General features: G+C 38.7%; 3 protein-coding genes across 4 annotated transcripts; 1 reads left to right on the top strand and 2 right to left on the bottom strand.

Annotated features, from left to right (window-relative positions):
* Positions 1 to 6,245: 6,245 nt before the first annotated feature.
* On the bottom strand, positions 6,246 to 24,298 carry BPNT1 (3'(2'), 5'-bisphosphate nucleotidase 1). 2 transcript variants are annotated; one of them, XM_082613914.1, is made up of 9 exons: positions 24,167 to 24,298; positions 19,893 to 20,019; positions 16,808 to 16,912; positions 16,016 to 16,123; positions 14,701 to 14,749; positions 13,383 to 13,474; positions 10,675 to 10,872; positions 7,938 to 8,043; positions 6,246 to 6,891 (listed from the first exon to the last, which is right to left on the bottom strand). In XM_082613914.1, the coding sequence occupies exons 2-9, from the start codon at positions 20,010 to 20,012 to the stop codon at positions 6,743 to 6,745; spliced, it is 927 nt and encodes a 308-aa protein (XP_082470040.1). In that variant the 5' UTR covers positions 20,013 to 20,019; positions 24,167 to 24,298; the 3' UTR covers positions 6,246 to 6,742. The 2 variants fall into 2 exon arrangements, with proteins under 2 accessions (XP_082470040.1, XP_082470041.1); XM_082613915.1 differs by lacking the exon at positions 19,893 to 20,019.
* Positions 24,299 to 28,179: 3,881 nt separating this feature from the next.
* Positions 28,180 to 107,281, top strand: IARS2 (isoleucyl-tRNA synthetase 2, mitochondrial). Its single transcript, XM_082612081.1, has 23 exons — positions 28,180 to 28,531; positions 29,863 to 29,985; positions 66,604 to 66,763; positions 68,360 to 68,508; positions 68,592 to 68,641; positions 68,722 to 68,831; positions 68,914 to 69,004; positions 69,395 to 69,510; positions 72,341 to 72,510; positions 73,246 to 73,336; positions 74,634 to 74,785; positions 76,867 to 77,027; positions 86,755 to 86,857; positions 87,486 to 87,579; positions 96,744 to 96,852; positions 98,029 to 98,131; positions 99,177 to 99,302; positions 99,914 to 100,045; positions 101,248 to 101,354; positions 102,607 to 102,752; positions 103,446 to 103,636; positions 105,412 to 105,556; positions 106,755 to 107,281. Exons 1-23 carry the CDS (start codon positions 28,271 to 28,273, stop codon positions 106,895 to 106,897), a joined length of 3,033 nt encoding a protein of 1,010 aa, XP_082468207.1. The 5' UTR covers positions 28,180 to 28,270; the 3' UTR covers positions 106,898 to 107,281.
* A 2,971-nt stretch (positions 107,282 to 110,252) lies between these two features.
* Positions 110,253 to 201,359, bottom strand: RAB3GAP2 (RAB3 GTPase activating non-catalytic protein subunit 2). Its single transcript, XM_082612080.1, has 35 exons — positions 201,114 to 201,359; positions 183,406 to 183,467; positions 167,043 to 167,166; positions 166,092 to 166,173; positions 163,761 to 163,808; positions 163,609 to 163,684; positions 163,186 to 163,287; positions 158,381 to 158,480; positions 155,760 to 155,858; positions 148,013 to 148,161; positions 146,754 to 146,833; positions 146,541 to 146,630; positions 144,646 to 144,785; positions 142,334 to 142,550; positions 141,618 to 141,761; positions 141,298 to 141,380; positions 140,881 to 140,945; positions 137,533 to 137,623; positions 135,167 to 135,294; positions 132,535 to 132,748; positions 132,052 to 132,149; positions 129,571 to 129,676; positions 128,783 to 128,943; positions 127,463 to 127,691; positions 125,244 to 125,417; positions 125,037 to 125,143; positions 122,564 to 122,630; positions 120,104 to 120,174; positions 117,605 to 117,640; positions 116,291 to 116,365; positions 115,768 to 115,986; positions 112,458 to 112,547; positions 112,035 to 112,256; positions 110,764 to 110,922; positions 110,253 to 110,558 (listed from the first exon to the last, which is right to left on the bottom strand). The coding sequence occupies exons 1-35, from the start codon at positions 201,226 to 201,228 to the stop codon at positions 110,403 to 110,405; spliced, it is 4,179 nt and encodes a 1,392-aa protein (XP_082468206.1). The 5' UTR covers positions 201,229 to 201,359; the 3' UTR covers positions 110,253 to 110,402.
* Between the last annotated feature and the right edge of the window lie 24,205 nt (positions 201,360 to 225,564).

The following is a 225,564-nucleotide window of genomic DNA, read 5'->3' as shown; positions in this document are numbered from 1 at the left end:
AACCAAACCAAATTACACCTGCTCTCCAAACTTGTTAACTTGGACACCTACATTTCTTTTCATTTAGGTTATATCTGGAGCCCTTAAATGCCTATTTTTTATTTTATAAAGTAAATTATCAGTAAAACAATGACTGACTCAAATCAAAACAAAAAAGAGAAAATACTAGCACAACTTATACCTTTTATTATCATTGCATTGTTAACATATTTATCACTGTTTCAGACTTATCATTTTATACTGTAATTGCCTGTTTTGTCTTTTGTATTATAAGTTTCCTGCAGACTGTACCCTTGTTTCACACCTTTTATCGTTCGCACATTCCCTTTGCCTGAAATAATTTTCGCCCAGGTTTTCATGACCAACTTCTTATTCAAATCTGAGATCTGAATATACCTTCACCTTCTTTTGATGTCTTTAGCTTTTTTTTTTTTTTTTTGCTAATCTTGGATTTTCTTATCTATCACCTTTCAAACATCATCTTTACAGATTGTCTTTTAAACGTATATACAAATACAAAAAGCCTTGTAAAGTTGGTCCCATAACCTGTTCAGCCTCATATTCTCTACTGATGTTATATCTCAGTCAGTAAATTAGACAAAATGTTCTACTTGAAATCAGGGTAGTCTTAAATCATCTTTTGTTAGATACTTCTGTTTATTTGCTGAGAACTCCTTGGATCTCTTTTCAAGGTTCTTTTCATACTGATTGGTCATACTGACCATTATATGGTCTTCTACCATATAATGCACTAGGGATACAGAGGATCCTGGTATCATTTATTCAACAAATGAATAACCAAATAATCTGTTTTTGAACACCTTCAGTGATGAGGAACTTAATACTGTCCAAGACAGCTCCCTCTTTCTAAACACCTATTACTATTAGATGCACCTAAATCTGCTTTTTTGTACCTCTATCCACTCTCCTCTGAGGCTTACAGGCTTAGAATCCTCCACATGACCATCTCTCATGTATTGAAGGCTGTCATGATGTCTCCCATTCCTTTGCTCTCCAGGATAGATGTCTCCTTCAAGTGATAGTTTTAAACTATCCTGGCTGTCCTCCTCCAAACATACTCCTGCTACTCAGTATGCCTTTTAAAATGGGATACTCAGGGCTTCCCTGGTGCCGCAGTGGTTAAGAATCCGCCTGCCAATGCAGGGGACACAGGTTCGAGCCCGGGTCTGGGAAGATCCCACATGCCGCCGAGCAACTAAGCCCGTGCGCCACAGCTACTGAGTCTGCGCTCTAGAGCCCGTGCTCCACAACCACAACAAGAGAAGCCACAGAAATGAGAAGCCCGTGCACCACAATGAAGAGTAGCCCCTGCTCGCTGCAACTAGAGAAAGCCCACGCGCAGCAACGAAGACACACTGCAGCCAAAAATAAATAAATAAAATAAATTTATTAAAAAAATAAATAAAATAAAATGGGATACTCAGAACTGAACAAAACATTCTGGGTGTGGTGTGATCAGGGCAGAACAAAGGCAGAAGCATTGCTTCTCTTATTTTGCCCATTACAGTGCTATTAACATACACCATACTAGCTTTTTACAGCCGCATTAAACTGTTGACTCATAGTAAGATTATAAACAATGAAAATCCCCAGAGTTCTCCATCCTCCAGTTATCTAATATAAGACCTTGCATGTATCAGTTCACCCTTATCTTGATGCACAAAGGATTTGAAGGAGCCAGTATTCTCTTTTAAAATATTGCTAAATTTTAACTTTTGAGATCATTTTAGTCCCATCTCTGTCATTCAGTACATCTACTACTGCCAAACAGAACAGAAGTTTCTAAAAGGACTGCAATACAAAGCAGAACATTCCAGGGGCCCAATGACTGGTTGAGTCCAGAGATGCTTTAAGAGTTCAGAAGAGAGTGGAACTGTTTACTGGTGAGATTAGTACTACGAAGTAATAATACCTATTCCAGTTGTTTAGAGTTTTCCAGTTTTATTATTCTTCCCAGTCCCAGATTATAGTCACCATGCTGAGCATTACATCCCCAGATCACTGATTCTGAGAAGCATGGAATCATCAAGGAAAGGGATGTCATCAATAAAAACAATAAAAAGAGTGTAGAGCTGTGGTATACAAAAAAGAAACCTTCATTCAGGAAAGCGAGACACAGCAGTAAGTGTCTTAGATCTTAATGTCACTATCTGTTAAATGCTTTTATTTGTTCCAAGAGGTTTTTTTAGTTATGCTGAGTTTTCTAGATAGATATTTTTTTTCTTTCTATGCAACATTTGTATCTCTGAAGGCTTATCTCTTTCATTGTTTAGGACTTCCAGAATAACACTGAATAGGAGCGGTGATAATGTTGAAGAAAAGCATATTTGTCTGGTTGCTGAGTTTAGTGAGAATGTCACTATTTCACTATGAAGAATAGTGTTTGCTGCTGGTTTCTTATAGATACTCATTATCCAGTTAAGGAAAATTGCTTCTATTCTTAGGTTAACAGGATTTTTTTTTTTAAGTCAAGAATAGGTATTTTCAGCATCTACTGAGATTCAGTAGGTACCCTTCAGTATCCTTACTATTTTGTACATGAACAGGATATATGGAGATGAAAGACAAAGTCCCTGCCCTCAGGAGCCTAGTCTTATAGGTGAAAAAGACAGATAAATAAAAATTACTATACAGGGGGATACATGCAGCTATAGAAAAAATATGTTCATTCTAAAAACATTTTGGAAATGAGAGTAAAAATAATAAATGTTTGCACAAAGTACAAAGGTAGCTAAGAAGATGGAAAATGATTATCCATGGTGAATGGGGGAGGGAGGAGAGAATAGTAAAGGAAAGCTTCCAGTAAGAGATAACCCATCTAGGGGATGGAAAAAAAATGCAGAGGAGAACACGAGCTAAAACCTGGGTGTATTTGGAAGCTGCATATGTTTGGAAGCTGTGTGTATTTGGAAAACTTTGACTAGTTCATTATGGCCAGAATGTAAAATACTTTGGCAATTCGAGATTAAAAGGCTGGAAGGTAGGCAGAGCCTAAATTATGAGGAGTTCTACATATCATGATGAGGAAGATTTTATCCTATGATAGGAAGTCATCGAAGAGTTTTAAGTAGCAATGAGAGATACGATGAGGATTGCATCTTATAAGGATGCCTTTGACAGTAGCAGAGCAGGTGGACTGGAGTGGGCAGAACTGATGGTAGAAAGATCAGTTAAGGTGTTAAGTCCATATGAGAGAAGATGAAGGCAGTGGAAATGAGAATTGAGAATAGAGAACACGTTTCAGGCATATCTGGGAGGTAGAATTGATGGTAACCAATAAGATGCTGCGGGAGGGGTGGAGATAAGATGCTGGAAGCAGGTATGTCTAGTTTTATTGCTAGATTTCAGTTGGATGCCTGGGTGGATGGTTACATCATCTTAAGAAGGGAAGACAGGCGGGAAAACAGGTTTGGCAAAGTCTTTGGTCCCAGACTGTGTTTTGAGATTTTTGTTAGATGCCTAGATGTCAATATCCTGTAGCAGTTGCATATTATAAATCTGGGGCTTAGTTGAGGTGTTTTTGAAAATGATACCAATATTGTATATATCACAAAATGATCACCACAATAAGTCTACTTAATATCTGTCACCTTACATAATTACAAATATTTTTTCTTGTGATGAGAACTTTTAAAATCTACTCTCCTAGGGACTTTCAAATAGGCAGTACAGTATTTTAACTATAGTCCCCATACTGTACATTACATCCCCATGACTTATTCATTTTATAACTGGAACTTTGTACCTTTTGACCCCTTTTCATTTATTAGCTGAAATGTCTTGCTGGAGATGTGAGTGGTTGTTAAAATTGTTGATAAACCAGAAAGAGGATATAGGGAAGTGCTATACAGTATAGTAGATGCTAGCCACATGTGGCTATTTTTTTCTAACAGCTTCATTAAAATATAATTCACATACCATACAATTCACCCATTTACAGAGTACAATTCAATGCCTTTTAGTATATTCAGAATCATCCAATCCTTACCACAATCAATTTTAGAACATTTCATCACCCCCCCAAAAAAGCTCTGTACCTTTCAACAGTCACTCTCATTTTCCCTCAACCCTTAAAATTAAAAAAAAAAAAAGGTTTTGATGATGTGGCACCTGCCTGCCTCCCCGACCTCACTTTATAACACTCCTCTCTTTGTTCACCTTACTTCCGCCTACTCTGGCTTCCTTTCTGTGTTTGCTTTTCTCCTTTCTCTTCCCAGAGACAGTGTGCTTATTATTCCCACTAATAATCCCAGCTCTCGATATGGTTGACCTCTTTCCATCCAGTTTTCGGCTCAGACATCACCTCTTCAGAGAAGACATCCCCACTTTATCTACCGGATATCTTCTTCCCGCCCCCCGCCCCTGCCTCCACCGCTTCCCAGCTCATCTTCCTGCTTGAGTTCCTCTACAGCATTTTCCACAATCTAAAATAATTTCATTTACTTATTATCTGTATTGCTTCACAAGAACATGAGCTCAACAAAGGAACAGACTTATGTCCACTGTTGAATGTTCAATACCTAGAGCCATGCCTAATATACAGCAGGTGCTCAAAAAATATTTGTTGAGTAAATGAATGATGGAATAAGTGGAGGCCAAGGTGAGAGAAAACATGGTATTTGGGGGGAACTTTAAATGGTTGAGCATGGCTGGAGTATGGGTTAGTGAACAGAGGTGATCCTGGAGAAGGAAGATGCTATAACATCAAGAGGGTCATATGTCATTGTAATGAACTTGCATTTTATCCTAAGGGCAATAGGAAGCCATAAAAGATTTTTGAGAAAGTGAGTGGCATTACTAGATTTGGCTTTTTAAAAAACCTGGAGCCAATGAGAGATGGATTGGAGAGGAGTAACAGTGCAGGAAGGAAGATTAGACAGGAAGACACTGCAGTGATTCAAGGAAGAAATAAAGGGGTGTGAGTGTGTAAATTAATGTAGAAGAAATGGGAGTGGAGAGAGAATGCAGACTTGCAAATATGTCACTTGGATAAAGTTTTTATATAAGAGCCTACAGAAAATAACTTCAAAGTTACTCTCACATTGTACTTAGATTTTTTAAAAAAAAATTAGGTTTAGTCCACTGTTTGCATATAGATAGAGAACTCTTTTCTTAGAAGGAAGTACTTTCCAAACATGGCCAATTATCAGGATCACCTTGGGGATTTGTAAAATAATTTAAGGAGGGATAGGCAAGAATGAAGAGTTTTTTAGACATAATTCAGAGATACTTGTGAGACATCAAAGTAGGCTTTGGGGTATAGAAATCTAGAGTTTGAGAGTTCTAAGCTAGATACAGATTTTGGAATTCTGGGTAAAAGGCCCTTAAGTGAAGCCATATTTGTGGATTAGATCATCTAGAGAGAAGCTAGGACAGAATCATGGTGAATACTGACATTCAAGGAAAGGGAGACAAAGAGAAACCATGAAAGGAGACTGAGTAGGAGTGGCTATTAGGGGGAAGAAGAAAAACAGGACAGTGCGAAGAGAGTTGTAAGAGGGAGAGGGGCCAATGGTGTCAAAGCCACAAAGCCCTCTTCTTGCAGCTGCCTTGTGAAAACAGTACTCCAACACCGTCTCTAGTGAGTGTTACACTTAAATGACTACCGAATCCCTGGAGTAGCTGTCTTGAAATACACAGAATTTTAAGACAAAACTGCTTGGCTGGAGCCTGTGAATTCCTATTTTCTGAAAAGCTTCCCAGGTGATTCTGACACGCAGTGGGTTTGGGAATGATTAATTTAAACCACTTGCTTAATAACAATGAGAGAAATTTATTTAAAAGCGCAAGACAGAGACCTAAACAATAAAAACCTAGGCAGGGGCTTCCCTGGTGGCGCAGTGGTTGAGAGTCCGCCTGCCGATGCAGGGGACACGGGTTCGTGCCCCGGTCTGGGAAGATCCCACATGCCGCGGAGCGGCTGGGCCCGTGAGCCATAGCCACTGAGCCTGCGCGTCCGGAGCCTGTGCTCCTTAACGGGAGAGACCACAGCAGTTGAGAGGCCCGCGTACCGCAAAAAAAAAAAAAAAAAAAAAAACCTAGGCAGAATGTCAGAATAATTTTGATAGCATATATTATAATCTTCCTTTGGAAGGAATAGGAGCAATTACCTAACTTTCCACAGTTAAACTGCATAATGATGCCATAAGGATAAAGTAATGCCCACAGCAGAGAATACATAGTTTCCAACTACTTAAAAAAAGCTGGTGAATAACAGAGAGAGCTAGAATTAAATAATTTATTATAAAGAAATGTTTCTCCAAAATGTTTCATCAACATATAGAATGATATTTTAATGTATTCAGAATGGGAGTAGGAAAACTTGTACATTACTGTGAAAGACAAGAATGAGATTTGGGTAATAACTTGTGGTTCTGTGCCCTAAAGAAATCTGGTTTACAAAACAGGAATGCTAATTCAACAGTGCACCAGGATGGCCAGCTGGAACTAAGCTTTACTTTCACTGCTCCAAATAAAAGGAGGAAAAATGAAATGTGAAATATACTGACTTTACAAGTTTTCCAGATGTCAAAATTGGTCTGGTCGATTCATTAATGAAGACGTTTAAAAATTCAATTTTCTACTCCTAAGTAACCAAATGTAAATCGGTGATCAACAATGAATGAAGTAAAGGTAGAGCTCAAATTCCATCCAACTAGTTTTAAAATGTTTTATTTTGAGGAGCAAGTCCTTCTCCTGGCTGAGTCGACGAGATTTCCCTTCAAGGAACAAGTACATTTTTAACAGATTCGGGAACTCTACTTGCATAGTAGTCATAATTCCTCAGTGTGGCCAGGACGCCAGCTGAGTTCATGTGCTTCACTTCCTTGTTATACTGAAGGGCATTTCCATGGATATCGGTTAACTTGCCTATGGAAAAAACATCAATACAATGTCAATGACTGATCAGATCATTATGTTTCTAGTTATTTCTAAGAGCTTCTTGCTTCCCTATATAATAATATCTATTGAATTCTGGATAAAATAAGGAAGATAATGCGTGACCACAAAGGTTAAGTATTAATTCACTTGCAATTTAAGACTACAGAGGAACTTGACTAACTAAAGGCTAAATCATTATTTTTTCTCCCTGATTAAAATAATTTCACTTAGTATTTTCAATTTATACTTCTCAGTATCAATTAATTTCTCTTTTCCTGGAGTGATTACATTTCCTATTGGTTATACTCCATCACCCACAATTCCTGGTTTCAAAAGTGTTTTCTTCATTCTACCATTTATTAGTAACACTTTATTTGGTAAGAGTTTAAGTGAAGTATGTTGATAAAACATAACTATGTTGTATTACAGTCTCATTTAACATTCTAATGAGAATGGATCATGATGAATTTAACTTCCTTGTCATGTAATATGCTGAGATATCGACACAATAATGTATCAGGAGAAATGATAAAATAAAAATCAAGTGTTTAAGAGTAGATGTGATCTGATGTCTATTTGAATTCGAAAAATCATCTTGCTATGTATATATCTGTAGTACTTTTGCAGGCTGATTTAAAAAATTCCAACTCTATGATCTTTAAGCGCTAGCACTGAGACATTTACCAATACAATATTGGCTCAAAAGAAACTAATGAGGATGATGATGAATATTTTACTTTTCAAGAAAAAAAAACCCTAAAAGCATTAAAGCCATAAATTAATAAGGGTTTAATTAAATGAACTGTGTGCAGATCAAGGTCCAAAAGAGAAACTGTAACTAAAGGAAAATGAATTCACTGAAAATCTACTTTCTCACCTATGAAATGCAAGGCTTAGATTGGATAACCTCTAACTTTCCTTCTATCTTTTATATCCTAAGAGTCTAGGTAAAGTAACATTACTGAAATATCATGTCTTAGCCTAATACAAAAACTGTATAAAAATTGTAATTCCCCCAAATAAAATGGACTAACCTCCCACAGCATGTAAAATGACTTCTGGAGCACAGGTATCCCACTTCTTACATCCAGGACTTGCAAATACATAAGCAGAGGCTTTGCCTTCAATCAGCTGAATAATCTGTAAGTTTAACAGAATAATTATCCCTCAACCATGAAATAACTGAGGTACAAATAAAGAGAAACTGCTTGTTTCTATCAGTATATTTCAATTCCTGTGTCAGACTTGGGTTAAAGCCTTTAGCAGGTGAAAATGAGTATTATGAAGAAATATATAGAATACATGCATAATAATGTGATGGATGAGACACTAGGCAATAATCTGATGGGGAAAAAAAGAAGTCAAATAAGCTACAAGGAGGATATCTGAATGGTCTCTATATTCTAAGTTAGTTAAAATAAGGTTTTCTTTTTTATGCTGTCTTTTCTTCTTACAGTAAAAGCAATATATATTGTAGAAAAAATAAAGCTTTTTAATCTTGTAAAAATTTGACCATTATTATATAAAGGATACAGAAATATCAACCAGTACAATAATGTATAGGTTGTAATAAGTCCTAACAGATATGTGATGCTGACTAGTCTAACAAGCAGTTGCATAAGTCTTTGTTTTGGTATCATATCTGTTGCTATTTCTGCTACCAAAGTATGAATTTTAAGAGTCATCTTGGACTTCCCTGGCGGTCCAGTGGTTAAGACTCCGTGCTTCCACTGTAGGGGGTGCGGGTTTGATCCCTGGTTGGGGAACTGAGATCCCGCAAGCTGCACAGTGTGCCAAAAAATAAATAAATAAATAAAAATCAAATCAAATCAAACAGTCATCTTACTAATGCCTGTAATATTCATACAAAACTGAGGTCACTGAGGGACTTCCCTGGTGGTCCAGTGGTTAAGACTCCATGCTTCTACCACAGGGGACATGGGTTTGATCACTGGTCAGGGAACTAAGATCCCGCATGCTGCGTGGTGTAGCCAAAAAAAAAAAAAATCTGAGGTGACCGATAGAAACTGCATAAGTCTCAGCAGTAACTTGCTATCAGCCTTTCATTAGTTGCTTGACTTATTTTTTGGTTATACTGTAAAGTAATTAGTGCTGTAAAATTTAGACTTCAAATATTGAGATGAAGAGGCCAGCCTGGGAGAATAAGGAGAGCCTCAGTGAACACAAGGTAACCAGCTATTCTTTTTAGGATTACTGTATTCAATGACACGTTCAAACCATTAACCCTTGCTGCAGACTTCTAAGTAAAAGCTTTCTCTTTCTTTTAAGAAATCTGTGTCAAGTCTTATTATGTGCCAAGAACTATGCCAGGTATATTTTTTGAGGGAAGAGGGACTGTGGCTTTCGTCCAATTCTCAAAGAGGTCCTTGATGCAGAAAAGTTAAGAACTGCCCAGCAGGTCTTTGCAAGGAGAAAACGTGGGAGCTGTGTAGGGTGGGGACTTTGCTCCTACGGGGAATGGTACCTCCTTGGGAATAAAAGAGGTAATGGCATTTTGTAGTTACAAAAGTAGGGGCAAAGGGCTTCCCTGGTGGTGCAGTGGTTGAGAGTCCGCCTGCTGATGCGGGGGACACGGGTTCGTGCCCTGGTCCGGGAAGATCCCACATGCCGCGGAGCGGCTGGGCCCGTGAGCCGTGGCTGCTGAGGCTGCGTGTCCGGAGCCTGTGCTCCGCAATGGGAGAGGCCACAACAGTGAGAGGCCCGCGTACCGCAAAAAAACAACAACAAAAAAAAAACAAAAAACAAAAGTAGGGGCAAAGAGAAATCATATTTCAGTGACTATCAGGAATATATTTTTACTTTGAAATGTTTTACATTTTTTTCAAAATAGTGCTATTTTTAAACTTCCATTTTTCATCCTCTTACAAGTAAATGCTTTGAGAGGGAGATCACTTTGGAAGCTGCTGTAAAGGCTGGTTGGGGGATGATGACAGGTTTCACCTAGGGCACTGGCAGTTGAGATGGATGAGACACTAGGGAAGAATTAAGAAGATCTATAGGTAGGATCAGATTGATCAGATGTGAGGCAGGAAGGAGGCTAGGATGGCTTTCAGATGTCTGGCTAGAGCAGTTAGAAAAATGGTGGTGCCATTAAGCATATAGGAAGTAGGGAGAGGAACACATCTGGGGGCAGGTAGAAAGAGGATGCGTTCCAACTGGGGATGCCGAATTTGAGATACCTGATGGATGTCATCATGACAACCAAGGGGCAATCAGATGAGAAGAGGTCAGGGATGGAGATCAAATTGTGTTCCAATTCACAATGTTCTCAGGAAGATGGGAGCCTAGGTGAATGAATGGGGTAAGTATCCAGAAAGGGGCAGGCAGGCCCATCCTGGAGTCTGTAGAAGAAAGGTCTGGGAAGTAATCCAAGAGGATCCTTGAGAAAATAAGGACTGGCAAGAGGCCCGTGGTCTTATCATCACTGAATTCTCTTAGATAAAAAAGACCTGAACCACAACATTTAAAAAAAATTCAGGGACTTCCCTGGTGGTCCAGTGGTTAGGACTCCACGCTTCCACTGCAGGGGGCACAGGTTTGATCCCTGATTGGGGAACTAAGATCCCACATGCCACGTGATACGGCCAAAAAAAAAAAAAAAATTCAAATGTTGCTGAAATGTGTCTTTAATGGCAAATTACAATCTTTAATCTCTTCTCCCAAACTCTTATTTCACATTTTGTAACAGCTCAGTATTTCTTTTAATAGTTCAGTTGCATTTCAGGGTAGATGATGGATGGATTTTGGTACCTTATTTCCTGCTCCTCCCACCCGCAGCACATCATCAGGGTTCATAGCAGCAACGCAGTCCGTAACCAACTGGCTGTTATGGGACCGGGTAGTTGTGATAATGTGTTTCCCGGCAGGCACTTCTTTCAGCTGAAACCCGAAGGCACCTAAACCTAAAACTCCCCAGATTGTTCTCCCCAACACAGCATCTGGTCCTGCCTATGTAAATGGGTGAAACAATGGCAAAGCTTGTCATCATTTGGAGAGAAAGTTTCGCTATAAATAGAACATTTAGTTATATTAGCAACATGATTTTTTAAAAATAAAAACATGATAATGTTATAAAGTACAAAAGCAGTATCATTGACAAAGAAATTTTCCTGAGAACATCAACTGATCATTCTCATTGTTGTTTTGGTTAATAATTGGGTTTCAGGGAGTTCCCGGGTGGCTTAGTGGTTAGGATTCTGGGCTTTCACTGCCGTGGCCTGGGTTCTATCCCTGGTTGTGGAACTGAGATCCCACAAGCCACACAGCATGGCCAAAAAAAATAATAATAATTGGGTTCCAAAGGTACGGAAAGGAACTTCTGGTTATTCCCTGGAGTCTTCAGGAAAGGCAACATCACATACTGATTCCTGTTCCTTTCAGAATTATCCAACAATCTCATTATTGTATTTGAAAATAGCTGTTTGCAAAAGGTATGTAAGTCCCCAGGAAATGAAACACCGTGTATTGATTACTTTTCATTGTCCAAGGAACAATAAGAATCACATTACTATGGGAATAGGTAATGGTGATAATATAATAATGCTGCTGGGCTTCCCTGGTGGCGCAGTGGTTGAGAGTCCGCCTGCCAATGCAGGGGACACGGGTTCGTGCCCCGGTCCGGGAAGATCCCACATGCTGTGGAGCGGCTGGGCCCGTGAGACATGGCCGCTGAGCCTGCGCGTCTGGAGCCTGTGCTCCGCAACGGGAGAGGCCACAGCAGTGAGAGGCCCGTGTACCGCAAAAAAAAAAAAAAAAAAAAGTCTTTTATCTGGCTCAAGAGAGCAATGTAGAGCAGTGGCTAAGAGCCTGGACTGCAGTTTAGATACCAGATCTGCCATTGACCAACTAGGGCAAGTTACTTGTCTCAGTTTCCTCTTCTGTAAAACAGGGATAAAGGCTTCCTTAAAGGGTTTTGGTGAGTATCAGAAAGAGATAATGCATGTGAATCCCTCGAGTCTGTCAGTACACAGTAAGCTCTTGATAAATGTTAGCTATGATGATAATGACTTTAAATTGGACATTCAGCCTTGAAAACTACCAACAAAGCTAAGCAACTTTTCTCCTTGTTGCAACAAATTTTAAGGCATAAGCAAGAGAGAAGGAAGAGAGAAGAGAAGGAAAGTGTACAGAAGGGAATGTGGTGAAAGGACAGGTAACAAAGGAGAGAAGCAGAGCAGGAGAAAATGAGCTGGTACATGGGACAGACAGTGACTACTGGGCTACCACAAGCTGCCTACCTCTTTGCTGCCTACCAGTGCAGCCAAAAGCCTAGCTATTTTTCTCACCTTTGCTTCATTCCTGGGTTCCCTTAACTTTTGATTTTCATTGTTCTGTGGAAAGTGAATACAATTTTTCTAATCTTAGAAAGAAGTGATGGAAATTGTTAACAATTCCTAAGCGCTTAGATCTTTTTTTGATAGAAGGTGCCAGGCACTGCAATATTATCTATGAATTAAATGCCCCTATTCAAGTAACAGTATTAGCTTGCTTTAAAGTTTACATGATAACTGCAAACTTGTGTCTGCATATAATACTCTATAAGCATTAGTCGTATTAAAAGAATTAATGGACTCTTAAGCAGTTCAATATGAGACTTTCCTAGTAATGAATGCATAAATATTTTTGCTGAATAATCGTAAGATGCACATGATTATAAATAAAAAGTTATAATCACATAAATGATATTAAAAACAACAAATTTATCTTAGAAATAGAGATTAATCCTGCTCTTAACTCAAACTGGAAATTCAGAAGTAATAGTCCCCACTCTGGTTACTTTGTTGCTCCAAAGTTCTATCAAGGTCACACTAACGTAAATACCTTAAGTATTTTATTGCAACAATTTCCTTTAACATTTAACGTGATCTAACAGTATATTCCTGATTTGGAATTACATTAGCCTCTTACTTCTAAGGAAGACAATTTCTTGGGAGTATAGTAGAAAGTCAAAGCAGATTAGAGAGAAAAAATGAGAGAAAAGAGTACAAGAACATATTTAGTTAATGCTGACTATAATTGAGGCACTATGTAGTATTACCTGCAAAACAACATGGCTAGCCTCTTTTCTTGGTTGAAATGGTTCATTTCTTCAACGTGCTTCAAGCACCACCTGTAAATCAGGTGTCTCAATGACCAAGCTAACCAAGAGCCATATCAGTAATTCCCAAACTTTTGCTTATGATTTGAATCAAAAGGCATACATAAAATATATGTGCAAATCATACAGTGTGTCTGTGTACAGTCACATACATACACACACATTCCTGGTATCAACACCCCCCAGAGGACCTGATTCAATACATCTGGGGTATGACCTGGGAATCCTTACTTTGAAAAGCTCCCCCAGATGACTGCATGTGCAACCAAACTAGAAATCACTGGATCAGATAACATTAAGAATCATATAATACCATAATTATTTATCTAATAAAATATTTTGGTATCATTTATAGTAATACCTGGTAGTTGTAATATGGCTGGTTAATAACTCCTGCTATGGCTTTTCCTTCATAAGCAATTCCAATAAGAACTGTTACATTGTCAAGAAGACCTAAAAAGAAGAAATTTGTATCAATTACATAACTTTCTCAGGTTATGACTCATCCTCAGCACATCAATGGCTCCAAGTTATTTTTGCAATAAAGGTAAGGAATTTGCAATGATTCATCCATGATTAAACCTACTTCTGGCAAAATACACAACTTATGAGAGTTGGCCAGGGACAGAAGTAGGGACTACGGTCACTTAATTGAATTGATACACATGGTCTCATTAGTAATAATCTGTAAACCAATCAAGTAAATCAGCCATAACTCTGCAGCCATCATCATTAGATTCCTCTGTGCCCCCCTCTACCACCATCCAACTCACCTCTGCCTGCTAGATCACTCTCGATTCCAGGATTACTCTCTAGATTTGCATTTCAAGCCTCTAAATGAAGATTTCTCACAGTGGGGCCAATGGACTAACAAACAGCATTAGAATTAACTGGCTCAATTTTTTCAGTACAGATTCTCAGGCTCCTTTGCAGAGCTAGTGAGTCAAAACCTCTGGAGGTCGGGGTTGAGAGCTGAACAAGCTGTTTAGGTGTTCTTACACTCACTAAAGCTGCCTAGAGCTCCCCTATCTCTCAATGGATTACAGAGACATTTTCACATGTACTACGGGATTCACTCATCGTAGATATGTCTCAACCAAGGACAGAGAGAGTTTTTTCTAGGACTTACGAGACAGTTTTCTTTTTTCAGCCGAGAACCAATATAAGAAAACCTACGTTGATCTTCCTCTCAAAAATAAGAATCTAAGCTTATGCTACACTCCTAAAACCTACCACTCTGGCTCTGAGCCTGTCACGTCTCCCTTTAACGTTGCCAACTTTATTTTAATTTGCTGCTTTCTAATTTTGCTCATCTTAGATAATTTCGGGAAGGAGACATATTGCACTGTGTTTCAAAACCCATCTTTAGAGGTGAGGCTGTGCAGTGAGACAGCGGTTCGCAGAGAAGCGAGCGAGGGATGGGCACGGGATGGTGGCAGAGCAAGGCGACACAGCGATACTTTTCATCATTTTTCTACCCAATAAAGCTGGGGATTCAGTATAGTCCCTTTGGTTACATTGGTTTAATGTTAGTTATTTTCATCTAGGGGACATTAGGATTGTGGGACTGGTGGAATATGGGGGGGGGGCGTGGTATTTGAAGGAGATTAAATGTTTACAAGTAAACATCATATATTAGTCCTACTGCTGTCAAATACAAATATAAAAGAGATACCAACCTTCAGTATATTCCTTGGTACCATCCAGAGGATCAACCCAGACCACAAGCTAAAAAAGAGGAAATGTCCAAATTGAGCATATAAAATTTAAAAAATTGATTTAAATAGATAAACTAAAACTACCCTTTTTCAAATTTTTGAAATTATATTATGGGTGGCTTAAGCCAATGTCATCAGTTTTGTAATAATTAAAAAATAATAGTAAAAAAGTATTTTGTAATAAAATATCAACACAACATTGTAAATCAACTATACTTCAATAAAAAAATTTAATATAAAATTTAATATAAAAAATTTATAAAATATAGAGTTTAATAAAAAAGTTTATTGCTACCTGAACACTAAACATGTGGCCATGAACATCCTGGGCTCTAGATGGTGATATAAGGAAAACTTTAAAGTGGCACCAAAAATGTTTTGTGTGGATGCTACTCATTTTTATATATAAATGTTGATTTAAGATAAATAATGACAGTCTGATTATCGTAAGGACACACGTATATGCGGCCAAGAAAATTGAATGGTTTATAAAACTGGCAGCATAAAAAAGAAATCCCCTCTTCTTAGGACTTTTAATATGATTCAGGATATGCAGCCATTAACCACTAGACTCTTGATATAAATTTGTGAGGGCATATTTCTGATGGGAGACACTGCATCTTTTTTTTCTATACTGCATATCACAGAACAAAGTGCCTTACTCATAGTAAGTGCTCAAGGAATGAGTGTTAAATAAATTAAAACTCAAAAATTAAAGAAGTTTGATAGCTATCTGAAGTCATAGATTTAATTTAAGCAACAATAAAAAGCAAGGGGGGTAATTTTTATGGCCTTCCAAAAATATAAGGTAGCAATCCATTTCATCTCCTTCCAGCTCCAATTACCAATGAAATGTTTTACTACCAAATTTACTAAATAACAAATTAGATTTTCTCCCTAAAAGTATTTTGTTTTTCAGCCGTGTCTCGCGGCTTGTGGGATCTTAGTTCCCTGACCAGGGACTGAACCTAGGTCCCAGCAGTGAAAGCACCCAGTCCTAACCACTGGACTGCCAGGGAATTCCCTCAAAAGTATTTTTAATAACAGTTTTAGAGTGAAGAGGAGATCAATAGGATGAGAAAATGAACTTGAAGTTAATAGGTTAGACATCCCATATGGTTGCCAGACACTTATAGGTTGGCTCTGAAAGATTTCAAGTTCCTGGTTTCCCTTGTTTTATAACTACCAAGTTTTCATCATGATGGCAAATTTTATTTCCTTTACTACGACAAAAACTGAAGATTAATAGAAAGTTAAGTAATAACATGGATCATACGTCTTCCTCTTTGATAGCACTGTACTGTGATGGGCATGGTTGCTTCAGTATCTCCTCCCACTGACCATCTTCAATCAGCTCTTGATCCACGTCTTCAGGAGGCAGATCCTAGAGCAGAGAACACTGATGATGACTGAAGCTGTTTCCTGTTTACAGAATACCATCTGTCTCAGCAACAAGAAGAAATGCAGTATCATAGTTCTCACTAGTCCTTCCTGTTTACCATTTCTATTTAGAGCTTTTAAAGCACACTGAATAAAATTGCAAAAACAACCACATATGGCTCATCAAAGTTGATTACAAAGGATCCCAACTTCATTATCCTGAACAAGGATTAAAAAGAAAAGAATTTTTAAGTATTATACGCTTATTTACACAAGTGACTCTGCCATCAGCTATGTCTAACTCTCAAAATACATGAGATGTCAATTCCTTCACCTTCACAGTGTTAGTCTTTGAATAAGTGTGCAAATAAGCCTTAATTTAAAAAAAAAGGAATAAACCCATTTTATTCCAAAGTTCTAGAACTCTACCCATCTTATACTTTGTATGTTGAATGTCACAACAGTAACCATATCATCTATGGTCAAGAACTGACACATGTGGCCTAGAAATAAACCAAATATTAAAAGCAGATATTTTCTGAAAGTCCAAGAAACATGATAGTTATTTTTGTGTTAAAACACAAAAATATAATGCTTGAAATCATAAAAGTAGTGTATAAATCACTAAAGGGGCAATTACAAATCCATACAGTAAACAGGGATTTAAAAAAATATATGATAGTCTTACCTCTTCCCCTATAATTGTTAGTTTGGGGAATTTCCGTGCCAAAGAAGAGCATATGCTCATTTGAACTAATCGGTCCGCCTTGGTCTGCAGGTCTGTTGCACAGGTCTGCAACAAAGAATGCACATTTTAGCAGAACTAAGTATGAAATAAGTTGTTCTTTGACGCCACATGGGTGATTATCTATATCCATTTAAATTACACTGTCTGTTTTAAGATCGATCAAGCTTAACATCATATGAGTCAGTTTCTTGGCTGGGTTTTTCTCATGGGATTTATAGTGGCTAAAGTTTGGAAAGGAGCTTTTAAATTACTTAGAACATTTTCTCCCCCAGTTCACAAATTCCTTTTATAAGATCTCTACATTAATCTTTTGCTTAAGCAGGTTGACAGACAGGAAACTCACTATTTTCAAGGCAGTTAATAATAATAAATAACTCTTTAGTTATTTAAAAGGTATTTCTTTTATGGATCCTTCTATAAACTCCACTCATTAATCCTAATTTTAATAATTCAAGAGGTCCTCAGAACGATTCGTTATTTCTTATTTCCAAATTTTTATTTCTAAACTATAAAAAAATGAAAGTGAACGGCAGTAATATTTACTACATAACTCACCTATGGCACTCAACTCAATCCATAACTCACATAGTCACACTTGTGAAAGACAGTGACCACTTCCTTGGTTAGCTTGCTTTCAGAGAATTAGGACATGTTGCAATTTATACATGCCTGTTTAGGTGGATTTACACATTGTTTTATCTTAAACAGCAGATCTTTCGCAATACTTCGTAATGAGATAAGGAATGACTATCAAACTCTTTTCTGCCACAGTGAAGTTTGCTGGTTATCTCAATGTAAAGAACAATTTTGCTAGAATGTGGTGCCACAGAGGCAGAGACCTTTGTTTTATTTTCTAAAGAACTGTGCCTGGCACACAGTAGGTGCTCCGTAAATATCTGTGGAATGAAACTACTTAAAAGAATTGTTGAAATCGAAGATTACTTACCTATCAATCAAGTTTAGAGACCACTTACCATGGATAGGTAAGATTACTTACCTATCAATCAAGTTTATCAAGACACACTGATAGCCATTCAACTCTATGAGGAAAGCTATCCCAACTCTTCTCTAGGATAAGATATTCCCTGCTCTTTCTACCGACATAGTGCCAAATCTCACCATTCTAGATACTTTGTGTGACAAATCTGTTTTTGCCCTGTCTCTTTCAAAATGAGGTGTCAACAAGTGGATATAAAGTACTAGAAGTGTCTGACCAGTAGAGAGGACAGTGAGGTTATTATCTTTCTTTCTAACTTGAACACTATATTTCTATTACTCTTTAGCTATCGGCTACAAAGTGGTCCATCTAATATAATCACAAGAGAAAATCAATTTAAACAAAATAAATAATGCTAAGAGAAAAATATGCAAAGATATGATCCAAAATATTGGGTGGCAGCCTAATAGATGATTTTGTACTTTTTGCTGTTTTTCTCCACTTCCTATGTTTCATAATAGAGAAAACAATAAAAAAGAAAAGACAGTAAGATTAGTAGCCTTCTGAAAGTAGCTGTTTTACATTGTTGGCTTGTCGTTGAGCATGTATGTGATCAACTAAAACCTCTTTTTCACACAAATCTGAATCAGACTCCCCCCTTATTACTTGAACATTAATATAGGACTTTATTCCTACTGTAATATCCTGTTGAATTTGGCCCACCTTTCTCAGAGTTTGCAACTATTTTGAATACTTATTCTGTAATCCAATACAACAACTAGCCCTTCCAGCTTCATTTTATTGACATATTTGATAAGTATCCTTTCTACATCCTCCTCTTCCACAGCACTTTTGAAAAGATTCATTCAACAAATTTTTTTAACTGTATTTAAGTTAATGGCTAAAGAGAAAAAGACAGTCAGGACCAGAGTCCTATGATCTGTCAACAAGTGACCCTTTTCCAGCTTGAAAGTGAATCATGAATAAAATTATGGGGTAACATGGTTCACCTAGTTATGAGTACACCTAACAGTGGCTCAGGATGGGGGATGAGAGATATCATCTATATATTATAAATAGCTTGAATGCTTTTAGAAAATGGAAAATGAGGGACTATAACAAATTTTTTTAAAGTTGATTCAAATCAATTTTGATTTCAAAATCAATTTACCCTATATCTATTTCCTATACTATTAAGCCCATAAATCTACCAAAAAAGGAAATGAGAGTTATTTCACTAGTTCTTGTGATTTTTATTCTTAATTTTTAAAAGTAGTTATGTTGAATATCCTATAATTAGTTCACAGGAACTTATTTCTAAGTTGTTTTTTACTTATATTTAAGGTCCTTATTTTTTTATACAAATAGCCTTAAATAGATGCTTGACTAATCATAAATCTTAACTACATCTCTATTTCAAATCATTAAAATGTTTATCATATCCTAAAATTTTCCCACTTGGGCAAAATTACAATTTTCCTTAAAGATTATGACAAAAAGTCAGTATGTGGAAACTTACACTTAAAATTTGTAATGTGAAATAATCATCAAATCTTGTGGAAGGAATTATATTTTAAACTAGAACACATGCACGGTGGGACTTCTTTTAAGAATCAACTACCACTATGAACTAGCTTTCTGTTAATTTACCTAAGTTTTTAATTACCATACTGGAAAGAAAACCTTTGCTTTAGGTTTCTTTTCCATGCAGAAAAAACGTTTTAAAGCTTTGAATATAGGGGATACTTATTTAAATGCCAGATGTTACCAAACATGTCAAGTTCACCAAGGACTGCATGGCTTTGCATGAAGTAGATTACTTCAGGATATGAAGCTTGGTTCCAGTGCTCTGGAGCTAGACAGCGGTTAGAAGGCCCAGTCATATAAATAAAGGTTTTGGAGGTAGGAAGTCTGGAGTCCTCTGCAGAGCAGAAATGGAGCCCATTTGAACTAAGGGTCTTGCCATCTCCATAAGGGAGCCATTGACTATTTCAACTATTAAAGTCTGTCCAGATTATTATATCCTTTTAGCTAAATCTCAAGGGACAAAAACAGAGTTGGTATGAAATGAGACGAGACTTTCAGTACCTTCTCCACGATACCCAGGTCTCCTTCAGCAATAACACGCCTGACTATTGTTCCTGCCTTTTGAGCAATAGAATATGCTGAAGCCACCAACCGCATCAACACAGTGTGACTGGAAGCCATGATGTGCCTTAAAGGAAAATCGAGAGAAATGTTACGTTACTTTCAAAGCCAACTTCTGGTTTCATTTACTCGAATTCAATTCAACATATTGGTATTGAGTGTTTACGTGGGACTGCTTCAATTAACTGTGTAGATTCTCTAATAAACATTTACTAAGAGAGACTTGGAAAAAGACTCCATTTCAGCATTAGCTCTCGCAATAACTTCTATAGTATTCTTTTTCTCTGCAGATGGGACATTTTGAGGCATGGGGGTGACTGGCCCAGGACTATGAACATGTGAAAAAGTTTTATGTATGACGAGTATAATGTACAAAAGCTGTGGACGTGCTGCAGGGGCTAAAAAATAAGGTATAATATCTGCCCTTAAGGAGCTAATATTTTGGTGGGCTGAGGGTAAAATACTGTAACCTAATGTCTATAACATAAAACTGGTAAGTGCTGACAGAGGTATGAAGAGCATAAGTGATGTGTGTGTATGTGGGAAGTAATTAAAAAGGGGAGGGACTGCATGTGATTACAGTTAGTTTCTGAAACTCAATGAATATTCCTTTAGAGATTAAATAAAATTTAATCTGCTGGTTATTGACTGCCATCCTCATCAGTAGCATAATAAAGAGAACAAGCAGCATAACCGCCGGACTGAAGACCAAGCATTTGGAAAAGTAATGAGTGTCAAGCAGCCCCTGGCCCAATAAAAAATATGAAAAAAACAGTCTTTAGGATCAAATACTTTCCTTTTTGAAAATACAAATTCAAATCCTGCAATTTTATTGACTGCTTTGATGCTGGGCTACATCACCCAGATTCCCTCTGGGGTTGAAGGACTTACTTCCCCAGCTGTTGAGAGGGCTGCCAACAGATGGTCTTTGGCTGCCACCTTTCTTTAGGAATTTATCTGCTGAGAAGAGTCATGTCACTTGAAACTGGTCAACAGGGGGGTGTAAAAGCCATTCCTCTCTCCAGCTGGGCTGCCACCCCAATTCTGATGGGCCTTCCTAGCTTCCAAATTCCCAGTGGGGTGGGCTGAGCCTTAGTTGGGACTGAATCATGGTCCAACTTCCCTCATCCCCCATCCTGAGCCACTGTTAGGTGTACTCATAACTAGGTGAACAATGTTACCCCATAATTTTATTCATGATTCACTTTCAACCTGGAAAAGGGTCACTGGTTGACAGATTGCAGGACTCTGGTCCTGACTGTCTTTTTCTCTTTAGCCATTAACTTACATACAGTTTAAAAAAATTGTTGAATGCATCTTTTCAAAAGTGCTGTGGAAGAGGAGGACGTAGAAAGGATACTTATCAAGTATGTCAATAAAATGAAGCTGCAAGTCCTTAACTTCCTTATAGTTCAGATTACATCTACTGTCCTTCCTTCCCTACCAGTTTTACACATTCTGGGTTGTAAAACACTAACTTTTGTAAGCATGTCTCTCTGAAAGCTTATCAAAAGCAGGGGTTAAAGGCACAGGCACTGAAGCCTACTTCCTGTGTTCAATTCCGAGCTCTGGCACACATTAGTTGTGTGACCTTGGGAAAGCCACTTAAATTCTCTGTGCCTTGATTGGTAAAATGGAGCTAGCAATAGTATTATAACATAGAGTCATGGTAATTATTAAATCAGTCTCTGGCACAAGGTAAGCACTAAATAACGCTGGCTAACCATTATTACAATGATTATTCTCATTGCTGGCTATCCTGCAGAGACATTAGGGCAGCGTTAAGGGCAAAAAAAATTCCTATAGCTTCCGCAACATTATTTTGACTCTGAGGATATAATATTAGCAATATGACCCAGAATCACAGCACAGGTTCTTTTTCATAATGTTCTGGGCTTGAGGCTTGGAATATGAAAAAAGGTTGTACAACATTTAAGGCAATCAACCTAATATCCTATCATTTAAGGAATCTTTACAGCTGTCAACATGGCTAGTTCAGAAGGACAAAAACAATAGGAATCAATGATCCATTTCTTCTCATAGCCTGGGAGAGGTGTCTTGAATTCAGTATAAAGGTGGTGAGCATATGAGGAGTAGGTTCTTAAAATAAATGATGAAATGGGAACCCAGGGGGAGTGCAGTAGTATCCAAGTTGAGGAGATGGAGCTGGGTGTCTGAGGAGGCCAAGATGATAGGAGTGTGCAGGGCAGAGTACCAGAGAGACCTCTGGAGATCTGCTAATCAGTGCAGGCAGGTGAGGAAACTACCTGAAGCCGGGGCATGCACCTCCCGAAAGGAACATTAGGTGTGATCTTCAGAGCTCACACGGCTTGGGAGTTCATGCGCCCACTAGCCAGTGGGAAACCTCATCATCCACAGGACACTGGTTAGAGTAACACACATTGCAGGTGGGAATGTAAGAGGGTGCAATTACTTTGGGAAACAGTTTGGCTGACCCAGCATTCCACTCCTAGCTATTTGCCAAGAGAAAAAAAAGTGTAAGTCCTCACAAAGACTTCTTCATGAATTTTGTTTGTTTGTTTGGTTGGTTTTTTGTTGGGGTTTTTTTTGTTTTTGTTTTTTTTGGCCACACAGCATGGCACGTGGGATCTTGGCTCCCCGGCCAGGGATCGAGCCCGCGCCCTCTGCATTGGAGGCGCAGATTCTTGACCACTGGACTGCCAGGGAAGTCCCAAGACTTCTTCATGGATGTTTATAGCAGATTTATTTGTGACAGACAAAATCTGAAAACAACCCAAATGTCCCCCAACAGGTGAGTGGATAAACAAATTATATCAAATTATACACTTTAAATATTTACATTGATTGTATGATAATTATACCTCAATAAAGCTGCCAGAACCATAAAAAAGAAAGAAAGAAAAATAAATAAATGGTGAGTTCCCAATCAAAATACTAAGATAATTTATCTTTTGGAACTTGACTATAACAGCAAATTCTGATAAAAAGAGAAATGAGCATATATCAAAATATGATATAAAACTATAGTAATTAAAAGTTTAGTCCTGGGCAGAATTTGAGAGATAAATCAATGCAATTAAATAAATTCCAGAGATAGATCCAAATACACTAAAGGTGATAATTCAAATCATGGAGGAAAGTTAATTGTGCAAAACACGGTGGGGACAATTTAATCTTTTAAAAAAGTGTTGGAATCTTTTTGCTTCTTTATATCAATGTATATTCCAGATCAATGCATGATTTTAAAAGTAAAGAATGAAACTATAAAAGTATGGGGATAAAACGAGTGAAATGTTTTATAAATTTGGAAAAGCACTTTTAAATGTGACTAAAACCAAGAATCCATTATATATTGATAAATCTGAAGGCATAAAAATTAAAATGTCTATATAGGCAAAATACCATAAACAAAGCAAACAGATGAGTGACAAAATGATAACAAAAATTTGTATCACATACTAGACAAATGTGCTAATTTTTGTTACATAAGGGGCTTACATATATCAATATGTAAAAGATGAATGATTCAACAGAAAAATGTGCAAGTGACGCCAATAGGCAATACTTAGAAAAATAAAAGCAAAGGCCATTAAATCGTGAAATGCTCAATTTGAAATGAAATGAAAGAAATGCAATCTAAAACAATGAGAAATGATTGTTCATATGTAAGACTGGCATAGATAAGAAAGTTTGCCCAGTGTTGGCAGGAGTGTGAGTGAAGATCCTCCTGAGCATTATTAGCGAGGATGTAAAGTGGTGAAACCGCTTTTTTTGAAAATCTTATTAGCAGTAAAATGTACACATCTTTTAAACTAGCAATCACATTTTCAGGGGATCTAAATAAATAAAGCAAGTCTACAACCAGAAAAGGCAGTAGGAAGAATGCCTGCTATTTTAACGAAATTTAATTTTAGGCGTAAGACACTAAATTTGGATGCACTAAAGAACCCACCGTCTAAGTCTGCCTTGTTATTTCAACAACATACGGCCATTAAAAGACCCCGAGGCACGAAAATAATAGTACAGGTAAACAGTCAAAATGCTGACACTCAAGAATCTAGGTCCGATATCGGAATATCTGGAGAAGTACTCTGGTTCGCGTACTTTTTTTTTTAACATAAATCCTTTGAATCTCTTCATATCTGTGCAGAGGGGTGGAGTTAGGGGACCAATAAACTACTCAGATCTGCCTAAGGCCCTTGCGCTGCTCCGCAGGAGAGAAAATTACTTACAGTTACAAGACTGGCACCAAGTCAGACGAGAGACTTCAGGGGTAACCAAACAAGCGTTACCAAGCAACAGGTCCCCCGCAGCGTCCAGTACAGCGCTTACCCACCGGGGATAGGTCGTCAGTGGATGCAGACTAAACCCACCTCAGCTACTGAGCCTGCGGGAAGTTCGGCGCAGGCGCAGAACAGCTATTTTGCCACCGCCCGGTCTGATTCCAGACCCGCCGGAAGGCTCCACTTGTCCGTGTTTTCTCCAAGTTTTCCAAGCTTTCCATAGGCGCCAGTGCCCTGAAGTTAAACCGGAAGGTGTATCAAGTAATCATTCTGGTTTCAGGTGTCTTCCAATCCACTTTGTGCGCACAGTTTACTCCTAAGATGTTTGTCGGGTTAATGATACCGCCCCGTGGCGGCAGGCGGCTACTTAACCTCGAAACCCTACGAGTCCGTGGACTGGCTTCAGGTGGTCCACGACGCCCCTACCTCTGTTCCCCCTAAGAAAACTTTATGCAGAAGTGTGTTACTAGGGTTTATTTTTTATTTTATTTTTTTTAAGCATTTATCAGACTCCTGAAAGGGTCTGTGACCCTTTCATTCGGCTACTGATTAGTCCTGGGAGATTTTTTCTCTTCCTGGTCGGATGTACCATATTAATTATTTTTGTTTGTTTTTTTGAAGCACAGAAAAAAAAAAAACACCTAATTACGACTTTTATTGCACTGCCAAAAGTAAAAACAAACAAGCAAAAACAAAAATTGCCTGTTTATTCATTTTGGCTTTCACCATATATTTAAGGAGCACACTTCTTGTGTCTGCCTGTATTTCTGTGCGCATGTGGGAGCCGACCTGCGGTGAGAACAGCAGAGTGAAGAGGCAATGATCATTTTTTTCAGTACTGAAAAGCAGGGCCCCGTCATTAAAATATAATAACATAAAATAAGATGACAGAGTTAATAGCAAACATATCAGTTATAACAACAAATGTAAATTGTTTAAACTCATCCATTTAAAGACAAAATTCTCTGATTAATTAGAAAGCCAAACCCACTGTTTCATCAGAGTAGAATTCAGGATAAGAAAAATTATCAAAGGGAACAGTCGTTTCTTTTGTTAAAGGTATCCTTTATATTAATAAAACTACTTTATTTTTAAACATTTTAAAATTAAATAAATAACCCATCACTACATTCTTGTTGCTAAAAAAGAAAAACAATTGGAAACCCCCACAACAATCTGTCCAGGCCTTTTCTTTTTTCTTATTTTCCTAGTTTCATATGCTTTATTTTATTTTCACTTTTATTCATTTTTTTTTTTTTTTTTTTTTTGCAGTACGCGGGCCTCTCACTGTTGTGGTCTCTCCCGTTGCGGAGCACAGGCTCCAGACGCGCAGGCTCAGCGGCCATGGCTTACGGGCCCAGCTGCTCCGCGGCATGTGGGATCTTCTCGGACCGGGGCACGAACCTGTGTCCTCTGCATCGGCAGGCGGACTCTCAACCACTGCGCCACCAGGGAAGCCCTATTTTCACTTTTTAAAAGAATAAATTTATTTATTTTTATCTTTGGCTGCATTGGGTCTTCGTTGCTGTGCACAGGCTTTCTCTAGTTGTGCAGAGCGGGCTTCTCGTTGTGGTGGCTTTTCTCATTGCCGAGCACGGGCTCTAGGCATGCGGGCTTCAGTAGTTGTGGCATGTGAGCTCAGTAGTTGTGGCACGCAGGCTCAGTAGTTGTGGTGTACGGGCTTAGTTGCTTTGCCGCATGTGGGATCTTCCCGGACCAGGGCTCGAACCCATGTCCCCTGCATTGGCAGGTGGATTCTCAACCACTGCGCCACCAGGGAAGCCCCATTTTTTTTATTGGGTAAAAGATTCATTAAATTCTATAGTGCTTTACAATTTTCAAAAATTTTGCACATGATTTCATATAATCCCATAATAACCTTTATCCCCTACTCCTATATTGCCCCTTCCCCTTCCGCTCTCTCTGCTGGTAAGCACTAGTTTGCTGTCTATATGTGTCTGCTTCTTTTCTGTTTTATTCACTAGTTCATTGTATATTTTAGATTCCACATATAAGTGATATCATAACAGTATTTGTCTTTCTCTCTCTGACTTATTTCACTTAGCATAATGGCCTCCAAGTCCATTCATGTTGCTGCAAACGCAAAATTTCATTATTTTTTATGGCCGAGAAGTATTCCGTTGTATATAGACATAACACATCTAATCTATTCATCTGTTGATGGACAGTTACGTTGCGTACATACCTTGACAATTTTGTAAATAATGCAGCTATGAACATTGGGGCACATGTATCTTTTCCAGTTAGTGTTTTTGTTTTTTTCGGATACATACCCAGCAGTGGAATTGCTGGATCATATGGCTGTTGTTTTTAATTTTTGAGAAACCTCCATATTGTTTTCCACAGTGGCTGCACCAATTTACATTCCCATCAACAGTGTAGGAGGGTCCAGACCTTTTCTTAGAGTTTCTGTCCCCAGATTGGAATTTTGCTTTATCTTTCCTGATAATGCAGAGCCATACTGCACCATCTGGTTTTGTAGGTTAGACAATTAGGAAAACTCTAAGAGCAGAATACTTGCAAATTTTTTACAATGTTTTCCCCACTACTTTACAATTGTTTTAGCTTCATCTAATTCAACAGCAGTTTGTTCTTGTTTTTTAGAGACATGCCTTTACTAGATTCTTAAGAACATCAGCTCAGTTTTCATTAAAGAAAAAAAAATTGGTTTGGGAATTCCCTGGTGGCCCAGTGGTTAGGATTATTTTTCTTCCAATGCAGGGGGCATGGGCTAGATCCCTGGTCAGGGAATTAAGATCCTGTATGTGGCAGGGTCCAAAATTTAAAAAAAAAAAAAATTGGTTTCGGGGAGAGGGTGGTTAGTGAACAATTTTCACTTGTGTGCTCTTCTGTAACTCCCAAAGTTTTGTAATTAGAAAGAAACAATAATTTCTATTAAAAAAAAAAAAAAACCTCACCAGAGAGCGTTATCAACAAACGGCTGCCATTACATGGAGTTCTAGTTTGAGAAGACTTTTACTTACACAATCTCATTTGATTTTCATAATAACTGAGTTAAGTCAGACCATTTATTTTATTATGTTACAAATAAGTATAACAAAATTTACCATCTTAACCATCCTTTTTTTTTTTTTTTTTTTTTTTTGCGGTACGCGGGCCTTTCACCGCCGTGGCCCCTCCCGTTGCGGAGCACAGGCTCCAGACGCGCAGGCCCAGCGGCCATGGCCCACGGGCCCAGCCGCTCCATGGCATGTGGGATCCTCCCGGACCGGGGCACGAACCCGTGTCCCCTGCATCGGCAGGCGGACTCTCAACCACTGCACCACCAGGGAAGCCCCCATCCATTGGTTTTTATAATTAAATTGTATAATTACACAGCGAGTACAACTGGCATGAATAAGTTCAAGGATAAACACAACTGACTGTGAGCCCAACAGGTGGCAAGAGAAGTGTGTGGGAGTCCTAGAGAGTAGCCTTCTGCTCTGATAGCTCAGTGTACGCTCAATGCAGGTTTTAGGAGTAAACAGAGAGCACTGTTGCATTCAACAACATGTTATGTGGAGGTAGGTTGTGCTCGCTAAAGCGGTGCTTCCCAGTAAGGTAGCCACTAGCCCCATGTAGTTGTTGAGCACTTGGCAAGCTGCTAGTCCAAATGGAGATGTGCTGTATGTGTAAAATACATAGCACATTTCGAAGACTTAGCATGAAGAGAAAGAATGTGAAATATCATACTTATAATTTTTGTTAATTACCTGTTGAAGTGATAGTATCTGGGTTATACTGGATTAAAGAAAATATACTTTCTAAAAAGGCAGGCCGCTGTGATAGAAACATGAGCCGCTCGCGCCTGCCCCATCTCCTCCAGCCTCTGGGAATCAGCCCCGATCCGGGACGGTTGCCGCGGGCACCCGGACGTGACCCCGCCCCCTTCGCTTCCCCGCCCCTTCCCCGCCCCGCGCTTGCGCACTCCCGCAAGGCTCTCGCAGGTGCTCCGGCGTCCGTCTTCCCCAGAGCCCGGCCGGAACCTAGGCCGCGGCGCCTCTCTGGAGCCTGGGGTTGGCCTAGCTCGCCATGCATTGGGGGCTGCGCCCTCCCGGGCCGGGGGCAGCGGCCCTGGCCCGGAATTTGTGGGTGCCGCCCCGCTTTCCTCGTCGGCCTGGCTGGCGAGGGGCGACGAGGAGGCTTTTGGTGCGGTCAGTCACCGGGGCCAGTAACCAGCTGCAGAATTCGAGTAATGGCAGCTATCGGGACACGGTGTTGCTGCCGCAGACCAGCTTCCCCATGAAGCTGCTGGGCCGCCAGCAGCCCGACACGGAGCTGGAGGTCCAACAGGTACGGGCCAGCCTGTGCGCGGCGCGGGCCGGGAGGGGGGCCTCGGGAGGGGGGACACGGGCCCTTCCCGGAGCCACGCCTGGGCCACTTACACCCCGGGCGGGGCGGGACCCGGCCGCAGGCTCCAGGCCCTTTTGGGCCGGTGGTATTGCGACCAGGTCAGTGGAAGTCATGCGCTTCCCACAGGTTGTATTGGGTGAAAACAGAAGTGCAGAAACCTCTAGGCAAGTCCCATAGAGGTGGCAGATTCCAGAGCGGAATGCTAAGGGGGAACCAGCGATGCTCAGCACGGTTGGAATAGAAGTCCCAGTTTTAGCTTAGACAGAACCAGTCGAATTTGGACGCTTTTCCAGTGGCTTTTAAAAAGTAAATTAACATGTAAACATATAAATAAAAATTCGCTTATGAGAAGTTGAAGCTCACTCTTGGTATCAGTAGGTCCCTAGTTGGAATTATGGCTTGTTTGAAGGGTCAGGTAGCTGTGGTTACTTCCTCAGAGTCCGCTTCCTAAACTGTGCCCCTGTCTCCTGTATTAGATTGAATTTTCTAAGGGCAGAGATTCACTTGTTAGTTTGTGTAATTATAGAGTCTTTAAAATCCCTGATATTTTGGATATATTGTCTAAGTAAATATGCTTAGCTTAAGTATTCTTATGACAACTCTCAGAGTTCTAGACTCACAAACCTGTTTTGGCCGTCTAATTTTTTAAAGTGTTTTATCCAGTACCTTCTGTATTTCTGGAACTATGACAGTTGTAGATATTTTCTCATATAGTCTTCACACCAGCTCGGTGAGTTGGATATTATTAACATTTTTTTCAAATGAGGGAATAGGCCTACAAAGGCAAAGTGACTTGGTCAAGGTCACACAGCAAGTGAGGGAAGGAGAGTGGGATTACAATCAGTGTTATTCCAAATTAAGAGAGTAGCAAGTGTTGAGGCCAAAGGATAGCAGGAATAAGATGTGAGTACGTGTGTGTGTGAGTGTGAGTGTGAGTGTGAGTGATGGGGGATCTACAGATCCTTCAGCATGGAGCGGAGGGTGGGGAGTGCTGAGAGACTGCCCAAGAACTTAGTGGTACTAAACCTTTGTAGGGTCCTGTATACGTTTATAAAGCACTTAGACTTTAAACTGAAGTCTACGGAGAAGCTATTCAAAAGTATTAAAAGATGAATACTCAGATGTGCATTTTAGAAACCTCACCATTTGTGTTTTAGAGTTGAATACGTTAGAATGGGATAGGAAATAAGCAAGTGTTGGTTGTTATTTATGGTAAGATTCAGGAGTATGTATTTACATGATGTTCAGACATTATTGTTATTTTAAAACAGAAATGTGGATTTTTGGACCTTTATTCATGGCAAAGAGAAAGAAAAGTGAAGACAGAGTTTTGTCTTCACGATGGACCTCCTTATGCAAATGGTGACCCTCATGTTGGACATGCTTTAAATAAGGTAATTATAATTTAGGTTACAAAACTTGAGGGAACACCTTTATTTAAATACACTTTGCAAAAGAGTATATTCTAGTTTTATGACAGTTATGTAAATTTGCATTGGCATACTTAAACTAAAATGTCTTAGTAGAAAGTAGCAATAAACAGTTTCAGTACTGTGTGAAAAATAACATCACTCGTATTTGCTTTGAACTTATTTTATGTTAGTAAGTATCATTTTATTCAGTAAATCATTAGTGAGCGTCTGTTATGTGCCAGGTATTGTCTAGACTCTGGGAATAGCAGTGAACAAAATAAGGATAAGTCTTGGCTTTATGGAGCTTGTGCTCTAAACAGGAAGGCATAATAAGATAAATAAGTAAAATATTTAATATGTTAGATAGTTGCTATAGACTGAATATTTGTCTGTGTGTCGTCCTGGCTCCCGCCCCCTGCAAATCATACGTTGAAACCTAATCCCTAATGTGGTAGTATTTGGAGGTGGGGCCTTTGAGAGGTGAATAGGTCATTCTTGGCTGCTATGTGTACAATAGACTGTAGAGGTAGAGGGAGCTTGGAAATAGGGAGACTAAGAAGGGGACTACTGCATAATTCAGGAGAGAGATGATGGCCATTTTGACCAGGGTTGAAGCCATGAAAGTGGTGTGAGAAATAGATTCTGGGTGTAGGTTTTAGGTAGAGCTGACAGGATTTGCTGATGGATTAGATGTGTGGGGTGAGAAAAAGAGAAGAGCCAAGGATGCCTCCAAGAAGCATCTCGAGCACTTAGAAAGTCAGAAGAGCTCTTACCTGAGATGGAGAAGACTGGGAAGATCAGTTTGGGGGAAGAAGTCAGGATACTGTTCAGACCTGGGCATGTTTCCTTTGAGACAAGGTGAGACATGCAGGTGGAGATACTAAATAGGCAGTTGGAGGCGAGAGGTCCATACTGGATATGTAAATTGATAGGTCATCACCATAGACAGTTCAGGGCTGCATTTTGTTTTGTTTTTGAGGGGTGGCTGCTAGGTGCATTTTAAATAGTAAATGAATTGAGTGAGAAATTTAGGTTCTTCTCTAAGAGAACTCACTTGACTTCCCTGAGTGTCATGTAGGCTTTCTCTGCTTTCTACCATGAAGAGTAAGAATGATTATAGTTTGCTTCATGGTTATGCTGAGGTAATAGTAGTTAAGTGGTCTGCTTTCCAGGAAACAGTTGTTTTTATTACAGGCTATTTATCAGCTGACCTTTCTTTACTGATTCTTATTTCTCACCTACATTAGGTTAAATTATTTTATATTAGTACTCTCCTTGAGTTTTTAAATTCACTTGGCATTCCCCCCCACCCCCTACAGAGCCCCAAGAGACTTTTTTGCCAAGTAGAGCAGTAGTTACACATGCATGCCTTTTGCAAAGCAAAGGTTTTGTTGCTTGACATCAGTGTTCCTTTTGAGTCTAGAAGAGTATCTAAATCTTAATTTCTAGCATCCAGTCAGAATTTTTTTTCCCTTTTATTCAACTTACTCAGGTACTTGGATGAGGCTTGTAAGACTCCTTGAAATGCACCCCCCCTTTTTTTTTTTGCAGTACGCGAGCCTCTCACTGTTGTGGCCTCTCCCGTTGTGGAGCACAGGCTCTGGACGCACAGGCTCAGCGGCCATGGCTCACGGGCCCAGCCGCTCCGCGGCATGTGGGATCTTCCCGGACCGGGACATGAACCCGTGTCCCCTGCATCGGCAGGCGGACTCTCAACCACTGCGCCACCAGGGAAGCTGAAAATGCCCCCATTTGTAGACAAAATAGCGTGTAATTTTTTCCTCCTGTTCTTGCATTATGGGTATTATCCAATATTTACAATGGATATGTTTGAGCACTTTCATAAATTAAACCTTGTTTTTCTATTTAAAATAAGAGGCATGGGAATTCCCTGGGGGTCCAGTGGTTAGGACTCGGGGCTCTCACTGCTGGGGTCCTGAGTTCAGTCCCTGGTAGAGGACCTAAGATCCTGCAAGCCGCATCGCAAGGCCAGAAATAAATAAATAGAATAGCACAGAATAAAATAAAGAAAATTTAAAAAATAAATAAATAAAATTAAAAAATAAGATAAAATAAAATAAAATAGACAGGTATGTGATTGATCCATTTAAGGTATTATGATACCCCAGTCTTGGGTGGTATTTTTAAAACTAGGATAAGTATGGTATATCTTCCCATAATATCAATTTTATTTGTAGTTTGGGTGAAAAAAGGTATTTAACCAGTCATTCAAAACCATTTTATGTTAAGACACATATTAATCTGCTTGGGCTGCTATAACAAAATACCTTAGACTGAGTGGCTTAACAAACATACATTTATTTCTTACAGTTCTGGAGGCTGGGAAGTCCAAGATTAAGGTGCCAGCTGATCTTGGCTCTCTTCCTTGCTTACAGAAAGCTACCTTCTCACTGTGTCCTCACATGGGGGTAGGGGCTGGTGGAGGGAAGAGGGGGAGAGGGGAAGAACGCTCTTCTTATAAGGGCACTGTTTCTGTCATTAGAGCCCCACTCTTATGACATCATCTAACCCTAATTACCCCCAAAATTTCATTTCCCAATACATTGAGGGTTATGGCTCTAACATGAAAGGAGGGGTTTTGGGGACACACAGACATTCAGACCGTAACACATGATATGAAATGGAATACAAAATTCCTTTGAATTTGAAAGGAATGGAAGGGATTTTCAAGTTTAAGCTTGCTCTAAGCCCCATTTCTTCTTTCTTCCTTCTCCCACAGGCTGCTAGCCCAGCTGAGTGGCTGTTGATATCAAATTGTATGTTATAGGCCTGCCTGTGTTGAAATAGAGAGCTTCAACCAGAATGTAAATCAACTTGGTTACTAAGCACACAGTTTAGTGACTATTTTTGTAGCAAGACTTTCTTGATGAAGGAAGCAGTGAGTTGACTTACATTTTGATGTAAAGCTCTTTCTCTTGAAATAGACTGGCACCTTTGCATAGTACTGGACAAATATATAATTTCATTGTTCTCAAAAAATTTTTTTCCAGAATAACCTGTGGTAACATGCACCAATCTTAAATTATTCAGTTTGATGAGTTATGACAGCTGTATATATCTGTTAACCTCCCAGTGCAAGATATAGAAGATACATATATGTGTATATATATACACACATTTACTGAAGTATAATTGATTTACAATATTAATTAGTTTTAGGTGTACAACATAGTGATTCAATATTTTTATACAGTACAAAATGATCACCACAGTAGGTCTGGTTACTGTCACAATACAATTTATTACAATATTACTATATTCCCTATACAGTACATTACATCCCTGTGACTTATTTATTTTATAAGTGTAAATTGGACTTCTGAATCCCTTTCACCTTTCCTTTCACCTTTTTGAACATTGCCCTACCCCCTTTCCTTCTGGCAACCACCAGTTTGTTCTCTGTATCTATGAGTCTGTTTTTCTTTTTTTATATTTGTTTGTTTTGTTTGATTCCACATAAAAGTGAAATCATACGATATTTGTCTTCCTCTGTCTAACTTATTTCACTTATTTCTAGGTCCATTCATGTTTTCCCAAGTGGCAAGATTTTATTGTTTTTTTATGGCTGAGTAATATTCCATTTTTATATATGCCACATACCCTTTATCTATGCATCTATTGATAGACACTTAGGTTGCTTCCATATCTTAGGTTGCTATTGTAAGTAATGCTGCTATGAACATGGAAATGCGTGTATCTTTTCAAATTAGTGTCTTTGTCTTCTTCAGATAAATACCCAGAAGTGGAATTGCTAAATAGTATGGTATTGATAGTTCTGATTTTAATTTTTGAGGAATTTTCATACTGTCTTCCATAATGGTTGTATCAATTTACATTCCTACCAATAGTGGACAAGGGTTCCCTTTTCTCTGTGTCCTTGTTATTTGTTGTCTCTTTGGTAATAGGCATTCTTACAGATGTGAGGTGATATCTGAGTGTGCTTTTGACTTGCATTTCCTTGATGATTAGTGATATTGAGTATCTTTTCATGTGCCTGTTGGCCATCTGTATATCTTCTTTGGAAAAACGTCTGTTCAGGTCCTCTGCCCATTTTTTAATTGAGTTTTGTGTGTGTGTGTGTGTGTGTGTGTGTGTGTGTGTGTGTGTGTGTTTTCTTTTCTTTCTTTTTTTGCTGTTGAGTTGTATGAGTTCTTTATAGATTTTGTATATTAACTCTTTATTGGACATATCATTTGAAAATCTTCTCCCATTCCCTAGATTGCCTTTTAGTTTTCTAGATTGTTCCCTTCACTGTGCAAAACGCTTTTTAGTTTGAAGTAGTCCCATTTATTTTTGCTTTTGTTGCCCTTGCCTGAGGAGACAGATCCAAAAACATATTGCTAAGACCCATGTCAGAGAGCTTACTGCCTTTGTTTTTGTCTAGGAGTTTTAAGGTTTCAGGTCTTAAATTCAAGTCTTTAATCCATTTTGAGTTTATCTCTGTATATCGTATATGAAAGTGGTCTAGTTTCATTCTTTTCCATGTAGCTATGCAGTTTTCCCAACATCATTTATTGAAGAGACTGTCTTTTTCCCATTGTACATTTTCGCCTCCTGTGTCATAGATTCATTGGCCATATAAATGTGGGGTTTATTTCTGGGCTCTCTATTCTGTTACATTGATCAATGTGTCTGTTTTTTGTTCCAGTATCATACTGTTTTGGTGACTGTGGCTTTGTAGTGTAGTTTGAAATCAGTGCATGGTACCTCCAGCTTTGTTCTTCCTTAACAAGATTGTTTTGGCTGTTCAGGGTCTTTTGTGTTTCCATATACGTTTCAGAATTATTTGTTCTAGTTCTGTGAAAAATGTTGTTGGTATCTTGATAGGGATTGCATTGAATCTGTAGATTGTCTTGGGTAGTATGGTCATTTTAACAATAGTCTTCCAATCAATGAGCAGAATATATCTTTCCATTTGTTTGCATTTGTTTGTGTCATCTTCAGTTTCTTTCATCAGTGCCATAGCTTTTGGAGCACAGGTCTTTTGCCTTAGGTTTATTCCTAGGTATTTTATTCTTTTTAATGCAATTGTAAATGAGATTGTTTTCTTAATTTCTGTTTCAGATAGTTTGTTGTTTGTGTAAAGAAATGCAAAAGATTTCTGTATATTATTTTTATATCCTGCAACTGTACTGAACTTGATGAATTCTAATAGTTTTTTGTGACATCTTTAGGATTTTCTATATATAGTATTATGTCATCTGCAAACAGTGACAGTTTTACTTCTTCCTTTCCGATTTAGATTCCTTTTATTTCATTTTCTTGTCTGATTGCTGTGGCTAGGACTTCTAATACTATGTTGAAATAAAAGTGGTAAGAGTGGACACCCTTGTCTTGTTCCTGATCTCAGAAGAAAAGCTTCTAGCTTTTCACCACTGAGTGTGATGTTAGCTGTGGGTTTGTCAAATATGGCCTTTATTATTTCAGGTTATGTTCTCTCTATATGCAGTTTGTTGAGAGTTTTATCATAAATGGATTTTGGCAAACACTTTTTCTGCACCTTGTGAAACGATCATATGATTTTTATTCTTTGTTCTGTTAATGTGATGTATCACATTGATTGATTTGCAGATATTGAATCATCCTTGCATCCCTGGAATAAATCCTACTTGATCATGGTGTATGATCCTTTTAATGAATTATTGAATTCACTTTGCTAACATTTTGTTGAGGATTTTTGCTTCTGTGTTCATAAGTAATATTGGCCTGTAGTTTTCTTTTTTTAGTAGTGTCCTTGTGTGGTTTTGGTATCAGGGTAATGCTGGCCTCATAGAATGAGGAGTTCCTGCCCTCATTACTGTTTTGGTTTCTATTGCTTTAATTTTTTTGCCCATTGTAAAATTTCAGGTAGGTTGAATCATAACATATATTCTTCTGTGTCTGGCTTCTTTAACTCATGTAGTATTTTTGATACTTGTAGGTGCTGTTATAGATGTCAATAATTGATTCCTTTTTAATTATCTTTAATTGGTTAGTAGCATTCCATTGAGAGAATGTACCAAAATTTATTCACTATTTTTTTCAGTACTTTATTTTTATGTATACTTTAATGGAAAATTTGGAGAGGGCACAACCTTTGACATCTGTCTGTATTTTCAAACCCAGAAATCTGGTCACTAAACAAGTCAGTATGGCTATTAGAGCAGAATTATAATATGTATTATACAATGTATTAGAACAGTTAATTGTATTGAAAACTTCTGAAACATTTGAGATGTGTTACACATATTGCACATTCCTCAGTATTAAGTTTGTTTGCTTCCACAGAGGCAAAATTATGCTGCTTGATAGCTCGTTTTCAAATTATTAGACATATTACATTAGATGGTAAAAAGGGCATTTATTTCTTTTCATGGACAAAACTGAAGTGCTTTTTTTTTTTTATTGTTTTTTAAGTACATGCTATTCGAAAGCAGTATCATTCAAATTTTGTCTTAATTAAAGTTTATATTTGAAGTAATTGTAGATTCAAGTGCATTTGTAAGAAAAAATAGAGAGGACTCCTTGAACATTTTACCCAATTTCCCCCAATGGTAACATCCTGCAAAACTGTAGTACCATATCACAACCAGGATGTTGACATCGATACAATTAAGATACCAAACATTTCCATCAAGAATCCTTCATCAACAGCACATTAAAAGGATCATACACCATGATCAAGTGGGGTTTATTCCAGGAATGCAGGGATTCTTCAATATACGCAAATCAATCAATGTGATACACCATATTAACAAATTGAAGAAGAAAAACCATATGATCATCTCAATAGATGCAGAGAAAGCTTTCGACAAAATTCAACACCCATTTATGATAAAAACCCTGCAGAAAGTAGGCATAGAGGGAACTTTCCTCAACATAATAAAGGCCATATATGACAAACCCACAGCCAGCATCGTCCTCAATGGTGAAACACTGAAACCATTTCCACTAAGATCAGGAACAAGACAAGGTTGCCCACTCTCACCACTCTTATTCAACTTAGTTTTGGAAGTTTTAGCCACAGCAATCAGAGAAGAAAAGGAAATAAAAGGAATCCAAATTGGAAAAGAAGAAGTAAAGCTGTCACTGTTTGCAGATGACATGTTACTATACACAGAGAATCCTAAAGATGCTACCAGAAAACTACCAGAGCTAATCAATGAATTTGGTAAAGTAGCAGGATACAAAATTAATAGACAGAAATCTCTGGCATTCCTGTACACTAATGATGAAAAATCTGAAAGTGAAATCAAGAAAATACTCCCATTTACCATTGCAACAAAAAGAATAAAATATCTAGGAATAAACCTACCTAAAGAGACAAAAGACCTCTATGCAGAAAATTATAAGACACTGATGAAAGAAATTAAAGATGATACAAATAGATGGAGAGATATACCATGCTTCTGGATTGGAAGAATCAATATTGTGAAAATGACTCTACTACCCAAAGCAATCTACAGATTCAATGCAATCCCTATCAAACTACCACTGGCATTTTTCACAGAACTAGAACAAAAAATTTCACAATTTGTATGGAAACACAAAAGACCCCGAATAGCCAAAGCAATCTTGAGAACGAAAAACGGAGCTGGAGGAATCAGGCTCCCTGACTTCAGACTATACTACAAAGCTACAGTAATCAAGACAGTGTGGTACTGGCACAAAAACAGAAAGATAGATCAATGGAACAGGATAGAAAGCCCAGAGATAAACCCACGCACATATGGTCAACTTATCTTTGATAAAGGAGGCAGGACTGTACGGTGGAGAAAGGACAGCCTCTTCAATAAGTGGTGCTGGGCAAACTGGACAGGGACATGTAAAAGTATGAGATTAGATCACTCCCTAACACCATACACAAAAATAAGCTCAAAATGGATTAAAGACCTAAATGTAAAGCCAGAAACTATCAAACTCTTAGAGGAAAACATAGGCAGAACACTCTATGACATAAATCACAGCAAGATCCTTTTTGACCCACCTCCTAGAGAAATGGAAATAAAACCAAAGGTAAACAAATGGGACCTAATGAAACTTCAAAGCTTTTGCACAGCAAAGGAAACCATAAACAAGACCAAAAGACAACCCTCAGAATGGGAGAAAATATCAAATGAAGCAACTGACAAAGGATTAATCTCCAAAATTTATAAGCAGCTCATGCAGCTCAATAGCAAAAAAACAAACAACCCAATCCAAAAATGGGCAGAAGACTTAAATAGGCATTTCTCCAAAGAAGATATACAGACTGCCAACAAACACATGAAAGAATGCTCAACATCATTAATCATTAGAGAAATGCAAATCAAAACTACAATGAGATATCATCTCACACCAGTCAGAATGGCCATCATCAAGAAATCTAGAAACAATAAATGCTGGAGAGGGTGTGGAGAAAAGGGAACACTCTTGCACTGCTGGTGGGAATGTGAATTGGTACAGCCACTATGGAGAACAGTATGGAGGTTCCTTAAAAAACTAAAAATAGAACTACCGTATGACCCAGCAATCCCACTACTAGGCATATACCGTGCGAAAACCATAATTCAAAAAGAGACATGTACCAAAATGTTCATTGCAGCTCTATTCACAGTAGCCCGGAGATGGAAACAACCTAAGTGTCCATCATCGGATGAATGGATAAAGAAGATGTGGCACATATATACAATGGAATATTACTCAGCCGTAAAAGGAAACGAAACTGAGCTATTTGTAATGAGGTGGATAGACCTAGAGTCTGTCATACAGAGTGAAGTAAGTCAGAAAGAGAAAGACAAATACAGTATGCTAACACATATATATGGAATTTAAGAAAAAAATGTCATGAAGAACCTAGGGGTAAAACAGGAATAAAGACACAGACCTACTTGAGAATGGACTTGAGGATATGGGGAGGGGGAAGGGTAAGCTGTGACAAAGCGAAAGAGAAGCATGGACATATATACAGTACCAAATGTAAGGTAGGTAGATAGTGGGAAGCAGCCGCATAGCACAGGGAGATCAGCTCGGTGCTTTGTGACCGCCTGGAGGGGTGGGATAGGGAGGGTGGGAGGGAGGGAGATGCAAGAGGGAAGGGATGGGGGAACAGATGTATATGTATGACTGATTCACTTTGTTATAAAGCAGAAACTAATAAAAAAATAATTAAAAAAAAGAATCCCTCATGATGCCCTTTTATAGCTATATTCATTTCCCTCTTTTCCCACCACCTCCTTTAGCTGTTCTAACTACTATAATCTGTTCTCTACTTCTATATTTTTGTCATTTCAAGAATGCTGTGTAAATGTAATCATACAGTTTTGTGGATTGACTTTTTTCACTCAGCATAATTTCCCTGAGACTCATCCAGGTTACTGAGCATATCAGTAGTAGTCTGTTTTATTGCTGAGTGGTATCCCTTGGTGTGATGTACTACAGGTTGTTTCGCCATTCACCTGTTAACACCTGACTTGTTGCCAGTTTTTTTTTATTATTAGGAATAAAGCTACTATAAACATTCATGTATAGGTTTTTGTCTGAATGTAAGTTTTCATTTCTGTGGGATAAATGCCCAGGACTGCACTTGCTGGGTCATATGGTAGTTGCATGTTTAGTTTTTTAAGAAAATACCAAACTGGTTTAAGTGATGGCTTTTAGCATTTTACATTCCTACCAGTAACGTACGAATGATCTTGTTTCTCTGCATGTCAGCAGCATTTGGTGTTGTCACTGTTTTTTATTCTAGCCATTCTGATGGCTGTGTATCCCATTTTGGTTTTAAATTTGCATTTCCTTAATGGCTAATGATGTTAAACACTTTTCCATCTATTTATTTGGCATCTGTTGAGCCTCTTTGGTGAAATGTCTCTTTATGTCTTTTGGCCATTTTCTAATTAGATTGTTTAATTTTTTACTATTTTGAGAGTTTTTTTTTATATATTCTAGGTACTGAATCTTTGCCAGGATACGCGGTTTGCAACTATTTCTCTCAGTCTGTAGTTTGTGTTTTCATCCTCTTAACAGGGTATGTTGCAAATTGAAAGTTTTAAATTTTGATGAAGTCTAGTTTATCAGTTTTTCCTTTCATGAATCATGCCTTTAGTGTCATGTCTAAGAACTCTTTGCCTAACCTGAGGTCCTGAAGATTTTTTTTTTCTAAAGGTTTTACACTTTACATTTAAAACCCCATGATCTGTCTTGAGTTTATATAAGGTGTGAGGCTTAGATTGAGGTTTATTTTTTCCCTTATGGATGTTTACTTGCTCCAGCACCATTATTATCTTTTCCCTAATCAATTGCTTTTGTACCAGTATCAGAAATCAGTTGAACAAACTTGTGTGGGCCTATTTCTGGATATTCTGTTCGGTTTTTTTTGTTCTGTATGTCTCTCTTTCCACAAACACCACAGTTTTGTTTACTATGGCTATAGAGTAAGTTTTGAAATTTGGTAGTCTGATTCTTCCCCCCCCCCTTTTTTTTTTCAAAATTGCTTTAGCTATTTTGGTTTCTTTGCCTTTACATTAAAATTTAGAATAATTTTTTTGACTTTGAATTTTGGGAGTATTACCAGGTACCAGGTCAATTGTGTGGGTAGGTAGTAAACAGCAAGCAGTATGCAAATTTTTTGTGAGAACTAATTTTAAAAAATTACCCCCAGTTTTATTGAGATATAATTGACATGTAACATTGTATTAATTAAGGTATATGACATATATATATGTCAAATATATATATATATATATATAGTGAAATGATTACCACAGTAAGTTTAGTTAATATCCATTGTGTCACATAGTTCCAAATTTTTATTTTCTTACGGTGAAAACTTTTAAGATCTACCCTCTTAGCAACTTTAAAATATATAATACAGTGTTGTTACTATAGTCAGCATGCTGTACCTTACATCCTCAGAGCTGGTAAGTATTATAATTTGGAGTTTGTACCTTCTGACCATTGTCACCCATATCTCCAGCCCCCCCAGCCCCCACCTATGGCAACCACCAATCTGTTCTCTATTTGATTTTTTTAAAAATCCATGATATATAAGAGGAAAAATGGATAAATTTGATTTCATCAAAGTTAGAATCTTTCTAGGAGTTTGATTTTTTTTTATATTCCACATATAAGTTAGATCATAGAGTATCTGCCTTTCTCTGTCTTACTTTATTTAGCATAACGCTCTCAAGTTCCATCTACATTGTTGCAAATGGCAGGATTTTCTTCTTTTTTATGGCCGAATAATATTCCATTGTATATATAGACCACATTTTCCATATTCATTCATCCATCAGTGGGTACTTAGGTTGTTTCCCTGTCTTGACTGTTGTAAATAATGGGGCAGTGAACATGGGGGTGCACATATATTTCCAAGTGTCTTCATTTCCTTCAGATAAATACCCAGAAATGGAATTGATGGATCATATGGTAGTTCTACTTTTAGTTTTTTTGAGGAACCTCCATGCTATTTTCCATAGTGGCTGCACCAAATTACATTCCCATCAGTAGTGCACAAGGATTCCCTTTTCTCCACATCCTTGTCAACAGTTATTATCTCTTGTCCTTTAGAGGACAGCCATTCTGACAGTTGTGAGGTGATACCTCATTGTGGTTTTGATTTGTATTTCCCTGGTGATTGGTGATGTTGTGTAGCTTTTCATGTACTTGTTGACCATTTTTATGTCTTCTTTGGGAAAATGTCTGCTCAGGTCTTTTGTCCATTTTTTTAATTGGATTATTTGTTCTTTTTGCTGTTGAGTTTTACATATCCTTATATTGACTATGTATTCATACAGTAAATATCTTTATGTTTCGATTATTAACCCCTTATCAGAAAAATGGATTGCAAATTTTTTTCCCATTCTGTAAGTTAGCTTTTCATTTTGTTCATTGCTTCTTTTGCTCTCAAGAGGCTTTTTAGTTTGATACAGTCCCACTTTTTGTTTTTTGCTTTCATTACTTGTGCAACAAAAATCATTGTCAAGACCAAAGTCATGGGGCTTTTCCCCTGTATTTTTCTTCTAGTAGTTTTGCAATTTCAGGTCTTAACTTTAAGTCCTTAATCCATTTCAAGTTAATTTTGGTAAGTGGTGTAAGGTAGGGGGTCTACTTTCATTTTTTTGCATGTAAATATATGGTTTTTTCCATTACCATTTATTGAAGAGACTATTCTTTCCCCATTGAGTGAGAATTCTTGGCTTTCTTGTCACATATTAGTTGATTTTATATACAAAGCTTATTTTTGGGCTCTTGATTCTTTTACATTGGTCTCTGTGTCTGTTGTTATGCTAATACTATAGTGTTTTGATTACAATAGCTTTGTAATATCAGGAAATGTGGTGTCTCTAGCTTTGTTTGTTCTCTAATTTGCATTGGCTATTTGGTCTCCTTTGTGGTTCATTATGAATTTTAGGATTTTTTTTTCTGTTTCTGGGAAAAATGTCATTGGAATTTTGACATGGGTTGCATTGAATCTTTAATGGCTTTGGGTGTATGGGCATTTTAACAGTACAGACATACCTTGGAAGATATTTCGGGTTCAGTTCCATTCCATTGCAATAAAGCAAATATTGGATCGAGGCTAGTGTCATAAATGTTTTGGTTTTCCATTGCATATAAAAGCTGTTTACACTACATTGTAGTCTATTAAGTGTGCAATAGCATTATCTGTCAAAAAATGCACATAAGGGCTTCCCCGGTGGTGCAGTGGTTGAGAGTCCGCCTGCTGATGCAGGGGACACGGGTTCATGCCCCGGTCTGGGGAGATCCCACATGCCGTGGAACGGCTAGGCCCGTGAGCCATGGCCACTGAGCCTGCGCGTCTGGAGCCTGTGCTTCGTAACGGGAGAGGCCACAACAGTAAGAGGCCTGCGTACCACAAAAAAAAAAAAAAAAAAATGCACATACCTTAATTTAAAAATACTTTATTGCTAAAGGAATGGTAACCAATATCTGACCAGGCAGGGTTGCCACAAACCTTCAATTTGTAAAAAAATGCAATATCCCTGAGTTGCAATAAAATGAAGCACAATAAAACGAGGTATGCCTGTATTAATTCTTCTGATCCATGAATATGGGATATCTTTCCATTTATTTGTGTCATCTTCGCTTTCTTTCATCCATGTCTTCATGGTTTTCTGTGTACAGATCTTTTAGCTCCTTGGTTAAATTTATTTCTAAATATTTTATTGTTTATGGTCCTATTGTACATAGAGGGTTTTTAAAATTTCTTTTTCAGATAGTTTATTAGCATATAGGAACACGGCTGATTTTTGTATGTTGATTTTTGTATCCTGAAACTTTAATGAACTTGTTTATTCTAACAGTTTTTTGGTCAAGTCCAGGATTTTCTGTATATAACGTCACGTCATCTGCAAACAAAGACAATTTTACTGCTTACTTTTTGGTTGGATATCTTTTTTTTCTTCCTTTTCTATTTATTCTGGCTAGGACCTCTAATACTATATTGAATAGGAATGGTGAGAGTGGGCATCCTTGTATTATTCCTGACCTTAGAGGAAAAGGTTTCAGCCTCTCACCATTCAGTATGATGTTAGCTGTGACCTTGTTATATATGGCCTAATGTATTATCTTTGAGGTATGTTCCTTCTGTACCCACTATATTGAGAGTTTTTAGAATGAAATTTTTATATGTTGAATTTTGTCAAATGCTTTTTCAGTTTCTATTGAGATGAACATGTGATTTTTATCTTCTAATGTGGTGTGTCAACTTAATTACTTGTTTATGTGGAACCATCCTTGCATCCCAGGGATGAATCCCACTTTATCATGGTGTATGATCCTTTTAATATGCTGTTGAATTTGATTTGATAGTATTTTGTTAATAACTTTTACATCTATATTCATCAGGGATTTTGGCCAGTGGTTTTCTTGTAGTACCCTTGTCTGGCTTTGGTATTAAGGTAGTGTTGGCCTTATAAAATGGGTTTGGGAGTGTTCAGTTTTTCTGAAGAGTTAGAAAAAGATTGGCATTCATTCTTCTGTAAATATTTGCTAGAATTCATCTGTGAAGTCCTGGGCTTTTCTTTTTTGGGAGATTTAAAATTACTCATTCTGTCTTTTTATTTGTTACTGTTCTGTTCAGATTTTCTATTTTTTCATGATTCAGTCTGGGTGGGTTTTATGTGCCTGCAAATTTTTCCATTTTTCCTAGGTTGTTCAATTTCTTGGCATATAATTGTTCACAGTAGTCTCTTACGATCCTTTCTTTGTATTTCTCCAGTGTCAGTTGTAATGTCTCCTGTTTCACTCATAATTTTATTTATTTCAGTTTTCTGTCTTTCTTGGTAAGTCTAGTTAAAGGTTTGTCAATTTTGTTTATATTTTCAAAAACCACCACTTAGTTTTATTGATCTTTTCTATTTGTTTTCCTATGCTCTGTTTGATTTATTTCTGCTCCAATTTCTGTTATCTCTTTCTTTCCCCTGACTTTGAGCTTTGTTTGTTCCTCTCTAGTTCCTTGAAGTGTAAAGTTAGGTAGTTTGAGATCTGTCTTTTTGCTTAATGTAGGTGTTTTTCACTGTCAACTTCCCTTTTTGCCCTGCTTTTACTGCATCCCATAAGATCTTTTTCCAGCAGTTATTTAAGATGTTTATTCAAATTTCATCTTTTTGGTAATTAGAAATATTACCATTTGTCTTTTTACTTTTTAAAAATGTCTCTTTAAATTAAATCAGGGAAATTTGCACACATTGAATATTACCTTTTGTTTTTTCATTTCCTCTTTCAATTTTTTAATATATTGTTTCGGTAAAAAAGTGAGAATGAGTGTTAAACCATTGGTATATTAAATAAAAACAACTTTAATCCCCAATACCTTGTTCCTATATCAACTAAAGATTCTTTTTTTATATATATAAATTTATTTATTTATTATTTTTGGCTGTGTTGGGTCTTTGTTGCTACGTGTGGGCTTTCTCTAGTTGTGGCGAGCGGGGGCTACTCTTCATGGTGGACCGCAGGCTTCTTGTTGCGGTGGCTTCTCTTGTTGTGGAGCACAGGCTCTAGGCATGCAGGCTTCAGTGGTTGTGGCACGCGGGCTCAGTAGTTGTGGCTCACGGGCTGTAGAGCGCAGGCTCAGTAGTTGTGGCACACGGGCTTAGTTGCTCTCCGGCATGTGGGAATCTTCCTGGACCAGGGCTCGAACCTGCGTCCCCTGCATTAGCAGGCAGATTCTTAAGCACTGCACCGCCAGGGAAGTCCTCAACTAAAGATTCTTAAAGTAACTTAAAGCACTTAGATATCCTTGGAAAGTAATATTATAATATACAATAACATTTCTGTATTACATTTTCATAAATATTGTTAAAAGGAATAATAAATCACATATTCTTTCTTTCAAAATATGGAAAACTGAAATAGTAAAACGAAATTGACAAAATTGTTATTTGTTTATGCTGGATTTTACCTAATTTTAATGAAAATAGTTATTACATGTTACATACATTTGAAGGTATAAGAAATATATTTTCTTCATTGCCCCAAATTTTTTATTGCAAAATACTTACGTACAGACCTCTAAGAACATTTTCATAATGATCATTAAGTGTATAGAAAACATTTTTCAAATCTGAGTGTAAGTGGAGGGGAAAGCAGGATGCAAGGTGACTAAAGTCCAGAGTTTGGGTGACTTGGCAAGGTCATCCAGTTAACAGGTTGAAGTTGTGGATGTGACCCAGGCAGGATTTTCTTGTTTAAAAATGCTGCAGATGAGTGTACTTAAAACAAAGGGGAGGAAAATCTAGTTATAGCCCACCCACATCATTTTATACCAGAAAAACAACTGTATCAAGTAACTTTGAGTGTTTTAGAACTTATTTAGGTGTATGGTCCGTTGGTATCCAGGTTTAATACCTGCCTGTGAGTGCCATGTTCCACCACAACCCCAGCTCCAGCACACTGGCTGTTAGCAGCTAATTCTTTTTCACATAGAGTCAGGAATTGGGACTAAAGTTCTAACCCTTCTTCTTTTGCAGAGTTAGCATGATACTGCATGTTTCCTCCTTTTACTTTCCCCACAGAGGTGGCTTCAGGGATGATGAGAATGTCACCAAGTAGATTCAGTATAGAGATGTGCTTTTCATTTTCTGTCTCAGTTACCTAATCTTACAAGCCAGCTCCCTTGAAAAAGTATGTGTAGATCACTAGTCCTCTCTGGTCCTCTCTAAACCTCCGCCCTCTGGTCTGCAGTGGGGTGTACTTGTAGCTGGGTGTGTGGCTGTTGCTGCAGGAGTACCTTGGCCTGAGGTGTTTGGCCGCTCTCAGCCACAGCTGGAGCCTGTACAGCAATCCAATGAGTTCAGGCCAAGTGCTATGCAATCTCTGCCCCCCATAAGTTTTGGTATATTGTGTTTCTGTTTTCATTTGTTTTCAAGATATTTTTGATTTCCTTTTTTATTTCTTCTTTGACCTATTCGTTTTTCAGAAATGTATTGTTTACTTTCCACATATTTGTGAGATTTTCAGTTTTCTTCTTGTTGTTGAGTTTTAGTTTCATGCCATTGTGGTCAGAAAAGATTGTTGGTATGGTTTCACTCTTTCTACATTTGTTAACACTTGTTTTGTGGCCAAATATTATCTATTCTGGACATTAATCTGTGTGTGCTTGAGAAGAATGTGTATTCTGCTGTTTGTCAGTGGAATGTTCAGTATACGTCTGTTAGGTTCATATGGTCTGAAGTATAGTTTAAATCTGTTTCCTTATTGATTTTCTGTCTGGACCATCTATCCATTGTTCAAAATGGAGTATTGAAGTCCTATACTATTATTGTATTATTTTCTATTTCTCCAAATCTGTTTGTAGTTACTTAATATATTTAGGTGCTCCAATGTAGGGTACATATACATTTACAACTAATAATTTTCTCTTGATAAATCGACCCCTTTATCATTATGACATCGTTTGTCTCTTATTAGAATTTTTGACTTAAAGTCTATTTTGTCTGATACAAGTATAGCTACCTCTTCTGAGTTTCCATTTGTGTGGAATATCTTTTTCTATCCCTTTACCTGATTCCTAAGTGTGTCTTTAAAGCTGACATGATCTCTTGTAGGCATCATACAGTCGGGTCTTGTTTTTTTCATCCTTTCAGCCACTCTGTACTTTCCGATTGGAAGATGTAATCCTTTTACATTTAAAATAATTATTGATAGGCAAGTCCTTACTAATGCCAACTTATTGTTTCCTGTTTGTTTTGTAGTTCCTTTGTTCCTCTCTTTCTTTTTTCCTTCATGAATTGATGATTTTTCTTAAAGGCATGCTTTGATTTCCTTCTCTTTATCTTTTGTACCTTTACTATGGATTTTTGTTTTGTGGTTACCATGAGGCTTACATAAAGCACCTTATAGCTGTAACAGTCTGTATGAACTAACAAATTATATTTGATTGCACACAAAAACTGCCCTTTTACTCCCAGTACACATTTATGTTTCTTATAATTTTGCTTTATATCTTTTTATATTGTATATTCATTAATATGTTTTTTGTTTGTTTGTTCTTTTGCGGTACGCGGGCCTCTCACTGTTGTTGCCTCTCCCGTTGCGGAGCACAGGCTCCAGACGCACAGGCTCAGCAGCCATGGCTCACGGGCCCAGCCGCTTCACGGCATGTGGGATCTTCCCGGGCCGGGGCACAAACCCGTGTCCCCTGCATCGGCAGGTGGACTCTCAACCACTGCACCACCAGGGAAGCCCAACATGTTATTTTAATTATAGTCTTTTTTAACACTTCTGTCATTTAACCTTTATACTAGAGTTATGTCATTAATACACCACCATATTACAGTATAGGAGTATTTTGAATTTGCCTAATACTTACCTTTACCATATTTTAAATTTTCATATGTTTTCTAGGCACTAATTATCATCCTTTCATTTCATCTTGGAGAACTCCTTTTAGGATTTCTTGTAATGTAGGTCTAGTGGTGATGGACTCCTTCAGCTTTTGTTTGTCTGTAAAAGTAGTTATCTTTCTTTTCATTTATGAAGAATAACTTTTCCAGTTAAGTATTATTGGTTGGCAGTTTTTTATTTGCAGGACTTTGAATATATCATGACATTCTTTTTGGCCTGCAAGGTTTCTGCTTTGAAATCTAGTTGTAGCTTTATGGAGGTTCCCTTGTAAGTGGTAAGTGACAAGCTTTTTTTCTGTTGCTGCTTTCAAGATGCTCACTTTGTCTTTGACTTTTGACACTTTTATTATTATATGTCTTTGAGAAGATCTATTTGGGTTGAATTTGTTTAGGAATCTGTGAGCTTCATGAATTTGAATGTTCATATCTTTCCGCAGATTTGGGAAATTCTTAGCTATTATTTCTTTAAATAAGCTTTTGGCTCTTTTTCCCTTCCTCCTTCTGGGACTCTCATAAAGCATATATTGCTTCTTTCAGTTGTGTCACATAAGTACTGCAGGCTTTCGTCATTCCTTTTTATTCTTTTTTCTTTTTGTACCTCTGACTGGATAATTTGAAATGATCTATCTTTGATTTCACTGAATCTTTCTTCTGGTTGGCGATACCTGCTGTTGAAGCTCCTGTTGAATTCTGAAGAATCCATTGTATTCTTCGGCTCCAAAATTTATTTTTGGTTGTTTCATATGTTTTATCTCTGTGTTGAATTTCTTGTTTTGTTCATGAGTTGCTTTCTGATTTTGTAAATTATTATTTGTAATTGTGTTAAGCTGGTGGTTGTCTTTGTTTTTATAGTTCTCAGAGCATCTTTTTTTTTTTTTTTTTTTTTTTTTTGCGGTACGCGGGCCTCTCACTGTTGTGGCCTCTCCCGTTGCGGAGCACAGGCTCCGTACGCGCAGGCTCAGCGGCCATGGCTCACGGGCCCAGCCGCTCTGCGGCATGTGGGATCTTCCCGGACCGGGCACGAACCCGTGTCCCCTGCATCGGCAGGCGGACTCTCAACCACTGCGCCACCAGGGAAGCCCTCTCAGAGCATCTTTAGAACAGTTATTTTGAATTGTTTGTTGTGAAATTTGTTGATCTCCATTTTTTTGGGTTCTTTTATGGAAGTTTACTTATTTCCCTTGGTAGAGCTGTGTTTCCTTGACCCTTTGTGATTCCTGTAGTCTTGCGTAGATAGCGGTACATTTGAAGGAGTTTTCACCTCTTCCAGACTTTATAGACTGATTTCAATAAGGAAAGACCTCTTTTCTGTGTGGGCACCTGTCGGAATGTGCTGTAACTGCTGGTGTACTGGTGCAGGATGCCAAGTGTGGGTGTGTGGCTGCTCTGGGTCAGAGATGGATCTGGTGTGGTGTCTTGTCTGCAGAGGCAGTTGGGGTCTACAACATAATACCTGTATGATCTTTGGTGGGCTCTGCAGGTGGTCCTTCATGGCTGCACAGGCTGTTTGTGTTCAGTGATGTTTCCAGGTTCAGTGGCTGGGGACAAGGGCAAGCAGTGGTCATGGCTGGAACTGGTGATATGCACAGGCTTGGCTGCTGGGGCTGGCCACAGATACCTATATGGTGGCAGGGTTCAGCTGCAAACTCATCTGCAGTGGTCAAGGTCAGAGTCGGCAGTAGTGTCCTGGGCCACCTGTAAGCACATGATCAGCTACAGGGGCCCTGGCTATTGGCATGTACTCCCATGAATACAGTGGCTAGCCACAGGCACGATCATGGCAGTGGGTATCAGTGATGGGAGTTGAGGCTGGCACCATTCAGGTGAGTGTTAGGAGTCAGGACCAGATCCAGCCCCATTAACAGCTGTGGGGGGCTTGGCTGTTGGTGTGCACGTGTGTGTCCCAAGGGGCTAACTTTAGGTGGCTGCAGTGGTGCAGGCCAGTGACAGAGTCAGGGCCAGGTTTTCTCCCCAAACAGCTGTGGGGACCTTGGCTGCCAGTGTGCGCTTGTGCATGTGCAGAGGCTAGCCTTGTGCGTGTGCATGGCAGCGGATGCTGGTGGTTTGAGTTGGGGGCCTTCAGTGTGCAGGTGCACAGCTGCTGGGGCTGGACACAGGCACACACAGTGGTGTAGGTCAGTGACATGCATCAGGGCCAGATCTTTGTCCTTAGCAGTTGTGGGACCTTGGCAGTCGGTGTGCCTCTGTGCACCTGCAGGGGCCTATGGTGGTGTCTTGCGTGTGTGCAGCCACGGTGGCTGGGGCTGGTTGCTGCTGTCGCTCTTGGGCAGCGGAAAGTGGGGAGCTAGCAGGGAAAGCCGCAGACAGCTGGTATCTACAGGCATGAAAACTCGGAAAACCTCGGTGGTGAAATCTGCAGGTTGTTCGCGGCATCTGTGTTGATCGTTGCTTTGCCCAGTGGTGAGAAAGAGCTACTGCTGAGCAGTCTGTTGTCGTCTGTGATGAGGTCCTTAATAACAAAAGCTGGGGAGGTCTGCAGCATCCACAGAGCTATTGAGGTTCTCATTGATGTAGGCTGCTAGAGTCCTCTGCAGAGAAAGGAGGCCAGTGGGAGCTGTGGTTCCCATGCTGCCTGGCTGATACTGGCTACCCCTGCCCGTCTTCCTTGATCTAACTGTGTGTAGATGTCTCAGCTTTGCTGCGCTCTAAGGTGGAGTGAAACCAAAGTGGATGCTCCGCACGGTACCCTGGAAGGCTGGAGAAGCTGGTCATTCACTTTCTCTCCCTTTCCTGGTGACGGGAACTCTCTCCAGCCAAGGAGTACCCAGTGCCTGCCTGGGTGATTAGACGATGCAGCCAGAGCAAACTGTTTTTCCCACCTTTCTTGTGCATTTTTCTCAGGTTTTTTTGTCCCACTGTGTTGAAGCTTCTCAAGTAGACTCCAGAGCTATTTTTGTTCATGGCGGCTGTCTAGTTGTGGTACCTTGTGGGGGGGTGGGCATGGGCTCTGCTACTCCACCATCTCTGCGACATCCCTTACTCAAATTTCATTATTCCACTACATCTTTAATGTTGTTGTGGTTGCTCTAGTGTTTGTGTATATATCTTAACTTGTAAGAGTCAGCTTCAGAACTATACGAGCTTAATATTCGTGAGATATAGAGATGGTACGCCTTTTTTCACTTTACCCTTGGACAATGCGGGGGTTACGGCTGCCGATTCTCTGCACAGGCAAAAGTCTGTATAACTTTACAGTCATCCTCCTCATCCTTGCTTCCACATCTGCAGATTCAGCCAGCCTAGGATCGTGTGGTACATATTTAATGAACAAAAATCCCTGTGTAAGTGGGCCCGAGCAGTATAAACCTGTGTTGTTCAGCGGTCAACTGTAGTTCTGGTCCTTTCTGTCTTTTCTTGTGGTCTTACTGTTATGCATATTGCATGCATTAATGTTACAAACTCCGCAGTACATTGTTATAAATTATTACTTTACCATCTGCAGTCATTTTCTTAGCCCAACACAGCCTTTCTCATCTATACCTCCTTTGTGCTGTTATCTGCAAATATATTTCTGTATGTTTTACACTGGACAACACATTACATACATATTTTTTGAACATTTGCCTTTTACATCAGTTACGAGAAGAGAGTATTCAGTTGGCCAAAAACTTTGTTCAGGGTTTTTCCACAACATTTTATGGGACGTTTCTTCCTGTGGATTTGAATTACCATCTATGGGCACTTGCTTTTAGCCTGAAAAACTTCCTCTCATGTCCTTTCCTATGAGATGGGTCTGCTGGCAACAAATTCATTCCCTCTCTCTCTTTCTCTTTTTTTCTTTTTCTTTTTTTTTAAATAAAAGAATGGCTTTATCTTGCTTGCATTTTTTCAATTTAGCTCTCCTGGATATAGGATTCTTGGTTGAGAATGTTTTCTTTGAGCACTTTCAATATGTGATCCCACTGCTCTCTGCCCTACGTTGTTTCTACTGACAACTCAGCTGTTAGTGTTATTGGGGTTCTCTTTTAGATAGTCTTTTTTCTCTTTCTGCTTTCAAGGTTTTCTCCTTATTTCTAACTTCCAGTGTTTTTACTGTAATGTATCTTTGTTTGGATTCATCTGTATTTATTCTTCTTGGAGTTCATTTGGCTTTCTGGTTGAGTAGGTTAGTGTTTTTCAGTAAATTTCAGAAATTGTCAATAATTTTTTTTGTATATATTAAAAAAATTTTTTAACATCTTAATTGGAGTATAATTGCTTTACAATGGTGTGTTAGTTTCTGCTTTATAACAAAGTGAATCAGTTATACATATACATATATCCCCATATCTCCTCCCTCTTGTGTCTCCCTCCCACCCTCCCTATCCCACCCTTATAGGTGGTCACAAAGCACCGAGCTGATCTCCCTGTGCTATGTGGCTGCTTCCCACTAGCTATCTGTTTTACATTTGGTAGTGTGTATATGTCCATGCCACTCTCTCACTTCGTCCCAGCTTACCCTTCCCCCTCCCCATGTCCTCAGGTCCATTCTCTACATCTGCGTCTTTATTCCTGTCCTGGCCCTAGGTTCTTAGAACCATTTTTTTTTTTTTTTAGATTCCATATATATGTGTTAGCATACGGTATTTGTTTTTCTCTTTCTGACTTACTTCACTCTGTATGACAGACTCTAGGTCCATCCACCTCATTACAAATAGCTCAATTTCATTTCTTTTTATGGCTGAGTAATATTCCATTGTATATATGTGCCACATCTTCTTTACCCATTCATCCGATGATGGACACTTAGGTTGTTTCCATCTCCGGGCTATTGTAAATAGGGCTGCTATGAACATTTTGGTACATGTCTCTTTTTGAATTATGGTCTTCTCAGGGTATATGCCCAGTAGTGGGATTGCTGGGTCATATGGTAGTTCTATTTGTAGTTTTTTAAGGAACCTCCATACTGTTCTCCATAGTGGCTGTACCAATTTACATTCCTACCAACAGTGCAAGAGGGTTCCCTTTTCTCCACACCCTCTCCAGCATTTATTGTTTGTAGTTTTTTTGATGATGGCCATTCTGACTGGTGTGAGGTGATACCTCATTGTAGTTTTGATTTGCATTTCTCTAATAAATAGTGATGTTGAGCATCATTTCATGTGTGTGTTGGCAATCTGTATATCTTCTTTGGAGAAATGTCTGCTCAGGTCTTCACCCATTTCTGCATTGGGTTTTTTTTTTTTTTTTTTTTTTTTAATTTTTTTTTTTGTGGTACACGGGCCTCTCACTGTTGTGGCCTCTCCCGTTGTGGAGCACAGGCTCCGGACGCACAGGCTCAGTGGCCATGGCTCACGGGCCCAGCCGCTCCGCGGCATGTGGGATCTTCCCGGACCGGGGAACGAACCCACATCCCCTGCATCGGCAGGCGGACTCTCAACCACTGCACCACCAGGGAAGCCCGGGTTGTTTGTTTTTTTGATACTGATATTGAGCTGCGTGAGCTGCTTGCATATTTTAGAGATTAATCCTTTATCAGTTGCTTCTTTTGCAAATATTTTCTCCCATTCTGAGGGATGTCTTTTTGTCTTTTTTTTTTTTTTTTTGCGGTATGCAGGCCTCTCACTGTTGTGGCCTCTCCCGTTGCGGAGCACAGGCTCCGGACGCGCAGGCCCAGCGGCCATGGCTCACGGGCCCAGCCGCTCCGTGGCATATGGGATCCTCCCAGACCGGGGCACGAACCCGTATCCCCTGCATCGGCAGGCGGACTCTCAACCACTGCGCCACCAGGGAGGCCCCTGTCTTTTTGTCTTTTTTATGGTTTCTTTTGCTGCGCAAAAGCTTTTATCTTTCATTAGGTCCCATTTGTTTATTTTTGTTTTTATTTCCATTTCTCTAGGAGGTGGCTCAAAAAGGATCTTGCTGTGATTTATGTCACAGAGTGTTATGCCTATGTTTTCCTCTAAGAGTTTTATAGTGTCTGGCCTTACATTTAGGTCTCTAATTCATTTTGAGTTTTTTTTTCTGTATGGTATTAGGGTGTGTTCTAATTTCATTCTTTTACTTGTAGCTGTCCACTTTTCCCAGCACCACTTATTGAAGAGGCTGTCTTTTATTGTATATTCTTGCCTCCTGTATCAAAGGTAAGGTGACCATATGTGCATGGGTTTATCTCTGGGCTTTCTCTTCTGTTCCATTGATCTATTTTTCTATCTTTGTGCCAGTACCATACTGTCTTGATTACTGTAGCTTTGTAGTATACTCTGAATTCAGGGAGCCTGATTCCTCCAGCTCCGTTTTCCTTTCTTAACATTGCTATGGCTGTTTGGAGTCTTCTGTGTTTCCATACATATTGTGAAATATTTTGTTCTAGTTCTGTGAAAAATGCCATTGGTAGTTTGATAGGGATTGCATTGAATGTGTAGATTGCTTTGGGTAGTACAGTCATTTTCACAGTCTTCATTCTTCCAGTTCAAGGACATGGTATACCTCTCCATCTGTTTATATCATCTTTAATTTCTTTCATCAGTGTCTTACAGTTTTCTGCATACAGAAACAGGCTTTTGTCTCCTTAGGTAGGTTTATTCCTAGGTATTTGATTCTTTTTGTTGCAGTGGTAAGTGGGAGTGTTTCCTTAATTTCTCTTTCAGATTTTTTATCATTAGTGTAAAGGAATGCAAGAGATTTCTGTGCATTAATTTTGTATCCTGCTACTTTACCAAATTCATTGATTAGCTCTGGTAGTTTTCTGGTAGCATCTTTAGGATTCTCTGTGTATAGTATCATGTCATCTGCACACAATGACAGCTTTACTTATTTTCTGATTTGGATTCCTTTTCTTTCTTTTTCTTCTGTAATTGCTGCTGCTAAAACTTCCAAAACTATGTTGAATAAGAGTGGTGAGAGTGGGCAACCTTGTCTTGTTCCTGATCTTAGAGGAAATGGTTTCATTTTTTCACCATTGAGGACGATGTTGGCTGTGGGTTTGTCATATATGACCTTTATTATGTTGAGGTAAGTTCCCCCTATGCCTACTTTCCAGAGGGTTTTTATAATAAATGGGTGTTGAAGTTTCTCGAAAGCTTTTTCTGCATCTATTGAGATGATCATATGGTTTTTGTCCTTCAATTTGTTAATATGGTCTATCACATTGATTGATTTGTGTATATTGAAGAATCCTTGCATTCCTGGGATAAACCCCACTTGATCATGGTGTATGATCCTTTTAATGTCTTTTTGGATTCTGTTTGCTAGTATTTTGTTGAGGATTTTTGCATCTATGTTCATCAGTGATATTGGCCTGTGGTTTTCTTTTTTTGACATCTTTGGTTTTGGTATCAGGGTGATGGTGGCCTCATAGAATGAGTTTGGGAGTGTTCCTCCCTCTGCTATAATTTGGAAGAGTTTGAGAAGGATAGGTATTAGCTCTTCTCTAAATGTTTGATAGAATTCACCTGTGAAGCCACTTGGTCCTGGGCTTTTGTTTGTTGGAAGATTTTTCATCACAGTTCCATTTTCAGTGCTTGTGATTGATCTGTTTATATATTCTGTTTTTCCTGGTTCAGTCTTGGAGGGTTGTGCTTTTGTGAGAATTTGTCCATTTCTTCCAGGTTGTCCATTTTATTGGCATATAGTTGCTAGTAGTAATCTCTCATGATCCTTTGGATGTCTGCAGTGTCAGTTGTTACTGCTCTTTTTTCATTTATAATTCTGTTAATTTGAGCCTTCTTTCTTTTTTTCTTGATGAGTCTGGCTAATGGTTTATCAGTTATGTTTATCTTCTCAAAGAATCAGCTTTTAGTTTTATTTATATTTGCTATTGTTTCCTTCATTTCTTTTATAATTTATTTCTGATCTGAATTTTATGGTTTCTTTCCTTCTGCTAACTTTGGGTTTTTTTTTTTTGTTCTTCTTTCTCTACTTGCTTTAGGTGTAAGGTTAGGTGGTTTATTTGAGATTTTTCTTGTTTCTTGAGGTAGGATTGTATTGCTATAAACTTCCCTCTTAAAACTGCTTTTGCTGCATCCCATAGGTTTTGGGTCATCATGTTTTCACCGTCATTTGTTTCTGGGTATTTTTTGATTTTCTCTTTGATTTCTTCAGTGATCTCTTGGTTATTTAGTAGTGTATTGTTTAACCTCCATGTGTTTGTTGTTTTTTACAGACTTTTTCCTGTAATTGATATCTAGTCTCATAGAGTTGTGGTCGGAAAAGATACTTGATATGATTTCAATTTTCTTAAATTTACCAAGGCTTGATTTGTGACCGAAAATATGATCTATCCTGGAGAATGTTCCATGAGCACTTGAGAAGAAAGTGTATTCTGTTGTTTTTGGATGGAATGTCTTTTAAATACCAATTAAGTCCATCTTGTTTAATGTATCATTTAAAGCTTGTGCTTATTTCATTTCGGTTGGTCTGTCCCTTGGTGAAAGTGAGGTGTTAAAGTTCTCTACTATTGTTGTGTTACTGTCAATTTCCCCTTTTATGGCTGTTAGCATTTGCCTTATGTACTGAGGTGCTCCTGTGTTAGGTGAATAAACATTTACAATTGTTATATCTTCTTGTTGGATTGATCCCTCGATCATTATGTAGTGTCCTTCTTTGTCTCTTGTTATAGTCTTTATTTTAAAGTTTGTTTTGTCTGATTTGAGAATTGCTACTCCAGCTTTCTTTTGATTTCCATTTGCATGGAATATCTTTTTCCATCCCCTCACTTTCAGTCTGTATGTGTCCCTAGGTTTGAAGTGGCTCTCTTGTAGACAGCATATATATAACTCTTGTTTTTTTGTTATACTCAGTGGGTTGTGGAGGCTTCCTGGTGGAGGGGACTGGTGCCTGTGTTCTGGTGGATGAGGCTGGATCTTGTCTTTCTGGTCGGCAGGACCGCTTCCGGTGGTGTGTTTTCGGGTGTCTGTCACCTTATTATGATTTTAGTCAGCCTCCCTGCTAATGGGTGGGGTTGTGTTTTTGTCTTGCTAGTTGCTTGGCATAGGGTGTCCAGCACTGTAGCTTGCTGGTCATTGAGTGGAGCTGGAAATTTCTGGGAGAGCTTTTGCTGTTTGATGTTACATGGGGTTTGGAGATCTGTGGTGGACCAATGTCCTGAACTCAGCTCTGCCACCTCAGAGGCTCAGGCCTGACATCCGGCTGGAGCACCAAGACCTTTTCAGCCACATGGCTCAGAAGAAAAGGGAGAAAAAGAAAGAGAGACAGAGACAGAGACAGAGGGAGGGAGAGGGAGGGGGAACGGGGGAAGGAGGGAGAGAGAAAGAAAGAAAAGAAAAGAAAGTTATTAAAATAAAAAGTAAAAAAAATTACTATTAAAAATTAAAAAATAGGAAGGTAAAAAAAAGAAAAACAAAAAGAAAGTAAGAAAGAAGAGAGCAACCAAACCAAAAAACCAATCCAGGAATGATGCGAAGTGCTAAAAACTATACTAAAAAACAAAACAAAACAAAAAAAGACAGATAGAACCCTGGGACAGATGGTAAAAGCAGAGCTATACAGCAAATCACACAAAGAAGCATATATATACACACTCAGAAAAAGGGAAAAGAAAAATATGTGTGTGTATATATATATATATATATGTATCTATATATATATATATATATATATATGTAAAAAGGAAGAGAGCAACCAAATCAGTAAACAAATCTACCAATGTTAATAATCTCTAAATATTAAACTAAGATAAACATAAAACCAGAAACAAATTAGATGCAGAAAGCAAACCCCTAGTCTACAGTTGCTCCCAAAGTCCACCACCTCAATTTTGGGATGATTCGTTGTCTATTCATGTATTCCACAGATGCAGGGTACATCAAGTTGACTGCGGAGCTTTAATCCGCTGCTCCTGAGGCTGCTGGGAGAGATTTCCCTTTCTCTTCTTTGTTTGCACAGCTCCTGAGGTTCAGCTTCGGATTGGCCCTGCCTCTGCCTGTAGGTCTCCTGAGGGCGTCTGTTCTTCGCTCAGACAGGACGGAGTTAAAGGAGCAGCCGCTTCTGGGGCTCTGGCTCACTCAGGCCGGTGGGGAGGGAGCGGCACGGAGTGCGGGCCGAGCCTGCGGCAGCAGAGGCCGGCGTGACGCTGCACCAGCCTGAGTGCGTTCTCCTGGGGAAGTTGTCCCTGGATCATGGGACCCTGGCAGTGGCGGGCTGCACAGGCTCCCGGGAGGGGAGGTGTAGATAGTGACCTGTGCTCGTACACAGGCTTCTTGGTGGCTGGAGCAGCAGTGTTAGCGTCCCATGCCCGTCTCTGGGGTCCGCGCTGATAGCCGCGGCTCGCGCCCGTCTCTGGAGCTCCTTTAAGCAGCGCTCTTAATCCCCTCTCCTTGCTCACCAGGAAACAAAGAGGCAAGAAAAAGTCTCTTGCCTCTTCGGCAGCTCCACACTTTTCCTGGACTCCCTCCTGGCTAGCCGTGGTGCACTAGCCCCTTCAGGCTGTGTTCACGCCGCCAGCCCCAGTCCTCTCCCTGTGCTCCGACCGCAGCCCGAGCCTCAGCTCCCAGCCCCCGCCCACCCTGGCAGGTGAGCAGACAAGCCTCTTGGGCTGGTGAATGCCGGTCGACCCCGCTCCTCTGTGTGGGAATCTCTCTGCTTTGCCCTCCGCACCTCTGTGGCTGCGCTCTCCTCTGTGGCTCCGAAGCTTCCCCCACTCCGCCACCTGCAGTCTCCGCCCACGAAGGGGCTCCTAGTGTGTGGAAACCTTTCCTCCTTCACGGCTCCCTTCCACTGGTGCAGGTCCCGTCCCTATCCTTTTGTCTCTGTTTATTCTTTTTTCTTTTTCCCTACCCAGGTACAAGGGGAATTTCTTGCCTTTTGGGAGGTCTGGGGTCTTCTGCCAGCGTTCAGTAGGTGTTCTGTAGGCGTCGTTCCACATGTAGATGTATTTCTGATGTATCTGTGGGGAAGAAGGTGATCTCCATGTCTTACTCCTCCGCCATCTTGAAGGTCCCCTTTTATTTTGTATATTTTTAAGCTCCTTTCCTTTCCTCTGAAACTCCCATTCCTTCCATTATGTTCGTATACTGAATATGCATGTTCCACATTTCTGTGAGTCTCTGATCATCTTTTTCTGTTCTTTTTTCTGTTTTTTCTTTGTTTTATGTAATCTCTATTGCTCTATATTCACATTCACTAGTTATTTCTTCTGCCAGTTCATATATACTGTTGAGCCCCTCTAGGGAATTTTTTGTTTCAGCTATTATTTTCAACTCCGGAATTCCCCTTTTGGTCTTTTTAACAAAAATAACAATTTCTGTCTCTTTATTGGTATTTTCTGTTGATATGACATTATTATCATTATCATCTCTCCCTTTATCTCTTTAATCCTGGTTTCCTTTTAAGTACTTTACGCATTTTTTTTTGTTTTGGCCACGCCATGTGGCCTGTGGGATCTTAGTTCCCCAACCAGGGATGGAAGCCAGGCCCACAGCAGTGAAAGTACCAAGTCCTAACCACTGAACTGCCAGGGAATTCCCCTTTACACATGTTCATCATGGCAGTCTTGAATTCTTTTTCTGTTAACCTGACATTTGGTTGCTCTCATAGGTAGTTGATGTTGCCTGCTTTTTTTTCAGTTTATATGCCATACTTTTGTATTTCTTTGTATGTCTTGTAACTTTTTTTGTTCTTGGAAATCAGGCATTCTAGTAATATAAGTCTGTATATTGGTCTTTCTGCCACCGCCTGCTTCCTGCCCTGGCTTTTCATTGTAATTTGCTTGTTTATATGTTTGGTGACCGGCAGGATTATTTTCATGAGGTCTGGTCCCACCTCCTCTTGTTTTTCTCTAGTGTTAAGCCTCTGATGTTGTTTCCCAGGGTGGAGCAGCTTTGGGTATGCTCAGTCACCCTGAGAGGATAGTGCTTTGGGCAGGGCTCCCATCCTCTTTCCCTGCCAACACCCATCTATTTTGTTCTGAAATTTTCCAGCTCTTGGCTCTGTTGTTTTCAGCAGTGCCCTTGGGCATAAACTGTTCTGTAGACTAATTCAATCAAATTTGGGGTCCTTTGAAGTATTGGTTCCTGAGGTCAGTCTTTGATTCTTGTTCTGGTCCCAGGAGGACTCCTCCCAGCCGTCTTTTCTTCTGCAAATGAGCTGGCCTAGAGTTTAGCTCTGTCATCTTGAATCTATGAACCTTTTCCCAATTACCTTTCCCCACAGGCTCTACTCTTGTTCAGAGCCCTCTTAGGCCTGAACGTCTCCTTGCTCTGTTGCTGGGAGGAGAGTAAGAGCTATTTGTTTTACTGCCCGCTTCTCCTTTCCCCAGGCAGAACCTGCCAGGTAGGGCTCTGGAACTGGGAGTGGGGGAAACTACACTTCTGTGTGAGAGACACCCCGACTTTTGGAGCTGAGCACCCATGGGGAGGGTCAGTAGCCTGAGATCTTCTTGAACTGCCTTTCCTGGTGTGGAACCACCATTTCATGAGCCCAAACAAGGGTGATTAGAGCTCCAGTATTCCCAGCAGACTCTCACACACGTTAAAGTTTCTGTTCCATGAGTGGGGTCTTAGAAGTAGAGAATCTCGACCTTGTAGCTGTAGCAACAGGTAGGTGGAACAGGATCATAAATGCCGACCCCCTGCTCTCCCCATGGAGCCCTGTGTCCTTGGCTGCACGGTCTGGAGTGGAGTCGGCCTCACGGATCTGGCAGGCTGGAGGGAGGGAGTGGTCTTGGTTCTCTTTTTTCTTGCCAAACTTTCATGGCATTTTTCTTGTTTAGATATTTCTTCCTTTGCTGTATGCCCTTAGGACCATTTCCAGAAGCTTTATTTATTTTTAAATATACATTTATTTATTTACTTATTTATGGCTTGGTTGGGTCTTGGTTACAGCGAGTGGGGGCTACTCTTCGTTGGGGTGCACGGGCTTCTCGTTGCGGTGGCTTTTCTTGTTGCAGAGCACAGGCAGCAGGTGCGTGGGCTTCAGTAGTTGTGGCACGCGGGCTCGGTAGTTGTGGCTCACCAGCTGTAGAGCACAGGCTCAGTAGTTGTGGCGCACGGGCTTTGTTGCTCTGTGACATGTGGGATCTTCGTGGACCAGGGCTTGAACCTGTGTCCCCTGCATTGGCAGGGGGATTCTTAACTACTGCGCCACCAGGGAAGTCCCTCCAGAAGCCTTAAATGATTAGGGTTTTAAATTATTTTCACCAGTTTTCCTGGCAATCCCATCCGTGTAGCTTTTTTACACTGTCATGCCTGAAGTCAAATTCTGTTGCACTGATTTTTCTTTTATTTTTCTGTTCTTAATTTCATCAATTTCTGTTTTTTTTTTTTATTGTTTCCTTGCTTCTGCCTGCATTGGGCTCATTTGTTTTTCTTTTTCTAGTTCTTGAGATAAGACTTTATATTATTGATCAGACTTTTATTCTTTTCTAATGTATGTATCTTATTGCTATAAATTTGTGTCATCACTCCTATAGCTTGTGTCCCACAAATTTTATCATGTTGAATTTCCATTTTTATGCATCTCATCTTATTTTTTAAATTTCCTTTGAGAGTTCTTTAATCCATGGATTATTTAGAAGCATGTTGTCCCTTTATATCTTTTTTCCTTCCCTTGCTTTTAGCTTGGTTTACATATTTCCTCTGCATGTATTTTGGTCCATATAAGACAGTGTTTGACAGTTATCTTTTCAATTGTGAAACATAATTTAGATGACTTGAGGAAATGGAACGTTTATTATATTTACCCATATTTTTGTTTACCATACTTTTTCTTCCTTCATCTCTGCTTTATTGTTTTTTTTCTGTTTAGACAGTTTTCTTTAGCCATTCCTTAGGGTAGGTCTGCTGGTCACATATCCTTTTAGTTTTCCTTCATCTGATAGTGTCTTGATTTCTTTCCATTCTTGAAGTATACTTTCAGTGTATATAGCATTCTGGATTGATAGTTTTTTCTTAGCACTTGAAAAATATTGTTCCACTTCTTTCTGGCCTCCATGTTTTTTAATGAAAACTTTGCTGTCTTTAAAATTATTTTTCCCCTAATAAGCAACGTGTCATTTTTCTCCAGCTGCTTTCAAGACATTTTTATTTTCAAAAGTTTAATGATTATGTGTCTTGACATGGATTTCTTTGGATTTTTCCTCTGGATTTTGTTAAGCTTCTTGAATTTATAGGTTTATGTCTCATGGCAGTTTGGGGAGTTTTCAGCCATTATTTTTTTGTGTACTTTTTTTTTTTTTTCTTTTTTTGCGGTACTTGGGCCTCTCACTGTTGTGGCCTCTCCCGTTGCGGAGCACAGGCTCTGGACACGCAGGCTCAGTGGCCATGGCTCACGGGCCCAGCCACTCCGCCGCATGTGGGATCTTCCCAGACCGGGGCACGAACCCGTGTCCCCTGCATCGGCAGGCGGACTCTCAACCACTGCGCCACCAGGGAAGCCCTTTGTGTACTTTTATTAGCTCTGAAAAAGTCTCCTTTCAGGGCAGCGGTGGCACCAGAGTTAGATCTTTGTTATAGTCCCACAGCTCTGTGATATATTTTTTTTTTTTGTCCTTTTTCTCTCTTCTTTTTAGATTGGGTTGTTTATTGTTCTGACTTCAAGGTTAGTGGTTCTTCCCCTTTTCCCCTCCATTCTGTAGTTGGGCCCATCTGCAGAACTTTTTATTTCACTTATTGCACTTTTCTCTTAAAATTTGCATTTGATAGCTCGATAAAATTGAGCTATCAAATATAAGAAGAAACATTTTCCATTTACTTTTTCTTGGATATCTACTGACTCTTTGCTGAGGCTTTCTCTTTTTTCATATTTTTCAAGTGTGTTCACAGTTGGTCATTTAAGCATTTTTATCATGGTTGCTTTAAAGTCATTTTCAGGTTATTCTAACATTTCTCTCCTCTCAGTCTTGGTTATCTAGTGACTGTCTTCTTTTATTCAGTTTCAGATCTTCCTGGTTTTGGGTATGAGTGAATTTTTGTTGAAACCTTGGCATTTTCTGTATTGTGAGATTTGGCATCTTATTTAAAACTTTCTGTTTCAGCTAGTTTTCACTGATACCTCTCTGGCAAAGGAAGGGTGTCACAGAAAAAATTTTTAAATGTTCTTAATGGCTATAAAGTAAATCTGGAAAGTAAATGAGTTTAAATAGTCAAGAAAATTCAGAGGAAGACTGAGGACTGAATTGCTCTATCCGATAGGAATATCCTGCAGTATTATCTGGTTGTGGTTCAGATCAATAAGACAAAACAGGTGTCTGGACTAATCTTTAGTCTAATATATTGTTATTTACCACACAGAAGCTTTAATAGGTATTATCTTTGCTTTAAAGTTGTTGCTGTTAAGTCATTTCTTCTATTTTAAATTATTTAAGGCTGACTTTTCCATTCTTCTTCTGGAACTTTCTGCTGCATATGTTAAGTGAAGACACTTTAAATTAATTTGAGAAAAATAGCCTCGTCTCTTGTTTTTAATACACTCAATGAGACTGTATGTTATAATAAAAGTCCAAAGCAAAACTCTACTGTTCCAGATCCTTTTGGTTCCTAGGAATAGAAAAGCCAGCTCTATCTGGATTAATCAAAAAAGGGAATTTATTGACCGTTTTAATGGTAGTTTTAGCTCCTTGCATGGCTGCACCCAGGGACTCAGACAATATTAGGGGTTGGTTTCTCTCTCTTTCACTCTTAGGCAGCCCTTCCCCCTTTTGATGTCTGTACCCTCACCCTTACCCCCGCCCCTCATTTCCCAACATTTTCAGGCTTACATGCTTCCATCCTTTCTTTTCTAACAGTTCTTACACAAGTCCTGTAATTGAATCTACTTGGCCTGTTTTGGGTCACAAGTCTATCCCCAAAGTAATTAATTTGGACTTAGGGATAAAATATGTTGACGGCTGCAGTGGGTCATGTGTTCACCCTTAGAGTTGGAATGGAGGGCGGTAGGCTCCACGTGGCTTAAGGATTGAGGAGTAATTCTCTGAAAAACTGAGGCACCCCACACAACTGTCTCTTCTGTGCCTGTTTGGAGGCTCTGTCCAAGACCATGGGCACTTTGGAACTAGAGGAGGAACAGTTCTTGTCCTTCCTCAGACAGTGCCATGTATAGTTTTGCTTGTTTTTCTCTGCTTGGGATACATCCCAGATGTTCAGATGGCTCCCTTCCTCATTTCCTTCATATCTCTTCAGATGTCATCTCTTCAGGTTTACTGATGTCCCTGTAAAATAGTGCGACCACCACCACCACCCACATGCCTCTTTCAAACCCTTTACCATGCTTTTAACTTCATAGTGAGTGAGTATGTTTATCTTCCATCTTCCTCCATCTGAAGAAGGACCTTGTTTCTCCTGTTTACTGCCATACTCTAGGTTCCTAGGACAGTGCTTGGCACATGGCAGGCATTCAAATATTTGTCTGTTAAACAAAGGAGTACATGAGTATTGTGATAGGAAAATGAAAAACAAAAGGAGAAATGAGGGCAGAGAGGACTGTCGTGACCAAAAGAGACAAATGGCTCTTAAAGGTATGGAGGAACTTATTTGGAGAGGAGGAGGGTAATGTTTGATCCTGAGCAATTAGGAAAATATTCCTGTTGCATCCCTGCTGTTTCTTTTACTGAGGCTTCTAATAAAGGCTTCTGTCTTTCCTTATTAGGGACATTGTTAATTATTAGCTCATGATTAAATTAAAATTTTAATTAAATAATTAAAAGTAGCTTAAGTGATGCCTTTCTGTTAACATGATGGATAGCAGCACTGTAAAGTAGAAATGTTGCAAGCTACAAATGTGAGCCACATAGGTAAGTTAAATTTTTTTAGTAGCCACATAAAAATATTTCAAAAGAAATAGATGAAATTAATCTTAATATTATGTTTAACTCAACATATCTGAGCCATCATTTTAACATATAGCCATTGTAAGTTTTGTTGGAAATATTTCACATTCTTTTTTGGGGTATTAAGTATTAGAAATCTGGTATATATTTTATATTTACAGTACATCTCAATTTAGACTAGCCAATTTTGATGCTCATTAGCTGCTGGTGGCTAGTGACTACTGTATAAGACATCACAGTCTAGAACATATATGCATGCATTCCTTTATTCAATAAATACTTTACAATAGTTCCAGATACCATTCTAAATGCTTGGAGTTTATGGATGAAGAAGACAGATGGAATCTCTGGTTTCAGAGAGTTTATATTTTCTCACAAAGAGACAGAAAATTAAATACATAAAATAACTTTGAATAGGGATAAGTGGGAAGGATGTTATTTATATTGATTGATTTAAGTAATATTCTTAACATAAAGTGTACAGATCTTAAGTATATATCAGTAGATGAATGTTTATGCAGTATGACTACCACCCAGATCACAAGGCCCCCCTGCCCTTTGGTAAGAAGTTTGAAAGGCTTTTACATGGAAGAAGGGGTAGGTGGGAAGACTGTGTATTATCTTTTCTGCTTTTGAGAGACATGGAAAGGAAGAAATACTTTTCTGGACTACTGCACTATTCAGTTTTGGGAAGAAGGAGTTAAGCTTGGAGCCAAATCTGTCCTTTTTGTCTTTGAGCCCCCATGTTTTATTTTTATTTTTATTTTTTTTAAGATTTTTTTCTTTTGATGTGGACCAATTTTAAAGTCTTTATTGAATTTGTTATAATATTGCTTCTGTTTTATGTTTCGGTTTTTTGGCCACGAGGCATGTGGGATCTTAGCTCCCAGACCACGGATCAAACCTGCATGCCCTGCAATGGATGGTGAAGTCCTAACCACTGGACCATCAGGGAAGTCCCTGAGCCCCCATTTTTTAGTGGTAATATATTTTGTAAAAGACTCTGCTGCCCCCTGCTATCTAAAATGAGCTGAGAAACAGTTCTAGAACTATACTAAGTGAAGAGGTCTATTGTTTTACTTAGGGTTTTAGTAATAACAAAGTTAACCATGGACTTCCCTGGTGGTCCAGTGGTTAAGATTCTGTGCTTCCACTGCAGGGGGTTCAGGTCTGATCCTGATCAGGGAAGTTCCACATGCTGCGTGAGGTGCAGCCAAAAAAAAAAAAAAAAAAAGTTAACCATGATATTTCATACTCTGAGTGCATTATAAATTCTTCATTGATTGTATAATATTAACTAAATATACATATTATTGGATTATTCACATTAATAATTTTTTCATAAGAGTAAAGCAAATTTGTAATTTGTACTCTGATATTTAGAAAGTTCAAATTATTTCTTTTTAAAAATAAATAATTATTTATTTATTTATGGCTGCATTGGGTCTTTGTTGCTGCGCGTGGGCTTTCACTAGTTGTGGCGAGTGGGGGCTACTCTGCATTGTGGTGTGCGGGCTTCTCATTGCGGTGGCTTCTCGTTGTAGAGCACGGGCTCTAGGCGCGTGGGCTTCAGTAGTTGTGGCACACAGGCTTAGTTGCTCTGCAGCATGTGGGATCTTCCCAGACCAGGGCTCGAACCCGTGTCCCCTGCATTGGCAGGCGGATTCTTAACCACTGCGCCACCAGGGAAGCCCTCAAATTATTTCTTAAAAAGGTAGTATGGTTTGCATATTTGTATACTCCAACTTTACAAACAAATTAGTAAATGTGGATGTAATGTTTTTCACTTTAGAATCTTTTATAATTCAACTGCCTTCTGGGGGAGTTAATGGCATTTTAAAAATCAGGTATTTGTTACTCTTGTGTTTATGTAGAACTTGAGGGAGTTGGTAGATTTAATAGGTAATTCTATATAAATCTTATTAAAATTAAGTTTTCTTAGTGTTTTAAAATGATATTAAGAAGAGAATATAAATTGTCGGCCACATGCTTTATGTGTGAATGATGATTATCGTTTTATCTTTGCAGATTTTGAAAGATATAGCCAACCGATACCATATGATGAGAGGTTCCAAAATACATTTTGTGCCAGGCTGGGATTGTCATGGGTTACCCATTGAAACAAAAGTATTATCAGAACTTGGTGGAAAAGCTCAGAATCTTTCAGCTATGGAAATTAGAGAGAAAGGTAAATAACCTCTATTTCTGTTTTAAAATGGTATTTGTAAACACTGCTTCCTTGGAAAAGTCAGGGCTTTATCAAAGACACCTGTTGTTTTCTGGTTTTTGCTATTGTTTTTCGCTTATAATGAGATCTGTCGGAAACCACTTTGTGTCAAAGAAAATTAAGATTTTGTGTAATTGACTTTTATGAGAACTTATGTTCAGAAATGAAGGAAAGATTTGTGAACACATCCAAGTACATTTTTCAGTTCTTTAGTCTTCACATTTTGTTGAAATTATGATTTTGGTCAATGTTTTTATTTACTTTCTTGGCTAGGACATGACCTATTTTAGGTGCTAAACCAAAAGTAAATTTTAAATTAAAAAAAATTTTTAAAGGTCTTTTTTTGATCCTTTCCTTCCAGAGAATGTGTCAGGGAGGACTCTTCTATCCTTTTTCTTTTTTTTTTTTTAATTAATTAATTTTTTTGGCTGCGTTGGGTCTTCGTTGCTACACGCAAGCTTTCTCTAGTTGCGGTGAGCCAGGCCTTCTCTTCGTTGTGGTGCGTGGGTTTCTCATTGTGGTGGCTTCTCTTGTTGTGGAGCACGGGTTCTAGGTGCACAGGCTTCAGTAGTTGTGGCTCATGGGCTCTAGAGTGCAGGCTCAGTGGTTGTGGCGCACGGGCTTAGGTGCTCTGCGGCATGTGGGGTCTTCCTGGACCAGGGATCGAACCCGTGTCCCCTGCATTGGCAGACGGATTCTTAACCATTACGCCACCAGGGCAGTCCCCCTTCTGTTCTTATATATTAAACTGTTTTGTTTTTTTTTTAAAGGGCTCCTCAGTGTTTATTTATTTATTTATTTTTGGCTGCTTTGCGTCTTTGCTGCTGTGTGTGGGCTTTCTCTAGTTGCGGTGAGGGGGGCTACTCTTCATTGTGGTGCATGGGCTTCTTATTGTGGCAGCTTCTCTTGTTGCAGGGCACGGGCTCTAGGCACATGGGCTTCACTAGTTGTGGCTCTCGGGCTCAGTAGTTGTGTCTTGCGGGCTCTAGAGCACAGGCTCAGTAGTTGTGGCACACAGGCTTTGTTGCTCCATGGCATGTGGGATCTTCCTGGAACAGGGCTCGAACCCGTGTCCCCTGCTTTGGCAGGGGAATTCTTAACCACTGTGCCACCAGGGAAGTCCCTAAACTATTTTATAATTGGATATGATTGTGAAGATTTCATACTTCCTTATGAAAGCGTATTATTGGTTGTACTGATTAATTTTGTGTATGTGTATATATAATGAAATAAGAATTATTCTCTGACCTTTTCTTAAAGTAAGAAATATGAAGAATGACTTTTCCAGTTTATTTTTTCTAAAAGTAAGGCCATTTTATGATCTCTCAATAATAGAGGAGACGGTAACAAAATTTTAACTTTTGAAATTTTAGTTAATTTTAGAATTTGTTGTAGGTATCTTCTGAACACTTTAACTTTCAGATAATTTTCCTATTAAAAATTTTTATAGTCTAAATTGTGTACAATACCTGCATTTAGAGAGATACATGCTAAACCATGTTTAAGAATTTGAATTAATTTGTTTTCAAAAGCTTTTTGTTTCTTTGTTGTTTTTAGCTAGATCATTCGCCAAAGCAGCAATTGAGAAACAGAAATCGGCATTTATTCGTTGGGGAATAATGGCAGATTGGAATAATTGCTACTATACATTTGATGGAAGATATGAAGCCAGACAGTTGAGAATTTTCTACGAAATGTATGATAAGGTAATAAAAGTTTTTTTTTTCTTTGAGTATGTTAAAATATGTGTTACAGAATTCCAGCTTTCATTTTTCTTTGTCTTTAATAGGGCTTGATTTATCGATCTTATAAACCTGTGTTTTGGTCTCCCTCATCAAGGTATTTATGTCTTTTTGGTATTAAAGGGGAGAATTTTGTGAGGGTTCCAAATATTTATGTTTAATATTTTTAAACCTTAGGACTGCATTGGCTGAAGCAGAACTTGAATATAATCCAGAGCATGTCAGTTGCTCAGTATATGTAAAATTTCCTCTCTTGAAACCTTCTCCTAAGTTGGCATCTCTTATAGGTAAGATGTATCTGTTGCTTTATTAAAGTTATGGAATTATAACATTTGATTTGCTAGCATATTTGAAATTTTATTTTCACAGATGGTTCATCTCCTGTTAGTTTCTTAGTCTGGACCACCCAGCCTTGGACAATTCCAGCCAATCAGGCTGTTTGTTATATGCCAGAATCAAAGTAGGTATATTGCAATTTTTGTTTTATCCACCAATAGGATCCATTCCATTTTTAGCATTATTTTGATCTTATTTAATCCTTATTATCCTTTTAAAATTAGTGAATTATAACTTAGTTCATATAGATTTTGTTAAGCTTTAGTACATATAGATTAAAGATTATAAGCTTTAGTTCATATAGATTTTATTAAGCTTTAGAGGATTCTACTTAAGACCTTATTTCTACCTTTTTTGGAAAAGAAAACAGAAATGTAAGGAATGAAGTCCCTTGAAAATTGTACTTTTTTGATCTTAAAGTTAGTTTTTCTAAAATGATGTAAAACATTTAAAATGTTATCTGTGGTTTTTCTTTTTTCATTATTAGTAATTTACTCCTAAAATTTTATTTTAGGTATGCTGTCGTGAAGTGTTCCAAATCTGGAGACTTCTACGTTTTAGCTGCAGATAAAGTAACATCTGTTGCTTCTACTTTGGAAACAACATTTGAGGTTATTTCAACATTTTCAGGTAAGGATTTACAGGTGTTCTGACCATCAAAGTCATCAAAATATTGGGTTGATCTGAGTTCAGTACCTTGCTGAAGATTGCTCATTGTGAATCAAAACAAATACAGCCTCTACCTTTCTAGAATATATTTTACATTGATTAAACTGTAGGAGAATATGCATTGAACATGATAAGAGTATAGAAAATGTGAACATCGACAAAGGCACAATAGTTTAAAAAAACATTTTTGGCAAACATCCAGTGGAAAATTAGACAGATGCCCTTTGTACAACATACAATGTACAAATTTCCCTCTAAAATTTTATTCAAAATTAAATTACTGAAAATTATTTTTATCTGATTTGATCAAAGGAGCAAGGAAGGAAATAAATATATTTATTTTGGGGTACATGATTTTAATAAGGAAATTGAATAAATTTTGAAAGTTATTCCCAAGATAGCATTTCTATCAAAAGGATCCTTAGTAAGCTATAATTTGGGACTTCTGAAGTAGTGGCTGATTTTGAAATATAACTATGGATGAAAGAATGCTCAGCATCATTAATCATTAGAGAAATGCAAATCAAAACTACAGTGAGATATCATCTCACACCAGTCAGAATGGCCATCATCAAAAAAATCTACAAACAATAAATGTTGGAGAGGGTGTGGAGAAAAGGGAACCCCCTTGCACTGTTGGTGGGAATGTAAATTGATACAGCCACTATGGAGAACAGTATGGAGGTTCCTTAAAAAACTAAAAATAGAACTACTATACGACCCAGGAATCCCACTACTAGGCATATACCCTGAGAAAACCATAATTCAAAAAGAGTCATGTACCACAATGTTCATTGCAGCTCTATTTACAATAGCCAGGACATGGAAGCAACCTAAGTGTCCATCAACAGATGAATGGATAAAGAAGACGTGGCACATATATACAATGGAATATTACTCAGCCATAAAAAGAAACGAAATTGAGTTATTTGTAGTGAGGTGGATGGACCTAGAGTCTGTCATACAGAATGAAGCAAGTCAGAAAGAGAAAAACAAATACCATATGCTAACACATATATATGGAATCTAAGAAAAAAAAAAAGGTCATGAAGAACCTAGGGGCAAGACGGGAATAAAGGCACAGACCTACTAGAGAATGGACTTGAGGATATGGGGAGGGGAAAGGGTAAGCTGTGACAAAGTGAGAGACTGACATGGACATATATACACTACCAAACGTAAAATAGATAGCTAGTGGGCAGCAGCCGAATAGCACAGGGAGATCAGCTCAGTGCTTTGTGACCACCTAGAGGGGTGGGATAGGAAGGGTGGGAGGGAGGGAGACGCAAGAGGGAAGAGATATGGGAACATATGTATATGTATAACTGATTCACTTTGTTATAAAGCAGAAACTAACACACCATTGTAAAGCAATTATACTCCAATAAAGATGTTAAAAAAAAAAGAAATATACCTATGGAAATCTAGGGAAGTTTAAAATTGCCTTTGATCCTTAGGGATGATATATCTGAGTTTCTTACAAAAGAAAAAAAAATCACAAGAATAGATACTGAAAAATGGAAAGATTGCCTAGCAAAGTAAGGAAGGCCTCAAAATGCACTGGCTTAGATATAAGCCAGTTAGAGGTTTAAACAAACTTAACAAAAATCAAAAGGTTTTTAATGTCAAAGGCATGAAAGAAGCTCCAGAATGTTTAATATTTAATACCATTTGGACCTTGTTGGTGCATTAGGTAACTTAGAGGCTCCAGTAAATTCTTTACTCCATACCCCTCTCTCACTTCTTTTAAAAAAAAAATTGATATGTAATTGATATATAACATTATATTAGTTTCAGGCATTCAAAATAATGATTCATATTTGTATATATTGTGAAAAGATCACCATAATAAGTCTAGTTAACATCCATCATCGCACATAGTTGCAAATTTTTTTTGTTGTGATGAGAACTTTTAAGATCTAATCCCTTAGTAACTTTCAAATATACAGCACAGTATTATTAACCACAGCCCACCTCTTTTTTACGTGCAAAAGGTATTAATAGACTTCCTTGACATGTTAGATGTTGTTACAGAAGTTGAGTGGCATTCTCAAAGGGTTTTTGAAAGTATTAAGGTTAAATTTAAAGGTCATTTTTCTAGACTGCATTATTGTTTCAAATTATTACTTAGTGAAAAATTAATTGATTGCCATTTTTAGCCACCGTGTCTCAGAGGAATATACTTCTCATTCCTGGCCTATATTTTCTTGTTTTCTGATTTGTAAATTGGGGATAATGTTAGCTGCTTTGTAGTATTATGGAGATGAGGTAAGAATTTATGTTGAGTCTAGTACATGTGGGTGCCCAGTAACTGTGGGTATTATTTATCATTTCTTACCTTTTTAGGGTAACATTATGAGAAGCTACGAGTTCCCGCAGAGATAGTATTAGAACTTACTAGTCATTGACTGTTGATCTAGAATTTTTTGTCCTCTATTCTAAAACGTACATAACTGCACGTAAATTAGAGAAATTCATTTGATTATTTGTTATAATAATTGCTAATATTTTAAAGCATTTACAATGTGGCAAATATTGTGATAAGAACCCAAAATGCTTAACATGCATTAACCCAGTTTATGTTCACAGCAGACCTCTGAGGTAGGAACCATAATTGTTCACACTTTATAGATTCCTGAAGGTCACAGAACAAGTAAAAGGGAAAGCCAGAATTTGAGCCCAGTCTTATCCCAGATTCTGCTCTTTTCACCTGATGTCTATTGCTAATCTTAAAGAGGTAGAAGAATTGCTATATAAAATAATTCTTAATTGTGGCTTTCTTTCCCCACAGGTGTTGACTTGGAAAATGGTACTTGTGCTCATCCTTTCATTTCTGAGAGGGTGTCTCCTCTTTTACCTGCCAATCATGTGACCATGACAAAAGGAACAGGGTTGGTTCACACAGCCCCAGCTCATGGTATGGAAGATTACAGTGTAGCTTCTCAACACAACTTGTCCATGGTACTGCTCCTCTTTTTTCCTTTTAAATTATTGTTTTTTTAGAATTAAAGCAATAAACCCTAACTAACATCTTTACTTTTGATAATAAACAATAACTTTTGTCATCATAGTTAAGTTGTGAAATGCTTCTGTGCAATAAGCCTCCAAAGCCTCATTAACTCATACTAATTGAGAATGATTTCCCAGAATTAGCACAAAATTGTCACAGAGTTAGAATTGAAGAATGCATAGTAAATGGGGGCATTTTTTTTTCCAGGTATTAAGTCACATAGACAAATTACTTTCAATCCCTGAAAAATGGCAAGTGGGTTTTACTAAATAGTTGAAAAGATCCGTTTTTAAATTTTTTTCAGGTTAAACAGTCTTCTCTAAATTTATTTTACACTCGTCAGTTACTTAGCAAGTTTTTCCATTTAGCTAAAGGCAGGTCTCAAAGTCGTCACAATGTATGTACACTGCCATAGATCTGTAAATTAACAGAGGTTTTTAGTATATTTTGTTACTTTTGTAATTAAACTTTAGGTGTATGTTTTAATAATACATTTTGCCTTTGGTGATTTAAATGTGTAAATTCACAAATTCTCATTGACTGAATAAGAAGTACCCAAATTTTCAGTGTAGTGAAAGACTAGACTATAATGAGATGTTTTGTATAGTATACTGCTTTGCTACATATTGTCATAAGATGAAATGTCTTGATACTTTATTTTAATTGTTCAAAATGACTCTTTGTAGGATTGTTTAGTGAATGAAGATGGAGTTTTCACAGATGCTGCAGGTCCTGAACTGCAAAACAAAGCTGTTCTTGAAGAGGGAACAGATGCGGGTGAGTACTGTTTATGTTGGTATCATAAATATGTATTTTCTGAAAAGCAGCCAGAAGTAACCTTTGCTGACAGTTCTCTCATTTTGTGCTTTCAACAGAAACAAAAAGCTAAAATTATATTTTATTTATATTTTATTTTGCCACGCAGTTTAAAATGGAGTTTGGCACTTTTTCATCTTTTGCTTTGAAGTTGCTCTACTTGTTTAAGCAAATCAAGGCAGTCAACAGAGAGTGATGTTATTTTAGGACAATAAAGATAGTTATCAGCAGTGTTAGTTTTGTGGAAGGATGAAATCAACCTTGGGACTAGATGCTGACTGTGAATCAGACACTCGCACTCTGTTTGTAACCCTTATATCACTGATATAGGATAGTTGATGTATGAACAATTTTAGGGGTCCTCCAGTCTTGAGTTGTCTTTCTGCCTTTCTATAAATATGGATCCAAGGACCAGGTACTATGAAAACCTTTCTTTGCCCACACAAAGACTAAGGCTAATTAGATCTGGTATATTAATTTTCTAGGGCTCCTGTCACAAATTACCATAAATTTGGTGGCTTAAAACAACAGAAACTTATTCTCTCACAGTTCTGGAGGCAAGAAGTCTGAAATCAAGGTGTTGGCCAGGCTCTGCTCCCTCTGAAAGCTCTATGGAAAAATTCATGTTTGCCTCTTCCTAGCTTCTGGTGGCTCCTGGTAATGCTTGGCATTCTTTGGTTTATAGCTGTATCACTCCAGTCTGCCTCTATTGTAACATGTTCTTCTTTGCTCTGTGTGTCTCTGTGTATCCTTTCTTCTTAGAAGGACACCGGGCATTGGAATTAAGGCCCACTCTAATCCAGTGTGACCTCATCTTAATTGCAGATTACATCTACAAAGATCCTATTTCCAAATGAGGTCACATTCACGAGTACTAGGATACTAAGGGCCAGGACTTTGGGGGACAGAATTCAACCCAGTATACCTGGTTTCTTCTGGATTACCTGGAGACCATTTTAAGATTCATAGTATGAAAGATTGTGACTCTGAATTTGAGATGGAGAATTCTAGATGTATTCTGTCATCTTTGAAAAGAAGAGCCATGGGAATGGCATAATTTGGATTCTGATTAAGGTTTTACAGTTTCTGCTTTTTTTGCCCAGAGATTCCCAGATTATGCCTTTGCTACCTGGTAGATGGCTACTCTTCCTGTCACCTGTTGGCCCAGATTTAGTACTCCCTGGGAGTTTAGAGAGTTATTAGGATTTTCATAGTGTTTTTTAATTGTGTATAATGTAAATTGTTATTGTTTTTTAAGTTATAAAGATGCTTCAGGCTGCAAAGAATTTGTTGAAAGAGGAACAATTGGTACACAGCTATCCCTATGACTGGAGGACTAAGAAACCAGTAGTTATTCGTGCCAGCAAGCAGTGGTTTGTAAATATCACGGATATTAAGACTACAGCCAAGGTATAAAAGGCATCCTACCCTAAGGGCTGGGTTTATCATTCCCTCAGTACGAAAGGTTTACATGTGAGGTTGGGGTAGGGTTTTGGGAGTAGAAGGGATTAATGCTATTATTATTTGGTTTCATATAAACTTGTAGAATTTTAGATCTGGAAGGACCTTGGGTTTCCATCCCTTCATTATACACATGTGGGAAATCATGCTTAAAGAGTTTAACTTGCTCTAATTTCCTACCCAGTGTAGTGAAAATAGCATAGAATTAGGACTTGAGTTCAGCAAATTGTTTAACCTCTCAGAACCTCAGTTTCCTCATCTATATAAAAGTGATAATAATGCCTACCTCACAAGATAAGTGAATAAAAGTTCCCAGAACAGTGTCTGGCACATAATAGGCATTCAGCAAAACTCTTTTAAAACTCTTTGCTTCCTTAAAATTGAAATTGAAGTTCATTTGAAAAGCTATTTCTTTTGAGTTAACAAATATTTTATAACTGGCATTTTAAATATTAATATATATTTGAGCTCTTTCATTCAATACATGTATGTATCTATCTGTATGTGTGTATCTCGTGAACAACTTGATTCTATTAAATGAAAGAGCTCAAATATATATTTGGTAACCAGGCTGAGTATACAGATATTTTGCTTTACAGCTTGCATGTAACATTGCAATTATTAGTTGGTTCATTTGTTGACCTGGCAATTTGGGGTCCATGCCAAAGCTATGCAAGCAGTTTACACTTTCTACATTCATGTAGAGTGGATAACTGTGCTATGGACCGTTTCTTTGTTTTGTTCTGCTTTTTACATTTCTGTGAAGGCTGTTTTTCTTACCTGTAAATGTTATAATTTGTAACTTTCAGCTCTGCACGGATTTTTGTTGCAGAACATCTGAGTCTGATGCTTATGCAATACGCTGAAGCCAAAATTTTTTTTAAACTTCTTTATAGAAAATTTTCAGTTGTTCCTCGCAGAAATAGAAAGAATAATGTACTGCCATGTCTCCATCACCCAACTTCAACAATAATCACCTTTTTGCCAATTTTATTTTTATCTGCATCCCTATCCATTATCTACACTTCCTACCCATTGGAGTATTTTAAAGCAACTTTTAGGCATTATGTTTTCCATAAATATTTCATCATGTATATCTGACATTTAAAATTAAAACATAATTTTAATGCCATTTTTACCACCTTAAAAAATAATAGTTATTCCTTAACAAAATCAAATATCAAGTCAGTATCACGTTTCAATTTTTAATCAAAATAAATTGCGAATGTTGCCATTCTACCAGTAGGTGGTACTACAAAGGGCTTTGGGGGAGGGGATTTCTGGTGGTTCAGGTAAACGAGGAAACTGTTTAGACATGCTCTAAAAATGTAAAAATGCTTTTATTGATGGGTAGAGAGACTTTCTTTGAGACTTTTTAAAATGAAGTTATATTTTCACTTACGGATATTTTTAAACATTTTTGCTATACAATTCTTTTCTTGGTAATTAACAAATGAAAGCAAATGCTAGTAGTTTACAACTTTTTTGGGCGGGAGGTGGAAGGAAGGAGAGTTCTTGAGAGACAGCCAGTAAATAGGAAGTAACTCATTTTGAGAAAGTGTTTTCTATGTTGTAAACCATACTATGTAAAATTAGGTTATATTGCATTCCTTGTTTGTACACCTAAGATAGTAGCTTATTTCTTAAACATTTAAAAAAGAATTATTGAAATCAAGTTTGAATTGATTTTAACTGTAGTTTAATAAAGTATAATACTTCTACTAAACCTGTTATTACCAGTTTTGATCTAGGGTGCCTGGAAATTAGTATAAAATTTCTTGTCACATCCTCCAAAGGTGAAGTCTGCTCTGGATGTTATTTATTAGATCACTTGTGATCCTATTTTAACATTGTCTCATTTGCTCTGAAATCTATGGTTTTTTTAGATTAGTTTCTTTTTGGTCGGGGGAGGGGGCACGTAAATGACTATAAACCTCTAAAATAAAGAACTGTATTAGGATAAATAGTGGCAGTTCTAGAAAATTTGTTCTGCTTTCTCTCACTGGACTTGATTTGTGAATCAATTGCAGGAATTGTTAAAAAAAGTGAAATTTATTCCTGGATCAGCACTGAATGCCATGGTTGAAATGATGGACAGGCGGCCATATTGGTGTATATCAAGGCAAAGAGTTTGGGGTGTTCCAATTCCTGTGTTTCATCATAAGACAAAAGATGAATTCTTGATCAACAGGTAGAACTCTTTCTAAAATTTTTAACATTTTAAAGTGAGTTGTATTTTCTTCAAAAACGGAAAAATAGTGGACTATTGAAAACTCTTGATATATGTTAAATAAAATATTCGAAAATAGCTATCTTTTTTGAGGGGAGTAAAATATAAATTTCAGAAAGATCCTTTCAGATGGATGAAATTTTAGCAAACACTAGATTATTTTTTCAGTATTGATACGTAGAAGCAAAGACTGTGAATATTTTCCTATGAGAATTCATTATCCCTGACTGTGCCCTGTGCTGGGGTAAGGTGTCAGGAGCCCAGAGATAAGCAGTGTTGAGTGGTGGAGCCCAGTATGTGATTTTTCTTCAGGAATTAGTGTCAGTCTTTCACTCTGAGTCTACTCTCCCTCTGAGTAGAAAGGGCATTAGGTCATTGTATAGGTAATTTAAAATTTAAGAAACTATAATATAGTTGAATGCACATAATTAACTCTAGTGATGATTACATTCCTAGTTATTTCTCTTTTCCTTAATTTTTTTTTTAATTTGGAAAGATAATACGTGAACCTAGTGAACAATTCAGAGTAGAAAAGCTTATACAGTAAAAAGAAGATTGTTTTCCCTAATCATATACTAGACCCTTTTTTGAGGCAGTAAACAAGACTGTCACGGTCCCTGCTCTTGATGAGGTGATAATCTAGCTAGTTTATCTTCTAGTAAATTAAGGTGGCTCTCAGGATTGTTGCTGTTATTAACAGATGTGGAAAGAGGAATATTAATCATTTCTTTTGTGAATACATCCTGGGTTATCATTTTTTGGAGTAATTTTGTTTTGAATGTTTTACTAAGTTATTCTAGAACATGAGCAAAGAGTTTGCGTTTTGGTAAGTATTTTCACATTTCGTCAGTTGAGGATTCAGTGAGGGTTTTGAGGGCATGGAGGCCAGCAAGTAATGGAGAATTCAAGTAATGGAGAGATGACAGCGTTGAATGTCCTACCTTGGGGTTCATCATCATTTTTGTAAAAAGGTTCTGCTTTTCATTGTCAACATTATTAGTATTTCTTTAGGTGGTACTTTTGTGAATATATGCATTTTAGGGGTTTTTTTAATTGTTGACTACAGTGTTGTTGTTGTTTTTAATTACCTTTAGCCAATATTAGGTAGTTCTTAGTATCCTTGGTGTGAAGGTTCCTTTTCACTTTGAAATGTTCCTTGTATCACTGCTTCATGGGTAATCTGACACCTTATGGCAACATGATTCAGAGGGAAGAACTAAAGGCTCTGCCTTGAACAAATATTGAACCCTAAAACAGCTCATTTGCTTCAGTTTTAAAGGATATGGCATTTGAGTAGGGCCTGGAGGATTAGGTAGGAAATGAGGGAAAGTAGTGGGATTAGGAGCTGAGGACCCAGAGTGGGGAAAATATAGCATGTATGCAGGAACCATAATGGAGCTGCAGGCTGTGTGAGGGGAACAGAAAGGTAAACACCTAAGAAAGATTGACTGGGGCAAATTGAAGTGAGTCTTGAATACCAGGCTAAGGAATTTAAACTTTTAAGTAGGCATGAAGAGTCACGGTATGTTTTAGGAAAAGAAAGTAGAGGTTAGAGACCAGGAAGTGATTTTAAGGCTATTGCAATATTATTACAACTTGGAGCTAAGACTCTTTGGCCTAAATACTGTTGCATATGTTGTTCTTAAAATTTAGAGCTTGATCACATAAAAACTAATATTTTATTTCCCCTACTAAGAATTAAAGTTGAGATAAGTTTACACAAGAATTGCTTAAAATTCCACACTGAAGAGTTTTCTTTTAAGGAAACCTTTATAAGACACGGCCATTGTTCCTCATTCTTTTCCATATTTAGAGAGCAGGATTTTTAGGGTGTTTCCTTGAAGTCATTCAAGTGGACCAATGTACGTATTAGTAAGTAGAGCAAGCTGGTTTATTTGACCATTATTTAATCACTACAATAAAACAGTACATAGATTGATTGGTCAGTGACCTAGGTGAAATAAATGTGAGCTTTGTCAGAAAAACACAAGCAGATTTTCTTTAGGTATCATTTATATTTTATTTACAGTCAATACATTTACATGGTATGTAACAGATTCTTTTCTGTTCTTCTGCCGTTGTGTTGCTTGCATGGTGTAGTTGATTTCTGATTCTGAAGTCGCAGAGATATACAGAATATTGGCCTACAGAAATGACAGACAAACAACCATACTGTCTGTCAATTCATAGGTCATTTTCCTGTACACCATTTCTGAATAATGTCTCTAATCCTCTTCCATTTTTGGTCCTTTAAGTGACATAACAGTTAATTTTTAAAAATGGATGTTAATTCTTAATTACTTGTCAATTTTTAAAGACTGCATGAAAGGCTGTCTTTTTTTTCTTCCTTAATCAAATGAGAATCAAGTGACCATAATTTTTTTTGTCCTTCTTGAATACGCTCTCTACATTGAAGTGAGTTGGTAGCCATCAAAAGTAACAGCATCTCCACTGGAAATTGGTGCACAGTCCACATGGAGTTGCTGTTACAGTTGATGACCCCATTAAGCAGATCAGAAGGTTCCTTCTGCTTTTCTTTCTTTTTTTTTTTTTTTTTTTTTTTTTTTTTTTTTTTTTTGTGGTATGTGGGCCTCTCACTGTTGTGGCCTCTCCCGTTGCGGAGCATAGTCTCCGGACGCACAGGCTCAGCGGCCGCGGCTCACGGGCCCAGCTGCTCCGCGGCATGTGGGATCCTCCCGGACCGAGGCACGAACCCATGTCCCCTGCATCGGCAGGCGGACTCTCAACCACTGCGCCACCAGGGAAGCCCCCTTCTGCTTTTCTTGATGAAAGTCTATAAATTCTCTCTTAAGGATACTAGTTTCACAGAAGAAAATCTTGATTTATTCATGTTCTGAATAAGCTGAGAGATTGGTAGATTTGAAACTCTGATGTTTAATTTCGATTTGAATTAATGTTCTCATTTGCACTTTATATTTGTATCTTCTCAAGAAATAATTCCATTTTTGACTTTAACATCATTGATCATTTTTCTTAATCTATAATATAATGCCTTTATAATTTAGGTGGAAATCTATTACTAATTAATAGAGACAAATACTTTTAGCATAGAAAAGATAAAATGTAGAAACATTTGCCACCTAGGAAGGAAAAGAGATTGTTAGTTAAATTTCTTTCATTTCAGACCATTTAATCAATTTAAGAGTATTAATGCAATAGTTAACATGCATTTAGGAAACTTAGCCCCCGAATTCTGGAAATTGTGAGAAATTCACTAGAAGCAGGCAAGGAATTTCAAGTTTGGGTGTTAGCTTTGGCTACCTCAAATTTTTGCTCATGTTAATAATAATGACTTTTTGGTGAAAAAGTTTGATAATGTTCATCAAATAAAAATTTCTCCAAAATTGTTTCTTGTCATCTTCAAAACATAAGTATAGAATTAAATTAAAAATAGAGCTCCCCCAAATTTCATTGTGTTCTAGAATTAAACTTAGTAAATAAATATGAAACATTTAGCCTCTTACCTCATTCTTATTCCAGTAACTTGCAGAAGAAAAGTATATTATAGTCCTTAATATTTTTGCTTTTATAAAGACAAAATACAGGAAAATGAAATGACAGCAACAGTTTGTTCATTACCTAGCAATCTTAATGCTGTTTAATTTCCGGTAACACGTTAAATAAGCTTCAGCCCAGTTGATAGCGAAGTTTAGAATGATTGGTTGGTGTTATAGTGGCTGGTACTACCTAGCGGATTTTCATGGATTGAAACCTAAGAAGGGACACACAATGCGTGTGTTTAGATAAGGCTGTTGTGTAAAGTACAAAGTTTTATGATGGACTAACTGCTTTATGAAATACAGCATTAAGATGGAAGCATAGAGATTATTTAGTGATAAGTGGTTTCACCCACTTTTATCGACTAATTTATACGATCTTTAGGTTATAAGTTAACTGTGTGTTTGTGTTAAGTATAGGGTATTATTAACAAAGAGGGGAATTCTTACATTTCAAAAGACAAATTTTGACTACTTGTGTTTTTTGGAAGAATATTTAATATCACTAGAAGTGCCCATAAAATTGTCTTAAAACTTTTAAAATCACCATCTCAGTTCTGTAATAAAAAATTACACTTTTAAGTATTTATCCGAAGGAAACTAAAGGACTAACATCTCTTGTACAAAGATATATATATATATATATATATATATATATATATATATATATATATATATCTGTAAGGATGTCTAATACAATTGTTTATAAAGAAACGTAATGATATGAAAAAGAAGAAATAATTAAAGTCAATTCTGGAAGATTGAATAGGTAGCCATTAAAAATGGTAGCTTAGCTCTTAATGGTTGCCTAGTTCCTTGTGTATGAAAATCAAATAAATGTAGCCCATCCTGACATTTGGCTGTTTCTGAGTTTTTGCTAGTGCTATAATGAGTATCTTTTGAGCACTTGTGCAGCATTTACTTGTGTTTTTTATCGATATTATCCTTTCAGATTTTGTTTGAATGTTAAATTTATCTTTATTTTGCAAGCTACTATAGTTACCTCAAGTTTGGAGGTTATATGTGTTTGTTTATTTTTATTGCAAATTTTGTTTTTAAAACTCTGCCACAATATTTTTAGGATCACTCAGACCACCAGGGTATAAGTCAGAAGAAAGTTTTCAGTTAGTGATACCAATTCTGTGCACTTAAATTTTGATTTGTTTGGATTGTGAGAATGTTTTTGTCTTTGAAATCTGCATTCTTATTTGTCATAAATTTTATTCAGTTTTTATACTCTAACTCAGAGTTGTCTTTATTTTCCTGTTTTTAAAAACTTAAGTAATATAGTTGTCTAAGATCTCAAAATAGAATTAAGTTACAGAAGATAATGCCCATTAAAGTACATTTAGTACATCATATTTTTATATTTCATGATAGAAAGGAAGCAAGTCTTGCTCTAAGTATTAGTAGGAATTGGTCTATTAATGAAGCAGAGCTGCTTCTCTCCCCTCTTTAAAATGTTCCATATTTCTTTTCGATACACTGGAAAAAACATTTTTGGGGGGTCCAAATTCATCTGTACATGTCAGAAGGGACACAAAAATAATGAGTCATATTTTTAGTAGTATGTAGTTTTATTTATGACAGCCTTTTTGAAACTAGGTTTTTAAAAGCTACTACAGGATTGTTTTCATTGGTGTAGATAACATTGTATGGTTGTGCAATTTTTAGTAAGTATTATTAGGTAAACTAAAAAAAACAAAACAAAACTTTCCTCCTCACAGAAATAAGAGACCTTTATCAGTTAAAAAGTATATTTGCAAATAAGGTTTATATAATACAAGATTAAATTTCTTCTCATATTGAAATATTATATTGTATATCTAAGTGAACAACCTATATCTTTATAAGAAAATGTAGCAATTAAAACTTCAACTTTAGTTAGACTAGAGCTGGTTGACTAAACTTGGTAGCATTTTATAGTTGCCTTAATAGCATGCCAGCTGCAAAATTGGAATCTTTCTTTGCTGTTGGGTATTTTTAGTTACAGACTCTCTAAGATACTTGAATATAGTTAAGTAATACTTAAAGTATAATTCTGAAACTTCATTGAATTTTTCTGCTATTTAGCGATATAAAAAAGAACTTAGTTTCGTTAGAGTTGAATCAGGCGTTCTGAAAGGGATATGTAAGTATCATCTACAGTTGTTACGGTTACTGACTACAGTTTTAGGACTTTTTTAAGAATAAAATTTTTCACATAGCCTTTCTTCTCCCAGCTTTTCCGAATGTTCATAGAAACTGAAGCTCAGGAAAAAAACATGATGTATTCCTGTCAGTATCTAATAAGTCGCAGATAGCCTCTGCTCTTTGGACTTGGTGCCCTCTCTGTCAGCACACTAATCTCCTGAGACTCCCTGCCACCCTGACTTGGTCTCTGGTTCACGCTTTCATTACACAAGGGTAGTAAGAGTCTTTTTGCCTTTGCTTAGCAAACCCCAGAGAAGGGGAGTGTGAGTTCACAGATACAGTGTTTGTCTTCATAAATGAGTTAGAAAGGCTGAATGGAGAAGTAAACGCAGAATCGAGCCATGATTTAGGAGAGACAGTTTCGAGGCCTGGCTTTTAATTGTGTTACTTGCTTATTAGGCTCATGATTTAAGGAACCCCAAGGCACAGAACAGTTTATCTGTCAGTTTAGCTATAAATATGTTTTACTATGAATCCAATTAGAGAGTGCTTGTAAAGTCCTTTTAAAAGTATACACATAAATGTGTATATATAATTTGTGGTATACACATAAATGCTTTTATTTTGATTAATAATAATATTAATCCTAACATCTCTACCTTATTTTCTAAATTAATATGAAATTTGAATGATTTTCCTTTATGTTTGTATTTTTTTTTATCTGTTTATTTCCAACACATTTAAAGGTGCTTCACTGGTTTATTTTACTGTTTACTGAAAATTACAATCTAATGATAACATTGTAAAGATAGAAAGGCAGAATGAGGGAACTTCCCTGGCAGTCCAGTGGTTAAGACTCTGAGCTTCCAATGCAGGGGGCATGGGTTCAGTCCCTGGTCAGGGTACTAAGATCCCACATGCCGCATGAAGCGGCCAAAAAAAAGGGCAAAATGAAAATGACACTCATATTTAGAATCTTTTTTTAATGAAAATTTCATAATTGGTATGATATATGTGTGTAAATGTGCTTTGCTAGTATCTCTCTTTTTTTTAGTTCTAAGAGTAATAGCATTAGGTTTATTCAGATTTTCTATTATAGTATATTCATATTTTCTTAACTGATAAAATGTTCTGTGCAAACTATTAAAATAGTAATATGTAACTAAATATTGTCATATAACTAGGTTGTTATCGCACAAAGTTTTTATGGTCTCATGTCACAAAAGTTTATCTTTATTGTTAAAGTCCATCTGAAATGTGTGACTGTATTAGAAATATGGACTTGTGCCCATTTAAACATTCTTATTCTTCATAATTTCTTCAGAATAGGTGTGGTAGCATTATACTTGTTCATTCTGTCCTTCGTAGTATAATCAACTTCGGTATCTTGGATATCAGTTTGTAGAGCATATTTAATTTATAATGCCCATTTGATTTTTGCTTCCCACAGCAATTTTTCATAAACACTTCATTTTATCTGAATTATCAGACCCAGAGAGGTTCAGTCATGATTAATAAGAAGCAGATCCAGATTAAGAACTTAGAACTTTTTCCTATCCTCTCCTCTTCCATTTCCATCGACTCTCATAGACCTACATTTTTAGTTACTTGCATTAATGGAGTGTGGTAGAAAAGAGGATAATTGAAAAGTTGGCTTTAGTATACGTACTTTAAATATTAATATGGATATGTGTTTTGGTAGCTGGTTAACAAAATTAACTGTTTTAAGTTTCCTGACTTCAAAGAATCAGTTTATGGGACTTCCCTGGCAGTCCAGTGGTTAAGATTCTGTGCTCCCAATGCAGGGCACACAGATTTGATCTCTGGTCGGGGAACTAAGATCCTACATGCTGCGCAGCAAGGCCAAAAAAACCCCAAAAGAATCAGTTTAAATAATAGCTAATGCTTATATAATACCTATTAATATGTGCCAGACACTGTTCTAGGCATTTTACATATAAGGTCAATTCATATCCATAATAGCTCTATTAATGATACTGGTATTATATGCATTTTTACAAACCAAGGTACAGAAACGTTGAGTGCTTTGCCTAGGGTCACATAGCTAGTAAGTTATAGAGCCAGGAATTAAATGAAAGCTGTCTGGCTCTGGGGTCCATGTTTTTTTTTTTTAATTTATTTTATTGAAATATAGTTGATTTACAATGTTGTGTTAATTTCTCCTGAACAGCAGAGTGATTCAGTGTATCACACTGAATTCTTTTTCATATTCTTTTCCATTATGGTTTATCACAGGGTATTGAATATAGTTCCCTGTGCTATACAGTAGGACCTTGTTGGTTATTATCCATTCTATATGTAATAGTTTGCACCTGCTAATCCCAAACTCCTAATCCATCCCCCCTCTCCCCTTTGGCAACCACAAGTCTGTTCTCTATGAGTGTGTTTCTGTTTCATAGGTAAATTCATTTGTGTCATATTTTAGGTTCCACATATAAGTGGTATCATGTGGTATTAGCCTTTCTCTGACTTACTTCACTTAGTATGATAATCTCTAGGTCCATCCATGTTGCTGCAAATGGCATTATTTTGTTCTTTTTTATGGCTGAGTAATATTCCATTGGTATATGTACCACATCTTCTTTATCCATTCATCTGTCACTTTTCGAATTATAGTTTTCTGTGGATATATGCCCAGTAGTAGATTACAGGATCATATAGCAACTCTACTTTTAGTTTTTTGAGGAACCTCCAAACTGTTTTCCATAGTAGCTGCACCAATTTACATTCCCATCAACAATGTAGGAGGGTTCCCTTCTCTCCACATGGGGTCCATGTTCTTGACCAATATATTCTGTGACTTCAGTGGAAAGCAACTAGAGGAAGTTGTAATGTCAATAACGCTGTGATAATAACTTAAAAGTATATTATTCCTGTGAGAAAATTTAGTATAAGATTTTCCCTGAGTTTAATTTTCAGATAATTTATAACTGTGTATTTTATCTTCCCAAAGATAATGATCAATTTCAGTACTCATATGATGTGCATTTATTGGCTTTCTGTTGTGTGTTAGGCATGTGTTAAATTTTACTGGATCATCTCATTTAGTTTGCAGTCATTCTGACAAAAGTATCTAGGATCATTAAAATGCAAGTTCCACTACAGTGGGAATCTTATCTGCCTTGTTAACTGCTGTATCTTCAATGCCTAGAACAGCGTCCAAAACATTGGAGGTACTCAAATATTTTTTGAACAAAAATTGTAGTAGTATTCTTAACAGAAGGGACAACCAAGACTTAGAGAAGTTTTAGTACTTGTGTGTGGTCATATATATAAAAAGTAGCAGAGTCAAGATATAAGCCTGGATATCTGTTATCAAATATCAGATATCAAAATCTGTGCTCTGGTACAGTATTGCCTCTTACGCAGATGTATTTGGACTCAGTCCTGTAAGCAGTGACTGGGCACTGCAAGTCTTTGAGAGGGGATTGGTGTGATAAAAGCAGTTTTAGGAATGCAGCTCTCTCAGAGATGTGTCATATAAATTAAATTTCATGTGTCATGTAGAAGAATGAGCATAGGGGAAAAGTCAGACCATTGCATCAATCTAGTATTGACGCAGTGAGGTTGGACTAATATTCTTTTATTTACTCAAAGAATAAATTTGAGTAATATTTCAAGGTAGAAACTGACAGAATGTGTTGGCTTAATTTGAGCAGAAATTGGAGGAGGTAGATAATTAGCAGGTTTTGAATATAGGTACTTGGATAGAAAATACATTGATAGCAACAGGGAAATCAGTAACTGAAATAGGGATATCAGGAGAAGTCTTTTTTTTTTTTCTTTTAAGGGCTCCATATGATCAATTTTATTTTATTTTATTGAATTTAAGATGACAGCAGGAACTAAGTAAGCAAGTAACTGAAGATAATACCACTAAATTTGGGGGAAAAGATAGGAAAAGATACCCTGCATATTGAGATAAATATCCTGCAGATAGGGAAAAAATACTACTGTTTCTTAAATTTAATCACAATAATTAAGTGAACAATTGTACTTTGTTCCCCCTAAAATAGCCAAACTATTGAGCATATTACTAAACTAGTGGAAGAACACGGCAGTGATATCTGGTGGACTCTTCCCCCGGAGCAACTTCTTCCAAAAGAAGTCTTATCTCAGGTAAATTTCTATTCGTATTTAACAGCCTATGTTAGGAATTGCACGATTTAATGACAACACGAGATTCCCTGGGAGTTAAAAAGTAGTTATGTTCTCATGTCAAGTTCATGAGTTGATTCATTGTAAATGAGGAGCTGGTGCAGTTTGAGAGCAGACATTTTTATTTAGCTAGAGAAGCTGGGTATATAGTGCAGCAGTAGAGTGTGAGGGATATTTGCTGTCTCACTGAGGGCCAAGATTGATTTTAACTGGTTTGTTGGCTGAGCAGAGAGAGGCACTTGTGACTGTGAGAAAACAGTGCCTAACGCTGGTGTATCAGGACTTTGTAGGACATGAATTCGAGTTAACTATGGCATCACATATTGAAAAATCCAAATTGGAAGATTATTTCAAGAAATAAAAAGTTTATATTTCCATTAGTAAATGTGTAGTTAAGTGGCCACAATCACTTTTACATGCAAATGAAGCAGTTGTACCTAATTGCAAAATACTTAAAAATGTCTGAATTTCATTTTAGAATGTGAATTTAATGGTTGTAAGTATTTCATTTTCTTAAGACCTTTCTGGGTATTAATTGTAAATGTTGTGATGGCTGTGTAATTAAAATGTTTTTACATTATCTTACTAGGTTGGTGGTCCTGATGCTTTGGAGTATGTGCCTGGTCAGGATATTTTGGACATCTGGTTTGACAGTGGAACTTCATGGTCTTATGTTCTTCCAGGTAATTTAAAATAGTAGATTCAATACCAATCAAGCAGTTTTGAAAATAAATAAATGCTATCCGAAGGAATCTATAATCAAAACTCTTTTCTGTGCTTTATTTGGAAGGATATCTGCTATAATATAATTTTAGAAGAATATAATTTATAATATAATTTTATAATATAATTTGGAAGAGCTATTGGATCTTTTAATCATTTTTTAAAAATGATTAAAAATCATTTAGTCCAATGCTTTCTAAACTTTTTTTTTCCAATTGAAATTTTTATGTAGAACCACAATACATAAGATAATAAAAATGGGAATTTTCTTCCTCCTCTCTGTCAGCTCATTCTCCTTGACCCCAAGGCACTCAGTTCTGTAAAACAAAGTTTGGAAATCACTGAAATAGCCTGACCCAATCATTTTTCAGAAGAGGAGATGAGATTGGAGTAGGGTCCAATTAGGTGATGGTTACATAGCTTAGTGTCAGGCTAGAAGTCGGTTACCCTGCTTTCCGGTTCTCGTTCGTCTGTACTCTATTACCTTCTCACAGCTTTACCCCTGTCTATGCAGACAGCTGACTAATTTCTACTTCCTCACAGTTAGGGGAGGCTTTTGACTCCGTGCATAAAAAGGGAGGCGAGATTGGGCAGGAATTAGAAGGGATAGGAGCAGGCACACGGAGGACGTGTTTAGATGTGAGAAGATACCTTCAAGGATACTCAGTGAGAAGCTAGAAGTGAACTGAAATAGAGCTGCTCCGCACTGTGAGGTTAAAGACCAGGATGACGTGCCAGGGAAGCAATGCTGCATCAGATAGGTCCTCACATTGCTGCTGCGTGCTGGCTTTTACCCAGGAGATCCTGTTTGCTTTCTGGAGCAAAGGAATGTGGGAAAACAGCTTGCCTGTTCAGCTTACCATTGTTAAAGGGACGAAGAGGGATCGTGGTCAAGTTTTACCTGGGCTGTACTTCTGGTAGTAGGCCTCATTCCTGAGAGGACAGCAATATGATCCCTAGCAGGTAAATGGCTAGGAATGCTCTAATTGGGCCTTTCTTTCAGCGTAGGAAATTTGAAAAGCAAAATACACAGAAATTCATGCTTACTCTGTATTATAGCTAAACTGTACATAAAAATTCATAATGATCTAATATGTTAACATATTAATATAATTTTTATTGTATGCAGTAATTTTCAGAATTATTATTTCATATGTTTCTCCCACCGTACTCAAGAGAAAATATTGCCAGTTTAGGTACTTTGTTTTCCTAAATTATATTGAAAATGTCAGCAGATAACACTACAGAAGGTAGGTAGGTAGGTTAAATAGTGTTATGTTATAAACAGGAAAAAGAGTTACCTCCTGCCACATTTGGGGCAGCATCCTGAATTCCAGAATAGAATAAATATGCCATATGTGAGATAGTGCTTGTAAAGTGTATTTCAAAGCTCATTAGCTGCCTCAGCCTTGGTGAGGATTGCTGCTACTGGCATTGCTGCTTTTCAATTTCTAAAGTGGTTTTATGTTACCAAGTGCGGCAAGTGCAAATTACACCTGGAGCCATTGACTGTTAAACTGTGTGAAAATTGTCATTAAAACCTATCTGTGCTGCTGTCGGTGGTACAGATAGAGTTTAGTCATACTATTTCAAGTTTGTTCTTAACCAGGTATCTGACAGTGACAGAAGTAGTTTATCAAACGAAATTAGTGGTAAAAATGCACCTAATCCGTAAATCATTTTTTCCTTCCATGTCATATATAGCTAATTAATTCAAAGAAAGAAAATCATTTTGCCATTTAAACATGTGTGCTGCATGCATAGGAGGGTGCCAGAGCATATGTAAACTATCTTCACAGATAATACATAAACCCTATTTTATTTTATTTTATTTTGGCCGCGCTGTGCGGCTTGTGGGTTCTTAGTTCCCCGACCAGGGATTGACCCTGGGCCCCCGGCAGTGGAAGTGCTGAGTCCTAACCACTGGCGCACCAGGGAATTCCCACAAAGCCAATTTTAGACTGTAGTTTCTACTTTTTCACTGAGATTTTATATTCCTCTTCCTCAAAAAAAAAGTAAAGAATAAAATAAGAAAAATCTTAGGAGATTGATCAGCAACTTAGATTAATTGATTTATATTTCATCCTGTTTTCCTCCCTTTTCTTCTTTCATGATAAAAAATTTCAAAAGATAGGCAGAAAGAATGAGGTGGGAAGGAGTCCAGATACTAGGTGAATTCATAGTTCAAAAAACCATAAAGCAAAGGTGATTTTCCTTTAAAAAACAAAACAAAATGAGCAGTCACCTACTTTCCTGGGAAGGCTTATTGTACTTTTCATTCTCAGATGGCTTGTATCAAGTCTAATATGAAATGATTCAATGTCTGCATGTTTCCTTGAGAGTGTATTATTGCAAAGTAAAATCAGCTTGATTTTGAGCTTAATTTTAGATACCAGTCTTCATCAGTATCTACTAATGTTTAACGAGTTGAATTTGGTGATTACATAGCATACATATCTAGTTTTACTTTTTGGTGACAGATTTTATGGCAGTGAAAGAGATTTGGCTTCTGTTTTCACACCAGGTCAAGTACCTGGTGAGTTCTTTGTGAGTTTCACTGTGAGTGAGTTCAAGGACAGTAAAACTTAAGAAACTGAAACTTGAACACTTTCTGAAAGGGAATGGCATTTAAAGTGAATTATACGTAAGTAATAAGTCATATCCATATTTCTAAAACATTCCTTAAATGTTTACCAAAGACATTAATTATTGCACTGATTTAAAAGTAATTAATATTTAAACTTTTTAAAAAATAGCTTTATTTTTTTGAAAAAATTTGTATAGACGAGCTTATTTACAAAGCAGAAATAGAGACACAGACGACAAACTTATGGATACCAAAGGGGAAAGGGGGTGGTAGGATGAATTGGGAGATTGGGATTGACATATATACACTGTTGATACTATGTATAAAATAGGTAACTAATGAGGACCTACTGTATAGCACAGGGAGCTCTACTCAATGCTCTGTGGTGACCTAAATGAGAAGGAAATCCAGAGAGGGGATATATGTATAGCTGATTCACTTTGCTGTACAGTATAAACTAACACAATATTGTAAAGCAGCTATACTCCAATAAAAATTTTTAAAAATAAAGTAAAACTAATTAATGTTAAAAAAAATTTTTAAATAGAAAAGTAAAGAGAATCCATACCCCTTGTACCCCTTCCCCACAGCCTTCCCATTATCAGCATCCCACACCAGAGTGGTCTATTTGTTACATCCGATGACCCACGTTGACAAATCATTATCATCCAGGGTCCACAGTTTACATTAGAGTTCACTCTTGGTGATGTACATTCTGTGGTTTTTGACAAATGTATAATGGCGTGTATCACACAGAATCGTTTGATGGCCCCCCAAATCTTCTGCTCCACCTTTTCATCCCTTGTTCCCTACTAACCCCTGGCAGCCACTGATCTTTTTACTGTCTCCATAATTTTGCCTTTTCCAGAATGTGGTATAGTTGGAGTCATACAGGATGTAGCCTTTTCACTTTGGCTTCTTTTACTTAATAATATGTATTCAAGGTTCCTCCATGTCTTTTCATGGCTTGATAGCTCATTACTTTTTAGTGCTGAACAATACTTCCTTGTCTGGATGTACCACAGTTTATCCATTCACCTGGTGAAGTAATTAGTGTTTTAAAATATTTATTCTACATCATTTCTGATTCTTTTTAACAGATAAATAACTTGAAGTGGAGAAAAGAGATCATTTTTTGAAACAGAAACTTAGATTTACAAATAAGTTTTTTTTAAGTCACCCTTTTAAGGACATATACAGTACTAATAGCTTAATTTCAAAAAATAATTATTATTTTTAGCAATTATTTTTTGTTTAAATTATTTTTAAATGTATATACATTAAACAGTAGTTTTACCAAATGTTTGTGCTGGTTCTACAACCTGCCTTCTTAGTTCAATATAATAATCTTCCTCAAAATTCATCAATTCAGCAAAATTATACAAATTTAGTAATGAAATTATAGATTACTCAGTTTTTTGCTAATTCCTCTTTGATAGTAATTTTTTAGTAGTTGGTTTATTCTTTAAATTTTTACCATACCTAAATCACAATTCTAGAGGTATTGAACAGTTGTTTCCTCTAAGCGTGAATCTTTACTTTTTTTTTTGGGCTGCGCAGGCGACTTGCGGGCTCCCAGTGTCCTGACTAGGGATTGAACCCGGGTCACAGGAATGAAAGCCTAGAATCCTAACTACTAGGCCACCAGGGAATTCCTACAGTTTTCATAAGAGCGAAAGTTATTGTAAAGAAATACTAACTTTTTACCACATGGTTAATTGCTACTTTTCCTGGAATTTTACGACACCGAACATAATACTATGTCTCCATAAGAAGGTTCTAAATTTTTCTTTCACTGAAAGATCTATGCAGGGGCTTCCCCGGCGGTCCAGTGGTTAAGACTCCACACTTCCAATGCAAGGGGTGCAGGTTTGATCCCTGGTTGGGGAACTAAGATCCCCATGCTGCCAAGAAAACATTAAAAAATAATGATAATAAAATTATAAAAAAAAACTATGCAGGAAGGAAAAACGATAAAAAATAGGCAGAAAAAAAAACCGGGCACTGTTCCTCCCTCTTGTACACTGCTGGTGGAAGTGTAAATTGGCACAGACCTACCAGAAGGGGTTTTCACATTATGCGTCAAAAGCTTTGAAGTAGTTTTCTGTCTTTTGACTGAGTGATTCCACTGACAGGAATCTATTCTGTAGAATAGAAGTAATCAGATCTGGATGAAAAATTAGGTGTGAAGATATTCATTACAGTGTTATTTCAAATAGTAAATGACATTGACCAACAACCCAATGTCCATCTGTAGAAAAATGGCTAAAGTGATATGGCATACGTTCATATGATAGAATGATATGCCTTCATTAAGTCATGTTTTTGAACATTTTTTGAACATTAAATGGTCATGGGAAAGTATTATTTAAGGGTGTGTTAAATTTTTAAAAGTGCAGAATACAAAGATGTAGGATATTTACTCATGTAAATATCGGTATGCATAGACAAAATAGCGGAAGGAAATATGCTGAAATAAACTGATTATCTCTGGGTATTGGGAATATATGTGACTTTATTTTCTTGAACTTTACTGTTTTACAAGTTTATTAAAGTGAGAATGTGCTTTTTGTTGTTAGAAAAAATTAAGCATTACTAAAAATAAACTTACTAGACCAGAAAATAGTCCCAATAATTAATTATATGAGGTTGTTAAATGATTCTACAGTATACCAGCACTTGAGTTTGACTGTGGTTTGTATTACTTACCATCCAAGACTAAACTTCTCATCCTCATTTTGAAAGTTCCTGTAAACTTTATCTTTTCATTTCTTACTCAGTGCTTTGCTACTCCAAAACTTTCCCACTTCCATCTTTTCCTTCTGGTTTCATACACCATCTTGACAGGCTCTTGTTTGCAGAAATTTTCTAGGGTTACACTTCCTTTTCCAGAATGATATTTTGCTCCTTACCCAATTCCAATAATTCAGCATATATGAGAATGAGAAAGACACCAAGATTTTACCCTTAATATGAGTTAGTTGTTTTGTTGTGCTATTATTAATGGCCTGATTTTATTAGGTACAACATGTGTTTCTAGGACAGAATCAGAGACCATGTATTTTAAAAGTAATTTAGTATACCTAATCACATTTTTGCAAGTATCCCTTCATATAAAACTGAAAAAATATACCAGGAAGAATCTTTCTTAATTCTCCATCAGCAACTATCAAGTGCCCTTTATGATGTATCTTAATAATAGTTCACATTTACTGAGTATTTACTATGTGCTAAGCATGTTATATTACGTCTTTAATCTCTAGAACAACCTTATAAGGTAAATAGATTTTGGTGTTATCCTCATTTCAGAGAGGAAGAAATGGAAGCATGGAAAGGTTATGCTCAGGCCCCATGGGTAGTAAGCGCCGCAGCCAGGATTTGGACCCAGGCAGTCTGAATCTAGCCACTGTGCAGTCTTCAAATTGCTTTTCTTCTGCATAGTGTAAGTCCTTAGGCAACAGCCAGCTTTCTTAAAACTAAAAATTTTAGAGCTGGCAAAGATTTTAGAGATTATTTAAACCCCTTGTTTTTTTAGGTGTGTTAATCAAAGCTTGGAAGCAATGATTTCTCCAAGATGACAACTTTAGTTTGATTTCATGATTATGGACTGTCATTTCACTAGGCCAGAAGTGGGTATTTTCTGAAGAAATGAAAATTTCTTGGGAATACTTCCTGCTATTTCATTTTCCACTTATTTCAGAGAAGGATTTCCCCTAGTGTTCTGTTATTAATCTTCTCATTAATTATTGCTACATCCAAAATGTGGTCTCCAGTAGGACGTTAACATTTTGGGTGGGATGAGGTTTAAGTGCTGGTGTTTTAAAAGTGTAAATGGTTACAGATCAGTAGAGGAAGAAGGAAGGTCGGATACAGATGTGACACTCTAGATGTTGAGGCTAAACGTTTTGTTCTCATTGCATAGGCATTTATCATTGTATATTATCCTAGGCTTTCCTAACTGCATAGACTAGGCTAATCTGTGTTTTCACCCTGATAACAACATAGTTATTTCTTGTTTAACAGAAAATCTACCCTATTGGCTATCATCCCCAAGAGGGCAGATAGTACAGTGCCTGCTAGGTGCTTGATAATGTTCGTCGAATTTAACTAACTTAACGTTTGATTACATTATTTCAGTTTTGTCTCCCACCTTCACCCAGATACTCTTTGTCACATAAGGATTACAACACTGAATCCTCAATGTTAGGACATGAGAGCAAATCACCATCATTTTACAAATAAACAGGGATTGCTGAGGTTTCTTAGAGTTCTGAGTTTAGGTTTAAAATATGGAAGTAATCTTCCCCAAAGACCTCATGCTCCTTTTTTTGAAAACCATTTTTATTCTGAAAAGTCACAGAAGAGTATAAAGAAGTACATACCTTCACCTAGATTTTCCATAGTCAACATTTTGCCACATTTGCTTTATATATATATTTTCTATATGGATATATAAACAAACTTTTTTCTCTACAATTTAAAGGTAAGTTGCAGACTTGATGCTCTTTTATCCCGAAATATTTCAGTGTGTATTTCCTAAAAACATGGACAGTCTCTTGTATAACCAATATGAACATCAAAATCAGGAAATTAGCACTGATTCCATACTGTTATCTATCTACAGATCTTACTCCAATTTCACCCAGTAATGTCCTATATGGGAAGAGAAAAAAATAAATAAAAAGGGGCCTAGACCCAATCTAGGATCTCATGTGACATTTAGTTATCTCTTTAGTCCCTTCATTTTGTCCTTGTCTTTCATAAACTTGACATTCATGAAGGTACAGGTGGTTTATTTTGTAGAAGATAGTACCTCAGTTTGGGTTTCTTTGACGTGTTCTCATGATTGGATTTAGATTGTGCATTTTTGGCAGAAATATCACAGAAGTGATACTGTGTCCTTTTCAGTGCGTCATGTCAGAAGTCACATGATGTCTTTGCTGGTGATGTTTAACTTTGATCACTTGGTTAAGGTGGTGCCTGCCCATTTTCTCTTGCAGAGTTACTCCTCCCCCACCCCCATCTCCCCATCGTAATTGTTATTATACGTACAGTTGACCCTTGAACAACGTTGGTAGGGTCACCAACCCTCCATATTCGTGGTTCCACATCCATGGATTCAGCCAACGGCAGATCATGTAGTACTATAGCACGTATTTAGTTAAAAAATTCCGGGTGTAAGTGGGCACTCATATTTCAAACCTGTGTTGTTCAAGGGTCAACTGTATCTTGTAGAGAGATACTTTAAGACTGTGGAAATATCCTGTTTTCTCACCAGATTTTTACCTAGTATTTAAGCCTCCTTGATGATTTTTGACTGAAATGATCATTACTTATGATGTTTGCCAAATGGTCCCGTATTTCGGATTTTTAACTCTTGAATTAACTGTTGTTATTTGTTGAATGCTGAAGTAGCTCTCAAGCTTGCGTACATACATGTCCTAACGAATTTGAGGCTAAATTATTTGTACAGCATTTTTTTTTCTTTTGCCATGTTTTTTCTTAAAGACTTAATTTTTTAAGAGCAGTTTCAGGTTCACAAGACTTAATTTTTTAAGAGCAGTTTCAGGTTCACAGCAAAATGAAGAGGAAGGTGCGGAGATCTCCCTGTACCCTCCGCCCTTACACAGGCAGTCTTCCCTGTTATCAGGGTCCCCCACCAGAGTGGTACATGTGTTACAATGGATGGACCTACCTTGACACATCATCATCATCCAAAGTAGATAGTCTACATTAGGGTTTACTCTTTGGACAAATGTATAATGACCTGTGTCCATCATTAGAGTATCATTCGGAGTATTTTCACTGCCCTAAAAATCCTCTGCACTCTGCCTGCTCATCCCTCCCCTGCCCCGCCACCAACCTCGTGCCTCAACCCCTGGCTCATAGGGCTTTTGTATGCTTTGCCCATCTTTTGACTGGGTCGTTGTCAAATTAGAAGTTAATAACTCGCCCTTTATAAGACATTTTTTCCTAATTTGTTTAATATCTTGGTTAAGTGCATACACTCCGTGGCCAGATGGTCTACATTTAGACTCCATGTCTACTGCTTACTGTCTGCATAACCTTGGGCAAGTTATAAAATCTCGCAGTGTCTCACTTTCCTCGTCAGTAAAATGGGGATAATAACAATATCTACCTTCTAGAGTTACTATGAGAATGAAATGACTTAACATATAAAGTTATTGGATACTCAGCAAATAATTGTTGAATTAATAAAAATAGTTTATTTTCATAAACGATTTAACTGGAAATATTGATACTGGTAGTTAATATGAATCAGTCCCTAATTTAGATAATATTTTAGTTATCTGTGGTTTGGGAGATCATACTCCAAGGTTTATTTTCTTTATCTTGATTAATAAATTGGCAGTGAGGGTAACAGCCCAAGTGAATGCAACCTAGCCGTTGGGTGTAGCATGACACAAGACATAAGTAACATGATTCCTTTTAATATTTTAATACCTTGATAAACATTCATTTCCATTTTCCTATTTAATTAACTTAAATTTCTGTTTTTTCATATTTATTTTTGAGGTACTGACCAAAGAGCAGATTTGTACTTGGAAGGAAAAGACCAGCTTGGGGGTTGGTTTCAGTCTTCCTTATTAACAAGTGTGGCAGCAAGGAATAAATCACCTTTTAAGTAAGTATTACACCTGAGCTAAACAAGTCAGCACACGGTTGAGTATTTCTACTGAACATTCACCAGTGTGTGAAGCACTGTACTGAATAATATGTATATGATAAAACACTGCCATTAATTAACTTACAGTCTGCAGTCTCAGGAGAGAAATAGGTTTGAAGTAAAAAAAAAAAAAATAGAGACAAAAACAGACAGCAATACAGAGAAGCCTTGTCACTCCAATACAGATCATAATTCCTAGAAGAGGTAAAACCGGCATTGACTGGAGTAGTGGAGAAACCCTCACAGATGGATGTGGAGAAGGATATTCTAGCTTGACTGAGGACAGCCTCAGTCAGATATCCTTACATTTGTAATTTCCACAAGTGGCTAATGGATGGAAATATTTCTTGAGTGAATTTTATTAAATTAGGGATTCTTATTTAGTTACAGAGAATAGCTTTTCCTTATTCAAATATGTAAATAGAGGTCCTAATCAGAAAGATTCTTAAATAGCTTAAGATTTTTGCTATCTTAAAGTGAAAACCCATCTCACAATTTGCATGTTTTATGTTTCTTGTATAACATGCTTTTAAAAGTCGATAGAACAGCAGACACATATTTCTCTCAAATTGTCCTTTTGAAGATAATTTTGTGGTGATAATTTTTTTTTTTTTTTTTTTTTTTTTTTTTGCGGTATGTGGGCCTCTCACTGTTGCAGCCTCTCCCGTTGCGGAGCACAGGCTCCGGATGCACAGGCTCAGCGGCCATGGCTCACGGGCCCAGCCGCTCTGCGGCATGTGGGATCTTCCCGGAGCAGGGCATGAACCCGTGTCCCCTGCATCGGCAGGCGGACTCTAAACCACTGCGCCACCAGGGAAGCCCTAATTTTTTTTTTAAGACATACTTTTTCCTGGTTAGTTTTAATGATCAAAATCAGTACATAATAGATGCTCAGGAGATAATTGTTTAGTGAATGTAAACATAAAAATTTTGTGCATAAGTAGAGAGCTTACTGTTTAACTATCAGGATAAATAAGTAGCTGAGAATCAGACTTTGAAGAAAAGTTTTCATACATAATTTGTCAAGAAAACTGATTTTTATGTCAAACTAAGTTACTCTTTAAGCTGTGAGTCATCTTCAAAAAGACCATCATCATTGTGTTCATTATTATAATAGCTAATTTGTCTTCTTAGGACAGTGGTTGTTCATGGATTTACCCTTGGAGAAAAGGGAGAAAAGATGTCCAAGTCCCTCGGGAATGTCATTGATCCTGATGTTGTCATCAATGGAGGACAAGTAGGTGGTTCCCTAAAAATTCATTTTATTTCTGTTTTAAGGCTAAGTTGGCAGCCAGAACCCTTAATATAGTTACTTCAATGTAAAGAAAAAAAAAAACCTCACAAAACTATCTTTTATACTAATAGCAAATGCTTTTACCATGTTTTAAATCTAGACTCTCAAATGATACGTGATTTTTTTTTTTTTTTTTTGAAAAAGGGCAGGGTTGGGATTGTAGCCCTTTTGCCTCATTTCAGGTCTGAATCTCCAGTTAGGTCCTGAGCCATGCTATCCCTCTTTTAATTGTCTGAACTTTAAAACTTTATAAACTGTAGTTTTACAGTTAAACAGAAACAGTATAGGAAAAAAATGAGATCGCATCTTCTAAATGCATGTGTCAGGGAATTCCCTGGAGGCCCTGTGGTTAGGACTTGGCGCTTTCCCCATGGGGGCCCAGGTTCAATCCCTGGTCAGGGAACTGAGATCCCGCAAGCCGCGCAGCCATAAATGAATGAATGAATGTTTTATTATTCTTGGAAATGATACACTTTAAAGCAAGTCATTAATGAACATCAGTCTGGTGTTGCTGATACTTTGGTTTATTTTGGAGGTGCTTTCAGAAAAGAAATCCCTTCTCTGTTATTTTACTCCCTTGGCTTTTTACTGCCCTCCTAGTGTCCAGTAATCAGTTCTCTTTATCGGAGTAGCTTGGGAATATTGAGAGGGAAAAGCAATCCTTCCCCTCCCCTGGCCCGCTCCCCCATCACAGACGCATCTGGGGCAGTACTCTGTCCACCTGCTGTAGTGGCTGTTTACTGACATGACAGGAAGTCACTGAACAAGACTGCAGGCCGAACTCTCCCTTTTTCCAGTTTTGTTGTTGTTTTAGATTCGGCCTGATCTCTGAGATCGTTAGCCCTTATTTCATTACAGTACGGGTATATTGTATGCTTACATTTTGCTCACACATTTCTGAATAGGAGTCTTACCTAAAGCCTCTGTTCACCAAATTGTAATCGAAAGCCATTTATATGTTTATATGTTTTTTTCCCTCAATGAAAAGGATCAAAGCAAAGAGCCTCCCTATGGTGCTGATGTCCTTCGCTGGTGGGTCGCTGAGTCCAATGTCTTCAGTGAAGTGATAATTAGTCCATCTGTACTGAATGCTGCCAGAGATGATATTAGCAAGGTCAGAGTCACTACTCTTTCTATTATGTACTATTCCCGAATGAAAAGTTTACTGAGTCATTGTTAAAAAAAAAATGAGGCACATTTTTGTTGGCACTTCACAACTAAATGAAAATGAGTTCTCCACATGTTATGAGCTTTTAAAAATATCCTGTGCTAATTTATTTGTTTAAAAATATAAGTAGTAATGCTGATAATTTTATACTTTTTATATTTTATTTTAATATAATATGAAATTATACTAATTTTGTATACTTTTTATGTGCTCAATGACTGTGCACATTTATTCCATTTATTTTTACCTACACAACATTCTTACCGACACAGATGAACAAACTTGGGCCACTGAAAGGCGATTTGCCCTTGATTTTAAAGAAATGTAATGAAAATTCAGTTTTTATGTATAAAGTACAGGTTGTTTCTGCAACTGAGCTTTTGAAATGAGAGTTTGTTTTCTGCATTTGTAGTCTTATTATAGGAATGATATAACAAAGTATCCCATTAAGAAAGTAACGAGTTGGATAAAAATTATAGAGAAAGAAAATAATTTTTTAGTAATAATTGAAGGACTCATATTTTTTGACTGTATATTTTTTTCCTCAATGTTTATAGCTTAGGAATACACTCCGCTTTCTTTTGGGAAATGTGGCTGGTTTCAACCCAGAAACAGATTCTATCCCTGTTAACAATATGTATGTCATAGACCAGTATATGCTACACCTACTGCAGGATTTAGCAAACAAGGTAAGTGTGCATTAATAAGATTTTGGAAATAGCACAGTTGTATGTTGAAATTTGTGTTGTACACGAGTGGAGCAAACCTTGTTAGAAATAGTATCTAAGGGAGATCAGCTCGGTGCTTTGTGACCGCCTGGAGGGGTGGGATACGGAGGGTGGGAGGGAGGGAGACGCAAGAGGGAAGGGATGGGGGAACAGATGTATATGTATGACTGATTCACTTTGTTATAAAGCAGAAACTAATAAAAAAAAAAGAAATAGTATCTAAAAGCACTAAAAAAAGTTATACTTGGGCTTCCCTGGTGGCACAGTGGTTAAGAGTCCACCTGCCAATGCAGGGGACACGGGTTCATGCCCCGGTCCGGGAGGATCCCACATGCCGTGGAGCGGCTGGGCCCGTGAGCCATGGTCGCTGAGCCTGCGTGTCCGGAGCCTGTGCTCCGCAACGGGAGAGGCCACAGCAGTGAGGGGCCCAAGTACCGCAAAAAAAAAAAAAAAAGTTATACTTGATAAATTCCACATGGTCCTAGGTTGATTAGGTATGAAGTCTTATGATTTCTTTCCTGGTCTCTCAAAAGACGAGAGGAGTACCTGGTGGCAGCAGTTGGCCCAGGCCTCCCCTCGGACCACATTTTTCTCTTGAAATCAGTTCCATGTATTTCTTTAATAGGAAGGAATAAAATAGAGTTGTACTTTATTTAACTGCAGAAGTATAGAAATATACATCTCAAAAGTATAGAAATAACTGAAAGAATGATTCCTATGTTGTCTTATAAGATATCCTCTCATATAGAAACACAAATATTTTGTGTTTTCTCAAAAATTAGAATTGCTTCCACATACCCTTAAGAGTCGTACATGCAGATTTTTGCCCAGTTTCACTTTTCAGGCATAAATGAAGGAACAGTGGTAACTTAAACTCTTCGCTGTTTACCATAGTGTGGCTTCATCATTTAAAACCTGATCTTTTCATCTGATGTGTGTTCTTTTGTAGTTTTCAGGGTAGACTATTCAGTGTTTTCTGAGGATAGTGACTTTCACATCCAGAAATGACGTTTTAAAGATCCTTAAGTGCTCTCACGTTTTGCCTGTTTTGTATTTGTCTGCCTTTGAAACATATTTTGAAAAGGAACATATTTTGCTCATGATGACTTGCATTTATATTTGCTTATCCCAGCTTCCAAATTTATTTTGGCTTTGTTCCCTAGATTACCGATTCATATAAGCAGTATGACTTTGGAAAAGTTGTTCGGCTATTACGAGCATTTTATACCAGAGAACTCTCCAACTTTTATTTCAGCATCATCAAAGATAGGTATGTATGACTGAATATTGAAATACTCAACAAGCACTGCTTGACCGTCTACACTGCTTGGCAAATGTTGGAAAGCAGAGGCGAGCAAGAGGGGCTGCCCTGTACCATTATTAAGAAGTTGGGTTCTTGAGTCAAGTCTGATTAGGAAGTTTCATCCTGTCACTTACTAGCTTTATGAGCTGAGGCAATTTATCCTATAATCTCAGTTTTTTAATCTGTAAAATGGTGATGATAATACCTGTCTCAGAATGTGGAAATGGAAAGATACAATATAAGTAATGTGCTGAATGCTGCGTTTGACAAAGTAAGTGGCTCAGTAAGTACTAGCTGTGAATATGAGGTAATGAATGTAGTGCTTGTCCTCAGGAGTTTGCTGATCTTGAGGGGCATATTTCTCAGAAGTATTCAGGCAGTTATTAATCTAATGACATTGTATAACATCAGCGATACCCTTTTAGAGGCAGGCTTGGTGCTGTCTTCATGTTTTGCTTCGGAATGCAGGCGACACGGTGTGACTCTTATTTGTGACAGTAACTGAGCCAGTGTGAAGTGTCAGCCCCAGTCTATCAGCACCTCAGGGACCTTCCACTGGGACTGTAACTCCCAGTCCTTCCCTTGACACACTGAGAGGGTCATAGGGGTGGGGAGTCACATTTTAAATACCTTCAACTAGCTTACTAATTTTCCTTTAACACAGTTGTCTAGATTCTAGCTATTATTGATCGGAAAAACAGAATTGGACATAGCGTGGGTATGAGAGTTTTTGAGGAGGTGGGCACACTTGGAAGGCATAGAGGATGTTATCAAAAAAGTTGTATGGGGCTCCCCTGGTGGCGCAGTGGTTAAGAATCCGCCTGCCAGTGCAGGGGACATGGGTTCGAGCCCTGGTCCGGGAAGATCCCACATGCCGCGGAGCGGCTGGGCCTGTGAGCCATGGCCGCTGAGCCTGCGCGTCCGGAGCCTGTGCTCCGCAATGGGAGAGGCCGCGACAGTGAGAGGCCCGCGCACCGATGAAGAGTGGCCCCGCCTCACCGCGACTGGAGAAAGCCCACGCACAGAAGTGAATACCCAACACACACACACACACGCACACACACACACTTGTATGATGGAATATTTGATCCTTTAATTAGAGACGTTGGAGCCATAGGCTTAGGCACTGTCAGAATGAACTCAGCCTGAGGCAGATCCCACCTTGGCAGTCATCGTGTACAAAGTGTTGCCAACCGCTCAATAAGTTGTTCTTCAACAGGCTTTATTGTGAAAATGCAGATGATCCCAAACGACGCTCTTGTCAGACTGCATTAGCCGAAATTTTGGATGTAATGGTTCGTTCTTTTGCTCCCATTCTTCCTCACTTGGCTGAAGAGGTATTCCAGTACATACCTTACATTAAAGGTAAGAAATACTTGATTTGTTCTCTGAATGAGAAAGACCCTGGCTGAGGGTGCAGCTTCTCATTTTATTTACTTCACAAAAGAGGCACTTACTCATCTACAGTGACTGTTTTGTGGCCTTTTGCATCTCGATCATTTAGTAGTTTCTGCACCTGTGTGTGGAGTAGGATGAATTTCAGCATGGTCTTCATGCCACCTTAAAGTGTTTTCTGAAATGTATTAGCAGCTTGACTATATTGAGAAATCACTTTTTTCTTAAATACCTGTATAAATGTCAGAAATATATTTTAGGCTTTTACTAAAACGAAGTATAGTGCTTGTTAGTGAATATTTTTATAATAGTTTTTTCTGTCTGGTTGTATTAATAAGCTTACAGAAAATTAGAAACTGTAGAATTTTAGAAAGAGGACAAAAGTCACTCATGATCTTACTTATAACCCAGAGACAACTACTGTAATATTGGGATATTTCTTTCTATTTTCTTCTAGGCATCCTTTGAGATCTCACTGTATATATTTATCCTTTGTTTACATTTCCAAATGTTGATATAAATGTTTGGTAAGCATTTAGGATGGCTCCGTGCTAATTGTCATAAATAACAATTCTTATTTTCCATGCATAGTAAATATTTAATGGTTTGAGCTTTATATACAGTTTAAAATATATGTAAATTGGTTAACTTTTTTTTTTTAAGAACCCAAGAGTGTTTTTCGTACTGGATGGATTAGAACCAGTTCTATCTGGAAGAAGCCCGGACTGGAAGAAGCAATAGAGGGTGCATGTGCGATGAGAGATTCATTTCTTGGAAGCATCCCTGGCAGAAATGCAGCTGAGTATGAGGTTATCATTGTGATTGAGCCTGGACTGCTTTTTGAGATAATGGAAGTAAGCAGCAATTTGTTCCTTTTGAAATGGTGTTCATATCATACAGCTTCATGTGAAATTCAGTTTTAAAAAATCTCAGTGTAAATAATATATTTTTAAAAATTTATAAATTAGGATTTCTGTCTTCTAATCCTAATACTAATCACTGATTCTTTGTTTCCGACTTCTCTGTGCTTCCTTTTTCTTCTCTTATGAAACATGTACCGTTGCTACTTATTTTTTATAGGTTGGGATGGGAAGGTGTAATAAAGTTCTATTTGAAATGTAAGCCCTCAGGGCTAATTAGACAATACGGCAGTTGTATCAGAATACACAAAAATCGGGAGCTTTGAGAATTTTGTCCATCTGGACCAGATTCAAAACAAATCCAAAAAAATATTTTTTATCTTTTTCTCATGAGATCTGAAGAAAATTCATTTGCTCCAGCAAATTATCATGTGATCTCAAAGCATTCATCCTATTTTTTAATTTTCAAAAGGGCCATCAGAAGTTTCTTCTTGGGATTCTTAGGGGTTGATTGTGGGCAGACTGACTTATAGCTTAACATAGACTCAAGATTTTTCTCTAGTTTTAATGTTTGAGAAGAAAATTGGTAGTGGATATGTTTTTTAAAAAAAGTTTTACTGGTGTCGTAGTTTACTAAAAAATGAGTGTCTCATTTGGTTGGAACTTCAATTTAAACTTTTAATAATATAATTAAATTGATTAAGATTTGAGGCTTGAAATAGCTAGTAGGTATAAGATTGTTGATCAGATAACAGAATTTTGGTAAGATGTTCACATTTTAAAATTTACAAGTTGGGAAGCTGATGACTCCATTTTATGAGCCAGGAAACTGAGCCCCATTGAAGCTGTGACCTGGCTGGGGCCACACAGCCTAGTACTGGGCCTTTCCCCTACATGTCACGTTTCCTTTGACTTCATTAGGTCTGAGTAATAAGCTGAAAACAATACAGCTTGTTTGGATCATTTATATTGGAAAAAAAATACTTTGGGATTTTCAAAAATGTGAATGTATTTTCCTTAGGAATTACACTAACTAGCTGTCTGATGGAGTCCTGGATCTGTCAATTACTAACTGTATGAACTTGTTAAAACCAAATTAATCTCTGAATCTCCTGTTTTCTCATGAGCTGATTTTTTATTTTCCTTAAGGAATTTTGTATTACTTAGCTCACACACTCGTTTTGAAGATGGAAATTACAACAAAAAATGTAAGAGTGCTTATCAGATATCCAGATTGTGTGCTTCAGGAGAGCTCTGTGCATTACTCAGATTGTCACCATTGGTCTACACTGCTAAAAGCAGATCCTTGTTTAGATAGTATCTTAACCCCTCTCCTACTGTAGGAAGCATGATACAGGGAAGAAGTATGCTCTGAGGTGGACAGACCTGGGCTGGAACTGCAGCTGCACTATTTACTGGTCAGGAACGCCTGGCAAGTTAACCTCTCTGAGCACGCTTCCTCACTTGTAAAATGGGGATAAAAAAACACTGTAGCTGTTTTGTGATCATTACAAATACTGGATGGACATTTAGCCATCTAGCAAAGTGAAGCCTGGCTTACAGTGTACTCTCACTCAATACTATTAATTAGAAGTTTTTAGTTATTACCTTTTATACTAGTAAGAATTATTTAATAGTATTAGCTCAGGAGGTAATGGTCCCAAAGGGTTCCTCACCAAACACAAGAACTTGCAGCATCTCTTTTTATAACCTGTTTATGGTAACAGCTTAATTTAGATAGATAGTAACTTGCAAATGCTCGTGCCCAGATGCTACAGGCTGAAGAGACTTCCAGCACCTCTCAGCTGAATGAATTAATGATGGCGTCCCAGACAACTTTGCTCTCTCAGGAACCACGAGCAGTAACTGCAGATGTAACTGAGCTTAAAGGGACATTTCTAATCAACCTAGAAGGTAAGAAGGAGCTGAGAGTAACACTGGTATCTGGGGAACTGAGTGATAATTATAGGTCATCTCCAGCTTTGCAGTGTGGACTACTTGTATTCTAAAGGCACATATACACTTGGAATACGGTTTTCTACGGAAGCAGTGTCAACAGTGGCCAGGTTTCAAAACTAGCTCTCAGAGTGCCATACCTGCCGACCTTGGGGACACGGGTAGGGGGAGGAGAGGGAATAAGTCATTGTCACTGCATATGAAGTCAGTCTACCTTACTTCGGTTGGCTTTTGTGCTCCTGTCCTTTGATACCTAGTCCTGCCCAGCCCTGCCACCCTTCCCCACTGTGGAGTCTCAAATTTCTTACGCTCACCCCAAATTAAAGTGTTATGTAGCCACTGTTAATGAAGAATCAAGGAAGAAGTTTTATTGAACTCATTCCCACACTGATATAAGCATTTTGTAGTTATTTGTTTGACAGGGGATTTGTCAACTTAATTCATTCTCGTTGATGGAAAGGAGGCTGAGTAATGTTGAGAGAAAAAACATGCAGATATTTTGGGAAAAGTGATGCTGTCTGTGTTTTTCATAATAGCTTTTAGGTACCAGCAGGAGATGGGAGGCATCAGTTGAAATCTGAGGCCTGGCAGCATTGACCATGTAGTAGATTCTGGCTTAATTTGCTTTTCAAAATGTTAATCTACATTCTCTGTGCAATGACTAGAGAATAATTTACTTTCTTTACTGTACATTACCAGTCTGAGGTCTATTCATTGTGGAGAAGTTTTTCTTTCCTTTTGTCCAAACCAAGAAGTTTCATGTGGGGACACTGCCATTGTCAGTCTAATTTGGCTCTTTTTAAAATTCTTAAACCAGTATGTAGCTGCAGAGGCAGTGTAATTTATCAGAACTGTACCCAGATGAAGAGCTAGAAGCCCTGCTCTGCCTGAGTAGATACAGAACTCAGTGACCTGTGGAAAAATCAGTCTCTCAGGGTCTCAGATTCCTCATCTCTCCCCAGTCAGTCAGTCAGGTTGTATGAGTGAGTCCACTGTCTTGGCTGTTGATGTACAAATGTGCAAATGAAGCGGTATTTTCCAAGGCAGGAAGGAGGAAGCTTTGAAAAAGGAGCACCTGCCAAGCAATTAAAAAATAAAGAGTTGTACAAGTGCAGTGCCCTATCAGAAATACTCTTCACGTGTTTTTCTTTCATAGGTGGTGATATTCGTGAAGAGTCTTCATATAAAGTACTTGTCGTGCCAACTACCAAGGAAAAGTGCCCTCGCTGTTGGAAGTACACTGCTGAGTCATCAGACACACTCTGTCCGCGATGCGCAGAAGTTGTGAGAGGGAAGTAACACCTCGCTGTGTGTTGAGGGCTTTCTGAGCAAGAACTTCCTGACGGGACTGCCTGGGGGTTTAGGTGGACTGTTCACAGCACTGGAAAGAAATCCAAGATTTAGGTAATGAGTGGAAGAGTAAATGGTAGAGGATGAGTGTCAGAGTTAAGAGCTACACGTTTTTTCTGTAACTAAATAAAAAATCGTGTATATATACACATGGAAAAATATATACCTATGCAGATGGATCCATAATGGACTTCCTCAGAACACAGACACTGAAAATGCTTGCCTACTAATGTGGCTCAGCAGAAAATGTTTTATATTTTATCAATCAATCAGTCTTCTTGACTCAGTATTTAAGTTCTATAATGTCTAAAAATAAAGGCATCTGGGAAACTACTGACTGATGGTGGTGCAGAAGTTGTGAAATCCAGTAAAAACCTGTGGTTTTGAAGGGGATGGCAGAGGGGTGTCTCACTTAAGAGACGACAAGAGGAATTTCACTCCGCCTTCACAGCACGCACCGACCTTTTCAGAATAGCTAGTTGTGGGGTTGCCTCAGAAGCGAAGACATCACCAAGTTTGTTATTCTCCTGTAAGAGCAGAAAGTACCTTAATACTTATATTTATAAATGTTAGGGAAACAAACAACATGAAAGCTGAAAATTTATTTCACTAATAATACACGTAAAAGTTCACTACAATGAACAGACACAGAAAATAGCAGTATATACAGAATTTGACTACTTACAATACATTACAGTAGATAATAGGGCATTTTATAAACAGTTCAGTACTGGATTAAAATCTTTCCAAGGATGGTTAATTCTGTTTAGCAGAAATAAATATAGCAAATCCATTCCTGTCAGGGTGAGAGAGGGCTTTCACTGTTGCTATTGAGTACTTTAAAAATATTTGTCTCTTATAAGTGAAATGAACCACAGCAACTGCTAAGTGAACTTACTATTCCATGTATGCTTAGTGTTATTAAATCTGAGTTTTCTGTGATTTTAAACTGTAATCAATTTCTTTTTTAAAGAAAGCAATTTAAATTGAACAGTGTTTACTTTGACCTTAGTTTAATATTTATAACAAAGGTGAAACACTTTTCTCCATACCTCATTTTTCTTTTTGCAAAAGCATGAACCATTTAGAAGCTTGGTGTGCTATATTCCTCTTCATTTGCATTTATCCTGTCTCTTCTAGTTCTACATCTAAATACAACCTGTAATGTAGAATTTATGATTATTTGAACACTTGTGTTTTCCTTTGCATTATACAACAGAATTTAACAAGGTACAAAATGCCTATTTAACGTTCATGAGGAAAGGTGTATTGGAGGGTGGCGGTGGGAGTAGATCTAAGAAAACACTACTCGCTGGTTATCGGTTTCGCACCAATAACTGCAGTATATGCAACATACCTGTTTCAGAAACCGTCCATTCTGTATAGTTATTTGTGGCTCTTCATGGTTACACAATGCATACACAGGTATTTATTTTCCTTTCCTCTATCAGATTTATTTTAAAAGCCCTTAATGAAGTAGTAAAATATTTAACTGCTTTTTTTAACCATACAGCTGAGAATTCAATTTTAAAATTCTTTGAATGGCAAAGTTTAGGATTACAAATCTAACTAGAGACTCAACGATTTGTTAGGGTTCTAGGAGCCATATTTCAGCTGATTAATGTTCTCAACAATCCCCAAATTTGATTACATGTCCTACTAGAATAAGTTCAGCCAGTTTTATTATCTAAAATGCTTATTAGATACCCTCTCCCCCAAAAGTGATAATGGAATCAAAGTGACTGATTTATTAATCTTTAAAAATGCCTGTAATTCCAAGTTTCTTTGACCAGCCTCCAAGGTTCATAACTACTTTCAGAGTTTAGAAAAGTCACAGAAAGAACTAATCTTTCAGAATACACACAAGTGACTATATAGAGCTAGACACGTTTACGAGAAATCATATAAATGTGTCTGGATGGGGCAGCAGAGATCCCAGCAGAGGCTGAGAGGCTAGACCAGCCCGAGGTCATTTTCAGTGTTTCTATTGCAGCGTGTGCTTCAATCAGACATACAAGACCCTCACCTCACGTCCTCAAGACATCTGAAAAATTAATCTTTCAAGATTTTATCGACAAATGAAACAGTAATTATTAAGTAAGTTTTAGACAGTTCTTACTTGGATGTGATCTCTTAGTTAAAAAGAATTTACATTGGGATATCCTCAAACATCAGACTTTTCCTTTATGTTCCTGATATAACGCCTCAAATTTGTACAATTGCGAGAGTTGGCTTCTTCCTAAGGAAGTGAAGAACAAACTTCTGTATCACAACGAGTTGCTATGAATAACAGCTGTGATCCAGGACATGTCAGTACTCGCACTGTATGGCTACATTCCAAAGATTTACCATAATAAATACTTGGTGTTATTTGTACAGCTCAAAGCACTTTTTACAGTTTTGGTTAATTTGGTTTTAATCAACAAATGATTATTCAGCACTTGGGACTGCTCTAGGCACTATAGGGTACAAAATTAGTTGTATTTATCCTCTCAAGCCATTGTGAGGTAGGTTCACTAAAGCTGTAGTATCATCACTAAGCGTTTTCTGTATTGTTCGTAAGAACAGGTAACATTACCAAATCCCAGAAGCAGACATCTCAGAACACTCGTAGGAAAAATAAAGTTGGACCTTAGATTTTTAGCATCTTTGCCCCTTTTTTTTTTAAACGTAAGTTTTACAAGATAATACATTTTTACAATTACCTGATGTGGATACAGCTTTGAATCTTGGCAAAAAGCAAATCTTAACTTGCATTTTAATTCGTTTTGCTGTGTTGCTTGCACCTTCGATTCTGTTTTGGCAAGTACAGCAGGTTAGGGTTCTATTTAGTGTCCATTCTGATGAATGTAGGATCTTGAACCCGTTATTCCTCCACAGGCAGGGTCCTCCTCCTCTGACGGCAACAGCATAACCTCTGGGAAAGGAACCTGTCAGCATCCAGAGCTCCAGGGGGCAGTGCCCCAGTACGGGACTAAGCATGATAACAAAAGCATTTTCCCAACATTTATTAAAAAGGAAGTGGTGTATTTCTCTCATTTAACTGATGGGGACTATACATGAACACGTTTAAATTTAATTACAATAAGGTTTTGAGTCCGAAATATAGAATGTTTTAATAAGAACATGATCTGTCAATTATAACCAATTTTAAATAGCAAAGTTTAACAATAAAGCTACGTAAGTGCTTGAATTAAAAATAAACAGTAAAACATCTGCAAGAGGAATTAATAGTATAATTGATACTTGTTCACATTGTATCATCAGTATTAACCAAAGGAGGGGAATGTAGCCAAGACTGCACTTTTTAAAAGTAATCATGTATTTTTATTTATTTTACAAAAGGAAAAGAACCATACCCCCTCCATGAACTTCCAGATCTTACTGTGTACAATAACCATGCACTACTCATGTCATAGTCACACAATTTTAGGCTGTTTACAGTAGATGAGTGTCATAAAGGAGGAATAGCCACGGCTTGCACAGCTTCGGTGAGGTGTGAGGCTAAACTGTACTGCCCGTGGTTTTCTGGTAAAAGCTCGATGACTTTATTTACTAGTTTAGCTGTGGCTGCAATTGGCACTTCTGCGTTTTGAAGATCCTGCGGGTTCTGCAAATGGGACACAAAAATAACCCGTCAATTACATACAACTGAATCATCTTACTTGAACTTAAGTGTCAGCCAGAGAGTAATTTCCCAGTAAAAATGCTTTTCTTCAGAACTAAGTAGATTAAACGTAAGTTTTTCCTCTACTGAAAATGCATATAAGAAAACATCCAGTGCCCTGCCGACGCCCCTCACTGCCGGCACTTACCATGGCCTTCAGCCAGGTGCACAGCATCGGGGGCAGCCTGGCGAGTAGCTCCAGCCCCTCTCTCGTCTGCGTGCGCAGCACCGCGTGCGCCAGCCGCTGCCCTATCAGCACCAGCAGCTGGGAGGCCAGGACCTCTTTGTCCTGAACCTGGAGGATGGCCTGTGGAGATGAACGTGAACAAACAGATGCAAAAGCTAACAGCTGTACTTACTTTAGGAAAGGCACCACCCGTGCCTAGTTCGGTGCCTAGGAGAGGCTACTTCATTTTTGAGGTATGGCCATTTGTACAACGAAAATTAAGCCCGATTCAAACAGCATTTAAAACCCGGGGCTTCCCTGGTGGCGCAGTGGTTAAGAGTCCGCCTGCCGATGCAGGGGACATGGGTTCGTGCCCCGGTCTGGGAAGATCCCACATGCCGCGGAGTGGCTGGGCCCGTGAGCCATGGCCGCTGAGCCTGCGCGTCCGGAGGCTGTGCTCCGCAACGGGAGAGGCCACAACAGTGAGAGGCCCTCGTACCGGAAAAAAAAAACAAAAAACAAAAAAAACCCAAATTTCTTCTCATCACCTGACTTTCCTTCTCTTATCTCCTAATTTTTCAGTTCAGCATGACTACAGGAGTCATTTTCAAGCTTTAGGCAAAAGAAGGGATTATATTAAATCATGTCGTGATTGCTTAAACCCCCTGATGGCTTCTGAATACACTTCAGACAACTGCGGGCTATGAGACCTCCTGTGACCTGGTCGCTGACCTCAGACCTCGGCAGGCCAGCTCGTCCCCGCCTCAGGGCCTTTGTACTTGGTGTTCTTCCTGCCTCTAGCGATGCTCCCCCGTTTTCTGAGTGGCTGGGCTGCTTCTTAGCCTTGGGGGCTCAGCTCTCATGTCACCTCTGACCACCCTATTATACTTCTGTTTATTCACATGGTCTTGTTAATTTTCTTCACAGCATTTACCACTCAGTGCAGAATTGAGCGTGCTTCTCTGCTCCTACAAGTGGACTGTGGATTCTGAGGAAGGCACCCTGTCTGTTTTGTTTATGGCTGTGTCTCTCTGCATAAAACAGGCCCGGCCTACGGCAGGAGTTTCACTAAACATGGACCAGAAACAGGAATCTGATTCGTTTTTTATTTTAATTCTCTCCACGTTTTGTGCCTAGAAGTTCTAACAAAAGAAGGAAAAGCAAAAAGCTTTACTGGCGACTTTACTGATTCTTTACTCCAGCTCTCAATTTTAAAACTTGAGCCCAAACGACACTGGCCGGGTGCTGATTACCTCTTCTCCTAGGTGGTCAGCTCCATAGCTGTACAGTTCCCCCACGTAATGCCGCCTCACGACATCTTCACTAACTTGAAGGTGATGGGCCAGATCCAGGGCCAGCACTGGCCAATCTTGGTCTTTCCCAAAAAGAGTGGTCAGTGCCTCTTCTGAGGAGTCTTTGTCCTTCGTGGCTGCATGTCGGGCCTGGACGGCTGCACTGACGACTTTCAATAAGAACTGGAAGATGGGGAAAGAAGGATAGCAACATCTTATTAGTATGTTTCATTGAAAAATATGCAAATCCAAGTAAGCGCTGACTTTCCTGTCAGTTACTGTAGCTTTTCCATTAAAACAGTTATCAAAAAAAGACACATAATTTAAAGGGAAGTTAACTCTCAAGAATACCTTAGAGGTGGTCATCCCAATAACTGTAATTACCTGCTGTCGTAGAGAAATAAAATTTGCATCCATTTCCCCACTAGGTAATAACTGAATTGAAGTTAGGTCTTTGAAAAATGCGTTTTTCCCCTAAAGAGAAAGAAGAGACCAAGAAAACTGATGAGTATGAACTGTTATTAAGGTGAAAAAAAAGATTTAAAAACGCAGTCATTTAATCAAGAATACCTCTTTGATTTTTTTTTTGTCTTTGAACAATAACACTGAATTCTATTCATGTAATTTTTATAACTATTCTCTAGCGTGCGGTAGGCAGCCTTTAGGGCGGGCCACGCGGCCCCCTCCTCCTGGTGCCCGTGCCTTGTGTCATCCCATTCCTCTGAGGGGGTGCTGCTGACTCACTGCTAGTGAACAGAATCAGGCAGAGATGAGGCACGTCACTTGCAGGATCAGGTAACAGAAGGGCTGTGCCTTCTGCCTTAGGAGCTCATAATCACTTGCTCGGAGGGCTGCTGTGCCGTGAGCTGCCCTACGGAGTCACGCATGTGGCAAGGAACTGAATCCTGCTGGTAGTCGTGTAAGCCTGGAAGTGGATCCCCAATCCCCCCCCCGCCGGTGGAGCCCTGAGGTGAGACTGCAGCCCTGGCTGACACCCCAGCTGCAGACCCGCGAGAGACCTGGGGCCAGAGCCACCTAAACAAGACTCACAAACATGCTACTCATTTGCTGTTTTCAGCCACTAAGTTTGGGGATCATTTGTTGTGCAATAATCGATAACTAATACATAGTATATACTCTGCATCCTCTTAAAAACACTTGTTGAACTGTTTAAAAACATTTGTTTCAGAGAACAGATCTGTTTCCGAAGAGCCAAAAAGGAATATCAGAAAACAGGATTTCAGAAGTCCCCAGGAAGGACATGTAATACAGAGCAAAGAGCTGGAAGACCCAGGCTCTAGTCCCAGGCCCACCCCTTCCAAACAGGTCACCTTGGACAAATGACCCCACCATCCTGGGCTGCTGTTTTGTCAGGTCATGCCAGATATCACCTAAGGTACTTTCTAGACCTGATCTATGACTGCAGGTCAGCGGGTGTGACCGCCAAGTAGCGTGAAGCCACCCATCCTTTAGTGGTGAGAGATGCCAGACTTCCAAGGGCAACCCACCGCATTTGGACATCACCGTTTGAAGGTTTTCCCATACACTCACCCACAGTCTGTTACTCTACAGTTTCTACCTGGAGGTCTTAGATATAAGGGTCTATTCTACACCAGAGCCTTCGGATTGGGAATATGTGTGCACATTTACTATTTACTACGTTCCAGACACAAAGTACTTCATGTTGAGTATGTCATTTAACCCTCCTGACAACCGTGAGGCAGGCACTAGAATAATCTCAGGCTAGGAGACCTGAAATCACTCCAGCCGGTAAATGGCAGAGGTGGGATTCTGTTTCACCTGCCTAAACACACTGCTTTGGTATTTGCACGTGAGAGTCACACAGGTGTCTCAGGCCATCCCAACATGATCCGGGCTGAGACTAACATCACCCCTGTGCTTGTCCAGTTCTGGACATGTTCTGGTTTCAAAAAGTACCTTTTTGAGGGGAGTACTGAGCTAGGCACTTCATTTTGGTTGCTTTAAAACAAAACAAAAAAAACCTTTTAAGTACTTACTGAAATAAATTTCTTAAAAAGTACTATTTCTGCTTATATATACTCTCAGATTCAACACTTCCAAACCATTGTAAATGGGCTTCCTTGTAAATGGCATGCCCAGTCTCTCAAACTTGAAACTGGATTTAATTTTAATCCCCTCTCCTTCAGCACTGAACCTAGTCTGTCATTAGGTTACTGACGCCTCGAAATCCCTTCATGACCTGTATTATTTCTCCCCAGTCCACATCCTCACCGACTCCTGATTTCCAGTGGTTTCCCAGACTCTGCTCACCATGCCCTCCCGTCCCTTCTGCAGACCTCTGTCATGTAACTTCTCTTTATCACCTCCTTACTTATGAATGCATTAAACATTTATTGGGCTCCTGTTATGTGGCCAGCATGGCACACGGACATGGGGATATGGCAAAGAGGTGGTCAGTTCAGGAAATGTAGACAAAGACTTTGAAGCGAAGGTGACACTTAAGTAATAAATGAACAACAAATAGGAGCTGACCATGCAGAATAGTTGCCTGTGAAAATGGAACGATACAAACACGACAAGAGATAGATGATAAGAATGTCTGCCTTCTCTGAGGGGTGGAGGGTAGTGAACAGTGGCTAGAGCACAAGGTAAGAGAGGAATGGACGGCAGAAAAGGTAAGTTATGGGGTGGAGAAGCCTCCTTCCTCGGGCTCCACGTTTCCCCGTGGCAGGAAATATTAATAATATGCCAGGTCTCCTGCTCTCACTCACTGCTGCCCAAATGGACGGTGCCTTTGAGAGAAGGAACTGAGCTCTCAGCAGCGCCCTGTTCCCCCTTCTTCCAGGACGCAGTCTTCCTGGGGGAGCTCCCGTCGTCTGCTCCCGGCGCCGGGAGCCCGACAGGAAGCCTGCAGGCGTCCGGGGGTGCCGTGGCTGCTCAAGAGGGCGATCATCATTTACTGACACGAGCTGGGGTGGAGAAGCCAGTTGAGGCCGTGTTTTACGTACTGGCATGAAACGAATACAATTGAATCTGTGTTTTGGGAAGAAAGCTCTGGCAGCATGGGACTGGGTGGAGGGAAACAGGAGGCTGCTGTACCACCCTAGGGGAGACGATGAGGCCTGAGCTCAGGCTACAGTGATGGAGAGGGACGGACAGAAAGGATTTAAGGAAGAACTGGTAAGAGTGAACTTACAGTGACTGTGGGACTTGAAGAAGGGAACTGAGCTAGCTGTCCCCAAGGCTGCTAGTTTATGCCAGGGCACAGACAGCGACATCACTCAACTGACCAAGCCAGCGAACTCGGGGGGAACAGCAAGTGTAGGTAAGGGTAGGTGCGGGTGAGGGTAGAGAGAGATTTTAGGAAGGAGGTATCTGCAGTCCACAGCACATGCCAAGAGAGGCGTTCAGTAGAAATACATGCCCCAAACTCTGGGGACAGTCAGGCCTGGAGACACACAAGAGGGAGAAAAGGAGCGTATCCAAGAAGAATGTGCAGAGTGAGAAGGGCAGATGGCTGAGAGGGCAGAACCCTGGGACACCAATATTTAAGGTCGGTCAGAACAGGGAGCCTGACGAGGAATAGGGCACAGAGACCCCCGTGACGAATAATCCTATACGAGACACACAAAGGGCTGAAAGACTTCTCTTCGATAAGACAGTCCTGCTAGACCCTCAGCTCCGAGAGGCTCTCAAGTCCTCCAAGGATTACCTTACTATCAAAGAGGGAGAGTGGCTTCACGGTCTTCAGGGAGAACCTCATGACAGCGTACAGGAGGGAGCACAGGACGGAATGGTGCTCCACCAGCGGGTAGTGGATGTGCTTCTGCTCCAGCGCCAGCTCCACTATGGAGACCGGTCCCTCCACGGCCAGCCACGCATCCTCCGTGTCCAAGACGGGCACTTGCATTTCATCCCGGCTGACGTCTGCCTGGGTGTTTTGAGAAGGGAGAACTGTGTTCAGAATTGGAGAAGTAACAGTTTGCAAACATCTTAATGAGCTTACTACCAGCAGCAAAGTACAAACCCGTATTTCTCCCCACCCCTCAAGTTATAATAAAAAAAGAACCATAAAATCTAATTCTAATAAGAAACATCACTATTATTTAGGCTTAAGTCAAAACTTAGAAGTGAATCAATGAAAAATAATCTCTTTTTATAGTTCTTAAGTTCAATGACTTTCAAAATATTTGACACTTTAGAGACAGTTCAGAATGAAAATACAGCTCTCTTACCTCCATTAAAGTCTGAAGAAGATCCCAGCAACAGCCAAGGAAAGATGTCATTGCTGTGTCGCTCATCCCCACATCCTGTTTTTAAGAAGGGACCTAATTAGCTCCAGCAGCAAAACTGCTAGTTTTCAATCAGAAAAATACACAGAACACAACGCGCCTATTCGACTGATGTCCACACTGCATAGACAGGTACGAATTTAAAGTCAAGGCACTTGACCTTAATTCCTTTCTTCAGGTTCAACTAAGTTTAAAATTAGGCTTTAAAAAAGATGGTTTTACCCTCAACTTTTAAAAAATGTCTTTCTGTATTGGAAGGACGCAGTGTCGTCAGTTAACCGCAGATAGCGGGGTGGCACTCCCGCTCACATCTGGCTCGCTGAGGCATTTGCGAGCCAAACCATCACGGTGTGCGGTAAGATTCCTCTTGTGTGTGAATCTTAAAAGTTCCAAGAAAACAGCTTGGTGTGGTTCCAGAGCATCTTTGAGGGACTGAATTGAACCCTCTGAACAAAACTAGGATCCCCAAGCCAGTGAACTAAACACCAGACTGATGCTGTGGGCAACGGATCCTTCCTGAAGGGGCCTGTCCAAGGGGCCACTGTGCTCACATGCAGTCTTTTTTTAAACCAAGAGCCAACAAATCCCGTACATCCCTAAGTAATTCATCCTTAAGGAATACAGTGTGTGTGTGTATGTACACACATATATGAACGGTAGTCATACAGCCACTCTCCAGAGCATACAGACGAATTCTTCAACAATGGAAAATTTTCAGGACTAAGGGCCTATAATGGCTGGTATTCCTGTGTCCAAGTATTTATTAAGATATTTGTAATAAGAATATTTCAAAGTTTTGAGCAAACGCTAGCACTGTGAATCACTGACCTCAAATATAAGCCCCAGTATCCATGGACTGGAACATTATTTAAGACTATTTGTACAATAGCTATTAGATAAAGGTAGATCAAACTCACTACTCATATGAATCCACTTCCATTATAAATTTCTAATTTGAAGGACAGCAAAAAGTAGGCAGCAGTGGCCGCATGTTATCCTCCTGTCCACAGTCCAAAGTTGAAGGCATCTTGGCAAACTTAGTTTCAACATACTATCTGATAATTTGGAAAGGTAAATTAAAATTGGCCATAGTTCATGACCAGTTTCCTTATTAATACACTATTCTCTTTCCATTTTTCTTATCTCCCGATGCGTCATCAAAATGGTTAAAGGCAGAGTTCATCCCCACAGTTAATAAGGTACTACATAAAGTGCAAAATTAACAACTATACATCTAGTTAAGGGAGATTCACTTACCCTTCGGCATAACCTATCCTTTGGTGCTTTTCCAACCTGAGACAAGAGGACATAAGATGCTGTATTTAATTAATAATTTAAATCAAAAGGCATTACCATGGTAGAGGAAGTAAAAAGTAACCAAATTTAAAAAATGTAAATGCAGCTATAAATAAAGGCAGTACTAATTTCATCAATTAAACATTGGTTCTACTCATTTATAACACAATGCAACTAATTTTGTGGTGGAACTTAAAAATATATTATGAAAAATACACTGGGCTCACAAATAATCCTTTTCAAAAATACTTATTTTTGAACTATTAAATAAGAAAAACTCCAAAAATCTGGTTCCCACTTTGCATAATCAAATCACTGCACTACCTTAAAACCTAGAACCAAACTCAAGGCTAGGAATAAGGAGCAGCTAAGAATTCTGCTAGTTGATGAAGACACACAATACAAACCTTTAAATGGTCAGAAAGAAGGAAGAACAATCTAAAGCAGACAGAAGTTATATTCCTGGCTCAGAAAATCAGCTGGTGTCCTTATTCAGTAAGTAATTAGTAAGATTCAACTGTATACTTTACACAGGGTAATAAGTGGGAGATAAAGGTTCTGCCCTGCAGGAACATTACTTGATAAGACAATTCACAGGAGACAGTGAAAATGAAAAGCACAAACGACTCTTCGCCTCATTACCTCTTACTGCAATCACTGCAATGGCCTTCAACCCCTATTTCAACATACTTTTCACTCTTGCCAGAATCGTTTTTTAAAGACGCAAATCGGAACATATCATTCCTCTGCTTAAAACTGCCCCAATGTCTTCAAGACAAACTGACAGCTACCATTTACTGCGCCCTCACCAGCTGTGCCAGGCGCTATGCTAAGTAGTTTACACAAGTTAGAAAACCCCAGATCCAGAGCCCACACAGGAAGTTCTCCACGGTTGGCTTCCTGCTCCTTTCTATAGCCTGTACTTTCCTACTTGCAGCTCTCTGAATCCAACATGCTGTCTCCCATCTCCAGGACTTTTTGCTGGAAACATTTTCTCCTCACCCACTTTCTACTGATTCATATATACTCATTTTCCAAAATTCAGCCCAGAAGCCTTCCCTTGTCATTTACTTCCTCTTCCAAGTTCCAAGAGCACCCTGTTGTCTGTTTACCATCTTTCTGGTTGTGGGTTCTTTGAGGGCAGGGGCTGTGACTTTTATCTCTGCAACCACAGAACCTAGCACAGTCCTTGGCACGTAAGAGATACTTATAATAAATATTTGTTGAATGAATGATCCTAAACTCTCTGCTTCCTGGTTCAGGACTGCTTAAACCCCGAGTTTTGAGGGTCAGATGGGACAGTGGGTATAGAATGCTGAACATCTGTACACAGTAACACAAACACAGAAAAGGCTTTGTGTTATTAGCCTCTCAAGACGGTGGTCAGAGGTGAAACAGGACAATACCATAAAGGCCAAAAGGAGTGCGTTTCAAGAAAGAAGCAGGTAAGTGGGCAAGAAAGATGAGCGCACAGGAACCAACTTAGATTTAACTACAAAAAAAGGTTACCAATGACGTCAAAGCACTTTCTAGAGGAGCCCCGGCCTATAGGGGGTCTGAGCTGGAGTGCTGGTTTTGGTTTAGGAATGTCTGTCATTGTACATTTCAAAGAACATGTTGTCATTAGAGTGGTAGTTCTCCTGACATCCACTTAACTGCTGCCAGAGTAACCGACATTCTCAACTGGCCTGTAAAGCACACTGACAAGGGCCCTGGCCACACTGCTTGAGGCCCAAAGGCTCCCCTCCAGTACACCAGCGGCTTCTCCCACCGGTTGAGTTATAGGCTTAGCTGTTAGGTTTGTTCCCAAATCTACTTATGCTGGTTGTACATACTGTAATTAAGTAACTGATGAAATATGAACGCGGAAAAAAGGGAGTTCTTTATGTGAATACTGTGTTGACCCCTTTAAAAAGATTTATGGAGGAGAGTAGCTAACTCCTAGGTCTACTGGATTAGATACAGAGGAAACAACTACAAAACTAGGGGATAAATTATAAAAATCTAAAGATTTTGCACTCAGATTGCATCACAGCTTTAAAGAAACAGGATCTAGAAATCACAGGCAGTGCTTTATGGGTGAGGTTAATGTAGGAAAACCTAAGTAAAATTGCAATCGACCCTATTCAGAGAAAATATCTTGGTCCTACATCCAAAGATTGGCGAGGAATTGTGCATTTATATGTTTTAATTTAAAATAAAGTGCAAATCCTTCCTTGAATCGACCACTGTCCTAATCTCTTGAGTTAAGAGGCTTTTACAGGACATTACTCTCTTTCAAGGATTTGGGTTCTTCAAGTCATCATCAAAATGCCAGCACAGCTGAGCACAAATAAAATGTAATGTCAAATAAAAAACAGTCTAATGAGGCCTAATGTAAATAATCTTTCTTATATCAGTCAATTATTAAGGGAGCCAAATAAACAAGAAGTCGGTACAGGAAATTTACAATTACCTTACCTTATCCATCAAGTACGTAGCAGCAGAAAACCTTTTAACTAAAAACGTGTTCCACATCATCAGTGCGATGCCTGGACAACAAGTAAAGTAAAACAGTGACCAGAATGCTTCTATATTTTCTCTTTCATCATATATAACAAATTGCTGTCTTCCTTAAGCTTATAAAACTATCTGGGCTATTTATTTAGATATTATTTCTTATATCTTACGTAATAAAATTAATAAAAACCTTTATCTTTAATAAAAATCAGAACTGGGCCACGTGAGAGGATATCCAAATGGCCAATAAGTGTAAGAAAAGACTGCCATTAGTCATGAGAGAAACAGAGATTAAAACTACACAGAGATAGCTTTACACAACCAACAGAAAGGCTAAAATTTTTTTATATGACAACACCAAGTGTTGACGAGGCTGTGGAAACAATGAGAATGCTCATACACTGCTGGTGGGATAATAAATTGGTAAAACCACTTGGGAAACTACTTGGCAGTATCTACCTAAGCTAAGTATGTCTACCATGTGACCCAGCAATTCCACTGCAGAAACAGTCACAAAAATGTGTAGAAGAGAGTCAAGCACAGCTTTATGCATAACAGCCAAACACTGGGAACAACCCCAATGGAGTTTTCTAATATGTGACCACTACATAAAGCGATATACAAAAAAAGTATTAGAAAGCAAAACAAGATACAAAAAAACTATTTTTAAAAAACCCAACCAAACAAAAAATCTGGGCTTTACATGTCCATATACAATAAACTGTGGCACTGATATTAAATTTCTGTTACAGCTGACAGGCAGTGTAAACATGACATTTCATATGCTGTATTATTGCCCACACAGCTGGTTCTGTATCTAGGAGTGAGGTCCTGCAGAGGAAGCCAGGAAGCTTACTCAATGCACAAATTGGGTAAAGTTTTTTTTTTTTTTAATTGAAGTATAGTTGATTTACAATGTTGTGTTAGTTTCAGGTGTACAGCAAAGTGATTCAGATGTATATATTCCTTTTCAGATTCTTTTTCCTTATAGGTTATTACAAAATATTGAGTATAGTTCCCTGTGCTATATAGTAGTAGGTCCTTGCTGGTTATCTATTTTATATGTAGTAGTGTGTATATGTTAATCCCGAACTCCTAATTTATCCCTCCCCTGACAAATTGGGTAAAGTTCTAACTTGAAGAAACACTAGCCTGAAGTCAGTAGGTAACTTTATTTTTTCAGTAAGGATAGAATATTCTAGAGACAATATTTTCCAAATGAGCCACTTTAAATCGTTTTTTCCCCTTTGGAAGAAACTAAGAGCTCAGATATGAATATATAAAATAAATTTTAAGTTCTTATCATGTAAAATGAGACATTTTAGAATTTCTGTAATTTGACCTCATGCCACCTGCAACAAGGTGTTACAGGAGAGGAAGTAAGTAGCTTCTCTAGAATGTATCACAGAGACATAAAGGTGATACCTCCCCTTACCTGGACCCAAACCTAGTCTCACCACTTAGTATTTTATTAACTTCCTATCTTAGTATCTGACTAGCCTAGTACTGAGCTCCTCAATTAATTCATAGGGAATCTCATCTATCTATTAAATGGAACCAGCAATCTGGTGACAATTTTTCTACAATAATTTGTAACATTTTTTTCAAGGAGACATCAGCAGTCCCTGTGGTACAGCAGCCAATGGAGAATACTCATGTTTATCAAAAGAAGCACAAGGTGGAAGGGATAAATTAGGAATTTGGGATTAGCAGATACAAACTATACTATATATAAAATAGATAAACAACATGGTCCTACTGTATAACACAGGGAACTATATTTAATATCCTATAATAAACCATAATGGAAAAGAATATGAAAAAGAACATATATGTGTATAACTGAATCACTTTGCTGTATACCAGAAACTAATACAACATTGTAAATCAACTATATTTCAATAAAAACATTTTTTTAATGGATGCAGATACTGACACAGATGATTCACTTTGTAAACAAATGAAATAAACTTAGGTTATTGATAAATACAAAAAAAAAGAAGAAGAAAAAGAGGAAGCACAAAATAGTTTGTAGGGTTCAGTGTTATTAGGCTTTGGCTATCTAACTTTTTCATCAGGGATTACAGTCCTGAGCAGCCCATTCTTCTTTCCTTATCTACCTGTGAACTACAGAGGGAATCAATAATTCACGCATAATATTCTCCTTACTTACACCTAGGAATAGTCATCAGTGTAGGAAACTGATTGGTGGGGAGAGAAGGTGATAATTAGTGCCAGCCCCCTCCCCCTTTGGGGACAGCCTTTTTTCAAGCAGTTGAAACAGCCAGTACTTTGCATACAGCAATACGCAGTAATGTGTTAGGTGGCAGGACTGTCAAGGAAAATTTTAACAGGATGTGAATTTAAGAGACTTGGCTCTTTGGAATGAAACAGTTATGTTTTTAACACCTGTTTACTTACCATTCTGAACATGTGCATTAAGAATGTGCTCCAAGTGTTCTATTGACCTAACAAAAAAAAGTGCTTCCTTACATAGAGGGAGCAAAAAGAGAGAAAAAAGATATTATTTAATAGGTGTTTCAAATACAAACGGAGACTTCTTACATAAATTTCCACATAAAGTTACCCAAGAATTTTATACTAAGAACACAGAATTATTAGGGAAGAAGTAATTTTGCATAAGATAATGTTAATGGTCACTCTTAAACTTACATCATCTATATAATGACTGATTCCTAGGACATCTGGATTCAAAATTTACTGTGGTTTGTACATCATAGCAGTATTCTCTCCAATAAATACTTGAATTTCACACAGATATGAAAACAATAGGTTTACTTTCTTTGCAAATATCATTCATTCTTCAACAAATGTTTATTGAGCAACTACTATGCACCCATCTGCTGGAGGCACCAGAGATACTGTCATGAACAGAACAGACCCAAATCCTTGCCCTCCCTGACGTTATGCTCTAGTGAGGGCGCTAGATAATAAATATGATAAGTAAATTACATAGGATGTTAGTAGTAAGTGCCAAAGAGAAAACATTAAAGCAGTGAAGGGAAATAGGAAATAGCAGAGGGAATGTTGGAAATTCAACTATTTTTAATCAAGGTAGTTTACGTATGAAAAAGCAAATATGGTATGTAAAACTGATGAAATTATCTGAATGTTTGCTAAATAACTTTGTGGCCTGGGGGACTTCCCTGGTGGCCCAGTGGTTGGGAGTCTGCCTGCCAATGCAGGGGACACGGGTTCGGGCCCTGGTCCGGGAAGATCCCACATGCCGCGGAGCAACTAGGCCCGTGCGCCACAACTACTGAGCCTGCGTTCTAGAGCCCGAGAGCCACAACTGCTGAGCTCTCGTGCCACAACTACTGAAGCCCATGCACCTGGAGCCCGTGCTCCGCAACAAGAGAAGCCACGACAATGAGAAGCCCATGCACAGCAACGAAGACCTAACACAACCATAAATAAATTTAAAAAAAAAAGTGTGGCCTGTACAATATTAAACACATCACCTTTGCTAATATGTATCAGAAGTTCCCCACAAGTAATTTCGACTGTTTCGAGCCTAATAAAGCTGTGTGTGTAAAATGGTGGAATTGGGATAGCGGCTGTTGAATGGGACAAGGAGATAAATATTTAACAGGAAAAGAACAAACAAGAAAAATGACCACTAAACAAACATTTTAAACTGACCACTAATTTTAAACGTTAGACCTGAATCTGGAATTAATTCATTCATATTTTAGAAACTCCTGTGTCTCTGTTCTGGTCCTAACGTTCTTTTCTCATGAGGGAAAAGTATCCTGTTTAGGAGGAGCCTGAATACGTCCACCATTCAGGCCGCAGGGCATTCAGGCCGCAGGGCAGTCAACTGAAGACGGCGATGGGAGGCGTATCAAGAGGCCTCCTACCCTAAAATCATCTTTTGGTCAAAGTTTAATTGATCAAAGATGATTACTTTGTTTCAAGCACTTACTTTTAAAATGCCTTCCTTTAATATGAAAGTGATTACATGTTCAAGACAACATTTTTCTTAGAGGAAGGAAAACTATTGTTATCAATGTATTAGTGTGAATTAGTTCATCAATGAGATTTTTCTTCAAAAGTACAACCTGATATAAGGACAATAAAGGAAAGAATTTTGATTTGAGAAGGTTAATTTACCAGAGTACTGACTAAGGAAGCCTATGCGAACGACTGTGCAGGAAAGAGAAATACATGTCATGTGTTTTCACATCTTATCTTATCCTGGTGTCAACCTTGAAGGACTGGCACCATCATTAAAAAAGACTGCGAGGAGAAAAACCAGGTTCAGAGGTTCAGTGACTGGGCCAAACCCAGACACCTGTCTGGAGTCATCAGGTCCAGGCCTCCAGCCTCCAGGCCTTGGGCCTCTCCCTGCACTGCTTCCAGACTGAGAATGCCTGGGAGCGAGGGCGGCTGCTGGAAGGGGCAGAGAGTGATGCCCACGTGGAGAGTCAGGTTGGCATCAGAATCTTCACTCTGGTTTTTACCATGATGACTTACAATACGAAGAACTGTCTATAGGCAGATACTATCTCACACAGACGTTCCAAAGGAAATAAAAAACACTCATCACAACTTAACCAGGAGTAGGGCAAGACACACTGGCGTTAGAGAAACTTAGGCTTGAATCCTGGCCCGACTCAGGCAAGGAACCTGACTTCTCCGAGCCAGTTTTCTCTTCTCTAGAGTGGGGATAATGATGACATCCACACTTCATAGGTTTACGGTGAGGATTTTGAGAGAGGATGTATGAAAAAGGCCAGGCACAGCTCCTGGTATGGAGACATTCCAAAGGGGAAAAAGCCAGTGTTTATAAGGGACTGAAGGAAACAGTCCCATGTACGTATAGCATGAGCACAAAACAGAACCAGCACTGAAGTGGTGACGGGAGTCATACCTCCGGATCTTTATTCCACTGAACAACGTACTCCCAGCAGCAATGTGCGTGCAGCACGTCCAGCTCGAGGCTACAAGGAAACTGCTTGTAGGCCAAGTGCAGCAGGTCTGAAAGTCAGAGGAGAGTGATGCATTGCTCCTGCCTGAAGGAAAGCTCCGCCCGCCTTCTCTAGGCCAGATTTCACGTTTCCCCGTGTTTACGTCTTACCTGGGATGGCTCCCAAGTCCATCTCCACCTCTGACACCTCAGGTAAACCTCTGTGAATACCTTCTTTGGGTTCATCTGAGTTTTCTGCATCTCTTTCTTTATTAGCCAGTCTTAATACTTCAGGGCTGACATCCTGTTTAAATATCCACTTGGCTACACTGTCTGCAATGCCACCTATAGTTTGGAGACATGAAAGGAAATGAAAATTGGCAGCATTTGCCAAAAGGAGCCCGTACAGCACAGGATCTGAATGTCTCCATGAAGATCTAAGTGCCACGTTGTTTTAAACCTGAAGGTGACCCCAAAGCTATGAGATTTACAGGTGTCCCTACCTACCACTCACTGTATGAGGGCAAGTGGGATATTGGATCTCTAAGGGCACCTTTATACTCTGGCAAAAGATTAGCTAAATATTAATGCAGATGCATATGTAAGTCTGTACACCACATACCTTCAATGTCCACAAATTCAAAATGCACTTTATCGGACACAGATGGAGACATGAATACGTTTAAAATGCTTTCATTTAAATGCAAGTGAAAACAGACTGATTAGCATGATACTTGTGTCTAGGTTTCTTAGGGCAAAACACTACTGTTAATAGTCAACTAACTTGCCTATATGGAATATTTGGGGGCAAAATTTAGCCACAGTTAATTAACAACATGATGCGATACCATATTTCCGTCATCAATATAGTTCAGGAAGTTATAAATTATAAAAAACATTCAAGATGAAGAGTCCCATTACCTAAAACAAATAGAATCTTCTGTAATAAACCAAAATTTTCCTCTCAGTCTTTCTTCCTATTTTGATTCAAATATAAACCTTTTGACAAAAAGAATGTGAAATCATAATTATCAGTGGAAATATCAATAAATGAGAGCAGTATGCCAGGCGATCTAATTTCTTCTGTTTGGCTTCTAAATCATTTGATAATTCCCGTTCCAGGATCAAGGCCCTGATCCTATTGCTCGGGTTAATATTAAAATGGCATTCCTACATTTTCACCAGGTGGCAGCATGGAGTGTAGTGAGTTTACAATTAAAAATGTTCACAAGCCTTATAAAGAATGAAAAAACGAGTTACCTAAATGAAAACTATAAATACCAGTATTTCTAAACCCAGACATATAGTCACTCCAGTATCAAAAGCCTGACAGAGCGGCTGGTAAGGAGAGGGTGTACGCCACGAGAAATTCAAAGTTCAAGATGCTCATGATCCTGCAAGACAGAAGCAAAGGAAGCCAGCGACTCCGGGACAGTAGAGAGTGGTGCATCGGAAAAGCGGTACAAAGTTCTGTGCAAGTTAGGAGGAAGAAGAGAGAACCCGCAGTCAGTGGATCATGAGAGGTTTCGTGGAGGGAGGTGGCATTCGAGGCGGGCCTTGGCAGGTGAGTAAGAGTGGGAGCAGCTCGGCCTCTCAGACCCAGAGATGGGGAATCACAGATGTTTCATCTGAATTAAAATCTAGCAACAAGCAAGCAAGAGGTGGAAATGAGCTGCATTCCGAGGTGAAGGTCCGTGGGGAGCAGAGTTTATACTTGGTTCCAGCAATTTCTGAACTTCCTAGTCCCAGTCTTAGTCCCTTAAACCAGTAAAAATTTTTGACAAGCCCAAAGGACTTTAGCTTATGGGTTATATTTATTGATAATTACGGTATCAGAAATTAAAACTGAGAAAATGTTTTAAAAATTTTATTAATTCATTTTAAAATAAAAATAATAAACCCATTACATGCTAGTATTTTATGAAAATAATTGTATTTGCCAAAGCAAAGCAAGATATTTAGTGAGAAGAGTGGTACTACACTTTTGCAAATCTCTTTGATGTCTAGCTTGGATCTGGACTGCCCAAGTCAGCTTCGACATTCTATCCACTGTGATCTGATGTTGTGGTTGAGGTGTAGGAGGAAGATCTGGCCTCACACAGATGTGAAGTTGGAGAAAAAGAGGACTGCGACCACTCTTTGAGAACCGTGGCTTATTTCCTAAGGCGAGGGGAAGTAGCTGGTGGTTCCTGAGCAAGGAATTGACAGGATCAGACTTGGAGGAGATTAACAGAGAAGAAGTATGTGGTGGGTAATTTATTTTTAAAATCTGAGTGTATTTCTCTTTCCTTATTCTTTCATTCATTTCTATAAAAAGCAAACCCCAAAATAGCCCATACCATAAAAAAAAATGTACATGGATACAGATGCTCAAATAAGCTTCAGGTTACCTTTTCCTCCTTCTAACAGCTTTTTAACAGAAAGCTTCGGGAGCGGCTCAGCCTGCAGCGATGACGCTTTGGAGGTTGAGGCATTCACTTTGCTATGAAGCAGAGTCTGAAGTAGGAGACAGTCCTCCAGCTGTTTCAGCAGAAGTTTCCAGTACTCAGTGTCAAGGGAAAGGGCCTCCCAGGAATCAGTGAGGGCCTCCGAATCAGTACCCGAAACTGTTTGGGAAAACTAAAAGAAAATGCACAGGTGATACTCTGGCCAAGATTCCGGATCTACATTAACTTGAATGAGCTTTTAACTTGAAAGCTGATGCGTAGTCAGGATACATCACAAAGCAATGCACAGATGCTGTTTCACAAATATTACTACTTGGCTGGATGGAACATGAGGGTCAGGAGTAGCCTGGAGATTTAGGGGCAACGATGATAGAGTCGGGGCATTTACGAAGAGAACAGCAGTGAGGCCCCCGATTCAGCTAACATGCACTGCAAAGGTTTCAGGGCCATCCCTGCAAGAGCCACAGCTTTTTCCGTCAGTACCAGGATACTGACAGCTCCTCAGAATGTACTAGACAACATAAAAAATGTGTCTTAAATTTCTCTCTCTCCATTAGTATAAACATCTTAAGCCAGTCATATTAAAGTTAGCCCACAAACTACTGAGACTGACAATGTTGAGTGAATCTCTACAGACCTATTTAAGTATCTCATCTAATTTAATGCAACATCCCCCTAGAAAAAATTTTTTGATTTACCATGAGATATAAGGGATGTTAATTAAGTCTTTTTCTTTTCTGAAATAAATTTCAGTTTTCAAGACATGGGGAAAAGCCACAAAGCAGAAGGTCAACAGGAAACTTCCATTTGAGTCATTCAACACTCTATGCCAAAACCACCATTGTTTATAAAAGGGGGGTATAAATACAATTGTAGGACTTCAGAGCCGAAAGAAATCTGAGAAATGACGCCGTCTAACCCTGATCCTTTTGGACGAGAAAAATGAACCAGGACCCGTCTTTTAAAGGCACTCACCACAGATCACCAGCTGATGGCGGAGACCAGATCTCTGCCCTCCGAATCCAGGGCTTTTCCCCTTACGCCACGTGGAGACTAAGTTCAAGTATGCGTGTCATCGGAATAAACAAATTAAGGACAGCACCCTTCACCCCCCAGAGAGACAGAAAAGATCCTGCTGGACACACACGTCAAATCCTAGATGTTGCACAACACTGAAGACGATGCAGCCCAGAAGGGGAGAGCGGGCCGGGCGCCAGCTGGAGAGGTGCCCCCCACCTACAGAGCAGCCCTCGGCTCACTCACTTTCCTCTCAGTCAAGCTGCTGGATATCTGGGCGGCGACAGCATGCCCGACGTGCGCGGAAAGCAGAGCAGCCCCGTTGTGCTCAGACTGAATACAGGCCGTGCGCATCTGCTGCCACCAAGGGGACACTGACTGGGAATCCCAGGTCTCTTCGATGGCCACTACCGGCAAAAGGGCAAAGTTAAAAAGAAGAAACTCTTAGCTGGGAGATTTTTTTTTTTTTATTGGTCCAAACTTTGACATCAAACATAATGTTAACACTAAATTCCCCACTGATGCATCTATATATTTCTCAATGAATTGGAAAATAAATCTACAATTTATTTTATTCAGAACACTTATAGTCCATTTATTTATGCTGTTAGGCATCTTGCTTCTCAATCAACTGTAAAGCTCCGTTTGGAATATTTTCATCATTGCTGAAAACTACTCTTGAATGTTTAATATAACAGACTCTTGTTCTCATCATGCCAAAACAATAAGAGAACTATTACCTCCACAGGAGACCATCTGATTCACCTCACTGAGTTGAGAAAACACACTGTTCACATCATTTCTGATGATGATGCAAAACAGAATTTTCATAAAGCACACTTTGAATGCGTTAAGAGCTTTCTACGACTACCCAGAAGAGTCTCTCTAGTGAAATGTTTTGTACCCCCTGGCCTCCTTCTGTTAAGAGAAAGTAGCCTCCCTCCCATTTCTGCAGAATTTCAACACTGCATGTTGTTTCCGGGAGTGGGGCCCACGCTCCCCGACAGCTGATCCTCGGCGCCCACCACGCTCACCTCTCATCTTGCTCAGGATGCACAGCGTCGCGTGGAGACAGCAGACAGACTGCGGTTTGTCCAAAATATCTTTTTCCTTAGAAAGCCACACACTCAGGAGCAGAGACTGCAATCAGAGTTTAAATCTTTCTCAGTCTAAAAAAATATTTACCATAAACAAAATCTTGTCCTTTTCTAGAGAGCACACATGTACACGTGAGCGATCCAGTCTCTCTGGCTGAGAGGGAAGTGCTTGCGTGTTACATGATGGAGTGTGAGGGGTGGAACAGGCAGCTTGTTGGGGATCTACATCCCATTTCCACCACTTCTTTAGGCCTCCTGGGACGGAGGCCATACTGGTTTTATTTCTGCATTTCCCTAATGGCTAATGGTGTTCAACATCTTCCAGGTGATTGATTATTTGCCATTTGTATGTATGTGTTTTGGTCACGTGTCTGTTCAAATTCCTTGCTCATTTTTAAATGGTACTGTTGTCTTACTACTGAGTTGTACAAATTCTTTGTACAGTGTGGACACAATTCATTTATCAGATCTGTTTTGAAAAAGTCTCGCCATTTCAGTTTCTTAACGGTCTTTTAAAAAACAGAAGTTCTGAATTTTCATGAAGCACAGTTTATCAATATTTTTCTTTTACAGTTCATGCTTTTTGTACCCTAGGAAACCTTTGCCTAAACCAAGCTTTCTCTGGTGTTTTCTTCTGTAAGTTTTGTGAGTTTTACCTCATATTTATGTTCCATTTTGACTTAAATTTTATATATGGCTTGATGAGGTAAAGGTGTGAGGTTTGTTTCTTCCAGATTTTTCTCTAACCCCGATTTAATGTAGATAACAAATTTAAATGAACTTGATTAAACACAACGGAAAAAAGTAGTATTCTGTGTTCGTCTATTTAAGCATCACAATTTTGAGTGACAGGTGATACTTGTCTCCTTTCTTTTTAACTTTTTATTTTGAAGCGATTATAGATTCACTGGTGGCACAAAGGAATGCACACGGAGGTCCCGTGCGCCCTTCCCACAGTCTCCCCTAATGTTAACATCCTACACAAAGCCGAGACACTGTCATTTGTAAAATCCATAAAGCTGACGCACATTTCACCGGTAATACAGGCACTCGTTTTGCATCATGCAGTTTTATCACGTGTAGCACGGCATACATGACCATCACCACGATCAAGACACTCGACTCTACCATCGGCACAAGACTCCCTCCTATTAACTCTTTACAGCCACACCCGTCCCCTCCCCTACACTCATCCCTAACCCTTGGCAACCACTCATCTGTCCTCTCTCTCTACAACTGTTATTTTATAAAGGTTATGAAAATAAAATCAGGTAGCATGTATCTTTTTAAGATTGGCTTTTTTCTATCTGCATATTTTCCTTGTTTATTCAAGCTACTGCTTGTAGCAAGGGTTTATTCCTTTTTGTTGCTGAGGAGTGTTCCATGGTAAGGATGTGCCACCGAAGGGCACTGAGTAGTTTTGTGTGTGTGGCTAGTATGAATAAAGCAGCTTATGGACATCCACGCGCAACCATGTGTATCTTTAACTGCTTTCCTTCCTGACATATACACTGCAGAGTGAGGGAGAACAGAATCCATCTTTAAAGGGCTTACATGTTCAATTAAAACAATACGTTAACACAGTCAACAAGTTCATAGAGGTGGAATGCCCAAATCCTGGCCAAAATTTAAGATGTGTATGGGGCTGTGACAGAGTATGTGTATGTGTACATGTGAGAGGTGGTAGAGGGCAGGACGGTGATGGTGGGGTAACTTCCCCGCCCTTTTCAGAAAGGGTGAAAATTTAGTGTCGTAGTTTTTCCACTGGATGATTCTTTAATTTGCATTTGTTATAGCACAGACATTAATTCCTAATATATATTCAAAGTCTGGGAATGTTTGATAATTCTATAATGCTTTAAGGGAACTTCATTTTGTTCTCCAGATAAGATCTTTTTAGTTCTAATATGAACATTTTTACTGAAGATCACAGTCCATTGTAAATGCGTGCATACATGACAGATTCTAAATTTATTCTAGGCCAACCATGGAATATGCTGGTTATAATTTACAGAGAATGAGAAAAGTAAGGTAATATTATTCAATTAAATACAGTGATTATAAATTTCCTTGATCATTTTTTTTTCTTTCTTTTTTTTTTGCGGTACGCGGGCCTCTCACTGTTGTGGCCTCTCCCGTTGCGGACGCGCAGGCTCAGCGGCCATGGCTCACGGGCCCAGCTGCTCCGCGGCATGTGGGATCTTCCCGGACCGGGGCATGAACCCGTGTCCCCTGCGTCGGCAGGCAGACTCTCAGCCACTGTGCCACCGGGGAAGCCCTCCTTGATCATTTTTAGGAAGTTTTCATGTATGTTCTATGATATGCTTTAGACAGTGGTAAAAAGAAAAAAAAAAAGAGACTGACACGTCTGGGTGATAGTAGCAAGGACGAAGAGCAGCCAGAAACAAGAAGCCTTACCAACAACAGCTGGGGGCTAAGTCCAGCTGACTCCAGAGCGTGACACATATCCTCAGTGGAGCTTTCTCCACATAAACACCTCCAAAAAAAGAAACTGCCTGGTAAAACAAAAACAAGACACGTCCATCAATGACCACTTACCATCTGGACTCACAACCCTCCTGAACTGCAACCTAGATCCCCAGAGGAGCAAAACAACACGAGAGAAGGGAAATCAGTGGTTTAACTGGCTTAAGTGATTAAAGCAGAAGGCAAATCATCACATGTCTGACACTGTCTCCTAAGCGTACTTACTAATTCAGTACAACTTGTATGACACAGTGCCTACCTGTCCAGAGGATCTTCTGTGGACTGTAAAACACATATTAAATTCTTCGGTTAATTAATTTCAAAACAAACTCAATCTCTGAGATGCTATAAGCTCCTCCCAGGCTTTCATCTAGAATAGGGAGGATTCAAAGAGCAATTTCTCATTCAACCTACCTAAAGCCACACGGTCCTCTTCACTTATCTTCTTTACGTTGATCACATCTTTCTCATATTCTAAATATTCCAGAAATGTTTTGACAGGCAACACACCATCCTTATCATCAGAAAATCGGACGGCAGTCCTGCTGTTCTCTTGTTTATACTTCTCTAACAATGCCTGGAGCTTAAGAAGTTCTTTTTCATCAAGCCTTAGTAACACAGCCAAGTCCTTAAATATAGTGGAAAAAAAAAAAAAGTTCTGAATAGACCATGTCTCTTTCTCTGACTCTTCCATAAGTGTCAACGCTATCATCTGAAGTGAAATGCGAGACTATAAGCAAAAGATGATGACTTTTGAATTAATGTGATAGCTATGATATGCTCTGCTTAAAACTTTACTCTCAGTTCATGAGTAGGAGGTTATATAAATAAACTAACCTTGAAATACTACATATTACTGAAAGTACCACTTTTAGAAAGTTTCTTGAGATTATACTCTTCTAAAATGTCTAAATTTTAATAAACATGTATTATTGCTTAATCAGAAAAAAAATTTAAGCCTTTCCCCCCAAACCATCAGGGAGTTTGGGGTTTTTGAGCATGAGCCACCTGTTCTCCTGGCTTGGCCCTGCAATGAACCTTTCTTTGTCTGCTGAATAAAAAAATATTAAAAGGGTGTCAACTGCTAACGCTTGTGATTCCGAGGAAACTAAAGAACTACTTGAAATTTAATGCTTGTTTATTAAGCAGCATAAACATTATAAAATAAAAGCAGTGGAAAACAATCTTCACTGTATCTACATATAAATCCTCTATGTGGCTCTTGGGGCTGCAGAGATATAACCTGCCAGCCTTTCAAACTGTTTTTACACACCTTATGTGCAGAAGCATCTCCTGATCTACCATTATTCTTCTAAATTAGGGACAAGTGTACACATACACACACACACACAGACACAAACGCACACATTCACCATAGCAAGCAAAACTTTCCTCCCCTCATGCTACATGATTAAAGCTGCATTCTTAAACAAGAGCAGTTTTGTTATTTATTTACTTATGCATGTTGTTTTAAGAACAAGTAGTAAACTGCAAAATGCTACGGAATACACACAGGTGGTTCAATGCTATACCAAACTTATATGAACTATGTCCTACAGACAGCAAAAATGAATTAGTTTAGATTTGAATTTTAGTTTTGTATGTACAAAATTAGCCATTCAGCCAGTGGACTGCATGTTTTTTTAAGGATCCAAATAAGTCTACAGCAAAATACGGTTTTAATTCTTTAAAAGCATTTTAAAGATAAAAAAATAATGAAAAAGAACAATCTGTCAACTGATTTTTAAAAGTTTATAATTCTTTTGCACACTATATTGGGGCTATCAAGTGGAAATGAATTCTACAAGGGACTATTAATGCCATATATTTTAAGTTTCTTTTGCAGGGTTCAAGAGAGATAGTTTTGATTTTATTAAAAAAAAATTTAAGCATTGAAGAATCTATGAAATGTCCAGGCAATCCTATAGACATAACTTAATCAACCTGAACTTTTCTGTTGCTTGAAATGATTTTTCTCTATTGGTGAAGTAGATAGCAAAACAAAAGCTCCTGAAAAATGGCTTTGTCATTTATAATGGCACTCACAGAATATTATTGTGAAGATTGTTAAAATGCTTTATAAAATCCATCTAGAACCCCAAAGATAAAAAAAGATGTTAGGACTTGTAGGTTATTTCCAATACAAAGGGAAAACCTTCTCTCATTTTTCTGTTTAAAAATTTTTATTCATGTATGTGCATTTACAATAAAAGGCATCCACTTTAAAACTCAATTAACTTTCAGATACACCAGATGAGTTTTTTAAAAGCATTACCAGTGACTTGAAAAATCACTAAAAATCACCTTAATAATTTTCCTTTAGACAAATAAAAGACATGAGGCCCCGATGCCAGGCAACCTGGCCAAGGTCACATAGTAGTCGAGGGAAGAGAGGACAATATTTCTCTCTTTTCTCTATCAGGAGAAATTCGATTTCTCTAGATGGAAAGTAAGAATTTGTATACTCTTCTCAGAAATGAGCAACACTGCACTGTAATAAAGATTACAAGGTGCTATCAGTTTTTACGTTTTATAAAATAAAAACACAGAACATTTTCTACAATTACTTTAAACACTCTGATGTACGATAAAATATTTTTTAAAATGTATTTCATTACATAGTAAACAACAGAGCAGTATGAGCTTGCTAACAACAACACAGAAAAGCTGGTCTCTTCTGTTTGGCAGAATCTTTTTTTTTTCTTTAAAAGAAATTAAAATTTTGCTACTTCAGTAAACTGCATATATTTTAATTGGCAAACCCTGTCCAGAAGAAGTTGTATTGTAAGAAGTAACCTTAAAAAATAAGGAAAACCGAATGCTTCTAGGTATTAAAAATGGATTAACAATAAGTTCAATATTCTAGCCTAAATAATATAAATTTAGCAGCAAGGCACGGAAAGCCAGCAGAAGGTCTTGTAAAGAAAATACTTTTTTTTTAACACCTAAAAAAAAACCCTTAATATTCTACTTCTTTACTACCAATTAAAAAAATAAAAAATAATCAAAGAGATTATTTTTTATAATGAATAATGGGATTACTCACATTATCAGAGAATGGCGTGTCTGAATGAAAATCAATGGAATTTAATTGACTGACAGACTCATAAAGATGGAGTAATTTCAATTTATTGGCACAAAACTGTAGCAATCCTTCATCAACACACTCAAGCTCTATAAGGTAGAAGGAAAAAATAAAGAGATATATTTAACAGACTGATTTAAAAAGGCCTTTCATTAAATCTCTTAATATTACATAATTCCTTGATGTTCTATTTTATTAAATATTGGGATGCTTAAGCTATAATGGATTAAGAAGGCAAAAATAATTTTCCCGTCATGGCAAAATGTCTAAATTTTTAAATGAAATAAGGTGCTCTAATAGAAGGGGACATTTAAAAAAAGAAAGAAAGAAAGAAGAAATATTTTAGTCTAGTACTCAAATTTAAATAAATGATTTGGAAACAGGTTTGAAAATGTTCTCCCTCACCCCGTCAATCGTATGTCGTCTATTATGCTCACACCCTGAGGAAAGACAAATAGAAAGTTGCCTGGCTCTTCTTATTATCATGGTCAAAGATATTATAATTCAACCAGAAAATGTGGATTGTGACAGATGTATCCTCAAGAAAGCCTGGCAAAAAGTAGAATTCCACTTAATATCCTCCATCAATCAGGTTTTTTTTCAAGGTTAGTGCTGGAAAAATACTCTCTGTATAATACATATGACAATTTAAGTATTTATTTCTAATACAAATGAATACTTATTCTCTAAAAAGGCAGACACTGAAAATTCCCAAGAACTCTGATATGGGATTTAGTAACATGGAAGACTGTCCAAGTTCTTATAGCCATAATAAAACTTAGCATACTAAATACTTGACATTTTTAGGAGTCTCATTTATGGGTAGAACTTGAAACTAGTGATGTTACAGAACTCTGACAATGGTGTCTGGTTTACTCCCAGCTAGTGCAAGATAATTTTTAATTTAATAAATTATGATATTTTTTAAGGCCTTAGGGGATAGGGGGACTTTATCAGTGCACTTTACTTTTTTTTTTTTTTTTTTTTTGCGGTACGTGGGCCTCTCACTGCTGTGGCCTCTCCCGCTGCGAAGCACAGCTCTGGATGCACAGGCTCAGCGGCCATGGCTCATGGGCCCAGCCGCTCTGTGGCACGTGGGATCTTCCCGGACCGGGGCACAAACCCGTGTCCCCTGCATCGGCAGGCGGACTCTCAACCACTGCGCCACCAGGGAAGCCCAATACTTTTTGAAAGAGGTATTTCTAACAAGCTGTATGCATTACAGGAGTTTACTATTTACCAAGAGTCAGCTTTACATATGTGTTGGAAGAAAAAATTCTCAAAATTAGGACACTTAAAAGTCCTGAAACAGCATATTACGACTTATCTATTAAGCTACTCTAAGTTGGCTTAAATATAATTAAATACACACCTGATTTCATATTTACACAACAAGCAAAAAGTCATGACTAGATGAAGTCACTCCATCACACACTACATTTTTAAATGATGTTAGGAATTCAGAATAAATTAAATTTTTCTAGCTCGGCTGGACAGAATGTGGAGTTACAAACTCACATTTACAGATGTAATTCTTTTCCAGACAAATTCTGAACAGTAAAAAACAACCAGAAAACACAGAACTGGTCATGTAAGCATAGTCTGTGATTTTGGAAGCCCTAGCTCCGTTCATGAGGGACATGGATGAAAAAATGTGGATTCCATACATTAACAAAACATAAATCAAAGCCTAGAATTTTTTTTAATCATTATCATAGTCAAAACAACATTACTTAAAGTTAAATAAGACATAATGGCAGCAAGAGAACCTGGCTGCTTTTTGCTTACCACCAGACATCTCGTCCCCTCCTGCCAATGGCTTTCACAACGCTCTACAGCTATTACCACAATAATCACTTCCTATCATTCTATACTTATATCTTTCCTCCCAGTAGATGGAGTCAAATGAAAAATATTTACAGTAAGAAACAGAGGCAACATATTCAGAGAAAGCTCAGAGGAAGATCAACAGCATACAGGGAATTAAAACAGCAACAGGGAATTAAAAAGTCCCCAATACTAAAGGTATGAAATGTTTCCTTCTTTCTTATATATTATTTCCACGTTAAAGTAACATGACGGGGAACTCCCTGGCAGTCCAGTGGTTAGGACTCTGCATTTTTCACTGCTGAGGGCTCAGGTTCGATCCCTGGTCAGGGAACTAAGATCCCACAAGCCATTCGGCCTGGCCGAAAATTTAAAAATTAATTAATTAATTAAAAAATACAGTAACATGATGGCATCATAAGCAGTTAATATTTTCTATCATCAGAGTTATAAAATTTGAGATTGAGACCATAAACTTCAGTCAGTACAAATCCTATTACCTTGATTTTTTAAAGTGTCCATTAAAGTCTGAGTGATGTTTCTAAGGCAGGAAAATGGTAAACGTATGCTTGTCAAAATGCTTTCCAATGCCTAGAAGAAAGATATGGAACAATTCTCATAATTAGAAGGCAATGATTTTGTTTTTTAAATTTTACATTTATGCCTATACTTTCACTACCCCAAGTTTCAAAGGGAAGCTCCATTTTTAAGATGTTTTATCATACTTACCTGAGAGTTAAAGTTGCATCATAAGTACTATGTAATCAATTTCATGTCATGCCAAACATGGTACAGTGACAGAAAGTCCAGGCTGAGAATGAAACAACTTAGAAGGCAACTGATGTTCAACAGAATGGCCAAGACAAAACAGAAACAGAGATAAAGGTATTCACCAGTAAGAGTCTGAATAAGTCTATACTCTATAGGTATAAATGAAAAGCAGACACTGTCATTGTCATGTCAATAATAAAAGCAGACAATAACTTAATTCCTGCTATATTACTGCACCTGAGCATGGCTGGCTGAATCCACAGGCCATGCTAGATAGATGTATGTATACACACTCCCCACCTACCCTCTTCCTACCCACTAGTAGATATTTAAGAGTGGTCATCATCAGTTCCAAAATCCCTCGTCATGCCTAAAGAAGCAACAATCAGAATCACAAATGGGTCAGACACAGCACCTGAAGTTCCTACTTAGCTGTTCATATCAGCACATTAAATTGGATTTTGACTGATGAGATTAAATAGTCTAAAAGGTAGGCTAAGAATGTGGCATGAGACAAACATCAGATTGTAACACAACAACTCTGTGTGTCTGTGGAGAAGTGGGCCTAGAGGGCGGCTCAAGAGGTTGGTCCGGCCTATGATGAGGCAACTGGGTGGAGGATATAAAGAAAGTGACCCAAAGAGGCAAAATACCCTGGAAAATGTAATCTGCCTCTGTTCTGTCTACTATTACACAAGCTAGCAGCTGGCTCACTGTCCTATTATTCAGTCTTCCAAAGTCTAAACTGGTTTCTTTTCTCCCTTAACTGTTGTAAAATAATACACAACTTTCACTGTTAGGTTGTCTAGTATTTTTAATAAAATTCATAGCTTCATACAAAATTCAGTAGTAGGGTAAAACAAAAGAAAATCAAGAAGACAGTTTGCAATATGCTGAAGTTTCCCAATTTTGTTGTTCCACGATGTAAGATAAGAAAGATGGTATCAAAATGACAAGAACTGTGTGGGTTATGAGCCTCCTTTCCAGGACCGATGCCCTAAACTGCCTCTCCACATGCCCACCTTCTCACAAGAGTCCCTTTAATAACGGAGGCTGCCCGGAGGAAGATGAGAGCCCATGAGTGCTGTCAGTGGAATGGAAAACTCAATTAAAAGTCAGAGACTTGCCTGTTGTACAATAAAACGATAAACATTGTTTTTAAAACATGACTGCTTAAGTGAGAGAGTGGCATGGACATATATACACTACCAAATGTAAAACAGATAGCCAGTGGGAAGCAGCCGCATAGCCGGGGAAGATCAGCTCGGTGCTTTGTGACCACCTAGAGGGGTGGGATAGGGAGGGTGGGAGGGAGGGAGATGCAAGAGGGAAGAGATATGGGAACATATGTATATGTATGTATAACTGATTCACTTTGTTATAAAGCAGAAACTAACACACCATTGTAAAGCAATTATACTCCAATAAAGATGTTAAAAAAGAAAAAAGACTGTCACAGTAGAATAAAAGGGATAGAAAGAAATTAGTATTCACTAACTCATCCCACTACTTTAGATGCTGTGCATTATGAAAATGACGTATTTGGTAAGGTCCCTGTTTGAAGGAGCTTAAAAGAGGTAAAGAGGAAAAAGCTGGGGAGCTTGACTAATATACATGAAATAATTAGAAAACAAGTATAGTCGGTCCTCTGTATCCATGGGTCCTGCATCTGCAGATTCAACCAACCATGGATTGAAAATATTTGGAAAGAAAAAATTCCACAAAGTTCCAAAAAGCAAAACTTGAATTTGCCACACACTTGCAACTACTTCCATTGCACTTACATTGTATTTACAACTGTTTACATAGCACTTACATTGTGTTAGGTATTACAAGTAATCTAGAGAGGATTTAGAGTATACAAGAGAATGTGCACAGGTTATATGCAAATATTACACCATTTTATATAAGGGACTTAAGCATCCTGAGATTTAGGTATCACAGGGGGTCCTGAAATCAATGCCCCTGAGGATACTGAGGGGCGATTATAGTCATTAGCTCTCTGGTTCTGATTAAAAGTAGAGTTCAGAGGCATCCATGAGGATTGATGTGTCAGGTAAGAATTTATAGTTAGAACCTGAGCAGCATTATGAGGGACCTGGATAGGAGGAATGGGAGTAATATAATGAGTTACCGTATTATAAGCAGGAGCCTGGAAAAGGTAACCAGTCTGACTATATCATGAGAGGCGGAGGCTGTGGAGCAACAAGGCCTCTTCCACAGTAGAAATGCGAATGCCAATTAGTACGAGTATTTTGAGAAGCAATTTATCATCAACTAGTACAGCCAAAGCTCATACCTAGCAATTCCACCCTTACACATGTGCACCAGGAAAAATGTACAAGGATAATCCCACTATCATTGCTGTTAATAGCAAAAAACTAGAAACAAGCTAAATGTCCACTGACAGGAGAGTGAACAAATAAATGGCGGTCACGGAGTGGAATTCCTATAGCACAGTACATGAGTCAACTGCAGCTGCAGGCAGCAACGGGGATGAGTCCCAGAAACACAATGCTGAAGGAATGAAGTAAGTCACAGAAGAAGACAGAGCGTGACTCCATTCATACAAAGTTTAAAAAAGCAGAAAATGCATCAATATGTTTTAAAGGAGCCATACAGAAATGCTGTATCTGTAAAGAAAAGCAAAAGCGAAAGGAACATAAAATTCTGAAGACTGGTTCCCTTAGGGATGGGAGAAGGGGACGGGATGGAGGAGGGGCGTGCACGGCTCTTCAGACTTCCTGGTAACATTCTGTTTCCTAAGGTGGGTGGTCATACACATCGTTGTCTTATTATTATTTAATTTGAATATACGTTATGTATGGGTTTGTTTATATGTATAAAACACATGTGTTTCCGTGTATGGTAATATTATTTAATTTAAAAAAGAAGAAAGAAGAAAAGAAACAATAGAAGCTTCCACATGGGAATATAAAAAAGGGTGAACATGCATGAAAACACGAAGGAAGATTTTAGCTTGTCATGTTTGGAGGGAAATAGGAAAAAAAAGATTTTGTTAAGAAGGATATGTACTAGCTACTCAGCAAGAAAGTCCATTTATTATATACACTTACTTGTTTTTTGGTTGCAGGGTACTTAATATCGAGAATTAATTCCTTTATTTCTGTTTCAATCAAATCTAGAAAGAAAATTAACCGAAGTAAAATTTTCACTTTTATGACAGTTAAACTTTATTCTGAAAGAAAAAATCATGTATTTGCGATATCAGTCAGTCTAAAGGATTTCTGCGTTCTCTCGGAAAGTACTGTTTTATTGTTACCGATTCTAATACTCCCTCGATGGCACATTTCATCCTCCAGAGTAATTCCAGTAAAAATTACACATGATTACTTGTACCTCACCTCATTCCAAAAAGGAGTTGAAGTAGCTCATAAATGCACTGAAGTGTTCTGATTGTTCCATTTAGAATATTCTATTAATTTTAAAAAATGACATAACAGTTTACTTCATTTTTATTGAAGGACACCTACCAAGATTGGGAGATTTTGCTTTCAGTAAGGCTCCCAGTTTCTTCACTAAGTGCATGTCCTTGGCTCGTTCACTCTTCTTATCACTAAAACAATAAATACAACAAATTCTTACAGAATGTGAAACTGTTTTCCTTCTAATTCTGACACGCTCCAGATTTCTTTTTCCTTTCTATTCTTCCTATTTAACTTTAAAGGTTATCAGTCTAATCAGAAAAGAGAACAAAATGATAGCTATGAAACAAAGTAAAACAAACAGCAAATAAAGGACCAGGAAAAGTTAGCAGAGGGACATAAGTAAGCTGGCACGTGATACAACTTACCTCAATGCTAAATGGAAAGGGACATTTACTGTTTTCACACTTCCAGACACTGGATCAACCAGACAGATCTGGTAAGTCTGCGGCTGCCAATTCTGACTGGTAACGTTATTTAAGCCCATTATTTTATAGCCAGGATACAGAAGCCTGAGGAAATCACATACCAATATGGTAAAAATCTTAGAGAAAGGAAAAATGTTAAAAGGTGCTATTATTACAGCTTGGGACCCCTACATTATTATCAATTCAGAAGCATCAGTAAGGCAAATAAATACTGATACCAAAAACATAAGTAAAGCAGAACCCAACTAGCAGGGTTCTTATACCTTGTTAAAATGTGCTAGAAAATTAAATGAACACAATCAGGCCTAAGTTGCAGTGGTAAACAAAGCATTCACCTCACTCAACATCATCACCAGGGGAACTGGAAAGAATCTTTCCTTTCGAGCCTCCACAGTGTAAGTAAGGGCTGGGGACAAATAGCAGCACCAAAGCTGACTTTAATTCAGTAGCATATCACGGCCTCTTCAATCAGATTCCTTTGCTATTAAATACTTAATCCTTAATTATATACCAGGCACTCGCAGGAAAAAAACATAATAAAGGACATTTCAATTCTCAAACAACTTGTAATCTAATAAGTAGCTTTAATAAAAGCTTTACTTTAACAAAAGCATTCCTTTCTGTAACCAGGAAAAGGCCCGGCGTTTGCAGCTTACCTGCAGTGCTTTCCCACGTTGAAAGCGCCTACTCTAGGGCCCTGCTGTGTGCTCCACACTTCTAAAACGCCCCTCCGCGGTGCATAGATCACAAGGAACTGAGCTACTCGACTTGGACCCTGAGGACTTCCAAAGGGGGAAAAGTCCACCTTTTCTGGCACTCTTTCGTGGAGGTCCTCTACAATTTGGATCCAACCAGTCTGTGCGTCTCGATACCCTTGGAGACAGAGGAAAGGAAAGCTACTTAGTTATGTCATCTAGGTTTAGCAGTAGCCTCCTCAAGCACTCTGGGATGTTTCTGGTGGCGGGGCGGGGAGCCTTAAGAAAAGCTGTAAAAGTGCATTATCGGGTGGGATGGAGGGAGACGCAAGAGGAAAGAGATATGGGGACATATGTATATGTATAACTGATTCACTTTGTTATAAAGCAGAAACTAACACACTATTGTGAAGCAATTATACTCCAATAAAGATGTTAAAAAAAAGTACATTATCTTTTATTATGAAATACATTAAACAGAAAAGAAGATAATAATTATGATAAATACTAAATCACCAAGTCTTATTAAAACTTCAGATTTTGCTATATTTGCTTCTGATCATTTTTTTTTCTTTAAGAAAAAAACAGTTATCCCGGAGGGTTCATGAGCACACTTCCCTCATCTCATTCCCCTCCCTCCCTCTTTTCAAAAAATTCTGGGAAGGTTATCAGGTTCAGACTTAAAAATACAATTAAAATATAAGAAAAAGATCAAATTGGTTCCCTGCTATTCAAGTCCCTTGGTGATGTGCAGACAGAGGGAAAACATGGGCTGCAGAGCGATGGGAAACAGCTCCGGCCTGTGAGAAGAAAGATGCAGCTGACACGTCTTCCACTTGAGGGTGGCCCCTCTCACAGGCAACTGATCCCTCTCTTTCCAGGACAGGGAGGAAAACGACAGACTGCACCAGCTGCAGAAGGACAGGCAACAGTGGCAGCGATAAGATCGCCATAGTGGATCTGGACCGGCTGGTATATATTCTGGAAAAGTCTTGCTGAGAACATACCCTTGATGTTGGTTCAGAAGACAAACACCATTTCAGGGAGAAATGATGTATCTGCAGCATTAAAACCTATTTCTAAAGACACTTAAACATGTGGCAGGTAAACACTGCAGGAATTCTCTGGCAAGAAGGTTAATAGTGGCCTCAGTCTGGCCCTCAAATCCATTATTCCTCACAATGCTAAAAACAGACCAGATTGCACCCAAATTGTGATTTCTAACCAGTAGTCTGAGCTGACATGTTGCTATTCCAGATCACTTCAAACAATGCATTCTTCCCTCTTCCTTGGTCAAGGAGATTTTATTTTACTCAGGTTGACAATGTGCCTAGATATGTTCAAGTCTCCCTTGTAGTTAAGTTTGGCCGTGTGACTAAGTCCTGGCTAATGTATTGTAGAAAAAGCTTGACAAGACTTCAGAAAGTATCTTCAAAGTGGACTAAATTGGCAGTCTTCCTTTCCCCTTCTTCCTTCCTGGGATGCAGATAAGAAGGCTACAGCTTCAGCAGCCATATGAACCATGAGATAACCTTGCATGGGGAAGCTCCATGGAAGGAAACTGAGCTCCTGAGGACATCACAGTGACATCATATCAACCCTTGGCTCTACTGTTTGCCACTAAATACAACTTCTAACTGACAAAGTTACTGAGACACTTAAGTGAACTGACCCAAGCACGTAGATATGGAAGTCAAATGGGAAAAAAATGAATTCTGCTAGGTTTTGCCATCTTAAATCTGAAAGACTTGGCATTCGAGGGGGCAAGAAACTGAATTCAGGAATTGACAATGAAGGTGAGAATTGAAAAGAGGTATGTAAGGAAGAGGTTAAAAGTGCCTATGAGTTTTGGTCAGACTTAAAGGATGTATCAGTTAGACTACTGGGTCAAGTGTTGCTGATCTGAGTTTATGGTTTAAACAAACAAACAAAAAGCATAAACGTAAAGAATTAAACACCAGGGCCTCCCTGGTGGTGCAGTGGTTGAGAGTCCGCCTGCCGATGCAGGGGATACGGGTTCGTGCCCCGGTCCGGGAGGATCCCATATGCCGCAGAGCGGCTGGGCCCGTGAGCCATGGCCGCTGAGCCTGCGCATCCGGAGCCTGTGCTCCGCAACGGGAGAGGCCACAACAGTGAGAGGCCCGCGTACCACAAAAAAAAAAAAAAAGAATTAAACACTGTTATCAACCAGAAGCTGAAAAAGGATAACACTGTCCAACTGCTGGGCTAGAAAGCAAACTAACTGTTTTTTCTGGATTTTTGTAAGAAAGTACCTTTCCACATGCGTATTGCAATTCCTCTAGCTACGTCCAACAAAATAATTCTGCCAAAATCATCTGTTACTGCTGCCAGCGTGTTACATGGAGACAGACATATACTTTCACCATGGCGTCGGGAATCTGGAAGTCCAAATCTGAAATTTGAAAGAAAACAGAAAGCTCAAATCAAAGTGCAATCTAGAAATACATAAAAGAATAATGAAATGCATTCACAAAATAGGCTGAATCAGTTTTTATATAAAGAAATGTGAACTTTCTATGGATTAATACCTAATTTATTAACTGATCACACCACATTTTGCAATACAAAATGCATAAGGAAATTTCTTCTGTTACAAAATAAAAGCACCTAGGTTTCATTTCAGAGATTTTCTATATAGGTATCCACAACCTATTTTCAGAGAGTCTCAAGTACAACTAGATTTCCTTGATTAAATGATACATCATAGGAAACAATACCCTCACAACCAACTAAATTTTAGAATACTCTGTTCCTACACAGGCATCTGTGTAGTTCTGATTTCTGATCTGTTCTTTTTTTTTTTTCTTCTAGATATCATATCTTGCTGAGACCAATGCAAGTACAAGAATGTTCCTTCTTCTAAATAGTTATCTGTAAACTGCTCTTGGTCTATTATCAATCTTATTAGAACTGTGAGTAAAATAAAAGTAAAGAGGTACTGAGAAAGGACCAGAAGAGCTCATTTTGAAAAAGTCCCTGAGACAAAGTACTCAAACTTTGTTACATCTATTTGGATGCATAAGGGCCATTTGGCTTATTTCTTGATTCTTGGATGATCTTAGAAAATGTGATGTGTTATAACATACTTTAAGATGGAAAAAACCCTGGAAGATAATCTTTAATCAATTTTAATAACAGATAATTAGTTATATCTCTTTAGTTGAAGAACATCTAAAAAAAGGGGGGAGGTTTCTATTTCCCTTTCTATTGGGTAATAAAAAGTGATTTAAAAACAGAATCAGGCAAAAATCATACTCACTCCCCACAAAACCTGACAAATCCACTAAATATCCTACAGCACTGCTGAAGCAAGGAAGCACAAGCCAGCATGTGGAAGAGTGCTTGGATACATGGGACCCCCCATTTTTATTTATTTATTTTTTAAAGAAATCACTAAGTCCTTTTTGAGTTTCTACAGCTTAATGACAAACTAAACTTTTTACAGAAAGAAATCCAACAGCTATCAAAAAACCAATTTTCCTGCAACTTAAGCTAAGTGTACAGGTGTTTGTAGAAGAGCACACTCAACACATACACATTGAGCCCCCACTATATGACAGGGAGACAGCTGTGATAATACAGGCAAGAATCACTGTCCTCGTGGACTTTACATTCTGGTGGAAAAAAGTTAGTCCCACATTGGGCTTCCTAGGTGGCGCCGTGGTTAAGAATCTGCCTGCCAATGCAGGGGACACGGGTTCAAGCCCCGGTCCAGGAAGATCCCACATGCCGCAGAGCAACTAGGCCTGTGTACCCACAACTACTGAGCCTGTGCTCTAGAGCCCGTGAGCCACAACTACTGAGCCCACGTGCCACCACTACGGAAGCCCGTGCACCAAGAGCCCATGCTCCGCAACAAGAGAGGCCACCGCAGTGAGAAGCCTGAGCACCAGGACAAAGAGTAGCCCCGGCTCACCGCACTAGAGAAAGCCCGCGTGCAGCAACAAAGACCCAATGCAGCCAAAAATAAATAAATAAAATAAATACATGTATACATATATATAAAAAAATTAGTCCCACATTAATGACTTTTAGAAGCTCCAAAGACTCAGGAAATCAACAAATCAGCTAAGCACACAGAAAGACCATTAATTCAAGAGCGCATTCCTAAAAATACTAAAATGTGAGAAGAGCATGACAGACTTGCCTTACAGCTAATGGGGTAGCTGGTTCAACCTTGGGTTTTTGCTTCTGGACAGCTTCTTCTTCATGCTTGCTTTTCCAACCAAGCCAACCACTGAAAAGAAAGAAAATTCAGACTAACACCAGGGCTTCCAGAGTTTTAAACTGCAGACTATCAAAATATAAGTTAAAACCTAGTGAGATGCAAATTAGATCATTTAAATTGTGATGTAATTACCTGGCAGCACTAAATAAAGCAGAAGTGAGTTTACTTGCCACTGCTAATGCAACATGAGATAACAATGGCTGCGTGCTTCCCTGAAAAACAGAACATTGGAAAGAGAAAACAACAGCTGACAGGTAAACAGAATATATTTTCTAAACGAGACGTACCGTAAAGAGGTAGGAGGTGGCAATATAATCGAAAGTTTTAACTCTACAGTGTAAAAGTAAGGGAATCCCCTGGTGGTCCAGTGGTTAGAACTCCGTGCTTCCACTGCAGGGGGCTCGGGTTTGATCCCTGTTTGGGGAACTAAGATATTGCAAGCCATGTGGCACAGCCAATTAAAAAAAGAAAAAAAAAAAGGAAAATCACTAGTAGTTTAGTTATCTTTAGGATTTTCCTCTTTAAACTGTAACTAATGAAAAAAATTTAAACTAGGACATTAAAATGGCATTTTTCTACCAGGGCTACTGATTTCTTATCCATATACAACCGGCCCTTTTCCCTCTTTTTTTTTTTTTCTTTCCATTTTTTAACCAGTTTTTATTTAGAAATGTTTTATATTATACAAAAAAATTTTTAAGTACAGTTGATTTACAATGTTGTGTTAGTTTCAGGTGTATAGCAAAGTGATTCTATATTTTTTTCTTTTGCAGATTCTTTTCCATTATACATTATTACAAGATATTGAATATAGTTCCCTGTGCTCTACAGTAGGACCTTGTTATTTATCTATTTTATATATAGGAGTGTGTATATATTTATCCCAAACTCCTAATTTATCCCTCCCCCTTTTTTTAAAATGCATTTTTATTAAAGCAAAAAGATGGTTTGAACCATTTTGAGAAGGGTGCTGTTTAAGCGAACAACAGGAGATACCAAATCTAACACCTAATTTTTCCCAATTTGAGGAAGCAATTTTCACCATTTTATCAACTATAGTTGGAGGCTTGCTCTGTCTTTACAATTCCTCATTTACTCAAATCCCTGGTGGGCTGACATCACTAACAACACTAAGCCTCTGATTACTGCACCAATATTTAAAGACAACTCAACTAAGAATTCGGGGCATCAGAAACAAAGAAGGCCGCTTGTATTACACTGACTCTAGTACCTTCTCAGTTAATCTAAAGAATTTAGAAGAAAGTGAGTTGAGACTAATTTTAGCTTACATTGAAACTTAGAAATGTAAACTGCTTAATCTTTCTAAGGCTATGTTACCATCCCAATTTGTAGATATGTTGAAAAATCAAGATCAGTGATGAAACACTTACCTCTAAAGCATAGAAGAAGCCCGTAAATGGATTGGACCCTACAGTGATATACTGAGACATGGCGGGTGGGCTGTTTTTAATTGCTGCATTATATCCACCTATATTGGAGGCAGTCTTCATTTGATCAAAAGGGGACAGAGTCATAATACCTAATGATAAAACAGCAATAACAACACATGATTTTAATGAACTGAAATGACACTGTCATTTTAGGTTATTAGATTTCTATTTCAACTCCATTCTAAGATGCTAACTGCTGAGTTTCATTTAACAGACAAAAATCATTTTCAAAAGCTACAAGATCAATGCCATAAGACATTCATAAGATATTAAAGTTGCCACCTATAATTACTCTAAGCTATAAAATACTACAAAATTTAAATATTAATTTTTTAAACATATACAAATTCAAATGGTGCAAGATATATATAGAGAGTCCACCAACATCTCCAGGTATTAGTTCACTTCTTCGAGGTAACAACTGAAACAGTTTCTTAGGCTGCTTTCCAGAAATGTTGTATGCACATAAATGTCAGCACACCAAATAAACTGATGTGTGCCTTTTTTTTTTAATTTAATAAAATATCAAGGAGACATGCCTCATTCTTGGAAATCACTCAGAGTATTCCACTGTGTGGCCATGCCATAACTGATCTGACCTTCTGATGGACACTTATGTTGTTTCCCACCTTTTGCCACTACAAATAATGCTGCAACATATATCCTTGATAGATCTGTGCATATCTATATATAAGTCCATCTGTATGGCAAATCCTCATAAACAGAAGTGCAGGCTCAAAGGGGATCTACATTTTTTTAGAAATTGTATCAAGTACTGTGACGTTGTATACTGTAGAGTGCTGCTGACGTACACCCTGACCAAAAAGGTAGGAGAGCATCTGTACTCCCATATCCTTCCCAACGCAGTGAAAATAAACCCTTTCAAACATCTACTGATACCCTGCAGTCCAGACATCCCCAGGCTTTTAGAATGCAGAGGTAGTGTTCATTTCCTCAAGGCTCTAAGAACAGAAGTAGACAGACTGAATGTTGACGCCCACGTGCTGTGTGGGGCAGCAGAGAAGCCAGCGCCATTTAAACGCACCAGGTGGCAGGGAGACAAGGAGGGGGACAGTGAGCTTAGAGATCTAGAAAGTAAAGATCCTGCTAGATTCCAACACATGTGGCCTTGGGCAGCGTCTTCCAACTCGGGTACTCATGGTACATGAAGATACCCGGTTGAGAGGTTCCGAACACAAACACACTGCAGAATGGAACATGAGTTATTCTAACTGTCATATGTGTACTGCCTCGACTTTGAATGCAAATGGTCCAAAAAATGCATTGCTCCTGAAGAAGAAGCCTGGTAAAGGAAATGCTTTTAGGGAGTTCATAAGCAAACAACTTACTGGATTTAGGGATTAACGTCATCAAATAATCCTTACAAAAGCTGAACTGTTCTGAAAGATTATAATGCCTGTCTCATATTTATGAATGAATTCATGATTCAATATACAAAATGTCTTTACTACATGATTAAAATTGGCGTAAGTTCTGCTTTATTCTACCAGCACATCAAAGGCTGAATGGTGTCACATAGAAACTGAAATTTAAGTTTCAATACTCTCTCTTCATATTCCCACACACTATAGGTGTGAGTATAAACGGCTACAAGCTATCCAGCAAAATGGATCCAAAATTTTAAGTGGATTTATTCTCACCCATTCATAAGAGATGGGTGACCAGTTCTTTCCATCCTTGCCACGAATGATCTCTTCCTTCCCACAATTTAAGTCATCCACTTTTTTTTTTTCATTATATAGGAAATTCAATAACACTTTGTCATTTCTTATAACTACAGAACTTTCAAGTTATCAGCCAGGTATAACACAATATCACTTTGAAACATAATAAGTACAATTGACAATCTTTATTAATAATGTCAAATGTAATTTAAAAAATTTTTTATTAGACTACAGTTGATTTATAATGTTGTGTCAGTTTCTGCTGTACAGCAAGGTGAATCAGTTATACATATACATATATCCACTCTTTTTCAGATTCTTTCCCCATCTAGGTCATTACAGAGTATGGAATAGAGTTCCCTGTGCTATACAGTAGGTCCTGATTAGTTATCGATTTTATACATGGTTGTGTGTATATGTCAGTCCCAATCTCCTCATTTATCCCTCCCCCTCCTCCCTGCCACGCTCCGGTAACCATAAGTTTGTTTTTCACACCTGTGACTCTTTTTTTTTTGTAAATAAGTTCATTTGTACCATTTTTTTAGATTCTACATATAAGCGATATCATATGATATTTGTCTTTGACTTACTTACTCAGTAAGGTCATCCACTTTCAGTGCCACCCCTTGCATCCTGTCACTATCAACTATATATTTTTTGAAACTTTGATTTTAAGCATACCACCTTCTGACCACCACCTCTTAGCTTTCCATCTTAACTACTCTAGTAATCCCCTGTAATAATTCTACACGTCATTAAGAGTTTCAGTACATTACTCCTACCGTTTTCACACTATTTATCCAGTAACTCATGTGATCACTTCGCTTCTTACCTGGTTCTGATTTGTGTTCCATCACAATCACTCTCTTGCACGACTCCCCTGTCCCCCTCTTCCTCCACGTACTCACCCGGCTCAATCTCACCCTTGGTTGACCTAAACTTTCTGCATTCTCTGCTGTCTGCACCAAAAGAGCTGATCATTGTCAGAGAAGAACGATACACCTGAGTTTTAGCGTAAGGACCACAAACAAATGGGCGTACAACACCAGCCCCAAATCCTACTGTCTTTCTCTGCCCCTCTACCCTCCCATGCCCAAATCTCTTGAAATCTATTCACAGAAGAAACCAGACTGTTGGACACTAATTTCCTACAGTCTAGATTTTGCTGACTGCATCCCTGTGGTATTATTTAACATTCTCTCCTGCTCTCTATATTGTGGCAAATTGGTGGGCTCTAGAGGACTGTTGTCTTTTGATTCACCAATTTTAGCATTATTTTTCATTGATTTAAGGTAAATGAAGACATAGCACATATACAGCCCCTCTTTTTCCTCCTATATTCTTCCAATATAACCATATCTCAATTTTTAAATTAAATTCACACTCTGTTCTCATTATAAAGAACTCACTGCTGAGACAAGTTGCCTACTGTAATGACACTGCCTTAGATGTGAATTTTTCTTTTCTGGATTTATTACTACCTTGTCATTTAGGGTTTTCCCTGAACAACTGAGGCCTTTCCACACTTTCAAACACCTTACAGTTCTTCTTAATATAAATTTCCATAAAGTCAAACTCACTGGATAATTTTCTAGGTCTATTATACTGGCTAAAGAAGGCCTCTTTGACAAAATGATATTTGAACAGACACCTGAACGAAGTGAGAGAGAGAGCCATGTGACTAGCTGGGTAAAACCTTCCAAGCAGAAAGGGCAACAATTACAAAGACTCCAAAGTGGGAGGATGCTTGGTGTATTTGAGGATCAGTAAGGAGATCAGCGTGGTGGAACAGGGCGGTGAGGAGGGGAGAGTTCTACAGGAGATGAAGTCAAAAGGTACCATAAACCAGACAATGTCAGGCCTTGGATGCCACCGTAAGGCCGTTGGGTTTTATCAGGATTAAGATGGGAAGCCACTATAAGGTTGTGAGCAGAGAAGTGACAAAAATATGACTTATATTTCAAAAGGATCACGTTAGCTGCTAAGTGGTGAACAGATTTTAGAGATCAGAGAAAGGAAGCAGAAAGACCAGTTAAGATTTTTTTCTCCTCAATAGTTCAGGCAGGAGACAATGGTGGCATGGACTACTGTGCTGCCAACAGTGGAGAAGAGACTCGGTCAGATTCAGGATCTACTGTGGGGGTAGGAGAGACGAAGGTGGACTGGATGAGGAGCGTGAGAAAAGGAGAACAGTCAAGGACGCCTCAAAAGCTTTTGGTGTGGGCGAAAGCAGACGAAGACGAGAGAGAAGAACGAAGGAGGACCAAGTGTGAGGAGAGGAAATCAAGAATTCTGTTTGGGATCTGTTAAGTTTGGATACCCGGGGGAAATGTTCAGTAGTTGGAAAATGAGGAAGAAGTTTAGTGAAGAGGTCAGGACTGGAGTCAAAATGGAGATGCTGTGAGTTGATTTCCTGTTCTTATGTTTCTGAGTTTTGAAAGTAGGGGGTGGAAATATTTATTCTTAAACGTACCCCAATCTGGCTTTCATCCTCGCCATTCCACTTAAAACTTCTCAGATCAGAGTCAATGAAGAGGTAGCTCTATGTTGTCAAATCCAATGGACCTTCTCCTTTCTTGAATTCTATGACGCATTCCACAGTTAACCATTCCCTCCCAAATTTATATGGATAATCGGGACCTCTCTCCTGACCTTATGACTCGTATATCCAACTGTCTACTTGGCATCACCATTTCAATGTCTGATTGTGTCAGAAGTTAACCTGTAAAAAACACAACTCTCCACCTGTCCACTCAAATCTCTGCCTTCTATGCACATTTCAGCCATAGCCTGATCATCCAATCAGCTGCTTAAACTTAAAAGCTAAGAAGTCTTTGACTATTTTCCTTTTCTCGTTTCTAATACCCATCCCTTAGCAAGTGCAAATACATCTCCAACCTGTCTACTTCTCTCTAGCACCACTGCTTCCTCCCTAGACAAAGTCCTCATTCTCTCTTATTGCAACAAACTCCTTGCTGGTCTTCTCTGTATTCTGTAAGCCTCTCTCTAAAGAGTAGTCAGAGGGATATTTTTAAATATCCCCTACTTAGACTCCATCAATGACGTCCGCTGCATTTAGAATAAAACCCGTACTCCTCACACCTATGTGAGCTGACCCCGGTCTACATCTCCAACCTTACCTGGTCCCATTTCCCCCTCACTGTACAATCAAGTCACATCAACCTCCCTTCTGTTTCTTTAAGCCTCCAGTCTTCCATCTCCCCCCACCCCGGGCCTCTATCTCGGCTTCTTCCCATCCTGCATGTCTCAGGAGAGGCCTCTGCTCACCAGTCTACCCAGAGTCCCCTCTTCCTTTACTTCTGTCATAACCCTCTGCTTATTTTCGTCATGATGCTTACTAACATTTTGTCATTACCCTATTTATTCATTTGGTTTAATTGTTTATTTTTTGTCTCCCCATCACCAGGACGTACGCTTCATCAGGGCAGGGGTACTGCCAGCCTTGTATTTCTAGCACCAATATTAGTGCCAGGGGATGTAACAGGTATTCATTCATTTCTTTGTTGAATGAATTAGTCAGACCTCTACATAAAGATGCACACAGAATAAAGCCCATGGCACCTTTTCTTTTTTCATTTTGTAGGCTGGGAGATAAATGAATAGAATAATAGTTTCTATCCAATCATTTCTCCTAGCCTGTCTCAATGTTCCAAAGTTTAATTAACAGAACAGGGAAGTCGCCCTGAACTGAACTCAACACTTTGGAATTTCGCACATTTTTATGTTAGCAAAAAGTAAAGACAAACGAATGTCTACCAACAAGGTGCTTATTACAGATTATAGGCAGACCTCGGAAATATTGCAGGTTCGATTCCAGACCACTGAAATAAAGGAAATATCACAGCAAAGTGAGTCAATGAATATTCTGGTTTCCCAGTGCAAGTAAAAATTATGGTTACACTATACTGTAGTCTGTTAAGTGTGCAATAGTATGATGTCTAAAAAAACAACATACTTACCTTAATTTAAAAATACTTTATTGCTAAAAATTGCTAACCATCATCTGAGCCTTCAGCGACTCGTGATCTTTTTGCTGGTAGAGGGGTTGAAATATTTCAAGAATTACCAAAATATGACACAGAGACACGAAGTGAGCAAATCCTTTTGGAAAAATGGCACCAACAGACCTGCTCAATACAGGGTTTGTAAAAAAGCAGTATCTGTGACACGCAATAAAGCAAAGCAAAACAAAACAAGGTCTACCTGTATTCTGTACCAGAAATGCAACAATACACAAAGATATGCGTGTCAGGTATCTTCTGTTCCCCCCCTCTGGATTCACACTCCTTCCTTCTCTCCCTGCTGGCCCCAAGGAGCCAGTGTGTGCATATTATTAGCCCAGACTTCAAGTTGGGTTCAGACAATGGGAAGTCTCACCAGGACATCAAAGACAGAAAGGAGAACGAAGACAGGATACCTATTTCCTTGTGACCACTGGCCAAAAGCCATCCTGCTCTGAAGGCGCTGATTCTACTCATTATCTCCAATGAGCAGAATTTAGGCCTAGGAGTGGTTAACAGCTGCACTGCTAATCAGCCCGCAAGACGCTGTACTATCCTTTGTGGTTCTCCTATACCACATCTGTATAAGTAGTTTCTCTGCAAATAAAACCTCTTTCAATTATCCTATTTCAAGGATGCCATCTGTCTTCTACTAGGACTCTGAGAAAATGTATACTTAGCAAAACTTTTGTGGAAGCCTCTTTGTAATACGCCGATTGGAAAAGGGCTACAACGTAGTTGTCGTGACAGAACCCTTTTAATGAAGATATATCTCTGCATAACCATACTCATATTACACTTGCACTTACACACGTCGGTGAGGAGGTTTCCCACAAAGCCAATGCTGAGTATCTCTAGACTGTAGGATTTACAGTCCTTTTTCCTTTGTATTTTTGTGTACTATTTGCAAATTTTAACAAGCATATACTATACTATTAAACAGAAAAAAACAGGTATATATTTTTAAATAGCATTCCCTTCTTCTCCACACCCATTTCTACTCTTAATTTAGATGCCCATTACTTCTTACCAAGATTATTATAGCTTCCTTTACTGCACCTAGTTTCTAGTCTGGACCCCTACATTGCAACCCCTAAACTTCCACCAAAGTGATTTTTCCAACAGGCTAAGTGATAATACCATCCTCTTGTTCAGAATTCTTCAGTGACTCTCAACGTGGCGAGGAGAAAGATATAAGTTCCTCCCGTAGTATACCAGCCCTTCAGAACCTGACTCCTAGTTACAGACTGGCCTCGCTTGGGCCAGTCTTCATTGTCTTTCCTGCACTCAAGGCACTAATACCTGTTGGCTGGAGCGCCTCACCCACACTTGTTCTCTTGGTCAAGTCCTACTCAGTTTTTCCGCCTCAGATTGAAGTCAACCTCCTGTTCCCTGATTCCCTTGGTGCCGGGGGCTTCTCCTCTGCTCCCACTACAGCCGGTCCCCTTGTCTACTATGACACCCACCATGCTGTGGCACCGTATTGTTTTCACATGTTTCTCCCAACTAGCCTCATGCTTCCTGACAGCAGAGACCCACACCTTTCCACCTCTGCATTCCCGATAACCTAAGACAGTATGCCTTCAAATACTGGCGGCAAGAAAAAATCTGCTTTTCTCTATATTGTGCTGGTCTACAAGTTACATTTGTAGAAGACTGATCTATCTGGTAATTATATGAATTAAACCCATCTGTATAAAAATAAGTCAAATAGTGAGTGACTTAAAACTGGACAGTACTGCTGCTGAGGGCATAATTGCTAAAACTGCTACCATTTCGTAAAGACATTAACCTCTGATAACCTCTAAGTCTGAACTACCTTCCAAATGTCTCACTAAAGACAATGCATATTCTTTTCACATAAGAATAAATCTACATGTCCGATAAATGAGATACTTCAATCAAAAAGTATAAGAAGTATTGTTAAAAAAAAAAGGATAAGAAGTCAATTCCAAAAGAATTGGAACTAGTCATGCTTACCAATACTAGCATGATCGATAACTGTATCGATATCCTGTAGACCCCATTTCTTATAAGCTAACGGTGGTGGCTGTATGTTCTCATTGCCTGACGCTGCAGCTGTCAAAGATAAAAAGTAGACAATCCAAACTTAAATATAATGGAGAAAATGAAGTTTTACCAAAAAATCATCAAGAATAACTTGATTATTCTAAAATTTCAACTAAAAATAATGAGGCAAAGTAATGTAAACTACGCACACAGTGAGGTTTATTCACACCAATGCAACGCACATAAAACGCAAACATTAAAAGACTAAGTTGGCTGTCATAAGACATTTTGGAACACTCAAGGAATTGGAGAAGACTATTAAAAATTCTAGACTACCACTAAAAATCAAGGTGAACTCAAACTGCAGTAGAAGCCAAGTAACTAATTTCTCCCCCTTGAGTAAGACAGTGGATAAAATCCTGGGAACAGCAACCAGTGCCTTAGCGAAACCTGACGATATGCCCAGCAAAGGACACATAATAGAAGGGTCTTGAATGCAAGTCACTGAGGCCAGGCTTGACAGAAAGATATGCTAACAGAGATAGCACTGCCAGAAAAATGAATGCAATGCTGATCACTGGCCTCAGCATTTCCACCTAGGGAGTGAATAAGGAAAAGAAAAGCAACAGTTCCAGCTCTTGCCATAGGTTCATGCCTGAGGCCCCCAGTCATCAGTACATTCTCATGCTACATACTAGAAAATGGCTGGATTCTGGTTGTTTATTCTGGAAGTAGAAGTACTCTGATAAAGGAAAAAGGTAATCCTCCTAGCACTTCAGATTTGAGAGTAAGGCCAAGAAGAGAGTTTTCCTATATTGTGAAATAAAAGTCACAAGTCTGCAGCTAAGTAATCAGAATTATTTTTAGAGCAACTTAAAATAAATAAGAGGGCACAAAGTGGCTTCCTTCCTTCCTTCCTAGGAGATGAAATGGCTTTATGGACTCATACATAACAAAATAAATGGAAATTCAAAAATAGTAAAAGTGAAATGGCTGACGATACCAATTAAAACACAATTGTCTATTTCTAGTTTATTTTATGGACAGAATTTTTATCTACAGAAAATGGCCAGTCTCTTTGGGCACATACATTTATGGTAACTATTATGTCTCCAAGATAACAAAGATATTGAAACTTATGGTGGGCTAAGTTTAAATAATTTAAAAGATTATGAAAATAGGTATAAAAATTCAAACAAATTTTGACTTTACAGAAAAGCATGCACTATTAAAGAGAAATATAACCAAGAATGTTACAATCTGCTAAAAAGACAGTGAAAATTTTTCTATTGCAATGTAAGATGCTGCATTCTTGGGCTTCCCTGGTGGCGCAGTGGTTCAGAGTCCGCCTGCCGATGCAGGGGACACAGGTTCGTGCCCCGGTCTGGGAAGATTCCACATGCCGCGGAGCGGCTGGGCCCGTGAGCCATGGCCGCTGAGCCTGCGCGTCCGGAGCCAGTGCTCCACAATGGGAGAGGCCACAACAGTGAGAGGCCCGTGTACCGCAAAAAAAAAAAAAAAAAAAAAAAGATGCTGCATACTTTCCTTAGAAGAAATTGTTTCTTTTGTGTCTTATAGTTTAGTTCTGGATTTATGAACAATCTTTATGAATTAGATAACACATCTTAATTAAACTCTTCTTTCAGGGAGCTGTCTAAATCATTTAAGAGTTAAACTTCGTTTGCTCTTTTTAGGACCATTGGGCTCCTTTATCCAAGCCCAGAAGAAAATGGGGAAAGTCAGCAGCAACACTGGTATTTTCATTGCCTTTAAGGCTTTTTGTTCCCATGATTTTAACATCTCTAAAACTGGAATCTTAAAATCGATGGTGTGACTCTCTCTCACTGGCAGCATTTTGACTTCTTAATGACACAGAAAATAATAGTGCACCTTATAATCAATGGCATCTTGAATTTGATGAAAACCAATACCCTCTTCTAAAGACATAATAGCGTCAGAGTGTAAACTATGGGTAGTAAAGATGAAGAATTCTTGATTATTTGTGCACTTTTCATGCCAAAGTCTGGAAATGATGTAGCTGCCTATGTAGACTATATTTAGGTCTCTAACTTTTCTCTGTTCAGAAGTATTTCAAGTTAGCGAAAAGCAGCTGATGTTGACTTCCTAGTGGGTTCTGCCTACTGTGAGGGAAATGCCCCCTGCAAACTTTACGCTATTTTTATCCTCAGTGAGAATGGAAACAACGTAGAATCACAAGATTTTAGTGTGCTGGCCCAAATAGCTGCCCATCTAGTGAGAAATCTGGTTTCTCAGCTAGATGCAACTAAATTCTCCACCCCAATGTTGAATCTCTCTCTTAACTGGCCAAGACATATTGCTGAATCAGTAAATAAAGCCTGCAGTTCAACTGGCAACATGTAAAGAGAGGTGATGTTCTAGTCCTCGCCTCTATCTTACTAAGCAATCTACCCAACAATGCACTCCCATTTCTACAGTAACCGTTTTTATTTTTCCTTTAAATCTAGTTCAGAAGGCCTTTTTAATTTAGAAGACGTATTTAATTCTCTAAGTAGATTACGTTAAATGAGACAAACATCACCAGAGGTTAGCTATTTCTTGCCCAAAATTACCTTTTGCCACCTGATTTCGACAAGCACGAAGAGACTGAAAAAGGCTGAATCCGTCAATAGTCACGATGGCAGCTGGATATAAGATACTCAACTCTTCATTCTATTAAAGGAGTAAGAAAGAAGAAAATAATAAATTGTCATTATTGCCAAATAAGCATATCTATTTTTCTATTATAGCTGAATGTCATTATTAATGTAAAATTAAAAAATACTATAACTAAACAACTGTCAAACACCCAACACACAAAACAATATCAGGCAGAGAAATAGTAAAAATAGACAATTTCAGAATGCCTTTTGGCCAAGGACTTAACATTCTTCTCAAATATGAGCCTTTGTACATGGTGAATAATGTTTTCAGGAGAGATGGTGGGAGTAACCAAAAAAAGTACAAGTTTCATAAAAATGAAATATAGTCACTGTATGGATAAAAACAACACATAAAAGTAAAAAGAAGAGAAAAAGGAAACTCACCTGAAATCCCAGACATATATCAGTATATAGTGTCACATATAATCTCCCACACTTTTGTATGAGACTATACCATATAACATATTTTTGGTATTCTAAAACTACTCTATAACACGTTTTTCATTACTCAAAAATATATCAATTATATTCTTCCATTTCAATAAGCGAGCGAATCATTTCTTGTTGTGGAGATGCTGTATTTCATTGTATGAACCAGAATTCAGTTAACCAGTTCTTACTGATGGACATTTAGTTTGGCCTCCTGCTTCTCTGCCTTTGCTCTCCACCACCCATGCTCCACAGACAGCATGATCTTCCTGAGACTCAGCAGACTGAACCACTCTCCTGATTAAATCTCTCCAATGGCTCCCTTCTGCACTTAGAATAAACCTGAACTCTAACCATGCTACAAGACATGGCCCCTGTCTCTAACCTCATCTCACCTCTCTCCCCTGGCTCCTTGAACACGAAGGCCATTATCACCTCAGTACTTTCCGTGTGCCTGGACCTTCACCTCCCAGGTCTTTGCCTGCCTAATTCTTCTGATCGTTCAGGTCTCGGCTCAAATGTAGTTGCTCTGAGAGGCTACTCCTGAGCCTCTGTCTCAAACATCATCTCCATTCCCTTGTCTCAGTATACTCTCATCAACATGATTACTTCCCTCACGGCACCTATCAGAGGCTGGAATCATCTTGGAATCCTTAGTTATTCATTGCTGGTTTCCCTCCACCATCCCCAAACTGCAGGTCCCACGAAAGCAGAAACTTTGCATGTCTGGTTCACCAATGGATTCTCAGTGGTTAGAACTGGGCACATAACAGGCAGTAAATAAATATTTGTGAAGGAATTAAATATTTTCATTATTATAAACATCACTGCAATAAACATTCTTCTGGATATATCTTTGCACATCACTTTGATGTAAATTCCTTCAAGGGGGTCTGTTGGGTCATAGGGTGTTCACGATTTTCATTTGTGTTATTAAACTGTCTCAACAAAGTACCTATCAATTTTTACTTCTATCAACAATACATGACAGTGTCTGTTTTTCCATATTGTCACCAACTTTTGTTAATCTTCATCTTTGCCAATCTGAAAGGTGAAAAATTATCCAAATGTAGTTGCTTATAGTCCTCAGATTGTTAATAAGGTTCAAAATTTTATCATATGCTTTAGACCAATTATATTTCTTCTTTTGAGAATTGCCTTGCCCCTTTTTCTACTGGACTGTTGGGGTGTTTCCTTTTTTTTTTTTCTTGAGGTACGCGGGCCTCTCACCGTTGTGGCCTCTCCCGTTGTGGAGCACAGGCTCCGGACGCGCAGGCTCAGCGGCCATGGCTCACGGGCCCAGCCGCTCCGCGGCATGTGGGATCTTCCCGGACCGGGGCACGAACCCGTGTCCCCTGCATCGGCAGGTGGACTCTCAACCACTGCTTCACCAGGGAAGCCAGGGTGTTTCCATTTTTAAAAGACATTTGTGGGCCACAAGGGGTGGGAAGCAGGGGACGAGGGAGCTGGGGTGTGGGCTCACATAACAAGTTCACAAGGCTACGCTTACAAAGTCCACTGAGCGTGGCAGCGGGGAGAGAGCCCCTGACTCGGAGGAACTAATCACCAGCTCGTCAGTTATCTCCAAAACGAGACCGCCTTCCTTAAGAAGACACTCATACAAACACCAGTGGTCCAACAGCTGCAGAAATTATGCTAAATGACAGAGATCTTTATGCAGAAACCACGGAAGAAGTTTCTTTGACACTCCAGAAAAACATCTGGAATCTTCTCCTGCAATGATCAGCCATCACACCTACTACACTCACTGCCCCCAGAACTGAATTACAGGAAATCTGCCCCTGTGATCTTTTTTTTTTTTTTTTTTTTTTTTTTTTTTTTTTTTTATTTATTTATTTATGGCTGTGTTGGGTCTTCGTTTCTGTGTGAGGGCTTCCTCTAGTTGCGGCAAGTGGGGGCCACTCCTCATCACGGTGCGCAGGCCTCTCATTATCGCGGCCTCTCCCGTTGCGGAGCACAGGCTCCAGACGCGCAGGCTCAGTAATTGTGGCTCACGGGGCTAGCTGCTCCGCGGCATGTGGGATCTTCCCAGACCAGGGCTCGAACCCATGTCCCCTGCATTGGCAGGCAGATTCTCAACCACTGCACCACCAGGGAAGCCCCTGCCCCTGTGATCTTTAATAGATCTAGGAGTATACTGAAGAAGCAGCAAATAGATATTTTTGATATATAAACTGATGTATCAGATCCAGAGATGCTGTGTAGAATACAGGGTAACGACAAAGGCTTCTCTCCGCATGTTTAATAAGAGTTATTTTTCAACTAAAGGATTTTCTTGACTCACAAAAGCAAAGAGCAAACAAATATTTAAATGTGAGTTATATTTTCCCGCCAGCTCTAAAAAAAGATTATTATAAACATAACCAAGTTTAAAGTGTTTAAAGAACCTTCATCTTCCAGAGAATTTGTAAAAAAAAAAAAATGGGAAATGGCTCTCAAGACATAGCCTCAATAAACAGATTATTTTCTTGGATTTCCAACAGCTTCTTCCTTGTTTCCTTCAATAGTTCCATGTTCTCCTGTCTCCTTACGATGAATATTATAAGACTTAAGTATTCAGGCTTCAGTTTTATTTTCCTATAACCTTTATGCAGAAGAATTCATTCATTATCTATTCAACCATCGTCTTCAATCTAGTCTTTGTGTCTATATGGTAGTTCTGTATCACTGCAGGCATGATGGTATTTTCATTTTATTTCCTACCATCACCTCAAACTCAACACGTCCAAAACCAAATTTAATAACCTCTGTTTACTGCCAAAGCAGTCCCCTCTTCCAGCTTTGTCAATGGCACACCTCAGGATGGAGATCTCGGAGCCAACTCATTTTTCTTTTTAAAATTCGACATCTCAATACGATAACCAGTCCTGTTAAATGTTCCTCCAAAATGATTTTTGGACTAGTCCTTTCTCTTTCCACAGCCATTGCAGTCCTGGCTCCCAGCACTGTACATCTATTACAGATAACTTAAAAAACCAGATAACTAGCCTCCCTGATTCCAGGCTCGCACAAGTCCAATTCACCCTGAAGAAAGAGTCCTTCAAGATCCCTTTGATTACATCACTTCCTTCTCATAAATCTTTAGTAGCTTCTAAATCTCCTGAATCAATTCTGATTTTCACTTGGCTTTCAAATGTATGAAAAATTTGGCCACTCAGCCTATTCAACGATTTCTCATTAGTTTCTAACATAGGTTTCTTTGTTGTCTCATACACAGTCCTATGTTTGAATCTTCCTTCATTTTTCTCCTGACTACCTAAATACTTTCCCTTCTTTTCTCACCAATTAAGTTCGATATCCATTTTCAAGGCTTAATTCAAACTTCACCCCCTCCATGAAATTTTCCTTTTTTGTCCCAGTCCTAATTGAGCTCCCTCTTCTCTAAACATGCACAGAAGTTATTCTGTTCATAAAAACTAGGAAATAATAAGGTATTGTTTAGTATTACTGGTTAACTCATTCATAGGTATTAATAGGTATTAGTCTAGTCTCTCTTACTAGTTAAGTTTCTTCTAGAGCTCCAGTCCATCTACGCACAATTTAAGTCCACATAGTCAAATGTGAAGATTTGTTTACTTCAAATCTTCTGGAAGCAGGACAGCAGAAAGAAAGAAGGCATATTATATAGTTTTGACAAGGTACCAAACAAGGTGTGCTGAGCAAGAGCGTGTCAGTTTATGTGGCTCTACAATGACTTTTTGACTGTGAGACAATGAAAATCTCACACAGCACCAGGAAGAAGTGAAAACTGTGGAGAGCCTTAGACACTCAACAGTATTGTTTTCTCTATCAAAATCTTCAATGAATATAAAATATTTTCCACAATAAATAAAAACTTAATAACCCCGTTTCTGAGAAATAGGTTAGTGCAATGTGGTAGCACTCTTACTAATACAGCTAGAACTTTTTTCTTTTACTCTCTACATAATTTTGGTACCTAAGTTCAAATTAAAAAGATATAAAGTTACAAAATACCATTTTGTACCTCAAGTCACTATTAAGTTCTAAAAATGAGAAAACTTTTTGTCTTCTGACTTAAGTGTTTTATTTCATTCTAGAGCAAAGCATACAATATTTCATTAAGTAAGTGAAAGCAAGACTGGTATTCTTTACTCAGCTATGAGTAGCTTATATTTCTATTTAGAATATGACAGCGCAGCTAACTGTGCCACACGAAGATGCTTAAAGTTTCCACCCAATGAAAGAGGGAAGAAACGACTTCAAAGTAAAGCCACTACTACTCTGGACACAATCTCTTATGCTACCTGCTCCGTCACGCCGGGATGTCGTGGGATTTCATAGGTCCTGCACTTGAGCTGTAGCACTGGGTCCTCATTCAGGAGCTGTGACAGCAAGAGCACGCCACTCTAGGAGGAAGCACAGAGATAAGTCCTGCTGGTTTTCTTACCAATATACCGGAACAGGTACGGCCAGAGAGCATCATTCCCCCAACGGGCCTTCTGTGGATGCCTGGTAGTCTGTTTGCAGAATATGGTTTCTCTTCTCTATAGCTCCTACTGGAACTTTCTACCACCACTGCTCCCCCTGTTCCAGCCTCCACCCCATAAAGTATCAAATACACAGTCCCAAGGGGCAGGTGGTCATGAGTCGCAAGTGAGTGTGATGGGTGTGGGTTACCAGGTGCTCCAGTCAGCTGGTATCTCGGAACCGCACAGCACTCAACTCACCTCTGTGTAGAAGCGTACGTAACCCGAAGTAAAGCCCACCACAATGCAGGTCCAGTCTGGTCGTCCAGTGGAACTCCTGTTACAAACAAAAGTGACGATCTTAATTGCTCATAAATCAAAGCAAAGAAAACAAATGACTCATTCATCCTTACCTCTTCTGGCTTGCTAGTGGGATACACAGAGCACTGGTTACACATTCCCTAAAAACAAAAACAAAAGCATATGCTTACCTAATGAAGTGGTCAATTACTTTGAAAGCTCTATAATGGGGTGTTAAAGGGCAATTAGTGGAAGACGAGCTCTGTGGATCACTTGTATCCAATGCCTACATAAAAAAACAGTAAAACTGGGCTTCCCTGATGGCGCAGTGGTTGAGAGTCTGCCTGCCAATGCACGGGACACGGGTTCGAGCCCTGGTCTGGGAAGATCCCACATGCCGCAGAGCAACTGGGCCCGTGAGCCACAACTACTGAGCCTGCGCATCTGGAGCCTGTGCTCCGCAACAAGAGAGGCCGCGATAGTGAGAGGCCCATGCACTGCGATGAAGTGGCCTCCGCTTGCCACAACTAGAGAAAGCCCTTGCACAGAAACGAAGACCCAACACAGCCATAAATAAATAAATAAAGCAAACTGTCAACAAGTAAAAATAAATAAACACTACAAAAGAAAAAAAAATGGTGGAACAACTGGAAATCTATAAAATCTATAAAAAAACAAACAAAAAAAAACCCCAGTAAAACTCCCCCCATAAGTAGGGTCATAAAATCCATTCACATAAAAGGTAATGTCACATTCACTTGTAGTTAATAAAAAACAGTGTTTTTCACTCTGTATTGTCGTGAAAAGCACAGAAGTAAAGAAAGCACACCTTTACTGTACATGACTGATTATACACAAAACTGAGAAAACATCAAATGATCACCAAGCAGTCATTTCCTACTGTTCCCCTCTCCTCCGCATCAGCTAAGGGCAGAGGGTGGGAGGAACTGGCAATCACATTACAGGCAAGCTGCATTTCTGCTGAGTACGTTAATCTAGAGACTTACTGTATTTCAATTGGCTGGCTTCTTCTTTTATATTTTCCAGAAATTGCTCCTGATGACCTATTTCTACGCACCTGCTAGGCTGGATGGTCCCTAAAAGATTTTTTTTTTCTGCCACATAGACTTGAAAAATTTGTCTCGCACTCAGAGACAAGCCTCAAAATTAAAATAACTCCTACTGACTTTTATTTAACCTGTAAAACCTCAGGACCATCACCAGCTTATTCAACAAAATATAAATCCTCTTCCACATACATCAAAACAGATAATCACCAAACAAAATTAACCTTTTTGTTTGTTTGTTGTCTCTAAAGTAATTGAACCATTACGTTTGCTCTGCATTTCGGACAGAAATTAAATGTCTTCAAAATGCTTAGACTAAATGACTTAAGGAGAAATATTATTTATTTTGATTAAAGTAGAAAACAATTCATTGAGTATCTACAGAGTGTCAGGCATGTACTATGGATTTCTACTTGGTTGTCTTTATCTGAATTCAAAGTCTGAAGAATCTTATTCATTCCGGCCAGGTAACTTTCAGTCATAAAAATTTAACTGAAAACAGGTTTTGGCTGCAGGTTCCAGGCTAGCGGCTCCATCATGGAACCACGCTAGAGATCTTGTTTTAAAACTCTTACTGGGACTTCCCTGGTGGCACAGTGGTTAAGAATCCGCCTGCCAATGCAGGGGACACAGGTTCAAGCCCTGGTCTGGGAAGATCCCACATTCCGCGGAGCAACTAAGCCTGTGTGCCACAACTAAACAGCCTACGTTCTAGAGCCCACGAGCCACAACTACTGAGTCCACGTGCCACAACTACTGAAGCCCGCACACCCAGAGCCCGTGCTCCACAACAAGAGAAGCCATCACAATGAGTAGCCCCCGCTCTCCGCAACTAGAGAAAGCTCACACGCAGCAACGAAGACCCAACGCACCCAAAAATAAATAAATAAAAGTAAATTAAAAACAAAAAAAACCCCTCTTACTGGATCAGTAGGAAACTTGAATTTACCAGCTTGCATTTCTGAAGTATTTATGAGTTTTAAGAATTAATGTAGCACTGTCCCCTTTAAGTACGAGCCCAATGCTGGCAAAGCAGAGAAGACAAGGGCTGCCCTTGACTTTTTAGCTGAATAAAATTAATGAAGAGCTGAGGAAAAGACAAAATGTAGACAGGATGTTACGGGATTCTCTCTGAATTCTCCTTTAAATTCTCTCCAAACAGGAGGTCTTTTTTTTTTTTTTTTAAAGTAATCACATGGGTAATAAAATTAAAATTTACTGGCCAAATCATGCTCTACAACTTCTAAAGCTGCAAATAATATACATTTACTAAACATTCCAAACAATGAAGCTTCTTAATAGATTCACATACAAGTCAAACAATTTCACATATACATTTAACACACAGAGAGACAAAAAAAATGAACTGGTACCTACCCTTCTTCGACACTTAAAGAACCACTCCAACCAACAGCAAACTGCATTTCTTCCTTCCCTTTATCACTATGTTTCCATTTTGCTGAGAAAAAATTAAGTTATCACACAAAATAACTTAACTATAGTACACTAAAACAGAATTTATAAATTTCACTCTTTCTCTTTAGAATGATGAGTACAGAATTGAATAGTTCTATATTAACTGATTTAGGTCTTTTCCTAGGTAAATATACGATAATGTTTAAAATTTTTATAAGCTTTTTATAAAACTCTCTCTTTAGTCTCTTTCCTCCAATTCAATCCATATAATAAAGTTATTAATTCTTATGTACCACCCCACCTTTCTTATTTATAAAACTACTTTTTATCTTTAGTTGGCAGAGAAAATTTTTCTATTAGATTTATGCTACTGGAAGGCAAATCTGCTTTATAAGACCATTCCATATCCATTTAATATAAGATCTTATTTTGATCAGTGAGGTTTTCCACATTCTATATATACCCAAACTTTAAATTTAATCTTCAACAAAAATTATAAGCTGAAAAATTATGCCCCAAACAGGAAACTACAGCACTGTGAGTTTTCAAATTAGAGTTGAAAGTCACTTAACTCACACTATTACTAAGAAGCAGTCAGTGCCCTTTTTAGCTCTGACTGCCCCTTGCAAGAATTGGGCAATGCCCAGTATTGCCTCTGAAATGCCATAGAGAGACAGCTACAGTATCTGCAGCCAAGAAAGAAAAAGAGAGGAAAGAAACAGAAAAGAAAGGAAAAAGAAAGGGGAAAAGAGAGAGAGAAATAAAAAGAAAGAGAATAAAAAGTGTTATGTAACATATCAAACTATGGAATGCCACCATATAATGCATACGAGAGAAGTAAAACTTTTTCTTTCTACCTAATCCATTTTCTATTCTATGCATTAAAATAAATGAAAATAACAGAGTACTTACGCACTAGAAATACAGCTTTTTGCTCCCGAGCTATAACCATAAGATCATTGGTTGGAGATAAGGATAAAACACAGTCATGAAGCCAGGAAGTTTTTTGTGTTTTGCACGTATTTCCTTCTTCTTCCTGAGAATAAAACTACAATTACTTCCATGGAAAAATATCGAGAATAGTTCAACTCAGCATGTCCACCTTGAGAAGCAAGGGAGAAGAAAAAAGGAAAAAGAAACCTTCCCAATTCTTTTATAGTCTCGGTAATATTGCTTATCAAAACATGTCAAAGATGACCAAAAATATCCACTACAAGCAGATCTCAGTTCTGAATATTAATTGAAAATTTTTAAAATAAAACAGATAGCAAGACATTAAAAGAACCTCCCATAGGGATTATTCTAGGACTAATTTGGTACTAGGAAATTTAGTAAATAACCCTATTCGAGACAGATAGCTAGGGTATCTGCAGCTAGACAGCAAAGAAAACATTATCTGATGATTACGACCTGTAAAGTATGATAATTTGGACACATCTTTTTATGTAACCTGAAAGGTGTTCTCTTTTTTTAATTGAAAATGCATTCACTAAGTAGGTAAATTCCCATGGTTAAAAATCCACAGATCTAAAAAGGCCTTCTTTGCAAAGTCTCTCTGATATTCCTGTATTCCGGCCCTCCCTTTGTTCACTCCGGAGACAGCGGTGCGACCGGTTCTCGTACGTTATTTCCAGAGACAACACTCACATGGGCAAATACATTTAACTACCCCTTTCCCCCTTTTTCTGATACAAACGGTAGCATACTATATGCATACTTCTATATTTTACTTTCTTCTCTTAGCATGTACCTCAGACTTCATTCTACATGAAGTTTCTTAATTTTTTAAATGGCTGCATAGCATTCCATTGTATAGACACACCATAATTTAGTCAACCAGCACCCTACTGATGGACATTTGTGTTGTTTACTCTTTTGCTACTACAAACTATGCTACAATGAATAACGTTATACATCTGTCAGTTTATGTGGGAGTGTGTCAGCAAGGTAAGTTTCTAGAAGTGAAACTGTTGGGTCAAAGGGAATGTGTATTAGTAAATCTGCTAGATATCCCCAAAGTGTGCTCCACAGAAGTTGTGTTAGTTTATAATCTGACCCAGCAAGTTTTGAAAGTGCTTGCTTCCTCAGGGGCTCTTCAAATGATGCTTCAACTCTGACTGATCTTCGTCCAACTAACAGGTAAAAAGTAATATCTCAGTCTCTTGCGTTTCTCTTATGAGTGAGAATAGGCATTTTTTCATATGCTTAAGAGCCTTTTCTATGAACACTGTGTTCTTTCCTTTGCAGATCTCCTGCTGGATTGCTATTCTTTTTCTAGTTGATTTGTATATACTCTTTACATACAAGGAAAATGGTCCTTTGAACATAAGAGTTGTAAATAGTTTTTCCCAGTTCATGTCGTAGCTTATTTTTCTTCACGCAGAAGTTTTTTATGTAGCTAAATTATCAACCTACTATTCTCTTACAGCTTCTAGATTTTATGTCATGCGGACTCCTACCTCATGCAACCCTACCCGATAGCTTTTGGATTGAATTAATCAAGATGGGGGCAGGTAAGAGGGGGGAGGAGATGCAGCCTGCTTTCATAAAAAAAAAAATATATATATATATATACATATTTATGTTTTTTAAACTTGCAGTAAGCATGTATTACTAGCATAATGAAATTTAAAAGATTTTAAAAACAGAAAATCATCCTAATCAGAAATACTACGGTAGTATTTCTAAGAAAGATAAATTATTTCTTGCTGTGATACTATCAAAGAAATGTTTAAAATATAAATAAAATATGGGTTATAGGACATCTTCAGGAAAATCTCCAAGTAGGTCTGAAGCCTCTGGGATAGTCATGTGATTATTCTTCCTTCTCAATGGAACACTGAGGAATCGAATAGATTTGGAACTTCTTTCTTCTGCAAGGTATGCTAAAGAGGCTGCACCCACTCCCAAAAGATAATGAGAAGAGTAATACTGGCAAAATCCCAGTTTTGTTTTAGTAAAGCTCCATTTTTTAGGAATTTTGCTATCCAGTTTGCTGTTTTGTTGTGATTTGTTTTTTCAGTTTGCTCTTCTGAATGTGTATTTTTCTACATATAAACTAGGGAGAAAATGATCCCCTAAAGATGAAAGTTATGAGGTAAAAGTCAGTTGTAATTCATTTCTCCTGGACCCACAATTTCTGTCAGAGCATACAGTCTGTTTAGCCAGCACTCACCCAGGAGTCCTCACGGTGCCTCGGCTGTAAGCTGAGGGCATCACGACCCTACGGTTCCCTCCTCAGTAACTGAGACCCAATTATACCAACTCTGAGGCTCAGGATTTTTCAAATGATTGGAGTCTCCCCCCTTCAGTAAGAAGGCTAGAAGCAGGGCAAGTCATACAGGGATATAATTCAGGTATCGTGTTTGATAAGAAATTAGGAGCGTCTAAAACTCTTTGATTGGTCTCTTATCCTAAAATTTCCATCTCACTGCAATAAAAGAGAAATCCAAACAATGCTCCAGAAAAGGGATAATGCAGCTCTCATTTTGGCAAGTTCCACAAAAAATAACTTAAAAAAATAACTGAACATCTATACAAATGGGTTCTTCCTTTTATCACACTTCCAAAATTATGTACAAACAGTAAACTGTAAAAAGTCTGTAAAAGTTACTTTTCAACAAAGAACACTATTTCTGTGCTTCTATGCTGTTTTCAAAATAATGCCACTAATAAGGATGAGATCTGTATTCTTATGTTTGCTCAAAAGACAAAGAGTTTAAGAAATTCAAAGATGGAAGGCATTTAAAGACTAACTGGCCCAAACCTCATTTCATAATAAAGATAGCAGAGTCTTAGGGCAGTTAAGAGATGTGCTCCGGGCCACACAATCAGTGTCAGAGCCCAAAGGAGGGCTCTGCTCATCGTGGTGGGTACCTGCGACAGCTCTTTGAGAAGCCTGGCTCCCCTTGGGATTTGACTCTAGTCTCAGTCAATGAAAGTCTTTCTCAAAAAGAACTTCCCTATTACTTATCACTATATACCAGGCTAATCTTTCTGTGGTTCTGTGAACCGACTTAGAGCCATGAAGAACCATCCTTGAACATGGGAGCCAGCATATTCTTGAGGCGTTCCTTTGAGCATTCCTTTAGAAATACTCTTCCCTCTCTTTTCTGTCTGTCCATCTCAAGTTCCAGCTCCTATCACAATCCCATCCTCCTCTGACTTCTACCGTCTTTCGAACTTATTGCAGTGAAAACTCTTACTATTCTCTGTTTATGCTGGGAATACATTTCTCCCATGCTAGACTAGAAGCCTTCTACGCTTTCTATGACTCAACTCCACATGCAGCACAGCCCTAATGGCAAAAATGAGCAAATAAGAGCGTTCCAATTTCTCCTTACTTGTAGTCACAAGGATACTTGAATAACCTAATATTTATTCTTGCACATGAAACTGTACGACAATGAGCAATTGATTCAAAGTTAGTATCCTAAGTAACGTATCCTTAAGTAATAGCATCTTTAGTTATGTTTTTCCTTAAGTAATATTACGATTTAACATTTCAAGATTCTGGCTGACATATCCATGGCAGGTACAAGTTATATATAAAAAGGGACGGAGTACTACTCCCTTAGTTGGGCCTAGAACTCAATGTCAAATTATGATCATGCTCTGTCGGCCACCAACCCAGCAAATGGACTACAAGTGATCCCAGAGCAAACATGAATTTTGCCACATAAGTACTAACCAAGATAAAAGCACAAGAAACCGATATCACTTACATAGAAGCAAATTCAGAGACACTACTCCACAATGACTAGCTACATCCCTAACCCTGCTGAGCCATCTCATAAATGTACATTTTTAGTAGCATGAAACCAGAAAAAGCATCTTCACATGGACCAGCATTCCGGTTTCATCTCTTGATGGTGGGGGGGAAAGGGGGTGAAAACCAGTATCTTCTGTCATCCTTCACTGCATTTCCTTTTCTATGTCCTCTCTAACTCTCCATCTTTCCTTGTCACTGTGGGACTAAAAGCAGATCCCCCTAGTCTGTCGTGGCAAAGCTGGACGCGTACAAGCAGGAGTTCCATACACCAAAAACAGGTTAGGAAACGCTCACATGATTCTATTATACAGGCATACCTCAGAGATATTGTGGGTTTGGCTCCAGACCTCCACAATGAAGCAAATATCACAACAAAGTGAGTCACATGAATTTTTTGATTTCCCAGCACATATAAAAGTTATGTTTACACTATCCTGCAGTCTATGAAGTGTGTAATAATAGCATTACATCTTTAAAAATGTACATCCTGTAATTTTAAGATACTTTATTGATAAAAAATGCCAATCATCATCTCAGCCTTCAGCAAGTCATAATCTTTTTGCTGGTGGAGGGTTTGAAATAGTTCAAGAATTGCCAAAATGTGACAAAGAGACATGAAGTGGGCAAGCGTTGGAAAATGGCACCGATAAGTTATTTGAGGCAAGGTTACCACGAACCTTCAATTTGCAAAAAAAAAAAAAAAAAAAAAAGCTCTATCTGCAAAGTGCAATGAAATGGGGCGTGCTTGTAGTATATTATGTTATGCTATATTATTATATCATATCATCATTAGGATTTGACGTGTCATAAAATTCTAGAGCTAAAGCTTTAGTCTTGCCACTTGGGAACGATGCTAGCTTTTGTCACGAAATGCAAGGGTGCGTGCTCTGAATACGAGCTCGACAGCTCTTCTGATCCACAGCCACAGTGGGGTGGGCATGGGACGACCACCAGCTCCCAGTCACATGTAATTCCAAAGGCACAACATTCAGTGTATCAGGTTCAATAAGATAAAAAGCCACTAACGACACAACTAAAAACAAGTGATATCCTTAAAATTATACACAGTGGTAGATTTTTGTTATTTCTCCATGGGTTTAGCTATTTTGCCCCAAGCAGTGTAAATGTTATCAGAAAACCATAAAGCAAATTTACAAATTGACAACAACTGGCAGTGGAGGTGGGAGAAGTCTTACATGAATCAAATTTCTTTCAATAAGTCCTCAAAAAAGAAAAAAAAATCCCTTGGTACATCTGGGTGATGTACATCAACAATCAACATGCTACATACAAAGGCAAACAAAGAATAAAAGGATGGGAAAGTTCTATAATGTCTGTTGTTCTATAATGTCTGCTACTCTGTAACCAAGCAATTTGGTAGAAATCAGGCCGCAGTCACTTGAAATCTCCTCTCACCATAAGGAAATCCTTTGGCATCATCCTAGGCAGAGGACAGTGGGCCCGTCCAGGAGTGTTTGCCCCAGATGTGTGCTTGCGTTTGGCCACCTCACTCAACAGGAATGAGACAGAAATGACGGCAGTGATTTGGATGATGTGCACAGCAACATCTGCCAAACGCTTACTAAGTGCCAGACGCTGCGGTAAATGCTTTACACGTAAGTCTTACTTAATTCTCCCTGTCACTCTATAAAGAAGGTTCCATTACTACCCTCATTTTGAGATGGAGAAACAGAGACTGATCAAGGTAACTTCTCCACATCACACAGACGGAGCAGGGATTTGGACACAGGTATGTGGACACTGGCACTGGGGTTCAGTTGCCTGGGCAACCTCTGTGCTGCTCCCACACTGCACTGCCCTGGGAAGCTGGGCCCTATAAGAAAAACTGCCACAGCACCTTTAACTCTGCTCTGCTGCTGTGCATTCAGAATGAAGGGGGTGACGAGAAGCTCTACCCCGCTTCTAGACTAAAAGACGAGTGCCCCTCAATGATTAAAAAAGTAAACGGAGGAAAGAGGGCTGTAAAGGCCTAGTAAGAATGTGCCAGGAAGCCTCAGCACACATTCGTTGGCCAATAAGATGCCAGCTCATCACTGGTTTCTACCATAAGGGCATCTGCCTACCAATTAGATTTTTCTGAAAACCTCCCACACAATAATGGGGCCCACAGCCATGAACAAAACTCCCTTGAAGATAATGATCCTAAAATAATGCCATCCTCTGACAAGGTAGTTAATTTCACCAGCGGGGCATGATATTAAAAAAAAAAAAAAAAAAAAAACAGCATCACCAGGGACTACCATGGCTTTTCACAAAAGCCAGCACGTACCCAGTTACTAAAGGTAACATTAAATACATCCATTAGCCATAAAACACAGTCCCTGTTTCGGGGTGGGAAGAGAGAATGTATAATTTTATTTTAGTGTGGCCTAAACTTCAAGGATTTTTCTTTGCCTTGAGACTAGTAAAATTTTTTCTCAATCTGCACAAATAACAGAAACCACTGATGTGGGTTATGAAAAGGAATCTTTTCTAAACACTGGGGCTGTAACAAATATATATTCTAAAAATTTACTTCTTTTGATTTTAAGCCCACAAATTTGTCAAACGATTAGCCTTTCACAATGCAGCAGATGGTAAAACTGCAGTAATTTAACCAGCCTTTCAATTATAGCTGGCCACCATAGGGGCTGGTAAATTATCACTCGGTAAACATAGTGGCAAATGTTTTCTGGTGTATCAGCTACTGTGATGACTAGAGAACCACTGAAGTAGCCCACAGTAATTTTTCAAAGCTTTCAATTTTAGTTAATAAGTCCGTTGTTTGCAATTTTTACTGTCACTGTCATCGTGCTAACTTTCACAGGCATGTACACGTAACAGTGGTGCCAGCAAAATCCAGTATACGTAAGGGTCTGTCAGCATATTCACTGTAATTCTCAGTAGTTTACTACCTAAATCAAAGAAATAAACCAGTCAGTTACACTTTCTAAACAAAGAGACATAAGTGCTTCAGCAATTTTGAAACACAAAAAAGTAAATAATGCCATGTAAGTTATCCTTTTTTCTAGTCTACTATTAGCATATATAATACCCAATGCTTCTCAAACATTTTTTTAAGTAGCAAGACTTTTTATTCCTGACCAAATTTTATACAATATCTTAATATATGATACAGATAAAAGCAGAAATGAGGAAGCTACCTAGCACCTTTGCAGAGCCCTAGAGCTTTCTCTAACATGGCATGAAAAGTATTGGTCCCAGCCATTTTCCAGATCAGGGACTAAAATTCTCAAATGAAAGATCTTAAGGTCTTGTCAAAATTAAAATGAGGCAAGGCAAGAGCTCTAAATCTGGTTACAAATTTGATTACAGATAACCCAAAGGAAAAAAAAAATTACAAACACTATTAGTCACAAAATCTCCGACTTCAATCTCAATTTTTAAATTATTTTTCTTCCTAACCTTAGAGGAAGTTAATGATAATTCAGTTAACTCTTATAGTTTTATTTCAACTGTCAATTCAAGTAGGATTAATTCTGCTATTATTTATTTTTTAATTGTATATATAATGTGGCTCCATTTTTAGAGAATTTTCTGTGTGGCCCATTCATCCAACCACTCAACCAAATATGCCTACATTTATAACCTCTTAAAGTTAATAATGATGATTATCCGTAGGTGTTAGAAAGTTGATTATCTTACTCTTTTTATTTTTCTATAATACCTGAATTTTCGGTAATAAACGTGTCATTTTTACGAAACAAATTCATTACTCATAAAAAAATTCATTTCACAAATAATTACAATAAAACACCAAAACTAAAAAGCATACTTCTTTATTTTTGAAACAACTGTTTAATATTAAATACTAAAGCTATGTGCTCCCTAGGCACCATGGGATATAAGAAAGTACCAAACAATTCCTGCTCAAAAACTTTACTGTCTAGTTGGACAAATAAGACTAATAAACAAGAATCAATTAGCACCCAATATAAATCAAAATAGAGCTAATAGTTAAATTAAATGCTATGGACCTTAAATTGCTATTAGTGTCCACACACACACACACACACACACATGCGCGCACGCACACACACGACAACAGTACACATTCCTAAAAAATATTTGAGTGAAAAGCTTGAAAAGATGACAAACCTCACTCATAAATTTTAAAGTACAAATTAAAACACTGAAATGGCATTTCACACCATTCTGATTTTGCAAAGGTTAAAGTCTGATAATCTACTAGGGGCAAACAATTTCAAAAAGTACCTGAGAAAAGCAGGCCTCTGTAAGAAAACACATCCATCTCTCATAGTTCTGAGTTTCCCAATATTGATAAAACTATAGGTATAGAGAAATATTTCATTTCTTACAAAATAAATAGAGCACAATGGTAAAAAGCAATTACCTCAGAGATGTTTTCATTTCTGTGACACAGAGAGTAGGAGGCACTCTCACATACTGTGTCTGGAATACACACTGGGGCAGGCTTTGGGCAGCACCCTTCAACAATTTTTATTAAAATTTGAAATATGTACACTTTTTAACCTTAGCCATTCCACTTTTAGTTACTTATTCTAAAGGAAAAATAAGAATGGCTAACATTTATTGAGCACATACTATGTATGTTCCAGGTACTATTCTAAGTGCGTCTCATTTCATCCTCTTAATAATCCTATGATTTTAATCCTATAACTAATAATCCTGTTAGTCCCACTTTAGGCATGACGTAACTGGACTGAGAGAAGTTAGGTAACTTGCCCAAGGTTTAGCAGTCACTGAGTGGCAGAGTTAGGATAGAAATTCAGGCAGTCTGACTTTCATTCACGACACTACACACATGTGTAACCAAAGATGCACAGTAGATATAAAGATGATTACAGCATCTCCTGTGATAGAAAACAGAAAAGACAAAGAACAAACAAAAACAAAATGTCCCTCAACAGGGGTGTGGCTAAATAAATCATAGCATATCTATACAATGAAATAGTTAGTATTCCTTTACAAGAACTAGATGATTTATATATGCAGACACAGAAAAACCTCCATATGACATTAAATGGAAAAGACAAGAGGTAGAACAATATGTAAAAATGAAGCCTACATGGACTTTCAGGTAAAGAGAGAATTAAACAGATCAATTTTACTCTCACTTTCCCCAGCACTCTCAACCCCACTAGAAACGACAGTAGAAGAGTTTGTTTCAAGTACAGACAAAAAGAAGGAGAGGAGAAAAGCCACTAAAACTTGAGAGCTAGAAAGCAGATGGACAGGTGGTAACTGATTTTACAGTCCCTGGAAAACTAACTCCCACTAAAGTGGTGGCGAGGAAAGCTGAGAAGCAACCCCAGCTGCACTGCAAGATTGCCAACAGGCTTCGGAGTTGGGGCCAGCTCCCCCTGGGAGTGAGGGCAAAGATGTGGCTGAAGTCAGGAGGCTTGGTTGAAAGCAGGTCCCCAGATCCCTTCCCCCACCCCACACAGTCAGCCACTGTCCCTCCCTCCCTGGCAGAAGACCAGAGGCCCATCACCAAGCCAAAACCAACTGACAGAGCTACCCTGCAGGAATGCCTGAGGAGTCCAGACTTGAACTAAAGTTAACAACTATCAACAAGGGCAAGGAAAAGTGGCGGCTGACTACAGTGAGACTGAAAATAGGTCACTCTTAAATATTTAGGCATAAATAGTGCCACCGAGACTGAGCCCGGATACTGGTTGGTCTGTGGCCAAAGACCGGGGAACAGCTTACGCTCACCTTTGTTGGCTGGCAAACAATCCTTTAACTGCACTTTTCACACTAGCAAATCACTCCACCGGTATCTACTAAAACCAAACTCGTGGCCATAAAGATCAAAGGGTTTTTCCCCCCCTCTTCTATTTTTTTTCATTTATTAAATAACTTTATTTATTGTTTTTAATTGAGGTAGGGCTGATTTACAAGATCAAAAGTTTTGAGGCCCCCAAAAGAGGCCACGAAATTTTAGAGAACAAAAAGGGGTAAAGGCAGCAAGAAAAGCTGGGAGAGTTGTACTGAAAGCCATGGGCGAGACCAAGATTTCTGAACTCCAGCACGACTAACATTTGGGGTGGACACTCCTTTGTCTGAAGGGTTGTCCTGTGCATTGTAAGACGCTTCACAGCATCCCTCCCTGGCCTCTACCCACTTAGATGTACCTTCCCCCAAGTTGCGACAAACAAAAATGTCTCCAGACATTGTCAAATGCCCCCTAAGGGGCAAAATCACCCCCAGTTGAGAAGCACTAGGCTAAACCCAGCTTGTGTTAATGCGGAGAGGAAAGTCACTGGCAAAATGAGTGTTTCTAATAGTCCAAGGTCCAAAGTCCTGATGAGAGCCCACCTGAGGAAAGAGACCCTCTGCGGCCACCATCCCCTCACAGGACGAGGGCCTCGGGCGTATCCTTAGCATAATGTGCGTGCTCTCCTTCTGCCTCTGGCCAATCCACTGCTTAGGTCTCTTGCGTGGTAGATGGCACCCCAGTCTAAGGACACTAAAATAAGGCAAAATATTTCCCAGCATTACCCCAGATTATTAATGCTCTAAGAGTCTCTAATCAGGTCACGTTGTCTCCTATTTCTCAGCCTGTAAACAAACATTTTTCTGGGGCCTCTATCTGACCAGCATGCTTTTTTCATTCCCTGTTAATCCGCTAAATCGTTCGTGCCTCGGTAAACTGCATTATATCACCTTCTGTAAAACAGATGGAACACATTCCTAAGGTGTCTCTTAAGTGGAAAATTTCCATGCTGCCTACCTTAACTGAGGACCTTAACCCAGGACCTTCTGTGCTTCCTGTTCCAGAAATCGCTGTCAAGCAAATCCCTGATTCTATACTTCCAACCCTTTGGTCTTAATACACCAATGAAGGAAAGCTCATTAAATCTGCCTTGCCGGTTAAAATTAAATTAAATCCTATCAAGCTTCTTCCCGAACCGCCTAGATTCCCATTATAGCATGAGGCTGAGCAAAGTACCACTTCTTTCCCAAAGTAAAAAAATTATAACCCCAACTAAAAGCCCTTACAACACTGTAAAAAAGTACTATTTACTATTTGTTATAGGATCATTAATAGGTAGATATTGTAGTACAACTACCTTCTTTTCCCATTTCCCCCCGCCAGGTCCCATTTGTCATGATGTCAGCTTAAACTATAGTACAGAGGAAGATCTTTGTTTTGCCTTTTCTTCCGTCTTGAAAGCCTATTCTGTTTGCCTTTCAATCCTTTCGTGTATTTACTCACGGGCAAGGAGGAATTCCTTAACCTTACTCACTGTACTTGTACACATAAAAGTTACGCCTGACATGGATCCATTATTTGGGGCATTGTTATGGACTGAATTGTATCCTGCACCCAAAATTCACATGTTGAAACCCTAACCCCCCAGTGTGACTGTACCTGAAGATGGGGCCTTTGAGGAGGTTAATTAGGGTTAAAAGAGGTCATAAGGGCACAGCCCTCTGACAGACTAGTATCCTTCTAAGAAAAGGAAGGGACACCAGAACCGGCTCTCTGTCTTCATGCACAGGGGAAAGGCCAGGTGAGGACACGGCAAGAATGCAGCCATCTGCAAGCCAGGAAGAGGAGTCTCACCAGAAACCTACCCTGATGGCACCTTGATCTTGGGCTTCCAGCTTCCAGGACGGTGAGAAAATAAATTTCTGTTGTTTGAGCCACCCAGTCTGTGGTATTCTGTTATGGCAGCCAAGCAGACTAACACAGGTATGAAATATCTATAGGAGAAGGACATTTGTCCTCTTCTTTAAGAGAAGCCATCCTTAAAGTTCCAAAGCCTACCAGTGTCACAGACGCTTGCTTTCTTGGATGTGGCTGGCTACTGCTGATAACAGATACTAGAATATGCTTTCTTCCCTAAGCCCTCATTATAGCTGACACCCCAGAATCGAAATTAAAGAGGCTTTCTCTTTCCTTAGAAAAGCCTTATCCAGACCCCTGGTACTAAATCTCTATGATTACAAAAGCCCTTTACTCTCTACTGCCATAAAAATGAGAAACGACTCTCAAAGAGCTGACAGACCTCTGGAGGTAAAAAGCACCTAAAGTTTCTATAGCTGTTTGCTGGACTCAGTAGCAGCGAGTTGGCCTTCAGGTCGGCGTTCGGTGGCAGTGGCTCCTGCACTTTCCTCTTAGGTACCCTTCTCTGTGGTTCACCGACACACCACTGCAGCCCGCCTAAACGGACCAGAACACAACGTGTCTCTAATGCCAGACTAATGAAGAATGAAAGCCTACTTTCTTCTGCTGGTCACAGTAACCACCACCCAGTGGCAACTGACAGAGAAGCCTCTCATTGTTTTGACGGTGACAGCGCCCTGACACAACCATAAACTGACTTTATGACGGTCCACTTTTGCCAGTCCTGGTCTCTCTCATCTTTAATGTGGACAAGGCCTGCCAGGTGGACTCTGAGGGAAGGCAGGTTTTGAGTTTGCTGTGTGTCCATGACAAGAAAGGGTCCAAGTTCCCTCTCCGTGCCGACGAGGTGGCTACACCTATTAACCGTGACTAGAGCGTGCCCTTCTGCGTTTCACACATCCGCCAAAAGTGAACTCTGATTCGTGCCATGCCTCTGGAGCTGCCTGTGCCTGTGGACTTGTTCATCACCATAGCTGGTAGCAGAAATAACAAAAATCTTTCGCCTCAGCTTAGTAAAATTTCTAATAGTCCTGGTATAAAACATGTTTCTCAGCAAAACTTCATAACGGTCCTATACATGGAAAGTTCTGGATGATGCTGCAGTGTAAGGCAGAGGTCATACCCTTTTCCCTGGTCACAGTGCCATGTGTGTTCTCACCCACCAAAGAGGCTCCCTTGGCAATGATGATGTCTTGTTTTGAGGACAGGATCCAAATTCAAAGAAGCTCTCTTAAACACTGCAGGGTGACTTGAACATCTGGATAACCTCTGAACCCCACTGTCCTGGCCCACTTTTGTTGTCTTCCAAATACCCTCACCACGTACAAAAGACTGCAACAGGGTAAAGGGTTCAAACAGTTAGGAGTGATTGCTACACCCAAAATTGTGGTCAACCAGGCCTAACAATACTGTTTCACTGCTGCATTTGCCAAATCCACAGTGTGAGCAAATCTATCAAGACAAAGAGAACAACAAGCCTCCCTCATCCCTGAGGGCCACTTGTAAGTATTCAAATTTTATCCGAATGAAAAAATATTCCACATTTAAGTAATTTCATGTGTTTTCAGAATGAATAGAAGCATACTTCAGCTTTTAACTGAAACAGTTAAGATATGTCATCCCTAGATTTAGGATCTCCCTGCCAATAAAGAGAAGACAACATACTTTACAGGTCAGATTTAAAGGAGGCCTGATAACACTTACACATTCTAACTAGGCTATCATTGTCCATGTCACCCAGAATCAGCTGAAACAGTGGAACATCAAAAGGAAATACTGTAAAATAAACCAACCCATGAACTTTATGAGTATGAGAGGCAACCTATTCCAGAAAGCAGCCAAGGTGAGCTTTAAAAACCAGAAATCAGATAGTGCAGTTTCTGATCACATGCAGACTAAACTTCAAATTCACAAAGCTTTACACCAGGCCTGCCTGATTCTCCGACCCCAGCTTGTAGCAGCAATCATTTTCTCCTGTGTTGGGTTATATGCATGAGGGCTGTGAGCTTAGGGAAGGCACAGCTCTGTGACATGCTATCAGTAAACTCACCCCCTTAATATTTTCAGGGGAGATGTAGCAGATATTTGTAAGGAAAACTAGCCTCACACACAAATCCCTAACTGCGTCATTCGCAAGTAAAAATCCATTCCAGATAGAATCAACTATGTACCAATGGACTGTTTAACATGAGGGCCTCTGGGCTTGTAAATAAGTACCATAACTCGGCACCAGCACTATTTTATATATTCAATAATAACTGTCCCAGAGGAAGCTCCTCTGAGATGACGAATGCATGTGTAACGTTTGTGAGGTTTACTCCAGAAAACCTCCAACTTACTTGGGAGTTCGTTCTCTTACTCACAATAGCCACTTAGCTATATGATTCCAGAAAACAAATACTAACAGTAACTGCAAGGTTGCTGCCACTTACACTATCCCTTTCTGAGAAATTCTCAAAGCACATGCCCTCCTGAGAGGTTTACTCATGTAGAATCCCGCAGAGGCTCCAACCTTTTCAATACTTATCCCTCCCATCCAACACCCTCGGCACCTCCCCATTCTTGCCACAGCTAACTGACTGCTGATGGATGCCTGACCAGAGGGCAGCACTACCAGGTTGGCCAATGTCCCATGCAGTGACCTGGTATAAATCTAAGTCCCCGGCTCCCAAGTATCCAACACTGGAAGGTGGTGAACAGATTCCGTAAAATCCTCACATGAGCTCTGAGGGTGATACAAACACAAGAAAGAATCTAAGACAACCACAAACAAAAGACAGAAGTAAAAGCTGTGCAAGTCTAAACCATGAGTAAGCAGAAGCCAGTCAGTCTTAGTAAAAGCAGACACAGAGTATAACCGAGTCTCCATGTTGACACGGGACTAGAGCAGAAAGAGACAAGGTGTTTGTTTGCTGAGGTGATGGGACAACCAAGTTCCCTGAGCTGCATTACATCCTATTCAATATATCCCAACCCTCCTTGAGGTCTTCTGAAAGGGTCTCCTGTTCTTCACCTCCCCTTGGAGCTTTGCTATAACTCTACATGAACTTGGCATGCTCTGCTGCTCATGGCACGACGATTTTTCATTTCTCCTCCAGATCTGTCTTCCCCAACTCAATAAACGACACACCATCCATCCAGCAGCTCAAGCCAAGTATCTGGGAGGTGTGTTAAAAGACTTTTTATTATGGATATTTTCAAAGACTGACCAAAAGAATGGTACCTATTACTCAGCTTTAGGGAGTATCAACATCTTATTATGTTTAATCTACTCCACACCATACCCCAGATCAAAGAAGTCAGTTCTAGCTTCTTCTTTTCCCCCTCATCCCTCACAACCAGTTTATAGGAAAGTCTTACCATTATCTCTCAAATTTATCCTGAATCTACCAATTTCTCATTTTCACTAATACCACCTTAATGCAAGCCACCATCATTTCTCAACTAAACTACTCTAACAGCCTCGTAATCAATTGGTCTCCCCTGCTTCCACTTTTGCTCCCTGCTTCAATCTATTCCAAATAGCAGCCAAGATGAACTTTAACAATGAGAAATCACATCAGTGTGGTTTCCTATTGCATTTAGAATAAACTCCAAATTTGCAAAGCCTTCCATCAGGCCTTCTTGCTTCTCTCACCCCATCTTGTAGCCATCTCCATCCTGCCAAGCCACACTGGCCTTCTCTACATCCCTTCAAACTCCAAGCCCATCCTGCCATAGGGCGTTTCCATGAGCTGTTCCCTGGCCTGAGATGCTCTTCACCAGACCTGCACCTCACTGACTGCCTGTCATCTTTCAAACCTCAGCCTAAATGTCACATCCTCCAAAAAGCCTTTCCAGACCACTCAATCTACAGTAGTCACATGATCACTTCCTATCACATCACCATTTGAATTCTCTGTGTAACTATTACCACCATTTGATACTTCTTAACTATCTTAAGAAAAAAATTTTTTTAAAATCTTTCCCCATTAGAGTGTAAGCTGCTGGGCACAGGGATGCTAAGACCCTTCCAGTATATATGTTCATTCTTCTTTCTTAATAAAAAACCCTGACTTTGTTCAGGTGTCAACTCCTCCCCTGTGCGGCCGTGGGCCTCAGGAGAAGCTGACCCTTTTATCCTCCAGCTCCAGGAAATGATGTGATTGACTGATGAAAATCTCATATATCTTGCTAGTGGCTAGTTCAGAAATGAGTTTTTGGCCCAATTTGAGCCAAGGAGATAAAAGAGAAAAGAGTCATGAAAAGCCCCGGTCTTTTTCTCCCTCTGGTCAGGAATGAAGAAACATGTTGCCCCACCACACCTGTGAGAGGAACGAGCTTTAGGATGAAGTCAACATGGTATATGCAGAGTAGACAGAAGGAAAGAACCTGAGTCCTTGGTGACATAGTTGAATTGCCTGATCAACCTAACTGGGAGTACATACCATCTCTGACTTCCTTTTATATGAGCTAATGCATGTCCTTGTTATTTAAGCCAGTTTAGGTTAGATTTTCTATTACTTATAGGTGAAAATACACTACCATATACAGGGACTTTGTCTACCTTGCTCATTGCTATACTCCCAGCAACTAGAATATGGTGGGCACTTAACAAATCTATGTTGAATAAATAAGTGCAAGAGTCTAAAAGAATAACTAATGAAGGGGAAAGAATCCTCAAACAACTATTCTCCATTTAGCCCACTTAGCTATAAAGTCATCAAATCCTTAAGAACAGGCATCTACTTAAGTACTATTAAGTAAGCACAAAAATGTTCTTGACAAAGATTTTAAAATGTTAACCTAACACTGAAATATGTCACCATCATTACAAAAGGAAAATGCTGCTATCAAAAAGCACGCACATGTTTACAAAGACTTACAGGTTCTTGGGGTTCTGTTTCTTCCCATGCTCCCCAACCATCATCTTCCCAGTTTGATTTACCTATTTTGAAAAAGATGAAAAGTGCTTACATGAAATATAGAGCTTAAAATATTTTAAAAACATTTCCTCTAAACATAATAGAATCAACCCCGATATATAATAAATATTATATAAATATAATGTTCATATTAAGGAAGAAAACAATGGTAAACTATACTAGATCAGGATTTTGCTCTATGTAATAATAACCGGGAAACATTTGACCTGAATTTCCAAATCTATGTAAAAGTGTGCAGGTTATTTGGACCTTTGGACCTTAAGATACTGGACATCAAGTTTATTTACATTTAAATCAAACTGCAAACATGACTTTAAAAGAATCTTAAAATGACAAATATTTGTTACTTAAGACATCAGACAAGTTAAATATACACAATGACCAAAAACATGCCTAAAATTCCACACAGATATCTTTAAAAGTGTTTTAATAAGACAAGGTATCAAAGATAAAGAAAACTGAATTTTGAAACCAGATAGGTCTACTATTCACCACCTTTTCCTGATACTCTGTGATTTCCTATATGTGAGAAACTCTCTTGGATTAAAATAAGATGTTCAACCAACACTGCAACAGGGAATTAAAAATCCCAAAATTGATTTGGATAGTATGATCCCTTACAATGCTCGTGTTACTCATTTTTATATAATTATCTTTGAATTTATCTCACATCATACCGGAAGAGAAGGAATAAAACTATAATTTTTAAAGGAACTACTCTGAAACAAACAGTATACTTTATATGTATTACCTCAAATTAAATTAAAAAAAGTTCCCCCAAAATGTGAAAAGAGCAGGCAGTTGCCTAATTATAAGTTTAGGTCCCAGAATCAGATTACCTAGGTTCACATCCTGGATCCAGCACTTACCAGCTCTGTGACCTGGAGCAAGTTACCCTATATCTATAAGTTTTAGTTCTCTTACCATAACATCATGGAAAACGACAGTACCTAGTGGGGTTGCTGTGAGCGTTTAAACCAGACAGCACACTGAAGTCCTCAGAGCCTGACACATAATAAGTTCTCAACGCTAGTCATCAGGATTTAGCTATCAAAATACTACGAAATATAAATAAAATACTGTATTTAAACCAATCAGCTTCAAAATTCTGGGGGAAGAATCAACTTAAAAGATGGGACTGAACCTGTTATCTAGGATGCTGACAGTAGGAAGGAAGCAAATAGAACTTCCACTTACCTACGAGGTTTCAAAAGTTGCTAAAGTCAATTACATATTAGATGATAAAAAATGTTACAGTCTGGTACTTGGAATCGTTGCTCAATTAGCTTTGTGGTAATATTCCCATCTTTGGCACTTAAACACCAAATAACTACTTTCTAATGTGCCAAGCACACTGCTAGGCATATATTAAGTCCTAAAATAGTATTAATCATTTAATTAACACTTTACAACTTACAGAAGATTTCCATATACATATCAATTAAACAACTTAACAAATGTTCTGTTAAATAGCATGTGCCAAACCCTGTAGGAGAAACACAGAAAAATACAAACCTATGAACTCCTTTTCTTTAAAGAATTTGTGATCTAGTGTAGGAGAGAAACAAACATGTAACAACCATGGTGAGTGCTGTAATCGAATACTATGGGAACTCAGATGAGGTAGTGAGAGAGATGAAAAAATATAGTGAGGAGTCATCTTCAATTAAGTCTTTAAAAAGTGGCTAGGAACTTTTCAAAGGCAGAGGCAAAAAATGCCATTTTCAGATAGGGGTTAGCACATAACAACTAACATTATTCAGCATTTCTATAAGCTTCAATGCTTTATAGACATTAATTCACATAAGCATGACAAGGATCTTTTATCACCCCCTTTTTACAATGAGAAATACAGATGACCTCGTTTACGTAACTCTACCAAGATGACAGAGGATTAAGTGGCGGAATGGGGTTTGAACTCAGGTCTGCCTGAATTCCAAAGCCCAAGCTAGCAAGTATTCTGCTATACTTACTCCTACGGCTTATAAAGAAGGATAAGATTAGGAAACAGTGGGGCTTGCAAATAAGGTCAAAAACAAGATATTTATTATTTTAAAAGGGAAGTATTCCCTTGATATTCAGACCTGTACATTTTTTTTGTAACTTGGGAAGTTACAGTTTGCTCTTCGGCAATCTAATTCTGTTAGGCAATCTCTTTATTCTGCTAATTTTTCCACTGCACCAAAAACAACTGTCTTATTGTGGGCTGATGGCAACTAGGCCATCCCATTTATACGCGTCTAGAAAATGCTCCCTCGTAAGAGAAGCAAAGACCTCGTAAAGCTTATCACTCTAAGGTCCACAATTCAATGTTAAAATTGCTATAAAAATATTTATCAAATTACCACAAATCTTTGGGCGACCATGCAGAATTTAAAGTACTTCATAAAGGTCAGCTACTCATTTATTTATTCGTTCATTCACTCATTCATTCATTCAACAAACACAGCACAGCATCTCTTCTGTGTTGGGCCCTGTGCTAGTTAAGTGCTGGAGATACAAAAGCAATTAAGCCTTCAAGGAGCTTAGTTTGTGCACATAACCTTGCTGAATGCTGTACAAAAGAAAACTATGAAAAATGTGTTATTTCTCTTCCATATGGGTATAAAACGTACCTGACTCAATTCACAAACGACTCATAGGATCAACAGAAGACAGCAGGAATTTGAATTTCCAGCCCCTGCAGAGACCCAGTTATCTCCTTACAGCGCAATTCAAAACAATCCAATGGGGAAGAGAAAGACCTTGAGAAATAGCTTTTTACAAAATACTTGGGTTCATGACAGTGTACCCATATCTCAATGCCTCTGACTGGGGAATTTCTATTAACAAGACAAAGAAAATTTAATCAGGCATCTCCCACTATCACAGGAATACATTTCCCAAAGAGGTCACAGTACAAACAGGTTAAAGGAAGGTGAAACAGAACTGACTCAGATAGGCTAAAGATATTTCTGAAGGCTGGTCTAGAATTCTATTTATAATCCTGTAAGAAAATGCATTCCAAATTCTAGTCAACTGAAAAATGGGAAACATTAAAAAAAACAAAAACGGAAATATCTGCACATTTGGTACTACCCTTGTGGCTATTTCTACTCAGCGCCAGTGCTATAAATTTTGCAGCCTCCTGACTTATGTTGAAAATCATTTGATACTGTTTTGCAGGCTGCTATTTGACAGCTATTATTGTCGACTGTTAAAAAGTGTCAAAATCTCAGCACTTTACCAAGGTTATTTCTTATGCCCTCAAAATATGCAAGCAGATCAAGCACATTCTTTAAAAAAAAAAAAAGTTTAGACTGAAAAAATAGCTGCTGAATGTCTGATAAAGTTGCCGTTCATGTACAGAATTTTATTCAGGCAGTCCTGAATTTTATTCAGTTCTATGAGGGATGGTATTCTTCAATCCACATCATCATCAGTGTATTTTAACTGATCATTGATCAAGGTTGTGGATGATCACAGCAACGTGTCTACCATTTGAGAACTATGCACTGTTTAATGTCAATATGGAACATTGACTGTAAAACCTTAAGATCTATAAATTTCTATGTACTCATGAAGAAATAAAACTAATTTACTTTTTGTTATCCAATTATGATTGTCACTTAGAATAAACATATCAAAATCTCCTATCGGCCAGGGTAATTTGAAAGTGCCAAGCTCTGGTATGACTTAAGAGGTAAGTCAGTTTAACAAAATGTACTATAGCATATGGACACCAGGACATAACTTTTTTAGGGTGGTCAGGGTCCAATGTAAACATTCCAAAGACCCCACCAATCGCCAAATCACATAGGCATTCGCATTTACCCAGTTCACCTAATGAGCCAAGTGGCAATCACTTCAGTCAAAGGCTAGGCTATAAGTTATGGGGTAATTTTAAGCGTTTTTTCCCCTCCATATATTAAATAAATAAGTAGCAACCATCCAATCTCCAGAAAGCAATTCTTTAAATGACACTGTCATCAACTGCCTGTATCCTTTATTTTGCTGAAGTCCAATTCAGCAACATTGATCAGAATATTAAGAAAATGGCATCCATGTTCATTGTGTTTGTAAAACCAGAGTTACAGTCTCTTCTGCAGATTCCCCTCTCTAGGTAGCCTTAAAATCTCTGCAAGGAAGAGACTAAAATAATGAATTAGGGATGACTGAAGTTTCAGGGTTGACCCCATCCTGAAAACGTGAGGCAGATCATCCACGGATCACGCTCTGAGGAACTCTAGCTTCAAGGATAAATTTCAACGCCAATCTAATAATCTGATCCGAAATCTCCTTTTTTCCTTTGCCTGCCCTCACCCTTGTTTCTATTCTTTCACTTCAGTTAGACTCTTCACTCACTGGTGTGGGCAGTCTTTAGCAGCAGACAATAAATATGTAATGCAAGCCACACATGCCATTTTAAACGGACTAGTAGCCATAGTTTAAAAGCAGAAACAGGTGAAATTAATTTTAATAATACATTTTATTTAATATGATATAGCCAAAATATTATTTCAATATGTAATCAATATTAAGTTATCCATAAGATATTTTACATTGTTTTTTTGATCCTAAGACTTCAAGATCTGACATGTATTTTACACTTAGAGCACATCTCAATTTGGACCAGACATGTTTCGAGTGCTCCACTGCACATGTGGCTCTTGGCTACAGTCTGAGACAGCACAAGTCTAGAACAACTATTAGGTCTCTGATATCAGGTTGCGTGGTTTGATACCCAGCTTTACCCGTGAAGAGTCATATGTCCTTGGGCGATTTAATCTCTTCCCTCTCAGCTTCCTCTTTAGCAAAATGGAGTTAATAACTGTATCTATTGATACAGTTACAAGAACAGTGCTTGGCACATATACACCCTTAATTGCTGTTAAAATGATTACTCTCCAAATACAGCATTTGAGAATTTGAGAATTTGATAATTCTCTATTCCACTCAATTTCAGTTAGTAAGAAAAAAATTAAAAAACAATTCTTAGCTTTAGTTTTGATTAAGAATAGGAAAAACAGAGCGTTTTTGTTCTAATTCAAGTCTAAGTGGCAGAATTTGACTATGTAAAAAAAGATCCTCTAGAAATACAGTTCAAAATAGTTGGCCTGATATGGATTAATGGATCTTTATATTTCATATACACACACACATACACAATGTATATTTCAACATTTCAAAACAACACTGTATCATTACTTTAAAAAGATCCTGCATCAATAAAGGAAAACCAACACATTCATTCAATTAAGTATGACCTTCAACCTAATTTTTTGGTAGGCTAGAAAAAAATAATTACAAAGAACACTGAGTCCCCAAATAAATTACCATACCATTTTAAAGGCAAAAAAAAAGAGAGAGAGAGAGAAAAGAACACCTACATTATTTTTAATTCTGTCTGTATTCTATTATGCAAATATTCTTTTTGCCAATAGTGAATAAAACAGGTTATACTAAAAACAGCTAAAAACAGCAAATATTGCCTATTGGAGACATCTAAAAATAGATCATGAGAATGCTTCCCTAGTCTTGTTACTTTAGTGCTGTGACTCATATGCCAGATGTTTGCTCCTAAAGCAGTCATTTTATGACTATATTACATCAGGACAGCATCAGCTATAAGCAAAATATTTCAAAGGTTCATGTTTTAACTGGGCTTTCCCACCTCATTTCCTGTACAACTTACTGAAAAAAATAATGGCATTTCCAAGTCCAAGAGACATTTCTGCTTAGTTTTGAATCTGTAACTTTTTTGGGGGGGAGGGGGGAGCAAACCATTCTTGAGGGGTGAGTTTCCTTTAAACTCTATTCTTTTCACATTCTTAACCATTTTTCCTTAAAATTCACAGATAATCAAGGATTGCACTGAGGATTCAATTTAAGTCTTTCAAGAAGTTTGCCAGTTTAGATTATTTTGTTAGTCGACCTCATCTGCTGAAATTACCTTTCACTCTTATTTCATACCACACCTTGAATCATACTTGCTCTCTATATAAATAAAATTCCTAAGCTGATCTCCAACCAACTTACATGATATAGAGAGAAATAAAAACAAGCAAGATGAAGTTACAAGTAACAGTAACAAAAAGCAACTACTTCTTCATTGATTAGTAACTTGAGTTTTCAATCCTTAACTTTTTTTTATACCTATCACTGAAGAGGACTATTTTGAACTGTCTAGAATAACTGGAAACATAAACATAAACTCTTGTTTTTACCCTTATCAAGTTAAATGTTTTGCCTGAATGAATGAAACCAATGACTTTAAAATATATTAGTAAAATGTAACTACAACTCCCTCTGGAAAGAATTTTTTCCCTGAGAAGAGTAGATGATACTAATATTAAAAAACTGTTCAGGGGCTTCCCTGGTGGCACAGTGGTTGAGAGTCCGCCTGCCGATGCAGGGAACGCGGGTTCGTGCCCCGGTCCGGGAAGATCCCACATGCCGCCGAGCGGCTGGGCCCGTGAGCCATGGCCACTGAGCCTGCGCATCCGGAGCCTGTGCTCCGCAACGGGAGAGGCCACAACAGTGAGAGGCCCACGTACCACAAAAAAAAAAAAAAAAAAAAAAAAACTGTTCAGTTTCTCACTTGACAAATTATAGTCACTGAAACTTTCAAACCATAGAGAAAACACTATAATTCAATCATCAAAAAATTATAGATGTCTTTTTTAGGGACATTTCCAACGAATGAATTATTCTACCAACAAAAGCTTAAATGAGAAATTCAACTTCTGCTTTCCATATAGGTCTATTTAATTTAAAATATACATTATTCTGATTTGCTTCTGAACAGTCTGTCCTCATAAACTGAGTATTTCTTTTTCATTTAACAAGAACTTGAAGCTAGAAAGGAAACTGAATTCTAGAAGTGGGCAATTAATTTGACAGTATTTGCTTTTTCCAATATGAGTATGTCAAGATCAAAAAGTAAATGAGAAACTGAAATCCTTAGACGTTAGGAAAAGGAAAACTTAATCTCCATGGTCTAAGATCTTATTAGTGCTGAAGCAAATTCATTTCCGTTCTTCTAAGACAAGAAAAAAACAGAGATAAAGTACTTGTTTCTATAAAGAGCATGAACCTCTAGAACCTATGACTTGTAAATAATTCAGGGGGTGCAACAAATTTTAGTTGGCTCTTCTTGGCCAAGGCACAGAAAGCATCATATAGCAATACAAAGCCAAAAGAAAAGACTGAAGAACAGAGAAGCTGCTTAATTTCCTATGCCTCAGAATTATTAATCTTTTTCTATTTCTAAGGAAATGGATATGGGAATATAAATTTCAAATTAGCATATTCCTTTCAGCACATAAAAACATGCAGCAATCTAAAATGACAAGTCCATCCCATTTTCAATAAGTAGGAGTTCCTTTCAAAACACCATGATTAAATCAGACTAGGTCCTTAAGGTCCCTTCCAGTTCTGGAATTCTAATGACTCCTGTTGTCAAATAAGTGGCCTCCTATAACACAGAAGAAGAATGTTCTGATAATTCACAAAAGGACAGAACTGAAAATATTTTTAAGCAGAAATAGAGTGTATCCTCCTGCTCTGAAGTTTAAAAACTAAACATGCTTCCTTTGCTCAAAAACCTAAGAAATCTTTAGACCTATCTTGACAAAAGCAACAACAAAACAAAACAAAACAAATCTGTAGACTTGAAGAAATTTAATATGCCCTATTCTTTCTACTCATTTTATTTTTCAAAGGAAGTCACTAAAGGCAATAATATATTATGTATATTAGATAGAACTTATATAATTCTTTCCTACCACTGCATAATTATGTGTTATTGATTTATTATCTACAAAGCAGCAGAAAATGTGAGGGAATGTAAATGGGGATGGAGGTGCACAACCACTGCTCACCAAAGCTAATTTCTGCATATTCTAAAACCAATTCAGTATCTTCCTTCCTTCCTTCTTCTATTAGAACAGTCTAATATTCAATTATTGTCCCTGTGAGAAAATTTTCCTTATATTTAACCTAAATTCTTGCAACACCAGCTTGATTTTGCTATTACTTGCTGCTTTAAAAAAAATACAGATAAAGTCTGATAATTATCTTAGTATCACCCAAGAACCACATTTCATTTATCAGAAGAGCAAAAATCAAAAAAACTGATAACACAGAAAGATGACATGTAAGTGTGTAAATGGGCACTTCTGTTTACCATGGATAGGAATGAACCTGACCAATTTTGAGAGTAACTGGGCAACTATGATCAACAATTAAAATGTGAATTTCTATTATTCAGCAATTCCAATCCCAGAAATTTACATAGAGAAATATTAGCATCATGGGTAAAAGCATATATAAGGATGCTTACTGGAGCATTTTCTTATAGCAAAAATACTGGAAATAATCTAAATGTTCATTGATAGGGGAATGGTTAACTAAAACCTGGCAGAGTCTTCATTGGAATACTGTACAGACATTAGGAAAAAATGCTATAGAGTTATATATACAGCTTGAAAAGATGTTGACATTAAGTAAACCAAAAAAGTTCCAGAATATACATTTTACAAGAATGAGTCCATGATATAAAATTTAAAATAGATAAATAAAATACCCAAGCAGTATGTGTGTGTTTATTGTCTCAGCAGAAAGTCTGGAAGATTCTCACTAAGGTAGCACCTCCTGTAATGATGGAGGTGTTCTTTATCTGTGCTGTCCAATTAGTTAGCCACTAGGTAGGTATATGTGGCCACTGAAATGTAACTAGTATGACTGAGGAACTGAATTTTTATTTAATTTCTATTAATTTACACTTAAATTTAAATAGCCACATGTGGCTAGTGGCTACTATACTGGACAGCATAATACTAAAGTTTTAACATTTGGAATGTGGGATGTGAGTAGCCAGAAGGTAGCTTATACATCTGATTTTATATACTTAAAAAAAATAAAAAGAGGCAATGTGATCATGGGTACTTCTCTCTCTCCTGACCTGGGATTCTCTCTTCTGAGGAATTTATATGTGAGACTTATGCTCACATGATACAAAGAAAAGTGATCTGTGTTCAAGGGACTGTTTCTGGTTTTCTTTTCAAAGGAGGAATATGGCATGGCAGACACCGTAGAGTTTCAAGGATTCCCTCTCATGAGGAAAGTTCATTTAGGGTCTCAAAAGTCCCAAATGATATTAGCATAGTAGTCACTCAAAAATACTTGCTATCTTATAGTTCCAGGATTGTCACTGTGTAGATCATTAAGTAACATCTGAAGAATACCAAGCTAAGGAAAAGATTATCTCCCCTTTTGGGAGATACTGCAAAGGCCACCCAACTGGTCATTCTATTTCCACTTTCACCCACCATTCCCATTCATTCTATTCTTTGCTGACAAAGGAATGTGTTTAAAATATTAACCTGGTTATCCTGTTTCTCGGCTCAAATTCTTTGCATAGGTTGCCGCTGCTATAGCTAGCAAGTTTCAAACTCCATCACCACTGCTACTGCCTTAGTCCTGTCTTTACTTATGAAGGCCCTGCTCTGCCTACAGCAGAGATTCCCAGTAAACTGCAAATGGGTTACAGGTGAGCCAAGATATTGATCCTCTCAGCTCTAAGGACAGCCAAGTAGGGCCTGGGACTACTGGAACCTCTAGCAGCTCACCTCCCACCATGAACAGCTTTGTTTTACATTTTATGACCCATTTCTTTACTACCATACTAATTTATATATTTTTATTATGTTAAAAACACATAACATAAAAATTATCATCGTAACCATTTTTAAGTGTACAGTTCAGTAATGTTAAGTATATTCACACTGTTATAATACAGACCTCTAGAACTTTTCCATCTTGCAAATCTGAGACTGTAAAACCCATTAAACAACACCCCTTTTCACCCTCTCCCTAGTTCCTAGTAACCACCATTCTACTTCCTGTTTCCGTGAATTTAACTACTTTAGATAACTCATATAAACGGAACCATGCATTTATGTTTTTTGACTGGCGAATATTTCACATATCATAATGTCCTCAAGGTCATTCGTGTTGTAGCATGTGATATGATTTCCTCCTTTTTAATGGCTGAATAATTTTCCATTGCATGTAAATACCCCATTCCATTCATCCATCGATGCGCATTTGGGTTGCTTCAACTCTTTGTCTTTTATGAACGTCCCTCTATGATCATGGGTGTGCAAATATCTCTTCTAGACACTATTTTCAATTCTTTTGGATATATACCCATAAATGGGATGGCTCATATAGTAATTCTATTTTTTTATTTTTGGAGGAAACTCCATACTGTTTTCCATAGCAGTTGTACCATTTTACAATCCTATCAACAGTGTACAGAGTTCCAGTTTCTCCATATCCTTGCCAACACTTGTTATTTTCTGTTGTTTTTGTTTGTTTGTTTTGTTTTGTTTTTGTTTAATAGTAGCCAAGCTGGCGATTCTCATGATTAGTGATATTGAGTATCTTTTCATATGCTTACTGGCCATTTCTATAACATCTTTGGAAAAATGTCTATTCCAGTCTTTTGCTCAGTTTTTACTTGAGTTATTTATTGTTGTTGGGCCGTAGGAGTTCTTTGTATTGATATACTGTGGATACTAATCCTTTATCAGATGTATGATTTGCAAATATTTTCTCCCATTCTGTAGGCTGTCTTTTCACTTTGTTGACTGCAGCCTTTGAGTCGCCAAAGTCTTAAAGTTTGATACAGTCTCATTTGTCTATTTTTGCTTTTGTTGCCTGTGCTTTTGGTGTTATATCCAAAAACTCACTGCCAAGTCCAATGTCATGAAGTTTTCTCCCTATGTTCTCTTCTAACAGTTTTATAGTTTTAGGTCTTATATTTAGGTCTTTAGTCCATTTTTTGTTAATTTTTTAATGCGGTGGAAGATAATGGTCCAAATTCATTCTTTTGTATTTGGATATGCAGTTTTCCCAACACGATTTGTTGAAGAGACTGTCCTTTCCCCATTGAGTGGTCTTGACACCTTGTCAAAAATCATCTGATCATATACACAAGGGCTTATTTCTGAGCTCTCTATTCCATTATCCTAGTTGTCTGTCTTTATGCCAGTACCACACACTTTTGATTACTGTAGCTTTGCAATAGGTTTTGAAATTAGGAAGTAGAAGTACTCCAACTTTTTCCTCCTTCTTCAAAATTGTTTTCACTATTCAGGGCCTAGGTCTCACTTTTTATGCATGCTATGATGAAAAAAAGACTGGGAAGGACAGAATGTCCTATAGAATGTTTTCAAACTTTTTGATTATATACACCCCAAAAGAGTTTTTCAATAATATGTATCCCTTGCACAAAAAATGTAATTTCTGATATATTAAACATGGATGTTTCAATATAGATTTATATCATCCTTTTAAATTTATTCAGTGGATTCTAAATACTACTGGGAAATACTACCCACAAACACCCATTTAAAAAATATGATTATCTTCTCTAAGACTAATTTTATAAGTCCTTTTTTCTCCTTGAATTCTTATTTCCATTCACTTCCTCCACAGAATGCTATTCTAATATAATACAGATATGTATCATCAGTCTAAAAATTTCTCTGCAAAAACAGATAAGAACTGAGAAAAAGCAGTTTTCTTGGGATCAAAGGCTCTAAGTATTAAAAGTTTTTTTACTTGACTTATTGCAATTATTATTAGAAGCAGATAACTGAGAAAAATAACATACATTATCACAAATGTTGACAAATAATTATTAAACATAAATAGCAAAAATTATTTGGAAGTCTCTTGTTGATGGATGGGGGAGTTTACGGTGCCTTAAAGGGGAGGTTTTTTTAAATGCCTTGGAAGCAACTTACTATAATAATATTTGAAATGTGTGAGAGGTGAGCCTTTGTTTAGTAAACAGGAGAAGGTAGGGTGGGAAAGTAGGCACTTATATAGGTGCATCTGGAAGCTGACCTACTTAAAACTATCTGTTCCCAAGTAAACTTTAGCAAATTTCCCTGTAATCCCCAAGGTAGCCTTACTTCCTTGCTCCTGCATAAAATCTAAACTCCTCTGCCAATCTCTCCAGCTTTATCCCACCATAGCTCACTCTTCCACCAGAATTTACTATCTGCATCTTTCTGAACCCCGTGCTGTTTCACATCCCTTGCCTGACCATTTTCTCTCCACCTGATGGACCTCTATTAAACTACTAAGACGTGGTGAAAATATCAGTTCCTCTGTGAAGACTTTCCTAAGTCCCCTAAACAGTGTGAACCAACACTCCTTCATTCTCTAACTATCATGTGTCAAATTATAGCATAACACCTCTAACACTCATTTACTGGCTGAACGTTCCTTGAGGAGACGGACCTATTTTATTTACCTTTAAGACTACTTTGTACACAGTAGGTGCTCAATATTAGCTGAATAAAGGAATTATACTGTTCATGTGTCAGTTTTGTCATCGACAAAAATTTATATCTAAGATCCTCTTCCAATTTTAAATAGCTAATGAAATCCAATACCTCTATAAATGTTCTGAAATTCCTATAAATATTCTACTTTCAGATTACTTTTCTCTCCCCACTATGGTCACAAACAAAAGAAAGCATTTTCACTCAATATAAAAAAGTGGGTACTTTACACCATTTATAATATCCCAAAGTGATTCCATGATTTTAGGTTATCCTAAAAAGCATACTTTTCTCAGTGATTGGACAAAAACGTGACTTTAATTGATGACTCCAAGGTGATTCTCTGTATGCTTTACCTTCTTCTATCTTTCTGATAAAAGAGGCAAGAAGGAAAGCTGCTCTACCTTATTAGTATGGCAACAGAAAATTATTTTACTATTAGGTAAATTAATAGATCCAGAATATTATACTTAAATTACCTCCAAATATTTTGATTCTCCCTCTCTGTACATGTCTTTCTTTCCTTCCTTCCTTCTCTCCTTTCTTTCACCTAATTCAATTATAAATATCAGATGGCTCTGGTATAGAAATCCAATCTCCCTGGAAATTATGTCACTGTAGGCCAGGTGGGGACACATACTATTGCCCATCTCCAAAATTTCAAAGTATGAGACCAAATTTTATGTCTAAATAGATAGCACTAGATTGAGTAGAACCAATTATAAATATTTATCACTAATGTAAACACTGGGAAATAGTAGGGTTCAAGACCTCTTTTAAAGCAATAGAAGACAGTCTAATTTTATAATTGATGATACAAAGTAACGTAAAGTCATACCGTTATTCTCTGACAATTCAAATATAGAAGAGTAGTACTGAGATCTGGGTGCCCAGGTACTAGGTATCACTATGTCAATGGCAGCTATCCATATTAAAATTAAAAAATTATTAAACTAATAGATGTCTTCAAAATTATCAGTTGCCTTATATATCCTCTAGAGATGAGCTAGTATAAGAAACTAAAACTATATAAGCTAAATAAAATGATCTCATGATTTCTACTTCCCAATAAAGTAATCATTTACAACACTAATAAATAAAGTGAAGAAAAGCAAAGCCAAACACCACCATAACTTCATTTTTACTCTAAATTTTCACCCTCACAAAAGTTTAGGTTCAGGTTTTCTTAATGATGAGCTCTTTACAAAGCCTGATGTTTTGTAAAAGATGGCCTGGAGTGATTACTGAAATCTGTAGTCCCAGTCATTTCAAGAATTCCAAGTAAACCATCTACAACAGGACAAGCTTTTTTGCTGATTTTCATTTCTGAATTATAGCACCATTCTAACTGTAAAATACAGATTTGGCAAAGGGGCTCACCGGTTAAGAGGTTCTTTCTCCATTTTTTTTCTACTTGAATCGCTGGTAGCCACAATAATACCAACACACATATGCCTAAGAATTTTATTTAAAAGGGTAATAAATTAAATCATATTTGCAAACCCATAGGCATATTATAAATTAATCTAGATGTTTGGGGTATGATTATATTCCCAAATGCCTGGATCAAGTTCATAGCCTAAGGCTACCCTTCGTTGTGTGACCTTGGACAAGTATTCAATCTGTTGGTACCTAAATTTTAGAATTTATAAATGTACCATACAATGTGGTAGCCACTAGCCATATCTGACTATTTAAATTTAAATTAATTAAAATTAACTAAAATTAAAAATTCAGTTCCTCAGTAGCGCTTGCCACATTTCAACAGCTAGTTCTGGCTAGAGACTACCATACTGGACAGTATAGACTTGGTGACGAAAAATAAACAAGATGAAATGATTTCGAGTAACAAATGAGAACAAGGGAGTAGGGGTGACTGTTTTAGATTAGACGGTCAGAAAAGGCCTCCCTGAGATGTTGAGACTTGAACAAGATGCACCAAGCACGCAAGGATCTGCACAGAATATCCAACGCAGGGACAAGGGCAAGGGCAAAGGCCTCAGACACGAATGGGCTTGACTGGTTTAACAACCAAAAAGTGTGTATGAAGCGTAAGAAATGAGGGGAGAAGAGTATGAGGTGCAAGAAGTGGCAGGAAGCAGGGCCTCAAGGGCCTTATAAGCCATTTGAGAACTTTGGATTTTATATTAAGTGCAATTGAAAGACACAGAGGGTTACAGAGAGAGGACTGTTATGATTATGTTATGTCTTTAAAAGTTCACTCTGACTGCTTCTGGGAACTAACTATAAGAAACCATTAAAATGTCTACAAATAATAAATGCTGGAGAGGGTGTGGAGAAAAAGAAACCCTCCTACACTGTTGGTGGGAATGTTAAATTGGTGCAGCCACTATGGAAAACAGTATGGAGGTTCCTCAAAAACTAAACATAGAGTTGCCATATGATCCAGCAATCCCACTCCTGGGCATTTACCCAGACAAAACTATAATTTGAAAAGATACACGCACCCCTATGTTCATAGCAGCACTACCTACAACGGCCAAGACATGGAAACAATCTAAATGTCCACTGACAGATGAATGGATAAAGAAGATGCGCTATGTATTTATATATACAATGGAATATGACTCAGCCATTAAAAAGAATGAAATAGTGCCATTTGCAGCAACATGGATGGGCCTAGAAATTATCATACTAAGTGAAGTAAGTCAGAAAGAGAAGGACAAATACCACATGATATCACTTATATGTGGAATCCAAAATATGACACAAATGAACATATCCACAAAACAAAAAACAGACTTACAGATATAGAGAACAGACTTGTGGTTGCCATGGGGGGCAGTGGGGAAGGAAAGGACTGGGAGTTAGGGATTAGTAGATGCAAACTATTATATATAGAAAAAAAAGAAAGAAAGAAAAGAAACCAAGAGTAGAAGCAGGAAGATCTGTTAAAAGACTACTGCCATTGCCCAGGTGAGAGAAGATGGTGGCCTGGCCCAGGGGAGTGGGAATGGGATAGAGAAAATGTGTCCATGCTCTACATCCCCTGTCTACAGTCCTGTGTTCACCATCCTTCACCACCTGGCTCCTTGAAATAGGCAACTTCACTTTTTAACTCCTCATTACCTGGTAAATATGCTTTCTGTCCCCAACCCTTCCACTGAAGCTGTCCTAAGGTCCCAGTCATGTCCACCTTCCCAAAGCCAATGAGCCCTTTTCCATTCTTATCCTAGCTGACCTCTGCTGCATTTGCAACTGCTGACCACTCTTCCCTTCATCAAATCCTCTCTCAATTCTGGGGCATTACCTCACCTGGGTTTCTTCTCTTTCTGTTACTCTTTCTCAGTCTTCTTCCCATTAATCTCTATTTGACTCTTAAACTTCAGTGCTCCTCTACGGTTATATCTTCAGTCCTGCATTCGTTTCACTACACTCATAACCCTTGAGACTGACTGACACGTTTTGCTGGTAACTCCCAAATTAATGCCTCTGGCCCAGGGATACTTATTAAGTTTTAGACCTGTTCTACTGGACTCACTGCATACATTTAAAATTGGACAAACTGCAAACATTTAAGATGAAAAAGGTCCAAAACCTATTTCCTTCATTCCCCTTCATTAGAAACCCTTGCCCGAGCCAAAAGCCAAAGGCATCCTCCACTCCCTCTCCCTCACCAGCTACAACCCCTAGCACGAGATCTTCATTAGGTCCTGTAGACTCTACCTCCTTTATATCTTTCTAATCTAGCACCTGCTCTCAAGTCCAGCTGAAGCTACTTTAGTTCAAGCTCGCATCACTTTTGCATGGATTATTGGAACAGCCTCCCAACCAATTTCCCGGCTTCCTGTCTCTCCTCCACACTGCTGTCAAAGCACAAAACAGGTATTCAAAAACTTTGCTGATTACATTAAGTACAATCTGACCACGTCAGTCCTCTGCTTAATGTCTTTCAGGTGCATCCCACTCCTTTCAGAAGGCTTGGGATCAAGCTCCTTATTACCTTTACAGCTCACCCGCCCCAACCCCTTCCCTCATATTCTCCTCTTCAGCCATTCAGCCTTTCTTAGCTCTCTAAATATCATGCCATTTCAGGCCTCCCTTCCTCTGCATATGTTATTACCTCTCCCTTATTCATCTAACTACTACTTCAAAGGTAGGCCTAAGTACCTCCAATTCAAGGAAGTATCCCCTAGTGCCATATATATATAATCACGCTATATTGAGATATATATAACTTAACAAGGGGTTAATTTATTTGTCCCAGCAAATTATAAGCTCTTAGATGGCAGAGACCACTAACCTTATTTGATTTGCAGCACTACTGACTGGCACAGAGTAAATATTCATAAGTAGGTTTGATTTGATATCTTCTAAATTTTAAAAAAGGGGAGGAGCTTAGTTAGTGGGCCTTTCCTCACCATTCCAGTATAGCACAAAGTAAAAGCACTATACTACAAAGCCAAATGTGCTTTGGACATATGGCTTTGTAGTCGAGTGGAAATACGAAGAAATCAAACACAAAAAACACACCGTTTCAATAGGAGAAATGTAGGAAATTCTGAGGAACTATGCAGTAGCCAGTAAACCAGACTTGGGATTTTATACTACGTGGGCAAGTCACACTGTTTGATGATAATAACAGGCGGACGGTTTCTCATCTCAATAAAGCCAATTAACTTTTCACGGCCATGTTACTGTAACTTTAGTTCCTGATGCGGATTCTCACTCCCTGACAGGTTATTTTCCTTAGTTGAGAGCCGCCTACTCGCCACCTTAGGAGTCTCTCACTTGTCAATCACTTGTTCTCTAAATCTGAATGGGAGGAAAGGGGATGGAAGAAGGGAGAGTGTGGGCGATGATAAACTCTTTCGGGAGGGGAGGTAGCAGAAGGCCACACTGCCAGGCATAGAGGAGCGTAGGGGTTGAGGAAAAACGAAGCTACAGCGCTGACAGCTGGCAAGGAATGGGGAGGAGGATGCGATCGCGGGGCGGGCAGAGTGAAACAGGGGACCCCGGGCTGGAGGGAGGGGAGATGGAGGAGAGACAAGTAGCAGTTGGGGGTGGGGAAGTGGGATAGGCAGAGGCCAGATGAAGCAAGACGCGGTGTTTGGCCAGAGGGCGGAGTGGCTTAGGCGAGAGGAAGACAGCAACGACGCAGCCAGGGCGGGCGGAGGCGGCTTCAGGACGAGGAGGGCAAGGGATTCGCGCAGAGAGAAGAGGGGAGGCGCGGGGGCAACTAGGAGCCGCGGGGTAGAAGGGGCGGAGCGGGTGGGAGGCCCGACGCCGCCGAGCAGGTCCCGCGGGCGGAGGCGGGGAAGGGAGCGGCGAGGCGGGGGCACTTACTGGGGTCCCTCCTCACGGTGCAGCTGGGGTTCTCCTCCCGCAGACGAGGGAAGAGGAAGTCCCGGGCGGCCTGGAGGTCCTGGAAGGTGCAGAACTGGACAATGGAGCAGGCCATGGCTCCGGGGAACCCTGTTCGGGCATTCACCTTACCTCACCACGCCCTGCCCCCCGCCACCCCGCCGCTGCTGCAGCCGCCACCGCGGAGCCTGAAGAGCTTTCGCCACGGACGGACGGGGAAACAAAACCGGAAGCTGTCAGCACCCTCCGGTCCGCCGCCCGGGGCACTGCGCATGCGCGGGACGGCCCAGGTGCCCAGGCTGCCGCGGCCCGGGTCACGTGACCAGCGGCGACCAGCAGGGTGTCTAACGTCGAAGCGGAGGCTGGGAGCCGGCTTTAGTCACAGTTCTGCGCTTGCACCCGGGATTGATCCCTTTTATTCATTCTGGCTGTTAGCCAGAGATGATCTAATTGGACGTTGTCCGCGCCGGCCTTTGAGTCATTTAACCAAGCTTCTTGATGTCCTACTATTGGCATGATCTTGATATTTCAGAGAATAATCCCTGTTAAGCTACTGGCAGGCCAGTGGGGGACAGTATCATGCAAGTATCTGAATCTGAAAAGATTAATTTCCCTTCTGGAAATCAGCCCCCTCAAGCCTAGCTTTAAATGCTCCCCCTGTAAATCCTCTTTTCATTCCTGTGCACGCCTAATATAGAACGTGTTATACTGTATTGTACTCATGTTTCCGACATGCATTTCCCCTTTCATTCATTCATTCACCCATCCATTCAACAAATACATTGCTCCTCTTTTCTATGTCAGCCACGCAAGGCGTTGAGTATAAAGCAGAGAACAAAAGAGATGAAATACTTGTTCCATGGAGCTTAAAATTCTAGTGGCTGACACGGGTAGTAAGCAATTATTTACTCACCTATTTAACTCAAATTGTGATAATGCCAGGAACGAAAGAAGTAAGTTCAAAGTGCTGTGACAACATAACAGGGAACCTCACCTAGTTGTATTTTGTTTGCTTTGTTTTCCTGGGGTGGAGGTGGAGGGTTGCCAGGATCAGGAACAGACTTCATTATAAGCTCCTGAAGGTTGGGATGTCATTTCGTGCCCTTTATATCCTGTGTATAGCACAAGACGTGGCACATAGCTCAATAAATATTTGCTGGAGGAATGGAATGTGTACATAAAGTAAATAGAACAACCCGCTTCTTTTACAAAGCACTATATATTTTTTAGAGTATTTTTCCACACATTGTCCAATTAGGTAGTCACAATGCCATCCTGAAAAAGTGTCTTATCTCATTTTTTTTCAAATTTTATTTATTTATTTATTTATTTATGGCTATGTTGGGTCTTCGCCTCTGTGCGAGGGCCTTCTCCAGCTGCGGCAAGTGGGGGCCACTCCCCATCACGGCGCGCGGGCCTCTCACCCTCACAGCCTCTCTTGCTGCGGAGCACAGGATCCAGACGCGCAGGCTCAGTAGTTGTGGCTCACGGGCCCAGTTGCTCCGCGGCATGTGGGATCCTCCCAGACCAGGGCTCGAACCCATGTCCCCTGCATTGGCAGGCAGATTCTCAACCACTGCGCCACCAGGGAAGCCCCTCTCATTTTTTTTAACGAAGAAATTTATCTGTGTGTCTCTGAGAAGACTCTTTAAGTCCATTTAAATGATTTTTCTAAAAAGTAAAAACCAAAAAAGATAACATTCCTTCTTGATCTTGTAAGGGGTCACATGGCACTTAGATCTGAATTATGTAAACTGTCAATAATATGTCATTTGATGTGCAGTTCTCTCTCAAAAAACACTTATATAACTGTGCCTGGACTTCTAACTGGCGGAACAGTTCTCAGAGCTTTCTGAGATGCTCTTCCCGGGTTATAATCCGGAAATGTGGCTCAAATAAAGTTTTCCATTTCCTTCTTAGATCAATGGATTAATTTTTGTCGCCCAAAGGAATTATTTTAATGTTAGCATAAAGAAATGTAGACACAAAGTTTCCAAAGGAAACCTAAAGTGCTTGTCTACTTTGTACAACAGAAAAATGGGATGGAAATAAATTGAAGGCAAATAGATGAAGTCCAGAGCATTCATTTGTTTCAGATCTGTGTGCCCACTCAGTCCTAATAAAATAACAACTGTGATTTAGTGCCCAGATTCCTACTTCATTAATTCCTGTTTCTAAAGCAGAATGATTTTCATAAAATAGGATAATTTCTATGTTATCAGATGAACAGGGACCATTTCTTTACCTCTAAAATATATGGTTGGTTTAGATGTGCTACAAAGTTCCTTCAGCATCAGAGAGCTATAATTCTAAAATCAAAGCCTGTAGAAAAGGCAAGCTTTCACTGCTTCTTTTTCCATCTGAAAAAATGCAATGCTTCCTCAGATCATCCAGCCCTGATGATTAAACCATAAAATATGGCACCAAGACCAAACTAGAATAAAATTTAAATTTAGATTCTTAGTTTTACATGATGACTAAAGAACACATGATACTTTTGGAAACGACGCAGTGTCATTCCTTGAAAACCCTTCAAGTTCCTATTCAGGTAAATGCATTTTGTGGAAGTAACTGCCCTTGGCTGATTCAGCTGGTCTTTATTCTGCCCTGAGGCATTCATATCTCTTGTGTGGCGGACATTGAATTTCATTACTGCTCGGTTTCAATGGTGAAGTCCCTGACTTCCTTCCAAGTAGTACTGAAAAGACTCATTCATGAATGTTTTTAAGGACTTTAAATACCCTTCACAGAAATTACCTCATATTCATGAACTGAACTCTTCCACCCGGGGAAGTTCTAAAGCTGCAGGGGGATGCCTCTGGAGTTCTGCTGCCATGGTTTCTGTGGAGCGTGGGAGGATTGTGTTACACAGTGAATATCACTAACCACACAGCCATAAGAAAGCACATTGCAGAAAATGTGCAGGCTTTCCATATCCCAGCCTAGACAGTGTCTGTCTAAGGTTTGACTTCAGAAGCTAGGAAGAGACTGACCAAACAATCGCAAGAGGGGACTAATGCGAACTCTCTCCAATATCTGTTATTGTGAGTTAGAGCATGGATAACTGTCTTTAAAAGAGAGATACTCACTGAGCATTAGAGGCTTGGCCTTGCCAGTCCTTAAGAGCAGCCAGAGGCTGAAGGTGTTGAGAGACAGAGTGGGCAGCAAAGTGTGAAAAAAAGAGCAATGGACTTGGAGTCAAGAGACCTGATACATACATAATATATATGCAGCTTTCTCTGCATCTATTGAGATGATCATATGGTTTTTCTCCTTCAATTTGTTAATATGGTGTATCACATTGATTGATTTGCGTATATTGAAGAATCCTTGCATTCCTGGAATAAACCCCACTTGATCATGGTGTATGATCCTTTTAATGTGCTGTTGGATTCTGTTTGCTAGTATTTTGTTGAGGATTTTTGCATCTATGTTCATCAGTGATATTGGCCTGTAGTTTTCTTTCTTTGTGGCATCCTTGTCTGGTTTTGATATCAAGGTGATGGTGGCCTCGTAGAATGAGTTTGGGAGTATTCCTCCCTCTGCTATATTTTGGAAGAGTTTGAGAAGGATAGGTGTTAGCTCTTCTCTAAATGCTTGATAGAATTCGCCTGTGAAGCCATCTGGTCCTGGGCTTTTGTTTGTTGGAAGATTTTTTATCACAGTTTCAATTTCAGTGCTTGTGATTGGTCTGTTCATATTTTCTATTTCTTCCTGATTCAGTCTTGGCATGTTGTGCATTTCTAAGAATTTGCCCATTTCTTCCAGGTTGTCCATTTTATTGGCATAGAGTTGCTTGTGGTAATCTCTCATGATCTTTTGTATTTCTGCAGTGTCAGTTGTTACTTCTCCTTTTTCATTTCTAATTCTATTGATTTGAGTTTTCTCCCTTTTTTTCTTGATCAGTCTGGCTAATGGTTTATCAATTTTGTTTATCTTCTCAAAGAATCAGCTTTTAGTTTTATTGATCTTTGCTATGTTTTTTTGTTTCTATTTCATTTATTTCTGCTCTGATCTTTATGATTTCTTTCCTTCTACTAACTCTGGGTTTTGTTTGTTCTTCTTTCTCTATTTCCTTTAGGTGTAAGGTTAGATTGTTTATTTGAGATTTTTCTTGTTTCTTGAGGTAGGCTTGTATTGGTATAAACTTCCATCTTAGAGCTGTTTTTCCTGCATCCCATAGATTTTGGATCGTCATGTTTTCATTGTAATTTGTCTCTAGGTATTTTTTGATTTCCTCTTTGATTTCTTTAGTGATCTCTTTGTTATTTAGTAATGTACTGTTTAGCCTCCATATGTTTGTGTTTTTTACATTTTTTTCCCTGTAATTGATTTCTAATCTCATAGTGTTGTGGTCAGGAAAGATGCTTGATACGATTTCAATTTTCTTAAATTTACTGAGGCTTGATTTGTGACCCAAGATGTGATCTATCCTGGAGAATGTTCCATGTGCACTTGAGTAGAAAGTGTAACCTGATGTTTCTGGATGGAATGTCCTATAAATATCAATTAAGTCTATCTGGTCTATTCTGTCATTTAAAGCTTGTCTTTCCTTATTAATTTTCTGTCTGGATGATCTGTCCATTGGTGCAAGTGAGGTGTTAAAGTCCCCTGCTATTATTGTGTTACTGTCAATTTCCTCTTTTATAGCTGTTAGCAGTTGCCTTATATATTGAGGTGCTCCTATGTTGTGTGCATGTATATTTATATTTGTTATATGTTCTTCTTGGATTGATCCCTTCATCATTATGTAGTGTCCTTCCTTGTCTCTTGTAACATTCTTTATTTTAAAGTTTATTTTATCTGATATGAGTATTGCTACTCCAGCTTTCTTTTGATTTCCATTTGCATGGAATATCTTTTTCCATCCCCTCACTTTCAGTCTGTATGCTTCCCTAGGTCTGAAGTGGGTCTCTTGTAGACAGCATATATATGGGTCTTGTTTTTGTATCCATTCAACGAGGCTGTGTCCTTTGGTTGGAGCATTTAATCCATTCACATTTAAGGTAATTATTGATATGTATGTTCCTATTACCATTTTCTTAATTGTTATGGGTCTGTTTTTGTAGGTTCTTTTCTTCTCTTGTGTTTCCCACTTAGAGAAGTTCCTTTAGCATTTGTTGTAAAGCTGGTTTGGTGGTGCTGAATTCTCTTAGCTTTTGCTTGTCTGTAAAGATTTTGATTTCTCCATCAAATCTGAATGAGATCCTTGCTGGGTAGAGTAATCTTGGTTGTAGGTTCTTCCCTTTCATCACCTTAAATATATCATGCCACTCCCTTCTGGCTTGTAGAGTTTCTGTTGAGAAATCAGCTGTTAACCTTATGGGAGTTCCCTTTTATGTTATTTGTCTTTTTTCCCTTGTTGCTTTCAATAATTTTTCATTGTCTTTAATTTTTGTCAATTTGATTTCTATGTGTCTCGACCTCTTTCTCTTTGGGTTTATCCTGCCAGGGAGTCTCTGCTCTTCCTGGACTTGGGTGGCTAATTCGTTTCCCATGTTAGGGAAGTTTTCATCTATAATCTCTTCAAATATATTCTCGGGTCCTTTCTCTCTCTCTTCTCCCTCTGGGACCCCTATAATGTGAATGTTGTTGTGCTTAATGTTGTCCCAGAGGCCTCTTAGGCTGTCTTCATCTCTTTTCATTCTTTTTTCTTTATTCTGTTCTGCAGCAGTGAATTCCACCATTCTGTCTTCCCGGTCACTTATCTGTTCCTCTGCCTCAGTTATTCTGCTATTGATTCCTTCTAGTGTATTTTTCATTTCAGTTGTTGTATTGTTCTTCTCTGTTTGTTTGTTCTTTAATTTTTCTAGGTGTTTGTTCTTTAATTCTTCTAGGTCTTTTTAAACATTTTTTGCATCTTTTCGATCTTTGCCTCCATTCTTTTTACGAGGTCTTGGATCATCTTCACTATTATTATTCTGAATTCTTTTTCTGGAAGGTTGCCTATCTCCACTTCATTTAGTTGTTTTTCTGGGGTTTTATCTTGTTCCTTCATCTGCTATGTAGCCCTGTGCCTTTTCATCTTGTCTATCTTTCTGTGAATGTGGTTTTTGTTCCACAGGCTGCAGGACTGTAGTTCTTCTTGCTTCTGCTGTCTGCCCTCTGGTGGATGAGGCTAAGAGGCTTGTGCAAGTTTCCTGATGGGAGGGACTGGTGGTGGGTAGAGCTGGCTGTTGCTCTGGTGGTCAGAGCTCAGTAAAACTTTAATCCACTTTTCTGCTGATGGGTGAGGCTGGGTTCCCTCCCTGTTGGTTGTTTGGCCTAAGGCCATTGAACCCTGGAGCCTACCTGGCTCTTTTGTGGGGCTAATGGCGGACTCTGGAAGGGCTCACACCAAGGTGTATGTCCCAGAACTTCTGCTGCCAGTGTCCTTGTCCTCATGCTGAGCCACAGCCACCCCCACCTCTGCAGGAGACCCTCCAACACTAGCAGGTAGGTCTGGTTCAGTCTCCTATGGGGTCAGTGCTCCTTCCCCTGGGTCCCAATGAGCACAGTCCTTTGTGTGTGCCCACCAAGAGTGGAGGCTCTGTTTCCCCCAGTCCTGTTGAAGTCCTGCAATCAGATCCTGCTAGCCTTCAAAGTCTGATTCTCTAGGAATTCCTCCTTCCGTTGCCGGACCCCCAGGTTGGGAAGCCTGGTGTGGGGCTCAGAACCTTCACTCCAGTGAGTGGACTTCTGTGGTATAAGTGTTCTCCAGTTTGTGTCACCCACCCAGCAGTTATGGGATTGGATTTTATTGTAATTGCGTCCCTCCTACCGTCTCATTGTAGCTTCTCCTTTGTCTTTTGTCTCCTTTGTCTCCTTTGTCTTTGGATGTGGGTTAGATTTTTTGGTGAGTTCCAGTGTCTTCCTGTCAATGATTAGCTGTGATTCCAGTGCTCTTGCAAGAGGGAGTGAACACACGTCTTTTGACTCTGCCATCTTCTTTTCAATATAAAAAAATAGATTTTTAACTTATTGTGTTTTCTTAATACAGGAACTTTTAAAAAATGTCTCAAACAGGATTTCATGATCACCTGACATTTATATTTTATGTAAAACTGATCCTTTTCTGAACATTTCTTAATTCTTGTTCCTCTTGCCAAGCCTTATACAAATGTGTAAGATGGTGTAGTCTCGCTAGAGTGAGAGCTTGCTCTAAAGCTGGAGAATCATAAGGTTGAGTTCAAGTACTACTATTGAACTTTGTTCAATTTTTCTCACAAAAAATTTTCATGTTGTTTGCTGTTTACTCCCTATCCCCCTACAACTGACCTGGTACCAGCTTGAAAAGGGAAAACCTCAGTTTTCCTCCTCCTGTGAAGGAAAAACCCAGTTCTTTCTTCTTACCTCTTTCTTCCCTGTGAGTCCCTTTAGTCTTCACACCGCATACCTCACTTCTGCTCACCACGTGTGTTAGTTCCCCATATCAAGCAATCCTGTGACACCAGCTGGGCGTCCTACAATTTAACTCAATTCTGACACTATCTTCCAGGAGATAGTGTCAGATCCCACAGGTTAAGAGCTCAGTCACACATCACTGTCCCCCCTTCCCCTCATCTCCCCTGCACACACTTCAGTTGTCAGTTACAAGTCCAGGTTATCACCTGTGCTTCTGACCAACCGGCTATAGATCAGAGTTTCCAACGATCCCCTCCTTGGGTTCAATTTATTTGCTAGAGCATCTCATAGGAATCAGGGAAACACTTACTTCCGTTTACCAGTTTATTAAAAGATATGATAAAGGAAACAGATGAACAGCCAGATGAAGAGATACATACGGCAAGGTCTGGAGGGTCCATAGCTCAGGAGCTCTGACTCCATGGAGTTGGGGTGCATCACCCTCCCGGTGTGGAAGTGTTTACCCACCTGGAAATTCTCCAAACCCCATATTATTGGGATTCTATGGAGCTTCAACACACAGGCGTGGTTGGTCATTAATTCCATCTTCAGCCCTTTTCCCTTCTCAAGAGAATGGGGGCAAGTAGGGTAAAAATTCCAAGCTTCTAATCATGGCTTGGTCGTTCTAGTGACAAGGCCTCATTCAGGAGCCCACCTAGAGTCATCTCATTAGGACAAAAGACACTCCTATCACCCAGGAAATTACAAGGGTTTCAGGAGCTCTGTGTCAGGAACAGGGGACAGAGACCTACCATTTGTATATATATATATATATATATATATATATGACATATTTTTGAACAATATCACACTGCTAGCACTCTCAAAACTGAGCTTAAAGGTCACTTCCTCAGGGAGACCTTCTCTGATACCAAAGTCAAGGGCTGGGCCACCTCTTATCAGCTCAGAGGACACCCGTTCCGGCACTTACTATCCTTATAGGTATGTAATGTTTAGGTCCAATATTAGAATATAAACTCCAGAGAGGGCTGGAACTGTGAATTCCATTATCCTCAGTGCTATAAATCACAATCAGTGCCTAGGACATAGTAGATGCTCAATAAACATTTTGGAATAAATGAGTTTTGATCAACAGCATTTGTGAGACTAACCTCTCTCTCCCTCTCATCCTCTACTGTCTGCAGAGCTGTTTACACTTTTCTACAAGGTTTCTGACTCTATGGTCAGTTTCTAATTTTCACTACCTAGGTTAGACACATGGTGACTTGGTGAATCACGGTGTCAAGGGTGGCTGCTGCATTTCTGTGCAGGAGCAAGGTCTCTCTTGGCACTTCTCCAGGGCTTCCATTGACAAAGCAATGGTGTCCTTCTGCCCCCAGAACTTTGCCTTTTAACTTTGTTCAGTGGAAATGCTCTTGTCAGGCTCTGTAGAGAAAGTTGTTCCTCTCTTCATTTCAAATTTGAAATACTCTTGCATGCTCTTCCTACTTTAAATTAACCACTAGAGGGGGCAGTGACACACACGCTCTGTTGCTGCACCTGCATTGCACCTGTAGGACATTAGGGTTAGATGGAGCTTAGCGATCTCATGGGCCAACTTCTCCCATTTCATAAACAAATGGAGAGATGAAAGGATTTGCCTAAGGTCACGGGGCTGGTTAGTAACAAACCCCACAGCTCTTGCTTTCTCTCCTAGCACTCTTCATTTCTGTACACTCTCTCTTGCCCTCCAGTCCTCGGAGGATTCCTGCAGGGTCCACTGATATGGATCGATTTAGGCAAGGCTGCTTAACTTGCTAAGAAATCCTTGGACCACCAATGTCATCATCCAAGTTTATTGATTAATAGTCCATATCTATACGTGTGGGCTGGAGGGAGGAGTAGCATGAGGTAACGGCAGTTGTGCTGAATGCCAACATTTACAGAAGACAAGATGCAGTGGAAGGAGCTGGTGTAGCTATGGTTTTTCTGTTATACAAACAAGCTTTCCTTTATCCCCCTTTTTTTTTTTTTTTTTTTTTTTTTTTTGCGGTACGCGGGCCTCTCACTGTTGTGGCCTTTCCCGTTGTGGAGCACAGGCTCCGGACGCGCAGGCTCAGCGGCCATGGCTCACGGGCCCAGCCGCTCCGCGGCATGTGGGATCCTCCCGGACCGGGGCACGAACCCGTGTCCCCTGCATTGGCAGGCAGACTCTCAACCACTGCGCCACCAGGGAAGCCCCGATCCCTTATTCTTGTAAATATCCTGCCTCTCCCCTCCTCTCCTCTTGGAGGTGTGGGCCAGTAGCACAGTTCTGGCTAATCATAACTTCCTGTTCCTCTGGACACAGTGGTGGTTCAGGGGAAGATATGATATCCAGCTGGGCCTATCAAAGTCCTTGCCTGGAATTTCTGAGTTTGAAATTGGAGGAACAACTGTCTTGTCTCAGGGGTTATGGTACCAAAAGGATATGAAGTTAGATGACTGTGGTCCTCTTTTGAACTAAATGGAGAAGACTTGCTACTGGAGGATATATGAGAGCTAATCACAGACCCAGAGATAAAGCCAGGTGGAGAATTGAATCCCAGTTCCTGTCCTCAGCCCTGGCTCCTCAGGTTCTTGTGTTCTTTGAGTTTCCCTAGTTGTTATACTTAGCTACGTGAGCTAAGATCAATTCATTTTTTGTTTTTTTTAATTAAAAAAATTAAAAATATTTAAAATTTTATTTTATTTATTTATTTATTTATTTATTTATTTATTTATTTATTTATTTTTGGCTGCATTGGGTCTTCATTTCTGCATGCGGGCTTTCTCTAGTTGCAGAGAGCAGGGGTTACTCTTCACTGTGGAGCGCATGCTTCTCATTGTGGTGGCTTCTCTTATTGTGGAGCACGGGCTCTAGGCACGTGGGCTTCAGTATTTGTGACACGTGGGCTCAGTAGTTGTGGCTCACGGGCTCTAGAGCACAGGCTGAGTAGTTGTGGTGCACAGGCTTATTTGCTTCGCGGCACGTGGGATCTTCCAGGACCAGGGATCAAACCCATGTCCCCCGCATTAGCAGGCTGATTCTTAACCACTGCGCCACTAGGGACATCCTTGTTGTTTAAAGATAGTTTGAGTTAGATTTTTTTAAATTTATTTATTTTATTTTTTTATTTTTGGCTGCATTGGGTCTTTGTTGCTGTGTGTGGCTTTCTCTAGTTGCGGTGAGCAGGGGCTGCTCTTCGTTGCGGTGCATGGGCTTCTCATTGCAGTGGCTTCTCTTGTTGCGGAGCATGGGCTCTAGGTATGTGGGCTCCAGTAGTTGTAGCATGTGGGCTCAGTACTTGTGGCTCGAGGGCTCTAGAGCGCAGGCTTAGTAGTTTTGGCGCATGGGCTTAGTTGCTCCGCTGTATGTGGGATCTTCCCAGACCAGGGCTCGAGCCCATGTCCCCTGAATTGGCAGGTGGAATCTTAACCACTGAGCCACCAGGGAAGCCCTGAGTTAGATTTTTGTCACAAAAAAGAATTTTGATGAGTACAGAGACAGTTCTATAGGGTGATATCACCTTTCTTCTGACCATAAACAAAGGGTCAAGCCAAGAGTACATCTTTCAAATACCAGACTCATGGGTGAGTAGTGATTAGCTGTTGTTTTTGCTATTTCCTCACTGTCGTCTGTCCTGGTTAGCTCAACCAAGAAGAACATGCTGCTAGTGAAGCCAAGAGCACAGGTCATGTTTTTCAGTTACTTCTGCTCTATCTACAACACAAGCCTTACCCCTAAAAACAGCCAATTGTTTTGCAACCCATGACCTTGACCATGATGTATACCAGCATGGGTCAGTGCATGTCTACAATGACTCTGGAAGGAGCATGGCGTAATAGAAGGAGGATAAGATTGAGCCTTGAGTGGTCGCGTTCTAGTTCCTACTTCACCTTTCCTTATTGGGAGACTCCAAGAGTCATTTAACTTCCTGGGCCCTCAGTTTACCAGGTTACAAAAGATAGGATACTTGAGTGACATGATCCTAAGATATCACTGGACTCTAAAATGACATTATTCTCAAAGAACAACTGAAGCACATCCTTTGTGAATGGCAAGTCAGTCTAACTGTTCTTGTACCAGAAAGATAAACATTTAACTTAACTGTCTCTTCATCAGTCCTTAGGGCAAGCTAGATAAGGAATCATTAAGCATCTTTCAAACAGAACTCTCTGCTTCTGGCACCAAAGTACAGCCCTGCCCTCTTTGGCACATGATTTCCTACCCTAAGGCTGAGTCCTAAATATGCCAGTGAAAGCAAATCCCTTCTTCTGTAATATTAATGATTGTGAAGCAGCAATTCTTTACTTCAGGACTTGAGAGCAAAGAGCTTTCCTCGTGCTCTCATCTCTGCCACCCAGGGTCCCTTTGACACCTCTACTTCCCAAACTGTGAAGAGCTGAATGTTGCTAGGAGACTGAGGCTGAAGCAGCAGGCAGTGATCAAGGGGGTCTCAGCTCACTGGGAGAGCAAGGAGGGTGAACACAACTGGTGAGTAAGTGGGGAAGCAAATGCTTCCTGCACTCCAGATCTAGTTTTTAAAAAGAGAGTTAACTGAAAGGGAAGAGGTAAAACTGTCACTATTTGCAGTTGACATGATACTCTATATAGAGAATGCTAAAGTCTCCACACAAAAACTATTAGAACTAATAAATGAATTCAACAAGGTAGCAGGGTACAAGATTTATATTCAGAAATCTGTTGCATTTCTTTACACTAATAATAAAATATCAGAAAGAGAAAGTAAAAAAAAAAATCCTGTTTAAAATCACGTCAAAAAATAAAATAAAATACCTAGGAATAAGCTTAACCAGGGAGGTGAAAGACCTGTACACTGAAGACAATAAAACATTGATAAAGGAAATTGAAGATTATTCAAAGGAATGGGAAGATATCCCATGGTCTCAGATTGGAAGAATTAATATTGTTAAAATGACCATACTATCCAAAGCAATCTACAAATTTAATGCAATCCCTATCAAAATATCCATGACATTTTTCACAGAACTAGAACAAATAATCTAAATGTTTATATGGAACCACAAAAGGCTCAGAATTGCCAAAGCAATCCTGAGGAAAAAGAACAAAGCAGGAGACAAAGACTCCAGACTTCAGACTATACTACAAAGCTACAGTAATCAAAACAACATGGTATTGGCACAAAAGCAGACATCTAGTTCAGTGGAACAGAGTAGGGATCCTAGAAGTAAACCCACACACCTACAGTCAATTATTCTATGACAAAGGAGGCAAGAATATACAATGGAGAAAAGACGGTTTCTTCAGCAAGTGGTGTTGGGAAAGCTGGACAGCTACATGTAGAGCAATGAAATTAGAACACTCCCTCAAACCATATACAAAAATAGGCTCAAGATGGTTCACAGACCTAAATATAAGATATAACACCATAAAACTCTTAGAACATAAGCAAAACATTCTCTGACATAAATTATAGCCATATTTTCTTAGATCAGTCTCCCAAGGCCAAAGAAATGAAAGCAAAAATAAACAAATGTGGCCTAATCAAACTTAAAAGCTTTTGCACAGCAAAGGAAACCAAAAAAAAAAAAAAAAAAACCTTACAGACTGGGAGAAAATATTTGCAAACTATGCAACCGAAAAGGGCTTAATATTCAAAATATATGAACAACTCATACAGCTCAACATCAGACGAACAACCCAATAAAAAAAAAATGGGCAGAAGACCTAAATAGGCATTGTTCCAAAAAAGACATACAGATGACCAACAGACACGTAAAAAGATGCTCAACATCATTAATTTTAGGAGAAATGCAAATCAAAACCATAATTAGGTACAACCTCACACCAGTCAGAATGACTATCATCAAAATGTCTATGAATAATAAGCACTGGAGAGGGTGTGGAGAAAAGGGAACCTTCCTACACTGTTGGTGGGAATGTTAATTGGTGCAACCACTGTGGAAAACAGTATGGAGGTTCTTTAAAAAACAAAAAGTAGCTATCACATGATCCAGCAATCCCACTCCTGTGTCTATATCCAGAAAAACTGAAAACTCTAATTTGAAATGATACACGCACCCTAGTGTTCATATATATATATATATATATATATATATATATATATATATATATATACTACTCAACCATAAAAAGAATGAAATATTGCCATATTATACTTAGTGAAGTAAGTCAGACAGAGAAAGACAAATACTATATGGTGTCACTTATATGTGGAATCTGAAAAATAAGACAAATGAATCTATATACAAAGCAGAAACAGACTCACAGACATAGAAAACAAATTTATGGTTACCTAAGAGGAGACGGAGGGAGGGAGGGAGGGACAAATTCGGAGTATAGCATTAACAGATACAAACTACTATACATAAAATAGATAAACAACAGGGATTCACTGTATAGCACAGCAAACTATATTCAATATCTTATAATAACTTATAATGGAATATAATCAGAAAAAAATATTACTGAACCACTTTGCTGTACACCCGAAACTAACACAATATTGTAAATCAACTATACTTCAATTTTTCAAAAAAACGTTGAAATTCAAATAAACAAACTAAAAACAGAGTTATAGTACAAATGGGAGAAGGCTAGGGAAGGGAAAGGAGGAAGTTTTGGGGAAGAGCTTATAGATAAGAGACAGGGATGCAAGACAAGGCTCTACATGAGGTGGGTGTTACCTGAGGCTGTGTAGACAGCAAGGAAACCAAAGGCTTAGTGCTCAGAAGAGATAAATAGAGATGAAGTCATTTTGATTGAAGCTCCTGATGAATTGGAGTGGGACTAATGGTTCCCCACTCTCCTCAGGCCTGACAAGGTGGCTGAATGCCTGCAGGACTGCTTAGATCCACATGACTGAGGCCATCCTTCCTGGGCCTGAGCTTGTCTCCGGGAATCACTCAAAGTGATCCAAAAGCAGATGTGTCTGAATTGCTCCAGATGGCAAGAGGCTGATGCACTGGAGCTCAGTGTCACTGAGGTGGGAGGTGGGAGCCATGGTCGATTGAACCATGATGGGAACCCCTTGGGACACAAGGTTAAGACTATATTCTAAGGCAAAGGGTGGCCTGCTTGTTATTGACCTGGGTTCTTGGACTCTTTAATCAATAGAAATTGATAACAGGCCAGACGAGGAATTCAGGAAAGGCTTTATTGGGACCCACGCCACAGCTCAAGGGAGCGAGAACAAGCAACAGGTGTGCTTGCTTTCTCCCTGAAGTGGGTAGAGCTGGTGCCTTAAATGGAGTGACGGTGAGGGCACATCAGTGAGTCGGGCCCAAGGCGTGGCTTAGGTGGTCTGCCCACCCCCTTGGTATGCAGGGATCCTGTGCGGCCCCCTGCTTTTTGCTCCTGGCATCTCAGAAGTGGCAGTTGGGTTTTGGTCTTTTTGTCCCTTGTTGTTTATAATTTGCCCCAGCTGTGCATGCATGCAGTTCTTTTTAGTCCCTTACAGTTTCTCTATTCTGTTGATCCAGGAGATATTTTTCCAGGTGCAAGCACGGCAGCAAAGGGTCCCAGGTCCCAGGCCCCACCCAGCCTGTCTCCTACTTACCTGGTCATGCTGTTAACAAGGCCATGAGCTTGCTTGACACAGCACCTGGCACGTGGTCAGAGCTCAATAAACAGTTGCTATTATTTCTAGTGCTTTATTTATAATATCCTAGAGACAGGTATTGACTGTTTATCTTCTCCCTCCAGCCCCAGGTTTTGCATCTATAATTATTTTGAGGTGATTATGAATTACAAGTGTCTTTAAAGTACGCCTTGTCTTCTTTTAATGCCCCTCTAAAGGTTTCTTGTCCCGTTACTGTTCATATGTGAGTTTTATACTCAATCTCTTTCCACCAAGGAACAGTGATGATTCACCCCAAACATTTACCCACGTAACCCCAGCCTGACAGACCAAAACGCCTGACTTAATCTCAAAGCATAAACCACATGGTACCGCATCTTGGCAGGAAAAGAGCACCTTTCTTTCATTTCTGATCTGCGGTCGGAGAATGCTTTATGCATGTTTAATGTGTTGCGTGGCCTGCCCCCAAAGTCCCTGCCTTTTGGTGGGGGCAATGTGACCTTCAGGTGAGCCTCTTGTCTACTTAGCCTTGACTGCTGACCGGTGCAAAGCTGACTGTGCCTGAGGTTATGGCTTAGCTGTTTCTAGCAGTGGCAGCAGCAACAGTGGCACAGTGACAGCAAGCTGTGCATTAGAAGGAATCACATCCTGCGATGATGCCACGCATCCCCACGTGTGCTGGTTGGGTCACGTGAGGTCTGACATCATCTGGAGGTGGGAGCTTCCGGGAATATGCTGCCACTGGCAACCGTGCCCGGCAGACACTGGATCTCAGCTCCTTCAGGAGACGGAAAAGCAAACAGAGCAAAGCAGAAGTGTGTGCCAGCTTCAAAAATCTGAGTAGTCTGACCACGGGGGAAAATAAACAGTTGTGATACTTCCTCCAGAGACTCTAAACCCTTACCCCTCAGCAGTCACACACGTTTGCAATCCAAAGGACCTTGGGAGGCTTAGCCGGTTCAACCATCTGTCTCTGAGGAAGATGACATCTAAAACTTCAAAGCATGTAAATCTCTCCAGGAGAATGATGGTACATAACCTGCTTTGGTGTCCCAACCCCTAGAGCGGTGGCTCTTAGTTGGACTGGCTTGATGTCTGGGAGGAGTGGGGAGAGGGGAGGGTTTGGGCATGTCCCAACAGCAGAGATTCTTAGGTATTCTAAGTGTGTAGAAAGACAGAATCTTGGGGAGAGGAATGCAGGGGATTGTTAAATGAAGCTTCTACAAACTCCCTGGATAGACACATATAATATTTTAAAAATACAGAGCTTCACCTTTATTAATCATGATGACATTTTTAATTGAAAAATTTCTAATATACAGAAAAATTACAGATTACTAAAAGAAATACCCATATATATCCTTCACTCAAATTTGCCAATTAACATTTTTCCATATCTGTTTTATTTTTCTCTCTTTTCACACACACACACACACACACACAAACACACACACACGCACCCTAAAGAGAAAAATAAAGCAATATTTCTATCGTCTATCTATCTATCATCTATCGTATGCATCTAATATTTTGAACAATGGTGATAAATTGTTCAAAATTTTCAAACCAAATGTTACTGCTTCTTCCCCTCCTTGATCCTATGAGAATCTCTTCTTTAGAATCAAGAAGTTTGTTCTTGTGTTTTGTTCTCTCATACTCAAACTATATACTTTTACCCCCTCAGTATAAAAAGAAGATAGCCATCACTGCCATAAACACCCTGTCTGCCTCTTGATTTTCACCAGAGAAGAAAGGGAAGTACTGAGTATGTAAAATGACTTCTCTGGTCCTGACCAAATTGGACCATGACCAGGATTCAAATACTTTCAGTTTCTACCTTTTTGTTACCAACCAGGTGAACTGAGGTTCCTCTATATGTATCTATTCTGGCAGAATCTTCTCTCCATTCCTAAGTTGGGAATCATTTTTCTAAAGCTAGTATGTGAAGACTCCGGGGAGCCTGTCAAAATAGATATCCAAATCTGCACTGAATTAATCCAGAGCAAAAACATCTTCTTTGACTCATGCCTTACTTTATAGTGAGAAATCAATCTTACCAGCAGTTATGCTGTTAAGTTTTTACGTATATTACACACTCTCAGTTAAAACTCCCCACTTTTTCCTATACTGATCACTAAATACAGGGGGTGAGGGTGGGCAGAATCAGTAACACCATAAAAATTGTCCCTTTTAAAGTGATGGTCCAGTGCTTAACCCTGGTCGTGGGACTAAAATCCCACAAGCCGTGCAGTGCGGCCAATAAAATAAAATTTTAAAAAATATTAATTAATTAATTCAGTCAATCTGACTTTTAGTTCCAGCTTTAATGAAGTAGCTGGTATAGACTCACCCTCCTACAGCAAACAACTGTAAAACTGGGCAAGATATATGAAGTAACTTTTCAGTTATTAAACATTGAACACTGCAGGGCTAAGCTTCTTAAGAGAACGGAAACACATAAAGTAACCATCACATTCACCTTTGTTTTCTACCTGAAGGCTCTCTATAAAGGTGGCACATGGAAATGAAGCCAGAGCGAGGAGAAACAGAAATTGGGACTCACGGACAATAAGACAGCTGCAATCTGTGGGTCAGGTACTAAGGAGAGGGAAGGGGCACAGAGTAGGAGACTCAGATATCAGCAAAGGAGTCCTCCTGAATCTTTGGCCAAACACTAAGCTGCACACGTGGATGGAGAGACTCCATGAAGCTGACTGAAGATTCTGGGGATTTCACAGTGCTGGGGAGACATCTGAATTCTAATTAGCCAGGGTGGAGAGACCTCACTACATATTCTGGTTATTTAGGTGAGATAATATGACTACACCTTAGGGAAGTCCGAGAGTCAAGGCTGCTCTTCATCTTGTCTCATACAGAGTAAAACTAGGATTCAACAGGATTAGCTGAACCACCAGTTAACTGTCTGCTAGAACAAAACTTAACACTCTTAGAAGACAGCAAAACCCATTGGAGTATCTACAGTGTTCCTCTTACAATAAAAAAATATTACTTACATATGAAGAACAGGAAAACATGAATCATAACCAGGAGAAATAACGTTTAATACAAACAAGCCCAGATATGGCACAGTTCTGGAACTAGCACCCAAAACTGTAAAATAACTATGATAATTATGTTTAAGTATCTAAAGGAAAATACCCAAAATCAATAATTAGATGGGAAATGTCACCAGAGAAATGAAACTCTTTAAAAGAACTAAAAGCGGGGGGGGGGGGGGGGCGGTGCCAAGAATACATGATGAGGAAAGGATACTCTCTCAACGAATCGTACTGGGAATACTGGATAATCACATGTGAAAAGATAAGAGTAGACCCATATCTTACACTTTACACAAAAATCAACTCAAAATGGATTAAAAAATTAAAAATAAGAGCTGAAACTCCTAGAGAAAGCAAGGGAAAAGTTTCATGACATTAATCTTGGTAGTAATTTCATGGATATGACACCAAAAGCACAGGCACCAAAAGCAAAAATAAACAAGTGGGGTTACATCAAGCTAAAAAGCTTCTGCACAGCAAAGGAATCAATCAGCAGAGTGAAAAGGCAACCCAGAGAATTGGAAAAAATATTTGTAAACCATGTATCTGATAAGAGATTAATTTCCAAAATATATAAGGATCTCATACAGCTCAATGGCAAAAAATGCAAATAACCCAATTTAAAATGGGCAAAGGACTTGAATATACATTCCTCCAAAGAAAACATACAAATGGCTAACAGGTATATGAAAAGGTGCTCATCATCACTAATCATCAGGGAAATGAAAATCAAAACCACAATGAGATATCACCTCACACCTGTTAGAATGGCTATTATCAAAAAGACAAGAAATAACAAATGTTGGCAAGGATGTAGAGAAAAGGGAATCCTTATGCATGCTTGGTGGGACAGTAAAATGGTGCAACCACTATGGAAAATAGTACGGAGTTTCCTCAAAAAAATTAAAAATAGAACTACAATATGATCCAGCAATCCCACTCCTGGGTATATATCTGAAAGAACTGAAATCAGGATCTTGAAGCAATATCTACACTCTCATGTTCATTGCAGCATTGTTCACAGTAGCCAGGATATGGTAACAACCTAAATGTCCATTGATGGATGAATGGATAAAGAAGATGCAGTATACACGGACAATGGAATATTATTCAGCCTTGAGAAAGAAGGAAATATTATCATTTGTCACAACACGGTTGGACCTGGAAGACGTTTTGCTAAGTAAAATAAGTAAGTCACAGAAGGACAAATTCTACATAGCTCCATTTATATGAAGTATTTAAACGCTCAATCTTTTAGAAGGAGAAAGTGGAATAGTGGTTGCCAGCGGATGAGGGAGAGGGAATTGAGGAGTTGTTCAAAGGTATAAAGTTACAATTATACAAGATGAATAGGTTCTAGCTATCTGCTGTACAACCAAGTGTCCACAGTTAACCATATGGTGTTGTGCACTTAAAAATTTGTTGAGAGAGTAGATCTCATGTTAACTGTTCTTACCACAAAAACAAAACAAAACAAACAAAATAAAATAAGCAGAAAACTAAAAGGAAACATTTGGAGGTAATGGATATGTTTATGTTATTGCCTTGATTGTAGTGATGGTATCATGGGTATATGCACGTGTCCAAACTTATCAAATTATATGCACTAAATATATGCAGGTTTTTTGGTATCTCAATCATACATCAATAAAGTTGGGAAAGAACATATGCAAAGTCAAAATAAATAAATACAAGAACCAAGTGGAAATTCTAGAACTGAAAAATAAAATATATGAAATGAAAAATTTACTGACTGAACTTCACAGTAATTTGACCAATGGTGAAGGAAAAAAAAATCAATAAACTTTAAAACAAATCAATAGGAACTATCCAAACTGAAGCACAGAGTGGAAGAATGATTGAGAAGAAGAAGGAACCCAACTCAGTGAGCTGTGGGAAAATATCAAGTGGTGTAACACATATGTAATTGGAATCCTAGGCACTGGAGAAAAAAACTGAAGACACATTGGCTATAAAATATTCAAATTTGATGGAAAATATTAACCTGGAGATCCATGAGTCTCAACTAAACTTCAGCAGTACAAACATGAAGAAAACCACACCTAGGCTCATCATAATAAAATTAATAAAATCAAAGATAACTGTGAAAGCAGCCAGAGAGGAAGAAAAGATGTATTATATATAGGAGAACCATGATAAAAATGATTGTTGAACTTCTCATCAGAACTAATGAAAGCCAGAGGACAGTTGAACGACATCGCTAAAATACTGAAAGAAAAAAATAAACTATCAGCCCAAAAATATGATTGTTAATCTAGGATTCTACTCAGCCAAGCTATCATTCAAGTGTGACACAAGATAAAACATATTTTCAGATAATGTTAGGTCTCAAAAATTTTCTTGTCCTTTTCAAAAAGCTGCTGAAGGATGTGCACCACCAAAATAAGGGAGTAAGCCAAGAACTAAGCATCCGAGAAACAGAGGATCTAACACAGGAGCAAGAGGAAGAAAAATTCCTAGGATGATGAAAATTGAGGTGTCCTGGGTTTCTGGCTGAGTATTAAGATTAGAGCACATTGAGCTCAGACTGGAGGAGGGCGATAGACACCAGGAAGATGTCTCTGGGGGTGAAAATGGATCTGATAGAATATCTGATACATTTGCAGAGGAAAAATGTTTTGTGAGAATGACTTCTCAGGCTTTCTTTGCAGTTAGGAATGAATATGTAACATAATTCTGACCAGTGGTATGCAAGCTGCATTCTACTGGGTGGAAATTCTAGGAAAACTCTTGTTTCCTGGTGAAAATCAAGGAGTAGCTGGTAGACTCACTCTGTCATCCTTACCCCTTCCTCCTATCTGGAATGATGATGTAGTATCTAGAGGACGCAGAGGTGCAAGCTTGAGTCCCTGAGAACAAAAGCTATACCATAAGAATTTTGTAGTGTAAGGATCAAGGATTCTGGAATGTGAATGATATGATAATGACAAATCAATATTTCCCAAAGGTGGTGGGGAATGGAATCAGTTTAAGTGGAACTGTACACAGCCTTAGATTAAATAACATTGAATCATGCACATCAAATCATTATTACTATCCAGTTTTCTTCTCTGTTGAAATGACTAGTTTGCTTAATGCACAAATGGTGCAAGCTAATTATTGCCACCACCTTCAAAGTAGGGGCACTGTAAAGGTTGAATTGTTCATGGATCAAATGAAAGAATATAGAAATGTTTTGAATATTCTCTTGAAAGAATAATATCTTTCTCAGTAGATAACTAAGAAAAAAATATTTTGAAAATTACTGCTTAACCAACTAGTCACAGCACGAGAAATGGGATTGGGTGAAAAATAAATTTTCACATGGCCCTATTACATTCGCTGTAATATTCCTGTATTGTAAGGGAAAAACACAAAAGAAATAGTAGCTGTTCCAGTTCCAAGGTAACTATTTCAACAAAGATAATTCGGCTTCCTAGTATTAAATTATGAAAATGACTTCCTTTCGCCTCATAAAGCTGGTTACTCTTTCAAAGTTCCTCCCATCCACCTCTTCTCCTGCCTCAAAAAGCTTTTGAAAAGAAGTGACCTGAGACAAAGTATTCATCTCTCCTGATATCTGTGTGACTTTTATGTATAATGCTTAACCCCAGACCCTGGGGAAACTAGTGTCCCACCCCTCTCAGATTTGATGAAACAACAAAAGGTTCTCAGGGAAATACTGAAAAATTCAATTGCTGGCAGCAAGAACAAAGATTCAACCTCTAATTTTCTAGATGTGGGTGGATTCTGTCCACACAAGTATCATTTAAAATTTAACATTAAATCCTTTGAGTTCTTCAAAAGAAGATATTTAATGAATTGAGGATGCTGATGACAATTTTAATTATTCATAACATTTGTTTCTTGGTGAAAAGATTCATGTTTCAAAAGGGGGAAAAGAAAATACCAACAAGTTGCCAGGCATTGTACCTCCTTTAATTCTTATAAGTACCTTTAGGAGTGGTATTATTATTGGTGATCAAGCTGGGGCTCACAGAAGCAGGTAACTGAGCCAGATTTACTTAGCTATTAAGTGATGAAGTTAGGGTTAGAACTCAGATACACTTGACTTGAATTTTTTTGGTATTCCTCTACACTGGAAATTTTGGCATCTTCACAGCTGTAGAATTTCACCTGGTTAGTGACCATTCATTTTGTTGACAGATTGACCATGGAGCCTTTTTAGAAGTGATCATTGAGCTGATCATATTAGCTGTTTCTCCTTAGACTTATTGGTTGACTGCCTCCTTGTGCAAAAAACCCTGTACTATAAGGGAGAAAACAAAATAAATAGCAGACAGGGTCTTTACTCTCAAGGTACTCAAATCTAAATGGAGGAAAGAACTTATAAAAACTGGGGATATATGTATATGAATAGCTGATTCACTTTGTTATAAAGCAGAAACTAACACACCATTGTAAAGCAATTATACTCCAATAAAGATGTTAAAAAACTATTTATTTGTCACCAGGTATTAATTAATACTCTGGAGACAGCCTGATTGCTTTCCTAATTTTTTTCTCATTCAAAAGATAACAGCTACACATTGTAGGGAAGCCTCTAGTGCCATCACTTAGTATATTTTCTTTAACTCTTGTTTTTCAACTGCACATATATATATATTTAGACATTTAAAATTAAACTATACCTGTATGTATGTGTATGTTCTTTTTTAAATTCAGTATTGTATCATGAGCATTTTACCATGACATTAAAATTATTTCAAAATATAATTTAATGGAGGTATAGTATTCATTGTATTATAATTTATTTATTACTCATCTATAACTAGACATTTATAGTCTTCAATATTTTTATTTTTATAAATAATATTGCATTGAACACCCTAGACCACAAATCTTTACCCATGTCTCTACTTATTGATTTAGTATACATTCATTCGGGAGGAATTGAGAATAAATTTTTGGAAACTCTCGACACATGCTGGGAAGACATTGCATCACTTCAGGCACACAGCTCTAGGGGTTAAAGTACCACATTATGTCTTCAATTCACGCACTAATTTGGTTAACATTCGTTGTTTCTTTGATTTCCCTGAATAGAGCTTTCTACCCATTTCTGGTAGTGCCATTTTGCATTACATTTTATTTATAAAGTTTTATAGTTGACTTTTGTGCCTGGAGTGTGGTTTGATAGAATTGGATTTCTTTGCTGTCTCCATGTTTTCTACTTAGGATATATCTATATAATCTCATTGTAAATGAGATAGCAGAGTGCCTCGAGTCTAGAAAGTGTCCCTCAAGCTCTGATTGGCTGAGGTCTTATATCTACTAGCATCTGAGCACCTGTAAGAGGAAGAAACTAGCACTGGAGGAGACTCTTGAGCACAAATGTCTCCAAACTAGGAGGGAATGTCTATCATCAGACCTGATATTCTGATATAATACATTGTGAATTGTTATCATGATGAAAGGCAAATGGGTCTGGAGGGAATTATGGATGGTGTAATTTGAAGATGGGTTCAGTACACTTAAACTCTTGTGAAAAATTATTCTGATAACCTGGTCTTAAGGCATCACCTTCCTTATACCTGTGATGCTTGTAGGAGTGTCACTTGGCATCAAGAAGGCAGTATAGACTCCAAAGATTCTCCATGCCAGACTGGTCTCTGTCTCACTATGTTACTACAGGGACCCAAGAGTGTTCTGAAGGAGTGTTTTAATGTTGTTAACCATACATATCACCAAATTGCTGCCCAGAAATGTATAAATTTATACTCCCATCATAAGAGCATGTGATAGTGGCACTCACATTGTATCCTCATTAGCACTGGACATTATCTTAAAAACCTTTGCAGGGAATTCCCTGGTGGTCCAATGGTTAGGACTCAGTGTTTTTACTGCCAGGGCCCGTGTTCAATCCCTGGTCAGGGAACTAAGATCCTGCAAGCCGAGTGCCACAGCCAAAAAATAAAAATAAAAAAAAATAAAAAACTTTGATATGTTATCAATTGTTTTCATGGAGTTCTGTGTCTCAGGCTGTTTGAGGTAGCCTAGGGTCAACGGAAACATAACCGTGGTTTAAGCTGACCAGCAAAGATGAGTAACGCTAGCAATGACTAGCCTTGGCTGAAGCTGGGCGAAAAAGTTTTAGCAATGGAAGAGAAAAGAATGAGCTCTAAGATAAAATAACTTTGGATTGCCTGCGGGGCATCCAAATGGTGACATCTAGCAGGCCACTGAGTATCTGTGTGCAGAGCTCAACAGAGAGGTGTGAGATGTAATTAGAACATCCAGAGCATTAATACATGGCAAGTGGGCAAAACCATAAAAAGAGGTGTGATTGTGTAGGACTGTTCAGAATGGGAAAAGAGTTCAGTGTGGACTCTTGGGAAAGATCAACATTTAAGAAGTTGAAAAAGAAGAATAAATTAAAGGCATTTTTTAAATGAAAAGTCAAACAGGTAGAAAGAAAGCTCAGAG

This window comes from Mesoplodon mirus (genome assembly GCF_964341445.2).
Source record: "Mesoplodon mirus genome assembly, chromosome: 3".
NCBI lineage: Eukaryota > Metazoa > Chordata > Mammalia > Artiodactyla > Ziphiidae > Mesoplodon > Mesoplodon mirus.
This window is presented reverse-complemented; position numbering and strand designations above follow the sequence as displayed.

Excerpts from the sequence above, each read along its gene's own strand:
- RAB3GAP2 (XM_082612080.1), bottom strand. The coding sequence starts at position 201,228 with ATGGCCTGCTCCATTGTCCAGTTCTGCACCTTCCAGGACCTCCAGGCC. Across the intron at positions 120,175-122,563 it reads TAATGCACATGTTCAGAATG|GCATCGCACTGATGATGTGG; the intron begins GTAAGTAAACAG and ends CTTGTTGTCCAG. Across the intron at positions 112,257-112,457 it reads TTATTTCTCTACGACAGCAG|TTCTTATTGAAAGTCGTCAG; the intron begins GTAATTACAGTT and ends CCCATCTTCCAG.
- BPNT1 (XM_082613914.1), bottom strand. The coding sequence starts at position 20,012 with ATGGCTTCCAGTCACACTGTGTTGATGCGGTTGGTGGCTTCAGCATAT. Across the intron at positions 13,475-14,700 it reads TACCAAGGAATATACTGAAG|GTCTTCTTGACAATGTAACA; the intron begins GTTGGTATCTCT and ends TCTTCTTTTTAG. Across the intron at positions 8,044-10,674 it reads TGGGAGGAGCAGGAAATAAG|ATTATTCAGCTGATTGAAGG; the intron begins GTACCAAAATCC and ends TTAAACTTACAG.
- IARS2 (XM_082612081.1), top strand. The coding sequence starts at position 28,271 with ATGCATTGGGGGCTGCGCCCTCCCGGGCCGGGGGCAGCGGCCCTGGCC. Across the intron at positions 68,832-68,913 it reads TAAGTTGGCATCTCTTATAG|ATGGTTCATCTCCTGTTAGT; the intron begins GTAAGATGTATC and ends TTATTTTCACAG. Across the intron at positions 72,511-73,245 it reads CTCAACACAACTTGTCCATG|GATTGTTTAGTGAATGAAGA; the intron begins GTACTGCTCCTC and ends GACTCTTTGTAG.